This window comes from Alternaria postmessia (genome assembly GCF_024291825.1).
Source record: "Alternaria postmessia strain BMP 2775 chromosome Unknown scaffold_34, whole genome shotgun sequence".
NCBI classification, from domain to species: domain Eukaryota; kingdom Fungi; phylum Ascomycota; class Dothideomycetes; order Pleosporales; family Pleosporaceae; genus Alternaria; species Alternaria postmessia.
Window position 1 is genome coordinate 1 of NW_026260107.1, and position 272,093 is coordinate 272,093.

General features: G+C 51.6%; 81 protein-coding genes across 81 annotated transcripts in view; 40 read left to right on the top strand and 41 right to left on the bottom strand.

Annotated features, from left to right (window-relative positions):
• Positions 1-249: 249 nt before the first annotated feature.
• J4E82_006026 (uncharacterized protein) lies at positions 250-1,299 on the bottom strand (the record flags this gene model as incomplete). Its single annotated transcript, XM_051732286.1, has 1 exon — positions 250-1,299. The coding sequence occupies one exon, from the start codon at positions 1,297-1,299 to the stop codon at positions 250-252; it is 1,050 nt and encodes a 349-aa protein (XP_051587861.1).
• A 4,290-nt stretch (positions 1,300-5,589) lies between these two features.
• On the bottom strand, positions 5,590-7,070 carry J4E82_006027 (uncharacterized protein; the record flags this gene model as incomplete). The annotated part of the gene is made up of 2 exons (XM_051732287.1): positions 5,590-6,761; positions 6,806-7,070. The coding sequence occupies 2 exons, from the start codon at positions 7,068-7,070 to the stop codon at positions 5,590-5,592; spliced, it is 1,437 nt and encodes a 478-aa protein (XP_051587862.1).
• A 440-nt stretch (positions 7,071-7,510) lies between these two features.
• On the top strand, positions 7,511-15,929 carry J4E82_006028 (uncharacterized protein; the record flags this gene model as incomplete). Its single annotated transcript, XM_051732288.1, has 3 exons — positions 7,511-12,829; positions 12,884-14,495; positions 15,112-15,929. The coding sequence occupies 3 exons, from the start codon at positions 7,511-7,513 to the stop codon at positions 15,927-15,929; spliced, it is 7,749 nt and encodes a 2,582-aa protein (XP_051587863.1).
• Positions 15,930-16,211: 282 nt separating this feature from the next.
• Positions 16,212-17,948, bottom strand: J4E82_006029 (uncharacterized protein; the record flags this gene model as incomplete). The annotated part of the gene is made up of 3 exons (XM_051732289.1): positions 16,212-17,143; positions 17,193-17,801; positions 17,849-17,948. The coding sequence occupies 3 exons, from the start codon at positions 17,946-17,948 to the stop codon at positions 16,212-16,214; spliced, it is 1,641 nt and encodes a 546-aa protein (XP_051587864.1).
• Positions 17,949-19,419: 1,471 nt separating this feature from the next.
• On the bottom strand, positions 19,420-20,595 carry J4E82_006030 (uncharacterized protein; the record flags this gene model as incomplete). The annotated part of the gene is made up of 4 exons (XM_051732290.1): positions 19,420-19,783; positions 19,834-20,228; positions 20,290-20,508; positions 20,554-20,595. The coding sequence occupies 4 exons, from the start codon at positions 20,593-20,595 to the stop codon at positions 19,420-19,422; spliced, it is 1,020 nt and encodes a 339-aa protein (XP_051587865.1).
• A 3,421-nt stretch (positions 20,596-24,016) lies between these two features.
• J4E82_006031 (uncharacterized protein) lies at positions 24,017-25,194 on the top strand (the record flags this gene model as incomplete). The annotated part of the gene is made up of 2 exons (XM_051732291.1): positions 24,017-24,145; positions 24,226-25,194. The coding sequence occupies 2 exons, from the start codon at positions 24,017-24,019 to the stop codon at positions 25,192-25,194; spliced, it is 1,098 nt and encodes a 365-aa protein (XP_051587866.1).
• Positions 25,195-27,601: 2,407 nt separating this feature from the next.
• On the bottom strand, positions 27,602-29,163 carry J4E82_006032 (uncharacterized protein; the record flags this gene model as incomplete). The annotated part of the gene is made up of 3 exons (XM_051732292.1): positions 27,602-28,356; positions 28,408-28,762; positions 28,813-29,163. 3 exons carry the CDS (start codon positions 29,161-29,163, stop codon positions 27,602-27,604), a joined length of 1,461 nt encoding a protein of 486 aa, XP_051587867.1.
• Positions 29,164-30,335: 1,172 nt separating this feature from the next.
• Positions 30,336-33,929, bottom strand: J4E82_006033 (uncharacterized protein; the record flags this gene model as incomplete). The annotated part of the gene is made up of 1 exon (XM_051732293.1): positions 30,336-33,929. The coding sequence occupies one exon, from the start codon at positions 33,927-33,929 to the stop codon at positions 30,336-30,338; it is 3,594 nt and encodes a 1,197-aa protein (XP_051587868.1).
• Positions 33,930-34,670: 741 nt separating this feature from the next.
• J4E82_006034 (uncharacterized protein) lies at positions 34,671-36,986 on the top strand (the record flags this gene model as incomplete). Its single annotated transcript, XM_051732294.1, has 1 exon — positions 34,671-36,986. One exon carries the CDS (start codon positions 34,671-34,673, stop codon positions 36,984-36,986), a length of 2,316 nt encoding a protein of 771 aa, XP_051587869.1.
• A 588-nt stretch (positions 36,987-37,574) lies between these two features.
• On the top strand, positions 37,575-38,498 carry J4E82_006035 (uncharacterized protein; the record flags this gene model as incomplete). The annotated part of the gene is made up of 1 exon (XM_051732295.1): positions 37,575-38,498. The coding sequence occupies one exon, from the start codon at positions 37,575-37,577 to the stop codon at positions 38,496-38,498; it is 924 nt and encodes a 307-aa protein (XP_051587870.1).
• A 429-nt stretch (positions 38,499-38,927) lies between these two features.
• On the bottom strand, positions 38,928-39,487 carry J4E82_006036 (uncharacterized protein; the record flags this gene model as incomplete). Its single annotated transcript, XM_051732296.1, has 2 exons — positions 38,928-39,119; positions 39,197-39,487. 2 exons carry the CDS (start codon positions 39,485-39,487, stop codon positions 38,928-38,930), a joined length of 483 nt encoding a protein of 160 aa, XP_051587871.1.
• Positions 39,488-39,963: 476 nt separating this feature from the next.
• Positions 39,964-40,752, top strand: J4E82_006037 (uncharacterized protein; the record flags this gene model as incomplete). The annotated part of the gene is made up of 1 exon (XM_051732297.1): positions 39,964-40,752. One exon carries the CDS (start codon positions 39,964-39,966, stop codon positions 40,750-40,752), a length of 789 nt encoding a protein of 262 aa, XP_051587872.1.
• A 53-nt stretch (positions 40,753-40,805) lies between these two features.
• J4E82_006038 (uncharacterized protein) lies at positions 40,806-41,639 on the bottom strand (the record flags this gene model as incomplete). The annotated part of the gene is made up of 1 exon (XM_051732298.1): positions 40,806-41,639. The coding sequence occupies one exon, from the start codon at positions 41,637-41,639 to the stop codon at positions 40,806-40,808; it is 834 nt and encodes a 277-aa protein (XP_051587873.1).
• A 1,634-nt stretch (positions 41,640-43,273) lies between these two features.
• On the top strand, positions 43,274-44,181 carry J4E82_006039 (uncharacterized protein; the record flags this gene model as incomplete). Its single annotated transcript, XM_051732299.1, has 2 exons — positions 43,274-43,680; positions 43,731-44,181. 2 exons carry the CDS (start codon positions 43,274-43,276, stop codon positions 44,179-44,181), a joined length of 858 nt encoding a protein of 285 aa, XP_051587874.1.
• A 924-nt stretch (positions 44,182-45,105) lies between these two features.
• J4E82_006040 (uncharacterized protein) lies at positions 45,106-54,573 on the bottom strand (the record flags this gene model as incomplete). The annotated part of the gene is made up of 7 exons (XM_051732300.1): positions 45,106-46,556; positions 46,610-46,888; positions 46,935-51,077; positions 51,126-51,770; positions 51,820-53,407; positions 53,457-54,362; positions 54,412-54,573. The coding sequence occupies 7 exons, from the start codon at positions 54,571-54,573 to the stop codon at positions 45,106-45,108; spliced, it is 9,174 nt and encodes a 3,057-aa protein (XP_051587875.1).
• A 1,554-nt stretch (positions 54,574-56,127) lies between these two features.
• On the top strand, positions 56,128-58,395 carry J4E82_006041 (uncharacterized protein; the record flags this gene model as incomplete). Its single annotated transcript, XM_051732301.1, has 5 exons — positions 56,128-56,627; positions 56,678-57,352; positions 57,400-57,855; positions 57,908-58,033; positions 58,083-58,395. The coding sequence occupies 5 exons, from the start codon at positions 56,128-56,130 to the stop codon at positions 58,393-58,395; spliced, it is 2,070 nt and encodes a 689-aa protein (XP_051587876.1).
• An 801-nt stretch (positions 58,396-59,196) lies between these two features.
• J4E82_006042 (uncharacterized protein) lies at positions 59,197-60,269 on the top strand (the record flags this gene model as incomplete). The annotated part of the gene is made up of 2 exons (XM_051732302.1): positions 59,197-59,769; positions 59,838-60,269. 2 exons carry the CDS (start codon positions 59,197-59,199, stop codon positions 60,267-60,269), a joined length of 1,005 nt encoding a protein of 334 aa, XP_051587877.1.
• A 3,962-nt stretch (positions 60,270-64,231) lies between these two features.
• J4E82_006043 (uncharacterized protein) lies at positions 64,232-65,731 on the top strand (the record flags this gene model as incomplete). The annotated part of the gene is made up of 3 exons (XM_051732303.1): positions 64,232-65,134; positions 65,184-65,436; positions 65,505-65,731. The coding sequence occupies 3 exons, from the start codon at positions 64,232-64,234 to the stop codon at positions 65,729-65,731; spliced, it is 1,383 nt and encodes a 460-aa protein (XP_051587878.1).
• A 1,352-nt stretch (positions 65,732-67,083) lies between these two features.
• Positions 67,084-69,355, top strand: J4E82_006044 (uncharacterized protein; the record flags this gene model as incomplete). The annotated part of the gene is made up of 3 exons (XM_051732304.1): positions 67,084-67,564; positions 67,609-68,312; positions 68,555-69,355. 3 exons carry the CDS (start codon positions 67,084-67,086, stop codon positions 69,353-69,355), a joined length of 1,986 nt encoding a protein of 661 aa, XP_051587879.1.
• A 768-nt stretch (positions 69,356-70,123) lies between these two features.
• Positions 70,124-71,000, bottom strand: GSP1 (GTP-binding nuclear protein gsp1/Ran; the record flags this gene model as incomplete). Its single annotated transcript, XM_051732305.1, has 4 exons — positions 70,124-70,461; positions 70,510-70,663; positions 70,718-70,810; positions 70,926-71,000. The coding sequence occupies 4 exons, from the start codon at positions 70,998-71,000 to the stop codon at positions 70,124-70,126; spliced, it is 660 nt and encodes a 219-aa protein (XP_051587880.1).
• Positions 71,001-71,491: 491 nt separating this feature from the next.
• J4E82_006046 (uncharacterized protein) lies at positions 71,492-72,342 on the bottom strand (the record flags this gene model as incomplete). The annotated part of the gene is made up of 3 exons (XM_051732306.1): positions 71,492-72,012; positions 72,063-72,135; positions 72,187-72,342. The coding sequence occupies 3 exons, from the start codon at positions 72,340-72,342 to the stop codon at positions 71,492-71,494; spliced, it is 750 nt and encodes a 249-aa protein (XP_051587881.1).
• Positions 72,343-73,049: 707 nt separating this feature from the next.
• J4E82_006047 (uncharacterized protein) lies at positions 73,050-76,353 on the top strand (the record flags this gene model as incomplete). The annotated part of the gene is made up of 3 exons (XM_051732307.1): positions 73,050-74,081; positions 74,128-74,484; positions 74,530-76,353. 3 exons carry the CDS (start codon positions 73,050-73,052, stop codon positions 76,351-76,353), a joined length of 3,213 nt encoding a protein of 1,070 aa, XP_051587882.1.
• A 1,075-nt stretch (positions 76,354-77,428) lies between these two features.
• On the top strand, positions 77,429-77,978 carry J4E82_006048 (uncharacterized protein; the record flags this gene model as incomplete). The annotated part of the gene is made up of 3 exons (XM_051732308.1): positions 77,429-77,592; positions 77,714-77,840; positions 77,922-77,978. 3 exons carry the CDS (start codon positions 77,429-77,431, stop codon positions 77,976-77,978), a joined length of 348 nt encoding a protein of 115 aa, XP_051587883.1.
• Positions 77,979-83,015: 5,037 nt separating this feature from the next.
• On the top strand, positions 83,016-84,438 carry J4E82_006049 (uncharacterized protein; the record flags this gene model as incomplete). The annotated part of the gene is made up of 3 exons (XM_051732309.1): positions 83,016-83,088; positions 83,134-83,331; positions 83,378-84,438. The coding sequence occupies 3 exons, from the start codon at positions 83,016-83,018 to the stop codon at positions 84,436-84,438; spliced, it is 1,332 nt and encodes a 443-aa protein (XP_051587884.1).
• Positions 84,439-84,984: 546 nt separating this feature from the next.
• J4E82_006050 (uncharacterized protein) lies at positions 84,985-86,985 on the top strand (the record flags this gene model as incomplete). Its single annotated transcript, XM_051732310.1, has 1 exon — positions 84,985-86,985. One exon carries the CDS (start codon positions 84,985-84,987, stop codon positions 86,983-86,985), a length of 2,001 nt encoding a protein of 666 aa, XP_051587885.1.
• Positions 86,986-87,636: 651 nt separating this feature from the next.
• On the bottom strand, positions 87,637-88,453 carry J4E82_006051 (uncharacterized protein; the record flags this gene model as incomplete). The annotated part of the gene is made up of 2 exons (XM_051732311.1): positions 87,637-88,140; positions 88,211-88,453. 2 exons carry the CDS (start codon positions 88,451-88,453, stop codon positions 87,637-87,639), a joined length of 747 nt encoding a protein of 248 aa, XP_051587886.1.
• An 838-nt stretch (positions 88,454-89,291) lies between these two features.
• J4E82_006052 (uncharacterized protein) lies at positions 89,292-90,406 on the bottom strand (the record flags this gene model as incomplete). The annotated part of the gene is made up of 2 exons (XM_051732312.1): positions 89,292-89,812; positions 89,866-90,406. 2 exons carry the CDS (start codon positions 90,404-90,406, stop codon positions 89,292-89,294), a joined length of 1,062 nt encoding a protein of 353 aa, XP_051587887.1.
• Positions 90,407-94,417: 4,011 nt separating this feature from the next.
• On the bottom strand, positions 94,418-95,971 carry J4E82_006053 (uncharacterized protein; the record flags this gene model as incomplete). The annotated part of the gene is made up of 1 exon (XM_051732313.1): positions 94,418-95,971. One exon carries the CDS (start codon positions 95,969-95,971, stop codon positions 94,418-94,420), a length of 1,554 nt encoding a protein of 517 aa, XP_051587888.1.
• A 3,281-nt stretch (positions 95,972-99,252) lies between these two features.
• J4E82_006054 (uncharacterized protein) lies at positions 99,253-100,892 on the bottom strand (the record flags this gene model as incomplete). The annotated part of the gene is made up of 2 exons (XM_051732314.1): positions 99,253-100,811; positions 100,862-100,892. The coding sequence occupies 2 exons, from the start codon at positions 100,890-100,892 to the stop codon at positions 99,253-99,255; spliced, it is 1,590 nt and encodes a 529-aa protein (XP_051587889.1).
• A 4,183-nt stretch (positions 100,893-105,075) lies between these two features.
• On the top strand, positions 105,076-107,051 carry J4E82_006055 (uncharacterized protein; the record flags this gene model as incomplete). Its single annotated transcript, XM_051732315.1, has 3 exons — positions 105,076-105,268; positions 105,377-106,922; positions 106,976-107,051. 3 exons carry the CDS (start codon positions 105,076-105,078, stop codon positions 107,049-107,051), a joined length of 1,815 nt encoding a protein of 604 aa, XP_051587890.1.
• A 744-nt stretch (positions 107,052-107,795) lies between these two features.
• Positions 107,796-109,400, top strand: J4E82_006056 (uncharacterized protein; the record flags this gene model as incomplete). The annotated part of the gene is made up of 1 exon (XM_051732316.1): positions 107,796-109,400. One exon carries the CDS (start codon positions 107,796-107,798, stop codon positions 109,398-109,400), a length of 1,605 nt encoding a protein of 534 aa, XP_051587891.1.
• Positions 109,401-109,615: 215 nt separating this feature from the next.
• J4E82_006057 (uncharacterized protein) lies at positions 109,616-109,969 on the bottom strand (the record flags this gene model as incomplete). The annotated part of the gene is made up of 2 exons (XM_051732317.1): positions 109,616-109,672; positions 109,724-109,969. The coding sequence occupies 2 exons, from the start codon at positions 109,967-109,969 to the stop codon at positions 109,616-109,618; spliced, it is 303 nt and encodes a 100-aa protein (XP_051587892.1).
• Positions 109,970-111,868: 1,899 nt separating this feature from the next.
• On the top strand, positions 111,869-112,957 carry J4E82_006058 (uncharacterized protein; the record flags this gene model as incomplete). Its single annotated transcript, XM_051732318.1, has 3 exons — positions 111,869-111,918; positions 111,967-112,361; positions 112,416-112,957. The coding sequence occupies 3 exons, from the start codon at positions 111,869-111,871 to the stop codon at positions 112,955-112,957; spliced, it is 987 nt and encodes a 328-aa protein (XP_051587893.1).
• Positions 112,958-114,879: 1,922 nt separating this feature from the next.
• On the top strand, positions 114,880-121,119 carry J4E82_006059 (uncharacterized protein; the record flags this gene model as incomplete). The annotated part of the gene is made up of 9 exons (XM_051732319.1): positions 114,880-115,008; positions 115,061-115,196; positions 115,245-115,426; positions 115,476-115,584; positions 115,634-116,009; positions 116,061-116,518; positions 118,224-118,873; positions 119,292-120,381; positions 120,479-121,119. The coding sequence occupies 9 exons, from the start codon at positions 114,880-114,882 to the stop codon at positions 121,117-121,119; spliced, it is 3,771 nt and encodes a 1,256-aa protein (XP_051587894.1).
• A 610-nt stretch (positions 121,120-121,729) lies between these two features.
• Positions 121,730-124,000, bottom strand: J4E82_006060 (uncharacterized protein; the record flags this gene model as incomplete). Its single annotated transcript, XM_051732320.1, has 3 exons — positions 121,730-122,409; positions 122,472-122,911; positions 122,976-124,000. The coding sequence occupies 3 exons, from the start codon at positions 123,998-124,000 to the stop codon at positions 121,730-121,732; spliced, it is 2,145 nt and encodes a 714-aa protein (XP_051587895.1).
• A 1,157-nt stretch (positions 124,001-125,157) lies between these two features.
• J4E82_006061 (uncharacterized protein) lies at positions 125,158-126,546 on the top strand (the record flags this gene model as incomplete). The annotated part of the gene is made up of 3 exons (XM_051732321.1): positions 125,158-125,678; positions 125,737-126,344; positions 126,398-126,546. 3 exons carry the CDS (start codon positions 125,158-125,160, stop codon positions 126,544-126,546), a joined length of 1,278 nt encoding a protein of 425 aa, XP_051587896.1.
• A 784-nt stretch (positions 126,547-127,330) lies between these two features.
• Positions 127,331-129,039, bottom strand: J4E82_006062 (uncharacterized protein; the record flags this gene model as incomplete). The annotated part of the gene is made up of 5 exons (XM_051732322.1): positions 127,331-127,518; positions 127,585-127,925; positions 127,984-128,572; positions 128,622-128,784; positions 128,854-129,039. 5 exons carry the CDS (start codon positions 129,037-129,039, stop codon positions 127,331-127,333), a joined length of 1,467 nt encoding a protein of 488 aa, XP_051587897.1.
• Positions 129,040-129,848: 809 nt separating this feature from the next.
• On the bottom strand, positions 129,849-131,455 carry J4E82_006063 (uncharacterized protein; the record flags this gene model as incomplete). Its single annotated transcript, XM_051732323.1, has 6 exons — positions 129,849-130,161; positions 130,216-130,240; positions 130,299-131,018; positions 131,069-131,130; positions 131,189-131,269; positions 131,394-131,455. The coding sequence occupies 6 exons, from the start codon at positions 131,453-131,455 to the stop codon at positions 129,849-129,851; spliced, it is 1,263 nt and encodes a 420-aa protein (XP_051587898.1).
• A 1,605-nt stretch (positions 131,456-133,060) lies between these two features.
• On the bottom strand, positions 133,061-134,597 carry J4E82_006064 (uncharacterized protein; the record flags this gene model as incomplete). Its single annotated transcript, XM_051732324.1, has 2 exons — positions 133,061-134,428; positions 134,478-134,597. The coding sequence occupies 2 exons, from the start codon at positions 134,595-134,597 to the stop codon at positions 133,061-133,063; spliced, it is 1,488 nt and encodes a 495-aa protein (XP_051587899.1).
• A 1,670-nt stretch (positions 134,598-136,267) lies between these two features.
• J4E82_006065 (uncharacterized protein) lies at positions 136,268-137,476 on the top strand (the record flags this gene model as incomplete). The annotated part of the gene is made up of 1 exon (XM_051732325.1): positions 136,268-137,476. One exon carries the CDS (start codon positions 136,268-136,270, stop codon positions 137,474-137,476), a length of 1,209 nt encoding a protein of 402 aa, XP_051587900.1.
• A 756-nt stretch (positions 137,477-138,232) lies between these two features.
• On the top strand, positions 138,233-139,437 carry J4E82_006066 (uncharacterized protein; the record flags this gene model as incomplete). Its single annotated transcript, XM_051732326.1, has 3 exons — positions 138,233-138,502; positions 138,556-138,673; positions 138,737-139,437. The coding sequence occupies 3 exons, from the start codon at positions 138,233-138,235 to the stop codon at positions 139,435-139,437; spliced, it is 1,089 nt and encodes a 362-aa protein (XP_051587901.1).
• Positions 139,438-139,678: 241 nt separating this feature from the next.
• Positions 139,679-140,583, top strand: J4E82_006067 (uncharacterized protein; the record flags this gene model as incomplete). Its single annotated transcript, XM_051732327.1, has 3 exons — positions 139,679-139,716; positions 139,760-139,860; positions 139,910-140,583. 3 exons carry the CDS (start codon positions 139,679-139,681, stop codon positions 140,581-140,583), a joined length of 813 nt encoding a protein of 270 aa, XP_051587902.1.
• Positions 140,584-140,965: 382 nt separating this feature from the next.
• On the bottom strand, positions 140,966-142,746 carry J4E82_006068 (uncharacterized protein; the record flags this gene model as incomplete). The annotated part of the gene is made up of 3 exons (XM_051732328.1): positions 140,966-141,522; positions 141,574-142,614; positions 142,686-142,746. The coding sequence occupies 3 exons, from the start codon at positions 142,744-142,746 to the stop codon at positions 140,966-140,968; spliced, it is 1,659 nt and encodes a 552-aa protein (XP_051587903.1).
• A 2,723-nt stretch (positions 142,747-145,469) lies between these two features.
• Positions 145,470-146,254, bottom strand: J4E82_006069 (uncharacterized protein; the record flags this gene model as incomplete). Its single annotated transcript, XM_051732329.1, has 3 exons — positions 145,470-145,563; positions 145,615-145,719; positions 145,926-146,254. 3 exons carry the CDS (start codon positions 146,252-146,254, stop codon positions 145,470-145,472), a joined length of 528 nt encoding a protein of 175 aa, XP_051587904.1.
• A 4,550-nt stretch (positions 146,255-150,804) lies between these two features.
• Positions 150,805-152,675, bottom strand: J4E82_006070 (uncharacterized protein; the record flags this gene model as incomplete). The annotated part of the gene is made up of 3 exons (XM_051732330.1): positions 150,805-151,850; positions 151,898-152,490; positions 152,539-152,675. The coding sequence occupies 3 exons, from the start codon at positions 152,673-152,675 to the stop codon at positions 150,805-150,807; spliced, it is 1,776 nt and encodes a 591-aa protein (XP_051587905.1).
• Positions 152,676-153,272: 597 nt separating this feature from the next.
• J4E82_006071 (uncharacterized protein) lies at positions 153,273-153,978 on the bottom strand (the record flags this gene model as incomplete). The annotated part of the gene is made up of 3 exons (XM_051732331.1): positions 153,273-153,624; positions 153,672-153,907; positions 153,958-153,978. The coding sequence occupies 3 exons, from the start codon at positions 153,976-153,978 to the stop codon at positions 153,273-153,275; spliced, it is 609 nt and encodes a 202-aa protein (XP_051587906.1).
• Positions 153,979-154,357: 379 nt separating this feature from the next.
• DUS3 (tRNA-dihydrouridine synthase 3) lies at positions 154,358-156,688 on the top strand (the record flags this gene model as incomplete). Its single annotated transcript, XM_051732332.1, has 3 exons — positions 154,358-154,572; positions 154,620-156,533; positions 156,601-156,688. The coding sequence occupies 3 exons, from the start codon at positions 154,358-154,360 to the stop codon at positions 156,686-156,688; spliced, it is 2,217 nt and encodes a 738-aa protein (XP_051587907.1).
• Positions 156,689-156,969: 281 nt separating this feature from the next.
• Positions 156,970-158,814, bottom strand: J4E82_006073 (uncharacterized protein; the record flags this gene model as incomplete). The annotated part of the gene is made up of 1 exon (XM_051732333.1): positions 156,970-158,814. The coding sequence occupies one exon, from the start codon at positions 158,812-158,814 to the stop codon at positions 156,970-156,972; it is 1,845 nt and encodes a 614-aa protein (XP_051587908.1).
• Positions 158,815-161,662: 2,848 nt separating this feature from the next.
• Positions 161,663-163,456, bottom strand: J4E82_006074 (uncharacterized protein; the record flags this gene model as incomplete). Its single annotated transcript, XM_051732334.1, has 2 exons — positions 161,663-162,867; positions 162,922-163,456. 2 exons carry the CDS (start codon positions 163,454-163,456, stop codon positions 161,663-161,665), a joined length of 1,740 nt encoding a protein of 579 aa, XP_051587909.1.
• A 4,783-nt stretch (positions 163,457-168,239) lies between these two features.
• On the bottom strand, positions 168,240-169,756 carry J4E82_006075 (uncharacterized protein; the record flags this gene model as incomplete). Its single annotated transcript, XM_051732335.1, has 3 exons — positions 168,240-169,058; positions 169,120-169,245; positions 169,298-169,756. The coding sequence occupies 3 exons, from the start codon at positions 169,754-169,756 to the stop codon at positions 168,240-168,242; spliced, it is 1,404 nt and encodes a 467-aa protein (XP_051587910.1).
• A 477-nt stretch (positions 169,757-170,233) lies between these two features.
• On the top strand, positions 170,234-171,384 carry J4E82_006076 (uncharacterized protein; the record flags this gene model as incomplete). The annotated part of the gene is made up of 3 exons (XM_051732336.1): positions 170,234-170,266; positions 170,315-170,714; positions 170,798-171,384. 3 exons carry the CDS (start codon positions 170,234-170,236, stop codon positions 171,382-171,384), a joined length of 1,020 nt encoding a protein of 339 aa, XP_051587911.1.
• A 483-nt stretch (positions 171,385-171,867) lies between these two features.
• Positions 171,868-175,795, bottom strand: RPB2 (DNA-directed RNA polymerase II subunit RPB2; the record flags this gene model as incomplete). Its single annotated transcript, XM_051732337.1, has 3 exons — positions 171,868-172,033; positions 172,091-175,721; positions 175,771-175,795. The coding sequence occupies 3 exons, from the start codon at positions 175,793-175,795 to the stop codon at positions 171,868-171,870; spliced, it is 3,822 nt and encodes a 1,273-aa protein (XP_051587912.1).
• Positions 175,796-176,389: 594 nt separating this feature from the next.
• J4E82_006078 (uncharacterized protein) lies at positions 176,390-179,948 on the bottom strand (the record flags this gene model as incomplete). The annotated part of the gene is made up of 4 exons (XM_051732338.1): positions 176,390-176,765; positions 177,991-178,306; positions 178,358-179,633; positions 179,697-179,948. The coding sequence occupies 4 exons, from the start codon at positions 179,946-179,948 to the stop codon at positions 176,390-176,392; spliced, it is 2,220 nt and encodes a 739-aa protein (XP_051587913.1).
• A 3,603-nt stretch (positions 179,949-183,551) lies between these two features.
• Positions 183,552-184,889, top strand: J4E82_006079 (uncharacterized protein; the record flags this gene model as incomplete). Its single annotated transcript, XM_051732339.1, has 1 exon — positions 183,552-184,889. The coding sequence occupies one exon, from the start codon at positions 183,552-183,554 to the stop codon at positions 184,887-184,889; it is 1,338 nt and encodes a 445-aa protein (XP_051587914.1).
• A 3,615-nt stretch (positions 184,890-188,504) lies between these two features.
• Positions 188,505-189,740, top strand: J4E82_006080 (uncharacterized protein; the record flags this gene model as incomplete). Its single annotated transcript, XM_051732340.1, has 2 exons — positions 188,505-188,778; positions 188,860-189,740. The coding sequence occupies 2 exons, from the start codon at positions 188,505-188,507 to the stop codon at positions 189,738-189,740; spliced, it is 1,155 nt and encodes a 384-aa protein (XP_051587915.1).
• Positions 189,741-193,659: 3,919 nt separating this feature from the next.
• Positions 193,660-194,879, top strand: LAE1 (Secondary metabolism regulator lae1; the record flags this gene model as incomplete). The annotated part of the gene is made up of 6 exons (XM_051732341.1): positions 193,660-193,664; positions 193,758-194,006; positions 194,054-194,110; positions 194,166-194,309; positions 194,365-194,790; positions 194,846-194,879. 6 exons carry the CDS (start codon positions 193,660-193,662, stop codon positions 194,877-194,879), a joined length of 915 nt encoding a protein of 304 aa, XP_051587916.1.
• A 4,640-nt stretch (positions 194,880-199,519) lies between these two features.
• On the bottom strand, positions 199,520-201,187 carry J4E82_006082 (uncharacterized protein; the record flags this gene model as incomplete). Its single annotated transcript, XM_051732342.1, has 1 exon — positions 199,520-201,187. The coding sequence occupies one exon, from the start codon at positions 201,185-201,187 to the stop codon at positions 199,520-199,522; it is 1,668 nt and encodes a 555-aa protein (XP_051587917.1).
• Positions 201,188-204,523: 3,336 nt separating this feature from the next.
• On the bottom strand, positions 204,524-206,713 carry J4E82_006083 (uncharacterized protein; the record flags this gene model as incomplete). Its single annotated transcript, XM_051732343.1, has 1 exon — positions 204,524-206,713. The coding sequence occupies one exon, from the start codon at positions 206,711-206,713 to the stop codon at positions 204,524-204,526; it is 2,190 nt and encodes a 729-aa protein (XP_051587918.1).
• Positions 206,714-207,446: 733 nt separating this feature from the next.
• J4E82_006084 (uncharacterized protein) lies at positions 207,447-209,186 on the top strand (the record flags this gene model as incomplete). Its single annotated transcript, XM_051732344.1, has 4 exons — positions 207,447-207,483; positions 207,533-208,131; positions 208,192-208,720; positions 208,774-209,186. 4 exons carry the CDS (start codon positions 207,447-207,449, stop codon positions 209,184-209,186), a joined length of 1,578 nt encoding a protein of 525 aa, XP_051587919.1.
• Positions 209,187-209,651: 465 nt separating this feature from the next.
• J4E82_006085 (uncharacterized protein) lies at positions 209,652-210,454 on the top strand (the record flags this gene model as incomplete). The annotated part of the gene is made up of 2 exons (XM_051732345.1): positions 209,652-209,769; positions 209,856-210,454. The coding sequence occupies 2 exons, from the start codon at positions 209,652-209,654 to the stop codon at positions 210,452-210,454; spliced, it is 717 nt and encodes a 238-aa protein (XP_051587920.1).
• Positions 210,455-211,917: 1,463 nt separating this feature from the next.
• Positions 211,918-213,488, top strand: J4E82_006086 (uncharacterized protein; the record flags this gene model as incomplete). Its single annotated transcript, XM_051732346.1, has 5 exons — positions 211,918-212,103; positions 212,164-212,357; positions 212,449-212,841; positions 212,899-213,440; positions 213,484-213,488. The coding sequence occupies 5 exons, from the start codon at positions 211,918-211,920 to the stop codon at positions 213,486-213,488; spliced, it is 1,320 nt and encodes a 439-aa protein (XP_051587921.1).
• A 366-nt stretch (positions 213,489-213,854) lies between these two features.
• J4E82_006087 (uncharacterized protein) lies at positions 213,855-215,750 on the bottom strand (the record flags this gene model as incomplete). The annotated part of the gene is made up of 1 exon (XM_051732347.1): positions 213,855-215,750. One exon carries the CDS (start codon positions 215,748-215,750, stop codon positions 213,855-213,857), a length of 1,896 nt encoding a protein of 631 aa, XP_051587922.1.
• An 875-nt stretch (positions 215,751-216,625) lies between these two features.
• On the bottom strand, positions 216,626-217,258 carry J4E82_006088 (uncharacterized protein; the record flags this gene model as incomplete). The annotated part of the gene is made up of 2 exons (XM_051732348.1): positions 216,626-216,791; positions 216,843-217,258. 2 exons carry the CDS (start codon positions 217,256-217,258, stop codon positions 216,626-216,628), a joined length of 582 nt encoding a protein of 193 aa, XP_051587923.1.
• Positions 217,259-217,526: 268 nt separating this feature from the next.
• J4E82_006089 (uncharacterized protein) lies at positions 217,527-219,194 on the top strand (the record flags this gene model as incomplete). Its single annotated transcript, XM_051732349.1, has 5 exons — positions 217,527-217,691; positions 217,745-217,870; positions 217,934-218,011; positions 218,061-218,755; positions 218,804-219,194. The coding sequence occupies 5 exons, from the start codon at positions 217,527-217,529 to the stop codon at positions 219,192-219,194; spliced, it is 1,455 nt and encodes a 484-aa protein (XP_051587924.1).
• A 1,530-nt stretch (positions 219,195-220,724) lies between these two features.
• J4E82_006090 (uncharacterized protein) lies at positions 220,725-221,740 on the bottom strand (the record flags this gene model as incomplete). The annotated part of the gene is made up of 5 exons (XM_051732350.1): positions 220,725-220,838; positions 220,895-220,965; positions 221,016-221,257; positions 221,321-221,627; positions 221,680-221,740. 5 exons carry the CDS (start codon positions 221,738-221,740, stop codon positions 220,725-220,727), a joined length of 795 nt encoding a protein of 264 aa, XP_051587925.1.
• Positions 221,741-223,171: 1,431 nt separating this feature from the next.
• Positions 223,172-223,660, top strand: J4E82_006091 (uncharacterized protein; the record flags this gene model as incomplete). The annotated part of the gene is made up of 4 exons (XM_051732351.1): positions 223,172-223,302; positions 223,364-223,429; positions 223,487-223,552; positions 223,609-223,660. 4 exons carry the CDS (start codon positions 223,172-223,174, stop codon positions 223,658-223,660), a joined length of 315 nt encoding a protein of 104 aa, XP_051587926.1.
• A 1,681-nt stretch (positions 223,661-225,341) lies between these two features.
• J4E82_006092 (uncharacterized protein) lies at positions 225,342-227,102 on the top strand (the record flags this gene model as incomplete). Its single annotated transcript, XM_051732352.1, has 3 exons — positions 225,342-226,047; positions 226,103-226,585; positions 226,645-227,102. 3 exons carry the CDS (start codon positions 225,342-225,344, stop codon positions 227,100-227,102), a joined length of 1,647 nt encoding a protein of 548 aa, XP_051587927.1.
• Positions 227,103-229,085: 1,983 nt separating this feature from the next.
• On the bottom strand, positions 229,086-231,487 carry J4E82_006093 (uncharacterized protein; the record flags this gene model as incomplete). The annotated part of the gene is made up of 6 exons (XM_051732353.1): positions 229,086-229,238; positions 229,295-229,522; positions 229,586-230,592; positions 230,650-230,807; positions 230,863-231,017; positions 231,068-231,487. The coding sequence occupies 6 exons, from the start codon at positions 231,485-231,487 to the stop codon at positions 229,086-229,088; spliced, it is 2,121 nt and encodes a 706-aa protein (XP_051587928.1).
• A 1,158-nt stretch (positions 231,488-232,645) lies between these two features.
• Positions 232,646-233,434, bottom strand: J4E82_006094 (uncharacterized protein; the record flags this gene model as incomplete). Its single annotated transcript, XM_051732354.1, has 4 exons — positions 232,646-232,765; positions 232,822-233,013; positions 233,068-233,287; positions 233,397-233,434. The coding sequence occupies 4 exons, from the start codon at positions 233,432-233,434 to the stop codon at positions 232,646-232,648; spliced, it is 570 nt and encodes a 189-aa protein (XP_051587929.1).
• Positions 233,435-233,688: 254 nt separating this feature from the next.
• On the top strand, positions 233,689-235,143 carry J4E82_006095 (uncharacterized protein; the record flags this gene model as incomplete). The annotated part of the gene is made up of 4 exons (XM_051732355.1): positions 233,689-233,829; positions 233,900-234,286; positions 234,333-234,828; positions 235,091-235,143. 4 exons carry the CDS (start codon positions 233,689-233,691, stop codon positions 235,141-235,143), a joined length of 1,077 nt encoding a protein of 358 aa, XP_051587930.1.
• Positions 235,144-236,439: 1,296 nt separating this feature from the next.
• J4E82_006096 (uncharacterized protein) lies at positions 236,440-237,922 on the top strand (the record flags this gene model as incomplete). Its single annotated transcript, XM_051732356.1, has 2 exons — positions 236,440-237,136; positions 237,195-237,922. 2 exons carry the CDS (start codon positions 236,440-236,442, stop codon positions 237,920-237,922), a joined length of 1,425 nt encoding a protein of 474 aa, XP_051587931.1.
• Positions 237,923-238,817: 895 nt separating this feature from the next.
• On the bottom strand, positions 238,818-240,572 carry J4E82_006097 (uncharacterized protein; the record flags this gene model as incomplete). The annotated part of the gene is made up of 1 exon (XM_051732357.1): positions 238,818-240,572. One exon carries the CDS (start codon positions 240,570-240,572, stop codon positions 238,818-238,820), a length of 1,755 nt encoding a protein of 584 aa, XP_051587932.1.
• Positions 240,573-241,896: 1,324 nt separating this feature from the next.
• On the bottom strand, positions 241,897-243,473 carry J4E82_006098 (uncharacterized protein; the record flags this gene model as incomplete). Its single annotated transcript, XM_051732358.1, has 2 exons — positions 241,897-242,975; positions 243,032-243,473. 2 exons carry the CDS (start codon positions 243,471-243,473, stop codon positions 241,897-241,899), a joined length of 1,521 nt encoding a protein of 506 aa, XP_051587933.1.
• Positions 243,474-244,349: 876 nt separating this feature from the next.
• J4E82_006099 (uncharacterized protein) lies at positions 244,350-246,280 on the top strand (the record flags this gene model as incomplete). Its single annotated transcript, XM_051732359.1, has 4 exons — positions 244,350-244,402; positions 244,515-245,179; positions 245,314-245,899; positions 246,142-246,280. 4 exons carry the CDS (start codon positions 244,350-244,352, stop codon positions 246,278-246,280), a joined length of 1,443 nt encoding a protein of 480 aa, XP_051587934.1.
• A 4,683-nt stretch (positions 246,281-250,963) lies between these two features.
• J4E82_006100 (uncharacterized protein) lies at positions 250,964-252,374 on the top strand (the record flags this gene model as incomplete). Its single annotated transcript, XM_051732360.1, has 2 exons — positions 250,964-251,339; positions 251,644-252,374. 2 exons carry the CDS (start codon positions 250,964-250,966, stop codon positions 252,372-252,374), a joined length of 1,107 nt encoding a protein of 368 aa, XP_051587935.1.
• A 1,707-nt stretch (positions 252,375-254,081) lies between these two features.
• Positions 254,082-255,671, bottom strand: J4E82_006101 (uncharacterized protein; the record flags this gene model as incomplete). The annotated part of the gene is made up of 2 exons (XM_051732361.1): positions 254,082-254,954; positions 255,405-255,671. The coding sequence occupies 2 exons, from the start codon at positions 255,669-255,671 to the stop codon at positions 254,082-254,084; spliced, it is 1,140 nt and encodes a 379-aa protein (XP_051587936.1).
• A 3,431-nt stretch (positions 255,672-259,102) lies between these two features.
• J4E82_006102 (uncharacterized protein) lies at positions 259,103-260,709 on the bottom strand (the record flags this gene model as incomplete). The annotated part of the gene is made up of 2 exons (XM_051732362.1): positions 259,103-260,025; positions 260,079-260,709. 2 exons carry the CDS (start codon positions 260,707-260,709, stop codon positions 259,103-259,105), a joined length of 1,554 nt encoding a protein of 517 aa, XP_051587937.1.
• A 1,201-nt stretch (positions 260,710-261,910) lies between these two features.
• J4E82_006103 (uncharacterized protein) lies at positions 261,911-263,707 on the top strand (the record flags this gene model as incomplete). The annotated part of the gene is made up of 1 exon (XM_051732363.1): positions 261,911-263,707. One exon carries the CDS (start codon positions 261,911-261,913, stop codon positions 263,705-263,707), a length of 1,797 nt encoding a protein of 598 aa, XP_051587938.1.
• Positions 263,708-266,398: 2,691 nt separating this feature from the next.
• J4E82_006104 (uncharacterized protein) lies at positions 266,399-267,318 on the bottom strand (the record flags this gene model as incomplete). The annotated part of the gene is made up of 2 exons (XM_051732364.1): positions 266,399-266,562; positions 266,625-267,318. 2 exons carry the CDS (start codon positions 267,316-267,318, stop codon positions 266,399-266,401), a joined length of 858 nt encoding a protein of 285 aa, XP_051587939.1.
• A 1,123-nt stretch (positions 267,319-268,441) lies between these two features.
• On the top strand, positions 268,442-269,440 carry J4E82_006105 (uncharacterized protein; the record flags this gene model as incomplete). The annotated part of the gene is made up of 2 exons (XM_051732365.1): positions 268,442-268,454; positions 268,506-269,440. The coding sequence occupies 2 exons, from the start codon at positions 268,442-268,444 to the stop codon at positions 269,438-269,440; spliced, it is 948 nt and encodes a 315-aa protein (XP_051587940.1).
• A 787-nt stretch (positions 269,441-270,227) lies between these two features.
• Positions 270,228-272,093, top strand: part of J4E82_006106 (uncharacterized protein) — a gene marked incomplete at both ends in the record, with an annotated part of 3,189 nt that continues 1,323 nt past the window's right edge. The window contains 7 exons of the mRNA XM_051732366.1: positions 270,228-270,290; positions 270,345-270,483; positions 270,537-270,925; positions 270,978-271,594; positions 271,648-271,724; positions 271,777-271,823; positions 271,994-272,093. The exon at positions 271,994-272,093 is cut by the window's right edge and continues 20 nt beyond it. Of these exons, the coding sequence (XP_051587941.1) occupies positions 270,228-270,290; positions 270,345-270,483; positions 270,537-270,925; positions 270,978-271,594; positions 271,648-271,724; positions 271,777-271,823; positions 271,994-272,093 (1,432 nt within the window). The remainder of the gene's footprint in view (positions 270,291-270,344; positions 270,484-270,536; positions 270,926-270,977; positions 271,595-271,647; positions 271,725-271,776; positions 271,824-271,993) is intronic.

Consider the following 272,093-nt stretch of genomic DNA (forward strand, 5'->3'; position numbering starts at 1 on the left):
GTCAGTTTAAGAGCTCTAAACTGAACTGACTGATAAGACGAGAGCTCTAAACTGACACTGAACTGACTGCCAAGCAATCAGTCAGTCAGTCAGTCTCATCAGTTTGGATTGATTGTTAGCAACTCTGAATGCAAGTTTTCACGACAACTAGTACGCCGGTCATGTGATATAGTGACCATATCTTAGATTGCAGATCTAGCTACGGAGATCAAAAAAGATTCTCATGTACGTGGAGAATGGATGACTGCACTACTTCGTGAAATAGTTCAGGCTCGAGAGATTGACAGTGTCAGTTGCAAGAACCTTTTCAGTAGAGTTGACACCCCAACCCTCCGGGCTGTCGTCTTTCACAGTCGTTCTACGCATGTCGCGGGTGAACTTACCTTCGTAAATACCTCCCGTAGCACGGTGCAGTGTCGACACGTTATCCCATGCGATCATGTCCCCATTATCGTACCACTCCAGCCTGAGCACGTTCTCAGGTCGTGTTACATGACCGATCAGTTTCTCCATCAGAGCCGCGTTCTCTTCCTCCGGTAGCGGTGTACCATCCGGTTTCTCGATATGATGCAGGTAATTGCCAACATATAGCGTCTTGCGACCAGAAGGTTCATGCGTTGACACGATCTTGTGGCGAGCCATGGGCTGGCTATAGGGATCGACGTCGGCGAAGTACTCCGGAGCACCCAGCTTGCGAAGCTGCAAGAACGAATGTACACCGACCAGTTCCCTCTTGAGCAACTCTCCTTTGAGTTCTTCATCAAGATTATCCCATGCAGCTAGACTGTCTGCGTATTCCGTCTCACCACCAGTGCCTGGAGGAGGCAGCTTCACGGCCCGCAAGATGGACCAACTCGCTCGCTGCCGATTGAATGAGCTGTCGTTGTGGAATACGGCGTTGCCTCTGCCGAACAGTGTGCGAGGCGAGTCTACAGCGAACGGCTTGCCGTCATCGTCAACGTTTCCAACATCAAAAAGCTCGAGGTGCTTGAATCTGTGATTCTTCACATGCAGCTTGAGATCGTGCAACTCTCCAAGCTTCCGAGAGAACGCGACGTGCTCGTCGTCGCTTAGATTTGCTTTGCGGAAGACGAGTACGCTGTACTGTGATAGATCAGCCTTTGCGAGATCAGGGAAATGGACTGAGCTTACTTTAGCCATTGCTTGTTTGATCTCGTCAAATTGCTCGTTGGTCATGTTGGTGAAGTCTGCGCCAACGACTTCGGCACCAAAGGTAGAGTGTAGTTGCTTCACCACGATGGTTCGGAACGGAGCACTGCTGGTGACTGTACCTGGCATATTGAAGAGATGATTTTGGTAGTTGATTCGATAGTAATGCCTAGACGTTTGTATCAAGTGCTTGGAGATGTGCTGTTTGAACAGCGGCGAGGTCGACCCTAGACAATTTATACCTGGCCTCTACATACTTCACACTGGGAACTCCGGACGGAACCTCGTGGCCTACAATTCCTATCAGTATACGACAGATTAGCAATACATGAATGGCTGTATGGCATAAGCACCGATTACAGGGGGCAAAACTCAATAATGCCTCTGTCGGCCAGATTGTTCAAGCAATGCGACCAAACGTAGACAGCCTTATCCGGACTGTCTGCAAAATCACGGAGGAACGGAATGAAGTTTAGAGAGTAAGCCATACTGAATACAGCAGAGATATACAAGAACGAGAAATCAGTGGCCGGAGGATCGGAGAGTCGGAGTGGTGGAGTGGTGGGATCAGCGGAGTGACGGAGTGACGAAGTATCGGGAGAGGCAAACACGTGGATAATAGGCGTCTCAATCGACTGACCTAGGACTCCCATGCTAGCTCCTTGATTTGTATGCATGCTAAAATTGCGGTGACAAACAAATCTCCATAGGTACGATAAATGCAGCCATGCCATGTACGCCGTGCCCTTCGAATACTGCATGCCGTGAGACAGGCAGCTATGTTATAGGGCAGCAGTAGTACAGGCAAGATGATCGCCCCTTGACTTGACCGCCAAAAGAGACGAGAGGTATCATGCTTTGTGTCAAAACCGTCGTATTGCTCGGGAGGTGATAGTACAATACACGTCTTCGTTTGGTCAAAAATGTATGTAGAGACTCGTAGTATCTGAATTCGAGCTTTGCGCATTATCTGTCCACCGTAAATACATCCTCAACGCTACAAGGAGCTGGTAGCATCCCGACTCACAAAGACATCGACAACGTATGCTGTGGTGTCTGTGACGATGAGGGACGGGTAATAGTCAATCATTGGAGACCTCTTACAGCGAATATGTATATTTAAAGGAATAAAATCTGATTCTCAATCAGCGCTTGCTATAGGGACACAGATTACGTTGTACTGAGGCTCTTTCTGGTGCTTGCGCATGGCGGAGGCTTGACGATGACAATCGCAAGGATAAGGAATGCAGGTGAAACATCCATGAGGCTACTAAATATCTTGAGGGAATGTTCGTGATACGCGTTGTACGGGCTGTGATGTCATTGTCGCTTTTGTTCTTTGCTTTTGTACAGAAGGAAGGGGAGTCAGGGACATGACTTTCGCGACCCAAGATTGATCAGATATGAGTTTGGAATCATGTGAAGGTATTGTATGATTGGAGAAAGTCGTGGAGTATTAAATGTCATGTTAGTTCGTGATAGCGTTGGTATAAAAGACTTTGTTGAACTAACCATGCCATACGAGTGGCCTTGCCATGACGTCACTGATCTTCGCCCACTTTAGCCCCACGTTCCTCTCTGCGTCCAGCACATCGGCAACCAAAATAGATATCCGCCCACCACCAGAAACTGCGGAATCCACACAAAGTCGGCGCATCTCGGAGCATTCATACTGGCACGCCTTAGCGAGCTGACCACACCGCGGTTTTGCGATTCACTGGCTACTCAGCCTCTCGACGGGATCATCATTGAAGACGCTCGCACTATCGCTCATCACGACAGGCTAGACAATGCCATAGACTATTTTCATTCATTCGCTCAGCGACAATGTCAGGAAACAGGCTGTGTGCTAGATGTGAGGACATTATCTCAGAAGGGCCGAACAAGAGTGATGACGAGAAAGAGCATCATACCAACGACAAGGCGTTCTTTCAAGCGGTCGAACAGGGTTGCTATGTTTGCACTTGAACTCGGAGAACTTACACATCGCCTGCACTTAATTGGCGCCAGAGTTCTCACATCGTTCATCACTCAATGTAGGAGTTGAAAGACAAAGATATCGGCGACCGTACATGCAACGTGCTGGAATCCGACTTATGCATCATAATCTATGGTCCAGCGGATGGAATTTTAGTTGCAGTTGTTTTCTGGCTGTTGGAGCCATCCATTGAAGGTGAACGCTTCCCGAATTCTGGGATCGGAAACTAACAAATCTAGCGCAAAATGTCGAGAATATTCGTTCCGAGTTAGACCAATCAACAAAATCGAAATATACCTTTTCATTTATCAGAAGATGGATAGACGAATGTGTCTCGAAGCACGATAAATGTCGATCTGATACAAAGCACAAAGTGTTTCCAACTAGGCTTGTATACGTCGATCCAACTAGTACAAGCTCCAAAGTGTCTGCAAGAATCTATCGAGGCGATTCACTTCCTATCCAAACACCATGCCTTACCCTCTCCCATTGTTGGGGCGATGCCAAGCTCTTGACCACGACGCGCACAAACCTCAGTTCATTCGAATCGTCGATTCCCGTAGACAGCCTATCCAGGGCATTTCAGGATGCCCTCTTCGTGACCACGGAATTGAGTTTCCAATACATCTGGATCGACTCTCTCTGCATCTTACAAGATGATACTGAAGACTGGAAGCAGGAGTCGCGTTCCATGCATGCAGTTTACAAAAACGCAATCTGTAACATCTCGGCTTCTGGCTTCTCTGACGGAGTAGAAGGATTCCTATCAACCAAGCGTCGTATTGATCCAGTCCCAGTGAACGTGCCTCTTAGTCATCAGTTTCCAGAAACCAAATGCTCAACTGCCTAGAACAACTCCAAGAAGAGCTATTGTGTGATGAATGCGGAACCATGGAACGAGCTGAGACGCAGCCCAATATTCCTTCGGGCCTGGACACTGCAAGAACAACTACTGGTAAGTGTCCCTGATGAGATACAACTTCGTTCACAGTCTGATTGTTAGTCAATCCGAAATATACACTTTAATGACGATCAAGTCTACTAGGAGTGTAAATTTACAGTCGCGAATGAAGTTTGGCCTTATGTGTGGGCGGAATTTCCTCTGGAAAAACAATTTCAATCCAGTATGATCAATACATCTTGGATGTTCAGACTGAGAGATGTACCTTATAATGACATCAGTTTCAATTGCGTCGATCGGGGATCCAAAGTTGCTTCGGCAGGCTGACGAAGGTTAGGCTTCCCTCTACGACGTCTGGTACGACGTTGTGGAAAATTACTCGACTCGTCGTCTTACATTTGTTGAGTATCAGCTATCTGCCCTGGCCGGAATTGCTGATGAATTTGCGAAACGTCTCGACAATAGAAGCATATTTGGACTTTGGTTCAACGACATCCGTCGTGGGATACTCTTTCTATGAACTCAAATATATTGATCAACCCCTGGACTCTGGAATCGTACCACCATGGATCAGCTCACCATGTTTGTCATGGATGGCACGGAGAGACAACTTAGATTGGGACTACAATCTACGAAAACCTATACTACATCGCATCTGTAATATCAGCTTTACTCACCCACCAGGACTAAAGCTTTCCGGGCCTATCTTACCATGTCCAAGCGAATTTCGGTACTTCTTCGTCTTGGGTTCGAACGATAAAAGTTTCGCACTCACGTGGTTTCAAGACGAATAGTTCGACTGAACCATTGAAGGATACTTGGCTGACATGACTCAACCACCCACTCCAGAAGACCCCGGAACTGCTCAGAAACACAGGGAGGGAGTAACCCTGGCCGAAACACGTCGGTCGTCTATGCCAGACAAGCAGACACAAAATAATCGAGGGAAAGCATTTCTTGGAAACATTCTTATCATGCCGATACTGTGTTACATCGAGTCGTCTGAGGATGAGGATTTGACTGAGGATGAGAACTGTTCTCAAGAAGGTACCTTCACGGGTCTTCTGTTAAGTCTGTTACCTGGAGCAAATCACGGGATATATCGACGAGTAGGTATTGTACAGGCTTGGATAGAAGGTGACGACGAGATGGATATCCACACAGTTCAGCAGCGGTTCGAGGCCTATTGGCAGCCACTTGACCCTCAACTCTTCAAGAAAGAAGACCCCTATGGAAATCATATAGTTGCGGTCTTGTAACAAGTCCTCGCAAGGGTAAGGAAGTATAGGTCCCAAGTACCGCTTGTAGGCCAGTCGGAGCAAGACGGCCACGTTGACGACAGCTTTTCCATCGAATATAAGCAGTCTCTAGAAAAGACTTAGAAGCAGAAGCTACAATCAGAAATTAAACCAAAAAGCTAGCATTAGCAGCTAACAAAGTTCCAAAGGAACAGAACAAAAACTTTTCATGAGAACTACAATAAATTGCGCGCCAGCCGTTTGCTTTCTCTAATTTATGCCCGTGATTTAGCCTACAATTCTCAATACGTGCACTTCCCACAGTAGCCACAATCGTGAGCTGAACAAGCAGTGTAGTCTGGCTCCGATCCGGAATCGTTAAAGCCAGTGTCAAATTCGTACCTATCGTCTAGACCGATACCCCCATCGCTATATTTGAACTGATCGGATTCATCATCTTGCGTAAAGACGACATTCATACAAGTCTTCTCCCAGCGGTCTGTCAGGTCCGCAGGCAAGGCGTGCACACCCTTTCCATACTGAAACCGGACGTCCAAGCGGTCCGCTCCAGGGCAATACACTTCGAGCAACTTGCCTGCGTTACTCCTAGCGATTTCAACGATCGTATCTAGAAGTGTGGCAAAGCGGCGGATGCCTTCTTCGTTATCTTTGGCCCAGGCCTGCACATCGTTCTTGACATTTTGCACTCGGATGTCTTCGAAAAGTCCAGCACCGTTGTGATAGGCGACGATGAAGTTGGATATCTGTTTGATCCAGAGCGCTGGGTGGATGTCGCTCATGTCTATGTCTTTCTTGTACTTCCCTGAGCGCGTCTTCAGATCGAAAATGACGTCTTGCAGCACCGCTGTTCCACCCTGTTTGACAATCAAGGCATCATGTGTGCTTATCATGAAGTCTGATGGCCTGCTAATTGATGTGTCTTGGAGTGCTGCCAGAAGATCATCGGGGTCTTCGGTGCTCTCTGAATGCGTAGCATCATTGACTGCTCCGGCCGTTTCAATGTAGCCGTCACTCTCGAACCGCACGAGGCACTCTAAGCCGCCGAACTCATATCGTATGATGCGTTGGTGGGTTTCGGAGCCTTTGACGCTCTGCTCCCATGTGGTGTATGCCTCTGGAAAGGTGTGACCATAACCTCTGACGTCTCTGATAACTTCTTTAGGGTCATTCTCTTTTCGTACGAAGAAGACGGTCTCGCCGACGACCTCGATGTTGAAACGGAAAGCTTTGTCGACACCCCGAGCGAAGCGGAGGAGGTTGCCAAGGGTGCTTCCACAAGCGAAGAGATCGGTGCTCGCAGAGTTGAACTCAGGGTTGGTCTCCATAATCGCACGCACGACGGGTGCCATTGGATATTCGGGATACATAGCGGCGTTGGGGTCACGAAAGTATTGCCCATAGTCCTCTGGCAGACGCCGTGGTGTAGGAAGTGGTGTCCACTGCGGAGGTTTTCCTAGGATTGTTAACTCGGCCTGGCAATTGCGAGAAAGAGCCCACCTGGAATGGCAATGGTGGGTACTTTGCCGTTGAGCCAATTGTAGGATGCTACATACTGGCAATCGGATATCTCTGCTAGAGCTGCGGGTTTCAAGCTCAGATCCGAATTGCGAAACTCATTGACAAGGTCTCCGAGCGGATGTCTCTCAAGATCAGGCTTCACTTGTTCCCTGGGCTTCGCGAAGAACGGGACTCTTCCACCACGGCCTCGCCCTCTCCGTGGAGCAAAGCCACCTCTGCTGTTGTTGGCTTGGTATGAAGCCATGGATGACGTTGTGACACTGTATCAAATGAAAACAGGAATCGAGGATTTCAAGCGCAGTATTGTGCTGAATAGAAGGCGATACGCTGACTTCAAGTAGGCGATGATGCCTGAAACAAGGCTGAGTTCATGTGGCGTAGTTTGCTCAACCTGCAGGTCGCACAATGCATGCCTGGTAGGCCTCGATTCGTCCAGAACTCGCCAGACTATGCAGGCAGACAAGGTTTGCCGCTTTTCTGCACATCAACTGCGACTGCTTTCCAATCATTCGCACAGCCCGTTATCAGAGAATCGTCACGCATGAGCTGCGGTTTGGTGTCCCATTCTTTTTATCCATTTCGAAAGCTCAAAAAGGCCAAACATCTCCCTCGTAGAATCCTCAAATATTGGCAGATCTCAGCCTTTCTTGACAAGTGACACTTTACACGATACGAGCTTTACATATGACGGACCAAGAGGCGACAGCCAAGCGAGCCGCGGGGTTGACGAAGCTCTTCAACGCCGTCATTCACGGCCATCGCGACATCAAGACGTTGGGCGATGGTAACCGGTTTCTGGAGGCATTGTATTCTCAAGAGGACGCCTCGAAGTGTGTGGAGCGTCTGATTGCGTCTCCGGCAGGATTAGCGGCGGTCTCTGTCGCATTTAGGTTGTCACGTGAGAGCACGTTTCTCAACGGCTTGGCGACATCCGTCATCCTCCGACTCGCCGAGCCATCGGTCAAGCAACTCTACAGTGGCCAGTTTCTGCAACGCGTCCTTGAGCAAATTGTACAACCACCTACATTTTGGAACACACTCGTTGAGGCACACATTGCTCATGTGCTTTCCAGCGATGCCACGCGTGCCTTCGCGTGGCTCTTACTGGAGCTGCTATACAGCCGCTCGGAGGACATCCCAGACGTGCGCGACATTGCAGAGCGTGTCACTAACAATGGATCATTCATCAACTCGAACTCCCTAGATGTGCGCAATATCGGTCAGAAGATCAAACACGTCCTAGACAGCACGTCTGATGAATCCGCCGATGGCCCGGGCGGGCGACACGACAACGACTTTACTCAGATCCATAAGATCAAGCTCCTACCAACGCCAGACGAGTTCGCATGCTCCGAAGATCCGTTCTACAGACGCGCAGATTCTATCGCGTCTGCTCCATTGGAGAGCCGTGGGCTGACTCATATTGACAACCAGTTTCGCCTGCTTCGTGAAGATCTCTTGGGTGAACTGCGCAACGATTTTCAGATCGCTAGTGGTCAGAAGAAGGGACGACGGAAGATAATCCTCGAGCACCTGAAGTATGCTGGTATCGACTGCGGACCGGAAACGAAACGTAAGCCTTGCTCGCTAAAACTCTCCTGCCCAGACGACATTCCACAGCTACGCAATGTCAAGGGCGCTGCTCGCAAGCAGCACCTCGCCGACAACAGGAACGTCCTGAAACACCAGTCACTCGGTTGCCTCATTAGCAATGGCAATATTGTCGCATTTGCAACTGTAGACCGTGACGAAGACCTTCTTGCTCAGCAACCTGCCATCGTCGTGCTGCGTATAGCTGACGCTAGTTCGTTTGGCAAAGTGCTAATGGCATGTAAGCTCGCAGCGGACCTCAGCTTTATGCAAGTGGATACCGCGGTTTTTGCGTATGAACCTATTCTCAAACGTCTCCAGTCCTTGACTGAGCTGCCACTGGAGGATCAGCTCCTCAGCCTCACTCCAAATTCCGCTGAAACAGTCTCTGGTATTCAACCGACCAAGACCATCAACGCCATCTGTAACCATTGGGAAGAAGACCTTCAAGACATCATTGGAAGTAGTCACTCCATCAAACTGGATCAAGCCCAGGCAGATTCTCTGTTGAGTGGTCTACTGAAAAAGGTTAGCCTTATTCAAGGCCCACCAGGAACTGGTAAAAGCTTCATCGGCGCACTCATCGCAAAGATATTACACGATCAGACGAAGGAGAAAATGCTCATACTCACATACACGAATCATGCTCTGGATCAATTCTTGGAAGACATCCAGAAGGCTGGTATCCCTGCTAGCTCGATTGTGCGACTAGGATCGAAATCGAATGCCAATACTCGTGCACTCAGCATCAAAGAACAGCCGAACAACTACAGAATGACTGGGCAAACACGGACTTCAATTCAAGACCAAAAGGTGGAAGCTGAGTCTTATCATGACGCGCTAGTCACAAGGATGGCATCTTTTGCTTCTACGCGGCTCAGTGAACGAATGCTTCTCGATTTCTTGGAGTTCTCTGATGATTCAGAATACTTCGATGCATTCGTCGTGCCTGAAAACGAAGATGGCATGACGATGATGGGGAAAAACAATAGGCGCATCGATGAGTACTATCTAGTCAAGAGATGGCTTAAAGGTGAAGACGCGGGGGTCTTTTCCAGTCACGTGATGCAGACCTATCCTCACGTTTGGAATGTCCCACCACAGATCCGCTGTGATCTTCAGGCGCAGTGGAACAAGACCATCCTTGAAGAACGAGTCGCTGAAATCAGTACGCTTGCCGATAAGTACAACAAGTGTCGTGCCCAGATCGATCGATTGTTTCGCGAGAAGAACTCCCACGTGCTTGGTCAGAAACAAATCATAGGGTGCACTACAACGGCAGCTGCCATGTATAACGACGATATTCGTAAGGCGTCACCTGGCATCGTTCTGGTGGAAGAAGCTGGAGAGATTCTGGAAAGCCATATACTTACAGCTTTAACTCCGACCACGAAGCAACTCGTCCTAATCGGTGATCATAAGCAGCTACGGCCTAAAGTCAACAACTATGCCTTGACTGTAGAGGGAGGAGATGGGTACGATCTTGATGTTTCCCTGTTCGAACGTCTTGTGCTTAGTGGAGTCCCTCATACCACCCTTCGCAAGCAGCATCGTATGCGCCCCGAGATCTCATCTCTCGTCAGATCACTCACTTATCCGGAGTTAAAAGATGCTGAGAAGACTCAGGGTCGACCGCATCTACGCGGCTTCCAGAGCAACGTCATCTTCGTGTCACATTCACGTCCTGAGCTCAACGCAATCAAGATTGCTGACCGCCGTGATGGCGGCGCGAATTCCAGTAAGGAGAACTCGTATGAAGCTGAGATGGTGCTGAAGTGTGTGCGATATCTTGGTCAGCAGGGCTATGGGACGGAAGACATCGTGGTACTTACACCTTACCTGGGCCAGCTATACCTGCTAGTGAACACTTTATCGAAGGAGAACGATCCCATTCTGAACGACTTGGATTCTCATGAGTTGATTCAAGCTGGTCTGGTCACACCAGCTAGTGCAAACATATCCAAGCGCAAGCTTCGCATATCAACTATCGACAACTATCAAGGCGAAGAGAGCGATATCGTCATCGCATGTCTCACACGAAGTAACGAGGCCGGGGACATCGGTTTCATGTCTTCTCCTCAGCGTGTCAATGTGTTACTTTCACGAGCACGGAATGCTTTGATCATGATAGGTAATGCAAACACTTTCATGAATAGCCGCAAAGGCAAGGAAGTATGGGTACCGCTCATGGATCAGTTGAAGCGAGATGGCCACGTTTACGACGGTTTCCCTATCAAATGTGAGCAACATCCAGAGAAGACTGCTCTCTTAACCGAGAAAGAGCACTTTGATACAGTATGCCCAGATGGCGGTTGCTCTGAGCCATGTGGCAAAATACTCAACTGTAGTCTTCATGCTTGCCCCTACCGATGCCATCAGTTACAGGATCACTCGCGTATGGACTGCAAAGTCATCATCTCTTCGACTTGTCCCAGCAATCATAAGATTTCAAGAAGGTGTCATGTGAAAGCCGCGGCACATTGCCAGAAGTGTGAAGCCGAAATGAGAGCGCAAGAAAAGAAGCGTCAACGAGAACATGAGCTAAACGAAGAGCGAGAGGCAAAGCAGCGCGCGTATAAGGCAAGACTAGTTGAGATCGACGAAGAGATCCAGCACCACAAGCGCGTGCTGAAAGAGCAGGCAGAGGACAGAGACCGCCAGCAGGCGCTCGAACAGAAAAAGCAAGATCTTCGCAATCTGCAGGAGAAGATCAAAAGTACTAGAAAGCAACCACTCTCAACATCTCCAGCATCCGAAACAACAACGCCGCCGTCAACCGGCGATTCAGGGCTACGGTCCGATCCTGCATCGCACAACGCGGCTTCTCCTCACCGCGACGAAACTGCAGCTAACGCCATACCTACATCACCAGATCAAGACCAGGAGCAGCCCAGTTGGGACAAGAGCGAAGCCAGGGATGATTGGGAGTGGCAAAAGAGATATGAGGGTGCTGAAAATAAAGCTCTAGATTCCCTGGTACCCATGATAGGACTGGATTCCGTCAAGCAACAATTCCTCGCGATCAAGGACAAAGTGGATATGGTGGTGCGCCAAGGGGTATCGCTTAATGCAGAGCGCTTTGGTGCTGCCCTCCTGGGAAACCCTGGAACAGGAAAAACAACAGTGGCTAGGTACTACTCAAGGTTCCTGGCCGAGGTAGGAGCTCTGCCGGGTGATCATTTCATTGAGAGCTCTGGATCAGCTCTCGCAAATGACGGCGTGTCCGCTTGCAAAGCCTCGATCGATAAAATCCTCGAAGAAGGTGGCGGCGTGTTCTTTATCGACGAAGCATATCAATTGGTATCTGGGAACAGCCCTGGTGGTAAAGCAGTACTAGACTACCTGCTTGCAGAGATTGAGAACTTAACCGGCAAAGTTGTCTTTGTACTGGCGGGCTACCACAAGCAGATGGAAGCCTTCTTCGCTCACAATCCAGGCATCCCAAGCCGTATACCAATACGAATGGAGTTCCAAGACTACGAAGACCGCGAATTGCAACAAATCTTCTGCCAGTACATCGACAAAAAGTATCGCGGGCGCATGACGATTGAAGGCGGTATGAACGGACTCTACGTGCGTATCACTGCTAGGCGCATCGGCCGGGGCCGGGGACGTGATGGCTTCGGTAACGCCCGTGAAGTCCAGAACAAGATCGCACAGATCACCGAGCGTCAGGCGAGGCGACTGCGGAAAGAGAGACGAGCTGGCAAGATGCCGAACGACCATTTTCTCACGAAGGAGGATTTGATTGGACCAGAACCTTCGTCGGTGCTCAAGAATAACGCTACCTGGACGAAGCTGCAGAAGTTTACCGGCTTGTCATCAGTCAAGGAGTCTGTACAAGTTCTTCTTGACGGGATACAGACAAACTATCAGCTCGAAACGCAAGAGAAGCCTATTATTCAGTACTCGCTTAATCGCTGCTTCATCGGCTCCCCGGGAACAGGCAAGACTACTGTAGCAAAGCTTTATGGGCGCATTCTGGCCGATATTGGGCTTCTTTCTAACGGAGAAGTCGTCGTGAAAAGCCCAGCGGACTTTGTTGGTAGTGTTCTAGGAGGCTCCGAAGCTAACACGAAAGCCATCTTGGCGTCCACTATCGGCAAAGTTCTCATTGTTGATGAGGCTTACATGTTGGCTAGTGGTGCTGCTGGTGATCCCTACAAAGCTGCAGTTATTGACACCATCGTTGCGGAAGTCCAGAGCACTGCAGGTGAAGACCGATGCGTACTTTTGTTGGGATACAAGGACCAAATGGAAGAGATGTTTCGGGACGTCAATCCTGGCCTTGCGAGACGGTTTCCACTAGAGTCTGCGTTCGTCTTTGAGGATTTCAACGACACTGAGATTCGTCAAATCTTTGACTTCAAGCTCAAGGGTATCGGTTTTGATGCTACGGATCAAGCTAAGAAGGTAGAGTCCAAGATGAGGCGACATGTCGACTCGTGCTAACATACCTTTTTGCAGGTCGCCATGGAAGTCGTACAACGTGCGCGCAACCGCCCAAACTTCGGCAACGCAGGTGAAGTCGACATCATCCTGGATCGCGCAAAGGCTTTACACCAGAAACACACGTCTTCTGGGAAAGTAAAGCAATTTGGCACGTTTGAAGCTATTGACTTTGACCCAGATTTTGACCGTGGTGAACGTGCAGCCACTGAGATTTCTGCTCTCTTCCAAGACGTGGTAGGATGTGAAGAACTTATCAAACAGTTCCAGGGTTACCAAAACACCGCTGCAACCCTGAAAGCTCTCGGGATGGATGCTCGAGAACAGTTACCTTTCAGCTTTCTTTTCAAGGGACCGCCGGGGACTGGCAAGACTACCACGGCTGCAAAAATGGGCAAGATCTTCTACGATATGGGCTTTCTCAGCCAGGCCAGCGTGGAAGAATGTTCCGCTACTGATCTAGTCGGACAGTATGTGGGCCAGACTGGGCCAAAGGTGCAGAAGCTCATGGAAAAGGCTACGGGTAAAGTTCTTTTCATCGATGAGGCCTATCGCCTCGCAGAAGGTGGATTCGCTACTGAGGCGATGGATGAGCTGGTTGACTGCCTCACCAAACCAAAGTTTGCGCAAAGACTCGTGGTCATTCTAGCCGGCTACGACAAGGACATCGATCGATTGATGAGTATGAATCCTGGCCTGACCAGTCGCTTCCCTGAAACGGTTTTTTTCAAGCATCTCGACCCGGAGACATGCTTCAAGCTTCTTGTCAAAGATCTACAGAAGAGGAAGAAGAAGGCGCCACTTGATCTGTCGGTCCTCGATCCGCCAACATCAGAACTATGGCGAAGAATGCTGCAGCTCTTTCGCGAACTATCGGTACTGGAATCGTGGGGTAACGCTCGCGACGTGAAATCGCTCGCGAAGAGCATGTTTCAGGCACTCATCTCTACGGCTGTACGTCCGATTACTAAGTTGATACTCACACAAACGATCGTCATCAGCACTATGGAAAAGATGCTGGATGAACGTTCCCGACGAAATGCCGCTGTTGGTACAAACCGCTTCGACAAGTCGATACCTCTACGACCAATGCCGCAGCCACAGATGCAGAATTCGGCACCGCCGATAGCGCGAAGTTTAAATATCGACACGGATACTGCCCCGCCACCGACTGTGATTAACACGGACAAGCAAGAAGAAGAGCCGAAGTCAATCGAGAAGAGATCCAAGCTTGCAGTAGAGCCTGAAGACCTCTTCGACTCAATCTTCAAAGCCAAGCGCGACCCAGGCGTGTCCGACGAAGTATGGGAACAACTAGAACGCGACAAACATGCCATGCTCACCAAAGAGCGCGAGTTTCGTCATATGCAAGAAGAGAAGCGAGAGTACGAAGAGCGTATCAAGGAGTTCATCCGTGCGGAGAAAGCCGCCGCCGATGAAGAAGAGCGGCGTATCCGAGAGCAAGCGCGCATTGCAGCTGAACTGGAGAGGCGGCGTCGCGACGAGGAATTGGCAGCTATCGAGAGAGAGCGAAAAAAGGAGATGGAGAGGCAGAAGAAGCTGAAGGTATTGGGTCGATGCCCAATGGGTTACATGTGGATCAAGCAGGCTAGTGGATACAGGTGTGCGGGTGGGAGCCATACGCTTTCCGATAGTTATGTTGATTCGGCGTCTTTCTAAAGAGGCAGGTCTCATGAAAGCCGGTGGTTGCTTGACTGTCCATCGATGTCCTTCGTCATTAGATAGTTCGTGTTGCGGAAGGCACATGCGCGCTGGTGGCCACAGGTGATTGCAGTAATATATTTGAAGGATCTATCATGACGTCCATCTATCGCAACACATGCTTTTAATACTTTCGACGTATATCGGTCGCATCATGCCACGCATATGCCAATGACAATGCATCAATAAGAACAAGCAATGTCAAAGGAAGAGCACGATAATGCTCATGTGATAGGTGCGGCATACATTGCGCTAACACTGGTAGTGACGCCGATACGTACGGTAGCCCGATTACTGAACCGTTCCGAGGTTCCGAGGCGCGCATCACCCCCGCTTTGAAGCTAATCATGAACGCTAGGTTCACACAACCCATGAACAACAAGGTTGCGGTGGTTAATATCTTGCTACCCATCTCCAGGACAAGATGTGAGACACATGAAGACTTGACAACGCCTAGGCGCACTCATAGCACTATACTGCCGTAACTTGATCTTACCTAGTCTTTTGACATCCCCCATTTGCAGGAACAACCACAACACAACCCTCGACCACCATGTCCAAGAACGCTGCCAACAAGCCCGTCATCGCCGTCGTCGGCGCAGGCCCAGGAATCGGCGAAGCAGTAGCTCACCGCTTCGCAGCAGAAGGCTTCGTCGTCGCACTCCTCGCGCGGACAGAAGAAGCCCTGCAAACCATGGCCAAGAACATCGACAGCGACGTCGGCACCGGCACAGCGCATTACTACATCACAGACCTGCGCATCGAAGATACGGTAATCTCATCGTTTAAACGCATTCGCGAAGAGCTTGGTCCCGTCAACGTGCTCGTGTACAACGCCGGCGCACGCCGTGTTAACGGGAAGTCTCTCATCGATACCACGAGCGAAGAGTTTGAGAACTTCACTAAGATCAACCTCTTCGGCGCATTCTGGGCGAGCAAACTAGTCATTCCGGATATGCTCGCAGCTGGCAAAGGTACTATCCTTTTCACCAGCGCGACAGGTGCGCTGCGCGGCATGCCGGGCTTAGCCTCTTTCTCGCCAGGAAAATTCGGACTACGCTCGTTGTGCCAAATTATCACACGCGAGTACCAGGCCAAGGGAATTCATGCTTGTAATATCATCGTCGATGGTCCAGTCGATGGCAAGTTGATCGGGGGAGTGATGAAGAGGCAATGGGAAAGGACAGGACAGAAGGATAAGGCGGCGGACGTGGAAGCGCATCTCGTTCAGCCGAGAGATTTGGCGCATACGTATTGGTTCTTGCATACGCAGCCGAGGAGTACGTGGACGCAGGAGTTGGATGTTAGGGCGATGAAGGAGACATTGTTTACAAAGTTGTAGATCAATGATGATGTTAGCTGAGCGCTTCCTTTCATGTGCATAATATGTGTGTCAAAATATCTTCCGGACACAGTACGCTTATCTCAAAAGATTATAATTAACCATGGGTGATGAGTCACTCATAGCTATCACATTGTGTAAGACGCCAAAGCTCACTTTGTAGATAAGGTAAACCAAGAAATAGAAGCATAACAAGAGATATGCACATCGATCAGGGAAGAATATCATCGTTTTGAACTCTTTATTGAACTCTTATAGAAGTTGATAGTGAGACGTCATATACTACAGGCGAGCTTTGACAGCCTTCTCCTCTTCCTCCGCTTTCGCTTGTTCCACAAGTACTCTCCTCAGTATCTTGCCTGCATTGCTCTTCGGTACTGCTTCTACGAACCGTATTCCACCTCTGAGCTTCTTATGCGGCGCTACACGCTTGTTGAACCATTCATGCATCTCACTCTCCAGCTTTCCATCACCGTTGTACCCTGGCGCTGCAACGATGTACGCTCTTGGTAACTCTGTTATTCTTGATGCATCATACACCCCAATAACAGCTACGTCAGCGACGGCCGGATGACCAAGCAAGAGTGCTTCGAGCTCTGCAGGCGCAACCTGAAAGCCATTGTACTTGATGAGTTCCTTGAGGCGATCGGTGATGAACAGATTTCCATGTCTATCAAACTTCCCAACGTCGCCAGTGTGATACCACCCCTCCGCGTCGAACGCCCCAGCCGTAGCTTCGGGATTGTTGTAGTATCCCTTGAAGATGTTTGGGCCCTTGAGACACAGTTCGCCATCTCCGGTGCCAGCGTTCACTTCTTTTCCATCCTTCATCAGCTTTGCTGACATGTTCGGTAACAAACGTCCGGATGTACCCATTGGGTTGTCCCAGTCTTCGATGCGTTGTGAGCATACAGCTGGTGCAGCTTCGGAGAGACCGTAAGCCTGCCGAACAGGGGCGCCGATGCGCTTGTTCACTGCGGTGATGATCTCCAATGGCGCTGGAGCCGCGGAGGAGTGCAGATCGCGTAGTGACTTGAGGTTGTACTGGTCCACTATTGGCGCTTTTGCCAATGCCAATGCGACAGGTGGAACAATCCATGCTATGGTGATGTTCTCTTTTTGCACCGTCTTGCAGAACTTTTGAAGGTCGAAACCTTGCATGACATACGCGGTGGAACCATAGAAAACAGGTGCCAATATCAGGGCAGCGATGCCTGCATGTTCATGTCAGCGAGTGTCGAAGAGTGAGGGCATTATACTTACCGTAGATGTGGTACATGGGTAGAAAGCCAATACTCTTATCTGTCCTCCAATCCGGACCACGGCCATCTGCTGCAAGCTTTTGGACGGTGTTTGCGTTGATGTTTTCGTGAGTCAACATAACACCCTTTGGAACGCCCGTGGTACCGGACGAGTACACCAGATACGCCAGGTCTTCTTTGGGATTGATCGTGACTGGCTCCACACTTGACGAGCTCTTCAAAGTCGAGAAGTGCCGAACAGCTGTTGTCGTCGGTTTGTGATTTCCAACCAAAAGGACACGATCAAGAGGAAGTCCGACTTTTGATGCCGCTTTACATGCTACGTCAAGGCATATCGTATTTGTCAACAGTCCCTTAGCTTTTGAAGACGTTAATTGAGATACCAGCTCATCGACCGTGTACATGAAGTTAAGAGGACACACAACGCCTCCTACAAGTTGTGTTCCAAAGATAGCGGGCACGATATCAATATGATTTGGCGTCATTGTGGCCAGAACGTCGCCTTTGCGCCAGCCCCATCGCTCCTGAAGGCCGCTCCCGAACTGTTCAGCACTCCATCGGAGTTGAGAGTATGTGAGCTTTTGGTTTGTGACGACGTCTACGAATAGCACTGCGAGCGTGTCAGGTGCCGCTCGAAGAGCGTATGGGAACACGAACCATGGTTATCAGGGTAAGGACGATCAGGTCGTTCGAGGAAGAATGACCATATATCGGCAGCTGGGATCGTAATACTAGGATGAGGCGACTCGATCGGCATCGTGAAAGAGACAGCTGGAAGAGATGACTATACCACAACACTCGGCTCGTAATAATCTGAAGCTCCATCATCAGCATGCTTATGTAGGGCTTTCAAATAACGCGTTAGTTCGGCGCATCGGTTTCGCGTAGATGGTAGTCGCTACGTGCGTATCAGGGGCGCGACCGCGGCGATCAAGCGTGATTAGTCGAGACCGAGAGACCTCGGAAGGGATCGACGTGCTGCGCAGTGCGCACAACGCACCCCACACTTCCCTCCGCACAGTTCCGAGCGTTTAGTAAACCCCAACCCCACGAACTGTTCACCATCTGCAACCTGCTGACATGTCAACAACATACTGACAACATCAGGTTCACCAGTCACATCTGCTGCGGCGAGTTTGAGCGATCTTTTCAGCTATGGAACACCTCGGATAGGTCGCAGGTACGACAAGTCAGTATGGTTTGTTTTTTGTGCGAATACGGAGTGTTTTTCGGACGGTGCGCGTAATGTTGCAGGTAAGACATGCTGGGGATAACATGTTTTTCGGCCTGACTTCTGATGTGTGCCTGAGAGAAGTGGGGGATCCGCATAACAAGGCCGATGGTATAGTCCAGAAAGATATTTTGCTCGTCGGGTCATGATAATGGGAGTATACTCAAGATTCACAGCTTCAATGACGAGTGAAAGAGCCGAATGAGTGGCCGGCTACAATTTTGCCGACTTGGAAGAGAAGCTTAATTTCTGTGACGCGCAACACATGTTGTGTAAAGAGAGAGGGGGTCAGCGTAATCACTTTGAAGGATCATGCGGCACAGTACCTACGCCGCCACCACGTAACTGTTCTTCTCTAAGCAAGTGATGCTAGATCATAACAAAGGGCTCTTCCACAAGCAACACTAGTTAGCTAATAACCAAGTGTACAAACAATCAATCTTCTACAATTGCCTGCACGTTTGTACAAGAGCGCAACACCTATCAGTATATAGTGTGGGTAACAGGCTCTTATATTTTATTATGTTAAACTTCGTAATATTAAAGGGTGCGCTTGGAGAGCTATCGTGTAGATATGTTAGACTTGTATCTCATCTTGAGCTATCAAACTTGCTGCTGTTATGTTTGTTACTTGCTAAGAAAAAGTCAGGCTACACGCCTAAGCGCTATTCTAGAGCGGCTAGGTGGTGTACACTGTACAGATTGTAGGTGCTCTGGACAGCATCTACAATCTGTAGAGCAACCGAGATATGGTTGGAGACGCCGTCTAAAGAGCATTTAGCCCGTTGCATCTCACGCTAAGTTTAGTTCGGCACAGATTAGCCTCAACTCGTCTCCTCATATCGGCTGCGTCTTATCATTCACTAAATACACGTTTGTTATTACTCTGTCAAACACTTGAACACGCATCTCCTGATTAGACTCTGCCGTCGCCTTTATAGTCGATTTGTGTATGTGTAACCTAGGTAATGCCCGTAAACTTGCTTCTAGCCAATGTCTAATGGTCCTCTACTACAAACTCTTTGACATCGACATTCAAAATCTTCCGCTCAGACTCCGAGTAAGATTTGACGCTTAATTGATTCCTGTCGATGGCGGCACTACCAACCGGGGTTAGATCCAATCTGTGGGGATCCATGGACTTGTATGATCTGGAACGATTGCTGAAGAAGTTTGTCTTCCAGCTGAACTTCTGGGCAGCAATACGGTATAGAGGCCGAAGAGTTGGCAATGAACCAGCGATGATAGCAAGGCCCATCTCGACCTCTGACCAGATAGCGATGGGCACGGTAGCATAGAGGAATTCGGGGTCCCTGAAAGTGGGCACATAGGCGAGACGGATAATGACCGCTGCGCTTGCACTTTTGTACCATTATTTGTATACTCTCGAAGATAAGGCGGAACTACTCACATGCATGCAATGCTCATGATAAAGATGAGAGCGATCTTTGAGTTGCGGCTCATGTTCAGGTCCTTGATTAGGAGGACTGGCAGCAAAGCCATGCTGAAGTCACAGATGGCGAAGATGGCAGACATCAAATATGTCAATGCGACGATGGTGTTCATGTTGATACAGGTACCCGTTTCACCCAGGGCTCGTGTCCAGAAGTACTCCACCGGCTTGCATTGGAAAGTAGCCAACAGGCCATAGACCAACCCCATGACAACGCTGGTGTACACGATGGCGTGGGTAACAAAGCGGTAAGCCTTCTGAGTGACAGACATGTAGCGAAGCAGTGAAAGGCCAACGGAGACCTTGGCACCGATCATGGACAGAGAATATGCGAAGTAGCAGATCCACCAAAACTGGGTCGCATTAGTCATTGCCCCAAACGGCTGAATGCACAGATTGAACAGGTTTATTTACCCTAAGCGCCATCTCCATGCTTCCGGGAGTAAGATCCTTCATGAATCGACCGGTGCCGGTAAGTGCACCCCCAATGGCGCATATTGAGTTCATAGTGTGCATCAATTGAGCAAAAAGCATCCATCCATCGTCCCAGCCAAAGGCTTTGACGACAAAGGTGCGCACATACATGCGTAAGGCGACAACAATCCAGGCCATGCACTGGAATGCTATCTCGATCTGTGTGTGCTAGTCAGACGTGTTCATGAGGAGAATCAAGTTAACGCATATCTGGATCAGCTGTGTGGCACGGTGTCCGATCGTCATTGCTACTTTGCTGATTGTGAGAAGAGTGACTGCAAACTGAGGTAAAAAGGGAGTTTCGAAACGAACTGTTCGAGTAAATGTGGATCACACCTGCTCCACGGATATATATATCAGGGCTGATCTCCAGGGCGTCGAGGTGTGATCGACCACCTGTGAAGGAGGTACATCTGGCTATGCAGGATGCACAATGCAGGAGATGGCAAGCCCGCCTCACAATCTTTTCGATATTACTCAACTTTGCTCGATACGAAATCGAGGCCCATTATGTCGGGTTTCAAGAGCGGATGATGGCCCTCTCGCACTAAGGGAAATCTGCCGGAAGTGTTCAAGTGAACAAGTCTATGCGTTGATCGTGTGGATTGAACAACTCTATCATGTTTTCGGTTATAGTGACGTTGTTAGATAGGTTCAAGATCCACAATGCGCCTCGAATTCGAGACGCGTACCTTGCAGATAGTACCTTCTGGGTAAAAGGGGTTTGAAGATCTGTCTGCTCTATCCTTTTTAAGGTCCATGATTGAGCGTGAGCGTGGGCCGCCCTCGTCCAGCAAAGGAGGCGCTAGAATGGCGCTTGAAACTTTAAAGTGTTACCATGCTGTTGATCAATTGTACTCCTAGTGAATTTCACTGCCTCTCCAACTTTTGTAGCGGATTCGCGAAGGTTATGTGTCGCAACTGCGCCCTCGAGTGGGTCATCTCGTCTCGTCGTTCTTCATGTTTTGCTTCCTTCTGTTATTGAGTCCTGATGACGACTGCAACAAAGTTATTCTGGTAACTCAGACTTCCCGTCTCTATAAGCGGTCTTCCCCACTGCAAGTCATAGTTTATTGATCAGCGAGGCGGCGCAGGTTTAGTTTCCGCTTGACATCGTGGATCTTCCCTGGACTAACGCTTTCCAGTTAAGGGCACAACAGTGTATATGTGTAGCCTTTCGTGCCGTCGAAAAGAGATCTAAGAAGATGCGAGCCCAAGTGAGCGAGGATAATGATTGTTTGTGCCAGGCTGTCCACAGAGCCACTTTCGGCAGTAAGTCAGCATCAGCCCCGAGCAGAAAAGCGGGGCCACTGCTGAAAAGCCGAAGACGATCTAAAGACGATCGAGCGCTAATGCGACCCGTGCAACACGCCTAGTGCACGCGAGATCGCCATGATCAACAAGAGGGGTGACAACTGACAGAGGTCAGGCTAGCATAGTTCCGAACGAGGAACAAAGCTTCCGTAATAAGGTAACATCTCTTCTTGATAAATGCTGCGAGCTACAGTTACGGGCTTTACGATAAAGTGTTGCGAAATAGAAATTACGCTGCTAGGCGCTAGACTACTTGAAGAATGGTCAAACAGAATTGCGAGATGCAACAACGTCCGGCCACCTCGATCTTTCTGATCCAGCTTCTTCACTGATGATCCAGGGCGGGCAACAAGTCTGCACAGAACTTGGCCGGTGCCTTTTGCGCAACAGCACGTACAAATGGTGTACCTTCCACGTTCAAGTCGGACATAACCTGTAGGTTTGTGAGTTTGAGCAGTATGTCAAGTTCCTAAGAGTTCGAGCTTAATGATGCATCAATTGGAAGGGGTATTTCGCTACAGTTGTTCCTTCCCGTGGTACTCGCACTGTGTTGGACTCACACCTCAGCTATGTCAGCGTCGTCGTTTTCGACGGCCAGGTGTAGTGCTTGATGACGGAGGCCGCCACATTCGGCCGTCGTATCATCGCTCTTGATCTGAGCAATAACCACGCCTTCCATACCTGTCCGAACTGCGCAAAAAATTGTTGGGTCCCTGCTTGAAAGAACTGTAACACGCTCTCGACCGCGATTTTGCGGGTCAAAGACCGGTAAGCATCGATTAAGTAATACGTCGTCAGAAGGAAGTCTCGGAGTGAGCTGCTCGATATGACTATGCTCCCCCTTCGTGTATACCTCTCAAAACTATTGTAGGTGCGGCGTCCAGTGTTTGCTGGTATATCGAAGGGAAAAGTGGATGTTTTGTTTGTGTTTCCTTCTCAGGCCCCCGATCTTGCATAGCGCAGGGTGTGTTGTATGCAGCATTCGGCCAGATACGACCAGACTTTAACCATTCGGGCTCTTATAACCTTGTTCCGTACTTCGTTTCATTCGCCGCTCTCAACGAACTTTTCGCATTTGGCACAGTGTTCAGCATCCCACCATGGAAGCAGTAAATCCCTCCTTGTAGCCACCTGATCAGGAAACTTCTTAAACGATTCGATGCTAGAAGAGTTTCCAGTGTAGACGCCGTTGGGAGTAGGCTTGTTCTCAAGCCTCGCATCATCCTCGGAGCGCATGCGGAATGCATCGATGAGTAGCCGGTAGACGTCTTTCCGTGGATGGTCGTGCAGATACTTGCCGTCATCTAATCAGATGAACGAATCCGCTACGTGCTGAGAAAGGGACTTCATGTAGGGTGCTGAGTAATTGGCGCTGTGGGTTGTGTTTGGCGGGAATCCGGTGTTGGCATTGGCTTGTTGTGCGCAAATCTTCTTGTGTGTCTCCCAGTCGGCCTTCTGGCAGTCGCAACCACAATAATCTATTGTCTTGCATTTGGGACATTGCTGGAGATATGTCAGACCATAATCAGCGGCTGTCTTCTTGCAGGTGGCACATGACTTGGGCGCCATGTTGCTTATGATGATGTATCTTCCTATGAACTTGAAGATTTATGGGAAGCTGAAGAACAAAATGACGAATGCGAAACAGACTTTGAGCAAACTCCTCGAATTGAGGAAATCATGAAATCTACGAGCAGGGCGCGCTCTTACGCCGCGTTGGAAAGCGAGCAATCGCGATCAGCGTCTTACGTTAATCCTAGTTGCGATACGCGCTAAGAGGAAGTGGGGGCGAAGGTTCCAGCCGCCTCACGTCCGCGCCGCGAGTTCACGTGCCCTTGCAACAATTAACTCACCACCCGTGAAACTAGGCTAGATGATATCAGAATACTATATCCACCTTCGCTTTAGAACGGAGAGCAGTCGAATCACGACAACGTGATCGCAGGTTAGATTTCAGTAACAACGCCGTGGTATCTCGCGCCTTCTCAAATCCGTGTCCCCACCTATGATGATGATGTCATCCCACATACATTGAGCACTCCAACCAAGTATCGGAACTGCATTCTGCACCGAGTGAATTATTCGAACATCGCGGGATATGTGGGGTTAGACGATGGAATTCAGGATGCGGGGAAGCTACACGCGTCTACAACCCTTGTCCCCGCTTTGGGGCGCGGATTACGGTCGATAACGATTCTCATTGCAGGCCTAATATTCGGACAGGGTACATATAAGAGGTGCTCTACGTTTGCCCTGTTGAAATACGCATATGTCTTTTTCTGCGCATGCTGAACCAGATAGTGATTATTCAAGCTATACACCTAACACCATCAATACTACTAATGACAACATCATGCAAAATCCATCCGTAGTATTGTACGGACCGAAGACCGCGAAGATTCAAGACGCCGCGATACCGGAGTTGGTTGACGCTCACGATGTGATAGTCCGCATCAACTACGTTGGAGTTTGCGGAAGCGATGTAAGACCATCACCACCTCTCTCATCCACGACAACATTCCCCATCATGTAGCCATCCCAACCGACTGACCAAACACTCAGGTTCACTTCTGGCACCACGGCGGCATCGGCAAAATGATCAACCCTTCTACCGGCATCGTGATGGGACACGAAGCCTCAGGCACCATCCACTCCGTCGGCTCATCCGTCAAAAGCGTCAAACCCGGCGATCGCGTAGCCATCGAACCAGGCATGCCTTGTCGCATATGCAAAGCGTGCAAATCTGGAGTCTACAACATGTGTCGCAGCATGCGCTTCGCTGCCGCACCTGGCCCGCCTGACACGCAAGGCACACTGTCCAAGTACTTTCGGAGCGCGGAGGACTTTGTGTACAAGATCCCTGATCAGATGGGTTTGGATGAAGCGGTCCTTGTGGAACCGCTCGCTGTCGCTGTGCATGCAGTCAAGCTGGCCGATGTTCGACCTGGCGAAACGGTCGTGGTGATGGGAAGTGGAACGATTGGACTGTTCTGCGCGGCGGTTGCACGTCAATTCGGCGCGCATCGCATCATTATCGTCGATATCTTGGAGAAGAAGCTGGAGTTTGCAGCCGGTTACCTCAAGTGCGAGACTTTCCGCTCATCGACCGAAGCAAGCCCAGAGGACAATGCCGAACAGCTACTTAAGAAGTTCGATCTCGTGGAGTCCGGTATCGATACTACTGGCGGACTCGTAGATACTGTCATCGAAGCCTCCGGTGCAACCTCCAGCATCGACATGGGTATAGATGTTTTGCAGCCGGGTGGCAAGTACGTTCAAACTGGGCTCGGAAAGCCGAAGATTGAATTTCCAATTGTGGCTATGAGTCAGAAAGAGCTCATGGTGAGAGGGTGTTTCCGATATGGTGCTGGAGACTACGAGCTTGCTGTACGGTTCTTGGAGGAGGGCTTGATTGATGTGAAGCCTTTGATCAGTTCGATCACGCCGTTTGAGAAGGCGACTGAGGCGTGGGAGAAGACGTCGAAGGGTGAGGGTATCAAGAATCTGATTCAAGGTGTTCAGAATTCATAGAATGCCGACATTTTCGAGTTCAATCTCCCACATTCATATACTAAACAGGACTCTGTTCATCTTCCTCGATCCTCCACTGCTCTTTTCTCCAAACAGACTCTGCCCATGGCCGTAGTGATCTCCATGAGTGACACATGCACGGATAGGAACCATACAAGACGCAGTCCTCCACCTGGTCTTCTTTATCCGAGATTTCAAGGCTGTGACGAGCTTCAATGTTTTCCAAAACGCCCTTGATGTCTCCTTTGCCAAGTTTAGCCTTCATGAAATCCATACGACTGAACCGAAATCCCATCAATGGTGAAGCCAGATCCACGAGGTTTGCATGGCCATCAATCCACAGTTCCTGTACCTCTGGCCCACTTTCTTCTCCCCGTGAATGTCGATTGAGCATGTCCGTGAAACATAGAAATATTCGCATCTTCAGTTGCCCAACTGTAGTGCTATTAGTCTCGTAGTGCAGCTCCCGTCCATTGGTGTGTTCGAGCTGGATCACGAGAGGAACATCATCTCTGCAATTCTTGTGTCCTATCAACTCAAGCCAACTGAGCAGAGGACTTATATTGATACAGATATCTGTAGGTTTGTCGGGGTGGACGAGTGGGACACGAATTAGCAGTGTAGTTTTGCTGTTGTTCTGCTCTTTGCAAGAGCGGTCTCCCACACTTGCTGAGATAATTTTGCTGATGAGGCTAAGGTGATGAGAGCGTAGACGACCTGGTAGGTGTGTCATCTTTTTGTGATACAGATCCCGTTTCAATAGGTCTCTTGGAATGAGTGAATATCTCCTGAAAGGGTCTAGAGTATTGTAGTCCATATCTGCTGGTGACGCCTCAAGCTCAACAGTGATTGGTATGCATGCGGCAACTGCTTTCACAAGACCCCTCCGAAATTTCTGGGAAACATCGAAAACGGCTTGGTGACAGCCCAGAGGATTCAAGCTGTTCATGATGATTCGAAGCCTTGGTTCATTCGCGAACAAATGGCAACAGATGATATCTCTCACTTGTGTAGGAAGTTGCATAAGTGACTCAAGTGTTTCAAACTTCTCGGAGTCATGCCAGACCATATCTCCGGATTCTTTGCCGATTTTGAAGACACGTGATGTGCGCCGTGACCCTGTGTAAAATTCTACGCAGCCCCAATGGCCAGGTTCTTCAACAGTGAGAGATGACACGATCGACCTTGAGATCGGATAACGTCGAACATGTAACGTGTTGTCCCTGGCCAGAAGGTCAAATGTTGCGTTCAAGCGGGTTGCATACCTCGTGAGGGCCCGGACGCGCGATCGATCGAAGTCCGTTCTCCTACTATTGTAAGCGAAACTGATAACGCATCGCATTAGAACTCCGTCCCAGATAGCTCTTAGTAGCGGTAGCCAATCTGGCGTGGATTCCACATAAGCATACGGGAATCCTGACACGTCTATGACTACCTTCTTCAATCGCCTGACCTGGGAGCCAAGCGACGCGAGCCACTTCGGAGTGTAAGATACTTGGTGGTAAGCGCGACGATCTCCGATTTCACACGTTTTCCGTACCCCCGACGAGACACGATCGCGCACCCGAGAGACGACGAATGTATTCTCGGAGTACAAAACACTGACCGTCTCGTGGTACATTTGGCGGCATGACTTCAATAGGCCGATCCCAAGTGATGCTTCATTTCTGAAGAGAAGCGCGTGCTCCTTCTCGGCATCTGATCTTGTCTCCCACTCCCTCAAGCTTTTGCGGCAGCGCTTCCCAGCAAAGTATCGCTGCTCCTCGCTGTCGAATGCCCCCCCTTCACAGTAACGGTGGCCGTCAATTTCGCACCCATACCGCCCTTGGTTGTAATAAAAGTCGGCATCATGTATCAGAATTGGCTCAGGCAGAATGAAAACGGATTCGTTGATGCGGTTGCGGATCTCCGCTGGCAATGTCAGGAGCGAAGGCGCTGTCGGATCTAGTGGAGCCGAACAGACCTTCGCTATATCCATGGCGGCGTAAAGAGATACGTGATGTTGGTCAAAGAGAGGGGTTAAGCATGGAGTTGGCTGGTGCCTGGAGCGGTTAACCGTTAGCGCCAAACGCGAGAAACACGCGAGACGATCCGGTAGCGCGTCCATACTTCACAACTCCACTTTCGACCTCCTTTGCACGTTGATATTTCATTTGTCGTGTTATGATATGTAAGGAGTGCTCATATATATATATATATATATATATATGTCTGTTGAGCTATGCTTGGTAATCACATGACAGTAGGAAGGCTGAAAGTCAGGTTAAATCCAAGGGTTGTGCCATTCACAACTAAACTTGTTCTTAGCATATTTAATTTCTAGCATCTACTAGCTTCAACCCAAAGACCTTCCATACTACCATTCAACGAGAAGCCCTAGTCATAATCATCCACCACACTACTATCACTACTCCTCAGGCGGATACACAACAATACGATCAATATCCGCACCCTTAACATCCTGTCCATTATCCAGCCCCCCAATCGTAATAGTATTATGACTCCCCTCCTCCAAATTCAACATGAGCGGCGTGCTCAGAATAATCCCTTTATGCGTATCCCTCTGGTACAGCGACTGCAACTCCTCCGTCTTGTTGTTCACAATGACGCTCGAGATGCGGCGAAGCTGCCACGTTCCGTTGATACGATCGGGTGTGCCACCGGGCTGGTCGCCAAAGCCCATGTCATCCGTGTTCTGGTAGTAGAAGGAGACCCACTGGGGTTTGCCTGCGCCTTCAATGTTGGAGAAGGTGACTTTGCTGTCGTTGCCGTAGATGCCGGTTACGATGACGCCGTCGCTGCCAAAAGTGGCTTCTTGGTGGTACGCTTCGCCGGTGGTGGTGGCGTCTTTACCATAGTAAGTTGTGCCGTTGATAGCAGTGACTTCTCCCGTCTCGACATCGAGATCCCAAACGTCGTACCACTTGAGTTCGACGGACTTTTTCTCTTCGTCGATTTCAAGTGGCAGCCAGATGTATCTGCTTTCCCAGAGACTGTTGGAATCCCATTGATCACCCATGTAGATGTAAGTAGTCTTCTTGGTACCGTTGATCCGGAGGTTCAGGCCTGATTGCGAGTTGAAGGTGCGGGTGTTCAATGGTGCGATGATGAAGGGTTGAGACCAGGGGCCAGCAAGAGAATCGGCACGGAACGCAACAACGTCTGAGATCAGTTAGCACGCATTATAGCCATGTGTGCAGCATCTGTACTTACTGTTTGGGCGGTATCCCGTCTTGTGCGACATTAGCGCAAAGTAGCTCTTGTCGGTTTGCACGATTGTGGGGGCCTCCAGATCGTACTTGTCAAAGCGATGGACGACTTCATCCAGAGCAGTGATGTTCTCGTTGAAGGAAGTCAGGTATACGTCACGTCCTTCCCTGCGGTCGCCATTAGAGTACAGCGAGTATGCTCGACCGTCTTTCTGGTCTACGAAAAGACCAAAGTCTTGCGACCAGTTGCCGAGTGGTGCTGTGGCATCGACGAACTCGTATGGGCCGGTGATGTTGTCTGAGACAGCGAGACCTTGGAGAAGCTCTCCGTAGGTGGAATTATCAGCGTGCCACCACATCTGTTCATGTTTAGCGAGATCAATGCAATCGATCACAGAGAATTTCTCACATGGTACTGGCCAGTGCCTTTGCTGTACACAACCTTTGGCCTTTGGATAATGTCCTCTGTGGAGATGTAGGGGTGGCCCTCAATAGGCTCCAAGGCCAACCCGTGAGGCTCCCATGTCGCGAGATCATCAGAGCTGTACACGCTGACACCACCACCCTCTTCCTGACCCTCAATCTTGTACTCGCCGAACCAGAAGAACTTGCCAGTCTCTTGATCAACAGTAATGCCGCCAGCGTGCGCATTCACAAGAGTGCCATCGGTAGCTCTCCAACGCGCTCCTGGTACAATCCATTTTGCAGAAGCAGTCGCCGCAGCTAGCAAAAGCTGGCACGAAAGCGTATTGAAACCCATTGCGACGTAATGCGAAGGCGAACTGGGGTAACAAACGTTTTATTTTGGTCGATCCCTAACAGACCTCATATAGCCGGTTGCAAAAGCATGGATGTTTACCAGCCAAGCAGCTCCGGGAGTATTTCGCCCGAACTTTCAGGAACCTAAGCCCTGGATATCATCTTGCGGGGCTCCGCACCTTCTCGCTTCCGCGATCGTCGCATTTCTCCAGGTTTTGGGCTGACGCCGCTACCGCATTCTGGTTTGGTCGACTCGGTTGTCGGAAAAACCAAGACTTTGAGCTGTCTGCCAATAGTGAGGGGATGCCGCAGCAGGCCTGCTCACGGCAACGCTACTGAATGGAGCACTCAATCCGGCTGTAGATAGGTTGTCGTGTCTTCGGAGACATGGGCCAAGAGCTGGTGTTGAGGTTCCCAGACGGTGAGCAGAGGAGCCTCGGGGTAGCTTGAAGATGGCGCTCGCTTGCGGAAGCTGTTGACGTCAGCCCCGAAGCTTTGCTACCGTGCCGCATCCAAGTAATCATCTCATGAACGGTAAGACCTATCTTCATTCGAGACACGGGAGCCGCGAAACAGCCTGAGTCGAATCTGCTCATTTTTTTTTAACATTTCATTTGCACTAGCCCACAGATTCCAGCATAATTTGAATGTCTTCTGCGGAGCCTGATTCAGTGTAATTAGCAGAGTTCCAGCGCGTCAAATCTGAGCACGGAGACTAGACAATGCTCCAATAACCACCCATCTTGCACCTTTTCCAAAGTCCAGCACTAACGTGAGCGTCTTGCCGACAAGCCTAATCTTGACGCCAAAGGTTTTCAGCACGACTTCAAGAGCCTTAAGACTATAAGTGAGAATACCTAATACCTCAAAAACATAATAACCGGGAGAAAGACGCCAGCCTCCCCAATGACCCCAGGCCACGTCCTCTCCCTACTCACTCACTTCAAAGAAAGGCAAACCTCCCGCCAGATTAGCCAGCCTATCATGACTTCACCTCGACCTCCCCCATAAATCAAAACCGGATCGCGATAGAAGAAGAACAATCGACAATGAAGAAACGGAAAGACGACTTCTACGTGTATTAAGGAAAAGAAGGGGGGTAATGATGACGAATAAAAAAAAGCTTTAGCATTACTGCTTTACAGCAGAAAACAACTAACCACTACTACTATGTTACGCCCTCGACCCCTCAGTAATACCAAGAGCAACAGCATCACCACCCTCATCTTCCTCCCCCCCTTCTCCACCAGTCGCCTCACTAGCAATACTCTCATGTAAACTAGGCGTCTTATCCTTGTTCCTCCCAATCTTCTTGATACTCCCCCACATACTCCCACTCATTCGATCTTTTGGCGTATAACCGCTGCCAATAGAAGGACTATTACCAACGCTCTCTGTAGATTTGCCCAGCCCGAAGAACCCACTGCTAGAAGTTTCTCCTCCTTCCACCTCATCCGGAGTTGCAGGAACAACAACAGAGTCCCCAGCATTACTTCTCTTTGAAGAAAAGAACGACGTACCACTTCCTACCTTTTTCCCAACACCAAAAGACAAGAACTGATTCGTACTCCCCTTTCGCGTCAACTTCTGCATGAAACTCTCTTTGCCAATGGACCCAGCGGCGTCGGACGCAGTGTGGCTCACACGTCGCTCCAAACTCTCTCTTGGACTCGCTGCCTCTGAAGCATCTGCTTCACTTGCATCAGCCGTAGAGATGATACTCGGTGTATCGCGCGACATCCTCGAGTCATAACCAATTCCCGGAGACGTAGCGTCACCAGCTTCCGACGGCGTAGCACCATGTTTATCCTTGTTGCCCCCCTTTGCAGCAGCCTTCTCCGCCTTTTCCTTTTCCTTCTTCTCCGCCTTCTCCGCCTTGCGCGCTTCCTTCTCCTTAGCCTTCTTCTCCCTCTCCTCCTCCGTCTTCTTGCCCAGCTGGAACATTGTAAAACTCGCCGCCGCAGGATTCAACTGCTTGGGCGGCGTCGGCGGAATCGGCGGCAGCGAACTCGTACTCGGTTGGGCAGGGAAGTGACTCGCGCTACTCTGCGGTCTTGTCCCAATCGGCGCTTGCGTCGGGCTCCTAGTGTTGGACGGAAAGTCGAGGACATCGTCGTGCGCAAAACCGTTGTCGTCGTTGATCAGATTCGCACTGCTCGTGTGCTGCATGCTGGGACGCCGAGAGCCGAGGCGAGACCACGAGGTGGTGTTTGTGTTATTCACGCTCCAATCCACACCCAATGGACTACTCCTTGCTCCAAACGCATCTACATTCCAGCCGAACCGCGTCTGACTCTCTGTACTGGGTCTCGGCAACGCCATGCCTTCCCCAGAATTGGTGCTTCCCTGTCGCCCAGGCGATGAGGGACGTGGCTGCTGCATACCCAGTATGTTTCTCAACCAAGGATCTTCATTACCTCCTTTTGCGCTGCTAAACATGTTGAATGGGCGCTTGCGTGTTGCAACGTGCTTGGGCGAGCTGAGGGATTCAATTGGTTGCGTCTTGGTGCGTATAAAAGTGTCGTACCACGCTCCGCCTTCGGAGTGGGAGCCTCGGCGGCGGTGAATGTTACCCAGACCATCGACACCGTGTTCCTGCCGCGGTAAGCTCTGACTCTGACTCGGTTTCAGGCTCCCCAGCGCAGGACCGTCATCAGAAAATGTCTTGCCGCGCGCGCGATTTAGGCCAAAGAGACCGCCGAAACGAGAGGCTTGGGGGTTGTTGTTGATCTGGAAGGAGGAGGAGGTCGAGTGTATGGAACGGCGGTCATTGTCGACATTATCGTCATTCTTGCTCATGTTGGGGTAGAACTGTAGTTCGCCCGCGCTATCCCGAGGACTGGCTAGAGCACTAGGCGACCCGCTCTGTGGTGAAGCTGGGGAGCTGCCATTCTGTGTCGTAGGATTCATTGTCCCCGGAGCTCCGAGGCCGGGCAGAACATTACGCATGTTGGGCGAAGGGTCTAGAGAGGGGGCTTGGGGTGGCCCTGGGTCATCGTCTTCATCTTCCGTGAGACCTAAATCGTCACCAAAGAGGCCAGCGGGGAGTAACGCGCCAGCAGTCGGGCTCATAGGTGCGCCGCCGGTTAGGGACTCGAAGTCGGTTTGTGAAAAAGAAGTACTGTATGTACGAGGAGGCAATGCCATGCCGTTTACTGGGTTGAAATAAGGCGTTGGTGTTGCAAAGGACGGGGATGCGGTCGTTGGAATGCTGTTGAAGGGAGCTGACGAAGTGTGCACGAATCCGCCAGTAGCTTGGGAGAGAAGTCCTTCGCGCATGCTGAGAGGACGAGCACGTTGGCTGTTCCTTCTGACAGGACCCATCTCTGGGACAGGTGGGCCCGAGAAGAGCTGGGGCTGGCTTAGACGACGTTGTTGCATGTAAGTTAACCTGCTTGTAGCGTCTTGGTGAGCTCTTTCGGCTTCGGCGTATAGCGACCAAGCTTGAGCATATTGCTGTTGCAGGAGACCCAGTGTCATCTTCCAGCGATTGTCCTCTTCCCTCTCGGCGTTGTCAGGACCGTCTGTAGCTTCGGCGCCTTCTTGGCCTTGTTCCAACCTATGCCTCTCTTCCTCCAGAGCCTTGATGTGGATACCCTTTTCGCGAATTGCGTCCTCGAGCACTTTGTTGGCCTGTGTCTCGTCGGCATACTTGTCTTTGAGGTCCTGGACGCGCTTCTCGGAGGCTGATTGGTACTCGGACTGTTCCTTCTTGATCTTCTCGGCAGTGTCGCGGAGTTCGCCCGCCTCCCTCGTCCACTTGGCAACATCGTCTTTAAGCTTCTTCCGCTCGGCTTCCTTTTGACGAAGAACCCTCTCTTGCTGGGTGCGTCTGGTCTGCGCAGCGGCGTTCTGACGCTCAAGACTGGCTACCTCTTTTCGCAAGTCACGACTGGCGTCTTCCTTTTCCTTCAATGCAGCCTTCTTCTCGTCGCGCTTGTCGGCTAGGATGGCCCTCTGGGTCACAAACTCCTGGTCCTCGTCCTGGATCTGACGCTCCATGTCGTCCAATTCGCGCCTGAGTGCATCCAACTTCTCAGTCAACTGGCGAATAGAGTCTGGGCCTTCTGCCTCTTGCGCTTGCCTTCCCTCTTGCGATGCTGGCGAGACCCTCCTTCCGATATCCGGACGTCTCATGCGGGAGGTGCTGTTGCTGTGTTCGCGAGTCATGGGCGGGGCGGCGACGGAGGTGACGACCTCGGCGAGGGCCTTGTTCGGGCGGATGACGGGCGTGGGCGTGTAGTCATTGTCGTCGCTGGGGGTGGGCGCGTCTTTGGGCGGGTGGGGGCCGTAGAAGTCATCTGAGTCGGCGGGGAGGGTTCGTAGGCGGATGGGCACGCTGGGGGCTTGGAAGCTCGACGAGTTGAGCGTGACTATGCGGATGGTGTAGTGGCGGTCGGGCTGGAGGTTCTCGATGGTAATGGAGGATTCCTGGGGTGATATGTCGCCAATGTCTATGCCGTTGATTCGGATGACATATTTCAGGACAGAGGTGCGCTGGTCTGGCGGTTTCCAGTGAAGCAGCACTCCGTCTGCCTTGATTCCAGCGAGCGAGACGAGGGGCGCGACGGGGACTTCGAGACCGAGCACCTGCACCAGCTTCTCGACTGGCTGCGTGAGGACCTGGTAGGCGCGGAAGGCGACCCAAAAGAGCGCCGACACGATGCACGCAGTCCTCAGCCACCCCGACGACGAGAACAGGAAGGCTTCCATGTCATAGCGAGCGACATCCGGCGGCCAGTACAGCGACGAAGACATGGCCTCCATCAGTGTGTGTGGGTGAAGTTTGCGATATCCAAGCGGGCGTCATGTGCAGCCACGGCCGCAAATGGCCGAAGCTACAAGCCATTTCGACTTCTTGGCTGCTCCACCCTGCACCTCCGCATTCACCTGCAGCTTGCTCCTTAGCGGGGCAGTGGCTGTCAGACATGGAAGCTTACGCGTGTGGTCTAGAAAATATGCATTCCTAGAAAATATGCATCGCGATTGATAGGTGCTTCACATGTCTTTTACGCACTCCCCGCAGCACAAAGTGGTTGAGCCAGTAGCTGTCCCAACATATAAGCAGGCCTGGAATTGTCTCCAATCTGCTTGCTCCCTGGCAGCATGTGAAAGATAACCTCGCATCTGATGTCGATTCTGGAAATGCTTGCCGCTTACTCCGGCAACTCGCATCCCATGATCTCGGCCTGGCGTCCTTGGGCCCGTGATGCGCGCGGTGACAGCATACCCAAGCTTGCCCTTTGCCTAGGCACATCACCGCAAAAGTACTTTCACTCCTGATTCCCCTTGGTCTCGCACACAACGCCGGTTCTTTCCCTCGGTGAAAGCAGCCAGGGCCCACTGACATGTGAAGAAAGACAGCGAATTCCTGACACCACTTGATCTGTAAAACACTTCTGACGTACATTCCCGACGCTCACTACAAGACGCTCACTACAAACCATTTTCCGCGCCTATCCCCTCCCGCACCGCGCAAGAGGGCCGCTGAGCCCGTAGACAGCCACTATGAATTACGTGCGATCCATCACAGGCAGCGTGTCCAAGGGCTGGAACTCGATCAACCCCGCAACCCTCAGCGGCGCCATCGACACCATCGTCGTAGAGCACGAAGATGGCAGCCTAGCCTGTTCGCCCTTCCACGTCCGCTTCGGCAAGTACCAGATCCTGCGACCGTCGGACAAGAAGGTCGAGTTCAGAGTCAATGGCGAGCTGCAGGACTATTCCATGAAGCTGGGCGAAGGGGGCGAGGCCTTTTTCGTCTTCGAGACGACGCGCTCCATCCCCGCTGAGATGCAGACGTCGCCTATTGCCTCGCCCGCCGCGAGTCCCGAGCAGAAGCCCGTGGAGATGCCTTCGGAGCGCGCCTTCGACGAGCCCGAGCCCTTCGACCTAGACAATGCTGGCGTAAGCAGGAGGAGAGGGCGCATGTCCATGTCGGTCCCCACGTCCGACAGCATACACGCCGAGGCAGAATTTGGGCGGCCAAAGTCGGGGGACTGGTCCGGCTTCCACATGCAAAGGGCCAGCACGGATGAGACGGTTCCTTCGGTCAAGGACGGCTTCGCCAAGACGTTCGAGGGGACAGAAGCACATGGCACAGGACCCGAGAGAGGGCCGCTACAGATCAGCAAGGAAGATGCCACGGCTTGGAACAGGTCAACCCGCTCAGCGAGTCCACCGCCCGTGTCAGCCAGTGAAGCACTCGCCCGCGCCATCAAGCTCTCCAAGAAGCTCTTTACCTCCAACATCCCCAACAAGGTCACCGAGACGGGCGACCTCGAACTTGACATGACGGGGTACAAGAGCAGCGAGGAGGATGCCTTGCGCGCCGAAGTAATAGCCCGGCGCATCTTGTCCGATGAACTCGCGGGCGACTACGACATTGGCGCCCTCATCGGTGCCGACGAGAATGGCAACCTCTGGATCTACAGTAGTGAGGAAGCCAAAGCAGCGGCCATGGCCAAGACGAGCATGAACGTCCTCAACGAAGCCGCTCTTCAATCCGCCGATGCCTTGTCAGACCCAGGCTACCAATCCGACAGCGGCCGCAGCGACGACACGGCGCAATTCCCGACGCGACGAGACTCGGACAGCGCCCTGGGATCCTCTGCCCCACACTCGCCCAACTCTTCTACCCAGAAATCAAAAGCCAGACCCGAGACCAAAACCTACGCCAAGACCCTGCGTCTCACGTCCGAGCAACTGCGGGCCCTGGACCTCAAGCCCGGTGCCAACACCATGAGTTTTACAGTAAACAGGAGCAAGTGTGAGGCATACATGTTCTACTGGAAACACGACGTACCAATCGTAATCTCAGACATTGACGGTACAATAACAAAATCAGATGCCCTAGGCCACGTCTTGAACATGATAGGGAGGGATTGGACACACCAAGGTGTCGCAAAACTCTACACCGATATCGTAAACAACGGGTACAACATCTTCTACCTCACGTCCCGGTCCGTCGGCCAAGCAGACACCACGCGCGCGTATCTGAACGGCGTGGTACAAGATAACTACCGACTTCCCAAAGGCCCCGTCATCATGAGTCCCGATCGCACCATCGCAGCTCTACGACGCGAGATATATCTACGCAAGCCCGAAGTTTTCAAAATGGCTTGTCTTCGAGACATTATGCAATTGTTTGACAAGCCCGCGCACCAAACGCCTTTTTACGCGGGCTTTGGAAATCGCTTTACGGATGCGTTGAGCTATCGATCCGTCAATATCCCTTCTACGCGCATCTTTACCATTAATTCGAATGCAGAGGTCAGTCTCGACGTGCTGTCGCTCAACAGCTACAAGACGGGGTATGCCAGTATGCGCGAGATTGTAGACCACTTTTTCCCGCCCGTCGGGCTCTTGGTGCCCGCGGGCGGCGAGGCGTATACCGATTTCAACTACTGGCGCGAGAAACCTTTGGACATTGCCGACTTTACCGATAGCGAAAGTGAAGGCGGAGAGGACGATGATGATGACGAGACGGAGGCGGCTAGTATACGCAGCGAGGACGAAATGGGCTCGGAAATCGGAGAGGATCTCGAGGCGAGTTATATGAGTAGGGAGTCGCTGGACGAAATGGGTGAAGGGGACGATTATGGCGGAATGGAAGACTCGATTGTTGAAAGCATTGAAGGCGGCGACTACGTTGATAGGCAGTATGAAGATGAAGAGGCGGAAGATGAGTATGATGAGGATGAGGATGAGAGGACGCAGATTGAGGGTATTGCGCCATCGATTGAGATGGGCTTGGATACGACGGTGGAACGCATGAGGGAGTTGAATGTCAAAGAACGATCACTCACTCCACGGGCTAGGTAGTTGGCGTGATGGATGGGGGGAATAAGGGTAGATTTGCCTTTTTTTTATGTGTTGACTGCATAGCATGGCATGGGTTGGCGTTGGGTGATGATGGGATGTGTGAAGAATTTTTGAGGGTCACGAATTTAATTCTATCCGTACGACTATGTTTCGTTTCCATCTTGCTCACGTGGGTCTGTTGAAACTTGATGTTTACACTAAGGAAGCACTAATCTGGAGGGTGGGTGGAGGAGAAGAAAGGGAGGGGATGTGGGGGATGGTCGAAGTGGAGGAGATCTTCTCCTGTCTTTACACTTCATATATAAAGTCCCGGGTCTGCAGCCAAATATCAAGACTATTTTTTTCCAGCAGCATCTCGAGACAACTCGCTTGCTCTGTTCTTGGGGACATGCAAGTATTGCGTAGTATGTTTCCCTTCATCTTGACGACCTCGATGCGTGAATGCGCTAGTCGTAACATTTAGCTCTCCCCAGATTCCAGCTAAATTGAGCCGCATGCGCACGCCAAGCCTTCGCGTCCGTCGCAACTTCACCGACGCGCGACCTCGAACCGCCCCAACTACATCCCACCACCCACCCACCCTTCACCATGGCGTCACCCGCCGCCGAAAACATGCAAAATGGCATCTCAACGCCGCCCGCAACAGCAAATGCGCCTACACTCAGTCCACCGACCCAACAACCTCCACCCTCCCAGCCTCAACCATCGCAACAACAACAATCCCAAACAAACGGTGGTGGTACAAACCCTAATACCACGACTACTTCTACCGCAACAGCTATGAATCTCGCTTTTCCAGGTACTTCTCTGTCCGACCCGGGAACCTCGAAGCGCCCACGCGACGCCCGGCTCATCCACCTTATCCTCGCCAACATGGGCGTGCACGCGTACACGGAGCGCGTGCCCCTGCAGCTCCTCGATTTCGCCTACCGGTACACGTCTTCCATCCTCTCCGACGCCATTAGCTACGAGCCCCCACTCCCCACGACATCTGGGTCCAAGAAGCGCGCTGGCGGCGGTGCAGCAGCAGCAGGAGGAGGAGCAGGAGGTGAAGGAGACTCGGGCGAGGGCGTTAGTCTAGCGGCGCTAAGGACGGCCGTGGGGGCGCGAGCGGCGGGCACGTTTCAAGCAACGCTAGGCAAAGAGTTTATGAGCGAGGTGGCGCAGGAGCGGAATCGTATTGCGTTGCCCAGGGTGGAAAGGGAGTTTGGGATTAGGTTGCCGCCTGAGAGGTATTGTTTTACGGGTGTGGGGTGGGGGGTTAAAGGCGCGTGGGAGGACGAGGAGGAGGTGGCTGATGAGGGTGTTGGCGATGACGACGAGATGGATTTGGATGGCGGTGCTGGGAATGGAGGAGGGTTCGGAGGAGGGCCTGTTGGTGCTATCACGAATGGAGGGACAAAGGAAGAGGCCAAGGATACTGATATGGGGGGTATGGATGAAGAGGAAGAAGAAGCCGATGATGACGAGTTTGAAGAGGCTATGGGGATTAATAGGGAGAATAATCCGTAGTATGGGGGTTCTCAGGGTAGTCAAGAGTCACGTACTGCACGAGGCAGCAGCAGCTAGGATGATGGAGAAAAGGCGTTTGTTTGGCTTAGTTGGTTCAGTGGTCCGGGAGGGGGCTTCTTTAAGCCTGGAGCATTTGTAAAGGCGTTTTGGGGGGGAGTCGAAGCTGCAAAAAGGGTTATACCAGAGCTGGCCAAAAGCTTTCTGTTCTTTGCTTGAAAAATTGGGAGCGAGTATTTACAGTTTATAATACAAATATGCTTTCCGCTCATGAATGAACGTTGCAAAGCAATTCGAGGGTTGGGTGTCCTCCTCAGGCTGACGTTGAAACTCTCATACCAATATATGCATTTTCACCATGCCAAATAGATTCACTTTCGTCTCACATCCTTTTGTTTTTTCTTTTCTCCCATGACTGGCACCACCGACCGGTCATCTCGATCCATAAACACCTCCTCTTGTAACCCCACTAGCATCAACCCTATTCTCCTCGCGTCGCCGTAACCCCGCTTCATTAACCGTCTCGGCCGCCTTTCCCACCGTACGCCCCGACTCATCCAGATTCCACCACTCTTTGTGTTTCTCCCTCGCATCTTCTAATTTCCTCTGGTGCTCTATCCTCGCCTGTATCACACATGAAACATTAGCTATTGCCCCCGCCATCTTGTCCTTTCTCAAGATGTTGTTGTCGTAATACATACCTGTCTCCTCTCCTCAGCCAGGGCAAACCACTCCAGCCTCGCCTTGTCCAATTCATCTTGATTCTGGTATTGCAACATGCACGAGTTCATCGCGAGACGGGATTGTCGGCACGCGTAGATCATGGTAAATGTCCGGCCCAAAGCACATTGTGCAAAGGTTTCAATCTCCTTTGCGCATTTTGCTCGTACGTTCTTGTAGTATAGGTCTTTTACTTGTTGTTCTTGTGGCGCGGATAGTGGTGTGGGATTCGTTGGCGACTTGTTGGTCCCGATTATCATGCGGTCTGTCATCTTTTTTTGGGGTGTTGGATTGCTGGCTTGCAGCACTCGTTTTGAGGAGAATTGCTGTTTCTCGAGGTAGCGTGGGTGTGCGACGGTGCGTGTGCGAAGGCTTCCGGGTATTTGGATAGCGAGTGGCGGCGTACAATGGGCGTGGTGCGTTAGGATGCGGACTCCCGGCGGTGATGGTTCGAGATTCGAGATGCGCAAGATTAAGATTATCGGGAGCGGGTATACTTGGTCACTGTCACTGCTGGTGTAGGTGGGATACGGAGCGGGCACATCGGGGCTTTTGGTCACGAATCACCGACGTTCATGGGCCGAGGCACGAGATCCGTGAGTAGCTTTAGCGGAACGAACTTCACATGCATAGGTGCACATTGATTCCGCTTCTACTGAACACCACGTACACATAGAGTCACGACGTTTTTATTGTCTAGCCACTACTTCATTTCTGATCTCATACACATCTCCATACAATCCTCACGATGAAGATCGCAGACCGAACTTTCCTCATAAGCGGCGGCGTCTCAGGCCTCGGTCTCGCAACAGCACGCGCCCTGCATGCCCAAGGCGCATATGTCTCGCTCCTCGATCTCAACAGCGAAAACGGTGCCAAGATCGCTTCTGAACTAGGCTCACGCGTGCGGTTCTTCGAAACCGACGTAACAGACACATCCGCCATCGCAGCAGCAGTCTCAGGCACAGTAGCCTGGGTCGCAGAAACAGGAAAGCACATCGGAGGCGTGGTAGCAGGAGCAGGCGTGGGAATGCCCGGTTTGATCATCGACAAGAAGAACGAGCCACTCAGTATCGAGAGTATTGATTTCGTGCTCAACATCAATTTGAGAGGGACCTTGGATTTGATACGTCAAACATTACCGCACATGACGACTACGACGCCTTGCAGTCCCGATGGCTCCCGTGGCGTCATCATCATGATCGCCTCCTCCGCTGCTTTTGACGGACAAATGGGCCAGGTAGCTTATGCAGCGAGTAAAGGCGCGGTAGCCAGTCTCACCTTACCACTCGCGCGCGATTTGTCAAAATATGGTATCCGCGCTGTGACAATTGCGCCTAGTATGTTTGATAGCGCCATGACAAAGATGATGAGCGACAAGGTAAAGGCGAGTCTGGAGAAGAGCATGGAGTTTCCAAAGAGGGCGGGACAGCCTGAGGAGTTTGCGAGGTTGGTGGTGGAGTGTGTGGGGAACGAGATGTTGAACGGGACGGTTTTGAGGTTGGATGGCGCGATGAGGATGCCGGCGAGGCTGTAGTTTATATTCGTATTCTACGAGGGCACGAGGGTATATAGGAGGAAAGGGATATCTCAGCGCTTGCGCTCCCGGACCTTGAATTTGACGCCGTTTTTGTTGACGCCGCCGACTGTGTTGTTCATCTTTGCACGCTGGAGCTCTAGTTCTTCTTCGGCGGCTACAAGTTCGCTCTCGCGCTTCTTGAGTGCCCGCAGCCTTGACATGTGCCGCTCTTGTGCCCGCTCTCTGTCCTTCCTAAACTTCCTCGCTTCTCTCCGTGCCTGTTCTTGCGCTTCCATCTGCTTCTTCGATAACGTGTTCGGCCGTTGGATAGGCTGCTCGTCGTCGTCGTCCGATAGCTCGTCTTGAAGGTCTCCGAAAGTAGGCGACTCATTGCGAGTGGGAATATCCTCGCCGCGTCCGAACCAAGTGTCTGGTTCAAACTCGTCTTGTTCTTCCTCGTTCTCCACAAACACCCTGTGCTTGCCGTGCCTCGCCCTCTCTCCGTCCCTCACAGCGCGCACCTCGCCCTGTTCCTCCATAATCAGCCTCTGCTCCACCTCCTCCCTCTCTTTGCGCGTCTGCTGCAGCATGGTGCGAATATATCCCGCATCCTGCGTCTTCAACAGCTTCACCACCTCCATACTCAGCGCCTTATTGCCCCGATCCGCCACCCGTTTCCCCGACTTGTCCACCTGCGACGACATCATCTTGAAGGAAAACTCATCCGGATTCCGGTCTCGAGCCTTTTCGCTCAGGACCTTGAGCTTGGCCTTCTTCTGCTTGTGGTCCGCAGCCCGCAGCTTGTAGTCTTTGCGTTTCTCGAGGAGACCCCATTTTTCGCGTTCGACGGGCTGGGCGCGCTCTTTGTGATTGCGCCGTTGGACGGCATTCCGCATCGACGACATGTTGGGCGGTTTGGCGTGTTTGGAGTTTGCTGTGTAGATGCGTAGTGTTTCTGGAAACTTTTCGGTGGGCCGCTATTGCCAAGATTCCGACCCACTTTCCCGCTAGCTCGACCTGTTTGCCTTGGCAATCCCTTTCTGTTCCAACCCATCCGTGTCGCTATCTATGATTATTCATCGTGTCTGTTCTTCGATTTGTCGCCGAGTTAATTTCGAATGCCATTCCTGAGCGGCGGAATCACTGCGCCGCTAGCTTTGCATCTGGCGCTGTGATCTCCAAGCAGTTGCCGCTTTTGTTTATGAAAGAGGTCACAAGAATTGTACCGCATCTACATTGCCTATTCAGGTCTCGAGCGACTTGTAGCTGTACATTTAATACGAAGCTGGTTGGTGGAAGTACCAGTGTATTCGCCCTGCTGCAATAAATTTGTTGCCACGCTTTGCATATCGTTGGCGCGTCGCTCGAGTCGCACTACACGTCTTCAAAGGCCGTCGGATCGGGTACAAGCTTCTAGCCGCCATCTCTGAAGCGCTCTAGCCTCTTGGAAGGGTGTTTCCGCTGACATGCATCGTTCCCCGATCAAAAAAAAGCCAATCATCAGTGACCTGTGCGGTCATGGTACTATACGGGAGGCGCGGAAATGAGACGCAGAGACACAAGTCTTTCCAACGTCAAGAGGTGAACCAGGTACATCCATATGTTGGACTCAGCCAAGAGGTTCTCGACAGCACCCTGAGTCGTGCCACACCAAGATACACGACCATGATGAAAAATCAACAGTCCAGTGTTCTCAATGCAAAAGCGTATTCAGGATAATAGCGGGTCTTTGAACAGGCAAACTTCTGTCAGAGCTGTCCAAACCTAATATGGCGACATGCCTTCCAAAACGGGAGCCAAATCGCGCCCGGCACGCGCTGCATTACGAGAACTATTCCCCATATCTTGAGTGAAACGCCAAGCTATTTACAAAACGATGCCCAGGAATCCTTCCAAACACCGCGGAGAATTGAGTACCGAAATGTGGCTGTGTACTAATGTACCCCAGGTCTGCCCCAATATGCAGCAACGCCAAAACCTCATCATCTGTCTAGCAGAAACTGTACAGCACTACCAAACACTACTTTTTCCGCTACATGGCGTGCGGAGGAACGTCTCCATATAAATCCCGCGAATCATGGTAAGATCCGGACTATGTGCCGTCATGCAGCGCAGATCGAATTGGAGAGGAGGTTGTGGTGAGCATGACCATTCTAGCCACCACTAAGTCTACAACAGCCACAGTTCATCGCCCAGCACAGCATACAGCGGGCGGAAAACAATTCTCCACAATTACCACACGGCGCCTTGGCCTGTCAGACTAGAGTCCACACACCAGGGGTTTCTTCCATCCTGTAGCAATTTCCATTGCATCCTCGGAGGGCTACCTTGGTATTCAGATCCCGTTGGCGATGCAGCCATTTTCGATAAGGGGGGGTATGGAACATTTGTATAAAGGCGATGGAGTGCCCCGAGTGTTACAGGACAACCAGCTCACTCATTCCTTCCTTCGATACTTACAAAGATCCAGGAGATCTATCAACTCTTTCAATTCATCCACACCCACCCTTGCTGAATTACTCACTTCTCATCCTTCACCATGATTTCTCAAGTTGCACTCCTCTCTCTCGTCGCCAGCATGGCAGCTGCGCAGACCCTCAACATCCCCACCCGCTCCGGTAACATTGTGTCGCTCCCCGAGCCCAGCACCATCACTGGCAAGGTCGACTTTGCGAACAAGGAGTTTGACCGTGGCCAGCCATGTGACTCTGACGAGGACACTGGCAGCAGCAATGCCGTCTTCATCCTCGAGGACGGCGCTTCCATCTCCAACGTCATCATCGGTGCCGATTCGCTCGAGGGTGTTCACTGCATGGGTTCTTGCACCCTGACCAACGTCTGGTTCCGTGACGTTTGCGAGGACGCCGTCTCCGTCCTTGGTACTGGTGATGCCCTGATTGTTGGAGGTGGTGCTCAAGAAGCCAAGGACAAGGTCATCCAGCACAAGTAAGTATCAGCCAACTCCATAGAGATAACCCCGTCTGACTTGTACCTAGCGGCCGGGGTACCGTCACCATCAAAGACTACACCATTGTCAACGCAGGCAAACTCTACCGCTCCTGCGGCGACTGCACCGACAACTCCAAGAAGTCGCCCCGCAAAGTCATTGTCGAGAATGTCCGCGCCTTTGGCGTAACCTCTGACCTCATCGGCATCAACTCAAACTTTGGCGACACAGCCACCATCTCCGGCTCCTGTGGAACCACAAAGGCCGTCTGCCGCGAGTACAAGGGCGTTGACAAGGGCAACGGTAGCAGCCAGAAGCTCGACACAAACGCTAGCTGCATGGGTGCGCAGGGCAAGCTCGAGAAGCTGCCAACCTGCGGTGCGGACGTCGGTTCTGGCGCCCCCACTACCACTGCTAAGCCTACCTCTACCAAGAAGGTTACTTCGACTCTTGTTACCAAGACCAAGACTTCATCTGCGAAGGCCACTACGACAAAGTAAGCTCATTCATCCTGAATCCCCCAACCCCCCAGAAACGGCCTTCGGACCACCAATACCACCCCCCGCGAGGCCGCAAACGATTAACCTGGTTCTTTGTTTTTTAGAGATGTCGAAACCGACGAAGGTAGCAGCAGCGGTAGCGTTCAGCTGTACGGACAATGTGGTGGACAGGGATACTCTGGTCCCACTACTTGTGCCTCCGGCAAGTGTGTCAAGAGCAACGAGTGGTACTCGCAGTGCCAGTAGATGCAGTGTGTATCCAACATGCGCACATGCTTCTATTGGTTTTGGCGTGGTAAAAAAAAACGTTTGGAAGTATGGTTGGGTCTGCGACTGAGTGATTCTTCTTGTGTGGATATTTTATCTTCTTTCTTTTTATGTATATATCTTTTCCATGCTATACCAGGCTGTTGGTCTGTGATCAATGCTATTGGTGTTTTTTAATTGCTTTGATGTTCAATTCGAGAGTGGTTGGATCGAGTTTGGTCGTGTCGCGTGTATACTGTCTGCTCGCAAAGAACAATTATGATTAAGCAGGCGCAACACAAGCTGACATTACTACGGTGCCTTGGATGCTAGAGCCCTCTCGATATTCTCGGTAGGAGTTGTAGATCCATCAGCCTTGATTGTGCGATACCGCGGAGTGAGGACAAAGACTTGCACACCCTGCGCCTCATGTACGAGAGAACGACGTTCAATGCATCATTCACCCATCCATTCACTATGGCCTACAACTTCACAAACTCGACATCTTCTTCAATCATCCAGCAATGGAAACACGTTTATGATTAAAAGAATCAATTCCCAAAACAAGATACGCCCTGTGCTTTTGATTCTATACCAAAATCAACGAATGTAAATGCATATGCAAACCGCTAGCCTTCCATAAAGAAAAAAACCATCTCATGTCCTTGGGACTAGACATCACAGCCGCCCATCAACGTTTCCATATTCAGCAAGCTCCACCTCATTCAAATGACTCCTTATCCTCACACTACTCCTCGCACTATCTGGCGAGACCAAACTCTGACGCATAAGCACTGCTTTTCTTGAATCCATCATGGCATTCGCCGAGGCAGGCTTGAAGACTCGATTGCTTTCATGCCCGTAATACGAGTATCGAGCAGGCCGCTTACCTCTCGCAGAAGGCGACGCCGCCCTCAGGTTGTTGCTGCCCGAGTAGGATCTTGTTGGACGAGTGATTGCGGGTATTGGCCAGTCGTCGGTATCAGAGTTTTCGTACTTGACCGAAGATTCAGGCGACTCGTGACGCACATTCCATTCTTCGTGTTCCCAGATGGGGTCGGAGTAGGTTGACGAAGAGCCTGAGGGCTCGTCAATGTACACCGAGGAGAACGACGTTGTTGCCGATGTCCGCCTCGGCGCATAGGGGCGCGGGTGCATCATCTTCTCCATTTGCGGGTCGAACATGTGACTTGATGCAGTGTCGCGCTGCTGTTGCTGCCGAGGTAGATTACGACGAAGTGATAACATGCGCGCCGGGTTTCTTGGTGGTGGTATTCGCTTCTCTAGGTCAAGCATTTCGTAGCAGGCCTTACCAATCCAGAGCATCTGCTCGTGCTCGCGCAGGTAACGCTCTCCACCAAAAGACTTCTGGACGATATCGCGCGCCATCATTCCTAGTTTCCGTCGATGTTCAGACTTTTCGTACATACGGCGCGTGATGATTTCTACGTCCTTGGGCGTTGGTTTGTGAGGCAAGATCGGCGCCGCTGTTCCAGGACCATCGCCAGCGTACTGTGCCCACTCGTCCAGCATGGCCAGCAAATTAATCTGTGCGCGTGCCATACCGTATGCATCGTTGGGTGCCACAACTTCACTATATCGTTTGCCATCATCAGGATCAGTGAGCACGCGTAGCGATGCACCAACATCAGTGCAAACAACTGGCGCTCCAGTCAGTGCCGCTTCTCCAAGTGCAAGCGGCAACCCTTCCGAGACGGAGGAGTTGAGGAATAGCCAAGTGTTCGCGAGGACCATTGCCGGGTCTGCCGTACCGCGCATTGCCACGTTCTGTCCGAGACCTTTGCAAGCCAAGATTTCTTGACATTCAGAGGAGTAGACAGGTGATTTGTTGAGAGCTCCATAGATGTCGAGTTTGTAGTCCTTGAAACCCCACTCATTGGTGATGATGTCCGCCGCAAGTAGAGCGGTCTTGATATCTTTGGCAAACCAAACATGAGAGAGCATAGTCACAGTCGGCGTCTTCGTTTTGATCTCAGTCACCGGGGAGAACTTCGTCATGTCGGTGATACCATTGACGATGGGATCGACCTTTCTGCGGAATACGTTGCGATGTGTAAGTTGACCCTTTGCGCTGCCGATCTCCACTTCCCAGCCGGGGTTGAAGAAGTCTTGTACATGGCGTTAGCATTGCTGTTTGTAGGACCTTAAAAGATGTACATACCTGCGCAGGGAAGGATCTGGTCGGCGTGATGTAGGATCAGGCAAGACGTCAGCTTCATCAGACCCAACAGCGAATTTCGGATGAACGGCGGCAAAGTGCACATCGCGGACGAGAGGTAAAGGTTGGTCTCGCGCCAAGAGATTGCATGATCCCAGATCTGGAGTGTGCAGTTTCGCTTGAGTTTGCAGACGATTCCATATGAGGCTGAGACGCTATGATGCGAGGCTTGGAACACATGCGGAATCTTCTCGGGGATGGGGATGGAGAATATGAATAGATCTATGAAAGTTAGTTTAGTCACCGTCCAGGGAGGGTTCTGACTCACATCGAAACCACAGCTCTAACGCCGTATCGAAATGTCCAAGCGTTGGAAGTTCAGTACGGAACCATTCTGAAGGCGACTGTGCGTTTGGCATATCATCAGCAAGCCACAGGTTTCGCCAAGCATCTTTGACTATGTCGCTCGTCCACACTTCTTTCCAGTGACGCGAGTCTTGGAAGTAAGTATTCAAGTTGACCAAAGCACGCGTGGCTTGCTTGACATCTGCTGATGTCATTGTTGTAGCACGTGCGCCGCGGACGAGGGCGGTCAAGGTAGGAATGAAGTTCGTTTCGATATCCGATATCGTAGCTGCTTTGACCAAATGATCGACCTCACTATCTAGCTTGTTGGTAAACATTCCGTGGTTTGGATGCATAAAATCCAGTCCCCATAACGGGATGACCTTTAGCGACTCGACGTTCTCTTCGGTCTGGTGCTTTGGCAAGCCAAAGTCATTGGCTGATTCAACCACCATGTGCCATTTGATCGTGCGCAAGTTGTTGATGAGATCTCGCCGACATGCCGAGACACCGCCGCCTTCATTTGGCCATGTACCAGTATCGACAGCGATGACATGCAGGTTTCGGTCAGTATCACGCTGTAATGCTTTAGTTCTAGTGAAAATGACGGCATCTCCACCCTGACCAAAACTGAACAAGTCGCTCATTCGTATGGCAAGAGGCGTCCATGCGCTAATGTCGCTTGTCAGATCTGAACTGGCCATGATGGCGTCTGCATGCAAGGCCAGATAGTCTTCAGCCTTTACGAGACTACCGCGATCTCTTCGTCTCCAATATGGCCGCAGGAGGGCCTCTCTTCGAATCAGCTCCTCGTCAACCCATCGAATGACAACACCGTCCAGATCATTCCGCTTTTTCCAAGCTTTCCAGAGTTGTGATCGAGCTCTAGATGTGGAGATCTCTTGTTGTTTGATGTTTGTTCGAAGCAGTCGGCTGAAAAAGGTTGCAGTTGGAGACTTGAATGCAAGCAAAGGGTTTTCATCGGCAAATGTACACCGAGTTGGCTTCTTCAATACGCCGAGCCAATCGTAACGTATCATATCCGGGGTATCGACTGGCACACCATTAAGCTTAGTGGTGATGGTTGGATGGAACTTGTGATCATAAAGCCATGAACATTCGTACACGTCGGCTCCCTGAACAAAAGTTGCTTCATGGACGCGAGGAGTGGGTATCCAGCGCTCCATCTTCTCGACATGGCGAACAGGAGGTGCACACCAGCTGACGTTAGCCGACATGTGTGGAAGCACGAACTCGGCGCGAAGAAGTTCGTCATCATACTTGGCGTTCTTTCGATAATGGTACTTGAAGCGGACCAAGTTTTCATGGCTGATGTAGCTTCCGGACTCGATGTGGCCCTTGCGGTTGTATGTGACCTTGGCGCCTTCGTTCTGGCCACTGCGGCAGATTCTGCTCAACGGTACCCTGCTTGTCTTGACCTTCGAGATCTTCCTCTTATGTTGCGGCTGCTTCGATGCATACTCGTACACGAACTCGTTAGCCACCGTACCATTCTTGTACTCCTCGCGTAATGTGATGCGCATCTCTTCGTCGTAGTATGTAACTCGGAGATGACCCCATGTTGGTTCCAGCTCCAGATCACCCTGATAGAACATCAATTTGACTCCACCGTCTACGACAGGGTGAATGAAGGCTGTCTCTGTATCTCCGTAGCTTCGGACGATCAACCGGTTTTTCTTTTGGATGATCAAACTCCCTTTTACAGTGCCGGCAAGACCTGCAATATCCTTGCGCCGATGGTACAAAAAGTAAGGTAAAGCGATTGACATCGTAGCCCGACTGTAGATCCACAATCCCGTCAGAACGAAAGTAGCGAGTTTGGCTATCGGGCGCGGTGTACGTAACAAGGCCCCGTTCAGTTCACGCTGATATTCAGGATCGGCCATGCACGCGAGGAAGAAGAATTTGACCCACGTTCCGGCAGAATGGTAGACATAAGCGATGGGCAAACGCACATACTCGGTGAATATGCCAAGAATCGAGACTGCTGAGCGATTGAGGACCGGATGATACGCTTCCTGGATGTCTGCGGTCATTTGACGATACTCTTTCTTGGTGAGAGCCTGATCGCCTCGGTTCTTGAAGAAGTTGTGCTTGATAATTGCTAGGTATGCGCCAAGATCATATCGTGCGATGCACGACAGGATTGTACATGAGCTTTCCGCTGGAACATTGGCATTGATCCATGCCATCTCCGTGTTTGTATAGGGTGCTCGGGTACCGACGCATCGTCGGAGGAAGAGTCGACGAATCTCTAATGGAAGCTCGTCCCATTGGGTATCGCAATCGAACCCCATGCATAGATTTCGCAACAGGTCTTTCTTGAATCCGATTTCAAAGTCCAACGCCTTAGGCCCTACACTCAGTTCCGGCATTGACCGCTTGCTACATTCTGATATGGCGTAAAAGCCGCAATCGCTCTCTCGGCAAGCAAGCATAGATTCTGTGAGCTGGGCTTGAGAGTGCGGCATACCGAACATGGTCTCCGAACAAGCGTGTAGCAATGTCTCGGCGATGATTGCACAGTTGCTGCTCACATTTGTCTGCCTGGAGCCTTTTACGTCCGAGGCTATATAGAGCGTCAGACGTCCGCCTGCATATTGCGAAATTGCCCGAAGGTCGGTATCCACTCCAGCCACAGCCTGCATCGGAACAATGAAGATTTTGATCTTGTCGCTCTTCCAAGCCAAGATGATACGCTGTATCAGAAAGGGCATTGTCGGAAATGCTTGCATGGCAAGCCTGGAGAGGTTTTCATGGGTACACGACAGTAGTGTAGCGCAGATCTGGTCGCCAGGTTGGCCCGTGGCATTTACGCGAAACCTGTTTTCCTTTGGGGCGGCTCGCAGCTTGCTGCAGTAGGCGTGAAGCTCGCTTTGACTGAATTCAGCATCGCTGCCAGTGCCGTTGTAGGCATAGTACTTATCATCGATGGTAGATTGAGCTTCGCCTTGAGATACGACACAGCTCGAGCTAGACATTTCGGTCGAGCTCAGCGACTGCTTGCTCTGCTCATGCTTCAGCAGGAACCTAGATATCCAAATGGGCGCGCGGAGCAGCTCAGGCATGCCTAGCTTGGCAGTTCGAAACGAGAGAAAGGCTGCCATCCAGGTAGATACACCAAGAGCAATGACCCTGTTATACATAAAACCCGGCAACAGTGTGATGAGAATGTTACCGGTCACGAAACCGAGAACAACTGCTGCCAGCAGTGGCATCAGTGCGTGTGGACCTGAAAAGATCTTGTTGTACTGGTAGAGGAGTAGTCCACTGTACGCGCCAATGTAGCTCAGAAATATGACGAGGCCATCTGCTGAGCCGTTGAAGATCCAGACTAGAGCAGCACATAGCGCCAGTGCCCAAACATGAACCCCAATGAACCGGCATAAAGTGTTGAGATATAGATGTCGCCTGAATTTCATGTCGTTGGCTTTCGCCTGTTTAATCTCGTGCGCGTCCTTGATCGAGACTGGAGACATTTGCTTTGACATTGTGTGGAGGTGTTGGGCTTTGTAATCCAGTAGCACTGCGCCAATGAGGTAATACGCCAGGCTAAAACCGACTGATAAACGAAGTGTCTTGTCGTCTAGGGACCCTAGTAATCCCGCGAATGAGCCGCCAGGTTGTTGGGTGCCGCGTATAATGTCGAGCCAGCGATCCATCAGTGCCACAAGGAAGTAGAGAACACCACAGTAGATCTCATCTCCAGCAGTCCGCCAATGTATAAAGGAATTATGAAGTCGAATACCTTTTTGCGACTGCTGCATGCTTTCGAGAGCGACCTGCGTTTCAAGATTCCAAGTCGAACTATACGGGATTGGTCGCTTGGTGTCGGTGATACGCGCGTACCAGTCCAGTAAGAAAAGCGTTGAATCCCAACAGTTTGCAAGTTGTCTGACAAAGACATCCTGCGTAGGCTTTTGCCAGATGGTTCGTCCCTTCTCCTTCATGACGGCGTCGTGCAAGGCTGTACGGCAAAGTCCTAAGATTGCTGGCTCACTCATACCATGGAACATGTCTTTATCGCTGGCAGTTATCCCCGAGGATGGTTTGTCAGAGTCGGGGACATTTGACGCAGTACTAGGTCCTTTATTGGATTGATCTACTGCCACCGGATTAGCTTCTGGGATTGAGGCATCGCCTGTGTACATACCACCAGAATGTATACCACTTGTGGAACGCTGCTCCTTGACCAACCGCTCAACGTACCAAGCCTTGATGTCAGCGTCGTTGAGTGTCTTGATGTTGTGATACCAAGTCACCCATTGAGTCGCTACGTGACGGGTACCAAGAACCAGTAAACTGACAAATATGTACAAGACCCCAGGATAAATGTAGATGTCGTAGTGAGGAATAAAGATAGTCAACAACGGAGAGACTGTCAGGGTCGGGACTACCATGATGATGACTTTGCGACCATTTAAGAAGCTGGATCCCGGAACCTGATAAGTGGAGAGAACAGCAAGTACCGTTAAATACGTCGTAAGTCCAAAAAGGTAAAAGACAAAAACCGCCCCAAGCCCTGGGCCTACGGCAGCTGAGATGACAATGAAGCCGAGAAGACAACCAGCAAGAGTGAATGCGAGACCACCGACTAAACGAGTCAGCACGAACATGTTGGCGGCTGAGAATGCCATGGAGATGAGGTAGTAGGTGCCTCCAATTGAGATCCAGGTTCCAATGGCGCCAGAGAGAAGCAATGAACACATGAGCGCCAGCGTAGCATAATATCGCTGCTCCTCTTCCATGCGTATACTGAGATACAGCCCATGACCAGTAGTTGATAATAGAACGATGTCTGTGGCTGTTAGCAAAAGATTCAAGCGGCCACAGCATCAAATGCTCACCAACGAGTGCCGGGATTGCGAAGACACTAAGGAAAGTGAAGCGACGGTAAGCCGGCATTACGGAAGGCTTCTGTTCCGGGTCGATGTCAGTTTGAGCTGCGGCGTAGGCAGAAGCAAACGACGGCGCATTGAAAAGCCACATAGGAGGCTGATGTTCTTCCTGGTTGTAGTAATTCCTGTGCTTCTGTGACAGCATTATACCGATGTCGCTGGGCTTGATGTCAAAGTACGCTTCGCATCTTGATCCCAACGCAAACAGCTCTGCAAATGCTGCACTCTGATCTGAGTACTGGTTAAAGAGTGGGTTTCGGTCCGATACCTCAATGTATAATTCTTCGAATCCAGCTTTCCTTGCGGCGCAAAAGATGCAGAAAAGTACGAAGTCAGCAGCTGAATCAAGATCTCCCCTGCTGGTTATGTTGACTATGGCAGAAGTAATGATGTCTAACTTCTCATAGTCTCGCGACCACAGTATGCTGTCAAGCACGTTCGCGACTTCCCTGAAAAGATACAGCGCGTCGCGTCTATCAAGGGTGGGAAGCCGAGACAGCCGGTACCATTTGAGTTTTGCATTGACTACTTGTTCGTCCGTCATGTCGCCGCTGATGTAGTCCATGTTGCTGAGCTTCTTCAATTGGTGGTACGTAGGTACATCGATCAGCAACTCTTCACAACGTTCGCGGATGGCTGAAAGCAAAGAGCAATCCTGGTCCCATTCTGAGTAATGCAAGTGCTGCAAGTATAGAAGCAGATCCGAAGAAGAGAGCAGATCCAGATCTTGCTGTAGCCTTTCGGGTAGTCGTTCTGGTGAAAAAGACCCGGCAGTGAACTCCGTCAGGCCATATTCTGCAAGGAAGCACTGGTATCTGGAAAAGCCCAGTTTGCTTAGGTGTGTATGGAGCAAAACCGCGCCAATATCTTGGACGGACTTGGACACATATATGATGACGGATTGAGTCCTCGGCTCCACTTCCCAGACTGCCCAGAACTGAGCACCACTCGGTGTGTGGAACCCAGAATCAAGCGCAGAATATACCTGCAGCTGGTAGATGTCCTCTATATCGTCATTGGTGCGAGCCAGTGCCTCTACGAGTTGTGAGATGGTATTCCTTGACGTTGGCAGGAATTCCAAAAAGTGGCTACTGCTGTGACAATAGCCACGAAGGATTTCTGCGATGGGATGCAGTTGTGCAGCAGAGAGTCGATTGAGCAGTTTCAGATCCCGCAGACGTCGCTGTGAGTCGAGAACCCGAGAGAAGTCATCTCGTGATGCATCTAATCCAATTGGAAAGCATCCCAATGACTCGTATGGTGATCCGTTGTAGGAGCAAGATAGTGGGTTACTGACATGCTTCTCCCTCGCGATTGTCCATTCCATTCCTGACGACGTTGGCGACGTTGATGTTTGCGAGAGCAATACTCCGTTCTCGTCAATCTCAGGGTAGTGTATGATGTCTGTGGATATGCTGGAGATGTCGTCATCGTCCGACTCTGCTCCGTCGAGCCCGGCGAGCGTATCGGCGAGGAAGGGAAAGATCTTCTGCAATGGGAGATAATCGTCGATGATGCTCGAAAAACCAGGAGACAGCTATAGAAATTCAACGGATGGTTCACAAGGCATAGAGAGTGAGACTTACTGCTCGTGCGGTCCGATATTTTTCGTGAACGTCCATCACTTTCCGTTGTTTCAGCCACTGGAAAGCTGCCAAAGGCTCTTGACAATGAATAATGGCGTCCATAGCGGTTAGAGCTCGTCGACGTGGGAAATAAGGGATGGCACCATGGTAGTTGCACCACATATGCGCTCTTCTAACAACGGCGTGTGAGAGACTGGCATCGTCTTCGATTGTATCCCACATCATCGTCAGGAACGGCCGTTGGCAGGCCTGGGATACAAAGGATTTTGTTGTTGTCTTCATCTTGTCCATGTCGAAGAAATCTCGACGCTCTCCATTCAACATAATCGTCCCGTTACGAACAACGAAGCCAGCGAATAATCCGACATCCAGCTTCTCGATGCTATCCAGGAATTCTGGAGCTTCCACTTCCAAGTAGACGTCTAGACCATAAGCAATGAGGAGCTTGGTCAAACCGTTGAGTAAAGGCACCGCAATGCGCTCTCGCCATCCAGAAACAAGGACACCAGTGAAGTATCTCCGTTGGTCCGGCTGTCGTAGAGTCCGCTGGATAGTCCACGAAAGGACGTATACTGCTCGCGCCATGTCCAGCTCACTAGTCGTCGCAAACGTGATGATCTGTGCCAGGTCAAGCCGCGCGATGATGTAAGGTCCCATAGGAACAATATCATCACCAACAGCATCCAAGACCCCGGGTTCGCAATAATCCAGCACTACGACGTCCCATTGAGACAGTATCCGCGTTTCCTCTTGTGTGATCGGGGTGTTCAGAAGGCCCAGGTATACGCCAAAGGACGAAGGTTTTCCGGGAAGAGTATGGGTTTTGCGGACGACACTCGGACTGTGCGATAGCAGATGGATTCGTTCTTGTACCGATCGCGGTAGACCAAGCTCGTTGTTATTCCCCTGAGAATCTTGTAAGCCTAAGACCGGGTGGCACATATTCAGATCATACCTTCAACAACGTCCGAACGGAACGATAAGAATACCAAAGGAACGCAACAACTCCCACAAGCCCACTGGCACTGATGATAGCAACAAGCGCCCATTGCCACCACTCCTGAAAGATTGAACCAGTGTCAAAGGCTTGAATGCCGAGAATATCTGGCGCAGGCATAGTTCCTGTATGATTCCACTGCGGGTAGATCCGATACCCTGGATGATAGCTCCACGCTCTACAGAGTGCAGCAACAGCTCTTTCTTTTTCTGGACAGAGACAAGCTACTGAGCGATACACAGAGGTTTCGTATCGTGATCCATAACAAGGGCCGTCAAAGTAGGGTGGATGTGATATTCTAGCAAGACAATCAGCGACTAGGTAAAGATACCCTTAACGTGCACATGAGCCATCTCATCTGCTATGAAAAGCCAGTTTTAAGAAAACAGAGAACTACAGCACATCCTATGTTCATACAGTCATGTGTTAGCTGTTGATCTGCGAATCGCGTTAGCATACATGGTTGGTGGTTAGCCGGTGCAAAATATCCACCGCTGCAAGACCAGCGGCAGTGGAGGAGCGCAGCCATCCTTCCAGAAATCTGCAATACGGCTCTTGGCCGCCACGAATGGCATTGGAGCGGCAGTCATCAGTCAGTGACTTGCAGCGCGAAGCCTTCTGACCGGGCATTGGCAAAAGCGATGACAGGGAATGCTGACAACGTCTAGGGGTCAGTGGCCATCTATCCCGAACAGCGAAGCGTGACTGTATTAAGACTAGGTCAAAGAAGATTTAGATCTCAACGATGAGGCGATGTCAGCGAAGGAGGGTGTCGTGATGACGCGACAAGAGTGGTGGACGAGGGAAGACGTGACGAGGCTGGAATTCCGGGGTTCGGCAGCAAATGTCCGTGCATGCCCATCATCGCTCTTTCAATCACGTTCATCCGGCATAGCTTTTAGCCTAACTTCTCCACACTGCGACTTTAATATCAAACTTCATCTATTACGGCATCTCTGTCGGTCTTGTCTCCGAGGCACATGCAATGTAATGCACCTGCCGCAGATGAAGTCTGGGTCAGTAATTGCTTGCGCAATATGGCCAGGTTGCGGGCAGACGCGTGCTTGCATGGAGCCAGGCTAGAAGACACCTGGCGCACCGCCCACAATATCCCTACACACACGCATGTTTTTACGGCCCCAAAAAAGGAATTACTGCCATGGACCCCAGCCGTGCACACCTCGAGCATACAGTGAATCTGTCCTTCGGCTCTACTCGAGACGGAAACGACCAGTGGCCTGGTAGGTAAAAGGTGCGGTCAAATCACGAGTCCTGTAATACTCTGAGATCGTTGCAATACATTGCTCTCACATGGCAAAAGTCATAACACTACCGCTTCTCAAGTACAAGGACTAGCCAAGACCCTTGCTGACTATATGGCTATAAGGGCATGTTACGTATGCGAAGTAGTCCAGGAGGACGGCAATAACTATTCGAAGCCTCTGATCGAGCTATGCGCCGCGTCATGTTCTGCATCAAGTTGAGCTACAGGTAGAACTCCGACTGCTGAGGCTAAGAAGGGAGAAAATCAATAGTCCCTTGATCGTTTACTGCATCTGGACCAATGTCCTCCCAGTGGCGTACGAGATGATATCTGCCGAGACTTCTTTATTAAGCCGTCCAGGTTCCTCACAAAAAAGTCTCGTCAGCACGTTGTTCACTTCGCGTTTCACGATGGCGTCTTCCGGTCTATCGTCACTGCGAGCATGCGCACTCACATGCCTCTGTCTCTTCTTGCAGCATGTTTCGGCGTACGTGGGAAGTGCCACGGTATCTAGCACGATCCTGGTCATTGCACGCGACTCGACATCGGCCATCAATGGCGCTACGCTTGGCCTCCAGGGTTACGGCATTCCTTATGAGATCGTCACTGTTCCCCAGGCTGGTATCACGAATCTTCCCCTACTCAATTCCTCGGCTACACATGGCAACTATGGTGGCATTGTCACCATAAGCGAAGTGGGCTACAACTATGGAGACCAATATTACAGCGCGCTTACTAGAAGACAATGGAATGATCTGTATGCATATCAGACCAACTTCGGTGTGCGAATGGTCCGTCTCGATGTATTCCCCACTGCCGACTTTGGGGTCGTCAGCAATGGTGGTAATTTGAACGATGAGCCGGTATCCTTCACAAACAACACCGGATTTACCACGGCCAACTTGAAGCCGTAAGTCTTGAAGCTCGCGACATTCGGATCAATACTGACTTCAACCACAGCAATGTAGACGTGAGTATCGCGAACATTTACCACACCCCTGCGACAATTGTAAATTCTTCAATGGCATGGGAATTTGCCAAGTTCTCGGGCAGTGGAACAGCTGCAGTCGTCAACCAGATAGGTCCTCGTCAACAGATGGTATGGTTTTTACCTTTTGCCCTAGATTGGGCACCCTCGAGTAACATCCTGCAACACGCATGGATTACCTGGATTACAAGAGGCCTCTTCGTTGGCTTCAGGAGAATCTACTTTAGCACACAAGTAGATGACATGTTCCTGGAGACGCCTATGTACCGACCTGCAGGCGTTAACTATCGCGCCAAGCCCGACGACCTTTCGATGCATGTCACTTGGCAGGCCGAACTGAATGCGAAGATGCCTACAGGGTCTGAGTTCTTCATAGAGATCGGACACAACGGTAATGGCGATATAGAGGCCTCTACGGATACGACTGAGGGCGGGAGGCTTTGTAATCCTGCATACGCGATTGAATACCCTGATCAACCCGACGGTAGCCCAGAATACACAAAGCCTCCTGGTACAGGCACCAACATCTGGCCTGCTACACCTTCCCAGTACACATGGAGCCTCGAGTGTGCGGAGATAGATGAACTAGAAAACTGGTTCGCCGACGAGGAGCAACGCGACGCCTTCGCGCACATTTCGCATACCTTGTAAGCCTTTTGTATATCCAGTCTCTGCACCACTGACTCGAAACCAGTTCGCACGCCGACCTGACCAACGCGACGTACTCCGATACATCGAAAGAGATCACGTTCAACCAAGCCTGGCTGAAACAGGTCGGCCTTGATGCTGCTCAACGCTGGAGCGGGAAGGGTATCATCCCGCCTGCTATCACTGGTCTACACAACGCAGATGCCATCAAGGGATGGATGGACAACGGGATCGTCAACGTGGTAGGAGACAATACGCGTCCAGTCCTTCGCAATCAGCAAAACACTTTCTGGCCATTGACTACCAACGTTGAGAACAATGGTTATGCAGGACTCAACGTCATGCCACGCTGGGCTACACTTATCTATTACAACTGCGATCTTCCGGCTTGTACATTGCAAGAATGGATCGATACATCAGCAGGCAAGGGAACATTCGACGATCTAATGAATAACTCTCGAGACACCGCGATACGCAATCTTTTCGGGTTGCATTGGGACCCGTAAGCGAATCATATTTGCCGCATCACAGAGTTGTACTGATTTGCAATCTAGGTACATGTTCCATCAGGCCAATATGCGCGTCAACGACGTTCCATCTACCACCGTGAATGGAAAAAGCGGGCAGTATTCGCTACTCATGACGTGGATCGAGGTCATTTCTGCTGAGATGATGCGCCTGTATGTAGATCTTGCTTCATGAAAAGATCCACCGACTAACGCACTATAGAACTACCTGGCCTTTCAAGACACTCAAACATGATGATCTCGCGCAGCAATTCATCAATCGACAAACTCGCGACCTATGCCGACCAAGCTTGACATGGACAGCATCTGCAAACGGCGCCAGTATCGAATCTGTTATTGTATACACAGCTGGAGGCAATAAGTGCGGAACGACGATACCCATCACTTTTCCAGGGGCTGTGACAAGCACGACTGGTGCAACCAAAGAGCAGCTTGGAAGCGATCCTCTTACATTGTGGGTATCGATGAGTGGCGCAAGCAGGCAGTACAAGTTCTCAAAGCCCATTCCGCTGTAAAACTAAGCGCATGTAGTGGAAAACGCGGTACAAACGGCTGTCGCATTTTTCATCTTCAATGTACATGTTTTGGCAGTAGCCAACTCCACCCTAAGATCCCTACTGCCTTTTTGTTCGCTTTTACCCTGTATATGCGCTCACTACTGAGAGCCTGCGGAATTTAGGCGGTCATTACCGACCCCTGATCCAGCCCCACACCTGCATAGCCACTTCGCCAATATGGATGAATAAGGCAACCAAGTTGGCGGGGTGGCAGCGCCTCAGCTCGCTACATGGGCTTATACCAACTTCCATATCGTCAAAGCCACAGTGTGACGTTATTCCCTAGTGTTCACGCTTAAATTCTCTGCTACTCTGACCCTGCTTCCTGGACATCATTCAAACAGCATCTGTTGGTGATCGTTCGCTCTCTATTGCACGATCTTCCAGCCAAGAGCATGTTTCTGCAACACGCCACACCCGCAATATCACTGCATGAAAGCTATGCCATATGCAGTTACTGTCCGTCTTACATATAACAGCTTTATATTAACTACATATGCAGCGCGGCGCGCTGCGCTGCGCCGCTTGCGACGCGTCCTTTCATGAGATTTTGGGACTATTGAATTTTCGATAGGTCTGGAGGCTGTTGCGTATGAATTATGGTCGCATTGAAGTTTGGAGATAAGCCGTGCTTAGGTATACGAGAATTTTGTTAAAGGAATCTTCGCGTCTGAGGTGTGTCTAGCAGCAGCTCAACCAACAGGGCGTACTAGCAAACCTCGACCTTCTCTTTCTAGCGACCAACAACACAAGCACGTAATGGATGCGAAACCCAAACCGAGGCAGCCATGGTCTTTGCGGCGCAAGATTCTTCTCGCAGTTCTCATCGTAGTCTTGATACTCGCGCTCGGCTTGGGATTAGGTCTCGGTCTTACCTTGGGACAGGGCGACGACAATAACGACGACAACTCCTCTCCACCAACACCTCTGCCAGCACCAAACACCACACTACCATGGGTACCATCCGTATCGGATACTTGGCAAATCATCCTTTCTCACCCGCCCATCCTCTCTTCCTCTGAGACCAGCACAACCCCCAACGTCAGCATCTTCGACATCGACCTCTTCGACACGCCGATCGAGACAATTCAACAACTGCATGCTATGGACAAGAGAGTGATATGTTACTTCAGCGCAGGAAGCTACGAGGACTGGCGGCCTGACGCTTCAGAGTTTACAAAAGAGGATCTAGGACACGACCTAGACGGGTGGCCAGGCGAGAAATGGTTGGACCTGGGGAGTGAGAACGTGAGAAGGGTGATGAAGAGTAGAGTAAATTTGGCCAAGAGCAAGGAGTGTGATGGTGTTGATCCTGATAATGTTGATGCTTACGTGAGTACTTGGTTTACCGTTGAGGCTTTCGAACCTACAAGACTGTCGCTGTGCTAACTGCGATGTAGCAAAACGATAACGGCCTCTCCCTCACCCAGAATGATTCAATCGCTTACATGCAGTATCTATCGGATATTACTGCGCCTCTGAATCTTACGCTTGGACTTAAAAACGCCGGAGATATCATACCAGCTGTTCTACCCATTGTACATTTTAGCGTCAATGAAGAATGTGTAAAGTACGGTGAGTGCACCACTTTCGCGCCATTCATCGCTGCGGGGAAGCCCGTTTTCCACATCGAGTATCCGGATGGGGCAGGCGCAGAACAGGGATTGCAAGGTGATGCAGTAGGGCAGTCCTGCGACAGAAAGGGGAAAGGAGAAGGGAGCGAAGGATTTAGCACGGTGTTGAAGAAGATGGAGTTGGATGGGTGGGTGGAATACTGCGATCGGCAGGTTGAAGTCACAGATGTAGATGAGAGTCTTGGTAACCACGACTAGAGGATACGAGCCACAAGCCATCCTTGAAATATTTCAACTCTCAGATCCTGGGTTTTCTTCCTGGAGTAATGCGACAGTGTGTCTCATGCCGGTTAGAGGCGTGTGATTGGAGTAGGAGTCACGTAAAGACTTACCAGGCTTGCTGACATAGCATCTCTCGTGTAGCAACTTCAAAATCGTGATGCAAGGTTGTCTCAGCACCCACTACATCAACGTAGGTCTTTCAAAGACCATGAGTTTCGATATTACCGGCGAGCTGAACTCCAAGGCGAGATTTCATTCTTCCACATCTCCTTTACCCCAGCCTTGCGACCCTGGGTATGTGGAACATGCAGTATACGTAACCTCGGATTATTTGACTTGGCATTTAGCCGCCACAAAACCTGGAGAAACCTTGCTTATACCGGTTCGCTGTGCCTACGTCGAAATGAGCCATGGCCGTTGATCTGACATAGGTGGCACATGTTCGAGCATCACCAGCTCAGTGGTGGAATATGGTGTCACCGACTTTTGCCCATTTGACGCATCAAGCAGGAATCATGCATTCAATCGCGGTACGGGTCCGGTATACTAAGGGGCAGTTACCGACCGGTTGAATGTGATCCAATATCCGATGCAAGTGGAGTGGGAAATCTGGGGCGGCTGCGGTAGCTGTGCTCGGCATTGAGCTTGCTTATTCTTGTGGTGAAAACCGATATTGATTGTTTCCTGGTCGGATGAGTGTACAGTCTTCTTTGAACCGACTTCCCATATGGCTGACGTGGCATAGAAGGATGGCTCGCTCTGCCAACTTCAGACCTCGATCTTCTCCGCAGATTTCGATATGAAATGGTGCGTTAGTCGCCAGATCCACAACGCAGAATGTGTGGCGGGCGGATAGGTTCCCTATTTGCGGAAATCTTACCTCCAAGGCACCAATGCACAGTGCAGCCAGGATCGCAATGCACATCTCGCAGGCAATACGAAACACTTAGTTTGCCAATGGGTCGGGATCTCTAGAGGGCCGTTTGGATCGACGTTGAAGACATTCGGGTCGTTTCCGACCTTCTTAAACTAGCCAGCGGACCCGGAGATGCGTTACACAAATCCTTCCCTTACATGCAAGCCACAATAGACGGCCGATCCGTGGCACCGGGTACAATACGAGCTTTTGAGAATCTGGAGAAGGACGTGTGTATGCGATCATGCACATTCCTATTGCCTCCTCGGTCGCCGGGTCCTGATGCGTATATCGGGATCCGCTTGGTGTAGTTGAGGCACCAGCACGCGGCCCGGATAGACTCTGTAGGATACCGGAAATGTTTGTTGAGAGATACATCTATTCATACGCATGATCCCATCGGAGCCTCGACCAACAAGAGTATATGGTGAAGCGGGTCGATGTCGTCATTCCGTGAGGCTGATCACGCCAAAAGGCGCAATGTCTTGTGTCGCTGTCTTGTCGTGAGACCTCGACCAGCCAATACTCTGAACAGCTGTAAGTAGCGATGCATGTAAGATCTCAATCGACTGGTCGCTCCCACGCACCCCGTCATTGGTGGTGAAATTTGGGGCTTGGCAACTTGCTCTCGGACCTGATCGATCGAAAATGCAGCGGAGGAATTCTTTCGGTACAACTAAAGTCGTATGGCGCGAGACAAGGCCCTAGCATACGCTGCTGCAAGCGAAGGATCGAGGCATGACATAGAGAGGTTTACACTCCGTGACACAACAGTCATGGCGGCATTACTTCGGACTTCCACCCGTTCGTGCAGTATGAACAAGGTACTCCTACGGAGAGCCGCCGGCACTTAGCCTCTATTGCATCGCGAAACAACCGCGGCATTTCTCCAAGGATGACATACCCCAAAGAAAGTGTCTCAAGTTTCGAAGCCTGGCACTTCGCTTGTGAAAAGGCGGAGAAGGGCATGGGCCCAAGCATTGCGAAGCAGAGATTGCATATCGAAATGAAGGCCAAGGTTGAAATAGAGTATACATGCAGCCCTAGTGCAGGATGAAAGGCTTAGCCTTTCGATCCGGGGTACCGCGCAGGGGTTCGATGAGCTAGATCTGCCGCCTAAAGCGGCAAACAGGGTACGGGTCGGGGTAATGTTGAAGCCAACCGTCTTTGGACTTTTTGGTTTCCGAATTACCAGGTCAGATTTTACGATGATCGTTGCTTGTTTGGAGGCGGCGCTGTGGAGTTGGAAAAGTGCTTCTTCGGCTTTCCTTGGATTCAACCGACGGCATGGCGGACCGCTTGTGTCACAGAAGGACTTGGTGCATTGCGTGTACTACCTTTGGTATTTTCCACTTGGACGCGCTGTCGGCTCTTCCCCGGAGAACTCACAGTGGCGCATGTCAACAGTCAAAGACATGTATGTCTTGGGGCGATCGATCCACTGTCATCCGCTGATTCTGGTTCAACAAAGCAGCCAAGTGTTCGATGAATGCAGACACAACGCCATCAGAGTTGGTAGAGTCCGAGCCAGCCGTCAACCAGATGCTACGATCTACAGCAAAAAGTTGCAGTAGCGTACTAGCCGTATCGATGGTTGTCAGATCTGGTACAGAATGCACAAGAAGCGCGAGTTTTTCTCGATTACACAAGGCCGTCCCAGCGACAGGTCCGGTACTTTGAGGGTTGCTTCATCGAAATAAAGAGGCTCTGGAAGGGCGCCAGGGTTGTGGACGGGAGTGCAGAGTTAGCCTTATGCTCACGTAACTGCCGGGATTGAAGTTTGGGTATTTCGAGGCGCGTAAGTCACTCGGAAACTCCTGGTAGAGTGGATGGCACCACAACAAGGATCCAGAAGAGCCAACTTCCGCGTTCGTTCGTGCTACTAATGCAAAGGAAAGCGGGCTCAGCTTACCAATATAACTGTCCTTTAGTCCGAGGCTTTCTTCAACTGCTTGAGGAGATGCTATCAAAATACACAGCATGGGTCGAGGCGTACTGTGTAGGTGTCTCGTCGACGAAGATGCCGCCCAACGCTAGTGAAGAACTGTATTCTCCCTCAGACCGAAGAGGCAGCAATGTCGTCAAGTACAGAACTCAAGTCCCTAGTACACCACGTGGTTGCTGCATAGCCGATAGTGCGTACATTGCTGAGCAAGTTGAGCGCCTCGGTGACTGTTGAATACTCTGCGTTCGGCAATGCGCCCTTCCCGGGCCCATTATGTATGTTGATTACGACTGTAGACTGTACTCGAAAGAAATGACGATACTCTTTGGGTAGCGGATGTCTTTAGCTACGGTATGACAAGTAACAGTAACACGAAGATACCGTGGCATACACACTGTAAAGGGCGTCCCATACGCCTGCCAAGGGACAGACGTAGAGCGGAAGAATCACCAAGCCACGCCTGTCCATAGCTCTACTTGGAGCGCGGCTAGCTAAGAGCGGACGACGAAATATCGATTTCGGTGGAGATCAGTCAACGGAGAGCAACACCTGGAGAGATACAGCGAGAGAGTGCTGACGGACGGCAATGTGGAATGAATCCTTCCGTAGTATGCTTGGGCACCGAGAACAAGCTTAACGCATGCCGGGATCGGGTATCGAAAGAAGCCTCGCAGTATGCCCACGTTGGATCTTTTGTGGCCCAGATGATGGTATTTTCAGAAATTAGAAGACGCGGCAATGCAACCCACACGGGTACGTATTGCGCGCTCGGTCATGCAAATTGGACAGGGATGGTTAGCGATGCGAGAGTATATTTCGAGAGTGCTAGACCTGAGGAGACTCCGAAACTGATGAGTCGGGATGAAGAGGCCGCATCGTGCCAAGCAACGTAAACGATATTGACGGCGCAGGAAAAGTCAGACTCTGGCGCCTTCTGCCTAATTGATCGTGAGTTGAGGCTGTTGTTGAGTGGTGGCATCTATAAAGATTTTCGGGCGTATCGAGAAAGGTAGCGCCGTAAAGATCAACAAATTCTCTCCTCTTCATCCATTCGCTAAGCAATCGTGTTTATCCAACATGTCGTCATTCTCTTCGCAATATTCGCCGTCGCCTCCTGTGACACCAGAGGTACTCAACACACCATCAACAGAGCGATCTGTGCTATTCGACGACGAACTAGTTGCGGATCCTCTAGACATCAATGGAACTAATCCTGCTTTCATCATGGTCGTTGGCGGATTGGGGTATATTGGCTCGCATACGGTATTGGAATTGCTCAAGGAAGGCTATAACGTCCTGGTCATCGACGATTTGAGCAACTCGTACGAAGACGTCTTGACAAGAGTACGATCTCTTGCCGCGGAATACTGCGCAATGCGGGAGCGTCGAATGCCAGCACTACACTTCCGTCAGCTGGATTACAGAAGCGCACAAATGAAAACCGTATTGGCTAGCTATTCATCATATTCAACCGTCAACAAGCCAGCACCTATTGGAGCACGTTATCCGTACTCGACACTGCAAAGAACGGATTCCGGCATTGACATGGATATGGATGACGCGCCAGAACCTATCGTTGAGCGGCAATGTAGGATATCAGGTGTCATCCATTTCGCAGCGTACAAGTCGGTGGAAGAGAGCATCCGGATGCCTTTGAAATACTACAACAACAACGTTTGCGGACTCGTTGACTTTCTTGCCTTGCTGGAAGAGTTCGACATCAAGAATTTTGTGTTTTCGTCTTCCGCAACGGTATATGGCGAGGGCGCTAATTGCGGACTACCTCTTCGCGAGGAACTCTGTGTCCACCATCCGGAGTCGTTCGTAGAGAACGATGGAACGGAACGTCGAGTTTTACCAGGAGTCCTAGGCCTCACATCGCCTTACGGACGATCGAAGTTCATGTGTGAATCCATCTTGGCAGATCTGGCACTCTCTGACCCCACATGGTCCATAACCGCCTTGCGATACTTCAATCCGGTATGTACAATCAACACTCGAGATACGGAGACACAGCTAACGGATGCAGGTTGGTTGTCATGAGTCTGGCATCCTGGGTGAAGACCCTCGGCAGAAACCAAGCAACCTGATTCCAGTAATTGCGACGGTCTTAACCGGCATCAAGCCAGTTTTAGACATCTTTGGTACCGATTGGAACACCCCAGATGGAACAGCCGTTCGAGATTTTATCCATGTAGTGGATTTGGCTCGAGGCCACATTGCAGCTCTGGCAGCTTCGACAGCTGGGCACATTAATGCACCATTCAGAACTTACAATCTCGGTAAGTCAGAGCTCTTGGAAAAAAAAAAAGCGCAAGCCATTCTAAGGTCTCATACTGACTCCGACCAGGAACAGGGCGAGGACACACCGTTCGTGAAGTACTCCAAAGTTTGGAAGATGCATCTCAACGGAAGATTCCAGCCAGAGAAGTTGGCCGGAGGGCGGGAGACGTCGGCTTCTGCGTGGCGGAGGTGCGACGTGCAGAGACCGAGCTGCAGTGGAAGGCAGAGAGGTCACTGAATGACTGTTCTGGTGATGTGTGGAACTTCACCAAGGCTCGATGCCCAGAGTTGTAGTTCGATAGCCTTTCCGGCGGCTCTGGACCTGTTTTCTCCAACGCTCATTTCCTGCATTCTCCAGCATCGGCGGCATTCCATCAAAATAGATATCATCTCAATCCAATACCCAATTTCCTCAACTGATCAACCAATGCAGATGCGACGATCTTGTATGAGGACGTTCGACGAATCAGTGTTCTTACGCACCAGCACCGAGGTTTCCACGACATGATCTATCGGGCTCGAGCGCGAAGTCCAAAAGACGGAAGTATTCTGACGCGACATGCTTCCATGCTCTTGTTCGTTGCGGCCATGAATCGCCACGAGGCTAACATTGTTCAGGAAGTTGCAGCCACGTCCAGGAAGTGATAAAACCAGTATCGAGCGTTAACAAGCTCTAGAAGCTTCGAGCAGGTCCGCCTCCTTTCATGTCCATCCAGCGTTTAGAAAACCTTCTTCTGACCAATCCAAACTGCGCTTGAATTGCTTTTCCTCGTCATGTGGGTGGGCTCGTTACTGGTATCAGATAAGGCAAAGTCAGCATAGCGAGCCAAGGCGACCTTGCATCGGGGCGAAATCCTAGACCGAGGCGAAATCCTAGAGGCAACACTCGGTTGCTACGACGCTGCCCGCACTGCGTGCGAATCACATTTCGTCGACTAAAAAGAACGCCCAATCGCATCAGACAGATCATGTGGCAAGCCCGCTACTTCAGCTGGGTCGCTACACTCAACCCTTTCCGCCGAACTGTGCGCAACAACCACTAACCCCACGATAAACTGCCAGAGCGAAGAGCGGACTGTGAGCTAGCAACGCGGCGGTGACGGGAATGCGCCCAAAAACGGCCCAGTAATCGACGACGGCATCTCCGTGTAGGCACTTTGCGGGACCCGATTCGCCAATCCCGCGTTTCAAACCCGGTGGGCTTGCGTTGAATCGTACAAGCGAAGTACAGGCGACGGCAGGATCCAACGGTGCGTCAAAGGCGACGGGGTTGTCCGGGCCCATGTTCGACGGTGCGATGATGAGGTTGCACAATACATGTTGTCCTAAGCTGAAGAGCTGAATGAGGGCGGTCGCAGAGGGGCCGAAAAGGGAGGCTGAGGCTCTCCTTGCCTTGCATCTTGCGTTGGGCGGACACGACCGATTGGATGGCAGACGGGTTCGAGAGTCGGAAGCTTTTTGGCGAGCGATTCAGCGCTAAGCCAAGGGCATCACGTGCCTTTGTCAACAGTCTAGCAGCCCGCACCCGTTAGGAACCTCAACGTCTCTACCTTACGCACAGTCGCAAAGCCACACCGACCTGGATACCGTGGACGCTTGAAACGTTGCGATTAGAACAGGTGTCAATTCAGATGCCCCCTTCCGCAATGGCGATGCCTGGTCAGCACATGACGGGCAGCGCTCCTTCCAACATCTCGGCTGGCGTAGATCCCGCTTTCTGGGGTGGTGGCCACCAGGACTTCCACTCGCAATCGGACTCCACATCGCCATTGTCGCCCTCGCTAGGGCTCCATCTGTCGCCGACAGCAAGCATTACCACCCAGAGCAGCATCAATGGAAGTACCCCGCCGGCGCAAACTCCCCAATCCGACAGCGGCAGCAAAGGAACGGGCGGGAAGACCAGTCAGAAGCAGTCGCCTAACGACCAAACCAGAGCATCGGTCGCTGTCGCATGCGTCCCATGTCGCAGCAGACATTTGAAATGCGACGGTGGTGTACGATGTTCCCGATGTAGGACCGACAATGTGGAATGCACCTACATCAAGTCGCGAAGAGGCTGGAAAGGAAAGCGAAAAACCAAGGAAGATAGCGCGACAACGACGACGACGACAACAACGACTCCAAATGGTGGGTAATCGCGATGATCAAATTGACATGTCTAACACGGTCAGGTGAAGTTCCAGTGACCAGTGGCCACATCTCCTCACCAGAGTATTCCTACAATGGCGATGCCGGCTTGAACCAGCTCAGCCCAACTCATGGCCTTGGCGTCCGACCTGTGGCCCCACCAGTTGCTCAACTCAACCTAAATGGAACCGCACGTCTGAACCGCTTTGGTCATTTGGGCCCAGAGACTGCTATTCAGGCATTCTACCACTTCTTCTACAACTCACATCCCTTTTGTCTCCCGGAGCCCAGGTTAGTGGAAATCTTCAAGGAACGCCATGCCCCACTTTTGGAATACGCTGTCCAGTTCATCGGGTCCAGTTTCATACCATCCGTGCCCACGGCCATGTATAAAGAAGCTTTGGATCAGCAGATCGACAGCAACAACTACCCGAGAGACGCGTGGTCGGTACAAGCACTACTGCTCTTTGCCATTGGTCTCCACGCTCACAACGAGGTCCCACGCTCAGCACAAATCTTCAGCATCGCTCAAAATCTGACGCTGGAGATTGGCCTCAACCGGATGGAGTTTGCGCTTGTGCATGGAGAAAACGACCCTCAGTTGGAAGAGAGCTGGCGGAGAACATGGTGGTCCATGTTCACAGCCAACGGCATGATGACAGCAGTCAATCCAGGTGTGCAGTTCAGACTGAAAGACGTAGTAACCGACGTCCCGTTGCCATGCGAGCAAGACCAGTATCTCTCAGGTGTAAGTCCCTCAAACCCCTGCTATCACACTCTGACATGTGTCAAATCGGCTTGGCAATGTTTCCTTCTTTAGTGCGATCGTATACCCTTGCCGCTCCAGATGAGATCGTCTGACTTGCATGTCACACTTGATAGAGTTATGACTTGCATGTCAAACCTTATCTACCCCGCGGAGTGCATAGTTGACCCCAAGGAGAGAAAGAAGGGAAAAAAAAACAAGAGAAGACTAACACGTACGCGCAGCAAATCCCTTATCCCCCAACCCTCCAAGACTACGACGACTCGTCTTTTCTCGCCCACGCCTTCACCTTCTCCTCCTTCACCTACCTGATAGACGCCATCCGCATCCTGGGCAAAGTCTTCGAAACAGCTCGTCTCGACAGCACCTTTGAGTACCACGCCGTCGACGTCGTAGACCAATATCTTTGTAACTGGCGTCTCCACTTACCCGCTTCGAAAATGGAGCTCGTATCAAACGACGGCCACATCGACGAGGTCCTCTTCCAAGCGCACATGGTAAATGCCGGCAGCACAATCATGCTGCATCGGCCGCGCAGCAATCTGGGCTTTGGACGCGTCGAAGGCGTGAATATATGTGTGCAGCCAGGCCAAGTCTTGCTGCCGACGCAGACGAGAGAGATTCACACGGCAAAGTGCCTGACGTCTGCGGAGAACATCTCGGCCTTGATTCGTCTGCCCGGAAACTTGATAAAGCATACCCCCCTTTTCACCTGCGTCGTGGTAATGGCGAGCGTCGTCCATCTTTCTTACTGGTCCTTTCTCGTTCCAGACGGCCAGGACGACATCATTAAACAATCGATACGCCTCGATGTCGGCACGCTGCAACAGTATAGCAATACGTGGCCGATTGCTAATGTGGTGCTCGGACAGGTGAGGGGCGTGGCGCATACGTTATTCAACAGCAAAAAGGCCATGTCAATACATTTGTGGAGTAATTTGCACCAAGGGGATGTCATCAGAGGGGTCATCGAGGAAGGACGCGAGGTCCCGACGCAGCAGTATGCGCAGTTGATTGCGCCGTGAGTATTTCCCTTTCCTTTCTTCTTCTGGCATCTCCGAGTGCTTGATCATATGCTGACCCTTTCTTCTCTAGGATGTTGAAGTCGTAGACACTGACTTGTCTTGCTTGCTCTTGTTGTTCAATCTTGATTTAGTTTGTCTCGTTCTCGCGCCGATATCATTTGTTGTTTTGATGTTCTGTTGCGTCGTCAAAACACATGCGTCTCTCATGTACAGCGAGCGAATCTTGTCATTTAATCTGTCGATGATTCTCTATCGCTGCGATGTCTTGCAGGCGCTTTCATGTCCGCTTCCATGCGACCCTCTTTATCTGTATCATGAGCACATCGGATATCATATTGTCGTATCTTCTATTCGGGATCAGGTGGCGCATTCACGAAATCCCCTAGCAGCGAGCCAGCGTTGTTGGAACAATGCGGTGGTGTTGGAAAAGGACCTAACGAGGACATGAAGCATGCTGTTGTCGTAGTAGTAGTAGTAGTAGTGATAGTTGCGCCATTGTGCGTGTTAATAGTAGAATCGAAAAGCCTTCCTAATCGTCAATCGTGTCTTGAGTCATTCATGCAGAACGTCTAGTTGTTCATTCGTCGAAGCGCCGGCTAGTCCAGCGCTTCAGGTCGGATACCTCCGCAATTCCTCCTCGTCATGCCCAATTTTCACTAAAGATGCCCTCGGTCGCATATCTGTTTCCCATTCCAACTAAATCTCATCCCATGTCGTATACCCATTAGAGCCCTAGCCGTGGCCTAGAGCAGCGCTCATGACCGTTATCTACAAATCGGCGTCGTCCTCATCGGGCAGGGGCAAGGCAGAGGCGGCCTCCATCTCCTGTCGGTACTGGTCGAGAACGGCCTGGTCGACCTGGACCTCGGGAGGCGCAAGAGCAGGGGCGGCGACAAAGTCGAGAGACTGGTTGCCGACGAGTTTCCTGGCGAGCCAGAGGAAGGGCTTCTCGAAGTTGTAGTTGGACTTGGCGGAGATGTCGTAGTACTGGAGGTTCTTCTTTCGGTGGAAGGTGATGGACTTTGCCTTGACCTTGCGCTCTTTGACGTCGACCTTGTTACCGGTGAGGACGATGGGGATGTTCTCGCAGACACGGACCAGGTCGCCTGAAGAGATTAGTCTTGTGGTAAATCATAAGAGTGAGGGAGACGTACGGTGCCAGTTGGGGACGTTCTTGTATGTGATACGCGAGGTAACGTCGAACATGATGATACCGCACTGGCCGTTGATGTAGTATCCATCGCGGAGACCACCAAACTTCTCCTGACCAGCGGTGTCCCACACGTCGAACTGGATGGGTCCGAGGTTCTGTTATCTGGTTAGTACCGTATCGCGCGATGTGACGAGGATCGGGTTACATACGGTGGTGAAGCCGAGAGGGTGGACCTCTACTCCGAGCGTCGCAATGTACTTCTTCTCAAACTCTCCGGTCAAATGGCGCTTGACGAAGGTGGTCTGTAGTGGGGCTGTTAGCAATCTTCTGCCACGGTTTGCGCAGCCTTGAATCGCGCAGCCGTGGAGAGTCTCTCTATTGAGACGGCTGCGCGAGTGACTGCAACAAGCATCGTACCTTTCCAGTACCACCATCACCGACAAGCACGAGCTTGAAGGTTGGGACTGAGCCTTGTGCGGCAGTCTCGGCCATGTTGTCGAGTGTTGTGGCGGGGTGATGTGTGTGAGTGAGGGGGGTTGGTGGGCAGAAGCTGAGCAGAAAAGATGTTAGTCGAGGTCGCCCGGTTTTATTGAGCAAAAGGCGGTGGTGCAGACTTACAGGTGATAAAGAGTGGGGAAAGTTGCGGGCGTGAAGTGGGCAAGAAGAGGTTTTGTTGTGCTCAAGTGTTGGCGCCCGGGCGGTGTAAATCTCTTGGCGCCTTCCGCAATTTTGACCTCACAGCCAGGCAGGTTAGGCAGGTTAGGCTACAGCAGTCATCACACACACACAATCAGCCATCAAGCTGCCATCAAGCAACTTGGACAATGAAATGTTTCGTTTGGTCTTGAGCAATTAACGCCTCTGAAATGTTTCGTTTGTCTCGTTGTCTCGAGCAATTAACGCCGGGTATCATGCTATGCTTTGTCGCTATGCTTGTTGGCCAAACCAGTGCGCCACCCAGCGCATCCATCTGCTCGCCCACCCTACATGGGCAGCAGATGGCAGCCCAATAGCCCTCTTCCGCCCCAGTTCCTCCGTGGTGTGAGTTGCATCTGGACTGTCTCTGCCGGGCCGCCCGATGGGTTGGGTCGCAGCGCCTTGACGGTAATGGGAATCTGTATGCTGTAAGCCTCGTGCACGCAATGCTGCAGGTATCCCGTGTATTGTCGACGCACCCCTTCGTTCTGCGACACTGCCTCTGCCACGCGCGACAGCCTCTCGTGGTTTGTCCAGTCCACCCAGCCAAACTTGGTTATCGTGTCGCCCACCTGCAGGCCCGCTGTGGCTGCCGGGCTGTCTGCCACGACGCTGTTGACCTTTGCGAAAGGCGCTTCGATGGCGGCGGGCGGGGCGCTGAGCTCTGCCTGTGCTCCGTTGGTCGTCGCAGGAGCGCTCGCCTGCTCCTGTAGTCGGGCGTGGTGCTCGTGGAGACCCTTCTCGATGCGCGACATGAGGTCCTTGTAGTCATTCTTGAGCCGGATGATGCGCGCGCGCGTCGTTCGTACTGCGACGGTCAGCGACCTGTGGCATGACGCAGGCTCCTGCAACGCTCACTCTGAGGGACGTCGATGTCACTGCGAGGGAAGCCGTCAAGGGTCGTCAGGCCGGTACTCATGCGCACGCCATGCTACAACAAGACGTTAATTGCTTATCTCGCCTACAGCCCTGACTTGCGTACCGAATCCAGCACCTGCCCTAATGCCTTCAACTCTGCCTCTACTCGATCCTTTTCCGCCATGAGCTCCTGGAGCGTCAGCTGCTCTTTTGCAATGCCATTCGAGTAGCCTGATGACGTAGGCCCCGAAGAGACAGTCGGCGCGTGGATGTCATCCATTATGTAGACGCTGTGAGAATGAGGTCGCAAGATTGTTGGACTGCTTACCACAGCTTGCCCAGCTGAGCTTGGTGTGGGGGAGGGGAGCTCGAGCTGGCTCAGAGTGGCTAATGGTGCGGGGCAAAACTACCGGAACAGTCGGCCTTGCTTCTTTCACTTCTTCACTTCTCTACCAAACTTCAGTAATCGGCAAGCCACGCGCGTGACGTACGTGCATCGCGAATAGCCTTGCAAGACACATGCATTCGATTCAGCTGCCTCGCTACCAGCATCGACATGGCCAAAGCGAAGTCATTCTACTGTCGCTCTTGCCGTCATAGTAAGTCGCGACTACCAAAATATGGAAAACACAATGCGGCCGCCATGTTAGCTGCTCTGAGTCCATGGCTCACCACTTGCCCCTAACGAAACTCCGTCCATGGCTCCCGATCGTCTGCGCTTTACGATGCGCCGTCTGGACCCTTTCCCTCTAAATGCCGCCATCACGTTCTGGAGAATTTGCGCCGCTGTGCACTTTCCCCCAGACCTCTTTCGGCCTGCGTACCCAGTAGTCATATCCAACATGCTCCGTCCAGCTTCCTTGTCGCTCTGCATCGACCAAGTCTCTCCTTAAGCCATCGTCGTTGGATGCAGTAGTATTTATCTCATGCCGCAACAAGCCTTCGTACACGTCCTATCATAGCGTCGACTACTCGACCTGCACTGACATGGCATATGTATTGTCGCTTCGGCCTCAGAGCCCACTCAAGCGTTCCTTCAGCGACAATCCATACCTGAATTCCTGCTCTCCTCAAAAAGACACGTTGCTTGCACCGCTGAGCGACATTGCCGCTCGCAATGGCTCCGCGTGCTCATTGTATTCCCTCGGTGCGACTAGAGCCGACTGGTCTCCAAGTAACGAGAACACACCACCCCTCACCTCTCAGTCGCTGCTGGATCTTGTGCCTGAAAAACCCGGCTTTCCTTTCAACACCAGGCATGTTGTCGAAGAGCCACGGAAGCGGAACTGTGGGCCTGGTCGACCACCACCGTCTTTCTCACGACTGACAGCCCTTCCGAAGCCAATCCCAAGAGGGTACCATAAGTCGCAGCAGGTGGTAGAGTCGTCTGAAGACGACCAAGACTCAGCTGAAGACATGGACACTGATGATAACAACTTTGATGATACACGCCTGTTCAACCTCTACGAAGCCATCCATGTACCATTACCAGAAGGTCGCTTTACCGACGACGATGGGAACGAGCCACACGAAGAGTACGAAGAAGAACCTGTTGCGATTACTATTTCCTCGCAACCCTTCCGGCGGTGGATGAGTACTCTAAAACGTCGGCATGCTCAGCGATGGAAAGAAAACTTCTCAGACTTACCGCGGCCATCTTTTGACCCTACAGACGGCTCCTCTGTCCTTTCTCGACCGCTAGGGAGACTTTCTGAGTCTGCACGTCGAACGTCAGAGTCTATGACGTCTTCAATGGGTTACGTGACAGCAATGAAGTCGGCTTCAATGACCACTGCTAGCAAGAGCCTCGCGCCTCGCTCGGAGGTGGGCAAGGTTCGCTTGGGCAACAGAAGCGGCAACTACTCCGAAGTACGTAGATCACTTGAAAGCCATCGCGGGGCATTGGGACCTGTGCTTGATGAGAACGCATGGCTTCGATCATTGCAGCGTCGCAAGGTTGTTGAAGAACTAATATCATCGGAGGAAAGCTACATCGCGGACCTCAAGGTTTTGATCAACGTATGTTACCCGAACAAGCCACTCTGGTCAACTACTGATCTTTTAGGACTATTTCATGATCCTTACTGCCCTTCCTACTCTATCGGGTCAGACGCGATCATCCATACAACAGAACATTTCTCAGATCTTACAGCTCCACGAAGACTTGCTCGCCGAACTCCACCATGTTGTACCTCAGGCAGATTTCACAAAAAGCGCGTATCAAGAGATGTATCCTGTGACGAAAGCCAAACACATACGATTCCATAGCGCAGACATCGTCCCAGGGCGCTTTGCCGAGCACAAAACGGCCAGAAGGCTCAGGCATTCTTTAGAGATTGGGCGGTCACCAGATCGCAGACCCCGAGGCCTAGTGACCGACACGCAGACGGCAGGGAACATCGCCAAGGTCTTCAATAAACATGTACGTATGTTCGATGCTGCAATATCCGCTGCTGACGCGTTCTAGATGAAACGCTTCTTCACATACGAGGAGTATGGTGCGCATTGGACGACAATGTCTCAAGACCTTACCACCATGTGCAAAGGGCTACACGGCTGGCAAGAGTACGAGCGAGGTGTCGAAGCGCTGCAGAAGGTGGTTGCATCAGAAAACAATCGAGAAGCGGGCAGCAAGAAGGCGCTCAGTTTTCCCGATCTCTTGATCAAGCCGATTCAGCGAGTCTGTAAGTACCCTTTACTATTCGATGACTTATGCCGCCACACGCCCGTATACGACGACCCTGAAGCGCACGCCGAACTTGAGAAAGCTCTCTTCCGTCTACAAGAGACTATTCGCGAAGTCAATAAAGCCAAAGATGACCCTCAGACCCGGCGCCTCATTGAAATCACTTGGCAGCTACAGGACCGATTAGCTTTCTCGGATCACAAGATATCTCGAGCTCTCGTCTTCCGCCTTCTTGGACACGTTCTCCTTTGTGGCGCTCTGCATGTCACCTATCAGACACCTGATCGTATCAAAGGCTCATACCTGGTATGCGTCCTGTACAAGTCTTGTCTGGTACTTGCAACGGCAAGTCGGTTCCATACATCTTACACCGTCGTCGCTTCGATTGGACTCGCCAATGCCACCATCGAGGAGTCTGATAATGGCCGGGGCATCCAGTGCCACACCGCTCCACATACATGGAAATTCGTCTTCGAACACGGCCACCGCCTGCACGAACTCATCTTCAGCGCCTGCACTTCCCAGGAAGAAGAAGTGTGGAAGAAGCAGCTACGCGAGCGTATTGTCTACGAGACACACGATTTCGTCGAAGGCCAATCTAACATGCAAGACATGTACACCTCTCTGTCGTTAGGACTCAAGTCTCTCGGCCCTGTTTTCGGCCACGCAAACACTCTCGTGCGACGCATGTCCGTCCACCGAGCAGCGACTCTAGGAGCAAAAACAAACATGAGTCAAGTCATCATCAAGAACACTCAGGCGCAGAAGTTACCAGACACACCTCCTACTTTCTCACCCAGCATAGTAACACGATCGCAATCTCACCTCTCCTCAAACCACATCCCCACATTAGCTCCCCGCCGAGCCGAGCGCGTCCGTCTAGAAGGGGCACTAGAAGATGTATGGACGAAAGACATGCTGCCCTTCCCTGGCATGTCGAACAGGCGGATGGAAACCCAGATTCGCGCTTCCGCCAACTCCGTCATGCGCAAACTGAGTATGGCAAGCATCGCCAGCAATTTCTCGCGGAGATCTCCTAGCCTATCTAACACAAGTAACACGCGCTCTGAAGATTCCTTTGGCAGTCGCATGCACAAGATGTCGAATGGGAATCTGCGCGCGCAATCTGTGGCGACGGACAGACGGCCTGCTGTTGTACTGCCGCCTGTGGTGGATTTTCACAGCGCACCTGCGGCGTTTTTGCCTGAGGATTTTGAGGTCAGGGATTCGAGGCCGGGGAGTAGACGGAGGAGACTTGCTAATCGTGCTATTGGCGTCGAACGGCCGGCGACGACTGATAAAACGGCGCTGAATAAGCCGAAGAAAGTTAGGAGGCTGTCAACGAATTTGATTAGTCTTCCGCGATCAGACTCTAGTGCGAGGGCGGCCGAGAGAAAAGCGAGCAAGGACTCGACCGCAACGACGCTGAGGGGTGCTGTGCTGCCCAATGAAGTGGACGTCACGAAACACATGGAGAACAGGAGGCAGAAGAGACAATACGAGTACAACATGACTGATTCGAGACCGGCTTCTGCAGGTGTGGCGAGTGTGGCTTCGAACAAGTTTGCGAAGAGCAAGAGTAGGATTTTTAATTTCTTTAGATAGGTAAAGACAACACACACACGAAGGGGGCAAAGAGCTAGGGATGGAAAGGTGTATGGCTTTCCTTTGACACTTGACGACTGTTACGATGACGACTACGAACTACGACTTATCCTTGCGCTCAAACAGCAAGTTAATGAGACTATGAATTACCACGAATTGAAACGGGCCATCGACAACGACGACGGCAATGACGAACAAAAGAGGCCGATGGGGCAGTGTGCACAAACAGTCGTGGCAGTGCGATCAGCAAGGTTTACTGCAAGGTACACCCGTCCCCCATGTGACCACGTTGGACTCTGGGGATCGGGAGGACTGGGTATGACGGCATGACGTCATTGTACTAGCTGGTTGGCACACGCGATGGATCGCGTGATGGTGGGGTAGCGATAGCAAAGAGAAAAAGAAGACACGTATATTTGGATAGCTGTTGAAATGAGAGTTGTGCTTGCAGTTTCGTCTTTAAAATGTGTGCTCGAATGCAGATTCACTATGCGTATGTAGTTTTGTTGTTGTTGCTGTTGTACTGATTAAGCTTGGATGCCATTTCAGCCACATCGCAGCGTATATCGGAGACTGCCTGCAATCATCAGGCCAGAACCTGCTAGTTAGGGTGGATGGATCGTGGCGGTGTCACTGGAGGTCTCTTCTCTGGCTTTCTGGATAAGTGTGTAATAGGCAGGTACTAAGTAAAGCTATGCTAGCATCGCATTGCTCGGTGAGGGGAGGGGGGAGACGATACGCCCTTGCCGCATTGTTTCAGCAAGAGCCGCAATGCAGCCCTGTGAAACCAAGAGGCTTACGTAGCAGATAGCCACTCTACTTGCTTTAGCCTGCAAGCTTCCCGGGCTGCGATGAAAGCTGCGTGAGGCTTGGCAATGACGTAGCGCTACCGGTCAAAGCTCAGAGCTGTGTTGTCGTGCAGCTAAATAGCCCCTCCATAGCTTCCCCTCCATCGTCACATTACCAGTACTCAACTTTACACTGCAATCCTCCTTCTCTCACTCACACACACACACACACTCACACAAATTAATCTCCGTACGATACCACACTTAATACCCACATCTACGACACAATGGCCCGCGGAAACTCCCCCCAGACCCAAGTCTTCTACAAGGGCAGCTCAGGCGACCAATTCACCATCTTTGTCGAGAGCGTAGAGGCGCTGCAGAAGTGGAAGGCTGACAGCAGCATTCCTATGGTTGAGGTTGTTGCTGGGTGGAAGGTCATGGTACCCGAGTAAGTTTGTCACAACACAACGTCCGAGCCCGTTCGCAAAGGGAGAGAGAGAGAGAATGTGTTTTCTGGGCGCCCCTAAATGGGGAAGAGAACATTTATTTTGCTGACGCATGAGAAACAGACACGGCAAGCAGGGTGTGCTCAACACGGCTTCCAAGCAGCAGCTAGAGAATGAGTTTGGTGCTGGCGCGAAGGAGGATGACATCTTCAAGAAGATCCTCCAGGAGGGTGACGTTCAGTCGAGCGAGGTATGTTAACTTGATTTGTTTCCGACACCATCGCATTCTCGAAAACATGGTCGCTAACTAGCCCGTCTTTTTCAAAAACAGAACTCTGAGCGCATCGGCATCACCAACGAGACTCAGGGCGGACGTCAAGCCCACTAAACGCCTCGATCATGTCTACAGCGTGACGATGAGCGAACGATCTTAGTCTTTCTTATGACTTTCGATATGATATCATGACTTGGAAGGGGGTGGATGGGGTTTAGCTAGTGAGCGAGAGCTGCTGGCTTGCAAGGAGGGATTGGGATGACACCTTTTCCTGCATCCTGCATGTTTGATAGGCATCTACAATGGAATGGAATGTCTACAATGAGTTTTGTGCTCGAGCGTAATGCAAACGGGGTGCGCGATGTGACTTTGACAGTGAAGCTTGTTTACATGTTTGAACCGCGATATCCCACAACGATGTGGTTTGGTTGAGACCAAGGATGGTTTTCATGAGGGACTGCCTAGGTAAGTAAGGATGAATGTTGTAATTACCAATCATGTGACGTTTACCTAACGATGCATCGCTCCATGCTAGAGCCTGATGTCAATTACCTAGGTGCTATGGAACTTGAGCTGACCACTTTGGAATGATTCGATAAAACGCCCGCTGCATAGTGGTTGTCAATTCGGATGGCATCTTGAAGAACGTCCAATGCTTGGGCTTGGGCTTTTCGCGCTCAGGGCAGTTCTGGTTCTGTGGATTACAGCTGGCAGGTTGTTAGTGGATCAACAGTCGTGGGGATTTCAGCACCACAGCGCCTAGTAAGCCTCATCCTTGCTCGGCAAGAGCCTCCATACAAAACCCCAATATTGCAACCTTGCACCTCCTTCAGCACGCAAATTCCTGCAACGCTGCCACGCATCGTCTGTACTCTAATCTCAAGCGAATTCCGAGTGGAGATGTTGTGCAGCCCATGTAATCGGTTTTGGGCGATTTACATCGTGTGACCGCATTTCGGGTTGGATCTATTTGGCGCTTCGATTCTATGCTGCCTGCAGCACGTCTGTCTGTCATCTCGGCTATTCTAGCATCTCACAGCGTAACTTGTGTTCAATTGGCAGAGTACTTCGACATCCTAGAGCAGACGGCTACAACCCGGCCTTGACAACAACATGAGCTTATCGGCTTGCGATACCGACCACAAGGCTAGATCATTTGCTTACACATCACTCGATCTCTCTCAGCGCTCTATTCGTCTGCTTTTGCTCCACCCAGACCGGTCTGAAAGCGGACACATTGAATGCGAAATACGCGATGCGACGGTCGATGATGAATACATTTGCTTGTCCTACGTATGGGGCCAGCCTGACAGGGGCTACACAGTCATTATCAATGGGCGACCGCATCGCGTTCGGATAAATCTATACAGGTTTCTGCAGCAGGCTAGAAAGAAGAATCTCGGATGGCTGTGGATTGATGCGTTGTGTATTGATCAGGAGAATCTTGCGGAGAGAACGCATCAGGTGCAGCAGATGGGAAGCATATACTCCCAAGCGAGAGGAGTTATATCTTGGCTAGGAACAGGTCCTGACATAGTCCAAGTGTTGCGGAACGTCGCGTTGGATTATCAACGATACCGGATAAACGCATACGAAACAGATACGGACGTGGGAATCTTGTTTGCCCATGAATACTGGACCCGAGCATGGGTTACTCAAGAAGTCATTCTGGCACATCAACACACTCTGATGGCAGACGAAGTGACGCTCCCAATGAATCATCTCCATCCACTTCTCGGACCCACTGATGACTCCCGACATCTCATACGGTTGCTGCAACTCCAGAACGTACTCCCGAATCATTTCCACGGCAAGAGCCTTATATTTCTCCTCGAGGAATTTCGTATGCAGGAGTGCGCAATTCCACATGATCGTGTCTTCTCGCTGCTGGCGCTGTGTGGAGAAGGCTCGGACCTCAAAGTCGACTACGAAGCATCTGTCGAAGAATTATTGTGGAGGATATGCTATACCTGCACCTTCTGCCTTTGCTCCTTGGACATTGTAAGTCGCACATTGCTGCACGGACACCACACATGGTGGAGGATTAAACGGCCCATGTCGAGTTTTACATTCCTGCGAACACGCTACGCAGAAGTGAGGACGGATAACGTTGAACAAAGGGGGGACTGGATTTTCTTTGCACACCCCAATCGACCCGGCACCCCTAGATTCGTCGAGGAAAACGAGGCATTCTTGGGCGAGAGACGGCAAGGTCACTACACAACATACTTCATTCCGACCAGCTCGATCTGCAAGAAGTATGGATGGGACGGCGATTGGTACTTAGCCTTGTGTGTGAATTCTGATAGCGCCGGATTCGACTTTTATCACCTACCAGACCTGTACAACAACGGCTTTCAAGGTGACAATCCGGATAGTATCGAGATAATCGAAAGGAGATTGAATTTTAGAACTCGGCACTGGCCTGATGACCCGACGATAATCTACGACAAACCTGGATCCTGCACTATCCGTCTGCCGCTTGCGTTCTGGATTGAGCTTATACGATCGCGGACCCGAGAGAAATTAGATTCAGTGGGGTATTATCCTTGTGCATTTGAAGGACAGCACGGCTTGAAACTATCGTTCACGTAGCTACGAGAAGCCATGGTGGTTAGCGTGGGAATATGCTTCCCTCCGGATTCCGGTATTGGAAGAAACAAGCAATGTCATAGATTGTCTTTGAAGTTGATTGACAAGTATCTCGGTGGTCTTCAAGGGCATTGCTATAAGTAGTGGACAAGACCGAAGGTGGTGGACTCGAGAGTGGCGTCTGGTCTGAGTCGTGTATGAACAAGACGAAAAGCGATATGTCGTGAACGCACATAGGACTCGCCTCACGAACGCGTAGTGTCAAGAGTCTACGGAGGCGATGGCCCTTGTCAAGCTATGGCGTTATTTCAACGGCATTCATCGAAATGCAGTGATAATGATGGGAAGATGGAAATTGCGGGATTGGTTTCCACGTTAGGAAACGCTGATTAGGAATCGAGTGTTTTTGTTAATGCTTCGTGTCTTGTTCTGGTCTTCGCGCTCGGATTCCGATGGGATTCTTGCCGCGTAAATTCTGGTAAGGGCCCGTGGACGAATTAGCTGCTCGGTTGTTCAGAAACGGCGGCCAGACATGTCTTTCGTAGACTCGACGTTCTGATAATCTGGTGGTGGTGATGATTAGTATGGATAAAATTACGGTAATATGTGTAAACAATCGCAATACAACAGAGCTCAAGAGATCAGAGGGCCTATTCGAATGGAGAAGAATTGATAGCTTTAGTTCTTACGCTTGCCTAGGCAGGCGTGTCAGCATTCGCATTCGATTCCGCAGTTTACTTTGTGGGTATAACGAGGCGCTTTTTTGTAGTTCGAGCAGAAAAATCCATGGTGCTCGCGGCACCTGACGAACAGTGTAGATGCGGTTTCCAATAAATCAATGTAGATTGCCACAAGTGCCTAGCGTACCAACGCAGGGAAGAATCATGTCCATATCCGACCGAATACGGGAGGCGAGGGTCTTGGTGGAGTTGCGCGGCGAAGCTGCGAGCCTAAAGATTCGCCTAGTGGAAGTCTAAGCAGTAGGAAAGGACCGATGGAAAGATGGAGTTGTACCGAGGTTGAGCCTAAGAGTACTTTTTGACACTCAGCGACTCTTCAAATAGCACAATGAAAAGGTTTACATGTACTGCTGTAGAAGCTGTCAGGCGCAGGGCACAGCAGCTCGTGCAAGATGTTGCGCAGTGGTACAAACACCTTACAACGACACGAACACGAGCTCGCGATAACAGTACAACCCCCTAGAATCACCGGATTACGATAGTTTGCAAGGCCCGGTAGATCGACAACGACCTGCATACCGCCATGAAGCCAATGGTGGAGCACCGGAGATTCCGATGCAAAGTACCCAGCCGTGAATACGAAGTTGCGTAGAAGCCGTAGAAGCTATGCTAAAAAGTGTGGGTGTACGAAGTCACAGTCCTACCGCAGGGCAAAGGCGACGGCGTGCGAGGCTGAGAGAGACCATTTTGGCGGCGGGCCACAATTAGAATTCTACCCGGCCTTGTTCGCTTGCAACCTTGATACCTTTTCCCCGTACGCCGACAACGTCATTTGCGTCGCTCAAACTCCGCGACGCTCTGTTTCGCCGTGATACGAAGCCGTCATTACCGATGGGCGATCCCTGCATGCATCGCTGGCATGAAGGCGAAAGGTCGAGGTGCAGTACGAGATAGGAGCCGCGGAGTGAGTGGTGGTTCAAGGTGCGACACGCTGAAGCGAGACATGGCAATTGGTACAAATACGCATGCTACATACGACACACGTTAATATAAGAGACGGATAACCGCATGGATGGGTGCAAGACAGCTGCCAGGTGTAGCGCACTGCTGCCGCGAAAGCCGGTTTTCCTTCTCTCGAATCATGCCCTTCAACTCGCCCGCGACGGGGGGCGTCGATCGCTCGTATTGGCGGCATGTCACTTGAGCGCAGTAACAGTAAAAGTGCTTGCTCTGCGCCACCAGCAGCTTCAAAGTGGTTCGCATTCCGGGCTGTATTAAAGGTCGACTGCGTTAGTTTCAGGTATGCGTGGCTTCGCTAAAGCCACAGTGCGCGACAATGGATCGGCGTGGTTGCGGGTTGGTACCACCTTTCATCGCAACCTTGAGGAGCGATACGGGGACCCGCTTTGGAACTAGCGCAAGGGACCGCTATATCCGATGACCTCACCGTGACCTGCCACTCACTCGGTAACTAGACGAGCGAATTGCGAGCAACCGAGGGGGGGCGTATGCGTTGTGGAGAAAGAAGTTTAATTGGACGAATGGGGTAAAGTTTGCTTTTTTGCGGTTGGGTGCTCGTTCGGTGTATATCCAGGATGAGAGTGACAGGGCTTGGATGGCGTGCAAACGGCGTCGGCACAGAGTCGTGTGTGCGATCATCGTGCAGTCGCCTTTCTGTTCCTTGTCTTTGATCTCCAGCTGCTGGCCGTCTCCGTGACCTTGTCCTTTCTTGCACACTCTCACTTCACTTACCCTTACTCTGAGCGAGCTCCACTTGACATTTGAGATCACAACGTCGACCGAGTGCGAGGATTGATTGAGGCGTCAAAGCACCGCTCTTTTCACCGAGCAAGGGATCCATTCTGGACGAAAGCGCATCATGCCTACACTCGTGTGGTTGCGCGCTGCTGCCGTCGCTGCTCTTGCGGCTCATGCTACTGCCCAGCAATGCTGTAGGTATCCCGTGTATTGTCGACGAACAACGGCTGACCGAACAGACTACCCCAATGGCAACAAAGCCCCAGACACAGAGAAGCCCTGCTCATCAGCAGAGGGCTCTGCTTGCTGTCCGGATAGCTGGGAGTGTCTCGACAATGGTCTCTGCCACTATCCCGCCAACAACCTGTACGGCCGATATAGCTGTACAGACAAGACGTGGAAGTCGGAAGGATGTGCTTCGAACATGTGCACATACGGTAGGAACGCTGACTTGTTAAACTGAACATGACTGATGTACAACAGGTATGACAGTCGGTGGTGGCGAGTCGATAAAGCAGTGCGCCGATCACGACGACCAGTGGTGCTGCAACGCAGACGACACAAACGTAAAATGCTGCCAGGAATCACCTTCACCACGACCTTTTTTCGCGCTGCAAAACGGAAATGCCTATGCGACGATTGGCTCAAATCAAGCGTCGACTAACCCCAACATCGCCACCATTACTGGCCTGGCGACGAGTGGTGGATCATCAGGAGGTGGAAACTCAGCATCGCAAACGTCAGCGCAGCGGTCTTCAGCTGCTCCTTCCACGAGCGACGATGGAACTGCAACACCAGACTCGGTTACGACTACGCCTACGCCTTTTAGCTCCGTTGCGACGAGCCTTTCCACAGGCAGTGCAGGAGTAGTCACGATTGAAAACACCATTCTCGTTACCCCGACTCCAACCGCTGGCTCAAGCAACGACAATGCTAATGGAGGTTCTGACAGCGGATCGAGCTCGAACCTAGGTCTTATCATCGGTTGCGCAGTCGGCATTCCCCTCGCACTCGCTCTCCTCGGTATAATCTTCTGGCTCCTCCGCAAGCGTCGCCAACAAGCCGCCAACCCGTACAAAGAAGCTTCGGAAATTGAAGGCGACAGCCCGCTCGTCGGCGGTGCCGCGGCAGCAAAACTCAGCAAGAAAGAGAAGGCGTACCGAAACTCGCGACCCGCCACGGCGGAGATTGATGGTAACCCTGTTGGAGCCGGACAGCCAAATCGCGTCTCTGAACTTCCTTCCGGAAATGGTTTTCAACCGGGACAGGGTGCTCCTTATGGACCTGATGCTGTTGGGATTGGTGGTGGTAATGACAATGGTAATAGAAATACGTGGGATAGCCAACCACCTCAGTACTCGCCTGCACAGGCCGCCTTCAGCCACCCTCCCGATGCTGCGGAGCTGCCTGACAACAGTGTGCATCCTGTTCTTAATGAGAAGGGGCAGCCGTATCAACCGTATAGGCCTCCACAACCCGTGGCTGAGCTGCCGTCTGTTACGACGCCGCCTGAGGATCTCGAGAAGCAGATGCCGAAGCGGTAAGGGGGTGGTTTGTTCGCTTTTCCAGGCAGGCGTTTTTTTATTATAAATGGGAGGGCATTAACATATACATGACGTGGCTACTGCAGCTTTTTTCTTCTTCTTTTCTTCAGAACATAGGGAAGATAGATACCATGCACGAGAATTTTGTGTATAATGAAGGAGGGTAGCGATGCCTTCAAATCCAGATATAGCTTCAGATTAGCAAGATGCTGTTCTAATCTTGAAATGCAGAATCCATGTGACTGCAAAGACGTTTCTAGCAACTTGTGACGACTAGTTTAAATCAATGGATTATACTTATTTTACTTGGGCATGGACATCAGCCTTCTCCAGAAAATGTCGAGTGCGAATGGGGGAAGGCGGTGTGTGGGGGAAAAAGGGCAGCGAGTCATGTCCGTCGGCGGCATGTCGTCAGCCCTTGAGCCCTTGAACCCGGAGAAGGTGTGGGGGGACTCGAAGATGCCCAAGATAACGCGTGTCGCAACCACCATTGTCGCCCACACGTAGCATTAGAGCACCCGTCCGTTTCTTCCTTGTTTTGTCACCATGATCCACCTGCCCGACGAGCTCATCCTCCACATAATCTCTTACCTCGAACCCGCCGAGCTCGTCAACCTCCAACACGTCTCCCGCGCCTTTCTTTCCCTCTCGCGCGACAACAATCTCTGGAAGTCTCTCTGCTTCTCCCATTCTGCTGCCGAGCGCCGTCGCCGCCGCCTCGACATCACGCCTCCCGACATCGACCCCCGACTCGCTGAGCTCATACGCGCCGCCGATACTCTCTCCAACACATTCGATACCTCGGTGCACGACACAGATGCGCCGAGCGCCGACGTACAGCAGCAGAGGAACGCAGGCAGGAGACGCCAGGCGCTGATCGCCAACTGGGATCCTAGTTATCCTGACGAGAGGGTGAATTGGTACGACGACTTTATTCAGAGGCATGCCGAGCCAAGGCTGAGTTGGTTTCAAGATGCTGGGACCGAGGGGAAAGAGCAAGGGGACGTGAGGAGGGAGGCTACGGGCGCGGGTATCTTGTTCGATCAGCATGGCCTGGCGGATAAGCTTGTCGCGCCCCTAGACGACGGCCGGATATGTATCTGGGACGCCTCTGCAGCCAGCGACCGCCAGGGAACCCTGATTGCCAAGTCTGATATCGGGTTACTGGCGAACCGGGGAAGCGACCTGGACTACGACACGAGACTTGGGCAGAGCCACGCCATCATGACGGAAACGGGTGCGGTAGAGTGCGTGAGCATAGACAGCAAGCTGGCCAAAGGCTTCTTCGCTGTCAAGAACGAGCTGGTCGAGACGGATCTGAATACGCTTCAGGTCGTCTCGCGGACGCCGTATCCGTTTCCCATTACCGCGCTGAGCGAAGCACATCACAGCACGCCCTTGACGATTGGAACAAACTGGACGCTGCATCTGCACGATAGTCGGAAACCGCCTGTGCCGCCTTCTTCTTCTTCGGTGCGCTGCGAACTCATTAGCGGCCCCGCAGATAACGACTTCTCGCGCCTTGATACCGGGGACCTACACGGCCATGTCAGCCTCTCCCAGCCGGGGGCGCTGTCTATCCTCCATCTGCCCACGACGCGCGAGTGGGACGGCAACGGCGATATCTGGGTCGCGGGCCGCTTCACCTCGATGCTAAACTTTGATCGGAGATATTTCCCCCGTCTGCGCGGTACCGTACATTCGGGCGCGAGACTGTCCTGCCTTGCTGCCCTCCCTCACCCTTTTGTGCCGCATCATTTGCGTCTTGGCACCCCTTACGCCAATCCGGCTCTCCTCCACGACGTCAAATCTACAAGGGGGTTCACCTTAATCGCAGCGGGCGAGTACAAGGGTAAGGGTAGTCTGGAGCTGTACGGCCTGTCTGGCGAACCGGAGAGGAGTATTAATTCGAGCGATAGCCGTACAACAGCATTCGGGGGCCGCGGCGGTCGCTCAAAAGCATACTATCAGAACCGGCAGACGGCTAGTAGCTCCAAACTCTTGTCTGTGGCGCCACATGGGACGAGACTGGTTTTTGCAGATGGAAATGGAGGATTGAAGTGGGTGGAGAGGGATGGCTCGACGCCTGTGAGGCAGCTCAATATCAATGATTTTCAACAACGGTCAAAGGATGGTTCTGTTTCTACTCTGGAGCAGCAGCATGATCATGGTAACCTCGTAAACGCGACGCCGGATTCAGAGGCCAGCTGGGGCGACATTGTCCAGAAGATTCTTCCTACTACTACTACAACAACATCGTCGCAATACGCACCAGAGTCTTCCGAGTCGTTCTCTTCTTCTCTAGGCCTGAATAACCTGGTGTTATGGACGGGAGATGGTAGATTGGGGCTTTTGGGCTTTGGCAAGGAGCCGCCCATGGCGAGGGATGTTTTTGAGGATGCGTTGGAAGTACAGGGGGAGAGTATGGAGCAAGGAGGACAACACCAAGGGGACAAGGTTAGGGAGAGGCAGTATGGGGTGGAGATGAGGAGGGCGTTGGAGCAGCAGGCTAGGGAGTTGAGGTGGTTGAGGGGATATGGGCTTTAAGAGAGACGGGTTGGGTTGGGTTTTGGTGGCTTTGTGTGTGCGCTAGGCGATTTAGAAAGTTATGTAGTGTCGTGGAAGACGTTACTGAATATCTTTTCTCATGCCAGCTAAGATCATTCATTGCTTCACGCATCGCCGGTGTTTTGGAACGCTGCAGGCAGTACGTTACGATTGCTATGGATTTGCGCACCAAAGTCTGGAGTTGGTCACTCTACTCCCACTTTCTGATCCACTCGACCTACAGAATCATCAAATCACGGGAGATGAAGATTGGACTCAAGTTTGAGATTGGAAGACACTGCCACTTTAGAAGATGACACCCATCAGCGCAGTGCCTTTGGACTGAGAGATGAGTGAGTTCTAGCAAGAGAATGAAGCAACATCGAAAGCACCAAGAGGGACTAAAGTTGCCATTTACTGCGACTCACAATGGTACTGTACCGTTGCTGAGTACGTCGTGGGTACGAGAATACCCCATTCGGGCGATGAAATATTGCGACCTGCACTAATCAGAACTCATAGGCTAACTTTGGAATGAAACCAATTCGAACAGAAAAACACTCAGTATTAACCAAATATCGCTCGCTAACTAGTATTCATGCCAATAACCTCCATTGCGCCGCTCGTTGTGATGCACAACCGAGAGAGAAGCTAGAGAGGTCCTCTCTCCAAAGCCCCTAGTGTATCTCGCACGCTTCCATCAGACGACTCCTCCTTCTCTTCCATCTTCTTCTCCTCAGCTTTCGGCGCTGGTGGCGGTGGCGGAATCTGCGCGACCCAAAACTTGGGATATTGCCGCTGAATGTTGTTGCCCATGACTGCCGTAACGAGCACGACCGTCGAGGACAGTAGCAAGACGGGCAGGAAGTACCACCGCAGCGCCCAGATGTGCTGGTCCACACACGGCATAAGTGCTGTTGCTCCAGCAGGTGGGTGGGTCGTCTTGGTCAGATGCATAACAACGAGAGCAATTGCTGTCGCCAAAGCAGCTGCGAGCCATTGCAGTCGTGGATAGGGATCTTTCTCCAGATCGAACTGGAAGATGGTTGCTACGATGACACCAACCAAGCCACTGAAGAAGTGGCCAAAAACCAGAGAGCGTGGTTGCGAGAAAGGCACATCGATAGCGCCATAGCAGAGGATTGCCGAAGCGCCCTGAAATGAATGTTAGTTTATCGATTGGAGTTGACGCTTTTTTTTTTTTGAAAACGAAGAGAAAACTTACGAAGGAAGCAATAATCGGTGGTACAGCGCGACTCCTCATATAATCCGTATGACCAAAGATGGCGAGAATGACACTAAGCCCACAAAAGGCGCCTATGAACCCCCAGACACAAACAACCCATGTGCGAGAGGGCGGTTCTGTCTTGTGTCGGTAGCCAAGCCAGTGGCTGACGGGTACTGGAAGACGTGCAAGCCCGCGCTGTATACCGCGCTCAACGGGAACAAGGGGATCCCATATCGGCATTGTGAAGGCGGAAGATGCCTAGCACATACACAAGCGCCAGCAACTACGATAGACACTCAAGAGAAGAGTACAGGTCGAAACAGTCTCGTCGATGACAGGTGCTCGTCAGATTCAGGACGTGGTAACGGTCGTAGTGTTAAGAAACGAAGATGTGGAAGAGGAGAAAGCTTGATGAGAGCATGGACTTCAAACCTAGAGTAGGGAATAACGACCGGTTGGGACGTCACCACTATTACATATCGAGCTTGGATCATGCACCCCGGACTGATGGCGCGTGCCGATTTAGTGCTACTAATGACCGCGGCATCTCGTCGAGGTTTGAAGAACTTTGCTGATTCCAACACACAAGTTCCTGTATAACGTCGATGCACGGACAAGCCTGAGATGGAAATAACGCACCTCTTACCGTCATCTGCCTCAAGAACAAAAAGCTTCACATGAAAAGGAGAGGACGCAGAAATTGCTTAGTGACCGCGCAAATGGAAGCTTTTGCAAGGTGCTGACGATGATTTGCAAGATGCGGAGAGTGAGTTACGCTAAAAGTTTTCCTTACCTAACAAGCCGAGTTTCCGCAGAGCTTCGCACGAATATCGCCGAAGTGCGGCATCACCAACTCTTTACGCCTCGCAACGTGAGAAAGTCATTCATTCGGTTCGAGATTGATAGTATTAAGGGGGTAATGTATACCGTCGCATAATGCAAAGAGGCAGTCTATGCCCGTGTATGTTCGTCAAGTCCGTAGAGTTGATAAAACGACTCTCAACAACGCCCACAACGCCACGCTAAAGCCCAGATATTCGGCATGCATTCGAGATGAAAATCGTAAACGTCGTCGCGATCAGACAGCCTGCCAGGTATTGCTGTTTGGATCTTTTGGCAAGCTTGAGTTGGAGCCTTTGGTACCGAGTACAGTAGCCAATGAATCCACTCTAACATTTCCTTTTACTTTCGCACTGTCCGCATCATCATCATCATTGTTCATGTCCTCGATATTGTCCTTGACAGTCGGCAAGCTCATGTCAGCCACAAAGCTCGGCTTGGTAAGCTGATGCTCTTTCAATATACCCATCTTCTTCAACCAATTCTCAGCCGGACTCTTGAGCCAGGGAAGCGACGTAGCGATGATGCCAATCTCCTCCTCCAGCTTGGCCCACATTGAAGGCACGATGGTAGCCTGCATCACGTCACCTTGGCCGAAAGACGTGAACGTTGTCATCTTGGCGCAGTTAATTGCAGTTGCGAGAAGACCGAGGGCCATTAGGACGCCGATGAGCATCTTCTCTGATTGAGAGCGATTCAGGGTACGAATCAAGCGGATTGGCATGAGGGAAAGAGTAAGATCCATAGCGATATAAACACCTAGCAGAACGGTTAAGCGGGCTCATTAACGGTAGCATGGACGGACTTCTTACCAGCTATAACCCATCCCAAGAGAATGATGGGATCCAGGTTCCAGCATTTGGAAGAGATACCAGTATCCCAGTTGGAGCTGATGGGCGTGCACTGCGCAAACTGAATCACAAAGTAGCCCCAGGAGATGACCGTCTGGAGACCCATGATGAAGTACAATGGCCATCGCCACAGCCTTTCCGTCCCAAAGCGCAGTAGCGAGCACGCGACAGACAGTCGAACGAGCCATAGCGTCAGGAGCCACACGGTCTGGAGCGCAAATTGGACCCTTAGTGTCTGCTTGAGTGTCTCGGGTGTGAAGAATGCTGCTGGTTTACCCCATCCGTATGCGGTTGACGCGATGGCCAAACATATGCCGACCAACGACATTGGCTCCGCGACCACGATGATCCAGTCATCGAGATATAGCTGTCCGGTCCTCTTTACTCGTGTGTAGATACGCGCGATGACCAGGAAAAGTGCAACGACTCCAAAGGAAATGACGGGTCCAAGGTAAATGGCGGCTTTGTTGGAGTAAGGCGGCGCGGCCATGGAGCTGGACATTGTTGGCGTGTAGTTGGTTGTCAACTCGAGGCGGGAAGAAAGGTATGTGGGCGTCCGGGGTATCGTAACCGTCTTACACACTATGTGCGTCCAGTTGTCATGGGCTTTGGAGAATTACTCAGGGATTCCTCGCAAGGCCTATGGGTACTAGAACAACACAGCCGTCGACCAAACTGTAGTTGCACTCCGCGGATTGACGAAACGAGAAATGGAACGGGAAGAAGAAAGAGAGTGAGAGTCTCGACGCACTGTGCCTGGGTCGATGAAGAAACTCGAACTTTATCACCTCGGAATCCGGCCCATCGACGCTATATACGGGAGGCTGCAAGCGTCGTACATTCCGCCATCTGACAGGCGGGCCATGGGACTGAGGAGGCGTCCGGCCGTATGCCCTTTTGAAGGTACCATTTACCACCTGCAGGTACACAAGGTTCAAAGTTCAAACCTTGGATCCTTTGGCGCGGAGACGAGCTTGCGCAATGCAGATTCAGTGGGGAGGGAACCGTTGCTTTGACACGCAAATGGCCTCTCGGGCATCCATCTCCAAGTGCAGTTGCGGATGAGCCGTTTTCCACGCGAGTGTTAGGCTGTTTTTGGTCTAGAGGCTTCGCTCGGCTGGGTATACTGAGGCAATCGCAAGCGGGTAGTCGCGTGGCATGATTCACGAACCCGGAGCAGCTGAAGCAATGGCTTCGTTTCGCTGGGTTGGCATCGTTCCCCCCTGAATTGGCAGCTCCGCGAGGACATTTGTGCTCTGCATGCATGTCAACGGCGAATGTTACAGAGCCATTTTCCCCGGATTTTGGCCCGTCATAACGACTCCAGGGACCAGATGAGTGGGAAAAAACAAAAAGCGAAGAATACCTACAGCATTGCCACATGCCACAGCCGACTGCTGTGTGTATATATTGCAGCTGCAATAAGGATGCACATCTCGTAACAAGAGATTTGCCACTCAATTCTTCACTTCGCTTCGCACTTCCGACCAATCGGTTTAAGAAGCATTGCCGTCTAGGCCTGGTCCAGCGGCAGTACGTGCTTACCGTGTCCGCGCGCGCGCGCCCATGGTGTGATCTGAGGATTTGCTGTTGAGCGCGATCATTGGTGGCATTTGGCGGCCTGAGTCGCGATAGCATCCATGAGGATGGAGAGTTCAGGTACGAGTCAACGGCGGTGGGGTGATTGCATTGCGCAAGACAAAGGGATGCTGGTTGTTGGGAGTGCAGGAACGCCGAAAGATTGGACGGGGCGACGGGCGGAAGAGGGCGGATCACGAGAAATTGGATACCTTGTTTACTCGTGGCGATAGTTCAGGCAAACCGTTTGGCACAAACGTAAGGATTCAAAGTATGGTAACATCCACAAGTTCTGCATTGTAGGACCAAGAGTCCCGTCTGCCGCCCTACTTGTTGCATGCTGTAGGGCCGTTGGCGTTCACACTGCGTATCGTCTGTAACGCGCCAGCTCAGCCACTGCATCAGAGATTACAGATGGAAGAATGTAAGCCCAACTTCGGGCCTTCTTCTGCGAACTTCAACTCTCGAGAAGGATTTACAGGCTAGGTGTCCGATGTGTACAGAGGTGGCTTTCAAAAGTTCTTGCTAGCGTCAGACTAGCGGCTGATTAATTGGCCCGACTGGCTTGGCACCAATCTCTGTTTTTTGAAGCTCTAGATAGCCAGTATACCTACTGTTGTAGGGTTTTTAATGGTGTTTTTTGCTATACTATGGCTCTAAATACTGATATCTCAACTCGTGCTTTAGTTGTTGCTCTAAAGTCACCTTTTGGTGGCAAATCTACCACTCAGATCAGCGAGATCACAGGCATCTCACCCCGTACGATTGACGCTATCTATGGCAGAGCCTGCTAGCGAGGATTTGAGCCTAACGCCCGCCTGATTAAGCTCCTCCTAGAGTACCTCGAAGACGCTCCTCGTGCTGGTCGCCTACGTAAGCAAGAAGCTGTTACTGGAGCTACAATTGAGAAAGTACGACGTGATCGCTATGGACGAGAGAAGAGCTGTGCTGATATTGCTGGTGATCTTAGTGCTTACGGCTTTGACGTATCCTCCACAATGGTGTGGCGAGTCCTTAGAGCAGCGGGTTACAACAAGACAAAGCTAATGAGGAAGCCTGGGTTGACGAAGAAGATGAGGCAGGAGAGGCTTGACTGGTGTTTTACCCACAAAGACTGGAGTCTTAAGGATTGGAAGAACGTGATCTGGTCTGATGAGACCTCTGTTGTGCTTAACCACCGCCGTGGTGGCTATCGCGTCTGGAGAAAAGCTGATGAGCTGTTTACTAAGTCTGTAATTCGAGAGAGGTGGAAGGGATACTCTGAGTTTATGTTCTGGGGCTGCTTCTCGTATGATTGTAAGGGTCCCTGTCACATCTGGAGACCTGAAACAGCGCAGGAGAAGCGCCTGGCAGCTGAGCAGATAGCAGAGCTTAACGAGGCTCTTGAGCCTGTGATGAGAGAGGAGTGGGAGCTTACAACGGGCATGAAGAGGATGGGATTGCGGGCTAAGCCAGGCCGCTCGCCTTAGTGGAGATGGACGAAGGAGACTGGCAAACTCACTCGTGATGGAGGTAGTGGGATTGATTGGTGGTGCTATCAGACTCAGATTCTAGTCCTAAAGCTTCTCCCCTTCGCGAAGGAGTGTTAGAAGGAGAGACCAGGCACTCTTGTTTAAGAAGACAAAGCTCCCTCTCACTCCCACTACGCTCAGCGTTTGGTATATGAGAGAGAGAGCGTAGAGAAGCTCCTCTGGTGTGGCAACTTACCAGACCTCAACGCTAGTGAGCCATGCTGGCCATGGCTGAAGAGAAGAACTACTAAGAAAGGCGCACTAAAAAATAGAGCAGAGGCATCAAGGGCATGGCTACAGGGCTGGGCAGAGCTACCTTAACACTAAATACAGGCTTGGATAGAGCGGATTCCATTTTATGTTTAAGAAATAATCAGACTTGAGGGCGGTAATGAGTACCAAGAGGGGCGGCGGGACAGGTCTGTCTAAGCTTCGGTAGTACTTCGGTAGTAATCGAGACACCCCTGTCAGCAAGAACTTTTGAAAGCCACCTCTGTATAAAGAGGCTCCGCGAGACGCTATTGGTCTATGACATCATGCCCCTCACTCTAGCGCGACTACACAACTTGCATTGAAACTCTATCGCAACATGGCAACCCGAACATCGATTACGAACCACATCCTAAACTCCATCTTTCTCTATCTACCGAAATCCGTCCTGAAGGATCTGCCATGGTTCAATGTCCAGAGTGTGACGCAGGGGCTGACTTGACGAAGGACGGTGCTTGGGCGCATTGCGCTTCCTGTATGTCATGTGCACTTTACGTTGATGGCTATCCATTCTGAATTAGCGCCAGGTAACACGGTTTTTGAGCCAGGAAAAGAAGGTAGTCATTACAAGGGCAGTGGCAGCGGCTCCGGCGACAAAGAGGAAGAGAAGAAGAGCGACTCCAAGGATGAGAATTTGAAGAAGGATTGAGTCTACCAGGGATGAATTTGACGTCGAGTGCTGAGAGACGCTGCGAGATGTGTATGTATTGTCGCTGAGTGTTGATACGGAGTTGTCTTCGCAGGCCGAATGTGCCGCAACGTATTCCAGTTAGCTGATATGTTTGACAGGCCTTGAAACTTTTGTACAACAATATCTCACTATGTGTCTAATCACTTTTCATGTTCAACTTCATTAGTTGTAGATCCCACTTATTGTACGCAGTGCCGCCCGCGTCAACGGAAGCGATGCCGGGGTGATACTCGAACATCACATCGAATTCACTTCAACTCGGATATGATATGGCTGGAATTAAGAATTGTGAATACCTCATTACCCTAATAATGTCTATCTATATGAAGCGAAATATATAAAGGCATCCAAAACATTGTTGGCTTGCAAAACTTTTCTTCATCATTACAACCACCATCTAACCCGAACCCAATTACTCCTAGAAGCAAAACCTGTGGCCGTTACCGTCAAGTATGTCATCCACCTATGCCTGCTCTACCCACACAGTCCTGGCTACACTGGGCACACCCTCCGCGCTGACAGCGAACAGGTACCACGCTCCCGGTAGCACGACACCGGAATCGTTCATGATGGGCAAGACGACTTCTTCCCCTTCGATCCTTGGCTGAAGCGGAATGCGTCTCTGATCACTGTTCACGTTGTGTGTAACACTTCCTATTCTGATGAAAGAGAACGTCACGCCATCGGCTGAACCTTGCATCTTGACTCTTAGCTCGCCGCCGTGCGTGACGATGCTCGATGCAACGTCCTGAATGATTGGACGAGGAGCGCCGGTGAGAAGGTACGGTGGTGTGAAGATCTGGCCGTTGGGGTGATCGACCGTGTCGCGGCAGTGGTAGGACGGTCCTCCAGTTCCATCGTCCCAGCAGAGACCTCCTCCTCCGCTGAAGACAGTGCCGTCAGGTAGCAAGATGGAAACAGAGTGGTAGTTTCGGGGAATGGCTTCAGCAGCCAGCTCAGTAAATGTCTTGGTATTGGGGTCGAACATCTCGGCAGTGAAGACGGGATCGATGTCAGTGAAGCCTTTAGCCCAGCGCTGTCCACCAGTAACCAAGATCTTGCCATCGGGAAGGACAACGACATTAGCAAAGGCGCGTTGCTGGTGCATGTCGGGGATCCTTTCGGCGGTTACAGGGGCGCCAACATTGTTGATCTCCATCAAATGCGCGACAGCGAGTCCGGGCGCTTCATCGTAGTACTGCGCTCCGCCAGCAGTGAAAATTTTGCCAACATCGTACATGACGTGAACACCACACATGGCATCGTTGACATCGTCACGAATGCCTGCTGGGCTGACACCACCTTCGCCATCGGTGTAGTACCAGTTCATCGCCTTGCTGGGCCCAGCCTGGAAGATGGTGCCATTGCGCCAAGGGAAGAGCCAGGCGTGGTTATCCTCTCGAAAGATGCCCTCGTGGTCATATGTCAACATCGGCTCCACAGCAGCGCCAGGTAGAAGCGTCCACGAGTTTGATGCCGGATCGTAAATCTCTCCTGGCTTTCCACCTCGTGGGCCACTCCACGATCCACCAATTGTGAAGACCTTTCCATTAGACAGGACGGCACTGCTCTGGTATCCGCGAGGTACCTTCATATCCGGTCCGGGGACGAATGTGTTGGTTTCCGGCTGGTATATAGTCGTCTTCTCAGCGTTGCTTCCTCCGGTGATGATCAGTCTGCCATCGCCTAACTGACTCATTCCAGGACAGAACATGTCGTGGTTGGTTTCAGAGACCTGGCGAGTGGACATTTGCCCGGATACCAGATTGTATTCGGCGAACTGAGTGATACCTCGTTCACCTCCGAATGAATTCGGCGAGAACGCAGAATATACCATCATACGGGTGGGAGATGGCCATTCCGGGACGATGTAGGCCGCAACCGGAATGATGGGAAAGTTGATGACCGGACCCCATGATCCTTGGCTCGGAGTCCATGCTGCTCCTTGGTCCTGAGCGAATGTGATTGAGAAGAAGAATGGCAGAAGCGCAGCCGCTACCTTTGAGTGGGAAACCATTATGAATTAACTTATTAACACGCACTGTAGGTGCAAGAAGATGAAGACGATAGCGACTGTGGATAGGCGGTGCTCTTGTCCGAAGATGTCCATGGCGTGTTTGTTTTATACTCGTGTGCTGGGACGGTGGCAGGCACGTTGCTTTTCCCGCACCTCCATCTCCGAATCGCGAATCTAGAATTGTAGTCGCCAATGTTGTTGAGCACGTTCCCATTGGTAGTCGATCCCAATCAATACCGAGCCGATACCAGGTAGACAACCTAAGAGCTACATCACGAGCTGGGCTCATGCTCTTGGAGTAGTGCTATACTCATAACGTTACCCCGGCGACACTACAGCCGGTCAATGGTCCACGATTAGCTCTCGGCATCTGCAGGTGTGGTAGTTCTTAGTCTGCAAGAGAACGTTGTACATGCGTTAACGCATTCGTACGTGTCTTGTGAGGTGGTTTAGATCGATCCGTCGGGTCAGCTTTACGAGAAGAGGTTCGCGTGAGATAGGGCTGAGAAGCTGAACAGCCGCGATCCGTCTTGGTCGCACAGAGACGCGACTTGGCCTGAGCGCGGCGCACAAATAGTTTATCGATTGCTGTTGGCCGTTGCGGGGTGATACGAACATTGCATCTTGATGGTATTTGTCCGATGCGGGGGACGATTATGTCAAGATCTGACGATGCATGCGTTGAAGTTTGTGCGCAAGAATGAATCTTGGGAGAAGAACTGACAGCCCGGTATGAATGACGTGCAGCACTGATAAGCTGGCGAGTCAGTGCGTAAACAAGCTCCTCGGCAACCACTCTTAGCGTGACTCAAACCACAGAACACCCTGCACAGTCACACCGAACCATCGTATTTTTAGTTCGCTATCGAGATCGCACGCGTATCATCACCTATGAATTATCAGGATACGCGTGATAATGCGACGACCGCTGTCAGTCCAAGCAGAAGAAGCATACCACTTTCCCAGCCTCCGTTACCTAGGTATTCATGATGTCACCTACACCGCTGCTTTCACTGAGGCTTCAACCACTTTGTGATCTTTGCCTTTAACGCCTCTTCTGCAGCCGGCCATCCATGCCCCAGCCTCCGGCAAAACGCATGCGCATCAACACGTCTAAACTTTGGCATATCGTGCAGCAGCGCCTCAACAACATCGATCCACTCAGCATCCTTATCCAGTGCAGCTGATACCAGTTGATACATGGGCGACTTGCGCGTGTACTTCGCGTCTGAAGACTTGCAAACTTCTTCCATAGCTTGAGCGTACAATTCTCGGTAGCGATCCAGTGACCAGGACAGATGTGGCAGCCGTGATATATCATAGTTTGGGAACCAGTCGCGTCGGAGAAACGTGGGCATTGAAGCATAACCAAGGCAGTGTGGCACGGCTGCGCACCCGTCCCAGTCAATTATACCAGTAACGTTGCCATCTTCGTCTACCAGGATGTTCTGGAGATCGAGATCGTCGTGCCGAAGGACAAATGTTTCGCGTATTGGTACGCCGTTGCTAACGTCTTCGCTTTGAATTTGCTTACTATGCGATGACTCTGTTGTTGCAAACGGAGCCGACGACATCACCATTCTCATCACTATCCAAACACCAATCTTTGCCACGTCGTGGGTACCAGACGATGAGCTGCGCTCCGCACTATTCACTCTATCTATGCCAGCGGTGAAGAAGGCTTCGCTGGTATCGAATGACCCTTCAGATGCAAGCTTGTCCATGACAGTCTTTGTATGCCATCGCCAAAATGGACCAATGCAACTCGGCAGCTTATCTTTCGGGTCGAAGAAGGCAGGCATACCAGTATACTCAAACTCCAGCGGCGCAAGTTCGCTCATAGCTCGCGCAAGAGAGCGCAGGAACGTAATGCGCTTCTGTTCCAACTCCGGTAAAGGATCGTCGGCATTTAGGTGTACTTTTGTGCTGATCGTCGTCTTGTAGGGCTGACCGATCCACATGTCCATTGCAGAAATGCCGTCCATTTTCTTCATGAGAATGTATGGTGCGCCTATCGCATTCTCGAGACTCCCATCATATGCGATAACCTCTGGCACTGGGCAGTTTGTGTGATGCCAGATGTGTTGCATCAGCTGAGCCTCACTCTTCAGAGCCACGTTATCGTTGATCTGCCATTCGCCTCGCGTGCCATGTGCAGGAATTTTGAGAACGTACTCTTGCGTGACTTGGTGACTGTCCTCGATCATCAAGAACACTGCATGGTGAAAAGATCCCTCTTTTCGTTGCATGACGCGACAGCTGCTAAAGGGAAGTTCTTCTTTCAGATCGATAAGATGGAGTACCAAGCGTTCTAGAGCAGTGCGAGATATACCCCGAATGTCTTTGAAGTGCCGACGGTCATACTTATTCCCTGATGGTTTGCCGTCATTGCTATAAGCGTCTTCTCCAACCTCAGCCACTGTACTGCGACTCCTTCTGGAAACTAGATGGGGCAGTCGGAAGTTGCAATCGACATGAGGATTTGGATCTTGTGCGGAAGACGCGCTGATATACGATGTTAATCGTCTTGAGAATACGTTTGATGTTGTTAGAGCTACCTTCGTCTCTTCGGCTGCTTCTTGATCACATGCACGAGCCAGTGGCAAGGATAACGAGGTAATCGAAGCCCTCGGCGTCGCCCCGAAACGTGAACTTAGCATTCTTCTCACTCCCGTCACCGATGACCGAGCGCCTTTGTTGTTTGACGAAACCTTAGTTTCTGTTGGTTTTAGAGACCTCAGAGACCACCGCTCGGGTCGCAGCAAGCTTTTCCATCTCGATGGTTTCCTCGATACAGCCGGTGTGGCACTGGTCGAAGACATTGTATGGATGTGCGCGTAACCGTGGTTGAGCACTTGATCGTGGTTGAGAATGTAGAAGTAGGCGATGAATGTTCTACCAACTGTGGCTTATGTCTGTACATCTCTAAGACAGTGAAAGACTAGCAGCAATCGAGACTCATGAATCATGATTCGGCTCAGCGGGTCACAAGGAAGAGACAATGTCTTTCAATCGGGTGAATGAGTAGGCACACATGTTCGTTACCAAAGTCACGCCTCCTTAGATAGAAAGGGTCGTGATAGCCTTGTGTTCATTTGGTGTGGCGCTAGTGCATCGCCGTTGAACCGTAGTTGAAAGGAGTTCACTAACTGGTGGTAGAGAGCAAACTGTGCGAAGGGAGCTTCAACCTCGGGTACTAAAGTAGGTCGCTTACGATCATCTTGTCTGAAGTGCTGTTTGTTTCTGCGCTCTAACTTCTGACAAACACATGTCCCCCACTCTTAGAGCTTAGCACAATACGTCTGCACCGGCACAATCCCCCCACTCCTATCCGGCGGATCCCTCATTGCAACCTCCCTCGTCCTCGCCAGACTCTCCAACTCATCCAGCCTATTCAGCGTCGCCTTCAAATGTTCCTCAAAGCCCGGCTGTTGAACGACTTCCCTGAAGGCATTCTGCATGGGTACGGAATCCGCTCTCACCATACCATGTGCATCGATATGAATAACATTGATATGGTCAAAGGGGTGCACGAAATCCGCGCGCGTGATGATTTGACGGGCCTCGTGCAGCGGGATCTGAGGAAGGCAGAATTGATGGGGATCAGATGTCGATGTGTCTTGTTCGCGGAGGACGAGGGCGCGGGCTAGAACGATGGCGGCGGCGCAATACTTTTGTTGCTCTTCCACATCGTCGTCCATGGAGTCACCCAGGATCCAACAATTATTCAGAAACCACATCTTCTCTCTCCGGTTGATCTGCTTGCAGGTTTCAAGCATATCTTTTGACTTGGCGACTTGGTTTAGGAAGATGAGGCGGCCACCGACCTTGGCGAAGACTTCGTCTAGGATGCTTTGTGGGACGTCTTCGTTGTGGTAGCGGGCTCGGTACTGTTTTAGTGCTGTTGTAACGACATTATTCCGCACGTCTCTGACGCTGATGACGTTCATGTTGGTTGCGTGTGGTGTCAGGCGCTCTAGGGTCCAGAATTCGTCAGAGGTGAATACGGTCGTAACAAGTTCGTTGCCCGCCCATATTTCGGCGCGCTGTTGGAGAATCTCCAGGAGATGTTTTCCAGCTTCGTCGTCTTTGAAAAGGTGGATGTTGTTGATAATCATGAGGAGAGGTTTGCCGCGTCGTTTCCTCAGCGACAAGGCTACCTTCTCCATCTGATTGAGTGCCCTCTCAATGTCTAGTAGAGGCGAGCTGTCTCTTGGTCCGCGGATACTGAACAGTCCACCGATGTAGTCTTCGTGAAATTCGTAGTCGATGGCCTTGCCGAGCCGGGTTCGAAAGACCTCGAGATCGTTGTGCGCTTCCAGCATAGCGATGCCGTCGCCGTTGACCTTCCGCATGGCCTCTAGCAACAGCGCTCGCTTGCCGGTTCCTCGCTCACCGATGACCAGGTAGTATCTTCCCCTAGCTTTTCCGCTGACGACATTATCGATGTCTTCTTGTTCCGCCCGTGGAACCCAGTATTCCCTCTCTACAATCTCTTGAATCTTTTCGGGCTCGGTGCCGTACGAGATGCGACCCAATACAACACGCTCTTGCGAGCTATACCCTGTCGCAAAGGCATTCTCAATCTTCTTCGCAACCGTTCTCTTGTAGAATAGGCTGTAGGCATAGCCGCCAAGGCCTAGCCCGAAGAGTGATATTAGAGCTACCGTGCTTCCTTCAAGCACACTCCGCGCAAACTTGCTTCTCTCCTGCTTGTCTCCGTCATTTTTGTTGCTTCTTTGCGAGTTGGCCGATTGGGCGTCGTGATTCGGGGTATGTAAGAGGAGGGGCGTGCGTTGAAAGCGAGCGGGGTGTCTGCCGAGGGGTAGGACAAGCCATGCTGCGATTGTCAGTTGTGCGAGTTTTTGAAGGTCCCTTGAAATGGCATACCTCGTCTGACACGTTGTATAGAGCGCCTCATTCGTTTTGTACGACGAACAAACGGATGAGGGTATGTTCAACAAGGCTACGCGTCATGTAGGTCGAAGCGCAAGCACGTCTTGGCCAAGCGTCTGACCGTGTGCCGCATAGCCGGGCATCTTCATCGGATATAATAACGAGATGTAATGTGTTTATCTGTGGCTAACGCGGGCGCCATCGTCATTGTCACAAGGCTGAGCTTCGCAGGGAAGCAGATGCGATGAAGGACGCGACGGATTTGGTGGTAGCGCGTCATCCCAAGACCCAGGGTTCGCGCTACGGCAGTCTATCATCGCTGCGACCCATCCCCAACTACTACATACGCCCAGACGGCCACGATAGAGCTTGACCTACATCCGCCCTAATGTGAGACCTGGCATTACCTTGAGAGTGATAACCGGCTGTCTCTATCTGCCCCTATAGTTTTGGGGTTATTCCACTTCTACGTGGACAAACTCCGGATCTGCGCAACTCAGCCAAACTTGTATCGAATTGGGGACCGCAAGGCGCACAGTATGTCATGCGCAATCTGCCAAGATTCCTTCATTGCTCCAGCGTTATAATCCGGGTTAGATTTGAGGCTGAGGGCTGGGTGGGTTCTAGACTTGCGCCACGCCAATAGCTTGCTGCAGCCTAGCCGTCGGACAACATTCGTAGCTACCTGCACCACTCTCCACTATACCTCCGGATGAATTCCCAATCACTTCTTGTAGCATGGTTATGTGCATCCTCTACATACGCCACGTTTCAGCGTCTTCTCGATGCGTCTCTTACAGCTTCAAGATGACGCTAGTAGCTTCAGCCTTGTTGAGTTTCAGGGCAACAAAATCCCACCATATGCGATTCTTTCACACACATGGGATCCAAGGCCGGGCAAAGAGGTCACCTATCAGGATTTGCTCAACGGTGCAGGGAAGGAGAAGACTGGTAGTTACCGTAAGCTGACGTTCTGCATGGAACAAGCCGCCAAGGATGGTCTTCGATTCTTCTGGGTCGACACCTGTTATATCGACAAATCTAGCAATGCAGAACTATCAGAGGCAATAACGTCGATGTTCCGTTGGTATCGCAACTCAGCCAAGTGTTACGTGTTTATGTCGGATGTCTCTGTTAAGAAACGGAAAGCAGATTGCAACAAATTCTACTTCGCATGGGAGCCCGCCTTTCGGATGAGTAGATGGTTTTCAAGAGGGTGGACTTTACAAGAGCTACTTGCGCCACCAGTGGTAACATTCTTCTCGAAGGAAGCCACGTTTTTAGGCGACAAGTCAAGTCTAGAGCACCAGATCCACCAGATTACACAAATCCCCGTGCTTGTCCTTCGAGGGGCATCTTTTCAAGATTTCAGTATCGAAGACCGGATGTTGTGGAGTAAAAAGCGTCAAACGACACGCGAAGAAGACGAGGCGTATTCATTACTAGGTATCTTCAACACCAGCATGTTGCCCATGTATGGTGAAGGGAAAGAAAGCGCGTTTCGGCGGTTACGAAACAATATTCAACCATCGCCCCACGGAGAACGCAACAGGCTGCTTCTGGAATCGCTGGGATTTGATCAGATTCATACACGCGAGACGACCATTAAGAACGCCCATTCGGAGACCTGTACATGGTTCGCAAAGACATCCAAGTATATCGACTGGCTCGATCCCGACAAGCTAAAAGAACACCACGGTTTACTTTGGATCAAAGGGAAACCTGGGACAGGCAAATCTACCTTAATGAAGTTCGTTCTTGATCGTACCCGGAAGAAAACACCGGGGGAGGTCGTGATATCCTTCTTCTTCAACAGGCGGGGCGAGAGTATAGTGAAGTCAACGATTGGGGCATATCGTTCACTACTTCTACAACTCTTGAAACAGCAACCGGCGCTTCAGTGCGTGCTTGACTTAGTCCCGCTATCAGCATCTTCTCCAAATAAGTACCAATGGGAAGTCGAGTTGCTAAAAACCCTTTTTGAGCAAGCTATAAAGAAGCTTGGAGACGCTTCTGTAGTATGCTTTATCGATGCACTAGACGAATGCGAGGAAGAACAGATTCGGGATATGGTACGGCTCTTCGAACGAATCGGCGAATCGGCTGTAGCTGCCCAGACTCATTTTCGGGTTTGTTTCTCGAGTAGATATTACCCACACGTTACAATCCGCACAGGATTGACTCTGGAGCTAGACGGCGAAGAAGGCCATCGTGAAGATATCCAATTCTACCTAGAAAGCGAACTAGAAATTGGGCAGAGCGAGCTTACGGAAAGAATCAGAGCTATCATACGGAAGAAAGCTTCGGGCGTTTTCATGTGGGTTGTTCTTGTCATAAGGATTTTGAACAAAGAGTACGATCACGGTCGGATCCATACGCTTTGGCGGACATTGCAAGACATTCCAAGCGACCTTCATGACTTGCTAGGTGACATCGTGTCACGAGATCTGCATAGCAGAGAGGACTTCTTATTGTGTATTCGGTGGGTCCTTTTCGCCGAAGAACCCTTGACTCCAGAACAGCTATATGCTGCGATTCTTGCCGGGTCTGAGCCTCGCGAAGTACCGCGATGGGATACCAACGTGTTTACACGCGACGTTGCTCAACGCTTTGTACTCAGCGCTTCGAGAGGCCTGATCGAGTTCACAGCCTCTGAGCCACAGAAAGTTCAGTTGATTCACGAATCGGTCAGGGACTTTGTTTTGAAGGATGGTCTTGGCGATGTCTGGCCAGATCTTCGAACCAACTTTCGTGGTGAAAGCCATGAACAGCTAAAGCGGTGCTGTATGAAATGTACAGGCATGAATCTCTTAAGCGATCCGGATGTGCGTGGAGGTTCTTCCTCACCGCTATCTTCAGAACACGAAAGCTTGGAAACATCGGTCATGGACGCGAATCCGTTTCTAGGCTATGCCATCACCTATGTGTTGTTCCACTCAAATGCAGCACAGAAATATGGAGTCACTCAAACATCTTTTCTTGATGGCTTTCCATTGCCTAAATGGATCGAGCTGGCCAAGTCGACACGCAAGTTCAAAATCTACGCAAAATCTCACAGTCTTGAGTTCATACTGGCACAGCTCAACTACACAAGTCTGATCGAACTTCGGTCGAACTTTTCCACGTACCTCAAAGCCGAAAGCGGAGGTTCGGGCTCTCCACTCTTCGCAGCTGTAGCTCATGGGAGCAAAGAAGCTTTCCATCTATGTATGGCACACCTTCAGGTTCGCTACACACCCGAAGAATGCACTTGTGTAAGAGATGCAAGAGTCGATAAACATGCAGTCGAAAGACATGGAAATCTCGATCCATTATTCATCTACTCTGAAAACAGCGGCATGATATCCAATGCGGTTGTCCTTGGTAATAAACAAGTACTCGCCCTCCTACTCGACATGAACGAATTCCCCATCGATTTGCCAGATACAGCAGGGAGAACTCCATTATGGCTAGCCTGTAAGAACGGATGCGAGGCTATGGTCAAACTGCTGCTTGATAGGGAAGAGGTGAACATTAACAGCAAAGACTTTCATGGCCAAACGCCATTACATATAGCCGCAGCAACAGATCATTGTGCCGCGATGAAGCTACTTCTTGACAAAGGTGCGATAGATGTAGAAAGCAAGGACAATTTTGGTCAAACGCCACTGCTGCGGGCGGCGCAGAACGGACATTGGGGAGCAGTCAACTTCCTGCTTACTACAGCTAGAGCAGACATTAATTCAGAAGATAGGAACAAACGGACAGCATTATGGTGGGCGGCACGGTTTGGACACATCAATGTAGTCTATCGGCTTCTCGAATCAGGCATGGTAGAAGTTGATTATGAAGATGAGAACGGACAGACACCGCTATCACGTGCAGTAATGTCGGGCTATGATGAAGTTGTTGAGCATCTGCGTCGGTATACTGGTGATGAAAGTGACGGAACTGGTAGTTGAAGTAGCTCATTACTGTCCGAAGTTTGTCTGAGACTACTAATCCTTGAGCAATGTGACTAAAAACTATCTAGCTCTTTCACTAGCCTGCACTGATATCATACCTTGCATGCACGAGTATTCAACATATGGCGGAACTTTCATTCGGTAGATCCAGGCCGATTACGCCCAAGAACTTGTTGCCTGGTTAACTATAGAGCTATATAAGCCTGCTCTCCTCCAGTGCAATTGACACCACCGCCTCGATCACCTCCCATACGACCGTTGAATATGACAACCGAACCGACCTCCACCGCTGTGATGGCGACTCGAAAGACCATTCCGCCCCTCGCTCGCGGCGACTCGAAGCCCGTCGACGCGAATAAACCATTCATTATTCGCGACCTGCCAGCGGAAATCCGCAATCAAATCATAAACTACTTGGTCGAGTACCCCACGCCAATGCGTATACGCTGCAATGGTAGTGGGTCCAGGCGTCGTCGCATCGATGAATCTGGTGGGCGTTTAAATTGGAAGCCACACCTCCCCGTAAACCTCTTTGCATCGTGTCGGACATTGTATCGCGATGCAGGTTCTACCTTCTACTCCAACAACACTTTCATCATTGACAGTGACTACTGTTCTTACGACTGCCACCGGTACTCATCTACCATCAAACTACCGGGCGCTTTCTTCACGCGTATAGGCACGCAAGCGCACTGGCTTCGGAAGGTTGTACTCGACCTATGCGTTTTGGAGTCGTCAGAGCTTTATCGAAGCCTTGCATATCCTGATCAAGTTAAAGATGGTGCACCTGGGCGATTCGAGATCACCCCTCTTCTACGCGCCGTTTGGAGTCTGGATCTAAACGTCGACGTCTCTCTCGTCAACACTAGGGGCCATTCCCCTGTTCAAGGTTTTGCGGATTTGAATTTCAATGCCCCGTCAATGAGTGCTATCCTCAAGTCTATACTAGGAGGACAGTTGGAGCTACGAAAGTATGGCCGACTGCTGTACGCAGTTAATATATACGGAGACGCTTCCGGAGGTGAGATCAATTGGGGGACTACTAACGTTTGTTGCGATCCCCCCGGTCTGATGATGCGATCAAGTCTTCCAGACATCTTTCCAGATCCCCATCACGTCTCTTCCTTTATTGCGGAAGACGACGGAGCTCGACTACGAGTGCGCAAGCAGGAAAAGGCCCTGACCCTACTCGACCTGCCACAGCCGATACTCAGGGATATAATCAGTCGGGTTGTGCGTCCTACCGAAGGCTTTGTGATCGACTTGAATAAGGATACGAAGTTCAACTGTGGTATTATCCACGTTAACAAGGACATCTATCACGCGTGGCGTAAAGCCTTTCTCTTCGGCCATGACACGTACAAACACAGCAGACATAGCATTTTCGAGTTAGTCTTGACAACAAACTGTGTACAAACTGATTTCGACGGGTTCAAGAACTTACGGAGATTTCTGAGGAAGACTTTCGACCCTTCCCGTTATCCTGGTGATTCATCACACCCGAGGACCCTTATGAATAGCCCGTTCGAACGGACTACGTTGAAATACAAACTCAAATTTGAGGTGCAAGACCCTATCTCATTAAATGATGTCCGCATCAACATATTGCCCTTTGTCATGGAGACGGCGATGTCAGGTCGATGGAAAGGAAATGAACTCACGATTCAGGTTCGGAGTACCGACTGCAACGGACCCTCTACCATGATTGCTTCGCATACGTTGAAACTTCAAGAGCTTCGCATCAATATCCTCACCGCTTTGATGAAGTCCTTCTACTTGGAAGAAGAAGAAAGGTCAGTCGTACCTAATTGCTGGATCAATGGTTTTGGGCAAGTCGTGCAAGTCGAGGACGCTCACGATGATGCCGGCGAAGCATGGGAGTTTGCCTCACATCTTGTCGAAAACGACATTGAGATAGACCATGGCCGTTGGGAAACCAGGAACTGCTTCGACGTTCTCGAACTGCACCCTCTTGACAGGCATTACCGAAATGGGGAAATCCATCCTGGCTGTTCCATCAGCGGCAAACAATTCTTTCCGTTTCAGCGAAATGTAAAGGAGATTATGCGCTATCTTTTGCATAACATTGACAACCACGGGGTGTTTGACTCGTAAGTTTCCGTAATCGCACTTGTAAGCATTGAGCTGACTTTCTCGACAATAGCACTGCCCGTCCGAAAGATTTCAAGTGCGAGTGCGATGATTGTAATGATCAAACCGAGGACGATGAGGTTGTTTAGGAATGGTAGGAGTGACGAAGACAACCACCAATCTTAGACACCTTACGGCATAGGAAACAATAGTGCCACTCGGGATATATCAAAGTGCCATTTTCGTACCTGATGATGAAAGATCAGATTTGAGACTCCCAAATCTGTAGTGGTATGTGACAGTACGGGCCAGGCCTACACATACTGTAATTGGATAATCTGAACTACAGGCATCCAACACACATGCTGAAGCACACAATAACTACTATCCGTGTTCCATATAATTAACGCGGTGGAGTAAGGACGATAAAGCAAGCAAATTTCGTGTCAAGACCATCCCTGCTTAAGTAGCATTTTCCTATCATCGGTCCAAAACCCGCTTTAGACTCACGGCACCCTGCACCATTTCTCTTTCTTCATAGCGACTTACAGTGGGACTTCCAGTCCCAAAAGCTGTTGCCTAAGTTCTCTTTCGCGCTTGTCGTTAATATGCACTCGGACTTACTCCAATCCTGTTTCTCACGAACATTCGCGACGCTAACCCAGCCCGGCCTAATCCAGATAAAACGATCGACAGGGTCCACACGTGCGTCGCAACCCATGAGGCGACTCGGAAGGCCCAGATGTCCGCTCTCCAAGCCGTCTCATGACCATCACGGTATTTCCCATCTGAACCTTGCAAATATGTAGCCTCTTCGTCTATTCCTCGCCTTTGAGGCGTTTTGCTTTTGCTTTCCGCGTAAACAAAACTACACAAGTTTTTTTGCGACAACAATGGCGACTTCGTCACCACGCTCATCGACGAGCTCGACAAGCAGCAGCAGCAGCACCTCCTCGCGCTCCTACCCCGCCTCATCTGCAACGCCCTCACCAAGACGACAATCACCCCGCCCCCTCCTCTACAAACTCTACACCTCACACATACTGTCTACGTGGAATGCGCGCACTTTTGAATTTGGCGCTGTCATCTTCCTTGCGAAAATCTTCCCCGGAACGCTCTTCTTCGCAAGTTGCTATGCGCTTTTTCGCTCGCTTGCCGCTGCGCTCCTGGGGTCGTGGATAGGCGGGCAGGTCGATGCGAGGGATAGATTGTATGTCGTGAGGCAGAGTATTCTATGGCAAAGGCTTTCTGTCGCAGCGAGTTGTGCAGTTTTGGTGGCTATGTTGGGTTTGGGTGACGTGCAAGAGAAGAAAAATGCCAGTGGAATATCGTATGGCTTGTTTGCGGTCAGCGCGGTTCTGGCATGTGTCGAGAAATTGGCTTTTGTCGCCAACACGGTTTCTGTGGAGAGAGACTGGATAGTCGTGGTTTCTGAGAGCTTGGGTGCAGATCGTCAAGAGCTGAATAGCGTCATGCGCAGAATTGATTTGGTGTGCAAGCTCATTGCGCCCGTGGGCATCGGACTCGTGGATGGGTACTCGACCAAAATCGCCATCTGGGTTGTATTCGCGCAGAATGCAATCAGTGTACTGGTGGAGTACTTTGCCATTGCGAATGTGTACGCCGCGGTGCCGGAACTTGGTGTTGGCAAAGGCGTCGCGCAGGCTGAAACGAATATTGCCACGGATTCACAACCGCAAGACTCTTCCCACGGGGATACCGTGTCAAACACGCCTAGCCGACGTTCCACTCTTCTCGCCAATATAACCTCACACCTGCAACCCTACCGCGCATATATCGAAAACCCCGCCTTCCTCGCCTCCTTCTCGCTTTCCCTCCTCTATCTCACTGTCCTGAGCTTTGCATCGCAAATGACGACTTACTTGCTCACCCTCGGCTTCACGAGCACGCACGTCTCCATCATGCGACTCGTGTCCGTTATCCTCGAACTTAGCGCCACCGTCGCGGCGCCGTGGCTGATGAATAAGATTGGCGCTGTACGAGCAGGTCTCTGGTTCATCAACGAACAACTCCTCGCCATTGCCCTAGCCATAGGCTTATTCCACGTCTTCCCTACGAGTACAACACCGATGTTGGCTGGCGCCGCGCTTGTCCTGGGCGTCTGTCTCTCGCGCCTTGGTCTCTGGGGTTTCGATCTCAGCGTCCAGTATCTCGTGCAGGAAGATGCGCCGCCTGCGTCTCGCGGCTCATTTTCCGCTATTGAGATGTCACTGCAAAACGTCTTTGAGCTCCTCTCTTTCGCGACGACAATGGTGTGGTGGCGGCCGCAGGACTTTACTATTCCGATTTATATCAGCGCGGGCGCGATTGCATCGAGTGCGGCGTGTTTTGCGGGATTTGTAAGGCAGAAGAGGGGTCATTTGTTGCATACGGATCGGTGCTTGAAGAGGATGGGTGGGAAGAAGAGAAGGTATCAGGTGCTGCCGACTATTGAGGAGGAGGGGGACTTTGAGCTGGATGAAAGGAGTGGGCGATGAACGAGATCTGTATCCATGCAAGACGAGAAATGAACAAAGATCATGTAAAAACACATGTTGCGCAGATTTTGGAGATATAAGTGATGGTTCCATTATTGTAAACGTACGGTCATTTCAGCACTACGGAAGTCTCGTAGCCAGATCGGCAATACAGCATATCACAAGAAGCCCGTACGTACTACCTGTCTATCCAGAAAGTCATCCCAGGTACCCAATCATGCGAAGTTCCAGACAGCTACATCGTCGAACCACGAATATCCAGTTATCCTCAACTCGTGTTGTTCCGACTTTCCATCTCTTCAATGGAAGACAGTCTAGCAAACCTTCCAATTGTCGCCTTCGTCGAAGTCGTCGTCGTCGTCGGCACTGGGATACTCTGAGAAGAGCCGGGTGTTTGCATCATCGGGGAATGTTCCGTCAGCGACGAGACGCTCGACCATGGACCTGAGATGGTTGGATGGCTTGGGCTTGAGGGGGCCGCGGTGGCGGGCGGATGCTGAGGGAAGCGAAGCGCTGAGAGCGATGGCGAAGAGGGCCGTCAGGGTAAGCATGGTGGTGAAGGACTTCATTTCTGACGAGAAGAAATTGGTGTTTGGCTGAATCTGGTTGTTCAGGTTGAGTGCAGAAGAATCGATCGTGATGTTGCAGTGACGGTGTATATGTATATATATTAGTAAGAGAGCGAGTAGGAGAACACACGAGCTAAGCGTGGTTGCGGATCGAAACGCCTTCATCCGACCTTTTAGTCTATATCGGTATGCAGGCGAGTCCAGCTTGCGTAGCAATCTCTCACTGTGGTAGCCTGCGGGCCTTGGCGTGAGCTCTTCGAGGAAAAGTGACCATGGAAGCGTTCAGACCTTGTGATGTTCCCTCTCTCACCGTCGCATAAAAACATAGCAACCACTCTGGTCAAACAAAGCTTCTTCTCGACAAAGCCTCCAGAAACCACAACAATTACATACTCAACCTTGTCACTCAACTACGACATTGCAACAAGATGAAGTCTTTCACGTCCATCCTCCTCCTCGTGGCCCTCTCCACCGTTGCAATGAGCAGTGCCATTCCCCGTGACGTTGCTCCCGCTTCTACATCCACCATCGAGTCTTCTCCCGCGAATGCAAGTTCTCCACCCGCGTCGCTCACGCACCCACTATCGCTGCTTTACCCCAGGGCTAACGAGAATCAGGACGTCCACACTCAAGTCGTCAGTAGCTCATGCCAAAAGTGCACTAAAGCTTTTATCGACTGCACCAAGGTGTGTAGCTTCATAACTACCAAGCTCAGAGTAGAAGAAATTACTAATTCGTATCGATACATACTAGACATGCCACGGCTCCTCGTGCCAGCGCATCTGCCTCAGCGTTCATGCTGATGGCAAGCCATGCAAGAAGACTTGTGGATGGCCTTAGGGTGGCGGTAGATTTATTTGGGTGGTTTCACAGTATGTGGCCTTGTGCTTTACAGACGAATGCATGGAAGAATCCAGAGAAAAATTGTGCAGGGAGTAAATAACGATGATCGGCCTGATTGAGTAGTAAAGACTCTGGGTATTGGCACCATATGTACACAAGGTTATCAATATCAAGAGATAGGACCTTGATACTATCTGACTTTATGACAATCATTAGGCTCACCACCGTACAAATTAGATAAGAAGCGTGGAAGAAGACCGAGGTAGCAGTCAGAGTCCCAGCCATCTACCCATCTATGTTGCAGCGCGCGCCGACTTAGAGGCAGCTTTCCCGCCGGCCTTGAACGTCGGCGGCCAATCCTTGTCATTCGCGCCTCCCGTGCATTGTTTCCCGACCCAGCGCCATCGCATCGAGCTCATCGACTAGCACGAGATCCTTCGGTATATATTTGGTGTATGGGAAGCCACGAAGGTCCTATAGAGGGAACGACAGGCGGGGCTGGGTTGATGAGTAACCACCGCCAAAGCATGTCAGCAGCCCCACTTTCGTAAACCTTCCACTCTACCCTCCGTTGAGCTTAGGCGTGTTCGCATTAAAGAGCAGATACAATCCCTTGAGCCAATCGAGGTGATCTTTCCTTTGCGCAATATTCACGCTTACTGCTATCGGTACGCCGCTTCGGTGGATGTGTATCGCGCTTCACCATGAGAGATGGCTATTTTTAGACCTTTCCACGAACATATCCAGATATGGCAGCCTCTACTCCGCAGGAACACACAACTTCCAATGACAATGATGCTTTTTGCACGATACCGATCTGATCTTCCAAATGTGACAGCAGGCAACCGGAATAGTAACAATACTCGCAGCTTGGATGCTAGAGGAAAAGCAAGGCAATTGTTCTGCGGCAGAATGTCGACGAGCTTCTATATGTTCTGCGTGGGCCACGACCAACAATTGTTACAGCCGCGAAAACATCTACATCGCATTCTCTGAGACCCAGACATTATAGGCTAAAAGACCCCCTGGATAACTCAAAGTACTGCCATCTCCAGTATGAGTGCACCAACCTCTTTCTTCCGGGTTAATGGCGTGGACATTACACAGTACGTTTCCACTTGCATGACACTGTCAATGTGCTCACAACTTCGTAGCCTCTTCATCGCGTTCGGTGCCGTGGCATTCTGGTCTACTTTGACTCTTACCATTCGTCTTCTCACGACCATGAAGAAGCGTTCTGGAATCTACTTTTATTCTATCTTGATCGCTACCTGGGGTCTGACCATACGTCAAGTCGGCAACTTCATCCAATTCTACGCACCGATGTGTCCGTGGCAGGTCGGCTTCACGATGCAACAGCTTGGATGGGTTGGCATGATTAGTGGGTTCTCGATGGTACTCTACAGTCGACTCACCATAATCTTGGAAAGCCATAGAGCACGACGAGTTGTGCTTGGTATGATCATCTTCAACGGTTGTGTGTGGCACACAGTCATGATCACAGTGCTATCAGGCATGAGGACGACGCAATATGCAGGACGTCCAACTGGTAAGTGATCCCTCTGGAACGGAGATGGTAAGCTATGCTGATTGTATACTTTAGACACACGCGCATGGAAGCATGTTCACGACCGCGTCGAGAAGGTACAAGTCGTGACCTTCGCTGTCCAGGACATCATTCTTTCCTGTCTCTACCTACGCGCAGCATACCAATACCTCCAGGGCCGGTTCACGCAGTCAAGCAAGACACGGAGCGTTATGTGTCTTCTTTTACTCGTTCAGTTCGTCGCCATTGCCTTCGATGTCGCCATCGTCTTTATGGACTTTGCAGGTTATCTGCAGCTCAAATTCATCGTCTTCAGCTTTGCTTATGCTGTGAAATTAGAGCTGGAGTTTGTGGCACTCAACCAACTGGTGGAGCTAAGTAAGATGGGGCTGCCAGGAATAGCTTCCATGAGTTTGAAGGCTTTCAAGACGGATGAGAACGAGGTCATGGTGAACAAGATGCCGAGCACCACGATTCGTACATTTTCAGTGGCGAAGATGGGACCAGGCGAAACTTCGTCGGATACGCCACCTTGCGCGCCGCAAAGCTCGAGCGATACCTTGGATTTCATAACGACACCAGGGCAACTGGATGCATGAAAATTGCAAATAAACGTGCATAGACGTTAACACTCGAAACAAACCGCATTGTTCTAGCGGTTTTCTCGGTCGACTTAGTCCTGGCTTCGCCAATCGGATGTAACGCTATCTAGTGGCGCAGTTACGGGTATAATCAGGGTGCGGTAGCTGCCCTGGTGATCTTTGTCAGTGCTGTGTCCGGGTGTGGCGTTGCAAACAAGCGTCAGGCATACAAGCATCAAGTGACGCGGGGCTGTCGGGAGTCGATACTACCTGAGTAATTCACTTGGGAGTGAGGATCATAGACCTGGTTTTCTGGAAACACATACAGGAGATGGCGTAAGTGAGTGGAGTCGGTCCACTACAGGCCCTGCTGTGGATCTAGACAATTCGACTAGATCTTGGAAGAGTGGAACGGGTCGCCTGAAAGACAGATATGGGTGGTTCACGACGAATACCCATCGCAAAAGATGGTGTGGTGGTCTCGTCTTGAATCGTTACTGTGTTTGAGTTGATTTTCGCTCCGCCTTCCACACATAGCAAAGTGGTATTCCGAGTGCATGAGCAAGTCTATTCTCTGAAACCAGTCACTTTCACTTTCACTTTGACATGTGAAGGTAAAACAGGTCGCGTGCTTGGTTCGGCGCATGTGCGGCTTCATTCTGCAAAGGCCATGGACGGCCGTCTGCCGCTTTAGATGCGCGTTCGTGAAGATAGTCTCTGCAGTGCTAGGTATGTGTTGTGCTACGCCTGCTTTGGGTTGGTTGCGATAGGCTGTAAACTCCTGGCCCAAGTTGTCGATCCCAGGCACAATGTCGGTGCCTCCGTTACGAGACGTTGTTCGTGGTGCGTTCCGCAAGTTTACGTTCAGACTACCTAGGTAGCTTCCGGATTGTGTATTCTCCGCAATGCAGGGTCGTAAGCCACCAAAACATAAACCAATGACCGTTGCGAACAAATCAGGCCTCCAGACCAAAATGCACCTCATCCATCCGTAGGGTCGTGGGCAAAGTTATAGCAGGGTGAAGCACTGCGCACGAGCACATCGGAGAAAGTGTGGCGAGCCGCCAAGCAGACCTTTGGCGGACTTCCGATGACACGGAGATTTCCATTTTACCGTAGCCAGCCAATGACGATGTTAGCGTACCGACTACCAGCTCACGGATGCTTGCAACAGAAGATCCTGCCGACATGACCGATGGCTCGGCGAGCACATGATCGTCACAAGAATAATCGATTGCCGACAATCCGATCGGCGTTGTGGAGGTGGAGCAATGATCGCTCCAGGGGGTTGAATCCTACCATCCAATTTACTGGTAGATGCAACGCTCTTTAGAGCTGACTGTCCCTGGGTATCCACAAAATGGTAATCTACGCGATACCCACCACGGGTGGCTTGATCTATTGCGCCATGGCGTCGCAGGGCGGCTCGATTTTTCCTATCGCTTATCACAAGGTTATCGTTCTGCCAGAGCAGTTGAAATAGACATTGTGAGACTGCTCAGTACCACTTCGCCAGTGGCCAAATTGGGCGCCGTTACAAAGTATAAAATGGCAGCTTCCATGACAGGTCTATCCCTTCCTTGGTCGTGAATACAGCTCCACTAACTGCGTCGAAAAGGTTTCGTGATTATGCCCTAATCCACCTACCACCGGCAAAATGTAGAAGTCGACACCTACGGCACATATCATAGGACGACTGAGTAAGTTTCATGACATGAGTAGGTTCGGCGAGCTAGTATGGCCTTGCCCGTGCGCTTATCCACTACGGTTTCCAGAGTGAACCCTGCACTCCAAGTCTCTATACCAATATGTCTGCCCATGATCGTCGCAATTAGCTTTTGGGTAGAACTCCTGTGTTCCTCGGAATATAATAACAGCTTCTCGAACATGAAAAGCAATCATCGTTGTCCGTGCACATCGTTGTAAACCACCTTGTCAAAATGCTCCTTCTATCCCTTCGCCGAGTGTATGCTTTTGTACTGCTGGTCAGTGTCCTCTGCTTCACGACGAGCGCTGCCTCCTCGGACGCTGGGGCACTGGATGGATTGAGCCAGATTCCGCTATGCGCCGTAAGATATACACCGCACAAGAGCAAATTTCTTGTAACTGACCATCGCACAGCTGCAATGTATCACGGAAAACGTGCCTGTCATTGGCTGTGGGCTTGTTGACTTGGAGTGCCAATGCAATTCTAAGAACTCGACCAAGATCCTGCAACCGTGTTTGGAAAGGGAATGCACTTACGATGAGACTTTCGGTATGTTTATCGCAGTGATCGGAGGTAACAACACTAATGTCTTTGCAGCTACGCTCCGCGCCCAAGCCTCTATTTGCAATAGGCCGCACAACAACCTGGCGACCCCCATTCGAATCGTGGCATACGTGAGTGGCATCATACCAATCATCGTGATTGTAATGCGCTTTGGTTCCCGATATGTTGGCGGTAACAAGCTTTGGTGGGACGATTGGCTCCATCTCATAGCAGTCGTAAGTGTTCGATAGAGAGGCTAGTTTTGTCTTACTTACAGTCTCGCAGATTCTGGTCATCCCTATGACTGTTGCCCTCTTATTGAACCTCAAAGCAGGACTCGGCTATCACATATGGGATCTGACGTATCAACGCGTCGTGTCAATTGGAAGATGGAGTATGTATTCATCTACCAACTCTGATGACAGCGTACTGACTATAGACAGCCTATATTGCCACCATGTTCTGGGGTGTCGAATTGCTCCTTATAAAGTACAGCATTCTCTGTCTATATATCCGCATCTTTCCGAACCTCTGGCTAAAGCGGGCTGTCTACGCCTTCATGGTCTTCACGGCTCTATTCACCGTTCCCCTAATCTTTCTGGCTGCCTTCCAATGCATCCCAGTCCACGCTATATGGGACCTCCAAGAGCAGGGAACTGCGAAATGCATTGACTATATCGCCGTCTTGAGACTGACGGTTGTATACGAAATCATCGCCGAGACTATTCTCTTCAGTCTTCCTATTCCGATCGTGTGGAAGCTGCAGATGCAGACTACAAAGAAGATTCAGCTACTCGTCTTCTTTAGCCTTGGTATCTGGTAAGTCTTGTCTTTAACACGTTCGATTCGTGTAATCTAACTCTTCCAAAGTGTTATTGTCATGTCCATCATACGCCTACCGTTCCTGCCAGGTGTTGTCGACACTACCGATCCAACCTACACAGTGGCAGGCACATCCATCACCGGATTCATATCCAGCGGAGTCGCACATATATGCGCTGCCGTTCCCACCATCAGGAACTTGATACGCTTCGTCCAGAACGGGTTCAAGATGCCCACGAAGGATTCTTCAAGCTACGCTCCAAACCCCAGCACTTACAACTCCACGAGCAAACGAAGCTATAAGTCATTGGAGGACAAGAAAAATGGCTTCATCACAGCACAACAGCGAAGCAAAGCCTCATCCCGCGAGACAAAGGACCCATATCGCCTGTCTGCAATTATGGATGTCGAAGAAGATGGTAGAGTCGTGGAGCTACGTGCGATGGACTCCCCAACTCATGGCGATGCATTGGATGACGAGGAACGGGGTGAACAGCAAGGGAAGGGTGGGTTGGCTTTGCGCGTGGAGGAACAACTTCCTACTATCGTTCGCGAATCTCCGTCGCCAGGGTTGGAAGACTCGGCGTCTCAGAGATCTATACTTCACCAACATTCTTATGCATAAAATTAGAAGGGAAACGTTTAATGATATTCATGCCATTCAAGAAGACTGTTTTACCACTCAACGTGCCGTCTTGAGAGCTGCAACAGCAGGTGCAGCTTTAGTGGTGCACGCGGTATGCTTGGAGATGTTCGCGCTGCTGCTCGTCACTTTTCGTAGCGTACAACGACGAATCTGAAGGCATCATAGCGCCTTGACACCTAGTTGGTGAATGCGAGGAGTAGCTGATGAGTCGGAGCTTCTCGCGGAGGATGTCTCTTGATCCGCAGGCTTCTGGGAACGGTGCACAAACGTCATTTTTGCCGGAATTCAGGGTTGTTCTTCCCTCCATGCTCTGATCTTAGGGCGGTTTTCGACTGCTGTAATTTCTACAAGGACGAGGAACGTTACATTTGAGCATCGAGTCGTCTGAGGCACTACCTAGGTATCAATGCAATCTCAACACTGTTCGTCTATGGCTCGAGCGATATCATGGAAACCGGTGAGAACAACCCGGTTTTTGAACAAGCCATAATCTGCCGCGAACGAGACAAGAAAACGAGCTGTTGGTTGTGATTCGTCAACCCTCAGATTGTGGATGGTTAGGCTGAAAGCTGAAGAGCGGGGTCCCGGAACGCCTGTTGAGCCAGAAACGCTCATACACACGCATTCAACAAGCACCCGCGCCGAATTCGCTGGTATCATACATTCTACGACTCAGGCTCGCATGCGCCTTCCCAGTCGAAGCCGGCACATATACATACCATATTGCTCTTAATGATAGTGAAGGCTGTCTATGTATGATCGGGCAAACGGACCCCGAGATGCCCCAAAGGTCCTGCGACTTCGTTCAGATTACAGGGAGAAGTGACTCATCGGCCTTACAGCGCGGCCCATGGGCTTACTTTGCCACCACCTGGATTGCATCGACGATGATCAGCATGCTCCCCAAATTACGGTTCATTGTATCAACATTGAGGCAGCTTAGCAAACTGTTGAGATGTCCCCCTTCGAGGCCGTACCGTACCACAGCTGGGTGATGGCCTTGGGTATCTATCCGCCGCGGTCCACCCATTATAAAACAGCTGAACTGAAAGAACCATCTCACTCCATGTTCACGAGCAGGCTTCCGGAGTAGCTGAAACGCTACGTACTGGCAGCGTTCCGACTGGGACGTACCCCTCTATCGCGCGAGGCTGAGAAACACTTTCGAACGAAAACGCATGGTGGCGCGTGGTGCCCGATGATGACACGTCTATCTTACATGAAGCTAGCCGAATCGCACGCCAGTGATATGCACTGACGAAGGGGGTATTGGCCGAAGGAATAAATACCTAGGTAGAGTGCCTGCCGCCGCAGTGAAAGCTTTCGTCCAAATTCTCGCAAACAGCTGGCTCTCCTACACTAAATCGACGATGTCAGGTGACGGTGACAGCCTTATAACCCTTGATGATCCCAAGTGTCCCGAATTTGAACCAGGTGCGACCGCCGCCTATCTCGTTGTGTGCTGAACTGTGTACTGAAATGGCTCTTAGAGATTGTGAAAGGGTTTGAGAGAGCTGTTCTCGGCTTTACAATTTTTACAAGATACAGCTTAAAGAGAGTAATAGTACTTAATCAATTGCTCAAGAACATCAAGCAATGCTCTGTGGAGCTCTTGATGAAGGAGATCGACGATGCTGAGGAACTCACGACATTCTGGGATCGATTAGAATCTGAGCAGCGATGGCCACTGTCCGGTTCGGATATACATGAGACTGTCTCACTGACGCAATCTGAAATCCGTGCGCACAGCGATATATACGACGATGCCATCGACGTTGCAAAATCAGCGATACTTGCGACTATTCTTCACACCCTTTTGGGTACACGACATGTCACTGTCTGGTTAAAAGCCAAGATAAACATCGCAAAGCGAAGCGAAAATGGATATCTGCTCTCGAGAGCTGTTAAGTGGAGGCTGGCGGACACTATAGAGCTATTGTTGGTTTCCGGAGCAGATCCCCAGAATCATGGTATTGACGTCCTGAATCCCATTAATGGGTACGGCTTGCTTAACAGGGATGAAATTCATTTCTCCATTGCAGCTCATCTGTTCCTGAAGCTGATTCCCATGAACTACTACGAGTCATTCAGAGAAGACAAGCCCCGGGCAAAACCAATTGTGCGCGCTCGTCGTCTACGAAAAGATGTAGGCCCGTTTAGTCCCGACGATATCCAGAAACCAAGCTTGACCTGGATCCATGTTCGGAGAAATAACGTGAGTTAGCAAAATCTGTGTTTGAGAAGCAACCAAGCTAATCTTGACAGCTTCTGTTGATGATGGTATGAAAGCTCTTCTTTTATATTGATCAAGTAACGAATGTCACAAAGGCCCCTGTACGAAGTTATACTTGGAAAGCTGCTCAAACGTTAGGCGAAATCTTCGGAGCCCTGAGACGTGGCTCTGATGATTCTCATCTGGCTTATTTGGAGCCGACATATCAATCAAGAAGCTTGCAGATGCCTGAGGAGGTATGACAAAGGCAGCCATCTCCGCAACGTCTATAGGATTATCGCAACTTACCATTCATCCAGAAAAACCTATTTAGTCGCCGCGAACCATGTGAGGCGAAGTGTTCAGCGATTGTAGTTAGTAGACCACGCTATCCTTCCTGGCTTGAAGCTTACACTCAAAGTTTCCATATCTAGTGCTTACGACAATCGGGCAACAAAAGGCTAAAAGACGGAGGCACGAGAAGCTCAAGAGAGATCTAAAGCTCAATGAACATATTCTCTCTTTCGACCACTTGGAACGCACCTTGGACGAGGCGTACTATCCGGGCCTCTCTCGTGAAGCCCTGGAAGTACGCAATCATGATCAAGTGGTCTCACACAGTAAAGACGACTTTACCTCCTTTGATAAGCGAGACAGTGGCTCGAAAAGAACCAGTGGAGAAGCATTCATCCTCATGGTGCCGCAGCTCTGGCTTTACAAGTTGGGTAATGTCGTCATATCTGCTTACAGTATGGATCAGGGAACTCAATACGCGTCCAATAGAAAGCGGCGAGGACTTCGTTACTATGACAGAATCCGATACGGTGACGGGAGAGAACAAGCGACACCTGCGGATATCCACCTCGGCTTGATCATCACTAGCTTCATAGATAGGTTTGGTAAGACCTACTGGGATGACGATGACCTCATCCATCCGCCTCCACTGGATCTTTTTGAGACAAGAGTGGTTCAGCTTCTGTCGGAAGTGAGGAAGTACATCGAACAGCCTTCTGGAGGAAAATCGAGTTCCAGTGGACTTGAATACCGCCGGGAGCGATACTTCATACACGTCATATCCGATGTGCGCAGCGAGCTTGCTATGATACAGCATGTTCTCGACCAACAGGAGCGTATCTTAAAACAGTTTCTCAAAGATTGCCTACCTGCAAGCGAAAAACAGCATTTACCAGATTGGGCACCAATCGAAGCTTCTCAAGAGACCATCCAACAGTACATGAGAAGAGTAAAGAAGATCGACGGCGATGCGGACAGAATCGAGAAGAGCATACAGGACATGCTCAACCTGAAGCGCACGCACGCTAGTATCAGGGAGGCACACAGCAGCCTCATTGTGAGCACCGCTGTTATCGGATTTACCGTCATTACGATCGTCTTCACACCACTCGCATTTCTCACGGCACTTTTCGCCCTCAAGATTGACGGATTCGAGAACCTCCAAATCTCCGGTAGTGATGGCGTTTTCCATAGCGGCAAGATTGGTGGCATATTTGGTAAGTAGACCTTGATCGCTGCATGAATATTGCGGACAAGAATGCCTGATCGAAACCTGTGTGAATATTGGAATGCATACTTGCTAACTCTATATAGCGAGTACTGAGATCTTGACACTAGTATTGACAGGTATCGCAGTATGGCTAGCATTCAAGTACATAAATCGCGACCAAGAACGTTCCTCGAAAGAAAAGACAGTTGCTTGGCTGGAGGGCTTCACATCCCGGTCCAAAGGACAAATCAGAAAGAAGCGTGCGAAAGTCGCGGATATAGAATCATCAGGGCTGGACGAGCTCCAGGGATCAATTACACGTTCCTCAGAAAGTTCCGATTCGCGAGCTTCACTACATACATCGCAGGTACAAGATGAAACTGAAGATGAAGACGGAGATGAAGATGAAGACGAAGACGAAGACGAAGACGAAGACGAAGACGAAGACGAAGACGAAGACGAAGACGAAGACGAAGACGAAGACGAAGACGAAGACGGAGACGGAGATGAAGATGGATATAAAACTATGTTGACTCGCAGTGCGAGTGCTGCGACCTGGCCTATGGATCGGAAAGCCCAGCTGAAACATCCTCACAACAGAGGACGTGGAAGAGTCGTGGATCCGGAATTATTAAGACAGGGCGAGCCCCAAGAACCAACAAGTTCCTCGGAGAATCCTAACCCTACAACTGCACCACACACACCGCAGCCACAAGATGAAGTCACATCGATTCGCAGCATATGAGAGTACTACCGAAGGCTAGGAGGTGCGACAAGGTGATAGTACGTCGCGTGAATTCGAAATAAGATCTTCAGGTGTAGACAAGGCTGTGTAAATCAGCGAGACCACATGGTGCAACCAATCGTACCCGAGAATGCACATATGAAAGACTGCCGCACGCCATTGATCGGGTGCTCATCCGATCACACGCACACCTTCAAACCCATTGACTCACGGCATGCCCGCTGTTGTTGTGTTAATACGCGAGTCTGTGAAAGTATACGTGCGAATTGCGTTCTCTTAGCGGCTAGACGGGTCACTGCAAAGGACTAATTCACCATAACGCAACGTCAAGCAAGTGAACACATGCACCATAGCATTGATATTTTGGCAGCTATCATGCATCAGCATTCATAACTATAATAAACGAATTCATGCCGTCATACAGTCATATCGCAGTAATGGGGGTATATCAACAATAATCCACCCTCCTACAGCCATTCTGTCAGCCATTCCCATTACTCATATCCTCAGCCCCATTATATCACGTCACTTCTCCCATAAAACCATATCTCTCTCTAAGCCCTATCAACGTATCATAACCGATAGGGTCAGATACACATGCGTCCGACTCCTAGCCGACCACCACCATAACCTTAGGCTTCTTACCAGGCCGCTCGCGATCTTCGTTGACGACCCTAGTGTGTTCCCGGATCTCGTTGTCAATGTCGTCTTCGTCTTCGTCTTCGTCTTCGTCTTCTTGATCGTCCTCCAAATCGATAACGTGCGTACGTTTCCGGGAGGGACCACTGTCGCTAACTGTAGAAGGGCTGCTCCCACAATCGTCTAGTACTTCAGGTGCGCTAGATCTCAAAGGCAACGTTGGTGCCATGAATCTACGGAGTCCTTTCTCGTTGATCAGTGCAGGCTTTGCTTCACCATTCGCCACGCCATCAAGAACCCGCAGCTGCCTACGGAGGTCTTTGACGTCGCGGTCTGGGTCGAATCTTGAGACCTCTCGGCCGTTGACAAACTTCAGGTTCAGCGCGTCAGCGCGGTTGTCGCCCCAGTACCATGTAGCACCAGGCTCTTTCGCTATGCGGTGGTCATGCTTTCGTGAAAAAGCCCGGGCTTCTACTACAGCTTGTCGGCCAACATCGAGCGTTGGAAAATCGCCATAATCGGACTTGAGAAAGTATGCCATGGGATCCCGCTCGTACAGGCGGCCGAGGACGCGGGAGTAAGGGATCGCGAGTTCCTTGTCTGCTGGGTGTAGTGGAAACCATTCCGCATAATCAAGTGCTACACGCGGAGCTGCGAAAGCGAAGATACGAAGTTAGCGCATAGCTCGTGCATTTCGTATAGTCAGAACTTACCTTCAACGTTTTGCTCGGTGACCCAAAGCTTGTTGCCGCGTGAGCTGTCGCTCGTATAGGCAGATCCATATATCCAGACTTCTGAGTTGTATGGTCTTCCTTCATCGTAGTCGTTGGTGGACGCTTTTTCGAGATTGGTCCATTTCAGTCGGATAGACTTGATGCTCAAGACATCGGTGCACTTAGACTGGCGCTTGTTGGGTAACAGGCGGACGGTGTCACCAACACCAAGCATTTCAGCGCCGATGTAGATGCCATGGCAATAGATGCTTGTGTTTGGCCAAGTCCCACGGAAGCGGTGCTTACCCACAAGAGAGAGCGTTGATGACAGAGCTAAGGCATTCTTAATGCTAACGTGCCAATTCTCTTGAGGGATGCGGCGCAACAGATCACCCCAAAGGACGAACGGGCGTATTTGTCGTAGCGGTACATACTTGTGCCTGAAGTTGAGTTTACGAAGTCAGTGTTTGTCTCACATACATTTTGTACAGGGACACTGCTTACTGTTTAGAAAGAGATTTGTTCACGTTGTTTGGGTCTGGAATTGGCTCAACCCGCACGCCTGTGTTCGACACATTCTGTTGCTGATCAGAATCGACAAGGTCGGCAATCGTAGTACCAGTGGCGGCCTCAGTGACAAGACCGGCCACCCACTGCGGAGCACCCAGGTTGTTCTCACGACGCTCATCGTACAGTCGGAATTCTTTCGTGTCGGTTTCGTCTCGAACTAGATCAACACCGTCGGGTATGTAGCGAATATACAAGACAATGTCACCGGTGCGTGGTACCCATTGCTCGTTCGTCTTGATATCATCAAGTAATCTAGGGAGCAATTCTTGCTCTGCTCTCCAGTCTGGACTTAACGGTTCTTCAATAGACTCATCCACGTGCTGGTCTCGGCGGAGCTTGTCAATGAGATTCCGATAGACGTCCGGAGTTCCCTCACCATCGACGTTGCTCTTATCTAGGCCTGGCGTAATCTTCTTCAGGCGCCTTTTGTGCTGTGCTGCTAGGCTAGGAAGCGCGCTAGGTTGAACACTGCGAGAGCTGGAAGGGCGACTCGAAATCGGTGCGGACGAATTAGACTTCTGCGAGGTCACACTCGGTGTTCGCGTCCGCGAGCTATTTGGTGTAGCTCCGGGAAGGACGCCTACGCTGCCGCTGCAAACCTTGCACGGACAACCCATGCCGATCCCGTCGTTCTCCATCATATACTCAAAATGTGGGAAGAAGCGATTTGGAGAGTCAAAAGGCTTCTTTCCAGGATGTCCATATAGATAGCGATCGACATGAGCTGGGTTGGAGGGTCGCGGACGCTGCCATAGCGAGTATCCAAATGGCAGAGCTTCAAGGATGTACTGGACCCCTGGCCGAGCCTCTTTGCGAGCTTCCATCCATTGTCGGCCGATTTTTTCTAGATATAGAGTTGGAGGATCGACGCGAGTGTACATCCCCGGCGCGGGGACGTGAAGGGGATCGCCATCAGAGCAGCCAGGGACGAGTCGGACTACAACCCGATTGGACGGCATGTTGGGTTTCTGGTGTAGGGAGATTGTCCGCAATGAACTGCGTACATGTGGCGGCTTAGATACTTACGTAGGCTCTGGGAGAGTTCTTAATTAAAGCGTGTTTGCAGACGTCATGAGAAGACGGTAGGCGAGAGCATGTTTGCAGGCAGTCGCGTTTGCGGCTTCAGACGCGTGAGGAAAGTACGCAGTGAGAGCGAGGACGCGTGAAGAAGGCGTGCTCGGCAGCTAGCGTGACTCATCAATCATCAAACATCAAAGACAGCGAACACTCCAGCTGTCTCTCTCACACGGTGAGTATATCATCCAAATTCACCTTTACAGGCCGGCACGTGAAAGACCCTGGAGTTGAGGTCCAGTCGGTTTGCCATCCAGATCCCTCGGCGCGGATCCCTGCTGCCGAATGCAGGCACAGGCACCAGGAACACGGAACTTAGCGGACAGCCCCTAATAAATCCTCCAAAACAAAAAACACCTCAGGACGCGAAACGACGCCACAAACAGAGTTCGCTCGTGCGACACAACGTCTAGAAGACGGCACAGCGATGATGTCTCCATCTGACCCAGGAAATGAATGTGTCCCACTGAACCCCAGGCCGTGAAGCACGCCACCATCCTGTCCCTTTTCACAAAAGCTCCCGACGAGCTTCCATGATCACCAGCTACTGTATCCATGGCGCACCCGTTCCCGACGCAGCACCGTGCAGCTCCAGCGCGCTCCACCGATGACCAGCGACATGAGTGATGGTCAGGAGAATGGGATGATTTTCTAGCCATGTTCGGTTTAATTCGATACTATAACGGTCATTAGCGCGTGATAGAGCGCAGACGCCAGGTGCTCGAGGCCTTAGTAGGAACATGTCAACAAGATTCGCCCCGTACAAGCTTTCGCTTGCCATCATGGTGCAAGCGGATGTGTCGTACCTCACGGCTGGAGACAGGATAGCTCCTGATATCTTCCTCTGACTCTCAACTCACTTCAACCGTCGTTCGTTATCTTCACCCGTCCGCTCCCAAGCTATAGTGCGCGATATAGCGGCAAGCCACCCGCACGAGCGATCATAGCTGCGAGAACGTCGACTGTTTCTTCTGCCGGACGGAACAGCATTACACCTTTCGATTCACAAGCAATATAGCTCACCAGTGCCATCACCGACCTAATGAACTTCATTCGCTCCAAGCGCGCCAAATCATACTATCCTACCGAGGATGACCGGCCGGCAAAGCGCATCTCGACACCGGCTGGCCAGCGTCTCTCCGTGATCCTCGAAGCCAAACGCGGCAAATCACCTGCGGCCACACCGTCCAAGACGGCCAAGATTGAGGTCACCACCGAAAGTACATTCTGCAACGACCCATCGCATCAGCATGTCGGACCGGTACAGCATGGACATGTGCACAGGAACGAGAAGAAGGGTGGCTTTATGTCGGTGTTGACGGGCGGCAGACTGACCACGCCGAGGGAGAGCAGCGAGGACCGACCACACAATGGGAGCAATCTTAGTGTCAGCGTATGGAGTGATAGAGATGAAGAGAAGTTTGGACACGTCCGGCAACGAAGACGACGGGGGCTCAGTGCCTGGGGATGGAAGAAGATTGCTGTAGTTGCCGCTATCATCATTGCGCTGATTGTGGCTTTGGGCGTTGGGCTGGCCATGGGACTGAAGAAGGATCACAAGAGGTATGTTGATATTCCAGTTGGCGTCCACAAAGACGTCTGAGGCTAACGACGTTTGTAGCAGTTCATCTGAAGCTTCCACATCTACAGGCGGCTCAACATCGGCTGGTAGCGACAGCAAACCTGCATCAGACAGCAACTCCGACTCAAACTCACCCACCGCCACCGACTCTCCCTCATCCGTATCCTCATCTTCTTCCTCACCCGCTGTCCCCTCGAACTTCCCAGTCGGTAGCTGGTCGCTTGTACTGTTCCTCGACACCGTCAACACCGGATGTACCGCGGATCCCGATACCTGGACCTGCCCGCCAAACACAAATTACTACGACGATCCACAAAAAGCTCTCACGATCCTCAACTGGGACATCAGCGGCTCATCAGGCTCGTATAAGATATCGTCCGGCGCACAAGACGACACGTTCGATACTACATTCCAAAATGAAGATCTCGAATTGTTAGACTCAGGGAAGGACACGGAGCGATACAGGTTCCAGATCTCGCGGTCAAAGACTGTCAACGTGACTGGTAGTCTTGGAAACAAGAGGGGCGACTTTGAGTGCGACTACGGTGCGACGAACGTGAACGGGTATCTGTACACGAAGATGCAGCAGACGTATCCAGACGACACCATCGCTGTGGGAAAGGTCGCGAACAAAGCATGGCCATACGGTAAGCATCAACTTCCTCTGCGCATAGCACGAGCATCAACTAACTCAACGTAGCCGCACGTATCGAACAAAGTGTAGCAGGTGGACAAGGGATACCAGCTTGCACGAGCTCATCCGGCGATGACGCCAAGCTCAAGGCTCAGGATGCCAGCACATTGTGCTCCTGTCTCTACAAGAACTGGACACCCCAGTCTTCATTATAGAACCAATTGGAAGTTTCTTTGTTAATATTGTCGTTGTTGTTCTTGTTCTTGTCATCTAGCGTTTCCTTGCATCAAGCTCTATAGGTATTTGGTGAGCCAGGCGTAATATTGATATTTGCATAGCGGGGTTTCAATCTCTAGGAAGAGGTAATGATAGTGGTTTCTCCTCGAATGAGGTCTGGGAAGTATTGTGTATCTGGGTGTATTGACTTTTGCCAGCTGCAGTGACTGACGGGATGTAACCGACGAGTTCGCCCATTCTTACTGACTAGCAGGTATCAAGATTTTCAAGAGTATAGGTCAGAGGACGCAAACGGCTGGCGCGTGATCTGATGTAGTCCTAGGCTAATCGTTGTTTTGTTTTAAGCTGATTTTGACGACTATTGATTCTGGCCTGCTGTTCTAATCTACGATTATAGCGTCTACTTCCAAGTCTCGCCGCGTAGACTAATCACACATGGCATGCATCATCGCCAACTCTCGAGATGAAGACTCAAACCCCCACAATAAAATCATCACATCCCCAATATCAACCGAATGTGGTAGGAAGCCTCGTAAGTTCAGGTTGTTTTACTAACAGGTTCAGATACCACTGATGGGTACGATGCACATTGTCAAAGAATGTATGTAGACAGATGGGGCTATGTTTCGATTGGGGTAGGCATCCTACTCGTACCACACGTACATTGGCTTTTGATATATCACGAACCCCAACAGCCCATCTCTATGACAGCAACGAAGCCATCTCCAATGTGTAGGAACAGCTCATGAGCCAGCCACCTCATCAGTATCCGTACAAGTTGACGCGCTCATTCGTCGACGCCTTGAGCCTCTGGTTCTCCTTGATGAGCATTATGCGAATCGCCCACGCACAAGCAATCGAGCACAGCGCAAACGCAGCGGACGCGCCAAATCCAATGCCGTACCTTGGCTTATCCGTGTCGGGCCAGAGGTACGCACCGTAGATGTAACCTGCAGATGTGAAGATGCAAAGTCAGTGTATGTCTCGCATTGCATTTGGTACAAGCCATAACTTACCAATCTGGCCACCGACATTTGTCATGGCAAGGACGACGGCTTTCTTCTCTTTCGTCTGGCTGAGCGTCGAAGATGCCCAGCCGATGATGACGGAGTTGACGGAGTAGGCGCCAATGGGGAAGATGAAGCACGCGACGTATCGGCCGGCAGTGTTCAAGGTACTGGCAGCGATGACGAATCCAACAATGGCGACCAGCAGTCCGCCGGTGATGTGCCAGGTACGTTCATGCATGCGTCCTGAACTCCAGCCTGTAGCGATACCTGCCGCGCCGGCAAGCAGGAAGGGAGGACATGTCAGCACCAGAGTGATTGTGGTGCTGAAGCCGAGAGTCTTGACCACGCTATCATCGCCATCAGTAAGCTTTTTCCTAGAACAGGTGTGAATTCAGGTCCACTTACGTTGGGAAAAAGGAGTTGAACGAGCAAGCACTGAGATGGAAGTTCTGCATGAGACAGAATAACCAAGTCCTCTTGTCGCGGCACGCCTGTCTCAGTCCCTCCATCATACTGACAGGTTCTGTAGAGTCGCCAACGCGGTCGCGTTCCATACGCGCATGGGCGAGTTCCCGTTCTCTAGGGTTCAACCAACTGGTAGTCAATGGAGTGTTGGGTAGCATGAAGAAGCCCCAGATGGCCACCAATGCCGTCACCGCCCCTTCAATTATGAACAGCCAACGCCATCCTGCAATGCCCCTTGCGCCATCTAGCTGGAACACGCCAGCAGCAATCAAGCCACTAAACCCAGTAGCCAGGATTTGCGCGCAGTAAAGCAGCGCAATACGTGTTGCGACTTCCTTCCGCGTGTAGAAGATGGAGAGCATGTACGTAGCTCCAGGATAGAAGGGCGCCTCAGTGATACCCAGGAAGAACCGGCATGCGACCAGTCCACCAAAGTTCTGCACCAGCGCTGTGCAAGCTGATACAATTGCCCAGACAAACATCCACGTACTCATGTAGATACCAGGTCTTATCCTTGTGATGAGCATATCTGTACACATCAGTTTCCTATCAATCGCGGACAGGGTAAAGATACTCACTCGACGGGATCTGCATCAAGACGTAGCCCACGAAGAGAATGCTAACGCAAGTGTTGAACTCAACTCCAGACATTCCCAAGTCCTCCTCTAGATTGTTCAGACGTGCTTGCGCAATAGCATTGCGGTCAACGTAGTTCAAAAAGTACATGACGCATAAAGTCGGCTGTACCCCATGCACATTAGCCAACCACATCTTTCTCGCTCCGATTCAATCTTTCCCACTATAACTTACCATCAGTCTCCAGTCGATCTTCCGTACAAGTGCAATCTCTTCCGGATCTGTCTTCGCCTCCGCGCCGGTATAGTCCACCGCGCCAGCATGCTTATCGGGACCAAGCTCACTCTTGTCTTCCAAGTGCGCCACAGCCACGGGTTTCTCGTCCGTCGGCTCAACGGTAGGTTGGTGTTTTGTATCCATCTTGGCGAGGTTCTTTCAAGCCGACTTCTTCGCAGGAGAAGTTTTTGGACCGGACGGACTGGAAAAGGTAGCCAGCAAGCAAAGTAGGATGCGCGCTTCCTTTTGTAATGCATAATGGCGGCATGGTGTGTTAACACACATGTTCTAATCACCCGCTTGGCGTGGTATTGGCATAGGACGCATCCAAGACTTTTCCCCGCACTGTACTGCAATATAGCTTCCTCGCGCACTCCAATCTATTCAGCCACTAAGCTTGGCCTGCAGATCTTATCGTAATAAACAGTCCATATGCACACTATCCAAGACTTTTCGGTAGTAGTTTTGACGCCGGTAGGGAGAATATGTGTGGTTTCCTGGTTGTGGGTTCGCACGGGGTGCCTTTTGGCTGGGAATCTGGGGAACAACTGGGGCCGACAACGTTGTTTTTCTGTGGAGAAGCTGAATCCATTGGCGCGGTTCCATTGTGCGCATTTCGCATAAGGTGATCCGTTGGCGGTAAGTCTTTCAGCTGGAACGTCGTACTGTTCGGAAGCGGTGCGACCGTTGGCTCACATCGTGCGATGGCATGTTTTCCGGTGGTTCGCCCTACTTGCTTTTGCCCACGTTACTCACATGATGCAGAATACTTCAGCTCTGGAAGCTAGCGCTATGTATGTGCAGATGTAGTATTTATCATATATCTCATCAATCAGCTGAACAATGTGCATAGTCGTTACTCATAAATGTGCCCCTCGCCTATCCAGGATTGTACCCATGCATGGTTTTGTCCAATTACCTGGAGGCTGATAAGTCACCGTCCCAGTTTGCTCCTAACAAATAGTGCCGAACTTGTATTCCACCTGCCCGTTTCTGATCGGCGGAAAGACACCAGCGTCGATGAGTCGAAAAGCGTCCCACTCAGCCGCACCCTCTGTCTTAAAGTTCCACCAGAACCAGCCCTGAGTTTTGGACTCAAAGGCTTGGATTTGGGCCTCAATGTAACGTCGAGAGTCGTCCTTGTAGGAAGCTGGCCAGGTTGAGAGGTTGTTTTGCCAGGCGCAAGATCCAATGTAGGAGCTGCCGGCGAGAGTGCCGTCGTAACGGGCGCCACGGCCGTAGCCGTTGAGGTACTTTGCACAATCTCTGGTACGGTGTCAGTAGGGGTCTCACGTGTCACAAAGGTGAGGGCTGTCTTACGTCATGGCTCCTGTCCACTCTCCAACTAAAAGCAATGCAAGTCAGCAAGTTTTAAGAAACAGTTCGGTCATCTGATCACATACCAAAAGTCCATTTGTCCGCGCCATTGTACGTGTCAGAGTTACTGCAGGCGTATGATGCGTGGCCGGAAGGTGACATTTGAAGGAGGGTGGGGTCAAAAACTTGATATTCGTGGTGATCCATAGCAACGTTCACCGCGTTCGCATCCCCGGGGGTGAGGAAACCATTCCAAGTGTTTGGTGGCGTGAAACCATCGGAAAGGATCACTGGGGTATCTGAAACCTCTCTGATCTGGCCATAGCCATCGCGGTAAAATTGTGCAAGCACGTCCCGGTTAAGACCGTTGTACAATGCAGGCTCGTTGACTAGCTCAATGCCAACGACGACATCCTGATACTGTGCTTGCGCATACTTTTGCGCGATGGTCCGATGAACCTGCAGAGTCTGCGCGACTGTGTCGCCTTCTTGCCAGCGGGGCTTGTCCATCCGTTGGCCGGAGTTGTCGAATCCGTTCTGCGAGCCTGGTAGGCCATGGAGGTCAATGATGATCTTGAGCCCTAGGCTTCGCGACCAATCAATAGCGGCGTCGATGTAGACGGCTGCACCGCTGACATAAGCCGAACCGAACGTGTCGTATGCCCAGAAGCCGACAGGAATACGAACAATGTTGAAGCCGGACTGTTTGATCTTGTTGAAGTCTTCCCATCTAACCCACGTATCCCAGTGGTTGCGGAGGATACTAAGTGCTGCGTCATGCCCAAGCTTCTCGCACAAGGTGAACTCTGTGAAGCATTAGCTTCTAACCCTGTCGCATCTTGCGGGAAACCCTTACCGTCAACTATATCCCCCGGACGACCCTGGTTTGCTGCGTCAAAGATCGAGGGCGTGATCCAACTGTGTGGAGATACTTAGTAACACATCCTCAAGTTATCGGAAGTCAAAGGTAGCTTACGGTTCCAGGACCAACCATCCTCCAATGTTGACACCACGAATCTTTTCCGACCCCCAAGCGAAGTCGACTCCACGTTTCTCACTGGAAATATATCAGCAGCTGCTTGAAGCAAACTTTGCTAGGGAAAGAGTAGTGAGTGCGGGAGTTGCCACGCCTCAGCCGGAAGTGGAAAGACGTATTCCGCCGCATCGTAGACAACACTTACGTGGGAGCTGCAATCGCGCTGGCGCATAGCGATAAAGCCACAAGTGCGCGGCTGAAAATCATGATGTCGAGTAGTATACGAAGCTAAGAGTAAGAGCGAAGGCCCTGAAAATGTGGCGGTCGTGAACCAAGGTAAAGGTTAAGGGGTGCGCGTAAATGAGCAGTACGTTTACGCTTGAGATGGGCTGTCACTGGAATAGGAACCACAGTTGGTAAGGGTGGTGTTCGCGTGCGCCCCTTGCAAGTGCTAACCTGGTGAGTCGCAACTGCTATAGCAAGGGATGACTGGCAAATATACCTTGTCAGATCTGAGCGGTATACGTATAGTGAAATTAGCAAGTTTTCTTGGTATACTCATAGTCAGCTTAGCAAGTTCTCTTGGAGGTAAACTGGCGTGTGACCTATGACCTAACAAGGAAGGCAAATTGGACGCCGTTGAAGCGAACCTTACCCCGGAAGTACGGATAGAAGGCTACGTAGATGTCGATCCGGTCAGGAGGTTGTTTGCTAAGCACACCGTATGTAGATGTGGCGCATGTGACGCGTTCACGCGAACGTATTTCGCGCGTAGACCTGATGTAACACCCCGCACAGATTCCGGCGAAAACGGGCATCGTGGACCCAAGACTCTAGGCGTGAGTGTTTTCTCCTGATGCGTGACCTTCTACATTTTCGCAGAAGTCTTGAGAAGAAGACGGACTTGCTGCAGAGTAATCATACTTGCGTAGTCGCCTAGAGCCTGAAACACGTTATAGGATTAGGCCATTCCAACCGCGCAACGTGATTGATCGGGCATAAGCTTAGAGTGACAGTCGCAGATTTAGGTACCAGAAAACCCCAGACGGAGTATGACGACCCCAGAAGCTAGAGTGCGTAGTATAGGCCAGGTGATCTAGGATTTACAAGCTAATTTAGCGGGAACCTGTAGTATGGTCAAGGACATGGCAATGCAGTTGCAGTTTTCCATGCATCATTCTAGGCCATCGGAGGAAAGCTGTCACGAGCGATGTCGGCAGTTCGCTCTGCGCGTTTCTCCTACTTTTTTCTCTGGTTGCATGACGTAGTGCAGCTCGGAGACATAACACCCTGAAAATCCTCAAAAGATTGGTTTTGCCGATGCGCAGCGAAGGCGCCAAGGCAGATTCCATTGTCACTTCTTTCGGGAAAGACTCGCACCGAAGCTCTGCCGCGAATAGGGTCCTTTCGTGCAACCACACGGCTGGCGCAGCATCTGAGAATAGAGTATCAAAAGGGGTTTGATTGCGTGCAGCAAGTATCGACAGGGTAGAGTAGCGAGGGTTGTATTTGGTTGGGTGGCGGGTCGATTGGATTGAACGCATGGGGCGAGGAACGACGGGGATAAGCAAGACGCTGCTTCCGGGAATGCCAACGGCAGCTGACATAACAATCTACCTAGATGAACTTGTGCAGTATCGCAGGCGTGGTGGCGAACTAGGATGGAGGTATGATGGAGTGATGAGATGCGATGTCGAGACGTGAAGGTGCGATCAAGGTGTGGCGTGGCGGCTTACGGGCCACAAGAGTAACGCCGGCAGGTTGGGACGAATCAGAGGCAGTTGGTACCATGTCGCACCACACGCAGAGTGCAACCAACGGACGTCAATATATCCAGTCAAATAATCCGACAGGCTCTTCTAACGACTGCAATCACTTGTTTCTTAGCACCCATCCGCCCAGCCATAGAAAGCCTGGTACAGCGGTGACAGCAGACAGCGCTCCCAGCACCGCTGCCATCGTGCCCCATCCACTGTCCTCCACGAGAAATCCAGCCAGCAAGGGTCCCACCATGCAGCCTCCAGCGAATGCGCAGTTGTATAGTGCATAAGCCTGCGCGAACGCACCACCTTTGCCAAATCCTGGGCGTCCATTTGCAATCATCTTCTTTTCTTTTGCTTCAGCAACAGCGGATATCTCTGCCATGACTGGTGCAAAGGTCATGCCTACGAACAATCCAGTGACAGCCAACAACGCGCATATCAACACCTTGTCCTTCATTGTGTTCTCGTCTATGAAGCGGAGGCAGACGAGGGGAGGACAGCCACACAGGAAGCCTACGACAACCACATAGCGTCCGCCGTATTTATCGCTCAGCCAACCCCACAACGGCGAGAGGAGGCTTGGAATGATGATCGGAAGGAACAAGAGTGCGGCGCCTGTTGAATTCCAGTTGAATGTGTTTGCGGCATGGATAGTAAGAACAGAGTCGAAGGCTGTCAACAACATGGCCTGAATAAGAGCGCAGAACAGTGAGGCGAGTAGGCGTCGGGAGTACAAGAGCGACAGGACTGGTGGTAGACGGTCGCGTAGACGTCGACGAGGCGGACTGTTCTGCTGCGTTTCGACGAACGACGCTTCTTGCTGCAATACGGTCTTGCTAGCATCTTGGTCAAGGTCCTGACCTGCCGGAGCGATGACCGGCGTTATGGTCTTGTCTAAGTATGCGTTTTCGTCGACGGATGGGCGGCCCGTAGCGTTTGTATCCCATCTCGCGGCAACCTTCTTCTCCACGAGCAGCAACCGGAGAACCACGTCCAAACCAACCAGTGCATAGCACATGCCAAAGACAGCATTGTAGCCAGCCTTGTCGTAGACTACGCCACCCAAAATAGGGGATATGAGCATGCCAAGAGAAACGCCTATAGTCAGCCACCCAGTAGCTGTTGCGAGTCGCTCTTGAGGCACTGTGTCAGCCAGCAAGGCGAGGCCGACGACCCATACCACAGCCGCTGATGCTCCCTGCAGTATTCTTCCAACGATGAGACCGCCAATCGAGTTGCCAAAGTTTAGCAGGATGGTAGCTCCCAAGAGGACTAGCAAGCCCAGAAGAAGCGGAGTTCGGCGTGACGAGCCGCGGTCTGCAAGCCACCCGCAAATGGGCGAGAATGCAAGAAGCGCAGCGCCATATACGGCGACGAGTACCGAGACCCAGTACTGGACTTGGGCGTCTTCAACATGGCTAAGCGAACCTATTGCGAAGGGTATGACAGGCACAATGACACCATACAGAAACATGTCCTTCTTTTGTCAGCTCCAAGCGATAGCTATATTAGGAATGACTACTTACAGTAAAAACAGCCAAGGAAATAGTCCCGACGATGAATGCATCCGAGCTTCTGACCTTGAGCATGAACGGCGGCTTGGATCCATGATTCGTCAATGACGACAGCCACGAAGATTTCTCCATGTCTGGGGTTGCCATTGTTGGAGGCCGCGGAACATCCTTATGTATGCAATTCGTCCTGGCATCATAATGAAGACTTGGAGCAGTACCATGGTCTTCATGTGGCTCTTCGATAGCATGGTCTGCCATTATTGCCCTAAGAAGGCGCTACGATAGTCGCACCGGCTCCAAAGCACGATTTGGTCTTCTCTTTCGGTCCTATTACCAACACATCTCTCCAAGCAGAAAAAAGAAGGAACGAAAGTGACGGAAAACACGATGCAATGTGTTTGGCGTCGATGTTGGTGTCACACTTTAGATGATGCTCTCGTTCGTGGTGGCGCGATCGCAGCTTCCTTCCAGCCTCGCGTCCACGGACTCCCGGGGCCGCGGCCTTGGCTAATGTCATAACATATCCTTCACGAGAACCGTTTTCTGAGTTTTCGGAGACTCCTTTCTTACGTACAGGACTCTCAAACATGCCATCTCCCGCTTGATGTCGTTCGAATTATGCATTACAAGTTGACTTTTGTTTTTCCGCAAGGAAGCAATTACCGACTATTTGTAGTATATGTTCACACGGTCCACGTCGCCTCGCCGATCAAGCCGACAGATTTCGGTAATTGACTATGTTGTTTACACGACGGTTCGGCACTTGGCTTATTTGCCGATAGCTGAGGATGCAAGAGAAGATACAGACATGTGCAGCCATGCGATTTGTTGAGAGAAGTGAGAGAAGTGCTTGATAGGTGTGCCTGGAGATGGCCATGTGAGTAGGCGGTGATGAGCGAAACTTAGCAAGGTTCTGTAGTATCACGGGCCTAGCTGTGCATCATACTATCGTGTTCGGCGAACACATAACTCGGGATTGCGCGTTGTGGTTCGAAGCGCAGTGACAGCACTCTCTGTTGCTACCAACGCTCAGCAGTGCAGTACTATGATAGCGACAATCGCCTGCAGCATACCGAAGCCGTGTGGGAAAGTCGAGCAAGGTCTTGATCCGGTCAGAACGTTGTGAGTTAACTTCTTGATCCTTTCGGCGCATGGTGGTCGTCGCGGGTACCTCTGGTGTGAACTGAAGAAAGCTTAGCTATGCATAAAACCCGCGTGGACTTCCTGCATCCCGGTACCTCAACTTCACCAAAGGCCACGCACTTCTACTCACTATCAATCATTCGACTCACTCGATGGACCTTTCCCTCTACTAATACCCGGGTACTGCAGAACGCTTTTCTAGGTATCGATGACATCACTCTCAGATAGCTCTTTGCTTCTTTCTCATCTCGCCACTGATTGTCGCCCTTCCGCCACATGTGACCTTTTTCCTGGCTGTTTCATGAAGTTTGAGGTGTGTATATAGAACGATGTTCAAGGTGGGGCTGTCTCATCTGGTACCTCCTTATTCTGCTTCCAAAAGTTCTAGAGATATTGTCTGAGATATGCTGGAGCGTGGACATGTCTACGTCCGAGCCATGAAGACTGCGACAGCTTCCCCAATTTTCTCCTTTACTTCACCTGTTATTGCGACGTCACGAGGCGGCAGCATGCGCTCTTTCACTTTGCTGCCTTCAGTCCAAGATAGAACCGCAGGTCAGTCACGCACGGTCCCAGGTGTCCTGCACAGTATCGCAACAATCTCTCGCCACAGCCATACTTACGCTTAACGCTTCCACTCAACCCTCACGCCGCGCAAAATGGTACGAGTTGAGGGCGCCGCGCCCGTCTGCGTCGCGAGCATCTGCACCCACGCTAAAGCTGCTGCTCTTGCACCGAAGCCAGCCTCTCCATTGCTGTGCCCGACGTGCACAATAACTTCACAAATCGCCGCTATTCAATCTGTACAAGGACAGTTCGATGCGCGCGGCGGAGTGCTCAAGTCCCAGAAAAGGGGAGAAGATCGCCACACGGCAGACGCCCACAAGGTCCTTCGAAAGGCCTGGCGTACCGCCAAGATTGCATTGGCAAATACCATAGAGAAGTTCGAAGACTTGCTTGAAGACAAGAACACACCAGTCCAGGATCTTCCAAAGCTGAGAGAAGCATTGAACGTGTGGGATAAGAAGAAGATTGTGCTGACTAGGGTACCGGGTCTAAGATACGTCCAGGGTGCGGAAGAAGGAGAACCGACTGATGAGGAGAAGGAAGAAGCGCGGTTACTGATGGTATGGCTGAAGATGGTTATTGAGAAAGAGATGACACAAGAAGAGCTGGAGTCATCTCGAACAAATCCGCCAGTAGACACTTCACTTTCAACGTCGTCGCAAACCCCTGCCACCAGCCAGCTTCAATATCCTGTACCGCAAGAGCCTTCAGGTGTACGTCAGTTCGAGTTCGAGTGTCCACTGCTAGCAATCGCGCAGACGCTTGCCACGTCGTTGCCGGACTACCAGCATAACATCGCGATGCCTAAACCAGTCCTCAAGCGACCTCGCGCCATCACTTTGACAGGCAGCCAATCCTCCTCGCCATCGCCACTGTCCAAACGGGTTCGCTTATCAGATACCGTGACTATGTCGCCTGAACACCTTTACGTCGCCAACCCTCCACCTTTCCAGCCGCTCTCTCGCACTGCAATAGTACTACCACACGCTACTCACACGCTTGCCGAGCACCACCGCCGGCGACCTGAATTCCATCGTACGACTGAAGTATATGTACCTGGCGTTTGGGCGTCGGGGGCTTTCAGTGAGAAGGTCGATACGAGCTTTCGCAGCATGACGCGCCAAGAGATGGAGAAGCGATACAAGCAGGAGTCAGACGAACAGGAGCAAGAGCAGGAGCTGGCGATCAAACTAAAGGATACTAGTAGAGGCTGGGTAGCGCTTTGGTGGGCGAAGAAGATGGCGCCAAACTTGGATCTGGAGAAATTGGAGATGGAGATGGAAATGGAGATGAAGACGTGAAGTGAAGAGATGGAAGTGGGGCAACGTGGTGTTTACTTTTGACGTGCGAGAACTTGCGAAGCACGAAGGATGGGTACTTGCTACGAAAGTATTGGTTTGATGCGTTGCATCGTGGCAGTGTCGCAATTGAAGACTGCATAGCATGAAATAAGCGTTCTGCCCAGTCGTTCGAATGTATGTGTGTGAGTGAGAATGAATAGGATCGACACCGTGTCTGGTCCTTTTACGGATTTCAAGTTCTTAACGTTTTGGTAAACTTAGACGTTTGATGGAGCATAGATTCTTGCATCCTTTTGCAATGGAAGTTTCTAGGTAGAAATCGGAAGCGCCATGACGTTGCAGCGTTCGGTGCACTCCGTCCGAAATGTCAAGCTAACTAACCATCCGAGACTCCGCTTCCGCACGCTAGTGGGCCTTGCCGTCGACTACTCCGTGGGAAGGCACGTAGGCATTACACCATTGAAGGAGAAATGCTACACTTAGGCCCCATATAGCTAGGTACGGTCGAGTGTCGCATGTTTTCTTCGAGTTAGAGTGTGGTCAGAGACCACCTGCATTTGTAACATTCAGCCGCAGAAACGACGGAGTCGGCAAATGTCAATTGCGACGTCGTGCACACCTTGTATGATAAAAGGATGGAATTATTACCTAGAAAACGGACCAGTACGGTTCCTCGCTGCGTTCGAAATCCGTACTTAGATACGTTAGACGTCTTCCAAATCTCACCGAACTCAGATTCAAACCGTCATCATCACAATGAAGAATCTCGTCAACTGCCCTGGCTCAGGAGTCAAGGTCAAGATTGAGTCTGATACCCCCATCCCCGAACCCAGCGCCAAGCAAGTCCTCATCAAGGTCGTCGTCTCCGGCTCCAACCCCAAGGACTGGAAAGTACCAGAATTCGCCGCTAGCTACGATGGCCCTGACGACGACTCAATAATGGCAAGGGGCAAGAGGGGTGTAAACCAGGGCGACGATATTGCGGGCATAGTGGAAAAGGTTGGCAAGGATGTTGTTGAGTTCAAGGTACATAGTCCAGAAACTGTGACAGAGAGAAGAGATGCTAATGCAAGGAGCAGAAGGGAGACCGCGTCGCAGCTTTCCATGAAATGGGCGGGCCTGGAGGTTCATACGCAGAGTATGCACTTGCGTGGGATTGGACTACTTTCCATATCCCTGCCGAAAAGTCTTTTGAAGGTATACTCGTCCCTTTCACCTTGGAGCCCTGCGTTGCAGATGATTAACTTTGTGTCTTAACAGAAGCTGCAACGATACCACTCGCGAGCCTTACCGCCGCCGTAGCTGTGTTCCGCAACCTCAAACTCCCCACTCCCTGGAATCCCGCAACTACTTCGACACCTTTTGTGGTTTACGGCGCCAGTTCGGCCGTCGGCTCCTTTGCTATCAAGCTTGCACGCAACAGCAACGTTCACCCCATCATCGCGATTGCAGGAAAGGGCTCGCACTACGTCGAAACGCTTCTCGATAGCAGCAAGGGCGATATTGTCATTGACTACCGCATTGGTGCTGACGAAATGATAAGCAAGATTCGCGCACACCTCAAGGCAGGCAACTACGGTGAATTGCGACACGGGCTTGACCCTGGCATCGGGCTTCCCAGTCAGAAGGTGTTGACAGAGGTCGTCGCATCTGATGGATCAATCGATCTTGTTCTGCCGAGTGACTGGGACGTTGGGTCTTCGCAGACCAAGACAAAAACATCGGTCGGCACTGTTCATAACCAGGACAATGGCGCTCATGGTGCTGATGCGAGTGATCTGGGTTTGGTAACTTGTCGCTGGTTCACGAGAGCGTTGCAGGCGGGAACGTTCGACGGACATCCGTTCGAAGTAAGGCCTGGGGGGCTGGAAGGCGTGGAGCAGGCCCTGAAAGATCTAAAGGATGGGAAACAAAGTGCTGTTAAATATGTTTTCCGGATTGCGGATACACCTGGTCTCTAGGATCCGACAGCTTGGGTACCTAGGTAACCACCCTAACAATCGACGGTTATTTCATGGTTTTCTTTTCCGGGCAGATACTACTTTCGCACCTTATACAACAACGCGTTTTCATGGTTAACGTTTTGAAGCCATGTGCGGGTGGTAGGACCAATAAGCGGATTTCCCCGGAAACGCGATGGGTCTGACCAATGGGTTCGACCGGGGAGTAAATGAAGATCCTCTTTTCACAGAGGTCACATCCATGCTTGCCACCGCCACGTTTTTGTTTCTTCACCCGTTGTAACAGCACATATAGAGGTTCAAAGTACTTTCTTCTTTCTAGATTCCGCATCAAAACCTTAATCGCCAAAATTCACCGGACCTGTCTCCGATTCAATACGCCGATTAAACATCAAGTAAACCCCTTACCCGAACTGGAAAAAGGTATGGTGCAGTAGCTCTAATCCTAGTCAGAATCTAACTTGGTCACAAGAAGAAGAGCTGGATTCTGATGATGAACATAATCAATCGGTCAGAATCGCCGAGGAAAGGAATAGAGCTGCGCATTATAGGCGAAGAGCAGAAGCACTTCGCGAAAGGCTACGAAGGGGCGAGGAGATACCACTTGACGATATCACTGGCCCATACGTAATGTTCTCATCCGATTACCTCAGATTCTACGTCGAGGACATGCTCCCCAGACATTCCTTCGGTGCATTCGATAATTGGGATGTTGGAACCATCGAGATCCGCCCAGGAGCCCTGAGGCCCTTCGATGGAAATCGCAGCAATGCCCTTGGAATACAGTGTTACCTTATGGATCAGCCAAATGAAGGGCTTTGGATAAAATTGGACGAAATTCCAGATTTTGCGGACACACATGCTTTCCATGTCGACACTATTGGAGGAGATGGTGAATTAAATCACGCCTACATTACATTTCTGGGGGAGGGTGTCATTGAGTTGCGCCTCGAAGGTCGAGCGCTAGATGCCGAGCATGTATATACAGCTGATCGGTCACAATGGGGACGGCCGAAGGCACCTCAGGAGGTGCGCTACATTGGGGTGCAAGACGAAGACGAAGTGATTCCGGAAAACGTATACGATTCAGAGGAATGGGACATGGACGCAGAGGATGGCTCAGAGGATGGCTCAGAGGATGATTAGGTACGCTCCATTACTATAAGGGGCTTCGGACATGGACGAGGATGCTAAAGAAGGGTAGTGAGCTTCCGGCATTATTCTAAGGGAAGGAGGAATATCCCGTTGCTCTCTGCTCTCAGGTCATAGGTTGTATTGGGCTGATCTAGGCTAGTATGCTAGGAAACCCTACTATATAGTCTCTTGTCACCGCTGTCGTAGCCTGGTAGCGGTTCGTCTACAAGTCCTGCACGACAACACACCTTATCCTAAGCAACTCTTGTGCATCTAGTATCTAGTATTTCGTGACGCAGTATTATCACCTGGCATCAACCATCATTATCTCATTAGATAGCAACAGAAAAAAAAGCAAACGCCGTCATCGCGACGCGTTCCCAAAACCTTTCCATTACCTAACCGGCCGTCCATCCGTAACCTCTCCATATGCAGGAGCCTCATACTCGCCAAAGCAAGCGTAATCATAATCCGCAAGCTCAATCTGCTTCTGCATGACCTTGAGGAAAGTCTCCATGTCGCACCACCCATCATCTCTATCACCACATTCCTTGTGACTCCGCCCCAGCGGAATAGTCCTCTGGTTAAGTATGAAATGAACGTAGCTAGTCGGCGGTCCGTCGAGGTAAATCTTCTCGTCCGACCGATTGGGGTTGACAGGCGCAGGCGCTTTGATGACTTCGATATCAAGACGGCCAGCAAAGGGCTGGAGGTGCGAGAGGATGAACTCGCGTGGCGTTTTGATATGGGTTGTTGGGAGCACTTCGGCAAACTGCGTGATGCCGAACGCGACGAGGATACTTATAATGCCAGCGTCATGGCTAAAGTCCAGATTGAGGTTTTGGTCTATAGGAAAGGTGACGGTGTTGTTATCAAGGGTGATGTTGATCTGAGCGGAAGGGGAAGTGATGACGTGGTGTTGCATGCGAGCGAGGACTTCTTCAACGTAGCCTGGCTGTTGTTAGCAAGGCGAGAAATACAATGGAGGCTATCAAGACATACCGACGCCAATAGCTCGGCCAACAGAAGAGCCGAACCCTGTACCGGCCTGGAATGAAAGGTCCAGAGCATACTCGTAGCCCTCCCACTCTTCGTACGTAAAGAGACCGCACCAGTGGGAGAAACCGAGCGAGACGGTTTCATACGAACATAGAGCTTGAGCGTTGTATGTATCACTGATTGTCCAGTCAAGATCACCAGTAAGGTTGCTCCTAAACCTTTGATGAGCGTCGTGAAGATATACGCCAATCCACTCCATAAGACCCTCCCGAGCCATAGGCCAGCTTGAATGATTACATTGCTTGTACCCAGCAAGCGTGTTGTTGAAACCAGGCGCCTCAATGGCCAACTCAAGCGTCGCATTTTGCGACCAACCTAAACCAAAGAAGCCCGCAAGGAAGTACTCTGCCGACTCTGTCATGCGTCGTTGCGTTGTACTCCGAACAACGACCTTGCTTCCATTGTTGGGATACAGGTGACCGTATTGGTAATAGTGCAGGGTACCAGAAGTAAACAGCTCTTGCTTGCCATTAGGGACTAGGATCTCGGCGCCGAGCAGGAACTTCCAATCGTTGAGAAAAGAGAGTGGTCCATGGCCAGTGAACTTGCCGGCAGCATCTGAAAGCTTCTTTCCTAGAGTCCTCTCTGCCGCTTCACCACTAACCTCGGGGTACCGACTCCCATGGCGATGAACCATGTTCAGCCATGTTACGTTGGTGCCAGGCGGTATGGAGTATTCGTTCACGCCGAAACCTCTGGGATTAGGGAAGTAAGGGCTGATGTTTGCCAGGCTCTGGAAGATGTTCTTGTTGTCCGCATTACCAACAATGGGGATCTGGGTTTCCAGAGGCGTATTGGGTATGTACGACACACCAGCAAAAGGTGCTAGATTTGTCTGTGCAAGGAACGGTGCAGCGCCAGTTTGGGTAGGGCCTTGGAAATGTCCGTCATCTGTTACAAAATAGTCCGGAATCCCAGACGACTTTGTTGTTGGTGTGGCTGTGCTGTGTTCGCCTTGAAGGGGCACCTGGGCTCCAGATTGACCTATTCGCAATCAGTAAGTGTTGCTCGAAGCTAAAACGAAGCAAAGTGGCTGATGAATGAGGCGCGCGTACCAAGATTGGCCGGGCTAAACGAGTTGAGGAGCTGCAGCGAGAGCTCGAGGATGCCGTGCATGGTGGGGTAGCTACGAGCTCCTACTCAGCGACGCGATCTCGATCTAGATGGAAACGGTCAGGAACGATTGGCCTGCTGCAAGACAAGTCACCGCTTCACTACGCGTCGTCTGTCGCTACACGGGAGTCGTCGCGTTCAGTTTTGTTAGGAAAACAGCTTGAGCTTGGGCCAGGCGTTGGAGTTGGCAGTGACGCAATGCCGAGGGCTGTCCAACACGGTATCCTTGACGCTGTCGCCTACATGAGTGTTTCGCGTTCCGCCTCACTCTAATGCTCGATGAGCGAGAGTACATACTCTGGCTAGGTTGGTTATGCTGCACGCTTACCACGCGAACCTGAAACCCCCATGCGAGATTGAAACCACCATGCTCCGAGTTCACAGAGTAATGACGCAGACGTCCACATGCGCAGTACGCCCATTGCGGAGATAAGGTTTGCAACGACTACAAGTAGTTATATCCGTACTCTTTGCTTTGGTGTGATTGCATGGTTCAGGCATCGACGAGACTTGACGTCTTGAACGTGAAGCGGGGATGCTAGATGAGAGTGAAACCCAATATTGACCATGTCAAGGTATTCTCCATGTTCCCCGTACCAGGATTTCCAGGCTACATGACGAATTCATGAAGCGTACGCATACAGGAGTCGGTGTGTACGTGTTCTTTCTTGTTGTAATGTCTAAAAGTTAGTAGAAGATCGAGCAGACGTGAAGAAGTCATGCTGGTGGGGTGGTGAAGATCGTCTCCTATCTCCCGCTCACCGCACTGGTACAGAAGCTGAACAACCGCGCACTGTTACCGTGTACATCCATTAAGCGCGATGGCCTATATTTGGCTTCAGCTCATCCAGGAGCTTGTCAATCGCAATACCCAACACTAACGTCGCTTCCTACCACTCAATCTCGCGGAACCCCTCTCTCTCCTTCCTCCCAAGCGCGGCCAATTTCGCCCCCACGAATCATTACTTTCCGATATCTTTAATCTCCCATTTTGAACCTTCCCTCCACCCAAGTGCCTCCGCTCCAATCAAAAACGTGAGAGAGAGCGGACCAAGAGCCGAGTTCAGCAAAGTTCTGTATACAAGGTGAGAATCCTTATTTCCAGGTCCTCTCCACCTGGCTTCCTCCGGCCGGTAACAAGTCGGCAAAGTTGTGTGCCACACATGGTCAGAACTCGCACGGAAAGGAAAGTGGAGATGGCATGTGGCATGTCTGCGCATATGTACAGGCGCATCATGAACCTGCATTACCGATGCCCCGGGCTGCAAGACTACGAGCAGCTACGAGCCGGTAGTGTTGCTGTACGAAGGGTTAGTGTAGTGAGTGATCTTGGCACACGGTGGACACCGGGGCACATGAGATGTTTGACACGTCGGAACCTCGCAAAGTGCACACTAGGGGCTTTTGCGTGTATACTGTATCGTGTCGCCGAATGCACTAAGGTGGCCACAGTCACCAAGTGCAAAAATAAAATATGACTTGTTCATGAGTCGCTGCAAGTTGATGTGATGAGACAAGGTTGATTGTCGGCACTCGTGCAATCGACAGAGAGGACAAGGAGCGGAGACAAGCACGTCCGAGATCCAAAGGGGCGGGCGTAACGTAGCGGGCGGGCGTCGTGTCAACTGGTTTGCGTGGTTTTCTTAGTGCGACGGCTGTCACGCTTCCTTGTCTTGCGTGCTTTGCTGTTGCGAGCAAGGTACGTACCGAAGAGGGGCATTCTCGGTGCGGGTCCTGACAAAACAGTTTTTCTTGCATCTGCCACACGGCAGCCTTGCGCGTGTTCCGTCGTTGGAGCCTGTTGGACGGGTCATCTGGTCACCGTATCTGGCATGGGCATGCAGGGTCCTGCCTGTTTCAATGCTAGATTGGGCAGACATGCACTGACACACATGCAGTCATGGAGCTGTAATCTGTATCGTGAATTGGCATCATCACGATGGACATGTTGGGCGGCGGGAAACAAGCAAGGACCAAACATGATTGACCAGTTTGTGCTTCGTTCTGTGCTCCTTGTGTGCAGTCGCGAAAACATGCTCATTCGCTCATGCAAGCTATGCTACTTCTAATTTTCTCCGTCAAATAAAACAAAGCCTTACATAGCGCCGAGTATCGACACAAAGGCCCCGATACTTCAGCTATAGGCTGGAAGACATGCAAGTCAAAGCTTCCGTCAAATCTTGCATCTGTACCGAGAAAAAAACGAACGAGGTTGGGTACCGAACAGAATCCTGCCATGGCATAGAATCGAATTGGAAAGAAAAGAAAAACTCCCGTAACACCGTAGTCGCCATGACCCCCGTGAACTAATCGGGTAAAAGTGCAAAAGTTGTTGTAAAAGAACCAATGGTCGAGGGCGCAATGTGCCGTGGTATATTCGCAAAATGGAGCTGCGACAACACTGAGCTGAGCCAAGCCGAGCTCATATGGTTGTCGAAAGGGTGGTAAGACAGAAGCTGTTTGCTGAATCGAAGTGTAATGACGAACGCCGGGTCCCAATCCTGTGCCGCTATGCAGATGCTCATAAACGCGGTTTCAACGTGCGTACGTGTTCGTGTGTTGGAAGGATGCCATGGTGGTCAGTATGTGAGGCAGTAGACCATCATGATTGCGTGGTAGTGAGGGTTCGAGAGACGAGTGGCGTCCATGATGAGTCGGGGCCTGGGTGGAATACCGACTTGGTGTAAGCTCACTGCGCCGGTAGGGATGAGCACGAGCACTGATTGTTATTTGATGATTCTGCCCTTGCCCTTGACTTTGGACGCTTTTCCAGCGCCCGCAGAGGTGAGCTTGCTCGTTTGCATGAGCTCGCCAATATATCTGCCCGGTGTTAGTCACAGGTGTTGCGGAGCAGATGGCTGAGGTACGTACGATTGCAGGAACTTGTTGCCGCCTTCGAGCTTTTCATGCTCGTTCTTGACAACCTCGACGCGATCAACAATCTGCATCAGACTGGCTTGGAGAGCTTTGGCTTGTCTAGCAAAACGGTTAGCTTGATAAGGACTGGGACAATAAGTCAAAACGCGAAACACAAACGACAAAAGAGTAACCAAGAAGCCATGGCGCAACGAGCGACGACGATGACGAAGACGACGACAACAACAACAGCAACAGCGAGGTTGGCCGATGGTCTTCGCAGCGTCGACACGTCGTGCGTGGTGGTGCAGGGTTGAGTCACTTACTCTATCAGAGCTTGCCGAGCATCCTGGCCCATCTTCTCGATTTCTTCGCTACTCCGGCGAGGGCTCATGGTCCGCGCATCGCCGTCATCGTACTCCTCCTCCTCCTCCTTCATCTCGACATTGGGGCTGTCGCGGGGTATTATGATGGTGCCGCTGGATTTCCTGCTCCCTAGACGGGGCCTGGTCTGTAGTGTGGGGTCGTTTTTCATCTCCGTGTCGCTGATGGAAGAGTTGGATGAGGAAGTCGACATGTCGTCGGGGTAGGACTGGCGGCGGTCGTCTTGCGTAGAAGTAGACGGATGGGGGGTGATGAGAATCTGCGGGTTCATTGCACGAGACAGTATAGTGCGGCTCTCAGAGTGTAGGTTTAGGGATGGAGCCAGGTGGGCGAGCGTCGGCAAGAGTATGCCGTAGGTGGGTTCAGGCCAAGATAAAGCCACACGGTTGATGTGGAAGGATGTTAGAGTGGGTGGGCCCCTGTCTGCGCTAAGCCAGATAATGCTTCAGGGTCTCCCGAGACGAGGATCCCTGCCCGTGTAGCGTGGAATGCGTAGAGGAAGGTCGGAACTCTGACGCCTAGCAGAGATGCTCGGGGTGGCGGCGGCAAAGTAGTTCGATAGCGCCCTCGAATGACTCTCGACAACCTTTTCTGTCTTGCTGCTGTCGACTTTTCCCACGCTTGCACTCAAGCTTTGTGGGAGCTTTGTGTTGGAGCTTTGTGTTGATCGGCAAGGGCAGAGCACCCACCAGAGGCGCGGATGATTAGAAGCGGTCAATTAGCGCTGCGATGGCCGAACAACTATTGCCAGGAATTCGCCCAAGGAAACTGGGGCGCGTTGGCGAATGTATTCCGTAAAGTGCAAGGGCAAGCTGGACCGTGTGTATGCCGTGAATCAGACAAGTGCGTGGGTTGTGAAGAGGAGCTGTTGCGATTGCAGCGCCCCGGCGAGGTAGAGGCGTGAGAAGGCTGAAAGCGGTGCATGACGTCGCCAGCAGCTGTGAGACATGGGAGAGCTGATCAATTGCCCCATTCTGCCACGTCCCACCGCACAACGAGCACGGCTCCTCGAGGCGGGCGGCTGACATCACTGAACACTGCCGTGGGTTCCGTCAACCACCAATGGCGTGCCCCCTTCGCCCCCGACGACGTGAGAAGGAAGTCGCTATGATGGTGCCTGCATCATCCAACGGCGTCGCCTTGCGCTCTCTCTCTCTCGCAGTCTCAATCTTCCCCCTCCTGCACCCACACCACTCCTAATATCACAACATACAACACTCTTAATATCCGCCCCCGACCCACCGCCCCTCGCCGTCCAGCACAGCAGGCAATAGCGTACAGGTCAACGCGTTACAGACCGACAGATTGCGGGTCATGCTGTCCATGCGCACATCACCAGCCGCTCATGTTGGGCTTGGTCGCTGATCCCTCTTTGTCTGCATTCCGTTTCGTCGAGCATGCGAGCCAGAAATATATAAGATCGGCTAAGAGGACCCTGCGGCGGCGGCGCTGGCCTGCCACTTTTGCTCCCATGGTATTCGTACATTGCCGTTGCGAACCAATCCACGCCCGTTGGCACCACCAGCATGCACAGCGCCAAACTTGCGGCACACTCAAGACATGTCGTGAGGGCGGCCTCGATGCGCCTCTTTTCATTTTGCAGGGCTCCAGTCGCTCACTTTCCATCGTGTCAGCACCGGGGACCCTGAGATCTCGTGTGCGCTTGACTCCGCACCGTGCCATGACCAATGACGAAATTCTGGTTTGATCAGCACGTCACCCTGGACACTGCGCAACCGCTCACGGTGCTTCTATTCGACCTTTGCTCTCCGGGCCAAGAGCTTCTTTTCGTGCAAGATGACAGCGGTGGTTTGCTCGTGAATGGATGGAACAATTCCCGTCTCCGCCGCAACACTGTCGCACTTTGTCCAATCCCTAGTTCTCCTGCATTGGACAATGGCGATCTCCAGGATCATGACGTCCAGCGTTCCAACGTGAGAAAACACACTCGTCTGACTGGCGTACCGTTTCCCCATTATCAATAAGTCGTTTCAGCACTCATAGCTCCACCTCGCCGGTACGATCCGCATCTCGCTAGGTTGCAACTTGTGCTCAAGTAACCATTCTGAAGCGTCGAAATAGGTCACCGCTGTTCTGCTTCGTGACGATCGTTCGGGAACACGGCTGCTTAGGGAAAGACAGAGGAACGATTGTCATTTTTCCGCGGGTATTCGAGTAGGACCGGCACCAGCCGGCCTTGCAGCTATACTATCATTGCTTTATTCGGTCCGGCGTCGCGCAGTATGTCCCTACCATGTCTCTACCACGCGTCTACATACCTCGCCAGCGTACCATTGCCATTTCCAGTCGACAACGATCAGCACGGGGTTTCAAGGCGACGCACATGGTCTGCGACATGAGAGCCACCATCGCATGTTCCTACAAGACTATGACAATTAACATCTCAAATGATTCACAAGGGATGTGACTGCATCACGTCGATACTTCGGAACCTTTACTAAGTTGACTTTGACTTGAGTGACTTCTGCCCACGTCACCCGACATGTGCCAGCATACTTTCGACTCCAACGTCGCTTCTCCAACTCTCCAACACTCCAAGTCGACAAGACAGGCTCACCACAGCTCGCTTAACGCACTTGATGAATCAATTTGCATGCTGCTAGCACCCTTCCCGTTGTCTTTGCATCATCGCTGGTCCGGCATTCGTCTGTGAGGTTTCCACTTTTCGTTCTTCGGTGGTTCTCCAGCAGATGGTACCTGAGTCATGAGCTCGCTGGCAAGGGTCCACCTGGTACACGCAACCAATACACCTATATCGGCCCGACACCCCCTTCTCTGATTTCACAACAAGGCGACATCAATCACGACACTGCGATCTTGGGACATTGCCGAACCCAGTAATCAAACGCTGCCGAACCAAGTCAAAACGTGCCGCCGTTGCGCCGACGTGCAAGCAACTGTGGACCTGCGGCCTATATGTCCGGTAGGGCTGCATTCGGAGACAGTGCGGCGTTTTGTGTTGCAGAGTCCCGCTGCTGGGATGTGATGATGTAAGTCAGCAAAATCGCATGGCATCGTATCACGAGGCTTGAAGAGTTGGAAGTAAGGCACCGACAGAATCGCCGGCAACGGCAATACCGACAACCACGCGTCCCTATAACGTACGATATATAGCCAATGACATGGTCTGCGGCATATTGAGAGATGAAACAATAGTTTCCACTGAACAGAAATAACTCGTTGCTTCTGTGTAGCAAACAAGTATGGTCTGCATCGGAGACATTCGCAACCTGCCGGTCTACAGGACAGGAGACATCTACCGCCAAGACTGGCATATTGCGAACTAACATCGATCCTAAGATACATACACGTGTCCAGCGATACAATCTCCACGATATGTTACCGGATGCTCAAGCTCAGACATGTGTATCCCATCGGCAGCATTGTCGCTATCGATTGACATCCACCTAACCCCAACCCATCTCCGGATGTGGCACTTCCACCATAAATGATAGACAACACAACCTGGCTTAGTGAGACCATTCTGTTGGGGATTCCCCGGATCATCTTATGGCCATAACCATCTCTGGCATATATCTTTGTCCATCATCGTTAGCTGCTTCCGTGGCCGAACGTGTCAGACCTGTATCGGAACATCGGGGACTAACAAGGCAACTCAGGCGCTGACGCGCAGGCTCCTGATACAAAGTGTAGCAGAATTTTTCCTTATCGATCAGCACTGATCAACAATCTTCATTAGCACGCTATAAAGCAGAGACTGGCGGTCGGCATTCTTCATCGCGATGTCATCTTGATGTCGAATGCGCTTGTGCTTTCCATTATGGAGGCATCTATCTCACTTGATCGTGATCTGAAAGCTTATTGTCATCATCGTGGCATGTAGCGCGATTTAACGGTCATACAGCAGAGAGTAACACTCACCTCTGCCACATCCCATCTGCAGGTCCCCAACTCAACTGAAACGCTTTTTTTCTTCCAGTGAAGCATTCCCAGCCAGGAAAATTTGCTTGCGGGATGCCCATCGGCTCAACTTACTGCTTGACCATCGTCACTTATCGTTAATCGAACATGGTAGAAGCGTCGGTACGGTAAACGTAAACATGACTGCCATTATATGTCCGTCCCTCGTAGTTCTTCCCAACTCTTATGTGGTGAAACAAAAAGACCATGGAGCTGCTGCTGGTAAGGGGGCTTTTTGTGCCCGCACCGGTGCTCGCTTCTCCGCATGTAGGCGAGCATAGCAGTAGGACAGTCGGTTGCTGCACTGCAAGTACAACGGTCTCCGCGCATAGCTGGTTCTTCGCAGGATGGGCAGCTTTCCGCAGGCCGACCTTCAAGTACATCGTCAGCCCCTTGCTCTCGAAACCTCCGTAATAGCTGGCTGCGTAACGTTCACAAATAGAAACCTGTGGAGGCTGATATTTGTTGGCTTGTTGATGGGTTGGAATGGGTTCCTTGTAAATCCCGTCTACTTGGGTCCGTCGGAATTGATCAGTGTGCTTACACATCTACGTTTCGGTCTCTCTCTCTCTTGAGTATGTTTGGTTAGTTCTTGCAGTGAGGATACCCTTCCACATGTGAAGGATATGAATTGCCCAGTTTTGTTTTTGCTGACATTGAGGTTCGGAGATGGGTATCCAGTGTGCTTTGTAGTTCACATTTTCTTCTCTGTGCTTTGCCTATTCACCATGTATACGGTCATACATGGCCATGTGTCAAGATGACAGAATTGGAATCATGACATAGCAGAGACCAACACAACGCAGCAGAGAAAGAAACACAAAACAGCAAGCGTTCACATGGTAGCTTAGTCACGGCCCCCCGTAGTATCCGCATCACCTACCTCTTCAGAACATCCACCCACCCGCGCGGCATAACCCTCCCACCCTCCAACCCCTCCTGCACATACCTCTCCCCGTCAAACCCAAACTCAACCAACAAATCCTCACTCCCCCACTCTCCATTGCCACTCAGCCCCACCGGAATCTTCCCCTCGCCCTTGACACCCTCCACATACCCCACCGGAAACTGTATACACGGGATACCCGTAAAATTCGCCAACCAAACATACTCCATATTCCTAATCTGCATGTTGCCATTGGTAACGCCATGAGACAGCTCCGCGGGATCAATGGGCCAGCCTGCATTGGGTGTCGTGGGCGTGACGACAATGAGACCGGGGTGCTGTTTGAAGAGGGAAGCGAGGTGTTCCATGAGCACGTTGCGCAGGCGCTGGGCGAGCAAAAAGTCTGTGGCGGGACTCTGGCGCGCAAGGCTCATTAGGATGCGGTTGGGTGGTGTGAGGTCGTAGATGGAAGTCTTGTGGCCGGCGGCGCCTTCGGCCATGATGGTCATTGCGTGGGCGAGTTGGCCTTCTGTGAGGAGTGGGATGCTGATATCGATGGTTTGGTAGCCTAGTTCTGATTCAAAGTACCGTAAGGCTGAGTGGAAGGCTTCTTGTACAGAAGGGTCGGCGCGGTCGATCCACGCTTTGTATACACCTAGCACTTTGTTTCGGGGCCCTGTGTGCTTTCTGGGTGGGCTGAACAGCGACGAGGGGTATGTTGATGGGTCGGGCTGGGCGAGTACCCGGTATGCGATTTCCAGATCCGACATGTTGCTTGCGAGGGGCCCTCGAACGGTGACGGATTTCCCAGCATCTGGCATGGGGGCGACCGAGACGCGGGAGTGGGATGGCTTCAGGCCGTACAAACCACAGTAGTTGCTGGGGATTCTGACTGAACCACCGCCATCAGAGCCAATGGCAAAAGGTATGAGGCCGTGTCCTACGGCAGATGCAGCGCCGCCTGAGGAGCCGCCCGGGTAGTATGAGCTGTTGTATGGATTGATTGGTGTACCCCAGTTTGGGTTGTTGTTTGTGGTATCTTTCATAGTTAGCTTTGTACCAAGGGCCGTAGACACTTGTGCTCACCCATGCCCAGTTCGTGCATGGTCAGCGTTCCGACCAGGATAGCACCTTCTTTCTCTACCATCTTTGCGCACCAGCTCGTGTCCTTGTTCCCGCCGTTGCTGTAGTCGTGGGTGGTGCCAATGTAGTGCTTGTACCCCTTGACCTTGAGATCGTCCTTGACACCAAAGGGAACGCCGTCTAGTATGCCCAATGGCTTTCCTTGCTTGTATCGTTGCGTGGAGGCTTCGGCGGCTTGCCTGACCATGTCCACCTTGCTGTCCATGAAGGCTGTCGAGTAAGGCGAACGCTGTGCGACATCTCTGCGAATGAGAGGAAGAAGGTGCTCAATAACATCGGTGGGCGTAAGTGCGCCGCTCGAGTATGCGTCGTGGAAGTCTTTGATGGAGTGGAATCGGCTCGACGAGGCGTGGTTGAACGATTCGCGCAAGCTGGATTTATCTGTATAGCTGGTAGGAGCTTCGTTCGCCTCGGCCACCGGTATCACGGTGGGATCGTAGCGCGGGTCGATTCCGTCGAGCTGTCTGCATTCTCGCAAAGAGCTGAAGCCGGCATTGCTCCACAGGATGCCAGGGACCACCGGTACAGTCGCAACGCTGAGTCGATTAGCTTTGTGTTGAATCGAAGAGGCTCGAATGGCTCACAGGTTGGAAAGATAGTGCAGTAAAGCTCCCTTGACTACAGGATTCTTTCCTGGAGGCGGTGCCTTGTATGGCGCGTCGTGAGGTTTGGGGGTGGGATAGTTGAAGAAGCGCGGGGACGTCTGATTGCTTCCCGACATCTTGGCTATGGCTTCACAGGACCAATGGCAAGGAGAGCTGGAAGGATGTGCAATTGGCTTGCTGGTTAGATTGGGCAGCACTTGTATACTTCTTCGCTGTCTTTATTCTGGCATTTGGTATGCCTCGGGATAGATAGCTGAAGCATTGCGCTAGCTTTCACATGTGCTAGTCGCCGTGTTTCGTCATTGCGGGAGTCCCGGTCGCAAGCTCCAAGACATCCGTCGGCCCCGTCGCACACGACCAGAAAGGAAGCTTTCCGAACAAGGCCAGAAAAGAAGCTTGCCGACAAGACCAGAAAAGAAGCTTTCCGAACAAGACCTGAAACAGAAGACTACATGTATTCAAAATATGTTTGCTATTCATTGCTGCTACAGAGCCAAATGCGGAAGCTTCGTGACAGCTTCAACTCTCCTTCCTCCTAATCCCTCTTACACCCTAAGAACAAAGACGATATAATCGTGTGCACGGCTGGTGTCCACCGGCACAGGGCCCTTGAAGCTTCAAATTTGAAGGTATAATCGTAGTTAAAACCTCTCCTGGACTTTGGGAAGCCAGCGCCGGCTGCATCCGTGTCCATTCGAAGCTACCGTGTGCATCTACTGCTTGCCAGAGACCTGGTCGCCCATGCGGTTGTATTCCTTCTGCATGTTCTCGACCTGCTTCTTCAGGTTCGCCATGTCGCGGTCCTTGGCTTCAAGCTCCTTCTTGAGAGCTCCAACCTCGCCGGCACCGCCAACATCCTTCAGGGAAGAGCCCTTCTTGGTGGCGGGGTCGCCCTTCAGGGTCTTGACCTCCTCCTCGAGACGGAGAACATCGAGGATCATGACGTAGGTGCGGTTGAGGATGAGCGACAGGAAGAGGGTGAAGCCGCAAAGGTACATGTTGCGCTGCGAGTAGAACTTGCGAGCCTGGACCTCCATGCGCTCAATGCCTCCAGCAGCGACGTTTCTTAGGGAGTCAGCATTACATCCTGTACGTGGGGTATATCGACTTACCCTCCGCGGCCATTGTCGTCTGAGCCAGAAAGCTCAATCTGCACGCGGTATACGCGGTTGACGCTGTCAATGAACAGAATCAGGATGAAGATGAAGGTAATCTTCATGCCATATTGCAGCTTTGCTATTATGGGGCTCTCCGAGATGAAGGTGAAGAGCTTGCGGCGCCATGTGAAGGGAAGAGGGACGATGAGGGCGCAGAAGATGAGCATCTCCGTCACCAGGAGCATGAAGACCTGATTGAGTTAGCACTCGAGCAGTGGCTATGGGAGACGTTGAAGCTTACCAGGCTGTAGTAGAGCGTCATGTTGGCTACGTGGTATTATTGTGTTTGTGTGGGCGGGGTTCAGCTGGACCAACAATGGATCTGGGAGAGCTGGTGTGCGAATACGTGCAACAGCCAGCAGGGAGACGAGAGTGGTGCGGAGGATCTGAGGGGATTGCAGGAGTGTTGATGTGAAAGTGGGAACGGAAACGCGATGTGATGTAGGGGAGCCGCCAGCCGCCAGTGCCTAGCTGTGACGTATGATCGCAGCTTTCCCAACTTGCTCACTAGCGCATGGGCCGCCGGTCTAGCCTCTTCTAGCCGCATTCGCCCTCACAATTTGAGCGAGTGCTTTTCTCTTTTGAGCAGCAACGCCAACAACACACGCGTACTGCAAGCCTGGTCTTGAAGCTTGCATAAAATGACGACAGGTGAAGAGACCTGGAAGGTTGCGCCCGCCCATCCCGCCCCGGACGGTGCCGCCACTAACGGCGTGAATGCTGGCAACGGTACCGTGAATGTGGATTCCGAACCACCTGCGAGCCCAAAGAAGAGGAACAGGACCAATAGCCAAGACATTGACGATGCTGACACTTCTGTCAAGCGAGTCAAGGGTGTTGCGCCCATCAAGGCAGAGTACACTACACCACCAACCTGAACCACTCACGTGCTAAGAACACCAGGTTTCTGATACGCCTGGACAACAACAAGGCCGATACAAAGGACAAAGTCATCGACGACGATGCAGCCGAGGGCGCCGATGCAGAGCACAAATCTCAAGGCCTGCCCAAGACGGATGCCCGCGATGGCCCCAGAAACGGCAAGAACAGCAAGAAAGACAAAAAGCAAAAAGGCCAAAACACCAGTCGCACATTCGGCAGCTCACGCGACAAGTTACCACTCTGCGGTACTCGTGCAGTGTACAACGAATTCTCGCCAAAGGAGTGTCCATTTGGCGAAAAGTGCAAATTTGAACATGACATCCGCAAGTACCTAAAGGAAGGCCGACGAGAAGACCTCACCACTTTCGATGGTCAATGTCCGGTCTATGCCGTCAAAGGGTTCTGTCACTTCGGCTGGAAGTGTCGATTCGTCGGCAGCCATTCCGAGGAGCGCACTACAGAAGATGGCAGGCAGGAGTTGGTTCTAAAGGAAGATCCCGAGCGCAAAGCCAAGTTCTCTAGCTTCGACGAGGAAGCAGAGGCTGAGGTGGTCAACATTGTGCCAAAGGATGTCAAGATTGGCTTGTCAAGACGGAAAATTGGCACTCCGAGGGCTGACCAGTACATTGAATGGATCGAGAAGAACCACCGCAACGAGAGGGAGATGTTCGATGCAGCTCAGATGAATATGGAGATTCTCAAGGAAGAAAAAGAGGCACGTAGGGCAGAGTACGTCGAAGCACCCTTCAGACCGTCGGAGAAGCGCAGGCTCTACTATGGACCCGAGACGCCTATGCTCGCCCCTCTCACCACCCAGGGCAACATGCCGTACCGTCGACTCTGCGTGGACTTTGGCTGCCAAGTGACTTGGAGCGAGATGGCCATGGGTATGCCACTCATCCAAGGTGACAAGGGCGAATGGCCACTTCTCAAGGCCCATGAATCCGAGATAACTCCTCCGAAATTCCTGGGCAAGAACACTGTGGTCCAGGGCTACGACAACTCCACTGATATGAAGTTTGGTGCACAGATTGCTGCGAACAAGCCATGGCTAGCTACCAAGACGGTCGAGGTATTGACCGAATACTGCCCCAAGTTGCGCGCCATCGATCTCAACTGCGGATGTCCCATCAACCTCGTTTGTGAGAAGGGAAGCGGTTCCGCTCTCCTTGACAGCGAAGCAAAGCTAGAGCACATCCTCCGCGGCATGACCTATGTCTCTAAGGAAGTCCCCATCACAGTCAAGATCCGCATGGGCACTAAGGACAACCACCCCACCGCCCAAAAGCTCATCAAGCGCCTCGTCCTCGGCGGCCACGAGGCCGTAGAATCCGGAAAGGGTACCTCAGGCATCGCAGCCATTACGCTGCACGGCCGAAGCAAGCAACAGCGTTACTCGCGCAGCGCGGATTGGTCCTACATTGCCGAATGCTCCGCCCTCATCAACCGCCTGCGCAAAGAACAGGCCGACCGGACAGACACCGTCGCTGAAGCTGATCCCCGTGACCTCGCCAATGGCGGCCACGTCTACTTTGTCGGCAACGGCGACTGCTACTCCCACGAGGACTACTACAACCATCTCGACAACGCCGGCGTCGACACCGTCATGGTGGGCCGCGGCGCGCTCATCAAACCCTGGCTCTTTGAGGAAATTGAAAAGGGCCAGTACCTTGACAAGTCTGCCTCGGAACGCCTGTCTTATATTGAAAAGTTTACCAAGTACGGTCTGCAGACTTGGGGTTCCGACGAGATGGGTATTGGTACGACGCGCCGTTTCTTGCTCGAGTGGCTTAGCTTCGCGCATCGCTATGTGCCTGTGGGCTTGCTGGAACATTTACCTCCTAATATCCAGGATCGCCCGCCGAGGTTTAGGGGAAGAAACGATTTAGAGACTTTGATGGCTAGTGAGCATTACAAGGATTGGATTAAGCTCAGGTATGTTTGGCTTTTCTTTTGTTGTTGTTACTTTGTGTTGAAATGGTTTGGCTAACGTGGGATGTAGTGAGATGTTCTTGGGTCCTGCGCATCCCAACTTCAAATTTGAGCCTAAGCACAAGTCGAATGCGTATGAGATTGAAGCCGAGGGCTAGAGAAGGGGAAGGAATTAAGATGGTGCGTTCTGTTGGAGATGCCTGAATACGTGGGCGTGGGCATTGCATGATGAGATGAAAAGCATGGTGGGGTTGATACATTTATATACTACTTCAATGGTGTCTTCGAGCATCTGCATATAGGCGAGTACTGTTATTCCCAAAGGGGGAGGGTAAAAAAAAGTCATATATCAATACCAGCATACATCTTTCATACATGTTCGCTTGCACCACCTATCAATACAGAAATCCGTTGCGTATAAGCCCCATGTATACGTTATTTACAAGAACCCCACCAGCGTCTCCAACATGTCCCTCTCAGCCGGTTCAACAGCCAAAACGCCATCAAGCTGCGCCTGCAACGTCCTCTTGACATCCCCCAGCCCTTCATCCCGCTCCCCCAACGCCTTCTCAATCGCCACTTTTGCGCCGCCATCCTCCGCCACCAACCAAGCCAGCACGGCATCGATCCTCTCCAGACAATACAAGCCCTCGCTCAGCCGCTCAGGAATATTCTCCAGCTCGAAGCTCTCCAGGTCCTCTTTGCTACGTGGCCTGAGTGCTTTTCGCTTCTCGGCTAACCGTTGGTCAAAGGCGGAGAGACGGGTGACGTAGTCTCTGCGTAGGGAGACTAGTTTTGTAATCTTTTCGTAATCCTTTTCGAGGAATTTGGCGAGTAGGCGGAAACGGGTGTCTGAGTTACCGGGTAGAGAGCGCAGGAGAGAGGCGAAGATACCGAGGATGTGTTCGGTTTGTTGGGGATCGTTGTGAGATTTTTTCGTGTTGTTTGTTTTGGAGAATGTGCTGAAGAGGGGTTTGAGACCGCGCGAATCGATGAGTTTGGTGCAGACGGCTGTTGCGCTGTTGAGTGTGGTTTCTTGTACTGGTTCCTTGCCTTTTGAAGTGCCGTTTGTTTGTGGTGCAGTGCTTTCTTCTGCGTAGCCGCAGGCGTGGTCTAATACCTTCAAGGCACGGCTCTTGCTCGTCTTGCCGTCTCGAACGAAGAGGAGACAGAGTTCCACACCTTCTGCTTCTAGAAACTTGGCTTTTCCTAGGGGCTCTTCTGTTATGGAGGATAGGCAGTTGAACAGGTTTTCCATGTATTCCTCCTCATTGCTATCCTTCTCTGGGTCGTCTCTTCGGTATGGCGCGAGGTTTGTGAGGAAGATTTCGACGCCATTTGCGTCGGCGACGTGGTTCCGGTTCGGTCGCGAGGATTGGGTGAGGATGGAGAGGATTTCGGAGGCGTATTGTTTGTTCTGGGTGGTTGGTTTCTCGGGCTTTTGTATCCTGTCTAGTAGCCATTTTAGTAGAGCAGTTTCCCGCCCTATTATATCGGTGTATGTAGGTTGTGATAGTAGGTTCTCGATGACACTGAGGGAGTTGTATACACCCGATGCGTCGGCCTCGTCGCTTTCGTCGAAGCGGGAGAAGTTGGATATGAGCAGACTGAGTAGGTCGGCGTCCATCAATGCGGTGACGAGCGCATCCCACTGTTCTTGCTCTCCTCCAACGTCTTCATCTGTGAGCTCGGATATCATCTCAATCGCTGCGATTGCAATGTCGGTGTTCTCATGCGCCAATAGTTCCACCAACTTGGACGCCGCGGTACTTTTCGCAAACTCCTCGTATAGTTCCGGGTGCTCTGATAGTATGCTGAGCGCCTTTATGCCTTCGTCCAGATCGCCTTCTGACTCCATGAACTTTGTTGGGTCGTCCTCGTACTTTGCGCGCAGCGATGCGTTCTTGTTGACCTTCTTCTCAAAGTTGAGCGCCAATTTGCGCACCCACGGCACGTCGTATTTTTCCTCTCCTATCGCCTCGTCGCCGTCTTGCGCATCAATGTATTCCATAGCATCCCGCGCATTCTCATCCAGTCCATCGCCAAAGAACCGTCCTTCGTCATCGTCGCCAGGTCCTTCTTCGAAATCAGGTGGTAATGAGGGGCCAGCTTCGTCTTCGTCGTCTTCATCGGCTACCGAGGCTTGGACTGCGCCTTTGGCGTCTCCATTTACGTCGAGTTTTGCGGATTTGTAGGATTGCGTCGGGTCGGCTTCGTTTGGGTTCTCGAACTTGCGCTTTGCGGAGCCATTTGCGCTTTTGAAGAGGTCGTCAATGCTCGTCATGATGCGCAATGCAAAACGAAGAGGACTAAAAGAAAATCGGATACAGCGAAGCGGAGTTGGCGGAGTCGTCGCGTCTTGTCGTGAAACTGATGGACAGTGAGGAACCCGTTGACGAAATGGTCCTAGCTCTGTGCTAGCGCGCCTTCTCCGCCGTGATGCCTCATGTTGTGTTGGCCCCACTTCTCCTCTCAGCTGCACCTCGCCTGCACGCTTTATTCGTTCACAACCATGCAGCCATATCGAGTCTTAGCCATCCGCTATGGGATCTCCGTAGCTCACCGGTTTCTGGGGCCTGGAACTAATAAGATGGCGCCTCCCGGTCATGTATACATCTCTTAATTTGCCAAGCTTTTATCATGCAGTCTGATATTCCTTTGGCCGCAGCGCCGAAGTCGTCATCGATCGCTAAGCTTCGCTACCAGCCTCTGTGTGCGCGATGCGTTCACATGCTCCCACGATGGTGCGACTCACCTGCCTATCAGTGCTGGACGTGGACCATTGACGAGCTTACGCAGAGCTCTTCAACATGTCAATGCTGCCGATTCCTAGCCCAAAGCCTGGAAGCAAGCCCATGGATTAAAAACAAGACTTATCAGCGGATCGTAGTTAAGACTCTCAAGGCTGGCTCTCAGCATATGGCAAAAACTCCCGACCACTCGGTATCCAAGTGTTATTACAGACCACTATTATGTGTAGACGATTGGTACGGGCCTCATCTGGAATACAGGTCCTTCATACTTCCAGTTTCACGAGTTCACGGTGCTGCTTTAGACGAACCTGATTCACAGATGTTCTGTGGCAGGCCTGTACACGCCATGATCGATCTACCACTAATTGCAAATTGGTACAAGATTTGTACGTCCAGACATATAGACCCAGCAGATGGTCATGGTTGCTGTCCACACACACATGAATCTGTACAAGGCCTCCGAGTCATTGACGTCCAGCAACGTTGCGTTGTACGGACAAATGGCAAGGTCGACTACGCGGCACTCAGTTATGTCTGGGGAAACGCGAAGCGTCTTGTGCTGACTAAAGACAACGAATCTTGGCTCACTACACCTGGTGCGTTTTCACAAACCGAAGAGAATATCCCTAAAACCTTCAGGGATGCATTGGAGGTTGCTGCAGCTCTGGGCATTGCGAACTTGTGGGTGGACGCAGTATGCATCGACCAAACCAGACCTGACCAGGTCAAATCCCACATGGATGCAATGGACACAATTTACGGATCTGCGGTGCTCACTATCGTCGCCACTGCTAAAGACGCAAGCTCAGGTCTTCCGGGTATCAGTCTTCCTCGTGGACCTCCTCAGGCGATGTTCCAATTCAACGGCACACGCTATTTGAGTTCTAAAGCGACATTCGTGGCAGCCCTCCTGAATTGCCCGTGGGAACGACGCGCCTGGTGTTTGCAAGAGAAATTGCTCTCGGCCCGGCTTCTGGTTTTCACTGACACTCAGGTTTTCTACCACTGTAGTGCTGTAACGTGGTTCGAAGACACAATCATGGAAACATCGGAAAGTAACACCAGCAGTGTATCTATGGCAGAGAGATCAGTTCGCGACAAAGAAGACCAGATGAACCCATCTCCAGAGCACACGGTGTATGATACTCGATATACCGCACTCAAAGACAGGAATTTCTGGTTGCTGGTCGAAGATTACAGTCAGCGGGAAATGACCTTCGAGGCTGATGTGATCCGCGCCTTTGGAGGGATCCTAAAATCGGTAGAGGAAGAGCATGGTTTTGCTATATGGGGAATCCCTCAATACCAATTTTTGAGAGGTCTGTCATGGTATCACCAGTGGCCTAGGATGAACTCTCGTCGAAGGGGTTTTCCAAGCTGGAGCTGGGTGGGATGGCGCACCAGCGGCAATCGTCTGTACTTTGCGGACTGTAAGAAGAACGACAATAATACCAGAGTCATGGATGGTCGATATCGTGATGCTCGAGGCAAACGCAATGGACGTTCTGTATGGGATCTCCGCTGGTATTACTATACGAAAGACGAACACAACGATCAGATGCAACTAAAAGAAGTGCAGCTAGAACGCGTAAGTTGCAAAGAGGGGCCTGATGTTTCTTCACCCGTGAGTCCGGCAGTATCACGTAATGAGCCTGAACTTTCGAGAAGGGCCAAGAGAAAATACAAACATTTGCACGAATGGAATTTGCCTAGCCACCCGGGAAGCAAGAAACCCGCTCACGAATTAATGCCGTCCCTTGCGCCTGGGCCGAAAATGCCTCCGTTATCGCATGTCATCCGGTTCTACACCAGCGTTGCTACAGTGCTGGTTCATTTTGATGGGACCCATCCTGACACACATGCGGATTTGTGCCTTTTACGTGTCCCTGGCACCGAGATCATGATCACTCCGGTATATCCAGATCCATAGTGGTCCGGTATCGGTAAGACACATAACCTTGTCTATATATCGAGATCCTGCCGAGATTATGACACATACGAGGATGGAAACTATCAATATCCTGAAATGCTGCACCTCTTGTTGATTGAGAGCGTACCGGGATGGGGGGAAGTAAAGAGGAGAGTACAGCTGGTGAAAGATATCAGTATCTTGGACTGGAGGAAGGCAAAGCCAAGATGGGAGTTGGTCAGTCTCGCATGAAATATTCGGGCTTCAAAAGCGGCCGATGGCATATTGTTGTCTTCCCACTACCATCTCGATTGTCACCACCTCTTACGGTAGTGGCCGTGGGCAGACACGATGCATCTTTTTAGCTTCTGGATTCACAATTTTGTCCGGGGATGGGCTGACGGCTCTTCGCGATCGGCTTTCGGGCCGAAAGCAGACCAACTATGCGTTTATCGGGGTTTGGAAGCAACCTACACTAAGTCAAACATAGTTTTGAGTACTTTATCATCCCAAGCTTCGCCATCCATGATTCCCTTCATCTCGGCCATCCCAATCACTTGGTAGCCGTCACCCACTCCACGGAGTACCATGGGCACCCGCAGACCAGAGATCAATACTATCAGATCACCAGCCTGTACAGGACCTGGAGTGATCCCCTCATATCCCTTCTCATTTGTTAGGAAGCTGAATTTCCATTCGGACTCCACCGCCCAGGTTTCAGTCACCATATCCACAAGTAGTCCTGCGGTTCGCAGTATCCCGACCAAATATGTGAAATTAGGCGCTGAATTTCCGGCAGCCTTGAAATGCTGCACTTCCCATCTGTGATATGCTCTGCTCAAATCAGGCACCCACGTAGGTGTTCCTGGATACGAGGGCAACGAAGCCTCGACTAGTATATCCAGATTGTTCTGCCACTCGACGATGCGTCGTGTAAAACGAAAATAGACGTCAGCAACGGTGCTGTGTTCATATTCTGGGTCGTCTAAGGGGATACCGAGAGCTTGGAATGCGCCATGCAATGCAAAAACCTTGTCTCGCAAGTCGGTCGCCCCACGGAGGCGGACAAGGTTGATGTTATTGATCAGAGCCTTTCGAAGCAGCTGTTGCCTACCCTCGGCAAATCCTTCGGGTGGGTTGAGGAACGTCAATACAAAAAGGAGCGAGAACATGAGAATGACGAGTATCCATGCATCCCAATCACTGTTTTCCAGCCTCCAGTGATCCCTGTCGAATCTGTATATCGCCATACTAACAACGAGTACTAGCAATGTACGCACGCAAAACTCCTTAAGCACACGAAGTCTTCGAAGCGTCTCTTTCTTCGAGCCCGACGAAAATAGGGTCAGTGCCATCTCGTAGAACCGAGCGTCGCTATCGTCCCAGCTCTTTTGTAAAAGGCAGAGCCAGAGGATTTCGATGCACTGCGCTGCGTTGCGCGCAGAACGGGCCATGTCGGTGGTTTCGTGTTCAAAGGCAATGTCGAAGCCGCCCATCAAGTTTCCCCACAGTATTGTCTTTTCGCCGCACATTACGAGAGGAGCGGAGGCCAGGGCAACTTCTTGGATCGTCCAGGTCCGGGTGAACCAGCCTCTATTAAACAAGTCCTGCATCGATTCTGACCTATAATGCATCTCGTGCCCAGTAAACCACCGTGAGCAAAAACGAAGAGCATCTGAGGCAGGTCAGAATCTACTTCTCAAAGACTCTGATTTGCATATTAACTTACAGCCTGTACCGCGTTCTCTGAACCAGGTAGCGACTCGACGCCGCTCTTTTGCTCTAAACAGGTTTGGTCTGTAGTTGAACTTTGCTACGGGCCAGCTGAAAGACATGCGGGACACATGCTGGCACCAGTCGAGCGCGTAGTCGGACTCTGGCGTACTCTCTCCGAGCCACACAATGACCCTGTCGGCTTTCGAATAGATATCGGCCATCATAGCGACCTGGTGGCTCTTGTCCTTTTCATCTTCCTGATCAATGCAAATGGCGTCGATCCACAATATCCGTTTTCGAGCGCGGTGTCTCAATTTTAGAAGGGCTTCGTAGCAGTTTTTGGTCACTTGAATGCTTCCATTTCCAACGCCTATGGAGATTTTGGGTTCTGGCGCTCCCCACTCATATGACAGCGCATCGTAGGCCGTAGGATTCTGTAGTGATGTCTCGTGAAGCGAGCCTGATATGTTGCTGGCGGGTTCGCTCGCGGGATTAAGATGAAATATTCTGATGCTCTTTCCATGTAACTTTGTGTATGGAGACGTCATGGTATATAATTTTCGTTGATTCGTACAAGCATTGCCATTTCACCCTGAGTCGACTTTGTTCTTTCATAACCCACGAGAAGTCTTGGCCGGAAGCCCAAGACAGAAAGCCCTCTGTTCTATGAAACTTTCATTCCAAGCTACCCCTCCTGACACCATCGCTTGGCCAATCATGTGCGTTCGCTCCGTTCTGTCAGCCTATTTGCGGCGCGATCTCGACCAGGCCATGGAGGAGCTGAAGGCAGAATTGACGCAGAGGTAGCGTTTCAGCCTGAGGCTGAGATAATGCAAGAATCTTGAGTGGTGTGATGATGGAGCAATGGAGCAATGGAGTATGATGATCATGTGGCTTAGGCTCAGCCCCTCTTGAAGTCTTGGAATGCTAGTGGATAGAGATGCGATAAGAAGTAGGGTATTTTTCGGCTCTTCTCTTAGTGAGTATCTGCTATTGCCTACAATCCAGTATTTATCTTAATCATCGATATCTCATAGGATCTATTCGCAAGCGGAAGAGGTCCTAGAAGAGGGTGTACAGGTCAGACACAGCGGGCATGGCAGGCTTCGGCATGCCAGAGATTAGCCTTGCACTGCCACAATACACGCCTTGCGTCTTCGGCTCTGCTGCTCAGCCGTGCTCCTGCCTTGTGCTGTCAACCTCATAGCTTATTCTTCAACAAACACTCCAACAAACACAAGTAACGCTTATCTCTACCAGTTGAATGCTTAGTGTACGTCCACTTCGTACTGTCCTCATCGAAGTCTGCAGCACTGTACTTAGAGTCAGGTAGGCTGCCGTCAAGCCTCTTAGCCTTGTTCTTTCTAGCTAATAACAAAGTAGTTCAGTGTACGGCACAGACTAGCATGTTCGTCTACGAACCGATCGATCTCGACCGACCCGCATTTCGAGTTCTGCATTTACTAAGTGGCAAATGGTCGACCATCGAGTGTACCATGTATCAGGCCAATCTTGATGGTGCAGACACTATTCCGTACGAAGCATTATCGTATACCTGGGGTGGCACGGACAAGAATTTCACTGTGACTGTCAATGGAGAATACCTTGATGTTACTAAAAACCTATACCTAGCCCTCCAACATCTTCGCTCGGATAGTATAGATAGGGTACTCTGGATCGACGCTATCTGCATCGATCAAAGCAATGAGATAGAGCGAGGACATCAAGTTCAACAGATGTGTAAGATCTATTCGCAAGCGGAAGAGGTGGTTGTCTGGTTAGGTCAAGCGACGAGAGAGACTGGCGACCTTATGGGTTCTCTCCAGCGACTGGAAGAACTCAGTTCACCGTATGCGTATGGGCACAGCCATTGGAACCTGCCACAGTGGACTGAATCCTGGTTATCAGTCCCTAAGAATTCAGATCTTAAGCTGCGCAAAGGCTTAAATCAGCTCTTGAGTAGACCATGGTTCAAAAGAGTCTGGATCTTGCAGGAGGTTGCCAACGCGAGGAAAGCAAGTATCTTGTGCGGCACTAAGTCTGTTCGGGCACATACCTTTGCTCTAGCTCCGTTGCTGATGGGCATAAAGCCAGACCGCCATTGTCAAGCGGTCTTAGACATCATGCCTGGTCGCCTGCGGGAGGACACATGGTGGACCGAGAACAGAGACCTGTACAATCTTTTGCTGAAATTCAGCGAAAGCGAAGCGAGCGACCCACGAGATAAAGTCTACGCCTTACTTGGATTATGTTCAGACGCTTGGGACACCAATAGCCTACGTCCAGATTATAAGAAAGGCGTCCAGAAGGTCATCCACGACACGTCTTCGTTCTTATTCGGACCGTCAAATGTTTCGTACGAGACAATGGCAGATTTCTTACTGAATCTGACTTCTCGGAGTGTTGCATCCTTCGTAGATCTTGCAAAGATGTCAGACGTGAGCGAAGTAGACCATTTCCTAAAGCGAAGGGGACTCGAAGTACCACTATCAGAGGATATGATCAGAGCCGCCGCCGCAAATGAGAGAAATGGGCGGGAGATCATGATCCTTCTTCTTCAGGAGCGTGGAGAGGAATTCATTCTTACAAAGGGAGTTATTGAAGCCGCCGCAGGAAACGAGGGAAACTGGCAGGATGTTATGACCCTTCTTCTTGGGGAACATGGGAGAAAATCCATGGTTACATCGAGTGTGATCGAAGTAGCCGCAAAGAATGAGAAGAATGGGCTGGAAATTATTGAATTTTTTCATGAGGAACGTGAACATAAATGGTGGATTACAGATGGGGTGGTCGAAGCCGCTGCTGCAAATGAGAATTATGGGATGGAGATCATGAACATTCTTCATCGGCAACATGAAAAAGAATTCAGGATTACAAAGAGAGTGATTGAAGCCGCCAGAGAAAACACGAGAAGTGGAGGGGACATCATGAACTTCCTCTTTCGGGAGTGCAGAGATGGACTCGAATCAATAATCGTCAATGAGTTTGGGGAAGCCTTGGAACACGACGAAGGGGTACGAGGACTTCTTCACGGGTACACCAGCTTTTGGAGGTTGAACCGTACATTGCGCAAAATCGTACACAAGGCGTCTCTACAGCAAATTCGCATGGCGATAAAGATGCTGCTGTACCCACTCGCCAACGTCAACGTGGAGGGGGGAATGCACCGCACCGCACCCAAGGCGGCTCCAGCTAAACGTCATGAGGCAGTATTGAGGCTGCTACTAGAGCCAAGCGCCCCCTTCATCGCGCATCGCTCATCGGATCCATTCTCCAGTATATGATTGTAGCGCAGGCTGCATATCAGAAGTACATGACGAAACAGGCTTAGCTTCAGGCAACAGGACCCATGCGGTTGGCCTTATTATTCCATCTCGCCGCACTACATGAACGCGCAACCATCTCCTTGATTCTTCGAGACATCTTGATTCTCCTTGAAGTTTTCTTACTCGATACACAAGGACATATAGCACGGACCAGAATGCAGGAAGTAGGCCGATGCGGAAACTGTGACGGTTGTACTCGTGCAGAAGAGCAAGCACGACTGAGAGCCGCCCAAGAAGTCGCACGTGAACTTGAGGCACTCAAGACCGAGGAAGCTTCCCATCTCTGCACGGCCGAATCTATCCATCCAGCATGTCCGCTCAAAAAATCAAATCACGAGCCGCTTGCTTGGTCAATCGAATCCGCAGATGTCTTGGACCAGAGCAACAGCCCATTATTCACGCTTCTCCCTCGCGAGATCAGAGACATGATTTACAACTACGCCCTCACAGACACGACATCCTACCCCGTGGATCGCGATCGACCCGAAAATTCCAATCCCTTTGCGCGATTCGACCGCGTCTCAGGGTACTCTCAAAGCCGTGCTGGCATTGATTTGTACGCTTCGGATATCGCTACCCCCCTGCTTTACACATGCAAGGCAATTTACCTAGAGACGTACGCCACGCCTCTACGCATCAACCCTTACATCACAGGAGAGCTATCCGTCCAGAGGCAAAAGCGTAACCTGTCAACCTGGCAGTTGGCGCAAATACGTAGCTTGGACATTACGCTCCCGCAGCACGGATTGGAAAATGGGGCCTTGAGGAATTACCTGAATGAGTATTGGAACGCGACTTCAAGGTACCAGGGGCGTTGTTATATCGTACCGTCAAGAGTTATACGCCCATCGGACAGAAAGCGATGCGAAAATCTGGAGTATGCCAACAATAACAATAGTATCTTGGTACCTGTAGCGGGCGGCGGCGGCAGTTTGACAAAGAAGAAAAAGAAGAAGAAAGATTTTAACCGCCTTGTCGACGTTCTAGACAGCACTTCCATCATCATCCCCCAGGATTCCATCTACCCATGTGCTCGTACTCTCAAGGTAGCGCTCGCTCAACCTATACGACATATCACACTACGCCTAACGCACAGCGACTGGTGGACATGGGGCAACCCACCTACTACTACTACTACTGATGACAATTCAACCACCAGACACCTCCATCTCGACCCAACATTTGGTTCCCACCCAGACGGCCGGCCTTCAAACACAAACATGCGCCTCCGTGCCTCTGAGCGTCTGCGCAATCGGCACCCCCGTCTCGACCCACAGTCTTGGGGCTCGCATATCAAGCGAGCACTCCCGGGTCTCGAGACGTTGGATTTGGTGCTGGAGACGTGGAAAGTCAAGGAGGAGCAACTCGAGTGTGTGGTGCAGTGTGCGCAGACGTGGAGGTTTTGTGAAGAAGAGGGAGATGGGAAAGAGAAGGAGAAGTGGGCGTTGGTTTGGGATGGTGAGGTGGTGGAGAAACGATGGAGTAGGGGGTTGCGAGGGTTGAGATTGCCAAAGGATGCGAGCTGGGCTGATCGATGTAATGATTTTGAAGTGAGGGTTGTGCGGTATGTGAAGAAGGTAGTGGAGGGGCAAGTTTAGCAATATCTTCCCTCATTCCCCATCTCTCACAACTTTCATTGCCAGACCAAAGAGTCATCTATAAATGGGCATTATTTCTTTTAGCTGCCTACTGGTATCTAACACAAACGCATCCATGCGCGTCCATCTTCTAACCGAATAATTACCACCCCTCATCCATCTCGTCATCACATTGATTCGTCCCCTACAAGCGTCTCATCATCCTCGCACCCAAAACTCCAATCCTCTTCACTATCATAGGCATCCTCTATCCCATCAAGACCGAAACCAACATCTTCCTCCGCCATACGTATTCGCTCACCCTCTTCATAACGCTCAATCGCTTCTATTTCATTCTGCGTCAAAACAATTGGTTCAGGTACCGACAAGGGCGTTGGAGGGAGTAAGAAAATCCGGGGGAAAACACGCTATGATCCGCCGTTGAGAAGATGTTCAATGGCACCTTGGACGTTGCCGCCACTTCGTCGCAACGCAGCGACATTCCGGTCAAATTCGTAGAAGCCCATTTCGTTAAGCTGCCTGAGTTGGGTCTCGTAGACTTCTTCGGGCGGCCGGTTGTCTGCTGGTGCTGCGGGCGCACCGAAGCCTCCTCCAAACCCACCACCGGGACCAAAGAGTGCGGCGAAGGGGTTGGCGCCGCCCGGTTGTGCTGCGTCACCTGGAGCTCCTGCACCTTGACCGAAAGCAGCGAATGGGTTTGCTCCTGCACCTCCTGCACCTCCGCCCATCATCTGCATCATGTTGCGCATAGCTTCCGGGTCTTGCATCATCCGTTGAGCTGCCTCGGCGAATGGGTTCGCTTGTCCGCCCTGTGCACCAGCTCCGCCGAATAAGTTGGGAAAGGTGCCTGAAGCATCTTGTGTGTTTGGTGCCGCACCAGTGTTGGCGCCTTGTTGCTGAGGAGCGAAAGGATTCTGGCCTCCCGCAAACAGACTGGCGAATGGATTTGCTCCAGCTCCTCCAGCTCCGGCTCCACCAAATGCAGTGAAGGGGTCTGTGGATCCAGTTGTGTTGGGCTGGTTTGGCGTCGCGGTCGTGCCTTCACCTGTTGCGGTTGAACCTGGTTGTGTTGTGTTGTCTGTAGCTCCTGGGGCTGGGAAACTGGGGCCGCTGTTGCCCATATTCCGCTGCATCTGCAGTTGCATACGCATCATCTCTGGGCTGAACATCATGCGGCGCATCTCTGGGTTTCGGAGGACTTGCTGGAGCATCGGGTTGTCGCGAATCTACTCAAGTTAGACCAAAGCAAGATAGAGTAAGGAGGGTAGAGTAAGGGCCTGCACTCACCATAGGACTCTGCAACATCATATCCACCACCGCTGGGTTGTTCATAGCTTCGTTGAGTTGCGACAAAAACATGGGGTTCTCCATCTGTTCTAGCATGGCCTCGGGGTTTGTAGGGGGTCCGCCCATCTACGAACATGTTAGCATGTCCCTGTTGAATAGCGAGCTGGACTGTACTTACGCCACCATCTGGCCCGAAAGTGTCCATTCCTGGTAGGCCGTGGAAGCCAGCATAGCGCGCACCTGTCAGACCAGCGAGCGGGTTGTTGCCTGTTCCGGCAGCAATGTTGGTCGGCACCTGTGGCGTCTGGGTGTTGCCCCCACTGGCTGTACTTGATGTGCCTTGGTTGGCGGGGTTCTGTCTTGCGTTGCTGGCGGCGCCCTTGACAAGGTGGACTGTGTGGCCGTCCTTGATCTTGACGCTAGCGAGTGTGTCGGGGTCTTTGAGTACGCGACCGGAGTATATCAGGCGCTGGCGTTCGGCGGGAACATCTGCGTATTCCGGCGTTGAGAGCTTGGCCTTGAGGTCGGCAACTGTGGTGGTGTTGGGCAGTGTGAGTACGTGCTTCTGGTCGTTTGCAGCCTTGACATTGAAGGTGATTTGCGTGTCCTCGGTGGTTGTGGCGGCGTCGTCGGCCATGATGGCTGTTTACGAACGTGGGGTAGCAATGGTAGCGATGGGGAAAGTTTGTTGTAGGGGCACCTGGGGAAGTAGAGCTGCCGGTTCTATGACTACGGGCAGCGAAGTGATACGTGTCGTAGAGGCAGAGGCGTGTTGACTGGGAGAGAGAGAGGCGTCGAGGCTGTCATTAGCTTTGGATACGATTGGAAGGCAGTAGAACGTCACAGGTGGACCCGCGCCTTGTACCCTGCCATCGCTAGCGCGTGTCCGTGCATAAGGCACCAGTTCCGCTTACTAAGGTGCGTGAGCCAAGCTCCCGGGTGGGGAAGAGCGACTGGGGAAGCATGCCGAGGTATCTTCGGGGAGAGTAGCTGTCCGCCGTCATGCAAGCTACAACGGCCATGTTGCATACCCGAATTAACTTTGGAGCTCCTGACTGAGCGATCGCTGTTCGACCCTACTACCTTAGCATCACAACTTACATCCAAGCCCACCATGAAAGGCATACAGATCAAAGAATACGTCAAGGTACATGTCCCATCTATCCACCTACAAACCGCCCATTGACCCAACCAGGGACCAGAAGACCTCAAAGTCCTCGACCTGCCCACACCCACGCCCAAATCCGACGAGTACCTAATCGCCATCCACGCTTCGGCCACCAATTTCTTCGACCTCCTCCAGATCCGCGGCAAATACCAACACCAACCCGCCTTCCCCTGGGTAGCTGGTTCAGAGTTCTCTGGCGTCGTCCTCAAAGCGCCAACCGCCCTCGCAGGAGGCAAGACACCCAAGTTCAACGAGGGCGACAGGGTGTTTGGCGCTTCACAAGGCGGCTACGCAACACACATTGTCTGCACAGAGGAGCGGCTCAAGGGCGTCCCTGAAGGATGGAGTTATGAGGATGCAGCGGGTGTCTTCGTTACAGCGCCGACGAGCTACGCTGGCTTGGTGGTCAGAGCAGGTATCAAGAAGGGTACGTCACTTCACTCCACTCCCCAGCGCTCCTATCCCGTTCTTCGCAGACAGGAAACTAATATTCTCCCTTCTCTCTGACAGGGGACTGGGTACTCGTCCACGCAGCAGCCGGCGGCGTCGGTCTAGCCGCCGTGCAAATCGCCAAAGCCTTCGGCGCGACCGTCGTCGCCACAGCTGGCACCTCGCACAAACTCGACGTTGCGCGTTCCTTTGGCGCAGATTACGCCGTCTCCTACCGCGACAAGGACTGGCCCGAGCAAGTCAAGAAGCTCACCCCAAAGGGCCGTGGCGTGGATATTGTATACGACCCTGTCGGCCTGATCGCTCAGTCCATGAAGTGCACAGCCTGGAACGGTAGACTGCTGGTCATTGGTTTTGCAGCGGGTGACATTGAGAAGATGGCTACCAACCGCATTTTGCTCAAGAACGTTAGCGTTGTCGGCCTGCATTGGGGTGCCTATGCGATAAATGAGCCGGAAATGCAGGACAAGGTATGGGACGGCATCTTCCAGCTTGTCAAGGAAGGAAAGTACAGAGGTACTGCTTTTACCGATACCGAATATGTAGGACTAGAGAGTGTGCCTGCCGCGCTCAAGGCGCTGGGTGGACGTGATAGTTGGGGCAAGGTCGTTGTCAAGGTACCGCAAGAGGGAGGGAGTAAGCTGTAGGCTCTAAGACACTCCGCCAAGCGACGATACGAATGAAATACTTGGACTGAAACATGTTGAGCTGGTCACCCATACTGTCGTTTGGTCACATTTCACATGCAGTCTTGTGACAAGTAATCGTACTGCTATTCAAAGCTCTCATTCCAAGCTACGTAGGTATACAAAACGGACCAGTGACCCCTTTGTCTTCAGTGATATGCATTTTTCAAAAGCCGAATCAGGCCAATTATAATCGTAGATAAAGTAGCGGAAAAAGGTTTCAACGCCTGGCCAACCTCCGCGGTAGCCTTTATTTCCTCTCTTCATTCATTCTGTCCCCACCAAGAAAAAAGACAAACGATGAAAAGGGACAAAACGCCATAACCATGCAAAGCAAACTGTGAGCATCTAGGCTGACTGACTATCACCAAGGGGTTTCTTCCCTGAGGCTGTATTTCGAGTACCACCGACAAAGGCGGGAACTGTTCTATCTGCGCGAGACGACTAGTCACGCACGCTCAATCCGGAGCGATCGGTAAACATGCGGGTAGCAATGTTCATAGCGAGGAGTTCCTGGAAGAGGAGTTTGGCAGCGTAGGGGATGTGGATCTGGGAGATGCGCGTCTTGTTGTGGCAAGGGCGGCATTCGTAGAGACCCTTCTTGAGTTGTCTGGATTGCTCAGTTAGCAAGCTATCATGAGAAAATAAAGGAGTAGAGAGAACTTACGCAATAGGACTCATCAAACCGCAGATATCACACACGTGCACCGTGTACGCATCCGAAACGGTAAAGAGACGTTCCTTCAAAAAGGCGGCGGCACCGTGAGCAATCATACAATCACGTTCCATCTCTCCGAAACGCAGACCACCGTCCCTAGCACGACCCTCGACAGGCTGGCGAGTAAGAATTTGCAGCGGACCACGAGCACGAGCGTGAATCTTGTCGTCGACCATATGCCTTAGACGTTGGTAGTATGTAGGTCCCAAGAAGATTTGTGTTCGCATCTTCTTTCCCGTGTGGCCATTGTACATGATCTCGAAACCACGCTTTTGGTAGCCGGCATCCTCAAGCAGACCGGACACTTGGTCGACGGTGATATCGGTGAAGGGTGTGGCGTCACCCTCTTGTCCCGTAATGGCACCGACCTTGGAGAGCAGACACTCGATCAAATGGGCAATTGTCATACGAGACGGAATGGCGTGGGGGTTGATGATCAGATCCGGTGTGAGTCCCTCCCTGGAGAATGGCATATCTTCCTGGCGGTAGGTGATACCAATGGTTCCCTTTTGACCGTGACGAGAAGCAAACTTGTCACCAATCTGCGGGACCTTGGTCGTTCGCGTACGAACCTTGACGAATCGGAGGCCTTCGGTGTTGGTGGTGAAGAGTACCTGATCGACGATACCGTTCTCGGTACTTCGGAGTGGCGTTGAAACATCGCGCTTGGTGTGGAGAGTAGTTTTCTGACCAAGCTCCTGTGCATCGGTTGCGATGGGCGCTGTCTTTCCAATGATGATATCATCACCAGAGACACGCACACCAGGCGCAACAACACCGTCATCATCAAGCTTGTCGTATGTTCCACCCTTAAGACGGAGGGTATCGGCACGGGTAGGCTTCTCGAATTGCTCGAGAACGTTGACACCAATACGCTTCTCCTGTTCAGTGTATGCACGGTAGAACAAACTCCTGAACAGTCCACGATCGATACTGCTCTGGTTCATAATGACGGAATCTTCCTGGTTATAACCACCGTATGTAGCAATGGCGACAATAGCGTTCTGACCAGCGGGTAGCTCACGGAACTTGAGGTACTCCATCGATCGAGTAGTTGCCAATGGCTTCTGGGGGTAGTACAGGACGTTCATCATGGTTTCCATGCGTAGCGCAAAGTTGGTGAGCGCAACACCCATAGCTTGCTTACCCATAGCAGATTGGTAAGTGTTACGGGGCGATTGGTTGTGATCGGGGAAGGGAATGATACTGGCACAGATACCGAGAATCATAGCCGGATGAATCTCGCAATGAGTATAGGCATGGATGCGGGGGTCTGGTAGTGGCTTGAGGCGTCGGAGACGGTGCTCACCCTCGGTGGATCGCTCCGCCGCCGGCAAACCCAATTTCATCTCTCGCCACTCCTCCAGATCCTCAGGGGAGAACGTTATCATGGCGGTCTCCTCCTCTTCAGCGTCTAGGTACTCCACAACACCGTCTTGAATAAGACCTCTCCAGCCGTAGGTAGCTGATTCGACCTCATCCTGGCTCCAACCCTGTCGTGTGCTTGTCTCTTGTTGTTCCTGCTTGAGCTTGTTACTGATCTCCTTGGTGAAGATGAGGTGGTTGCGGTTTGGCTTCCGAATGTCGTTCTCAACAACGAACAGTGGTCTCATGACACGGCCAGCATCTGTGAAGATCTTGAACTCTCGGTCACGAATGTCACGAATCAGACTCATCTCATAGGATAGAGTTCCGTTTCGTCGCAGCTCCTGCACAACTGTGACAAGTTGTTGAGCGTTGGAATGGACACCAACCCAGACACCGTTGACAAAGACCTTGGTGGCATCGGGGTTCTGGTTCTGATCATACTCTTCTAGGAGTTGCATGTTTCGTTGTGTCATGAAGTCGATGATGGGAGAAGCGTCACTACCGACACTAACATAGCACATCAAAGACAGGTTCTTAACCAGACCACAAGCCTGTCCTTCAGGAGTCTCGGCAGGGCAGACAAGACCCCAATGAGAGTTGTGGAGTTGTCGCGGCTTGGCCAGCTTTCCATCACGACCAACAGGGGTATTCGTTCGACGCAAATGTGACAGTGTGGAGGCGTAAGTGTATCGGTTCAACACCTGGGAGACACCGGCTTTCGCGGAAGCGGCCTTCTTCTGGTCACCCCAGTTTCCTGTTGCCAGGGAGTATTTCAGGCCGTTTGTGATGATGCTGGCCTTGACAGCCATCTGAACGTTGAAATCCTGGTTGTTCTCAACACATCGCTGGAGGTACTTGTACACATCCTTGGTGAGCTTCAGGAAGAGGATACGGAACAAGTTGGCGACCAAGGGTCCTGCAAGATCCAGACGCTTCTTACCGAAGTGATCACGATCGTCCTCGTCGCGACGACCCAACACACACTGCAAAAGGCGGTGAATCATGTAACCGAAGAAGTAGGCCTTGCGTGTGTCCTGGCCCTCCTTCTGAGAGATATGCGGCAAGAACTCTCGCTGCATAATGTCCCTTGCGAACTTGAGACGCCTGTCCTTGGTACCAGAGTTGGCACCACGCTTGGCGATGAAGTCCAGAGCAGTCTCCCGATCTTGAACAACTGAACCCTCCTCGATACTGGGCTTCAGCAGCTCCAGCATTTGTGTGTCGGTGCGGTCGTAAACGATGTGGCTCAGAATCTCCTCGTCTGAAACGATACCAAGCGCGCGGAAGACGATGGCCATGGGCACATCCGCCTTGATGTATGGGAGGGTAGCGTATGCGAAGGGACCGGGGATACGCTTGCCGGGACCAGCGAGCGAGTTCTCTGCCCACTTGATGTTGAAGGACGAGATCAACCGGGTGCCCTTTTCGACAGCACTTCGAATTTCGGCTATCCATGGAATGGGACCCTGCTTCTTTCTGAAGACTTGTACAATGTTCGCGGCACTGCGCTCCTGGGCGATGAGCACCTTTTCACTACCGTTGATGACGAAGTATCCACCCTGATCGTAAGGACACTCGTTTAGAGAGAACAAGTCTGCATCTGACTGAGCACGCAAGTGGCAGAGCTCTGACCGCAACATGACGGGCAGCTTTCCGATGAACACCCTCGCCGCCGCGCCATCATCCATGGGCATGTCCTCACGCTCCCACCGAATCTGCGATGGCCCGCCTGTGTAACCTCCCTCCATCTCCTCGTCGTCGCCCTCCTCTGGCTCGCGCCCTTCACGGGCGACCATGATTCGGTTTTCAATGTCCGCCAACATGGCACCGGAGTAGGTAAGGTTTCGTAGACGCGCCTCGTGAGGATACAGTTGCACCGTGGTACCGTCGCCTTCCGTGTGTGTTGGTCGCGCAAGGTAAACGCGCCCGAATTTGATTTCATAGCGGCGCTTGATAATCGGATTCTCCTCCTCATCGGGGTTGTAAGGAGTGTTCTGCTCGAGGATGACGCTGCCGTTTTCTTTTACAATATCCTGGATTGTATTGCGCGTAAATTCATCGTAAGAGTCGAGCTGCTGCGAGACCAGACCCTTTGTGTCGAAGAAAGAGCTGATGACCGCCCAGCAGTCTTCGGGCAAGACGCGGTTCTCCTCATCCTCGTACTCGTCGTCCATGGGGTCATCGTACTCGTACTGGTCCGCCATGGTCGCGACTGAATGTATTAGGCGCGGGGGAGTGAAGGGTGGTGGGTGAAGGCGGACGTGTAGAGTCCTTGCTGAACTTCATGCGACGGCGGCGACTGCCTCCCGAAGGTCGTTCCGAGCTAACGTTGCCGGTCTTAGCGCCGCCACATATCACGTGATGTGGCTAGTGAAGCTCCACTCTGGATGATCAATTACAAAGCATCCTCACCGTCTTCTTATGGTCGCACTCGTCTTACGATGAATCAACGGCAGTCACGTTAAGTTGAACCTTGGGTGAGTAGTTTATGTGCTGGCGCTGATTTGACGGCGGCGTCTGCAGTGGTAGTGTCTATATTCAACCATGGTAGCAGCGAAGCATCCTCATCTATTGGGTATAATGAAATATCCTCATCCATTTCATACTATTAAAATGACTCTGGTTCCACAGCATCTGCATTGCAGTATTCCATAAAGTCCTTTGCAGCCACATTCCGTGCGTGGATCCCCTATATGCAAAAAGTACACCGCCTCTTCCAGCGCTACAAGCCGCCAGTCGCTTCTCTGGGTTCCACTAAGACTCAAATTGTCCTTAGATACAGAGAAGGTATCTAAAGAGTCCTCAGATGAGAGCTGCGTCATCAGAACATCCATCTTTAATGCCATGAGCATCCGTTACTATCGTCCCAACACAGCCTTACTAGCCACTTTCGAACTCGCAATTAAACCCCCGTTCTACCTCCAATACTTCAATCTCCAGGACCGTCTCTGCCCCAAGGAAAGCTCGTTCCACCACATTCGGCAGCGCATACTTCTGCATCGGCCAGCCACCAGCCTTCACTACGGATTCGCAAGCTGCAATATGAGCGCAAAGAATCTCGCTCAGTCGAACCTTCCGTAAGCTTTGCATCTGAAGCAGGGCGAGTATCCAGGCTGATCTCCGCATCATCTCGTGCTCAGGCAATTCTGGGACCCAGGAGAGATATATCTGACCCGTTGCAAATATACCCGAGGGGTATTTGAACCACATCTCCAATTCCCGCAAGTTCGGGGGTAGCAGATGTGTTATATCGCCCCTGTCTTCCCACTTCGCACGTTCATAGTGTCCTTTCAAACTACAGCACGATACTGCCTCGAATAGTGCTAGGGCAGGTATACGCAGGATCTTCAAAGCAGGGAAGGTACTAAAATCTACGCTCATCCAACTTGTGTTATTAGGTCCACCATATGTTGCATCGGGCAAAATAGTAAGTTCCCTTAGCGTGTGTCGGGTTGGAGAAAGACCTCGAATGCACTTATCAAAAGGGTTACCACCGAGCTCGTCGGTCTTGGGCCACACGAACCGTAGTTTCTCCAGTTTGTGAGCACCGCCGAATACCCGGGCGGACCAAAACGATATTTTCTGCGCGTAGTCGATGGCTGTCAAATTCCTAAGATCTACGCTGCGTATCTGTCTGCCTGGCTCCCTGGAAAATCTTGGAACTTGCTGATGTGGGATATTTTCTCGTACGTGTAGCGTCGTGGCTGATGTGCGAGCGAATAGCATCCTAGCCTCGAATAAGTGGCGTGTAGGACAGTCGATTTTGATTTGTATGACGTTTGCTTGGTTTTGCAACCTGGAGACAGGGTCAGTCTTTGGTCTGAAGCATGTCATGGATCAGCAAAATTACATAGGAACAATTCCTTTTTCTATCAGCGAGTACGTTTGATACTTGTCCGGCTGATCCACGATAAAAATAGTCAAGCGCTGTATGCTCTGTACTTTGGCAAGAATAGCGTGGATCGAGTCTCGCTCGAATACGAGGTCTTCTCTGAGACGACAATTAATTTGTAGAGTCTCCACCAAATCCACAAGGTGCGAGGCGGCTGTGAGCGCCCCTAGTAGCATTGAACAACGCCCCGTAGACTGTGCGCTGTGTTGCGCAGGTATCTGGATGTCGCGAAATAGGAGTCGCTGGCCCGAGGCTTTGAAGCTACAATGTGTCTTGCATAAAGCAAACCAGTCGCCCTTGTCGATAAGGTAGGAGAAGATTTTGTCAAGTATCTCGTTGGCGAAGGCCGTGATCTTTGGTTGAGACATTTGGACGTGATATTGAATGTTCCGGTAGAGTTTGGATCTTGAACAGGCGATTCGAGCGAGTGTGTAAATAAGTATGCACGGAGAGCAACTTGGCAAGGCAGAAATGGGTGACTGAAGTGCATAGTAGAAGGTAAATTAGAATGTGGCGACCACCACGTCGCAGTCCCGTAAGTCATAGCTTGGAGAATGTCGTGCACTGCCTTTTCATTCAGGTAATCCACATGTCCTTGCGATCTCCCTTCCTCTTGTCCCAAAGTTCCCCCTTCATAATGCCATGGACATAAGCGTCGCCAATGAATTCCCAGGTAATATCCGCACCTTCACCCTTCTTACGCAGTATCAGTGGTGTCGTAACACCCCCAACCAGCACCACATGATCGTCAAGCCGACATATACTCGGCACCAGCGCATTATATCTCGTCTCGGATTCTTCAACGTTAACCATCAAGGCACCCTTCCGATTCATCATATGTCCTACCATCATCCTGAATTCCATTTCAGGATTTACCCAGCCAAAGCGACGAAGTATACGCTCAACTAAGACTACCATAATATAGCAGACCAAAAAGCCGTGAACACGACACGTACGAAAGAGACGCAGGATTCTCTCGCGTTTTTCGAATGCTCTCCAAGCGCTGAGTTTGCTTTCTGGAGTATATACCGTTGTGCCAGCCATAAACGTCTCGTACATGGCCTGGGTTGCACTCTCGCCCGTTGCAGAGTATGTTTTTGTGGCGCTTTTTGGACGGAGCAGAGCCTCCCATTCGTGAATCTGGTCCATGGTGAATTGCAGGTCTTTTGCTTGGTCAAGCAGAGTTTGGCGACGTGAAACTTCCCCAATTACCCAAGGGCGTGGTGTAAGCTGTGTAACTTTCGCAACTGTGACACCATACAGTCTGAGCATCTTGGGCAGCAACGACTGCTCCAAATCTTTTATCCGAACTGACAGCGAATCGTACGCCTCGACATCGAAGCCGGGTTCGAAAATAGAGACCTTCGAGGCATGGTAGTTTACCATTCCGCTGGTCACACTGGCAGGCAGCTCGAACAAAAGCAGCGACAATGGCGTTACTTCCGTCCAGCGCCAGTCTGGCACCCAGGATGGAAGTGAACACTGTTCGAATTTTGAATGGCTTTCTTCATGGGAGGTGGTGATAAGACGAGGCACGTGAAGAACCGCTACTTGTGACTTGTGAAGCGCGCGCGCAGCCAAACGAGTGTACACCACTTCCGTAGTCATGTCTTCTCTGTAGTCTGGCTCAATATCCAGCTCTTTCAGTGACTTGTTACATCTCATCCCGTAAAAAGCATACACTTTATCCCTGGGGTCGCTAGACAAACAGAATCGATGTCTCAGCAGGATGACAGGCCAATCGAGGTCGGTGCCGGCCACCCATTCCATCTCACTAAACTTCATGAACGTGATGGTATGTGTCTTGTTCCTCGCATAAAATTCCCACAGCCATGGCTTAGTCATGAGAAACAGGTATGCAACTATCAACGATTGGAAGGTTATCATAGCGCTTCCACACATAAACGCCGGTTTTCTGGAAACAATAACCTCCTGCATGATCCAAGCCCGCTCGAAGTAAGGCCGGTCTAAAAGGTTTAGCAACGTTTCAAGTGCTGGATCGCCCACCTTGACCTGGACACGTGGATCTTCCTCTTTCTCTTCCTCTGCTGTGAGAACGTATTGTTTTTGTGCCGCCATCTCAATTTTGTAGGTTACGTGCAGTCGTGAAGCATAATCAAATGCCGTTGCTATTCCCTCGACTTCTAATCCCAGCCAGCACACAGTAACAGCGGCCTTCATATATACCTCTCGCATTTTCGGTACGTTTGCAGTCTTCTCGTCATTGTCCATCTGATTCAAGCAAATGCTATCGATCCACAAAGTGCGTGGTCTTACATAACGCCACCCACGTACCTGATAGAGAAACGGTATTAACGTGGCAGGTATCTCGAGAGTGTTGTCGTTCTCCAGGTCTCGAGGAGGGGCCGCGTTCGTAATGTGTATGGCACCTTTGTGTGTTGGTGGTCCCCAGCAGTATGAGACCGCCCAGAACGCCGGAGCTTTCGATAATAATGTCGAGTATAGTCGACCGGTAATAGGACCACTCGGTGGACCGTTGTGAACTTCCAGCAAGCGTATATACACATCTTCTGAGTCGCGGAGCATCGGTAGCGGTTGGTATTCATACGGCATACTTCCAAAGTTGCGCGCCGAACGCGGTTGATGACTCTGGCAGTATCGCCCGATATTTGGTGGAAAGCGCGCAAACACCTACTTAGATACCTTTATTGCTTGTTCAACCTCATATATACCTAGGTAACTGTATGCGCATCGATGGCTAAAACGTGTCACACTCGGCATGCTCATGGGTGCACGCAATACGAAATAAGACCAGTCCAGGCATCTCTTAAAAGCGCCACATCTTCAGCTCGCTTGTTTGTGCCGGAGTAGAGAGACACGAGGCTGAATGGAGGTGCGCCTCTGCGGCCGAGAATTTAAGCACTGCGCTATGAATGCGACAATATGAGCGAAGGCTCATACTTGATGCTGAAGCTGGTGCCAGAGTACATGATATGGTACAGGGTCTACTTTCATAGAAACCGCCGTGCCTGCCAAGGCTCATCACGTGATGATCACATGCGGGCATTGGCTCCCCAGGCTATCCAGCCTAACAGTATATCCTTAAGCCTGTCTGTTCACTCGTAAGACACGTCACGATTCGGTTCGAGTATACTCAATAACATATTCCATGAGCCCAGGCTAGCCATCTGGCTCTGGAGGCACGCGCAATCCGGACGCGTGTCTGGTAAGACGGGGACTTACCTATGTACACTATGCAAACCCCCAAGACCCCGACATGCACACTAAGAGGTCCGTACCAAGGTATTCAACGTGAGACTGACCTCCGATTTACGAGGTTTGCTACCCCACTATGATGCACGCCGATATAGACCCTAGCTTCCCTACCGTCTCCACCGATCCCTCACCCCTTCACATGCACCGCCTCCTAGCGCCATCATCGCCATCATCACACCAAGAGCTCCTGATCTGCCGCGGGTCAAGTTCAGCAGTTCGTGCAACATGTTACAGCGCGGGCGCCTTGCCCGCTCCAAACTTTGTCGGCCCTTCCAGCTATCGACCCCGCGTCACAAGAGCAAGTCGATGAAAGTTGGTTGGCTAGCTTTGACAACTCTACGCTTGGCTCGGAAACTGACCATTCTGAGAGGTTCGCAGCATCTAGGGTGGCCAGACCAAGCCCACATTGGCTGTATCGAGCTGCAGACGCCAGCCTTGGGCTTCATCTGATGAACAAGTAGCTACTTTTAAGGGTGACTCCTCTTCCTTTGTCGTCAGATCCGCCTTCCTCCGGGCTGCGCGCTCAGGCGTGAACACAACACCTTGATCAAACCACTCCATAATCCCCGAGCCATACATTCCGTTGCCTCTGGGTCACCACATGCGCGCAGTTGGTGATCGCGCCACCCGTGATATGCACGCAGCTCCATCGGTTCACATCGGAGAGCCAACCTGCTGTACATACGCAACATCTCGAATCACTCTTAACCCTTAGTCCCATCTTCCTCTCTTAGGGGCCACATTATCCAGTTCTTATTATTATGTCGAGCAACAATACCGAGGAAGAGGCGCCCACGGGAGCCAAAAGCGGTACTATTGTTGTCGCTATCGTCGTACCCTCAGTCTTGATCATCCTACTTCTTGGACTGATCATCATGTCAGTAGCCACACTAGTAGGATATAGAGCTTTAAGCATGTCTAAGCTGACGATAGGAACCGCCGCAGGGGCTCCATTTTCCGACCATGTAGCCGCGCCGAATCTGGTAGCAAAGAGAAGCGCTGGAAAACGCGACAAGACGAGCTAGAAAGCCACATCAAATCTCAGAACTTCTATGATTGGCTCGCAAGTCAGAAAGAGAAGTCCGCTGTTACATCACAACCACACGATCCACTATGGTGAGTATATCGAATGAGCTTTGTCAATTGAGCAGATGGACTAACTTTGGGCAGCGCCATCTGTCTGGACGACTTTTCCGACGATGCGCAGGTTCGGGGCCTTCACTGCTCTCACGCCTTTCACTCACGTTGTCTGGACGAATGGTTCATAAGGTACAACGAATACTGTCCATTGTGTCATCGACCGATAATACCGGGCTCTCGATCGTCGAGGAGAAAAGCTCGTGAGAGACTGGATCCGACCATTCCAGTAGTCTTGATGGTATAGATGCTGAGGTGGACAAGCTAAGATGTGATTACGACTCTGTTTGGTTGTTGAGTTTTCGGACAAACACACACAAGCCTGCATGGACCTGCTTGGCAGCATGCGTCTATCAAGAACAGTCATGCCTGCAGAAGAAGCTCGTTTCGAACTTCGAATTGCTCAATATCCAGCCATGCACAGCTAGAGCTTCGGGGTGGAACCAGGAAGCGTAAGAAGATTCTGGACCCTTCGCCTACACGGGAGCATCCGAGCAGAAGCCACCAACGGCAAACTGCCGGTTCCCCAGGATTGCCTAATTGCTTTTGGGAACTACTACAAGGGTCGATCAAACGGTTCGGGCAAGAACTATAAGGTTGTGGGTCGGCATGGGTCGACTCAAGACATGGAGTGTCTTGGGAGCGTTGAAGAGGATATGATCGAGCGCAAGGATACTGCCACACTGAAGAAAGGGAATCGATCTGCAACAATATGAGGAAGTGGCAAGATGTCAAAGTTCCAGGATAGTGATAGGGTGCATTGCAGTGACATCTAGACGCGGCTCGACACGGCCTGGTTCTGCTGATAGCACTGCATCCAAATATCGAGAAGAAGAAAAATGCTACACAGAAGCCCTGAAGTTTTTCAAAAGCCTCACATATCATCTTTATAGGCCTTGCCAGCAGAGAAGAGAATTGCAGAGTTGTTGTGGTAGTCTTCAAGCATGCTAGGTGCCGCCCAGGTGCTATTCGTGGGGCAACCGAGACCGCTAGCGGGAGCGCCATTGGCTTCCGCTTCGACATCGCATGGTGTCCAGCACTTTCAATCCACCCATGCCACCTGCTATGCTATGATTCTCAGGCACATGGGACAACAGCTCTCCGAAAATGCTGCGAGAAAACCGCTGCTGTGGCTAAAGATCGCGATGAGGCGCAAGGCGCACCGTCGCTAGCATGAATCCGGACACGAAGCGGGGCCCAGGGAAATGTCACGCCACCCTCAGGTGGTCTGATCAGTAACTAATCTAGAACTGCGCGGAGCCTGGCACAGGACAACTTCCGCACAATCGCTGTACCGAAGTCCCGTAACGAGCGACGAACCTTTTCTAGGCTTCTGGCTATCCTTTGCACCTGCCACTCTCGATTTTGCATCTTCGTGAACCCCTGGCCAGTCGGGAGATCATACCTCAGACGAGCGCTACCACGAAACATTGTGGACTTCGCCTGGAGTTACCTGCAACTACTGCCAAGCAGTTACCTTGTGTCTTACTCACCATCTTTATACGACCGCCAATCCCGAGTAAAACCCAGGGAAATTCTCTTCAAGCGCCTGGCTACATCTTCGCTCGTCGACCCATTCTGAGTGCTGACGACTGTCTCTTGATCTTGACAAAAACGGAGGAAGTGCTTGCGCTTATATCCTCGACCCCAGCCGGCTCTGATCCTGCACCTTGCCTGCTAGTCTCACGTGTGGCTTGGCCAGCGCACCTTAGCGATTGTATCTCCTGATCAACGCGTGAGCTCTTCCGTGCAACAACCCACCTGCGGACTACCATCATGGCTCTCAATTGGGACGCATTCCTCAATACTGAGGGTTTCAACCTACCGAACGACCAATGGTCCGATCTTTTACCACCTACGTCTGCCCCTCCCAACTCCCAAATGCCTAAATCCACCACCACCGACACGTCAGGCTCTTCACCTGAAGACGTCACCAATTTTGACTCTCTTCTCGGAGGAACATCAGGCGATCCTTACTTTGACGACTCCCTGTTCTTATCCAACGATTACTTTCTCGGCGACCTTGACGTCCTCAAGCCCTTGGGCAACAACGTCGGTGGCGGCAGATCAACCACCGAGTCGTCACCCGAGCCTACAGCAGGCACTGGTAACAACTCGCAATCTCAGACACCGGCATCGCTGGTGGACCAACTGAGCCAACAATTACCCCACATGTCGCCCGCTCAGAGGCAAGCACTTCAACGTGCTAACACCTTTCCTAACCCGGGCTACGAATCTTTGTTTCCCAACAATCTGGAATCCGGTTTCGTTGAAGACCTCACCTTCCCAGACGGCCCGAAAGGATCTTCAACCGCCACCAAGCCGGGGCTTGAGAGAACTCAAACAACAGTAACAGCAAACACTACCACAAAGCGGACCAAGAATAAGCCGGACATACTCTCGGCTTGCTGGACATCGCCACTATGCCCTAATCATGACCAGATCGATGGCACACCACCTAATCCGTCGACGTGCGGCGGTGGGTGTGCTCCTTTCTTGTTCGCCGACCAAGATGCTCTTCCAAGCATTAGCAACCTGCTCTCAGACCCGCAGGAAGTCACCATTGAGGACGGTGTAGTAGAAATTCAGCGACGGCCCAAGAAACGATCTGAAAGCGACGCGTCAGCAAACGGCTTCTCAACACGTCACTCTAGAAACGATGAATCTACCACATCGCCGACAGACGATCGGCAACGGATGAAGAGCGAGACCACAGAAGACAATTCTACAAAAGCGTCGCCTCAAGATGCCGACGATGAAAAGCCGAAATCACGCCGACGACTGCCGCACAACCAGGTCGAGCGAAAATACCGGGAATCACTAAACACGCAACTAGATTCTCTCAAGCGTGTCGTGCCCTCCCTTCAACAAAACAACCGGGCATGCGACGGCGCCGACATTGAGGACCTTCCCACACCCTCGAAGCCTAGCAAAGCAGTCATTCTTGCATCTGCGACTGCCTACATCAAGCAAATGGAGAAGGACAAGAAGAGAGTGGAAGAAGAGAATCAGCTGCTCCGAACCAGGGTCAAGGCCCTCCAAGCACTTGTCAAGTGCGACGACTGTAGCCTGATGCAGTACGTCATGGATCTCAAGATCAAGCAGGCGAGTTGAACAACATCGTGGTCTCTTTGCTTCTCTATCCTTGGTAGATAAGATGCTGGCATCTACACAGCATCCACTCGGCGTTTGGTTGGGTCACGGATGAAAACGCAAAACGCTCCATGTCAACGGTTACAGCTTCTTCAATCGATAAGATGGTTGCTTGTTCATTTCACGGCCGACTTGTACTGGATACATACAGCATATCGCTGTTATATAATGATGGTGTTTGGGACTAGGACGGTATGCGCTTAGGCAAGTGCGCTCCATGGCGTTTGTGTGATGTGCTCGCTCTTTTGCGATATTGTAGAGTCTCTACCGTAATTGAATGAACGGTCTTTACACTGCTGTTACAACGTCACGCAATACGCAATGTGCAACTGGAGAATAGCGAACGGCCAGATCTGCTTTATGAACTCATCGCATTATTACTATTTCCTAACCAGATACCGTTCTCGATCTTCCAAACGAGCCATACAAGAAGGAGGCGAGATTCCTATTATATACCCTTTACCCCAAACGCCAGAAAATCGCAAAAGGCCACCGGTCTTCATCATCGTTGTTGTCCTGCTCTCAATCTGCGCTCACCTCCTCGACCTTCACTTCAACACCTTTCGCTTTTGCATCCTCGAAATTGGGTGCTACATATCCGTCTTCTTCTACAAATAAAACGGCTAGTCAGCCTTTCGTTCGTCTTCTTCATAAGAGGTAACAGAGGGTTGAAGTGGAAGACTTACGCATCCGACATTGTATGTAGCCGATTGGGTAGATTGGTCCGTCCCATCGATCCCAGCCTTCTTCGTAAGATGTTATAGCGGCTTTCTCAAGCTCGAAGGCGAGTTCTGCTGCGGTGGGTGTAGGTAGCGTTGTAGCGGACATTTTGGTTGAAAGTATATTCGTGGTTGTAAACGTTGATATTTGCAAGTATCCGATGTAAGTAGGTATCGTTGTTGCTGGTTTATCTTGTGTTTGGAGATATGATCTTGTCCTCTCCAGAACGCGGATTAAGTAGTCCTTCTTAGAAGTCGCGACTCATGATGTTGGGAACGAACATCCAGCACGTGGTGGTGAGACTTCTCACTTAGGCAATGTCAACACGGGGTTCAGCAGCACACGCGACGTCGTATTCGCCTCGGTGAGCATTCTAGACATTCAGTATCACACTATCCCGCGAAATCAACCCGCGCGTTTTCTCCGCATGGAGGATTTGGTCAAGGGAGTTTCCAGATGCAGGGTTCGGGACGTTGCGGGGGGTGCGTCTCGTATGGTGGCGAGACCGGCTGCTTCCGCCCGGGCGCGCGCCGTCACGCCACTTGTCTCCCCACCCGCAGGCTAACGCTGAGGGTGTCCTACTACGAGAGCAGATATCTGCCGATCAGAAGTGCTTGTGCATGGGCTTTCCGGTACTGGATTGCCTGTGTATCACACGATATTGCTAAGCTGCATCAGGTCATATGCGTCTCTTAGTAGGAGGATGGCGTACGTTAAATGGTAGTGATGGTTCGCGAGGCTGTAGATACACATCACAAGCATTCTACTGCATCTACACTGCACTATTAGCTACCAGCGAGCAACATCTTCGGTCACTTCATTGATACCCGAACTACCAAGATTTACCTCACCACTACGATCACAATCGGAAGCAGAGGACAAAGATCGACCTACATCCCACAACACATGTCACTCTACCCAAACATTCTCGACATCTCGGCCTTCAATACCATGCTTGCGCAACACCAACACCAGCAGACCCAAACGTCTCATTTACCTCCTTCCCCCAACAAACCCACGCACACGCCACAACCAGGTCACCAAATAACACCGTACCACGTCTCCGAAGCAGTCCTAGACTTCTTCTCGCACATGTTCGCACCCGCGTCATACCAGTCGTGTACATGCTCGACGCCGTGTTGGACCCCAGCATCTCCTAGCACCGACGCCTACGTTGTAGCCTCGGGGCACGACAAGAAGCTTAAGATTGTGGTTGACGACGACATCGTGGTGCTGGAGGACGAAGATGATGGAGGACCGTTATGTAGGGAGGCTACCATTGCGAGCTGGAAGGCCGGAGGAAAGAAGGAAAGGAGAAACAGTAGTAGGAGAAGGAGCCTGCAATGGTTGGCGAGTGTGATTGGGAGGGAAGCATAGAAGGAAGTGTGAGAACGCTCAGGAACGAAGATAAGGAATAGAGACGGGAGTGAGAAAGTAGTCAAGTCGAGGAAATGTAGATATAATGGCAGGACTTGATCCATACTATGGATACACAATCGACATCCTCTCGACCACTACAAGTGTGATTGTGTACACTATCTTGAGAAGAACCTCCGGGTGCTCCTTAAAGTAGCAACCAGTCTAAATGGTGTTTCCGTGTTGAAGACCGAAATTACTGTCCAATCAATGCTACCTAGCTGTCCACAGGCCGTGCACGATGGAAAATCTCGGCACTCTCCAACAGTTGCCCATGTACAAACTAGTTTCTCCTGCATAGCGCATTGCGCACACACGAAAAGATGATTACAACAGAAGACAGTCTTGAAATACAAAGGCAGAAATTGATCCACACTATAAACGACTAGCACTAGTCTCCTAGTAAGACACCATGGTTCGAAGGAACTCCTGAGACATGTTCGATCGCTTTGATGTCCTTCGTCTCCTACTCCCTCATGGATAAAGAGTGGCTAGTCAAGTTACCCGGTCAATCTTTTGCAGCCCATAGCCTCAACCCACACGGTCCAGTATGCAAAACATCAGACCACGACCCATTGCACACTTGGTATGTATGCGAAGTGGACCAGTCGCCCGACCGCCTTTCTTGTTTCATTTCTCTGTGTGCCGATATCCAGAGACGCTGGGACGCACCAGCAAGGAGCTCAGAGGTATTCGAAGAACGTGGGAGGTACAAGTGAGAATTTAAGACTGTGCCTGGAGATATTCGATGAGAATGTGGGGAAAAGATTAATGATGAAGCCTGGAAGTATGTGATAAGAAGCTTCATTTGTAAGCAACCAACATGTATGAGCCATCGGGTTGTTGCCATTTTTGCAGAAGATCGCTCTTTGCCTTTGCATGTCGAGTCCCGAAAATATACCAGCGAGCATGGTACGCCATTCCCTTGAGGCGACGGATATGCATTCACTGAAGTGAGAGGCAAATGTAGCAGGTACGCTACGTAGTCATATTGGCAAACCCGGATCGCTACGCCCTTGTTCAGTTGCGCAGATACGTTGCACAGTAAGACCATGTGATAAGTATGGCAGCGCTGACGCATTATCCAAATGCGGCTTCGAAAGCCGTCCAAGGAATGTTGCATGTCGAGCAAGAAGAAAAGAAAGAAAGATCGCCAACCCCAACGCTCGTCACCGTCTTTACCGCCCGAAGTTCTGCCCGTCTTAGCGTCTTGGCAGCAAAAAGGGTAGTCACTGCTCAGTGATGATTGGCTAACTTCACTATTTCCGCCTCCCCCACCCATTACTTTAGATGGAAAGGTCGCGTTGAATTATTGACATTACCAACGCGTCTAAAAGCTCAAAAGACGACAACAACGACGATTCGCAACTTTGCGAAGCCGGAGAGAAAAGGAAAGAGAAAGGAACGGCAAGCAATATGAACACAGTCGAGCGCGGTGCCATGGGGGAAGAAAAGGATATAAGACTAGGAGATGGGGAGCATAGACATGCTACAGATGTGGAAAAAGCTGGCAACGATGGTGGTGACATGATGGGAGGAACACCGTCCACGAAACCCGACCTACCTCCTCTAAAAGGTCTATCATTCCTCGACCGCTTTCTGGTAGTATGGATCATTCTCGCCATGGCCATTGGCATCGCCTTGGGAAACACCGTCGATTCCGTGGGTCCCGCGTTACAAAGAGGAGAATTCGTCGGCGTCAGTATACCAATCGGTACGTCTTAACATCCTACAAGTCCGCAATCCATCCTTGGACACGATCGCAGATCAAATGCTAACAACATTGTGTGCACAGCAATCGGCCTTCTAGTCATGATGTACCCTATTCTCTGCAAAGTCCGCTACGAAACTCTGCACCTTCTCCTCAAGAAACGCGAACTCTGGATCCAGATTGCAGTCTCGTTTGTGCTCAACTGGATCATCGCACCTCTCTTCATGGTAGCACTCGCTTGGGCTTTCCTGCCCGACCGGCAAGACCTCCGCGAAGGACTCATCTTCGTGGGCATTGCACGTTGCATTGCCATGGTCCTCATCTGGACTGATCTGGCGGGCGGCGACGGCGATTACTGCGCCGTCTTGGTGGCATTCAACAGCATAGTGCAGATTGTCCTGTTTGCACCGTTTGCCGTGTTTTATATCCAGGTTGTCAGTCATGGGGATAAGACGGATATAAGTTATGAAAAGGTCGCGCAGAGCGTGGGTGTGTTCTTGGGCATCCCGTTGGGTGCTGCGGTACTCACGAGATTGGTATTGCGGTCCCTGTTGGGAGAGGAACGGTACCAGCGCCGCTTTATCCGCTATATCGCACCGCTTTCACTCATCGGGCTGTTGTATACAATCATTGTTCTTTTTGCTAGCCAGGGCGCGCATGTAGTTCGGCAGATTACGGATGTGCTAAGGGTTTGCGCGCCGTTGTTGGTTTACTTCATCGTCATCTTTACGAGTACAGTTTGGTTTTGCTGGAAGATGGGATTTAGCTACAAAGTCAGTTGCACGCAGAGCTTCACAGCTGCGAGCAATAACTTCGAGCTGGCTATTGCGGTAGTGGTTGCTGTGTACGGGGCGGGTAGTGGGCAGGCGCTGGCGAGTACAGTGGGTCCATTGATTGAGGTCCCTGTACTGGTGCTTCTTGTATATGTTCTCAAGTGGATACGGAAGAGATGGCAATGGGTCTAGAGTCTAGACCTTGGTAGCAGTGTATGATGATCGGAATAAGACATCCACCACCATGTAAGCTAGCCGTTGAATCGGACCTAGGACTCAGTCGTGAGTGAGGTACATTTGGAATGTTCCTTGAACGCTTGTGCTGGTGTGCCTTAGTGACATGTTTGTCGGGACGGTTCAGCAATGGAACGCTCTGTCGAGGTTCCATCGTTTGTAACAATCAATGTCTAGCAACCAGTCATGTACGAGCGGAGAACGTACCGAAGTTCTTTTCTATACACTAAGCATATACACCAGCATCATTAGTCAACCACAACCAGTGTTAGACCAACGTGGGCCAGGGTATAAAATGCAACTCCACAGAGTGAGATGGGTTTGACGTTCGGCTCCGAACACCGGTTCTTGATTTGGATAAGATTGTGGTCTTTTGATCGGGCGGTGAGGAAAACGTCAATCTCAAATCGAGTCGGGTAGATATCAACCGGTGGCTTATACAGCAGGATAACGCGTCGATTGTGCATGATTGTACCCACAATCTGAATCATAGGGGATATAATTTTGCAACGCAATCGTGGCTGACGCGTGGGTTGTAGTCTGTACGTCAGTGTCCAGCAAGGAGATGCCGCTGGTGGCCGAAACGACTTTGACATTGGATCTTAGGGGTAACGGATATACGCACTACGTCGGGGATCGCCCTGGGGTGCGCACTCCCAATGGCCTTTGTGAGTTGTACCATCATCGTACATGCTGGGACGGGCCATGACACGGTGAGGGCCGCCTAAGATGCTGCAAAGGTTTGCGAATCGAGACTTTGCGGCATACGCCATGTGCGAACACAAGATAACGCGGCCGGTCGACAAATACTGTCGTGTATGACAATCGAATGGGCATGCACGGCATGTATGCTGACTCGTCATTCCGCACGCAGAATTGTCGCGCGTGTGTCGAGAGTGACATGTAGGCAGCTGCAATTTGCCATGTGCAGGAAGTTCTCTCGAAAAGAGATAGCGGCGGTAGAGTATGGAGAAAGGCATGTCGTGCATGGATAACGGGCGCCAAAATTTCGGTCTTTATTGAGCCGCGTGGTGAGGCCCTATCGTGATGAATTTCGCTAACCGCCGTGTCCCCAGTCAACACACAGCGACCTCGGATAACCTACACCTACTCCAGGCGAGAAAGAAAAGGCAAGCGGCGCCGAGAGTCATTCCGCCTGCTGGAAGAAAACGGGACATGACGTAAAGAAGGACCGTAATTCGGCGCGCACGCTGACTCTGCGTTGGCAAAAGTTTCCGATTAGAGATATCCTGCAGACGGATTATGCTTCTCGGGCTGTGTATGTTTCGATGATGTCGATTGTGCAGGTGCAATATGTCTGGAACACTTTGACGCGCCTGAAACACCTTTCTGAGGTGTCGGGCAGGCCCAGGCCATGATGCTCTGTCGTCTCAGAAGCCTGGAATGTAGCCCCACGCGCGCTTCATTCTGCAGCCGCGGGCGAATGCCGTCGCGCGATGTGCTGTATCCCAGGCTGGACCCATGCGTATAACGGCAGTCCCTACCGGCATCGACCTTGTTGCAGGCTGTCGAAAGAGGGGAATGTCTCGCTAGAAGGCCGTTCGGCGTACGGCGTCGTGTTTCGAGAATGTTGAGTGGGTTGATGGTGGAGGGAACAATGGTGTTCATGCGGCATCGACCGGCCGGCGGCTCGCCAGTCACTTTCCTTCCCAGCCCTATGGAGAGTCCCAGTAGACCGGTTCAGCCATGTTAGCGACGACCGTGTTTCACTCTGCCTTGCTATGCTCATCCCCGCACTCTTGTCGCCCTCGCCATCATCTGAGCCTGTTTCTTCCCTCTCCAACCCTGCAGCCGCCCCTTGCGAGGTTGCATCGTGGATGTTTTATGCTGGTGTTGTGCTGATAACTGAAACTGCCCCTCTGTGCCTGCAGGCCTGTCGCTCGCTACCAGGTCACCGCCGTCTGGATCGTGGAGCTGACATAAGACCCTGGCGGCATCTTCCTGGCAGGCAGCTGGCGACGTTGTCATCTCCACTTGCCATGTTCTCGCTCGCGTCTCAGTCCCTTGGGCATGTTGTAACATTGGAACCATTGTTTGGTTATGATGATGGGAAAAAAAGTCTGCTCGCTATTGACAGCGTGCATTAGGTGCACGATGATCGCCTTCTAGCTACACTCAGTAAACAGTTCGCGGGTCTGGTGTATAGTCTCCCGTGCGGCGCAGTTCTCTAGACGGCAACTAGGAGCGAATTAAGCTGTGTGATCCTAGGCGGTGAACCATGCTTCTGGGAACGCTTTCGACAGCATGCATCACGTATCGACAAAGTTACCTGCCGTGTCGGCGACTGCATGCGAATCCAATCGATTTACCTGCTACTGACTTGGCAAAAGCTAATATCACAAAGAAGTCACAAAAAGACATGTAGGCATTTATTGCTTGTTATCGTCGTCGCGAGGAGAGCCTCTCGCAGACAGATGGGTGGGGTTTGGCCCCTTGCGTAACCCTTCTTGTACCAAACGACGAGTCGGCAGCGGAACGGCGCGCGGCGCTGCAACAAGACTTGTGTCGAAGTGCGTCGAAGTGCAATCGAGATGGTCAAGTTATTAAGTGTGGGTGGGCTGCAAAAACCTGGGAGCAGAATCTGGGAGCAAGTATCGGGACTATGTTTCCGGTCCCAGAGAGCGTTTTGTGCCATGCTCGCAACGTGCTCTTGCAACGCTGCAGACGGGCAAACGCACATGCAGACATGCAGGATGACGGTTCGCTGGGACAAAGCAATTGTTCGGTACTCGTCTCGCGTAAGCACGATGGTGATTAAGCAGCTGCTGGGGAGCGCGGAGATTATCCAGGCTGAAAGCTATCGTTGGGTGGTATCACTTGGGTAGTCATTTCGGTCTTGGAGGCGAAAGCGTCGCTTGGGCCGATTGTACGTGTAGGCTGATGGTGTCCTGAAGCGGCAGACGACGAGCACAGAAACGGCAGGGCGTGTCAGGGTGGGTGTGAATGACGGCGATATGCAGGCGTCTCATTCGCCCAGGTGGAGCATGGTACGGGATTCCGCGCAGGACGCTTACCACTCTATTGGGCGTAGAGGCCAAGACGAAGGGCTGCGATGCGTGCATCAGCTATGGGAGGGCAGAAGATGCATGGGAGGGCAGAGGATGCATTAGGTTCCAGAGAACAGGGCGCATGATAATTTGTCTGAGCGGTGTGTGTGCTCAAGGCTACTCAAGGCTAAGAGAGTTGAGGGTATACGGTGCCTACGAGTGGGCCGGTGACGGACAGGGAGAGGGCATGGATGGGCAGGGAGAGGGACGCTTGGAAGGGACAGGGAGATGGAAAGCAGCCAGTGAGTGCACGGATCCCCTTCCGACAGAGTGTTACCGCCATAATGGTAACCGGAAAGAGTCTTGTCTAGGTTGGGTCAAACTCCGAGCGTGAGTGGCATGGACAGGCCACCTAATTAATAGTAGCTCTGTTAATGGCCTGCGCTGCCGACGGGTCCCAGACGTGCAAAAGATGGGTGGAGCCGCCGGACTGCCTCTTGCATTGATGCCGGCACGCCTGCTTGTGGTCGCAGCCCCAGCCAGCGTCAGCCCTCGTAGTCGCGCTTGACGGAAGCACTGCAGGGGTCTTTGTCGCTTTTAAATACCTCCCGCATCGCTCTCTGATGACTGAGATCGGCCTGCTGGAGTAGCATCATACCTGCCGGAGACGTCGCCTAGCCACGCCTAACCACGCCTACAACCCTACCACGACCAAGACACCCGTCCCATGATCAGCGCAGCATACGACACGACTACCGCATTCGCTCGACGACGACGACAACAAAGTCACCCGCCACTGGACTTGCTCCCGTCGTGAGGCAGCTTTGAGTGATTTGAACAAGACGGCTGCCCTCGCTCCAATGGTCACGATGGCGTCGAATGGGTGAGTGCTGAGTGCACCGCTGCCCCCCCGCTCCGTGCGACATGCAACTCTGCTCCGGCCAGACAAACTGACCAAGCGCGCCAGATTGCCCGTGCCCGCTCAGAACAGCAACTATATGGAAAACGGCCGCTGGTATCATGGCTATCGGAGAGGCCTCTACATGTACCCGTGCGACGAGGCTGAAAAGGACCGCATGGACATTTACCACCAATTCTTCGCCGTAGCACGGAGAGGCCAGCTGCACCAGGCGCCCGTGCCGACGCAGCCAAACGTGCAGCCCCGCATCCTCGATGTAGGCTGCGGGACGGGCATCTGGGCGATTGACATGGCCGAGTGAGTTGCTTGCAATCTGTTATATATAAACAAGCTGATGTGTCCAGCAAATACCTAAACGCCGAGGTGCTGGGATTGGACCTCGTCAATATACAGCCTGAGAAGTATGCCGCCCGCCCGTGTCGCTTGTCGGCCTGACACTGATTGCAGCCCCCGCAGAATCCCCCCGAACCTGCGATTCCGTGTACCACGCGACTACGAGAGCCCATGGACGCTGGGCGAGGACTCCTGGGACCTGATCCACCTGCGCATGGCCTGCGGGAGTGTGACGAGCTGGCCGGAGCTGTATCAGAAGATCTTCTCGTGCGTCTTGCACTATGCCCCTCGCAGCCGCTCAGCCGCTAACTACTTGCTCCAGCCACCTCAAGCCCGGCACCGGCTGGATAGAGCACATTGAAATCGACATGGAGCCGCGCTGCGACGACCACACCCTGCCCCCCGACAGCATGCTCACCAAGTGGTACGGCTGGCTAGCTGACGCCACGCACCGAGTTTCGCGCCCAATCGCCTACGAACACCGCACCCGCCAGCTGCTGCAACAAGCCGGCTTCATCGACATCCAAGAGACGGTCATCCGCGTCCCCTACAACACATGGCCCAATGACCCGCACCAAAAGGACATTGGGAGGTGGTACAACCTGGGCCTGACTGAGGGCCTCGAGGCGCTAACCATTGCACCCCTCACCAGGGTCTACCAGTGGGACCTCAACGCACATGTCAGGCCAGTGCTCGAGAGCGTTCGCAGGGAAATCTGCAACCGCAAAATCCATGCGTACAACAACATGTAGGTTTCCAATATATCCTTGTGCCAACAAGGGCCCAGCACTAACCCTTGACAGCCACATCTGGACTGCCCGCCGTCCCCAGCAGTAGTATCTCGCACCACCCTTGTAGAACACTGTTAAACATCCCCCTCCCGCCAGACACCCACCTAGCCCGGACTGGCCATCTTCCGACGCTTTATCGCGCTTCATCGAGTAACCAACGCGACGGCCTCGTTCGTTACACCTGGACTCGATATATGCTTCCAGCATGTTGTGCATTCCGCGACACCATTTTTAGCCTCACTGGGTCAGCACTGAGCAGAACAAGGGAGTCTGCCTGTCACGCCACATGTTTCGCGTTTCTCCGCGTCTTCGCGTCTCTCCGCGCTTTCGCGTCGTCTTCGCGTCGTTTTGCTATTCACCTAATGGCGCATCTTGCGGTAGGGAAAATCCGGTCTTCTTCGGCGACTACCCCAGTCTGGCGTTACGGCATGTTAAGAATATGATACCTTGATACCTTGATACCTCGGTTTCCTTGCGACAAAACGATTTCTTCACCATCTGTCTTGTCACCAAAGCACGGTGGTCTGAGCGCGTCAGCATGGTTGTGCACGTCGCATTCGGCATCAATGCAGTCACGTTCGGCATCAGTGCATGTCACATTCGGCATCAGTGCAGAGCACACAATGCGGGTGATGGTGGATTGCATGCGGCCTTTTGGCTCTTTTCTCACGAGCGTCTTGTTGTTTTTAGCGGAGCAGCGATCAGGACCCTTGGAGTCCCCTTTTGGAGATAGCACGAGCAGTATATAATAGCTGGAATATACCCCCACTTGCTCGTAAACTTTATCGCGACTCGTCGGTAACAAACTCTCGGAACTATCTACCCTCTTGGAAACGACATGACGGAACATGACGTTGCACAGGTGGCAATGCAATCTATCAACAAAAACTGGCTGTAACGTGCATGGTGATGGTAACATTGGCGGCTGTGCTATATACGCTCATGCCACGCGTCGCCGTTCCGGCACAGTGGGCTCTTGTCCAGGATCACATGACGAAGATCTGTAACGGTGCAGACCCAGACGGCGCTTCTAGCAAGCAGGAGGGTGGGCGCGTAATGTTTCAGTGTTGCATCGCTGCCTTGTTCGCTGGCCCAGGGTGCCGGACCGATCCATCCTGTAGCAATTATAGCAAGCGAGCTGCGGCAATGGCATGGCAGCAGCATGGATGACATTCCGCCAGCGGGACATGCACGATATAGTATTGCATATAGTAGAGACTGCAGCACAAGCACGATGCGCAATCCACCTTTGCACATATTGCAGAAAAATAAAACCCCTTCTGACTCGTACGACGTACAGAAAAGAGGAGCAAGTTTGTCGAGGTGCAGATATGCGGGGAGGAGGGACTGGGGGCGAGAAGGAGAGAGGTGTCTTGCTGGTTCCGGTGCTTTGGGCCGGCCGAGGCTTCTCCCGTATCCCGCGTACCTTCCTTCCGCACGCGCACCCCCAACGAAAGAAGGAACGTCGGACAGACAGGAAGCAGGACTGGAGTCGTCGCTCGTACAGGCTACATGGTGCATTGTTCACGGAACGTCTCATTCCGCCCTTGTTAGTTCCTTCGTTCGCACTTCTTAATGTATTATTCCGCACTGTTGCATTCGCCCTCGACTACTATTACCGACGACGCATCGCAATTTTCATGGGCACCAAATAACGCGTCACGCTCGCGCACGCTCGCACGACTTGCTAACGACATATAGGGTACGGATGGGGCGCCATGTCACCACTTTGATAACCACGGTCCTTTCTCGGTGCATCTCTCAGCCTATAATCCGCACACCTTTGCCAGCGATCGCCGCACCTGTTCTGACATGTCCGGCAACGCCTTGACAGCTCGTGGCCGCCGGTCGACATCGGCAGGCCATCCCCACGGACTGAAGCTGCTTTCCTGACCGCCAATTCGTCCAATTCCCATGGCCAGATCCAATACCGCTTGCTCCGAGAACCATCCATCTCATCCCCGCAACCGAGACACCGAGCGCCGCACGTGGTGAGAACGCCTTTGCAGTCCGCCTCTTTCTCCCATCCACCTTTCTGCATCGTCCATCTCCTTGTCCCTTTCGCGCGACGCGACCGCCATTATGCACCTGCTACCACAATCCGTACCATAATCCGACCATTATACACCGCCAATGTGACTGGCGAGCCACACCAAACTCTATTCGCCCTCGTAGGTCCCAGCCGAGCCCATGATGCATCACTCCCACCCACCCGCTGCCTTCGTTACCGATAGCGAGGTTCGGCCGCCGCAGCATCTTACATGAGAGCGAGCCCGTCTGCGCCACTATTTCCGCCTGTCACTACGCCGTCTCGTTTTTTACCACTCTCTCGGAAAATCTTCGCCCGCTGCCAACCAACAAGTCGCCGACTGACTCTTGCTCGATACTCCACGCGCTCCGGTGCTAGCAAAAATCATGGATGGTGGAAATGTCAAGGTTTGCCATGTTGCTGATCTCCATGTCATGATCGAGTCAAACTTTTCGCCTGGATTCACGACATGTTTTGGACTCGCGCACTAGCCGCCCATCTGCCGGCCCAAGTCTGTAGGCGGCAGGGTAGTCGGCAACACCGTTTGTCTGGTCCTTCGACGTGTTGGTGGCGTGGATGTGACCAACCGTTCGGATTCCTTTCCCAGCAAACAAACGATGGATTACTCAAATTGGACATCAGCTCTTACTCGGGGAAGCGAGGCGACAAGCAAGGGCGCACCTTTGGCATCGAATCAGTTGCCGGCTGTTGCCTGGATGGCTGAAGAAGGTACATCTGATTCGGTGGGCTTTGATTCGATGCAATTTGACCTTCGGTTCGCGTACCGGACGCCTCGCAGGAACCGTAAGGTTTCCCGCACTAGTTCCTACTACCACACTACGCTTTTCCCTGAAGTCTAAAAGCACACCGTACTCGTCGTTCTGGAACAATTTCCTCAACGGGAGAGAAACCGCGGCCAGGCCACGCCGTTCCGACTTGGCACCGCTGTCATGACGTCCTCTCGTAAGTCTACCATTTCCACCTCACCCCGAGGCCTTCAACACACAACTCCCTCCAAAATGATGAGCAACGCTGGGGCCATAAGAGTTCCTCTCTACTTCTTCCGTCATCTCGATGGGAAGCGGATCGCAGGAACAGTGCTTTCAAACACCAGCAAAATATTCTACACCAAGAATCTTCTCAACTTTCCTGAACCATCGCTGTTATTACAACGACACTCTCACATATACACTTTACCTCCACTTATGATCGGAAAGGGTCCAATGCTAATGATTGGATCAGGGGACAGAACTCCGGATCTAGTAGCATTAAGTCGCTGCTAGTCAGAAGCCCGGAAAGCTTGGTAAGGAGGTTAGTGCGGTGGAGTGTGAGAGGGGTCTTGCTAAGATCTAGTGGCTTAGTACAATACGGGCAAGACTGGAGGTTGGAGATCGCTATCGTGAAGAGGGTCCTCTGGATCGTCAAAGTGGAGTCCATTCGCGCAGGGCAAGACGAGATGACGCGATCACGGTAGTTATGCACGGAAAACGACGCGACTCGTACGAACGAACAAACGACCGAACAGCTAGGTAAGATACGCGTTACGCGCTACCCGAGGTCGGTCTTTTCGGAGCAATGGGTATACATCGGTAAGTACGGTACGTATACAGATGATCTCCATTCCCTCGTATCTCCGGCCGAAATTCCCAGGCCGTGTTCGCATCGCATCGTGCGATGCCACAATGTCGCAATCTCCCATGACACGCGTAGCCATCTCTCCAAGGTAACTAGCTTGCTCCGCGGAGGAATTTGGAGTAACTTCCGTGGTAAATTGGAGTAAGTTAAATGCCGATGCGTGGCGCTCACCGGTAGGTTTCAAATCGTTGTGTAACATGGCAGTCACGTTTTTTTCTTTTCTCCTTTCGCACGCCAAACGACCTTTGTGAGTCCGCTTCTTCCACTATGTGGAGTAGCGCCGGCATTCCTGGGACGCCCGTCTCCACGCCTATAAAGCCCGTCATCTCAAAGCCTGTTTGAACTAGGAAGCTCGTAAAGCGCAACACCTGCCTACCGTATATATGTAACTTCCCATACCTACATACCCCGCCTGCTCCCGAACGTGATGGCTACGCGAGTAGCAAATCGGTACAAATTAGCCGCGCTTTCCTGCCATGCTGCATGTGCATCTGACATGGACGAAGGAGCAGAAGCGTTTGGCGAGGGCTTTTTCGTTTTCCGCATGAGACCTTCTAGCTGTCGATCTTCGCTCCCGTTAGTGCTTAGGTCTAAACTAGGTGAGAAGTTAGTTCGCTGCTTAGTACTCCGACGTGGGTAAGTTTGGGGGCTAATAGGAAATGAGGTTGATTACCGAAGGCTTTCCTTTGTTTTTTCTGGTGGCGCTTTCTTGTCTGCCTCGTTTAGATTAATGTGAGGTATACACTGTGTGGGTATGCCCAGGCAGACGCGTACTCTTTATTGCCTAGTCACGGATATTGTAGGGCAAAAGGAAATAAGATGAGGCCGTGCATGGAAATGATGCTCCGCGGGCTTTTTGGTCTAATCGGTGTAAGATATAATCATCATGTTTTAACTATCACGTTGATTGGATGACAGCAGCACTTAAGGTACAGCAAGTCCTCGTGATCCCGTGCGTACAGATACTTCATCCCGAGTACAGGGAGAAATTCATCATAGCCTCCTTACCGATGATCGTGCGGTCAAAGGCAAAGCGATCGAAGACACTTAACAAGGTCACAAAACACCATATAATCCCAGCTTCTCGGTCGAGTGATGCCTTTGAACCCACGCAACTCCCCATATGGTCTCCACTCTCTTGCATCGACCGCTTTGCGCAAAGCGGTAATATCCATCATATTCGAGATATCTACCACGTCCAAATCAGGATACTCCGACCCTTGATCGTTCTCCTGAATGGTGGCTCTCACAGGAAGGCACTGCTCATTGAGCCAAAATTCGACTGTGGCACACCAGGACTGTGGGATTGCTTTGTCCATGAGATCCTCCAAGAATACTAGAGCGTATCTCCGAATCTCACCTAGTGTTGTGACATGGACATTGTCACTACAATCACGTACGCGAATCATGATTGTAGTACCGGGCGGGAAGATTGTAGTGGTCCACAGGAGATCCCATGCGTTGATCTGGATGTGGTTGGCAGTCTGGAACTGCAGAATGATGGTCGGCTCATTTTCGTGATCTTGAGCCGCCTCGATCGGAGTACAGTATCTCATGTGACGGTTGTGGTTATAAGCATCCTCGAAAGATTCTGCGATGCGAGGTTCAAGTACTTCATACAGTGTCTTCGCAGGCTGCCAAGTATCAGAACCTAGGATAAGGGTGAAACGAGCTCTGGAAAGGAAGCATGAGCGGACCATGCGGCGAAGCTGTTTATTGACGTTGAGCAAACCGAACCCATGACCATGCGTGATGCCTGTGTCAAAGTTGTATGTGATGTCGTGGTTAGGCAGTGCAAGACAAGCGATATCCATGATGATCTCGTCAGGTAGGTCGAGCAGACTCCATGGACTCGGCAGAGGGACGAGTTCGTACATCCTGGTGTCCCCCAACAACTGAAACTCGCGGCAGGGTCCAGTTCTATGGCCAGTCCCCCAATATATTATGGTCCCTCGGATGCCGCTCGCGTCTACGTAGACTTCTCGTAGCAAGCGACGTGTTCCTTTCAAACCTAAACAATCCATCTTTCCCAGCTCATACAGAATGTTTGTGATTCCCTCGCACTTTACATCTAGTACTTCCGACGCTATATCAACTGGAAATCGAACATACCGCCCGGTTTCGTGCGTATGCTCGAACTTGATTGATATGTTGCTGGCGATGTCGTTCCAGATAATGTCGAGTAATCGCAGAATCGGCATATGGTCCTGAGTATTTTGGTATGAGTCCCTCTCGAATTCATGATAGTCTCCGTGTAATTTGGGTACACTTATGTCGATTGTAACAGTGCGCAACCCTGAAAGACAGGACCCGATGTCTTCAACCCATTTTGTGCATGTCTCGACCGGACTAGTGATGAGAAAGACGAAGTACTTTTGGTATTGTACGCTGTACTGGAATCGAAAGACATTCTGGCCATAGAGAATACCTAGTGCCTCATGGTAGATTTGACGGCAGGTAAGAATGATGGCGGAGCTTCCCACGAAGTTACTAACCCTGCTGGTAGTGTCGTCGTCATCACCAACTTCATTAACCATGGTAATTGGTTCATAATTTACCAGCAGGTACTCGTAAATCTGGTTGCGAAGTTCCGGCGGGATACCGAGTAGTGAAGCTGCACCTGGGTCATTGGATTGAGAGTACACTTGTGCGACCCGGCCGCGCACAGGTTCTGGGATTGGGAAGTGCATGACTGCGGTGAGAAACAGCAGCTCTGTCGCTAGGTGAGTAGCGCGATGACAGCTGTGCGACTAGAGTTACTTAGCAAATGTAGAAACACGATGATTTATACAACAGGGACAATACTTGCCTGATGGCCGCAGGCGCAATGACTTGCAGTTATGACACGTTTGAGCGCGGTGTAGTAAGTGAGTCTCGTATGTGACTAGGATAGTGGGTGACAGAGAGGTGAGCGGCAATGTCCAGGAAGTCGTAGTGATATGGAAAAGCTCAAGCTTGGACCCTTATAATCGAGAAAGGAAAGAGCAATGACTGTTGCACTAAAATACGGACCGCACTCACCTTCACTACATCAACATGAAGTGGCGCTTCTCAGACGTACGATAAACAATGAGCTGACAGTGAGGCTTCGTTTTAGGAGAGATATAACAACAAATGTTACATGAGAAGCAATTAGGGACACTCGTGTACAACCCATCACCACAGCTGAGTAATTCGAGTCAAAAGGCTCAGATCTCGGTAAGGTGGTCGCGTTACTCGCAAGCAACTGAAAGTCTTCACTTTCTATGGCTATGTGATTAGATACGACCACGATCCAAGAACTTCTTCGGCAGATCCACAGTCTTCGCACGCATATACTCCATAGCATCTATACATCTGTCAGCAACAATCACTTCAATAACCTCATACGCCACTTACTCTTTCCCAAAGTATCATACGAAGAACACGTATTGTAACCCCCATCTCTCAAGTGGTCATGCAGCAAAAAGTGCACTGAACGAATCCCTGCAATCTCAAAGCGATCAATCGGCTTGCCGCCATACTCATGCTTCCCAAGAAGCTCTTTGACACGCTCGATCGTCATGAAAGAGCGCAGCCAATTCCACTCATCATCGTAGCGGACGAAAAACCCGCAGTTGCAGTCTGATGCCTTATCACCAGACCGGCCAGCGACGATGTAACCCAGCGGTGCGCGAACCGTTTCGCCGAATGACGAGAGATCGACTGGCGACGAGGTCTCATACGAGGCCTGCTGGCGCGGATACTCTTTCGTGACCTTAGGTGGACTGAGATTGGTGACTGTTCTGTCGCCGTACATGGCATGTACGCGCAAGGGCAATTGGTCTTGAGGGAGAAGTGAGACCCAGTAATCGTAGTATGGTTTCGGCGCAATCTGCCGCAGGTCGTTGGAAAGCGACAGACCAGGAGCTGATTGGAGGAAGACTTCAAGACACCAGCGATTGAATCCGTTGGGGACGTCTGGCCGTACCAACTCGGGATCAGAGGTTTGAGCAAAGATCCGGAAGTCGACCGTTGCTACGTCCTGGTTGTGTGCATCGATTGGTGATGAACCGTTCTGATGGAATCTGAGCGTTTTGAAGCGGTTGACGTTGTCTCCCATGGCTGATCATCGTTAGTTTGATGATGTGATGACGATGTGAATGCGCCTACCGTATCGAATCTGATCTTCGGTGATCTTGCACTTCTCCTCTATATCGAGACCACACACAAACATATGCCACTCGCATTGCCAGCCGGCTGGGGCAGTGATACCAACCTTAGTCGTAGGTGGTGGGGGAAAACCTTTCACCCCCGTAACACGTACTAGGTCCTCGCCTACTTGCTCCATCTTGACGTCCGTGATATCAGCTGTGACATCACAGTTGTAGTACAATGGTCCTTGTATCTCATACAGCAGCTGCGAAGTGCATGTGCCGACAGTGACGCAACCTGGACGTGTCAGCCGCATAAAGTCACGAGCTGGAAAATCAACGCCTACCTCCAGTATCCTTCTCTTTCGCAATGTTGAAGCTGCCGTCATACTCTACTTCTGCGATAGGGAAGCCCATGTTGATGTGCTTGCCTGTCTTCATGAGATCTTTGAACATCGAGTAGTATCCTCCTGTGACGTAGGCTGAGCACTCAACTAGATGGCCAGCGATGAGCGCTCCAGCAAGTTCATCAAACTGGTCGTTCTTCCAGTCATGCCACCACCTGATCATGTCAGCTGAGTCACTGGTGACGGTAGTAAGGCAACTCACGCCGCAGCACCGATGACTGGCGCAGCATCCGCAACTCTTCCGGCGAGCACTATATCGGCGCCTTGTCTGAAAGCTTCTGCTATGCAAAGACCACCCAGATACGCCTGAGCGCACACCGGTTCCATCCCCCACTCCTCGAGCTTCTTGCCATGCATCAGACTTTCAAACTTCTCCCCCTTCTTGATCAGACTATTGACCTGTCCCGTCACATCATCGCCTTCGATCCATGCTACTTTGAGATGACTAGCGCCCTGCTTCTCCAGTATATCCACTACAACCTCAGCGAGAAGTTCAGTGTCTGAAGCACCGGCATTCACGGCAAGCTTCGTCTTGTTCTTGACTAGGTTTGGTACTGCCGGTTCAAAGCATTGAATAAATGTGTCAGCGTACATGGCGCTCTTCTTACGCTCCTCCAGACTCATAGTGCCATTGTTGCTCTTCGTAGACTTTTGCTTTACTTTTCCACTACCGTGTACAGTCATGGTCATTTCGGATAGCCAGTCGCCTGGTTCAGTCAGTTTAAGATCATACATATCCGCTTGTCAGGAAATCCTACCCATTACGACATCAACTTCTGGGTCGCCAGCCATACGTGTGATAGCAAGAGAACGGTCCGTGAAGCCACCAGAGCATCCTGCGATGCGCACAGCGCGTTTGCGATCAGTAGAGGGAGACATTTTCACTCTTCTAGGATTCGGCGCCATGTAAAACTCGTACAACTCAAGGAATTATTAATTTTTCTTATGACGGAAGGTCTCGAAGCTATATACCAGGTCGTTCAGATACGCTCTTCCGAGATAAGGCAAGCCGTCAAAAAGGTACCTAGGTAGCAGGGCCGTTACCCTGGACTTACCCAATGACGGCTCTGAAACCAAGTAGTGCGACCTCCATGTCATGTATCGAGGGCTACTTGCGGATAATCTTCAACGAAGGAAGACGATTTCCTGTACGCTTATGGCGGGGTTGCGGGGAAGGAGGCGGATGTGAGCGCACAAAGCTGTTCAACGCTCAGAACGCAATTTCGCGGCGCCATCGCCAACGATATATGTTCTAGGCGACATCTTTCCGAATGCACTGTCAAATTCGTGAAGCCAATATGAGCGTGGTTAACTCTTGTGGTTTGAAGGCATGAGTAGGACAGTGACTTGCCATGTTTGCAATTCGGTTAATGACTCATGCTATGCTCAGGTCATGACTCGACAATGTCATTAGTGCTAGGATGCCTTTTCTCGACATGACCATTCTGGTCAATGCATCTCTCAGTGCCACTATCATAAGAAGGCATCCAAGATCCCCTGCAAACACTCACGGCGCCAAATTCTCGATCACAAGCCATACCATCTCAGGGTTTACTTCCTCCGGAATAAATCCTCTACCCTTGCCATTACCTCTGGCCTCCTTCCTAGCACTTCTCCTCTCCCTCCTGACCTCCTCTCTTGCCTCACGCCACTCCTTCTTCGCAGTCAAACGCTCTTTTCTCAACACTTTCCTCTGTGCTTTATACTCCTTCTTGGCTTCTATCCATTCTGGATCTTTCTTTAGCTTGGATTTGGATTTGGCTTTGGCTTTGCCCTTTCCCGTGTTGTCCTCTTTGTTCAGAGTGTGCTTAGCTTTCAACACACGTTTCTTCTGACGGTGTTGTTTCTTCAAGGTACGAGAGCGTTCCTTGAGGTGGTGGCGAGCATCGCGGATGGAGAGTTTGCGCGCACGTGCTAGATCCTTGTCCACGCCAGAGAAGTCTTCGTCGTCGTCGGAATCAGAATCTGAGTCTGAGTCGGAAGAGATCGAACTGTCTGATGACATGGATGATGTATCGTCATCATCGTCGCTGTACAGGTCCTTTTCCTTGGCTTTTCCCTTACCCTTGTCGTCTATGGTCGTCGAGACAGAGTATCCTGGAGTATTGACCTTGCTCTTCTCGTCTCCATACAGCACGCCCGACTCTTGACCTGCTGGAGCGTGGTAGGCAGGCGGGAGGTCATCGTTTTGTGCTTGTTGATACTGTTGACCCGATGTTGTGCCTTTAACTTGGGAGCCATTACCGCTCCCACTTCCACTCGCCATTTTGCCCACATCAAGCCCAAAAGCATTGGCGCGTTTTCCAAACTCTACACCCCAATCACCCATGCGTTTGCCGAATTGTTCACCAATCTTGCCCAACTCTTTTCCCACTTCTGCCCACTCGTTTCCACGCCATTCGCTTCCGCGACCACGACCGCGAGAGGGCATACCTCGTCTGCCAAAAGGCCCGTTGCCTGGAGCTCCGAATGGTCCTCGGCCTGGCATACCAAAGGGCGAACAATCGCCCCCACGTTGCCCTCGAGGATGGCGAGTTCCAGATTCAGGAACGGAATGAGGCGGGTCTTCATGTCCCAAATCCCTGTTCTGTCCCGACATGTGACGACCAGTACCAGAAGAACTCTGTGCAGGAACTTTCCAACCTTCGAACCGCTCACTCAACTCATACAACTTTCGTACCCTCTCACTCGGCGCCGGGACATTCTCGACGTCGAGCGCTTCAATCCAGGGATATAATTGCTGTGCCCTCCATTCAGCTGTTACAGTTCTGTCCGCCAATTTGATTAGGACAGTACTTTTGTGCCCCATGGGAATGGGCAATTGTTCGAGAAGCGCAGTCTCGCTGCGGAACGACACAATGAGACCTCTTGGCGCAAAGAACGCTTCGTTCGCGCCTCGAATGTAATCGTCCACCGTAGTTGAAGAAGTGTATCCATGCGCTGGCATGTCCAACAAGTCTCTGGCTGTTGTCTTCGTGATAGTACATAGGACTTGTAGACCGTAAAGAAAATCGGCGAATTCATCAGGTTTGATCGAATGATGATTCAACACTTCGGCGTAGGCGACTAGGAACGTTGAGATTTCGTCTGCACGCCGTGCTGGTCCGGCAAGTTCAGGTATCGCGATGAGACGGTTCAAATGCGGTGCATACTGCGCTGCGGTATCTGGCTCTCGATGCACGAATTTCAGGGCTTGGTCAAGTAAACTGGACGCACTAGACTTGGAATCAAACTCGCTGTGCACTCGTCCAACTGTAATGCTCTCACTGGTGCTGACATGCTGCACAGGTACACTGGTAGCTTTGTCGCTCGTATGATTTGCATAGTCTGGCGCTTGTTCCCGCTCGTTCGCAGGATCTGGTTCACCTCTTACTCGATACTCCCATACTTCGGGCTCATTAGGACCTTCGTTGGAAGTGATGCGGTGGGCTTCGATCTGGCTTGGGTCTACGGGCGCTATGCCGTTGCGTGTATCGTGAACGGCCTGGTCTTGCGCTTCGTCGTATGATGGTGGCAAATCTTCGTAATGTGGACCTCCGGGGCTATGGATGGGGGTTGGCTCAAAGTCGTTATCAGAAGAGTCAGCGACTGACATTGCACTTGGGGTGGAAGCGACGTTAGGCCGTGATTGTGCCGATGGGGGTGGTGGTCTGGAGTTGAAATCGCCATTGGCGGGGTATGATGGTGGGCCAGCCATGGTCGGGAAGGTATAGGGAGTCAGATTTAGTCCAGTATAGGGATGAATGGTTGAAAGTTTGAAACTCTATAGCAGTCTTCTTGATGTGTAGAGAAGAACTAGAGGCTTGCTCATATGTCTTGTCGATACTCTGCTAGCCGCGTAGAGCTGAACGGAAAGCTGTTGCCTTATGCGAGATGTCCAATCGCAACTTTAAGCTCAGAACCACGCGTTATTTCCAGGGCTAACAGGCGTCCAGTCAAGCAGAAGAGCTTGTCAAAGATGACGCGTTAGTAGGGGGAAGGCCGCAGCACATGCGTGAGATGCACTACATCGGTGGGCTGTGAAGTGGGGCCGACGCCACATCAACTCTTAGTTGACCGTGGCGGTGTAACCGATTCCAACAGATCAAGCTTTCGCGAAGCATACCGATTCAGATTGATGGAGAAACATGCGTATCATGCGCTATAGAGAATACTTGAGAGTTGGAATGGTATTGGTGTCACAAGTGCGCAGCGTGAGAGTTTGCTTACTCTTTCGCCCCGTGCGGCCCGCCTAACAATTCGCCCATAAGACCCACCAGCCGCCATGTCGGGCCATTTCACTTTGATCGTGAAGCTTGTCACGGTGTATTTTAACATCAGCCAAAACAATACGAACGTCTTTGAGTTTAGCACTACCACTGTGTCCCTCTGAAAGGACGGGTGACGACAGACGTACAGAGCGCCAACAGCACATCTGCGCGACTGTCAGCATGGACAGGGCCACAACTGTAGCCGTGATAGGTCTAGGTAAGATGCCTTGTGTTTGAGATGGCAAAACCAGCGACTGAACTTTTAGGACCGGCCGGCCTCGTAGCACTGAAGAACCTCAGAGAGGAAGGTTTTCACGCCACAGGCTTCGACCGCAATGAATACGTTGGCGGTCTTTGGCAGTACTCAGCGAAAGAGCAGACCTCGGTCATGGAGACAACTAGGGTTAATATATCCAAGGAGAGAGGCTGCTTCACCGATTTTCCCTTCCCGGAAGATGTCCCATCACACCCTGCAGCTGCACAAGTACAACAATACCTAATAGACTATACAAGACACTTCAAGCTAGGACCGTATATGCGACTCAGCACTTCCATCGAGCAGATCACATTCAACGAGGGGCGGCAGCAATGGGTCTTGAATATTCAAGGTGGGGATGAAGAGTACTACGACAAGGTCGTCGTAGCGATTGGCGGCATGATCGGAAAGGCCAATCTTCCAGTTGTGGAAGGCATTGAGAGGTTTGCTGGGTCTAGTGTACACTCCCAAGGGTTCAAGCGGCCGAAAGATTATGAGAACAAAAGAGTCATGGTCGTCGGCTTCAGCAATAGTGCGGCGGACACAGCTACGCAACTCGTAGGTATGGCAAACAAGGTATATATGGCGCATCGGCATGGAGCTCGCATTGTATGTTCAATAGTACGGCCTAAAATCGCGAGTATTTTGATACTGACTCTTAACCTATAGCTCCCACGGCGCATCAAAGGCGTCCCGATTGACCATACGCATAGCCTACGTCTCTTCACAGTCCAAAGCCTGATCCTGAAATACTTTCCGCATCTCGGCGAACGTCTATTCGACAAATTTATTAAGAAAATGCAAGACAAGAGTTTCAAGATCCGTCCTGAGTGGCGCTTCGAACATGCAGGCAAAGTACCCGTAGTGTCTGATACCCTAATCCCTTGTCTCGAAGACGGTAGCATCTCCTCGGTCGCAGGAATAAGACGCGTTCTAGGCGCCACTGAAGTGGAACTGCAAGACGGAACTAGGCTTGAAGTCGACGCTATAATCTGGTGTACAGGATACGCATCAGATTTCAGTATGATTGAGCCTCGCTTCGATCCCACATGTCGTCCCCAGCAATGGCTTGATGCTCCCGGATCGAATGGAAAGTCGCTTTTCCGTCTATATCATAACGTCTTTTCACTGGAAAAGCCGGATAGTTTGGCGTTCTTGGGCAATGTTTCTATAACACTTGGTGGATTCCCCATTTTTGGTACGTGGATTGAGATGTAACGTGCAGGCGAAGCAGATGCTGACGGTGAGCAGATATGGCATCTATGGCTGTAGCCCAAGTCTGGGCGGGCAAATCCAGTCTACCATCGCTTTCTGCCATGAATTTCGCCGTTGGCAAGCATCATATGTGGTTGGCCGACTCGGCGAAGCGCATTCCCAACGTGTCACCAGGGCAATGTGAGGCAAGTGAGTGGGTAAGGGCTATGGACCATCTTGCCGGTACGGGTGTTAACGAGTACCTGGGATATGGGTGGAAAGGCTGGCTTTTCTGGTTACGCGAGAGAAGATTTTGCAATCTGCTGATGGGCGGTATATGGAGTCCGTCCATACATCGTGTATTCAACACGGGGAAGAGGAAGTGCTGGGACGGAGCGAGGGAGGCCATCGAAAGAGTCAACGAAAGGGTTGCTATGATGAGAGAAGAAGCGAAGAAGAAAGCAGTTTGAGGTTGGATGGAGTCTTGGTTTCGCGAATACACTGGAGCGTGCTCGAATGTTCCTTGGTGGTGAGCTTCCCCACCCATGACGCCAGGCTGTATCACCGAACTTACAGGCGGTAACCTTTGGCACCACGCAGCACAGCGCATATATGCTCTGCGGCAAGTACGTGGATGTTTATCGCGTTTTCATAATCTATCAAGCTAGTATTGCACACTCTAAACTGGGTTGTCTGCGTTGTCAAGGTGACGTGTAAGGGTCAACCTAGGTTACCATCTCATAAGGCTGGAGTTTAACCAATCGCACGGGCCGTTGCACGACAGCTGGGGAAGTCGCAACGGGCGACATCTAATTTCGATTTCTTTCCACGATCGCCACCCCGCAAACACTGAACGCATCGATTCCTCGTTCTACGGCCAGAGGCAGATTGCCCGTTGCCTACACCGAAACACGACACACCAAACAGCAACCGGCATGGCGACCCAGACGCTACATGGCAGTTGCGCCTGCGGCAGGAACCGCTATGTTATCGAGATGCCGAAGCAGCAGATTGGGCAGGCAGAGCTGCGATACGACAACACTTCTGCGTCGCGTAAGTACACGGCGTGTTTGCTGTGCGGCTCATCTATCCCTTTTGATGGGTCACGTCATGGGCTCTCGCTAACAACAATACAACAGGACACCACTCGGCCAACCCTCTCACACTATGGCTTCGCGTACCTCTGCCCTGGTACACCTCTGCGACATTTGCGCAATTCCTCGACGAAACCCCTATGAGCATCAAGCGCAGCTTCACCTCCCCGTATACCCCGAATAGCCGCCGTCAATTCTGCGGATACTGCGGTACTCAGCTCACATCATGGAACGAGCGAACGCGCGACGAGGCCGATCACATCTCCCTGACAGTCGGCAGCTTGCTGGACGAGGACCAGGAGATGCTGGGTGAACTCGGCTTCCTGCCCAGTAGCAGCGAAAGCAGCGACGACGAAGTGTCCGTTGCTGGTCCCTCAAGGACGACTGACCGCTCGCGCTCCGTCGCCCGTTCAGAACCACAGTCTCGCGGTGCGCCTTGGTTCGAGGAGATTGTGCGCAACACTCGTTTGGGCCGCTTCAAGCAGCAGCGCGGTGGACACACTGAGAGCGGCGTGCACGTCGAGTGGGAAGTCACCGAGTGGACTGAAGGCGACGACGGCGACGACGAGGGCAGCGCCACACCCAGCAAGCGGAAGATCGGCGATGTGGACGGTACTGACGATACCGAGATGCGCAGCGCATAAGCCTGTCGTCTCTTCCTTTCATATGCGGAATGACATGGACATGGATGTGGAAATGTCACTAGAATTGGCTTCGCTCACGCGTGGATGGGGACGAAACGTATGTAATCATCGATCCTCTGGCAGGGCGACACGGACTTGGAGTTGCAGGTGCGTTTATTTTGTGTACAGTATTCGAAAGTGCATCTTGCAGCGATGCAGCAATTTACCTTCTTTTTCGTCCAGTACATCTCGCCGGTCTCTTCTGGTCATATCATGCTTTCATTCTGCACCTCTCTTATACGTCCAGAGTCAATGCATCGCAAGTTGTCAATTGGCAGGAACGATCAGGGCCATTAAGACGCGTGGGGGATAGTGCAGACATGCCATCCTAGCGCGTAAGCGGCAAAGCCTCCGGAGGCCGCCTCCCGCTGTGTAGACACCACTTCCTAGGACCCCCAAATGTGTGGAGAACAGCCATCACCTCAACCACAATCACGCAAGCCCTCAAAATCACCCTGACAGCATTTCAAATTTGTCTTCTGATCATACTCCGAATCGCATGCAAAAAAAATTCACTTATCGTGCCTTACGCCACTGTGTTACTCCAAAAGTCTCCGCAACCCCAAATCAGCATTCGCGTATCTCCCGCTTACATCCACCAGTCTTGTCTCTTATTGGCCAGATGCGCATCCTGTTCCTGCACCATATACCCGGGATCACTTATCTTGCACCCTGGGCAGCTCAGCTCCGCCTCAGCGCCTTATCAGTACTGCACACGACATAACACGATTAGTGTTCCCTGACCCGTCTCCACGGTTCTCCTGCGGAGTTGGCTACTGCTTGCACGTTACACCATGGATGTTGGCCCGACTCTCTTTAGACGCGCCTGCTGCCCCGTCTGTCTTGCTGGGGCTTTTCTGGCGTGACCGGGGCGTAGAGCGGACGGCAATGCTAGATGCGTTGCTTTATCTCCGAGCGCTGTCAGTCGCTTAGCATACATACTTACGTGTAAGTGACAGTGTTGTGGTTGACACAGCAGAGATAGAGGCGTCCGAAGCCGCTGTCTTGCATGGCAGATGGGGCGTCATAAGAGTACGATGCAAGTGAAGAAGTGTTTTTTCTCGATTGTTGTACTACTTCACTGTCGTTGATTCTGGACACTGTCTCGCGTTGCCCGCGTCGTCCTCTCTTCGTGCCGTTCCTGACTTCTCTTATCTCTGGGCGGACATTTGCTGTACGATTGACAAGCAGGGCCGTTTGATCTGCGATCGATACGCTACTCCACTGATTCCTTCCCCATAAGGCTGGTAATCTACGCCTCCGTCCTCCCGTGTCTGGGCAAATCAACGACTATTGACATCAAGACATTCTTATCGCTTTTTGTATATCCTCGTTGCCCACCACCTCCCTCCTGGAAAACGAATTGCAGAGCAAAAACGACTATAGCGCGGTAGCCGGCGCACTGCCATCATCGATCGCCGACCATGGATATGGAAAAGAAGTCTTCTGAGAAGTCAAGACCGGAAGTCGACCAGGCCACGGGCGACGTGGGCGAAGTCTTGAATGCTTCGGGTCACAAGCAGGAACTGGAGCGCAATTTCAGCCTGTTGAGCATTTGCGCAATTGGTATCACTACAGGAAATGTTTGGGCGGCGTTGGGAGGATCTATTGTTAGTACCCTTTTCTTTCCTGGCATAATGTATAGGCTACGACATGCTAATCATGCTTAGGTCATCGCGCTCTACAATGGCGGCCCGGCAGGTGTCATTTACGAATTCATTGCTGTCGCATGCTGTTACTTCATGATAGCGGCTTGTATTGCCGAGATGGCTTCTGCTATCCCTTCGTCGTCGGGTGTTTACCACTGGGCTAGTGTGACAGCAGGAGCGCGGTTTGGTAAAGTCATCGGCTTTTACGCAGGATGGTAGGTTCGAAGCATCACTCCCACATCTGCCGGGCATCTTGCCACCGACTTGGGAAGTTGTATGAGAAAAGGCAAAACTAACACCGCACAGGTGGAACGCTCTGGGTTGGATCTTCGGAACTGCGTCAATATCCTCCATCCTCGCCAACCAGGTCATCTCCATGTACGGCCTCTTCCACCCTGGCTATGCCTTCGAACGCTGGCACGTTTTCATCGTCTACCTCATTATCACTTGGATCGCCTGCTTCATTGTCATGTTTGCCAATCGCGCCTTACCCAAACTCACAAACATTGGTCTGTTCTTTATCCTAATGGGCGTCTTCATCACCATCATGGTATGCGCCATCATGCCTAGCAGAAGCGGCAAGGGATATGCAAGCAACGAGTTTGTGTGGCGCGACTGGCAGAATCAGGCAGGTTGGAGTAGCGACGGCTTTGTGTTTTGCGCTGGCATGCTGAACGGGGCTTTCGCTGTGGGGACGCCGTAAGTCGAGATTCTCGTCAAGGAAGCACAGTGTTGTAGTTGCTTACAAACGAACAGCGACTGCGTCTCCCATCTCGCGGAGGAACTCCCCCGCCCCCGAACCAACATCCCCAAAGCCATCCTCGCCCAATACACCGTCGGCTTCATAACCGCCTTCCTCTACCTCATAACAATCTTCTACTCTGTAAACGACCTCGACTCCCTCTTCACAAACCCTTGGCCCTTCCCCCTCGCCGAACTCTACCGCCAAGCTACAAACTCCCACGGCGGCTCCCTTGGCCTCTTACTCGTAATCTTCATCCCAACATTCTGTACAAACATCGGTTGCTACATAACCTCCGGCCGCATGCTATGGACCCTAGGCCGAGACGACGCAACTCCATTCCCCCGCTGGGTCGGCAAAATCGACAAGAAGTGGGAAAACCCGTTCAACGCGACCTTGGCGTGTGGTGTCATCAACACGATCCTGGGTTGCATCTACATTGGTTCGTCGACTGCCTTCTCCGCCTTTGTCGGCTCCTTCATCGTGCTGTCGTCAATGTCGTACCTCGCGTTCATTCTGCCCAACATCTTGACTCGCCGCCGCCACGTTATCAAAGGTCCTTTTACCATGCCTAACCCGTTGTTTTACACGGTGGCCAGCGTAGCGTGTGGGTACATGGTTGTATGGATACCGATCTACTGTTTCCCATTTGCGGTGCCGTTTGATACTACGACGATGAATTATACGAGTGCGCTTGTGGGGGGCGTGACGATCTTATTGGGAGGTTGGTATGTTTGGATTAGGAATAGGGGATATGTTGGTCCAAGGCGGCTGGTGGAGACTTTGGGGAATGGGGAGACGACTATTGCGGGGACTGAGGGGAGCATTTCTGGGGAAAAGGTCTGAGGATAGTTTTGATGGTTTTTTAAATGCTTAATTAACAGAGAGTTTGCCTGTAAGAACAGTTCGATGTTGAGATTCGTGTGCTCTTGTGTCTGATAGATGGACATCTGGGAAATACGAACTACGATTACCAAATCACCTGCCAACTTGTTCGACTAAATCCAACAATCTGACTAAACGCCTCATCCCTCTTTTCCACTTCGTGCAGTATCCACTCATGCTCATCTCTATCGACGAGACGCAAGTCCTTATCGCACTCCTTGAGCACTTTGACCATCTTTTCCACATGTCGGTCTTGCTTCTCTAGATAGCCAATCCGATCATACGGAAGAGAGAAGAGGCCTTGGTGCAATGGACCCTTTGCGACAAAACGTACTCCTGTACGGTTCATGATGAGACGTCCTGGCGATCCATCGTAATGGCAGGAATACGAGGCAAAGTCCTGCCCTTCCGATAAGGCAGCAGCGTCAGGACTATTCGTATCCGTCAGGGTGGTCATGTTCGCGCTAGCATTCTGCTTCTCAGTGACGACGCGGAGACCTTCGGCTTGCATGTACTGAATTGCCCACTCAGCGTGCGTTGGAATATTCCAGAACAGACGTTTTGAAGGTGAGACGAGGAGGCGGTAGTTTGGGAAGTTGACGGAGATGGGGAAGAGGCAGAAGAAGGTGAAACCAGCGGAGAATGTGGAGACTTTGATGAGCAGCCAGAGAGGCGTGAAGACTGTGATAAGAATACCCGTAGCGAGGACTACAAGGACGGCTAGTGTGCGCGTTGGCTTTCTCCATTCGTAGAAGTTGCGGACGCTCTCGAAGAAGTTTGCTAGATCGGCTAGCTGAACCATGAGCCAGGGACCGAGATCTTGGAGGAGATCGTGCGCCCAGTTCTCATCGCCTTGTTTTTCGATGAACTCGGTGAGCGAGAGCGCTGTTCTCTCCACGTCTTCGCGGTGTTTGATATCTTCGCGGAGGTCCTCGATAGACTGTCCGTGCAAGCGACGTTCTGCGACCAGATATAATACTACTGACAGAGCACCTGGTAAAAGGAGGTTCAGATACCAAAGGACGATGTAAATTACGAGGTACTTCGTTGTCTCGACAGGGTACTCCCATCTGTACACACGACGGGTGGTCATGATGAACTCCTGGAACGGTGATGTCGCAACAATGAGGCGCTCAATGTTTGGCATGATTGTTTCCTTGGAGGGTGTCGGTGGATCAGAGCCGAATCCAATATACTGTCCACCGTACCGATGAGCGTAATAGTCTAGTAAGTGCGAGCCATAAGCTCTCCAGTCGGTAACGGTACGGCCTGCGGTATCCTCTTTTTCAAAGTCCGACCTAGGCTTCAGTACCGCTGTGTCGCGTGGTAGTATTCTAATCTTGGTAACATGTCGATCGAGCGACCATCGAACATAAGTACTTTGCCGCTGGTTGAGCATCTCAGCAAGATTCTCTTGAGCTTGCGCCTTCTCAGCTCCTGTCTTGGCCTGGTTCACAGCAGTCGCTACGTTGACCAAATCCACCTCCCGGCCATGAGGAATTTCGCTTACAGCTATGTTTGCTGCAACTTCTTGATTTCCCTGACACCATCCTGCAGATTTCACCGTGTCGATCGGGTTGTGTAAAAGGTCCTTCAGTGTGTGCTTCTCCGATGCTGTAGACTTGTGGTCAAGGCGTGAGTTCGATTCCTTTATTTCGGTAGTATCAACAAGTACTATCGAATCTGGATCGGGCTCCTCAGCCTCATCTTCTGGCTTTGCGATATGCAGGGTCTTTCTAATCTTGACACCGGCATTATGTCTCTTCTGCCGAACCTTGTTGACTATCCTGCTAGTAGACGACGTGTTTGACGAAACATGATCCTCCGTACTTCTGTTGAGATCGTGTGAGTGAGGTATGTCGTCACTGCTACTTCCGGAGTGGTTTCCGGGTAGTTCAATTTGCCCTTGGTAAGTGATGTGTGATCGATCGAGCCCGATGTTCAGTTCGTCGACCTGAATGAGCTCTTTCTGGATATCCATATGGGTGGTGGCGCAGGGCGTCGGTTAGTTATGCGCGACGTGCGTAGGCTGCATTACTAGGTGTTATTAATGTAACGATAATGTTCGGGGACTGGATGAGTATTTGAACATTCCCATCCAGCAGATCAAGTGCGAGTGAATATATGAGGGCCGTCATCGCGCCTTCCTTCGAGTGCGCGGCGGCCTTCGTTTGCTGAACCAGCGAGCACCGCGGAGCAGAGTGCCACGACGTCATTGTGTCAGGCGCTACCATCGAAATGAACTCGCGGCTGTATGAGACAGGAAAAGCTGAAGGGAAACTTGGTAGCTGTCTGTTGCCTCCGGGATTGGTGTTGGTGTCCGAATGAAGTCTAGAACTTTGTTAGTACCCCGATTGCCTGATAATCCTGGATGGTGGACCTGTCGGCACGGAAGGCGCACCCAACCATGAGGCGGGGCGAGGCTGCACATGTCAGCAACTTCACATCGAGTGATTGACATATCAGAAGCAAAGCCTATTATACCACAAGGCTTGAATCTCTGTCGAACAAGATCGCTTTTCCAGAGGCGTACACTAACCAATGTCTATCGTTTTTGCTCTATTGCCAGAAATCGTAGGTTTATTTACGCACTCGCCCCCAGAAAGCCCCAGCCTTCAAGTCATGAGCCTACGTTAAGTGCATCAAAATTTCCACTATCAGCAGGAAAGTGCTCCAAGCGACTAGAATCAACCTTGATTCTCAATATTCGCAAGCTCTGTTCTGATACTCATCACAAGAGCAGTCAGTCAGTCAAGAGAAACGGGAAATGACATAATCACTCTACTCCGTGGTCCAGTAGTTGAATCAAAAAAGACATGTCCCTCTGCATTTGTATTACAGGTCCAAAATATATATCTATGCGTGCCACAACCTCGCGACGGCCTCGGTGATACCAACATCGTTTGTCTCGAAAGAGTAGAGGGCAAGACCCAGAGCGACAGTTCCAGCGCGGAGAGCCCACATGGCGGCTGTTCGAGTCTTGGGAACACGCTTGGAGGGGAAGTAGTCGATGATGCAGGACCTGCATGACGTTAGCCACGGTAACCACTACAAACGCTTCCAATCAACATACTCGAAGCCAATGTGCGAGTGGACGACCAGAAGGGCGCAGAGAATAGAGTCGGTGAGCGGGTTCAGCGATCCAGCCGCGAAGGGGGCAATGGTCAAGGGAATCAGACCAGCGGAGACGATCCTCTCGAAGCTCCAGTGGTAGCTGCCGTGGGCGTAGTCGGGGTCTGGCACTGGGACTGGGTCGTTGGTGGTTCCGATGATCTTCTGGGGCAGCGGCGGCAGGATCTGGTTGCGCTGGGTAGCGTGGAAGGCGGCAATGCGCGTGGACTTTTGGATGGCGGAGCGCTGGAATGCCGGGCGAAGTTGCTGGACGAGCGGGCGGTTCATGGTCGATGTCGCAGTGGACAGCATGCGCTGCGACTGCTGGACTGGCGGGCACGCTTGCCTGAGGAGACCGGGACGCATGACGGAGGCCATTGTGTGCTGGAGGTTGGAGGTCGAGGTCGAGGAGGTCGCTGCGATGCAATATCGGAACGACTTGGATGTTGACGACAATGCCTCGGATGTCGATTGCTGACGTCCCTGCTGCGCTCATTGGCTGGCGGTGCAGGCCGGGAAATCCCGTGATCGCAGATTTGACGAAACTCATCCACCTCACCTAGGCCAAGCTGCAGCTGGACGTCGATACATCCACCCCAACCCCATCTAACCAACTCCCATCCCCCCGCCACAGCGAGCAGACGCAATGGCTTCCCGCCGGCTCGCCCTCAACCTGCAGCAGAGCATGCGCTCTCGCTCCGCCATCAACGCCGTCAAGTCCTCGCGAGCCTCGCCTCTGACCCGCGGCCTGGCCACGCCCGTTGCCTACGGCGCGAAGACTGAATCCACTACCCTCGGAAATGGCTTCACGGTAGGCCCGACGCTGTAGCACTCTTCACGACTGCAATTGACCCATGCACCCAGATCGCTACCGAGCACTCCCCATGGGCCCAGACGTCGACCGTCGGTGTTTGGATCGACGCAGGAAGCCGCGCAGAGACGGACAAGACCAACGGCACTGCCCACTTCCTCGAGCACCTTGCTTTCAAGGTACGACATCAATGGCAATGGCCGGGACAAATGGCAATGAAGCAGGACTGATGCTTGGCACAGGGAACCCAGAAGCGCACCCAGCAGCAGTTGGAACTCGAGATAGAAAACATGGGCGGACACTTGAACGCCTACACCTCGGTACGTCATAGCCACAAATCTCAAGTGAACGCACAATTAATCCAACCAGCGCGAGAACACCGTCTACTACGCCAAGGCCTTCAACAACGACGTCCCCGCTGCCGTCGACATCCTCTCCGATATCCTCCAAAACTCCAAGCTCGAGGCCCAGGCCATCGAGCGCGAGCGTGATGTCATCCTCCGCGAGCAGGAGGAGGTCGACAAGCAGCTCGAGGAGGTCGTCTTTGACCACCTGCACGCCACTGCCTTCCAGGGCCAGCCCCTCGGCCGCACCATCCTCGGACCCAAGGAGAACATCCAGAGCATCCAGCGCGCCGATCTCGAGAACTACATCAAGACCAACTACACTGCCGACCGCATGGTCCTCGTTGGCGCTGGTGGTATTCCCCACGAGCAACTCGTCGACCTCGCCGAGAAGTACTTCGCCAACCTCCCCTCGGAGCCCCAGGACTACTCTTCCAAGTCTGCCGCTGCCGAGCAGAAGGCGAAGCCCGACTTCATCGGTTCCGAGGTCCGCCTCCGTGACGACACCATGGGCACTGCCAACATCGCCATTGCCGTTGAGGGTGTTAGCTGGAGCGACCCCGACTACTTCACTGCGCTCGTCACACAGGCTATCGTCGGTAACTGGGACCGCGCCATGGGTACCTCCGACTACCTTGGCAGCAAGCTCAGCAACTTCGTCTCGCAAAACGCTCTGGCCAACAGCTTCATGAGCTTCTCCACCAGCTACTCTGACACTGGGTACGTCACTCCAAAAAGTACATGAAGATATCTGCTAACACCTTCCAGTCTCTGGGGTATCTACCTCACCAGCTCCAACCTCACCCAGCTCGATGACCTCGTCCACTTCACTCTCCGCGAGTGGTCCCGCCTCTCCATGAACGTCACCTCCGCCGAAGTCGAGCGTGCCAAGGCCCAACTCAAGGCCTCTATCCTCCTCGCCCTTGACGGCACCACCGCCGTCGCCGAGGACATTGGTCGCCAAATCGTCACCACTGGTCGCCGGTTAAGCCCCGAGGAGGTTGAGCGCGTTGTCGGCCGCATCACAGAGAAGGACGTTATGCAATTCGCCCGTAACAGGCTGTGGGACAAGGACGTTGCTGTCAGTGCCGTCGGACAGATTGAGGGTCTGTTGGATTACAACAGGATCAGGAACGATATGAGCAGGATGCTGTCATAGACAACTACTTCTTCTTTGAGACAAGCAAGAGGGGTTGAGGAAGGAAAGTGTTTATAGTGCCATGCTGTGAGCGTTTTTAGACGGCAGAAACATTGTAGTTTTGTGTACACTTAGTCGATGAGTATTTTGACAAGGAAGATTTCAAACTAGCTGTGCCTCTTGAGTTGATGGTGCCTTCATCCCTCACACCCAGGAATACTGTCGTGCTCGGCCCTAAAGACATGAACCTGGCCCACGTCGCATCGAATGTACGTCTTCTGACCCATAATACTCTTCCACACGACCACATGATTGACGAAAAGCAATTGGGCAAAAGGTTCCCTCCTTGTGAACTGATCTGGTAGGTAGCACGAATAGATTCTACCCCAAGATAGACTTCCTCAGCCTCGTCATGAACTCGCCTGCTAACCCGCAAGCAGAGAGCCAGTGATGGAGCTCGGTATAGTCTGCAGTCCATGAAACGCTTCTTCGTTCTTTGGCAGAGTAGTCGTCTGTTGTATAGAAGACTTTGCCAACAACGACGACGACCAGTGCTTCGTATACCATGACTCGTATTTCAGCAGGGCAAATCCCATGAACCGGAAGGGAGTGAAGGCGGTCGTAACCCGGCTGATCCGTGGTTGATATGAGTGAAGACGATCGTGTGCCCTGCTCATTGATGGTGGTGGTGGTGGTGGTCGTCTCTACCATCGGAGACAATGGTGGTTGTCGACAGTCTAGGCAGGTGGGCGACAAGGTGACGGAGTCCATGGTTGCTGCTTGGCCATGCGAAATGTGGGTTGTCAGATCTGTTAGTCACGCGTGTAGAGCCAGTCCAAATTTTACTATCTTTCAAGAGAATAAGTCGAGTTGTCGAGATTGTGATCCGTGCCGAAATTTTGTAGAGCTGATGTACGTGTGTATATATAAATGAGAGAGGGAGAGAGAGTCCGACTTCATCGGCACTGCGAAGAACGGCAGCCTAATGCCGCCAAACGCAAAGAGTGACAGCAACAATAAGTCGCGGTCACGACTTCTCGCGAGCAGGTGCGTGACGTAAGGATCGCAATGTGAGAGGAGCATTCAGTTCGTAGCAATCATGGAACATCAATACTGAGCATTCGCCAAGCCATACCTCGACTAGAAAGTAAAACAAACTTAACAAGCGGATATCTTTGATTATAATCCTTGAAAAGATTGTAGGAATAGCAAAGCTATGATAAGTAGCCACCAGCCGCACTCTAGTCGCAAAGGAAGCATGTTGACATGTAAGTCGAGACTTGTATGGATAGAGAAGGGATAATAATGGGTGCCACAGGGGCAGGTGCGCATGTGTGACAAGACACATGGTAAGAGGATGTAGACAGGATTGAAAATTTGTAGTCTAAACAAAGCGCATACCCGGCCCTGAAGTCACACCTAGGATATACCCTTCATGCCACACTGAGAAAACGATGAATCTAGCCATCATTGACCGTTTGCTTACCAAGATGCACCATATCACCACTAAACCTCTGCCGTTTTTGCGTCTGTGTTATTGGTTTTTCGAATTTATGCCTTGGCGTCGGCGGGAGCCTCGCTGCTCTCAGCCTTGGGCGCGTCGGTGGCGGGCTCACCGGCGGGTGCGTCACCGGATGGCTCGGCCTCGGACGATGTCCAGAGAGTCTGAGTGGAGTTAGTACGCTGGATGTAGATGTAGAAAGGCGTGTATAAAGACTTACCAGGTTGTCACGGAGGAGCTGCATAATGAGGGTAGAGTCCTTGTAGCTCTCCTCGGACAGGGTGTCGAGCTCTGCGTTTTGTTAGTCTTGTTCAGACATGGTTCTCTTGCCCTTTACGTACCAGCGATGGCGTCATCGAAAGCCTGCTTGGCGAGTTGGCAAGCCTGATCGGGCGAGTTGAGGATCTCGTAGTAGAAAACGGAGAAGTTCAATGCGAGACCGAGACGGATGGGGTGGGTAGGGGCAAGGTTGGAGGCGGCAACATCGGTAGCGGCCTTGTAGGCCTCGAGCGACTTGTCGGCGGAAGTCTTGCGCTTGTCACCAACGGCGAACTCGGCAAGGTAACGGTGGTAGTCGCCCTTCCTGGAAAAGAGAGAATGGTTAGCAAAGCTAGCTAGGTATTGTAGTGTGTGTGTGGTGTCTTACATCTTGTGGTAGAAGACCTTGGATTCTCCGCTCTCAGCAGAGGGGATCAGGTGGCCGTCAAGGCACTCAAGAATGTCCTCGCAGATCTTGGCCAACTCGGCCTCGATCTTTTGGCGGTACTCCTTGATAAGAGTAACCTGGGTCTCGTTGCCCTTGGACTCCTCCTTCTGCTCGATCGAGGTGACAATTCTCCAGGAGGCGCGGCGAGCACCGATGACGTTCTTATAGGCAACGGAAAGGAGATTTCGCTCCTCGACGGAGAGCTCCTGGTCTGCAGAGGCAACAGCCTTCATGTTCTCGACCATCTCTGTCATACGATGTTAGAATACAATGCTGTGCCTCATTGCAGATGCGCTTACCCTCATAACGCTCGGCCTGCTCGGCCAGCTTGGCCAGGTACACGGAGTCTTCGTAACCCATTGTGATGTGTAGTCTGTGGAAATCGCTGTTAGCTGATGTGAACCGAGTTGGAGCGCGCAACAAGTGCGACCAGTGGTTATCGCAGTTGCTAAGCAGCAAGCCCGCCCCTCAATGTGCGCTACTGCCGTAATCGGAGAAAATGCCGTTTCGCTGTCTCTGCCGCTGTCGATTGTTTTGCTGCGTGTGTTGAGAAGTCGGAGAATGCGGCAAGTGGAGCCCAGCAATTGCTTGCGTAGCCTTTACACCTGGCAACAGGGCAGATGCGCGAAGAGGGGCGGCTCGAGCTATCACGGGTCTCCGAAAAGAGCGCCGATCCACGACACCCTCAACAACAGCGGCCAGGGGGGGTTGAGCGAGGGGCGGTCTCGATAGCCGGCTATGCTGATGGGAACGACGGGCGTTGTTTACCGCAGTCCAAGGCGCAAATTGCAGCTGTCCGCGAGTTCTTGGGCAGTGACGGAATGCGGTGGAGCACTTACGAAGAGAAAAGTTGGTACAGGGGAGGGAGTGTGCAGAAGCGTAGGTTGTTAGAGGCGGGGTGTGTGTTGTTGACGAGAAACGGAGTGCAAGTGTTTTGGTCGAAGGCGGCTTGTGGTTGAGTTATCAGAGGAGGGGACTTGAGAGGGAGAGAACCCGACTCGTCTTGGCGGCGATCACGCCTGCCTATCCTTGGTTTCACACGGCCCAGCCCAGAACAGGCGCGACCTTATGTTCTGACAGGCGAGCAGCGCCCGTCACCGCCTCAGCGGCCAAATCCTCACTTGCATAGTGCCTGCCATTATTTCCAGGCTTGTAGAGCCGCCTTGGGGGTGTTGCCTCCATGAGTCCCTGAACGGCATGCCCCGCAGTACACCCCTTCCATGACAGCTACAAGGACCAGCCTTCACCACGAGGATTGGGCATCACGTTTGCTTTTGTAGAGCCGGCATTGGCTCTGATCAGGCAGTGGGTACCATGACTCTTCTGTTCTGAACGTCCCGGGCGTTTTCTGGGCGGGCAGACACAGTGTAGCTTTCCAATCGCGTTAAGATCAAGACCGTGATGTTGCATAACATGTACTAATGTTAGCCCCTAAGTCTCTCATGGCACTTGCTGTTGTGCTTTGAGCAATGAAATATCATGTGCATCCAAACCCCCATGGGCCGCATTGAAGCATACCGTCTGTCAATCAACCCCCTTGCCTGATCTGAACAGACGTGGAACAAGAACAAGTTCGACTTTCGTACGTCTGTCTCGTGTGTACCAAACTATCGAGTGGACCAGGCAACGGTGTTGAGACCCTTCGACGTCACGTGAGAACCGGGCGATGACGCACATGCACGTCCAAGCTCCATGTTCTTCAAGCCATCACTCCACCTCAGCATACCAATTGCATATAACCACACAACACCCTCTCAGTACTCAACCCAAATCTCTCTACCAAACGCAACAATGCTTCGCACATCCATCATCAAGAGCGCGCGCTCAATTGCCGCTCCCCGTTACTTCTCCGCATCTGCCCTCCGAATGGCAGAGGGAGCTACCGGCTCAGGATCCTCAAGGCCTACCGGATCCGCTGGCGGGTAAGTCGAGGCTAAGATTCAGATCGTCAGTTCCAAGCAGCTCAACTGACTCAACTATTAGTGACGCCTTCACCAAGCGCGAGTCTGCTAGCGAGGAGCTCTTCATTCGCCAAGAAGAGAAGGCCAAGTACGTACATCTTTCAGACGGAGTAAAGACCTAGTACATTTTTCTGACAACAAACAGGCTCATGGCAATCAAGGAGAAGCTCAAGGCGCAAAGGCAGCACATGGAGGACTTGGACAAGCACATGTCAGTATACCTAGGACTTGGCCAGATGGAGAATGTCAACACTAACAACAATGCAGCGACGATGTCATTGCTGAGTCTGAGCGCTCAGGCCAGGGCGAGCAAAAGTGAGCGCTTCGCCATGCTCCGGACGAATAACGCGGGCCGACCCATCCGTCGATAACTTGCTATGATAGACAATAAACATGTCAAACACACATGAACTTCGCAATTGACGTACCTGATTCTTCGTCAGACGCCTGCGTTCTTTCGTACTCGCTTCTTCATATCGTCCTTGTTCGTGTCAAATAGAGCATGGGTCTGCACAGTCGTAGGGCTCCCCAGCAAACGACGTGGATGACCCACCTCAACACTTACAGCTGTTACTCACCGTGAGAAGGACATCACAAAGTAATCATCTCTGTGGCACTGCATCTGTACATCGTCGCATTCCACTCCACAGCGAGCGAGGTAGTACGGAATGGCCACGGGAGAATTCGGTATCTCGCGGAAGCGCGTCATTGTGTGAATAGGTTCTTTCTCGGCCTCTTACAACGTCAGCTCATCGAAGATCCGGAGATCCACTACATGGATACAACCCAGATCAATACAGCCACCGCCCCGCACGAGGCTGGATCACAACTCGATATTTCCCGTTTTGCTTTTCTGCCGCGAAGGATCTGACGACAACACACAGCTTCGTATTCCGACTAGCCCCTCCAGCCTCCAGTATCTAGAATATACGGCGTAGTGCTTACGCAGCCTCACACAAAGACAGCCATCGCGCGGACGGAGAAAAGAATACGTACCTCCGTTGCACCGACATGCAGGATACTTTGCTACCCTGCGAAACCGAGACGACGGTATTGTCGATCGTGAAATTAGTCATTTCGAACGACGCTCGCGGTGTCGAATAGAACTTCACTCCCTTTGCTCAACAACTATCGCGACTCTATGAATGCCTTATTGCCCAGGCTTCCAGGTTTTCGTCATTATTAGCCCATTTCAAACGCCTCTCGTGTCCACGCAGCTAGGCGTTTTACTTTTGCTGGCGAAACAGGTACTGGGGTTGTGATTCTGCATTGCGGCAGGGATCCCGCTAGCACCCATACAAGATAACCGATAGCCTACCACGAACATCCCGGTTGCGATCACAACTACAAGCGACTACCTTGTGAACTCTCGAGTAACTTGCAAGAACTTTCAAGATCATGCAGCCTCTTCATTTGCCGGCCATCGCCATCCCTACGGACAACGGCTGGTTTCAACCTCCTGACAAACTCCTGTTTGCCCCCACTAGGCAATGCATGCTTCTTTTACAAGATACCCCATGCTACGACTAAGTGCATCCCGCCCATTTTTGTATCAAGGGACAACGAAGATACGTCATTGTAAGCGTCGTTCTGGCCTCGATGAGCGAAACCCTGGATATGGAACCCACCCGTTGCTCCCATCAACGAATGAAGCAAATGCACGGGCTGATATCACGCCGAGAAGACTACGGACAGACGACACTGGACCAAATTAGGCATGACGAGAGGCGGGTGATGGGTCTATTCAGGGTCTTCGCTATAGCCTTGGCCAGCGAGCATATATGGTCTCGTTGACCGCTCAGCACAACGACGCATAACTTTGAGCGTTGATCTACACTATACTAAACTGCTACCAAACACCATCACTATCCAGCTAGCCATACAAGCGTGGTCACTATTTCAAACGCTCTATTACAACTCTTTCACCTCTCCAACGCTCTCACCTTCTTGTCAAACCTTCATCGATCAGTCTAGCAGTTACCATCACTCAATTCGCCTACATGGCGCAACAAAACAACCAGCAGCCTCAGTACTATGGCCAGACACTGCAAGATGGTACGATAATGGAATCCCCTGTTATGCCACCAACGCGAGCATCCAGTGACTCAAGGCAAGAGTTGTTACGACTACCAGCACAACCCCACCCAGCACATATCGACTACCATATGGAGTCTGATCAGAGTCTGCCCCAGCAACAGCAGCAGCAACAGAGTGACCTTCCCCTGAGGTCAATGCCGTCCAATGCTCGGAGAATAGGAGGTCAAAGTGACCCCAATGACCAGTGGGCACCTAATCGTCCTCGACGACCATCTCAGAATGTTCCCTACACCCCTACCACTCATCGTGGTCCATACATAGAAGACGACTATGAAGAGGAAGATTACAACCCTCAAATGTACCGTCGTCGGTCGAACCGTCGCACTCAAGGCCCTCCTATGGCCTACCGCAACTACGTCGAGCAAAACTCCAGATATGGACCGATACCAAGGAATAGTGTCGACGCAAACATGCAGCCCCAATACTCGGATACACCGGGTAAGCCAAACTATGAAATGTACTACCCCGAGCAGACGGATTACTCTCCACGCCGCCCTCCTATGCCGGGTACCGGAAGTGGAGGAAACAAGGGACCGCCAGAGTACCCATCAGCGAAGGCTGTGATGAGGCTGCCCTGGGCCGTCTGGATGGGAAGTAATGCAAAGAACCGTAAGTAATCTCCACCTTACTCGTTCCTCTACGTCGCTAACACATTCCGTCGAAGACTTTGTCGCTTTCGTAGGAGAATTTGTAGGAACAACCATGTTCCTCTTCTTCGCCTTCTCCGGCACCCAAGTCGCCAACATCGACTCCTCAGCAAACCCAGATCAGAACACGACAACCAACGAAGCCGCCGGTTTCTCCCCCATCGTCCTCCTCTATATTGCCCTCGTCTTCGCCTTCTCCCTCATGGTAAATGTCTGGGTGTTCTTCCGTATCAGTGGTGGTTTATTCAACCCGGCCGTTACATTCGCCATGCTACTCTGTCGCGCTCTGTCACCCGTCCGCGCCTTCTTGCTACTTGCAGCGCAGATCACGGGAAGTATATTTTCCAGTTACATCGTCAGTGTCTTGTTCCCTACGGATTTTAATGTTCGGACTACACTTGGTGAGGGGACCAGTCTGGCGCAGGGCGTATTGATTGAGGCACTGCTTACAGCAGAGCTGGTCTTTACCATCTTCATGTTGGCAAAGGAGAAACACAAAGGTATGTCTTTCCTTCATACCTTCTGCTCGTCCAACCCAAATAACTAACTCCCCCACCAGCCACCTTTATAGCCCCTGTCGGCATCGGCCTCGCCCTCTTCATCGCAGAGCTAGTCGGCGTCTACTACACCGGCGGCTCTCTCAATCCTGCCCGCTCCTTCGGCCCCTGCGTCGTAACTGGCGTCTTCGACACGGAACACTGGATCTACTGGGTGGGCCCCGCAGTCGGCGCTATCATTGCCGTTGTCTTCTACCAATTCATCAAGATCCTCGAATACGAGGTCGCGAACCCCGGTCAGGATGACGACGACAAGGACCAGGAGGTCAAAGAGGAGATTGAAAAGGTTAGGGAGGGATCTCAAGAACCAGACCTGGAAGCACAGAGGGGGCCTGTTGGTGGGTTGGTTAGCAATGATGGGACTAGGACGATCCCGACGGTAGCCAGTATTCATCAGATTAGGAAGAAGAAGGCACTTGAGGGTCAGGGGTTTGGGGGGAGGGGTGAGAATACTTACTAGACGGCCGGGTAAGTATTCAAACTGGCTTCACAGGCTGTCGACCGTGAGTGAGGGGAGTTGAGGGACGAGCTTGGTGTGCTGAGGAATTTGATGGAGTATAATGGGGCATGATGGATTGGACGATGGGCTATGCATTACGGGTCACGGGTTATGGGTTATGGCTCATATTAATGAGTTGGTATGGTTGATGGTTGAACGACTCTCCTTGGGTTATAAGGGTCACGAAGTATTGGTCCTGGTCACGAATAGAATGTATACATAGATTGCTCAAAGTACCGTAGATAGATTACGTCGGTATTCCGACGGTGCTCACAGGCTAGGAGGGAGCAATGAATGAAACTTGACACTCACTTTCAGCCTGCTCACAAAAAGACTACTCCTCACCGCATCCTAATGTGTTCTCAAAGCGGAACCGAAAGGGGGTTCTCGGAATACATGCCTTTGTACCAAATACTCGGTTCGGAGCAAGGGTGACCGAGGTTCGTGGTTTCGACCGGCATGAGTCCATCACATCACGTGTGCGATCGACAATGCAGGTGCAAGTTCTAGAGAGCATGTGACATGTACTGAAACTAGACCCAGACGTTCTCCACATCAGACACGTAGTGTACCTGACGAGACAGGGTGGGATGTCCGGGGGAAGGATATTCTCCGCTACGGCCGAACCTGTGACATTAGCGAGTTCCTGTCTCTTGCTATCCACATGTTGAATACGAAGGCCAATCACCATCCACCTCAAGTAGGAAACCATCTGCACTGAATACTCTAATTCCTCTCGTGCTATTATACCCCTCGGCCGATTTTTTTTATATTACTTGGACCTATCCGCATTCAACGTCAAAGTGCGATGTCAGTGTAAATCCACAAGGCCATCAGAGAAGGAACATGATAATCCTCACTCACATAGATTCATACCAAGAATCATATTGATTTCACACATCATTCCATCACTCGATACAAGCATGCGTGTGAGACTAAGATATCTCAAAAAGAAAAAAAAAAGAGAAAGAAAAGAACTTATATCTGGCATTAAGTCATCTCGAATGATATATATAAAAGCTGACCACTGATTCTCGCCTCGCTCTCCCTCTCTCCCACACATCTTCGTCTCCCTCTCCCTCCCTCCAATCGCCATCGAAACAAGATAAAAGAAAAATTTAATGGTATAGCAACGGGTTTTTCTAAACGAACCCTCTCACCCCCTTCTCCTCCACTCGTCCCTTCCCCTAGCACACTTTCCACGGCTACATCAGTCTTCCTTCCTTCCTCTTCTCGTTCTCTTTCCAACTTTCCACGTCCAAAACGTCCATGATCATGAACATGAACATGAACATCGAGAAACAACAACAACGACAAACTATAAGCAAAACACACCCACACCCACGAAAGAAAAAAAAGGTAAAGGACGTCTACCACTACACATAGTGTAGACAGCCGTAGATAGCGAATGGATGCAAGAGAAGAAGAAGAAGAGAAAGAGAAAAAAAAAAGATGCGTTGTTGTAGTGCAAACATAACAAAGGCAGCAGCAGCAGCAAGAAAGCAAATTCGAACAAGACAAGGAAATAGAGTATTGTGGTAGTAGGTAGCGATATGTGAGGAGAAAAGCTAAATGGCCAGAAGAGGCCAAACAAACATAGATAGCATAAGCAAGGTAAGTTCCGTACGTAAGCGGCAGAACATAGCAAGCAAGACGCCAACAGATAATAACGCCCATATGACGAACAGAGAAAGGGTTTAGAACGAACCGCCCGAAGACTAAATCCCCTTAAGCCCTTAAGCCCTAAGCCCCGTATGCTCCAATAAGAGAGAAGAGATGAGAAAGCGATCGATGTAGGGTGGTGGTCTTTGGTAAGAGACAACACGGGTATATGAAAACAGGATTTTGTTTTTGTTCCACCACAACAAAAGGCCAACCACCAACAGGGCGCCGACCGATCGACTAAGCGAAAGGGCAATCGAACACTTGGATTTTCTAAGTGCGCTATGCATCGACCGCGTTCGGGAAATCAAAGTCGCTGACCAGATTGCCAAAAGCGTCATTGTCATTTCCCGTATGCAAAAATGAGTCAAAGTCAAAGTTTTCGAGCGCACCAGCGTCATCGCCAAAGTTAAAGGCGAGATCGATACCGTTGGGCTATATGTTTCATTAGCAAAAAGCATCCCTTTACTCATTGCGGACCTGTCACTTACGTCACCGTCAATGTTGCCAAATGGGGGACCACCGTTATCCATGGGTTGGTCGGAGGGAGGCTGAGGTTGCACGGGTTGCTGGGGCCCGCCGTTTTGTCCTTGGTTGAAGGATTGCTTGTGTACGGGCGTGATGGGCGCGACGGGAGTCGATGAGGTCGGTGTCGGTGGTTCTTCGCCGTTCGATGTAGCCGGAGTAGCACCTGCGTTACCCTTTTTATTTGCGGGCTTCTAAAATCAATATCAACGTTGCTCGAGGGGGTAGAGTGCGCGGGGGGAAGCGCGAGACTTTACCTTATTGTCTTTGGTTACCTTCTTCTTGGGATTGGCCTTGTTTCCTTGGTTCGGCGTCGGTGGTGCCTGATTAGACACTGATGGAGATGGTTCGGGTCGTGGCTGTTCGTTCGTGGGCGCTGGAGGAGGCGGCATTTGTTGCCGCTGCTGAGGGTTTTGGCCCATGGGTCCGCCCATCTGCTGGCCGCCAGGGCCCATCATGCCTGGTTGGGGCCCGCCACGCCAACCACCATTCTGGGCCATCTGGCCATTGCGCATGGCTTGCATTTGCTCCTGCGTCATGGGTTGTCCGTTGAACTGGGGACCGCCATTCGGGTGTGAGCTTGGAGGCCGCATCATGGGGTTGCCGTTGGGGCCCGGGCCCATGTTCTGGGGGTAGAATTGCGGAGGCATTCCTGGGGGTGCTAGAGTGGGGTCGAAGTTCATGTTGGGTGCGGGTGATCCACGTTGCTGACCCATAATTCCCTCTGGCATAGGTGAGCCGGGTAAATTCTGCTGGCCGAGCTTTGGTGTACCTCGCTTCATTTGGTCGGCAGGGTTAGGCGATGGGCCACCAGCTCTGCTACCTTGCGGCGACATGGCAGCGCCAAAGCCTGGAGCGCCAATGACGCCTTGCTGAGGATGTCCAGATTGGTTGTCTTGCTCTTGCCGAGCCATGAGTAACCGCTTCTTGTTCTGCTGCTCAAGCAACATGAGTTGCATCTGGTAGTCCTGCAGCGCATGGTTGCCCTGCTGGGGTGCGCCTGGAGGATTGGTGGGCATGCTGCCGGGCCGCGGGCCGTTGCCAGCGAAGGTGAGGTCTTGACCGTCGAGGCCGGACTGGGCCATTGGAGAGCCTTGGACGCCAGAGTTGATACCCTGGGGGGAGGAAGTGTTACTCATTGCCACTCTGTGTTGATGGGCCAGACTTTGGGCATATACCTCGATGTTCTTCTGCTGCGCACCTGGGCCTTGCGGCATGAATTCATTGAACTGGTTGTTGGGCATGTTACCAGCATTCATACCACCTGTGGGCCGGTCTTGATTAGCTTGTGCCCTCGTCGTGGGTGTGACAGATGACGTACCTTCGACGCGGGGGCGCTTGTTTGGAGAAGGGGCATTTTCGTTGGACCCGGGCGAGTTGGGGCGGTTGCCGTTCATGTCCATGTTGGAGCCGTCTCGTTGCATCTGAATCATGTTGGGGTTCTTCATGGACTGCATGCCCGCCATGGGGTTGCCGGTTCTGCTGCGGTTAGCTAAGGGGGTATAGACGGCGCGATGCTTCAGATACTACGTACGGGCGGTTGTTCATGTGTGCTGTCCGCTGGAGTTCAGTGGGCTTGCCGTTGGTCATGCCACCGTTCCGGGCCATCATGTACTGCGCGTTGGCCATGGGGTTGTTGGCCATCATCAAGCGCTGGTTTCGCTGCTCGTTCTGCATTTGGCCAAGATTCTGTCTAGTCGTCAGTCTTGTTCGATTGACGGGGAACTGTTTGTACGTACCCGGTTGTGGCCGAGATATTGGACGGCATTCTTGGGGCCGCCGTTGGGACCTCTGGCGGCGGCGAAAATGTCCCAGAACTGGACCCACCAGTCGAGCAGGAAGGAGTTGTCGGCGACCTGGCCTGCAGGCAGTGCGGGCAGGGGCATGTCGTCGGGCATGTCGATGTCGCTGGCTACATTGGACTTGTTGGGGCTCGGCTTCTCGGTGGACATCTTCAGGTCGCCATCGAGCATGGCGCGCGCGAGGGCGTGGTGCCTGTTCCGCAGGAAGTAGTCGTAGATGTACGTGTTGAGCTTTTCAACCGGGTCGTTGTTGCCCATGCGTTTGGGTTGCGCCATGTTGCCCATGACGGGGGTGCCGTTGACGGAGCCATTCGCATTCATCTGCGCCTGCATCTGGGCCATTTGCTGGTTCTGCATCGCGGCGTCGTGTGCTGCTGGGTTGGGCAGGCGCGATGGGTGGGTGGGGAGTTAGCGATAGGTGCGCGGTGGTAGCAATAGACGCGCTGTGTCGTGCACCTCAGTGCTGGATGGGCCGACTACAACAGCATGGGACGTCGTCGCCACGGGCTGGGAGTCGGAGCGGAGCGTCGTGCCAAGGACGCGATGTGCTGGACGACGAGGGCCGGTGATGTCGCGCGAGATGGGCAGCCGGGTGGGATGAAGGTTGCCGAGAAAGGGTAGCGACGCTGGTGTCGCGATGAAAAGGCGGCGGCTGATGCACGGTATGGGTCGGGGGTTAGCGTGAAGGAAGGACTTCACAAGAGGGACCTCAGCGGCGCGCTGCACGGAGGCTGCCAAGAGATCTCGTCACGACAACGACAACAACAACAACGATGGAGATGTGCCGGCGCAAGAGGGCGCGTCTGGATCAGCCGCACAGATGGATTGTCGCAAGGTTGTGCGAAGTTGAAAGTGATTCAGATCGAGGGGAAGCGTGCGGCCGCTCGTGAGCTGCGCCAAGTCGCCCACGTGATTTCGGTATTATTAGACTCGTATGCTCCAGCCTCCTATCGCGCTCCATCACGCCCTCATCGCAACTGTGGTTGGATTTTGTTTTTCATTCCGCATCAAGCAAGTCAAGACGTCAGACATGGTAGATGGGTTGTATCGTGATCGCATGACAGCACTCCAGCACCTGTGCCTGCGTATTTAGGAGGTAGGTGGGGCACATGTAACGCGAACTCGACACACATGTCCACGACGCAGAGCCGTAGCAATCCTATACCTGTACCCGTAGACGTACTCACATGAATTGGTTGTTGGGTGTGATTTTCCGTCGACATTACGTTAAAATTAAGGGGCGAGGAAAGACTAATGCACCTTGTAGCTTCAGACTCCGTCTACAATCATCAGTGGTAGTGCAATTGCGCCATTGTGCAATTGCCTTCTCATTGGCTTCAATGGCCATCTCAATAGTGCACTCTACCTAGTCTTGTGCAGTGAGTTCGCCGGGCGTCTGTCCCGATTCTACCAACACAATCACAGAGTGCAATTCCAGGCAGATGATGCATTCCGCGCACCCCTACATGTTCAGCACGAAACAACGGATTTGCATTCTCGTTGCGCAACCTTGTTCTACTCATCGTCCGGTGGCATCTCGTCGTCAATAAAGCGGATCAACGTTATCCGCATCTCAGTTGTGTCATTGCCTCGGAGAACGTCACTGACAAAGTGCGCCTCGACCTGCATGTGTACCTGGCCGATATCAGCATACTATATGTATAAACCATCCAGACACGCTCTTTACATACCATCTCTAGTGCACCCCGCAGTACGCCGACCAGGATGTTGGAGAACCAGAGCTCATCTTGCGCGCGGCCATCGTCGGGCAGTTCCACAAAGTCGGCAAGTGGGTTCTCTTCAAAGATGAGGGAGAACTGCTTGTTGTCGCTCGACCAATTGGTGATTGTCGGTGTAATGTTGAGGAAGATCTTGAAGCCAACCTATAGCCGGTACGTCAGCTTGCGGTGAAAGTATATGCGGCTCGTCGGGCCTACCTTTGAGATCATCTCAGAGACCTCTCTGAAGTTGGTGCAGGCAGGTGCGCTTGACTTGGCCAGGAAGTCTTCAATCAGCCGTATGCCGATGTTGTAGCCCATGCGCTCGAGTTGCTTGTTGACGTCGGGGTAGTTGTATTCGTAGTCCTTGCATAGTTGGGCGACAATGGTGCCGTATGTGAGGGTGACGAGCTCGGCGCTGACCTTGTCTACTCGTGTCCTTGGGTTGTCAGATGCAGTCGCCCAGGCCAGTCGTATGCGAGACTTACTTCCACACTCTGACATCTATTAGCACATGTTGAAGCAACTACTAGACGCCTGGAGCTCACTCCTCGCCCATGCGGGCCGCTTTGGTCGATGAAGCCATGTGGATGTGCTAGAGAGTCACGGGTATTTTGTGTAGGAGTGTGATGTCACGGGTATTTGGTGTAGGAGTGTGATATCAAGTCGTGTTGTCGGCGTCGGGGAGCATGCGGACTGCGGAGGAGCGTTCCTGGTACGGGCGGGCGTTAGCGCGCATCTGCCTTGCCTGAAAGTTTACCAGCTGCAACTCGCCTGCAACCACAGCGCAACAATCCACACCGCCCGCCAAGATAGCGAACCAAGCACCCCTCCATCGCCATGTCGAGAGAAAAGCGACCCGCCAATGAAGCCTTTGGTACCAGCCAACTGGTCAAGCGCACAAAGTCGGACGCGAACCTTGCGAGCTCGGCGGTAGCCAAAGTGAATGGCTCTGGCGCAAATGGCGCGCTTATACAAGCGGTATGTGACAACCAAGGACTTATGATAGAGTACCAAGCTGAAGATGTCGACGTGCTGACAGGTGCTGTAGGGGTCGCGTACCAGCGCGCTGCAGTCGCCGGTTATGGAATTGACGGGCCATTCTGGCGAAGTCTTCGCAGCGCGATTCGATCCGACGGGACAGTACATAGCGTCCGGTTCCATGGACCGATCCATACTACTCTGGCGCAGCTCTGCATCATGCGAAAACTACGGTATTCTGACAGGACACAAGCAAGCGGTGCTTGATCTGCATTGGTCGCGCGACTCCAAGGTCCTCTTTTCCGCCTCGGCCGATATGCACCTAGCCAGTTGGGACGTCGAGACGGGAGAGAGGATACGAAGACACCCCGGGCACGAAGAGGTCATCAACTGCATGGACGTGAGCAAGCGTGGTGAGGAGATGCTCGTGAGCGGCTCAGACGACGGCTACATCGGCGTGAGTGCATCAACATATACTCGTCGAGCATTTCTGACTCTTCCAGATCTGGGACACGAGAACCAAAGACGCCGTGACATTCATCCCCACCGACTTCCCCATAACCGCCATATGCTTGGCAGAAGCTGGCAACGAGCTCTTCACCGGAGGCATCGACAACGACATCAAGGTCTGGGATCTACGGAAACAGGCCGTCACCTACACGCTGCTGGGTCACACGGATACCGTCACCTCGCTCCAATTGTCTCCTGACAATCAAACTCTCCTATCAAACGCACACGACTCGACTGTCAGGACATGGGATGTGAGACCATTTGCGCCTGCAGACAGGCGCATTCAGACATACGACGGAGCCCCAACCGGCCAAGAGCGCAACCTCCTGAAGGCGAGCTGGGACTCCAAGGGAGAGAAGATTGCTGCTGGGAGCGGGGACCAGAGCGTAGCCGTCTGGGAGACGCGGACAGGAAAGCTGTTGAACAAGCTTCCTGGCCATCGAGGTGCTGTCAACGATGTGCGGTTCCACCCGCTCGGTGAACCAATCTGTAAGTGCATCAGACTTTCTTTCGCATTCGCTTTCGCCCAAGTATCTGTTCTAGACCCCACGCTACGCTTCATCATCCCAGCCCTATGGCGATCAAAGCGGGAAGGCTCTGCGGAGAGGCTTTTCCAAGCTTTCTCACATCCTCTTCGCTCAGCGCTTGAGGCGGCGAGGAGGACATTTCACTGCATAAACTCCTCTTGAACAAGCGTTTCGACACCCTTCACCCCTCAATACGAAGCACGAAGCTGACTTGGCAATCCTAGTGCTCTCCGCATCCTCGGATCGCAAGCTCATGGTAGGTGAGCTAGGCAAGTGAATGTGGAGGTGAAGCAACTTGGCTACGCGAATTTGCTTCGAGATTAAAATCCCCGGGATGAAAGCTGTGGAGAAAGGCCCGAGTTGGACTTCCGGCCCCACGGTACGTCACAAGGGCGTTGTTTATGTATAGGACTGGATACGCCGGTGCGACGTTTGACAGGGTTGGGAGGTCGCATGTAACAACAGTCTTCAATAACCGCAAGGAAGCGAGAGGAACAACAGAAAGACGTGTCGACGAGACGGAATTTTTGAACAGTGTCATGGCATCACTGTCAATAGCAGAGTTAGACACAAATCAACAAAGATGGAGATTTGAATGTTATGCATCTTTATGCTGCTATATGATGTCGCGTTGCACATAAATAGTAACCGCTTAGTTGGTGAGCTATACGTTCCTGATTGGGGTAGACGTTTCAAGTTGTTTTTATCTCAGCCAACCAGCGCGCATCCGGCCTCGCCATTTTGCTACCCGCACCCTTCTTCCGGTCAACAACTACAGGCCACAATTAGCCAGACATCCAGATCTGATGCACGCGAACGCGGTCCGTGACACAGCCTAGGATCGCTGGACGTCGTGTTTCACCCTCACAGCGATCAAAGTCTGATACGCCACTCGTCGCGGAAACGCATGGCGTTCAATGCTTTCTCGCGTTATGATGACCAGCCTGGTTCTTGGATGCCGCGCCCCCCATGTCCACTCCCTGGTGCGACCTTGTGACGGTTCCCTTTTCCCTTTCAACCTCTTGTTGTTGTTTGTCGTTCACCTTCTTTCCTTTAAGTCATTGGTAATAGAGGTAGCGGTTGCTGTGCTCCGGCTTGTTTCGCTTCTTTTCGTTCTTTTGCGCTCGTTTGGCCTAGGTGCGCTCTGGATAGCCGTCCTGGTCCCTTTTTTATTCCAACCAAGTCTTTTTTTCCAATACTGTCGCTCTGAGTTTTGGGTTTCTGGTTTCGATTCTTTCTCGAAAACAAGAGGTATAGCCAACAGTTCTTCACTGGACATACTGCAAACACTAGAAGGGTCTTGGGCAAGGGCGAGGATCCATTCATTGTTCGATTACTCCACATTCTCTATCCTGTCACAGTCCCGCCACAAGGTGTTCCTGCATGAACAGGAGCATAGCCCTCTCATTCGCCATTGGGGTTGTCAAGGGACATCAACGCGAAAGGACGCATTTAGCACCGAGGACGCGCCCACTATAAGGAATACACATACGCCCAAGATAGCACCTGGGGGTCTTGTAAGTGTGTATTTCTGGACTTGACCAAGCAAATCGCGCTATATACGGATCTCACCATGTTTCGGTCACCACTTTTCGCTTGGTCACCACGACCAGATCAGGATCAGGACCTCGAGGCCTCTTTAAGGACGCCTGCAACACAGAATCCGTCGCGGTTCAGCGCATTCCGAAATAACGTGAGGGGAATTGTCAACGGATCGTCGATATACTCGCAGTCGCCGGCCCTCAACAACAATACCAACATCAACACACCTAAAACACCATTTCTAGGCTTCTGGAACCGCCAGCAACAGCCCAACCTCGATGCCGACACCACACATCGTGAATCTCACGATTCCAGATCTCCTCTCCATGCACATCATACCGCAGGGTCCTACATCGGCGCCATCGCACCACCGCAAGACCACCAGGAACCAACCACTGTCTACTCTGCCCGTCACCCAGCGGACGTCCCGTTGCCTGGAAGCAGTCATCAGCAAGATGGTTTTGCAGACCCCGAGATTCAGCAACTCGCCGATGAAATAAACGGCCGCCGACACAAACGCCGGAAGCACCACAAGCGGAGAAAGCACTACCACCACCATCGCCACCGCACTGAACGATCTGGATCAAATGGATCAAACGGATGGGTACGCAGAAGAGAAGAGCGAGGCACACACACCACCGCTGTGTATATCCGCGGATCAGCTGCACGAGGAAAGATGATAGCGTGTGTGATTTCGGGGACGGTTTTAATTACTATCCTCGCAATCTGTAAGTTTGATCCGTTCCTCTAATCCCTCACGTATTCATCACTAACAACGTGATTCAGACCTAGCAATCGCCCTTACAAACCGCTCCCTCGGCCAAGAAATTCACATCCTCTTCATCATGGTTCTGCTCACCATCACAATCTTCTTCTGCCACTCCCTCATCCGCCTCTGCATGCTCATGCTGAATCCACCTTCGCCTCACGACAGCCACCGCGGAGTCATGCCCGATATGATGGGAAGTGGGGGCGAGGGCTTCCAACCTATCGTTCCAATTCGCGTGCATCTCAGGCGGGATGAGGAGGCTGCTGACGGTGGTGTGGATAGCGAGGCAGCTCTGGCAAACGACGTAGTGATGGATGATGAGAAGGATATGCCGCCACCTCCGCCACCGGCGTACGGGCTCTGGCGCAGCAGCGTACGCGTCGACCCCAACTTGTTGCATTGGCAGCGTGCCGATGATGTTGCGCGCGGAAGCGCCATGTCTACTGCTATGCGCTCGCGCTCTGGATCCATGTCTGGTCCTGCCGTCCTTGCGGCTGCGTCTCTACGTGGAAGCGCTGCGTCCACCAATGCACCACCCACATCACAACAGCCAGAAGGTCCCCGCCCACCTTCCTACGTCTCGGAAGATGGCGTAAGCTACATTACTGAAGCGCAGCCGAGGAGTACGGTGAATATCGGTAGTGGGTTGAGTGAGATTCATCCTGCGTGGCGGCCTGGGTATGCCATGAGTGAGATCAGAGGGGGTGAGCTGCCCGCTTCTGCCATGAACGGAAGCCGTGTATAAGCAAAAGTATATTTTGGCTGTTGACTGTTTTGGTCATTTGGATATCTGTAGCGTTCTAGCATTGCGTGTCGCTTTCGTATACGAATTCATGGTATACAATCTCACATATTCGTTCGCTAGCCTGGGAACACCACGTCATGCTCTCCCTCTCTCTCTTCCTAGACTCCCAGGGTCTTTCATTCCATGCTTTTGCTATTGTCCTCGTCACTTGAAGCTAAAACGGAGTGATCATCCGGGGTCACTGAAACAACAACGATACCCGTGGCGTCGTTCCCCGTTCGAGATAAAGCAATCTGTTTCGGCACTTCTTACACGGCTTGTTTTCTTCTTTTCGTCATTGTTGGAAGAGACGATGTCATACGATGTCATACTTCGGCTGTTGAGATCCAGGTCTTCGCGGAGTGTGGCAGTGTTCGCTAAGAGTTTATCGTTATCCGTTTGTTTTCGTGGGAGGAGGACAACTGGAAAGTGGTGACGGTGCGGTTAAAAGATTGAAAGCATTATGATTCTGCAAGTTACTAAGCTTTTTTTGGCCGCGTTGTGTTGCCCTGCCTGATCATCGACGTTCCTCCATCGCAATGTATCAGAAGTGAAGTTGTTGCATGCACGTCTAGATACAAATGACGGCTCCCGTCTTATCCAATTTTTCCCTATCGTCATTCCTCCGCCCGCTATTCTTGGTACACAAAACGCAAGGGGGCGCCACTTCTGTGAGTAACTTCTCTCTTCTGTTCTATGGTAATCCTGCGGCTTTGTGAAAGCTGCATACCACTCCATTGTGCTCGGTTGGTTGGTTGACTCCGCTACCAAGTGCTCTGCGGTAGTGGCTGCTCTGGTCACTATTCTTTGCTCAGTATACATCCAGTCCTTGCACACTTGTGATTTTTACCGTTCTTCAAACTCTGTTTCTATCCCTATCCTGATAATGAAGGCCACGTATTTGTATCCAACATTTGTACAGCATTCCTACAGAGGTTCCGTGATTATAAGTCGTATAGGTCGCCATTGCCATCCTGTACCCTCGGTTGCGTATCTCGGTAGGTGTGAGTCGACCATGCGCATACTCTACACGGCGTTCCGAAGAGTGTGAGCTTGCCGGGTATGACGCAAAGATGAGGACGCCATTTCCATTAAGCCAGATATCGGGAAGCTGACTTCCGCCGGCCTTAGCCATCTCTGAGGGCCATTGCTGCCTGACATCGCTCAAGAGTAGGAACAGGCTTTGTATCAACTCTACCACCGAAATCGTGACTTCCTCGTGGTGTATAGAGTTTCCCCAAGGACATTTGAGGACGAAGTGAGCTTTTGCCTTGGAATAGGAGGAGATATGGCTCAGTATAGGTACAACTTCCTTGATGTTTATACGGATCTCCTTCAGGGAGGTGGCTGTTGCGATATCGAAGTCGAGGACGATGACTATAGATGGATGGCTGCTGAAAATTTCTTGGAAAGACCCCCAGAATATCGAGTATCCACTGTTCCTTCCGGTTGGACTAACCAGCTCCGAGGCGACAACGGCAAAGTTCTTGGAATCCGAGGTCGTAGTGCTGATACTCTTCCTGACAACAATGCTTGTATCATAGGGTATTGAATTGAATGTAACAGCATCCCTGAGCTTCCGACTCAGATGAAAACCTATCGGGTTGAGGCCTCGTATTGAGCGCGAGTCAAGATCGAGTACAATCTGGTCAGCTGAAAATGTGACCAGCCTGAGGATCTTGCTCTGCAAGAGCGTTGGCAACCTTCCGAGATAGTCGCGAGAACTTCCGAACTCTACCCATTTCACAGCTTCTTGTTCCAGAGCACTGAAATGTCGGATCAAATTTGGTCCAGTAACCCCGCCATACAGCAAAGACGAGTAGAGGACGATATTGTCGACAAGCAGTCCCTTGAAAGCGTAGCGCTTCAAGTCCAAGACGTCTTGAGTACTGATTGCGATCAAAATCCTTTGTAAATGTCCCGCGCGGTCCATGTCGTCCTCTTCTTCAAAATGATTGTACTCACTGCAATCATCCTTCTCGCGCTCTGTTGGTTCTCTCTGGGTGAATGCGACTACATCTGCAAGATAGGGATGCTCCCATAATAGCCTTACAAGCTTCAGAATAGAGACATCTCCTAGTGCTCTGTAGCACCGTTCGGGACATAAAGCACCGGCATCTATGCGGACCTCCTTCAGAAATTTGAGTTGAGAGCCCAGATTCTGCAGCCACTGGGCCACATAATTTGTTACGAAGTACGAGTCGTCGTCATATTCTGCATCTTCTTCATCGTAGCCGCGAGAATCGTGGCAATAAAGCGGGCGCGAGAACATAAAAGTATTGTTGCCGTATAGGTATCCGGCTGCTTCAGCGTATACCTGTCGACATAGGAGGAGAGCGGGAGTGACTGTCTGGAAATCATGGACGAAGATTTGACCCTGACAAATCTCGTTCTCGTACGCTTCATCAAAAGCCTCTACTGTAACGGGCCAGCTGGAATCAGGGATTCTCTGTGGTGGAATAGCGTGATATGCTTTGGCATTGTGGAGCAAGACAGGCTCTTCGCGCGTGAACAAGAGCTCATAAATCTGGTTGCGAATCTCGGCCGGAAGGTTAAGGAAGGAAGGCTCTTTTGGGTCTGCCGGACTGGAGATTTGCTTCGGGATCTGCATCGTGGTGGCAGGACTAGAATTGCTGTGGTCAGCGAGTGTCGATGAAGAGTGCGTGATCGCAGCGAGCGACAAGGACTCACTGGTTTGGCGATTACTCGAGCAGCCCACGACGCGATCAGAGTCTATTACGTAGATGAGCGTGAGGTGTTTGTTGATAGCGAAGGGTGAAAGTAGAGGAAAGAAAAGTGATTGTTGTTGGTGTGCGCGCCAAGGCTGGGATATCATTTGTAAGGAAGGTAAGAACGAGAAAGATGAGAGCGAGGAAGGTGAGAGCGAGGAAGGTGAGAGCGAGGAAGGTGAAATTTTCATCTCTGCCCGATGCGCATGACTTCAGTTAGGACAGCGCACTCTCTTCGTTTTGTCGGAGAACGTATGCATGACAGAAAAACAGGAAAATCATATGCAGTGATTAACAGAGATCAGTCATATCTGCAATAGCGAACATCACGAACTGCATTTGTAGTAACTTTAGTGTCTCAATCTATAAACAATGTCTATACTTGGCTGCCACATCTACTAATGATCACAGCTTATCATGTGAACCTGCTACAGCATCCTCTCCCTCCCTCCTTCCTTCCTTCCTTCCTTCCTTCCTTCCTTCCTTCCTTCCTTCCTTCCTTCCATACGTACATACGTACATACGTACATACGTACATAATACGAGTCTTCCAACTTCCAGAATACCCAGTTCACTCTCTTACAGTCTACCCACACTCAATGAACTCGCCAACTGACCTTGAGAAACGAGTTTTTGAATGCTGGGTGTCATTTCCTGCCTTCGCATCTCGTTGACCGAAGTCGAGGTCCAAACAATGACATGATGTAAATTTCCAGTTGACCCTAGGGACGACGTCTCGCACTATCAGGCCAGTAACAGTCTCGTAACACTGTCCACAACTTGAACACAGGGTCCAGGTCCAGTCCTCTATTCCGAGCGACCATAAGCTCGCTGGAACAAAAATTTTCGGCAAAGCAATAGCCCCTAAACTTGATCTCGCATGCTCTGAGCCCTATATGCCGGTTCTCAGTGCTGATAATCCTCACTGCCGACGAAGCTGGGTAAGATGAGTTAAGAAGCTTTCCGTGACCTTCAATCCAGATGTCTGGAAGAACACCAGAACCATCAGAGTCGACAATAGGATCGTCGTCGAAGGCGATATTGGAGAGCAAGAATACCTGTCGGAACAGGTCTGAAGCTGATATTACGGCGCTCGCCTTTTGTATACAATGGTTCTTCTGGGGACACTAGAGTGAGATAGAAATAGTGTAACGATGGATATATTCTCGAATCAAACCTATAGTGATCATTCAACATTCATCATAGCTAATCATAAAATCCCAGAATCTTGTTCGCCCGATCCAGAATGACTCTCTTACCAGGGCCCAAGCCCGCAGCATCGCTATCCCACTCTTGCAACCCCATGGCCTGACAGCCCTCATCACCAACCAAAGCATGCATATCCTCAGCCTTGATACGTCCAACATGCTCGCTCTCACCGATACCGCCGCCAAAGTCCGGGCTTGGGGTTCCATTGACGAAGTTCTGGCGCTGCCGGACAAGGTAGTTGGCGTTATCCTCCGTCATCGGGCAAGCTGGAATGTACAAAACGCTCGAGTCGGACTTGCCTGCATGCGTCTTGTCTACACTGTGGATGGTGTCGCAATGCCAGGAGACGTAGTCGCCAGGTCTGACTGTCGGCATATGGATCATCGACTTCTGCAGGTTGAGATGCGGATGCAGGAGGTGGGATAGCTCCTGACCACGACCTGGCGTCGCGCCATGTACCCATGCGTTCTGTGTTGTATCCATCTCCCAGTTATCCGATGCGAGGAAGTCCGCTGAGTTGGTGAGGGCCTCAGAAGTCGTTTGCGCACCGGGGTCTACGCCTCGTTTGGGAGAGAAGAAGGGTCGGAGGAGGTAGTATGCGGTGGCTTTGGCCAACAACGGGTTGACCAGCAGTGTACCTTCAAAGGGTCCAGTTGTGGAGAGCGACAGCCAGCCTTGGAACATGCGGAATGCGCTGCATGCTCCTACGCCTTGGTGAAGGTCTGAGTTGACAGAAAGACGACAGCTGGCTTCCCAGGGGTCAAAGTCTTCCCAGCGTCCTTTCCAGACCGAGTCGTAGACTTTCCCGAGCCCGTAGCCTTCCTCGGACCAGCGTTCTACACTGCCGCCGTCGACGTGTGGTCCCAGTGCAAATTTGGCGTCACCGGGTAGGCGCATGCGCAAGCGATCTGCGTAGCTTATCGGGTGTTTTGTGGAGAGTGGGATGTGTGGGTTGAGGCTGTGCCAGTATGACATGAGGAAGGCTTGCGTCTTGAGGAGGTTTGGATTACCGCGGGCGAGGAGTTGGGTACGCGACCAATATAATTCAAAGACTTGAGGGTTATCGGCGGGGAAAGCTACAACATGGTCAGTCGCATTCATCCCACCGAGATGCACACACGCATATACTCACCCTTTGTCTGAGGATTCTGGCGAATATACTCTCTCAAGTCTTCCTTCCACTGCAGCGCTTCCTGCTCGGGTATTACATTCCTTACAACTGCAACACCTCTCTTGCGCAGCTCGCTGTTAAAGGACTCGGGTGCATTATCGATGTCCTTGAAGTCAATCTCTGGGATGACTTTGCTGCCTTGCTCGACAATGAGCGGAATCTCGTCGCGAAGTGTCCGAAGGAGGCGTTCCCAAGATTCTCGTACTTCGCTCTCATGTCCCCGGATCAGACGGCTTTTGAGGTCGGCATATTCGGACGTCAGAGGCTTGAACTCCTGTCCCGAGAGCGACGCGAAAGCGTCGGATATATCGCCCGCGCGCTTCTGAGCCTGTGTCGCAGCGGTGCGCAGTTGCGTTGTGGCGCGTCTCGTCGGAGATCGAATGGTTCGGAGCGCGGAGAGCATCGTCGCGGGCGTTCGTTTGGAGATTGTTCGACTGTCTTAAGGCTGTATCATAGTCCTATTCATCCCCAGCAGCCGCCCATTATATACTGATGCTTGCGCCGAGGTTGCACCAGACTTCACTGTGGTTCCGACAGAGTCTTGAAGCTGAAGCTCGAGAGAGAAGATACTGTACCTTCGGAAGCTCTTCTCAATGAGGGATAGCGCTTTCTATGAGCTCTTGCAACCCACCTGTGTCGTAATTACCACTACGTGTAGAGCATCGTTTCCGACATCTCCATCTTGGATCATCATCAGCTCCTAGGCTCACGAATGAGAAGACGAGGAACACACTCTTCGGCGCAACATGTTAGCTGGCAGTGGTCGGAAGGAAAACGGCCGCTTCAACTTGCCCAGTACCCCGCCATCCCACTCCTCCAGGCATCACCTCAGCCCAAGATGACTTCCGCGCCACGCCTAGCAGGTTAATAGGCAGGCTGAATCGGCGGCCCGAGGTCCCACTGACCGCCCTGGACATTGTAGACCCTCGCGGGCAGAATCGACGTAAAAGTATAGCTTCGTCATGTGGGATGAAGCTATAACCCTCAAGTGATCGTGACGATGAGCGGGGTCAATGGGCGAAGGAGCCATTGACGACACGGAGAAATCGACTATAGCCCGCTTGAGCTTGACGGAGCCTTACCAAGTTCCTCATATGTCTTACGGCGCGTCTGTCAAGGTCTTGTCGACGCGTGAGGACGGTTACGGCGGGACGTTCTCCGCAGCCATTACTGTGTCCACGTATATGAAGTATAGGTGTCCCGTTGCTGCGGGCAGCCTTCTGTTCTTTTTCTGAACTGTCAGCTCAAGCACACATACTGCTTGACTACAAAAACCAACATGTCGCAGTCGTACTTGCCGAAAGATTTCCTGTGGGGATTTGCAACAGCAAGGTTCGTCTGACCCAGTACCGTTCTCCACTCTGGAGAGTACCCAAGTACCCCGCCACGATGTATCGTTTTGGGGGCCGCTTTGTTGTCACATACTGAGTTTCCGAACCTGCAGTTACCAAATCGAAGGCGCACCGCATGAAGATGGCCGTGCTGATTCTATTTGGGACACCTTCTGCCGCATCCCGGGCAAGATTGCAGGCGGAGAATCCGGAGATGTTGCGTGCGATTCCTACCACCGCACTGACGAGGACATTGCTCTCTTGAAGGATATCGGCGCAAAATCTTACCGCTTTTCTCTCTCGTGGTCCCGCATCATACCACTCGGCGGACGCAACGACCCTGTAAACGAAAAAGGTCTGCAGTACTACATCAAGTTGGTCGACGACCTCCGTGCCGCAGGCATCGAACCGATGATAACGCTGTTTCATTGGGATCTCCCCGACAACCTGCACAAGCGATATGGGGGCATGCTGAACAAGGACGAGTTCGTGAAGGATTACGAGAACTACGCCAGGGTGTGTTTCAAGGCATTCGGTTCGAAGGTAAAATATTGGATCACCTTCAACGAGCCATGGTGCAGTTCCATTCTCGGATATGGCACCGGCCTTTTTGCTCCCGGCCGTTGTAGTGATCGGAGCAAGAGCGCAGAGGGTGACTCTTCGAGGGAGCCGTGGATCGTCGGCCACTCGCTCCTCATTGCTCATGGTGCGGCAGTCAAGGCCTACCGTGATGACTTCAAGTCCAAGGATGGAGGCCAGATTGGGATTACGCTCAATGGTAAGTGACCAGCACGTGGCTCGCGTATACCGTATGACAGTGGACCGACCCCACGCAATATCGAGCCCGTGCGAGGATAGCTACAATCGGTCTGACGTCTGAGCATGAAAAACGTGTACTGATATGTCGTGTAGGCGACTGGACGGAGCCGTGGGATCCAGAAGATCCGAAGGACCGCGAAGCCTGCGACCGAAAGATCGAGTTTGCAATCTGCTGGTTTGGCGACCCAGTGTACTTTGGCAAATACCCCGACTCGATGCGCAAGCAACTTGGTGATCGCTTGCCTGAATTCACACCGGAAGAAGCGGCTCTTGTCAAGGGAAGCAATGACTTTTATGGCATGAACCACTACTGCGCCAATTACATTAGACACAAGGAGACTGAACCAGAACCTGAAGATCATGTTGGCAACCTGGACATTCTTTACCAGAACAAGAAGGGCGAATGGATCGGCCCAGAGACACAATCAGTCTGGCTCAGGCCGATGCCTTTGGGCTTCAGAAAACTAATCAAGTGGCTTAGTGATAGGTATGGCGGCCCGACCTTCTATGTGACTGAAAATGGCACCAGTCTCAAGGGAGAGAACGATCTTCCTCTTGAGAAGCTGCTGGACGACGAGTTCCGTTGCGAATACTTCAGGGGATATATTGGAGCCTTGGCCGACGCTCACACATTGGACGGAGTCGATGTCAGGGGTTATTCCGCATGGAGTCTCATGGAGTACGTTCATCCCATATTCTTCCAAGTTTCAACGTTTCCTACACCCTTCCTCCCCACTTGTCATATGGAAATTCCTTTTTCCAACGAGTGGTGGAGACTTTATTGTCCGCATTGTGGTGTTGCGTGTTCGTACTCGGGTAGATCATCTATCTCTCCTAGCTTCAAACACTGATTCCTTGGTCTTCCCGCGGAACGCTGTGGTAAAAGGCGTCATGACACACGCTGACATAGTGTACCTGCAGCAACTTTGAGTGGGCCGAGGGCTACACGACACGTTTCGGCGTTACCTACGTCGACTACAAGGGTGGACAGAAGCGATACCCTAAGAAGAGCGCGCGCGAAATCTCGAAAATCTTTGACAAGTACATTAGAACGGAGTAGGTTCCGGTGAACCACGGTGTGGCGTGCGAGGGTGTAGGTCGGGTATGCACGCCATCGAATCAACGTCGATGTGAGCTAGAATTTACAGACAGGGCCCTTCTAGGATTCTTCTAGCGTCATATATGTGGCATGCAGACGTCGGATGTGGGACAATGTGGCATGTAGACGGATGCGGGACAATGTGGCATGCATCGCTCTGATGGGCTGTCCTTGCAAATTAACCATCTGCGGCAAGCTGTGCGACTCTCTCTTTTCTCTAGATGGATCTCGGAGACTTAAAGATGCTATCTTAGATCCGGAGCATTGCGCCATCTTAGGCTCTGGGTAGTAACAACCACTGGGATGATGGTTGTGTATCTCCCGTGTTAGCCTCGCGATATTGATTCCGACGTTTTGAATGAACTCCCAATCTACATACTAAGATCTCTGGTACCGTGGTGCCCGAAAGTAGCGTGCACAAAGTTTGGTTGAGTAGCCACAATGGTGTCATGGTTGGGCATGGATGAAGCATGCAGAGCTGGAGGTATCGCGATGACCGAATAGGCGCGCTTCCCTCCTCGCCTGTTATCTACACCAATTCGACCACCAACGTCAGAAGTAAGCCACTTTCAGCCTCAGCAATGCACCCCACAATTGCGTCCTTCATGCAGCCTGCAGGTCAAACAGTCCAAGAGCAATGGATAAAGCCACTTGTGGCCCAGCGACGTCACAATCGCATTCGCGTTTGCTAAGAAACGAGTGCGAAAGAAAACTGTAATTGCAAGGACCCACCAATCCCTTCGATAGCGAAGGGTTACGCCATCGCCATCTTCTACTTCTAGCCTCAAAGCTAGAAGCTTCGGAGACTCTTGATGGCGCAACAGGCTCGCTTGGCGCGAATCGTGAAGCGTGATCGGTGAGGGAGGGCGCGAAATTGTAGCGTTAGCGAGGCTAGGAGAGATCAAAATGGTGTGGTTAGAGCAAGTGGGGCATCCTTGTTGGGGTAGACCCGTAAACTCTAATTTTCACCAAGCATGTTTCAGGATAGGGGTTGTGTTGTCACCAAAAGTTCGTGGCCGCTAGCGGACTGCATGGTCTTGTGGGGTTTGGGTTGATAGAGTTCGAGTTTAGCAGCGGTCAATCAGGATGTAGGTCGGTGGGTGAATGTCGGCTGATTGTCAGAAACAGACGGAAGGAGATATCCTAAGTTTGGTAGCGAAGTATGGAGTCATGACGAACCGTCCGTCTGTGACAGTTTGGCGGCTGGCCTTGCTTTGGAACCGGCACCTGAGTGATGGATAATGCTGATGTTTCGGACACCATTTGATCCGGCCGACGCAGGTCGGCTTGCGCAATCGTGAACGGGCCCGCGTCGAGGACAAGGTGTCCTGGATTTAGGCCTGGGTGAAGGGCCCTTGGGAATGGTTGAACTAAGCTTGCTTGCAGCCGCAAGGCACCTTACGAGTAAGACAGGTCTAGCGAACGAACCAGTGCCTCGCTTTGGATCCCACGAAATCCAGTGTTTGGTTCCTGGTGGTGACACGGCAGCTGAGATCTGACAGACGAGGTAGTTACACTGCAGAAACCGATCTGCCGCTCCGGGCCATACTGCACGGATGCATGCCACTGCGTTGCGCCGGGTCCGAGGGAGACGACTACGGGGCTAAACGGAATCGGAGTAAGGAGCATTATGGATTTCACCGCTACATGCTGGACGCTGAAGGGTCGAGATCGAAGATACTTGGACGCGAGCTGCATACCTGATACTGCATGCCAATGAATGCGGCGAAGATCAACGTTCGGGCAGCTACGTGTGGGGAAACCTCATATTAGGCTCACCCATACACATTGTAGTAGTAACGGCTGGTTTCAGATTTTCGCATCTGTCATGACGATGGTGGTTCGGCAGGATGTCTGCGGCACTGTGCTGTTCCTGTTGGGAGGGTTTTTGACAGCTTGCATCGGAAGAGCTTCCCCAATCGCGTCCATTGCAAAGGGATCGAGTGGTACCATTTCAGCCACTACCTAACTGTGTAGAGAAGTGACGGCGGCGACGCTAGAAGTTTGCATGGACGGTGAGAGTATTGACGCTAGATAGCCTTGGGTTGTGTGCAAGGGAGAAGCGAGAGGCGGGCGACAGCATTGACGTAGAGAGAAATGAGGCTAACCTCGTGACTTCCCGTACGCGTACCATGGCCCTCGACTCTTCACCGAAACCTGAGGCCGCAGATGGAGTTTGCTGGAAATGAATGCACGCTTTCGGACGCCATCTAGTTGTCGCTGTCTCAGGTATACGCACATCATCCTGCTGGACGTCAAATAACGTCGCTGCTAACCTCAAGCAGACGGACGTTGCAAGTGGTGCGGCGTAATCTGATCCTTCGTGCCTCCCCACCCGCGCCCCTCCAAACCACCACGACTCTGGCCGCGAACATGCATCTACCAATATTTTTTTTCTACCGAGAATCTCCATCGAGAGGAAAGGCACTGGGCAGGATCGCGCGCTCCGGTCCATTCTCTCATCGCGGCTCGCGGCTGGCGGCACCTTAGCCTAGTGCTGCCGACGTGCATCATTCTCATCTTCGAAACACTTGCCGAAATTCGCTATCGTCCAATATCGGCGCCAAGCGTATCCTTCGTGGCTGGCAGGCTCTCCAAGGTACGAGCACTAGCAGTTCCGCTCCGGGCCTAGCGGCTGTAGCCTCGCCGTGTACGCCTGCGTCTATGGAGCGGTGAGGTTGCTCGGAGGATTCTTGCTTTATCGATTATTGGGGGATGTGATGCATAGCGCAGCAGATCACTCTGCCCCCAGGGCACTTTTACTGCTCATCAGCATCTAAACTTCGTCACGAGGTGTGAATGCATCAACACGGTCGTCTCGATTCTGTTGCTCGCGCAGCTGAGACTGGCCGTAATCGGACAATCGGGTCGTGAGATGCAAGGTGCACGAGCATCAGCCACAACCTTTTACAGCTTCTCTCCCATGCGGCGGGCAGCAGGAGCGCATCACGGACTCTCTCTGGCCAATGCTCCTCAGCTCATTTCTGCAAGTCCGACTGTCGGCAATGCAATCCAAGCGAATGACGGAGCCTTCACCATATCTTTCCACGTGCCGGCCATGCGCTTAGTCTGCAGGGCGCCAAATATAGACGTACCATGTATGCATAGCCAGCACACGGCATGAAACACATCGATAGCCATGAGGCCACGATAGAGTTTGTCTCCGCCGAACATGTACAGCACGTAGATACAGGTCGGCAACATTGCTCAAACTCGATATGTCACCTGTGTGTAAACATGGTCCGTGGAGTTACCTCGGAACTATCCTTTCACCAGCGCTCGTTCACTGCGGAGGATGGGAAGTCCCTGGGTCCCGACATGATCGACGTGGTTGTCGAGGCTGCACCCCTGGGACTCAATACACGTCAAGATCCACAGCGGACCCTCGAGCGTCTCGCAATTGTCCACTGGCTCGACGCTCGACGCTCGATGCCCTGGTAGAGTAAACACACGGTCGACCGGCCCTCCGACTGAAGCGGCCAAGGACAGGCCCATCATAGCCCTTGGCATTCTCGGGCTAATTTTCATCATGCAGGGCTTCCACGTGCTGACCCTTTTAGCGCTGCCGGGGCCTGCTCGTCTGCTCGCTCCTTTGCCTGGCCGGTGTCACCCCTGGATCCTGGCATCGCTTCACGTACTCTGGCTGCATGAGCCCACGCCATACGCTCCTCAAACGTCACATTTTGTCCGTGTCTGCTTACCTGTCATCCAAACTTCGCTACGGTCCGCAAACACGACCAGCTACCTGACTGGCAAGCGGTCATGGCGACATCAGGACCATGTCTGCCCATTATTATGCGCTTCCGGAGACCCTTCGCGGTGGAGCCACGGGCGCTTTTCTGCGCGCTCTCTCGACGTAAGGTGGGCCGAAGGGTGTTGCGCAGGAAGTCGGCCATGCCACCTAGAGTGGGGTGCAATATCCCAAGCTAGAGCCTGTAGTGCCCTTCCAGAAGAGCCACGACGCGCATCCAGATGCAGGGCGTGGTTCTGCTAGCCCTCCTGCCACCACCGTTGAGAGTTTATATGGCGTGAAGGGTCTTTACAAGCCTAAGCTGATACGAGTGTGTGGGCTACGCTGCACTGCATCCAAGCCTCGTGCTAATGTAGAAGCTAAAGTGAAACGATTTCCCCAGAACCCACGTTGTGTGGCTACCCACCAGGGGTCAGGATTAGGATGCCAACACTAGCCTAGGGCCGAGCATGGGGCCCGAAAGACGCTATCCATCAGACCTGATAGCAGGTTATAGGCTCATGCCAGCCATGTCTTGCTACCATTAATCCTGTCTCTCTACCAGTTTTGCTTCACCCTCTTAGTCTTGCTGTCCCTGACTTCGTTTATAATATTTGTCTTTCACTGACATCATTCCTTCCTCAGCGTCTGGAACACGGCACACAGCCATCCTCAACCCCTCGTCATTTTCCCCTCTTGGGAGCCCGGGAGCACCCTTCGCCCGCAGAGACAGTACTTGATATTGTCAAACGCTTGGACCGCATTCGTTTGGGCCACGCTGACATAGCAACGTCGACATCGCATATACTCTCACCGCCTCTCGCGGATCCTCGATGACTTCAATTCTCCACTACCGAGACCCTATCGCCTACAGGAGTGACTTCATGAGTACCTCCAGCTACCACTCGCCTCACATGGATCAGCAGAAGAGGTCGCCGCCTTATGAGGGCCATTCTTCTGGCTCAGAAGCAAGACAGCTCACTCCTGGTGCGAAGAAGCGACCATCGAGAGCTGGTACCCGCAGCGTCACTACTCTCACCGCCGCTCAACTGGAGCGAAAGAGAGCCAATGACCGAGAAGCACAGCGAGCGATTCGTCAAAGAACGAAGGACCATATCGACACACTTGAGCGCCAAGTTCGCGATCTCACTGCGCAATTGGAAAACAATTCGTCGACCAAGATGATGGACCTCATCAGAAGAAACGAGGAGCTCGAGCAAGAGAACTCTGTCCTCCGCGCTCGTCTATCACATGCCGTGTCGGCACTGGGAGTCCCAGAATCAGGAGCAGGTATGTAATATTGATTTCATTCCTGCAAAAGCACTGTCCAATTGTTCGACTCACAAGCTCGTTGGGCGTTGTTGTTGCTTTTTGGTGTCTCGGGCCGCGACCGTTTTGGTGCAGCCGACCCTCTTTTCGCAACAAGTCACATCTTTCTTTTGCCTCATTTCCCGCTTTCCGAGTCTGCGGCTCGATTGAGCGACGTGCAGTATCTGTAACGTTGGTTTCCTTTTAGAGCCCAAGCGAGACGAGAACAGCGATTTTCTTCTGCAGTTGACGTGATATCAATGCATAGAGGCTGACATCACTACAGCAGGCGCACCTTCACCGAGTGACCGGGTTCATATGCTTAGCCAACCTCGGAGAATGTCTACTGGAACTGCGAGAAGCGCACATTCAGTACCCGAAATAGCAACACCTGTGTCGCAACCTGGACATTGGCAGTCGCAGCATACGTACGCCCATCACGTCTCCTCGCCCCATGTTGATACGCCACCTGCCATGGGTGAAGTCCAAGCGCCACAGCACGAAGGAGTTCGCTGGAGTCCTCACCCTGGCCACCCGCAGCAACAGCAGCAGCACCATCAAGTTTCCATGCCAGTGCAGGATGCGTCAGTCCATGCGGTCGAGCAACCAAACATGTCATATCCCAGCCCATATGTCATGGAGAGCAACGCGCGAGCCATGTCTTACCCGCTTGAGAATGCTTCCATGGTCACCTCACAGCCTATGCCAATGTCCGGATACGGAACGCCCACTTCGCATCCTTCGCCTCATGCCTCGGAATACCAACGGCACATGAGCGTTCCTATGCATCACCAGCCGGTTCAAGGCCAGGGTCCGCCTCAGCACCAGCAGCATCACACGTCTGCACCCTACGGCTCCTACCCAGTTGGTCCTCAGCAAGGCTACCCACCTCAAGTGAGTCACGGTAGCGAGATGCCCATGATGCATGCCCAGCACGGTCAGCCTCAGATGATGAACGAGCAAGGCCAGCACATCATCTACCAGCCGTATCAGTCCAACATGAAGGTTGAGCATTGAGGATGAGCACGACTCGTCCCAAACATGTCCGCAAATCCTTCGTGGCTGCAGACCGTTGGCAGGGGTACCAGGGAGACGATCCTTCGATTTACCAGAACGTCCATTTCCAGCAATCTACTAGACGCGCGAAGCACCCTAGAACAAGCCCATTGTTCAGTTTGCAATCTTCCTCGAGACGGGACATAATTGCCAGCGACACGCGGCACTGCGCGGCACGGTCTCGATAGGCTGTATTCTTCGGCGATATAACACAATTGTTCCGCAAGGGCCCTTCCGAATGTGGTATCTCGCGCCGCTGCTCGATTCTGTCGATGACGGCAAGACGCGATCTCGCGGGAATTGATAGGGACGACCATGCCATGATCCCTTTGGGTTTGCACGCTAGCAACAATTGCATTACCAGCCGTGTCCATACGTTCACCGCATCGTTGGTCACCCGTTTCCAAGAACGCCCCAGCTTCGGGCAATTTCGCATCACATTTTTTTTTGGATGGACACACAGTGCCCCCACGATCGCATGAAGCGCGATGAAACATCAGCACGGAAAGCCCCACATGCGGTATGTGGAATCACATCAAGATTGCAGTCGCCCGTCTTTGCAGACAGACCCGCCTTGGGACGCTACAGCTTAGTGTGTTTTCCCTGGGGAGAACTAGCACCACGATGGACGGTGAAGAGGTGGATCCGATGATGATGGATTTGGTGGAAGGCGAAAGAAGACTGGGAAATGAGCAAATGGAACATTCCGTGGATCCTCCGTTTTCTGCGCGCCTGACCGGGGGCCTCGTCGCGAGATTTGTGAGCGGCGTTTTGGGCTTCCAAGTCGCTTCCTTCGCTTCCCCCTTAGCTAGTCCGATGGGCTGCTTCGATGGTGCGCTGCAAACCCGTTCCTGAAGGAGCAATGCAACCGAGATAGCCCGACATCCGAGCATCCGTTCGATTCGCCCATGCCACCACACACACGAATACATCCGCCGCTGTCCGTCATGGTATTTGTCTTTGGTAACTCGCGCAAGGGAAACATGCATGGCGCATGTGGGGCTAGCTTCCAGAAAGTCTGCTAAAATTTCCTCGTGCGGTCAAGTCTCCACCAACGCTGAAACATGGTATGCCAAATACACTTTACGAGCTATCTACGAGCTACACTGCGCTACACCGGTCTCTGGTCACGCATGCAGCATCGGGTCGTCGTGAAAGTTCCTACTATTGTGGATTATCGCCGGCCCTACTGTATCTTCCGTCGGTTGTGTTCTTCCGATGGGCATAGAAGCGCCGTAACGCCGAAAGACCGTGGCCAGCAGAATTTTGGCGTGCCTTTTTTCTGCCCACCCTGCGGAGCCTTTCGTTGCCAAGCCCAAGGTGTGGAGTCTTTGCGTGGCGTCCCGCGGATCCGAACACATGGGACACATGCGTTCGGGCGCACTTCCGCCCAATCGCAACTGCAGCTTCTCGCAGTACGGCGCCTGCGCTCGCTTGCGTCTGCATAGGGAAGCGTTGCCGATACGCAACCATACGAAGTGGACTTCAGCTCACCGCATTGTACCTTGATCCTTGATCACGGTGGTTTGTGTGCATGTTTGTCACACCGCATGAACGCTTACGGAACGGATGGTACACATTGACCCGGGGCCGCTGGACAAGACTTGACAAGACATCAATGGTTCATGTACACTACGACTACAGGCCCTTCCTAGTCGCGATCGCTCTTCATGATGACGCCTTCGCTGCGGCTGCCTGTTGCGCGCGTATCAGCTGTAGCTCTTTGGGATACCATCGTTCGCCAACGTCAGGGTGACTCTTGATCCTGTTCATCAGCGTTGCCTCGCCGAGATGTCCCCATCTGCCTTTGACAAACGTAAACTCGACGTCGTCTTTGCGCTGCTTCCTCGCCTGGTCCCTGAGCTTTAGTACTTCTTCAGGGACGTCCATGGCTTCGAATTGGGCGTCGTAGCTCACGCCTTGGAAGAAGGGCACGGAGTAGCGCGCGCCTTCGCCTTTGCGTGGACTGAGGACACGATGCGTGGTTGATGCGCAGACACCATCTGTGAGAGCCTCCATACCTTGGCCGATTGCCACGACAAGAGTGCCAGGTATCGGCTTGCAGTCTATCCATTCACCCTTTGCGTTTTGCGCTTGCAGACCAAGTTGATTGGAAGCTTGCAACAAGTAGCTCGTCAGCATACTATCTTTATGCGGACCTACGCCCTGGCGCTTGATCTCCCACTTCCTGCGATCCATCTCGCTCGCTTCAGCTGGCAGATCTGGTACATCGACCTCCGGGTACTTGACTATCTTGAGCTTGTGCTGCTGGTCGCGATCGAAGAATTTCTCAAATGCAGTAGAGGGAAGTCCAATAGCTTCTGCTATCAACGATGTGAAGAGCGTGGAAATGTGCGACATGCGACGTATGTAGTCCTCATACACTGGTCGAAAAGACGGTAGATACTCTGGCGAAGGCCATTGGTTTGGTGCGAGAAGATTGTGGTACAGTGGGGCGTCGAGTCCTGGTATGGGGTGTGGAGTCGAAAGATCGAGCTGTTCTCTGTGGTCTGGATTGAATGCCGTGGTCTCGTTGTCGAGCTACGAACGAATGTTGTCAGCATGCATTACGACGAGCCGGAACAAAAAAGAAAAGTGTTTTTATTTTAGCAAGAGGAAGAGAAGGACAGGTAATGGCAGGGGAGAGCGAGCGCAAGTTTACGGCCTTCGAGTACATATTGTTGGCGTCGTGTATTTGGGATATACCCGGGTGATTTTGATCTTTTGCAACTGGCGTTACTTTGAGGGCATTGGAGGTTTATTGTGCATACGCGTTACGGGATTACGGCCGGTTCTTATTTGTCGCTTTCCTGCTTCTTCTGTTCTTGTATCATAGTTTCATAGATCGATTTCCTTTTATACCATGCATAGCGTAGCATAGCGATAGCTTCTAATAAGACCATCGTCATATCTGCACATTACGGCCTTCTTCTGCACATCCATCGCCCAGGACTTGAAACATGAACAAACTCGAATGAATCACAAACTCACCCTACTCCAGCCCAAGAAACTCTTCTCGTTCTTCATTTCGATCCTCTCCTTCTCTTCTGTCGGCAATTCCTCAAAGAATCGCCCGCACTCCTTGATCACATCTTGAATCAACTGCCCAGGCAGACCCGTTTCGCTTAGGTACAAGAACCCCACGTTCAACAAAGCGGAGCGCAAGTCTTCTAGAAACTGAGGTTTCGTAGCGGGGTCCAGGGCTGCACTGAGCGGGAGTATGGGTAGGGTCGTGAAGGTCTGTGGGACATCTGCCATGTTTGCGGTGTATGTTGAGAGACCAGCCGAAGCGGTGATGCGTGCCGCCGATACGTGACAGTGCCTCTGATAAAGCGCAGCGATGCTGATGTTGTTGTTGTCTGTGGGATGAAAATCGCGGCCCCGTTCCGTTGTCGCTCTCCTGCCTTGTGGTCTATCGAACTACCCCGCCTCACACCATACAGCGGGGCAATCACACCAAACAACTCCTGTCCTTCTGACTGGCCGCGGGAACTGGTTCCCTGTAGCGGCCAAAACTACTCGCTTCACTTCCCGCCTCCATGTTTGTTCGGCAGAAGAGAGTGTAAAGACGTGTGCGCCCTAGTACCGAGCCATCCATTTGAACGCCAGACCAACAGCTGTGAGCTTCAAGCCGCCGATGACGAGGATACTGAGGGCTTCGAAGATCATGACTGTAATTTGAAGTGGATCTTTGTCTCGAAGAGGAATGTGTGGATGTGGAAGAAGTGTTGCGATTGGTAGAAAGTAGGTATTCTTGTTTCTTCGAGGTAACTTGATACGGAGTAAGGAAAAGGAAACAACACGATGTTTGCTTCTCTTATATACAAACTGACATCCACTTCCCGAACAACGGCGCGCCCTGTCGCCTCGTGCCCACACGCCTCACACACGGAGCTGAAATAAGAAACCTGAACCCGTTTGTTTTCGCTGCCGTCCGTTGGGCAGCGGGATGACTTGCTTGCTGGCTTGCTGGATGCGTAGCTCGCTTTTGCTCTACTCGACCGCGGTTTCCCCAGTTATCTACAACGATCGAGGCATCGCATCGCAGCCCGCCGTGGAGAAGCATCTCCACAAAGACCCTTTCGGCGTAACGGCCGGCGTTGTTCGACCACCAATTACCCTCCACGTGCTCATTCATCTATCATCATATGCAACCCTCAGCATCACGCGATGATATCCGCGGAACAGAACCATCGCATACAGCGCTTGTCGAACTTCACCTACACGTACGATGCTTACTCGACTGTTCGATCGTGGACTGCACTCGTTGGGCAGGGCAGCATATGTACGTGTGACGAATGTCGCATGCGCGGTGCGGCGATATGCACGATCAGCGGTGGAAAAATGAGGCTGGTATGCAGGTGTAGCGAAGGCGGTTAGAGGGTCATGTGCTACGTAGTGTGTACGACGACGACGACAGCGACTACGGGTGATGTCGCGTGGGCGATAACTGTCGGATGTAGGGCCGGGTGGAAGCTACGATTGTGCTTTTGTATGCTTTTCTCAGTAGTCCTATCCATTGTGCATGCGTTTGGTACATATCGGTGTTCCTGATGTAGGTAGTACAGTAAAGTGGGTAGCCGCGGCTGCTGTTTATCGGTCTGCAAGGGAAGGCAGCCTCCACGAGCAACGTTGAAGTCACAGCAGGATCCAGGATGGCGGATACGGGATACGAAAAAACTAATATTGTGTAGCACACCTTCATACAAAGAGGAAAGAAAAACAACGTTGTGCCTACCGGCCGCCTTCCAGCTCTATACTTCTTTCTTCCCCCATCTTTAGGCTACCTACCCGGCCTGTACCGTCCGCAACCACGAAACAACAATTTCAATACACTCACACCCACCGTTCCGTCTTCCCCCGCCCGCCACATACGCCATACGCAACCACCAGCACACACTCATGGAAAAAGAAGCATTCAAGAGAAAACAAAACAGTCGCAACATAGCCTACGTCACCCCAACCTTTGCAATTTCAACGATCGGTCAACCATCCCACTCTCATGTCCATCCTAACCCACATACGCCTACAGCCCCGAACCGTCGCCAAGACCACGCGCATTACCGTCACTTTGCCCACACGACCTAGAATACATGTGTCGCAGATCATTCAACGGCATTGCATCGGAGAATTAGCATCTCGAACGCCCCAAATTACCCCTACAAACCCGGCTGGGCAATATGCATGTCAGTGAGTATGTTTAAGAGGAGTTGAGCCAAGGTAAGCGAGTCGAGGGGAGCACGGACTCTATATAATTTGAAACATAACACTGCAGGTGTTGACAGGCACGTATGAGTCGCATCTCTTCGGCAGCCGAACATCATATAGCATACCGAGCGTGTCATATAGACAACGGTGAGTTTCCTGTGCAGACTGCCGACTCAGTGAATGCGGTAGATCATGACACTCGCGCCATTACCCCCTAGAGGAGTGGACGGCGAGCAATACGACTCAGACGCCTACAGCTACTTACCTTGTTCGATAAGTCTGATATCAAACCGTCAAGTAATGTGTGTATCATATCAGCTGCCATCACATCATAATCCACCGGGATATAAGTGATGTGCAGCGTCGTGACCACCGCCCACCAACCATCGACACAACAGCCTCTGTTCACGATGATCAGAAGGCGATAGACCACCGGAATATAACTGATATGATGGCGTTATGATCGCCACGCCCCCATCTGTCACCCCATCTGCCTATACTATACTATAACCCTCCAACCCATCACTTCGGCATCTTCCGATCGCATATACAACTTTCTACACGCCATATAGCAACAACAGCCCACATTTGACACATGGTAACTCGCAGAATCAATAGTCCAAACGATCATATACAGCATCCGACGGGATCATCCGCTTATATTCGCTATCCCCAGGCCTTAACAGCGCGCCTCCTCCCTCCTCCCTCCCCACTTACCAATACCCTCCCTTACTATAGACAACAGTACGGTACTCGCCCCGGCCCCCTTCGTCACAGTCATACCCGCCCATGTCCACCCTTTTTTTTTTCTCTTCTCTTCTCGAAGAGGGGGGAGGGGGCAGGAGCTTTACCAGACCTGGACTACTTTGCTCAATTGGAGACCACATACTTGCTTACACGCTTCTTCCCCATGCTTCTCTCCTTTCCCAAAACTACTTGACCCTTTCATCGCCCTTCCGTGCCTGGGTTTTTACCGGGAAACGCCGGAACACATGCTTCCCGCGGGCGTCCAGGAGGAGTCAGAGTTGACTTTCGTAAAAAAGGCGCTTTGACGCTGTTGAGAACGAGATTGCCCGTCTTGGTTGTTTGAGGCGTTGAAGCTACTTCCCGTCATTGAATTGATATTAGTGATTAGTCTTTGACGGGCTGATGGTTCGTTCGCGTTGTTTTTTTTCCAGCCGAGGTTGCCGCTGGTGTAAACAATGTAATTTCGACTCGAGAACTCGGAGGGTTTCTCGGCGCGGGACAGCAATCGAGCGAGTCGTGAGAGAGTTAGTCGGAATGGAGGAGAAGAAGAAGCGGGAGAGAATGACATGGTTTTGCAAACAATTGTCATTGGAAGTGTACATCGCTAGAAACAGTCGACAGCGCACGACGGACTAGGAAAGAAAAGTACCACTGCATGCTCTACACGCGCGATGCCAGTCGCCCCGTATCATGATCTCATACCTCATACCATCATAAAGCTATGGAATCAGACCCTACCTCTTCTCTTGCGGGTAGTATGCCGGCTGTCCCTCGAGGCTCTCACCAACACCCGTCCGATAGCTAGGCGGCGGGCCTCCAAAGCTCACCTGACCACCAGGCGCTGCGCTACCACTCTGGTTGGGAGGAGCATTATTGTTCGATGCGCCCATGCCCAAGTCGCCTGGTGTGACAGTGCCGCCATCGCCTCCACCAACAAGCACAGTCTGCTCATTGCCCTTCTTATCCTTGACTTTACCGACAACCATGCCCTTGGCTACAGACTTGATAATGGCTTTCCTGCTCACGCCAGTTACATCAATGTACACCAGGCCGACGTTCTTGACGCCGCCAGCGAGGTTGGTCGTGATTTGTCCTGCTTCGGCGCCGTATTTGTGACCGACAGCTGCAGAGGCGGCTGCACCACTGCTTGTCAAGAGTTGCTTGCCAGAGTGCGATATGCCGTCTGCAACTGTGGAGAAGGCGATCAAGCTCTTGTTCAGCAGTCCGGGTTTGTAGTTTGTGTTTGGTGTGCCATCTGGGTTCACACTCTTGGCGTGTGTCTTCTTGTGGCCTGCCATTCCCGCCGCAGCGTTTTGAGCGTACTTTGTAAGCTGGCCTACAGTCTTGGCCGAGTAGCCAGCGACACCGGTCGTGAGAGTGTTGATCTTGCGGACGCGCTCGTGGGTCGCGGGCTTGAAGACCATGGGCTTCTCGTTGGGCTTGGTCTTGTTGATAAAGTTCTCCGCACCAGACACCATCATGTTACTGATGTAGCTGGAGCCGGTGACGACGAGGCGAGATGCGGCAGCGGCATTCTGTACAAGGCCGGAGTCTTTGTAGGCGGGATGGCGGGCCATCTCGAGGTAGTCTTCTTCGAGCGGGCGGATGTCGATGCGCTTGCCGTCTGGGGAGACGACGATTTCAACGGGATCTTTGCCTGTGTTAGCATGAGCGATATGCGTACGCGCGAAAAGGGTTCAAACAACATACTCTTGGAGCCCTGCTTCAGTGCTGGGTCGGCGTGGATCATGGCACCCTCAGCCAGCTCACCAACAACGCTACCATTCTCCTCGTCGACCAGAACGACCTCGCCATTGTTGCCGCTGCCTACGTAACCCTCGCCTGGTCGGTAGTCCTGGGGGTTGTATGCCTTGACGTCACCCTTGCCCTTCTCGTGCTGGGGAGCCTGCGCACGCTCGAGGAAGGCTGTGCACTGCGCCAAGATAGTCTCGAAGGTGTCGACGTCCTCCTGCGTGACCGAAGTCGAGCCCTTGCCAATTGGCGGGAACTCAATGCGTGTGAAGGCGCCGCTCTCTGGGCCCAAGTCCCATCGCGGTATCAGGTAGCTGCGCGGCGGTTGGTGGTAGATCTGCGTCGTCGCGGGGAGTGGGAGGTCGAGCTCAGGAGGCAGGTTCAGGTGGAGGTAGAAGTCTTCTTCGGGCGCTTCGTTCTGGCCGCGCGTGTTGCTGAGGTCTGCAAAGGGCGAGTTGGTAGGGACCATTAGCAGCGAGAGCGTCTGCGGCCCTGAGGGTGTGAGGGGGCTCTCTTCTCCCTGCTGGATGTGGTAGGCCTTGATGCCTCCGACCGTGTAGAGCAATCGAGGATCTCCATGGCCGCTCATGCTTGCGATATGTGTCTCGCGGGGTATCGAGCTTGGTTGGTGGGTGGGAACAAAGACAGAGGAGCAATTAGGCGTCTCTCGAGGGGTATAAGCAGGAGGGGGTATCTTCTATTTTGGTGTGCGAGTGCAGAAGCAGCGACCTTTTTATGGAATGCAAGCGACAGGGAGTCGACTGCCCATCTGCAACCTGCTCGAGTTTCGGCGCTTGCAGGTTACGTCAGAATGCCTGTCGCATAGCCCACGGAGAGCTCTAGAGCATGGCGAATCATGGAACATGTGGCTGTGCAACTGCGCCACCCATGATCAACTCTACGTTGCGCGTGTAAAGATACATACGGTCGTTTCTCCGCTTTCGCGCCATTCGCGTACCATCTTTGCCCCTTCACATGCTAGTCACTTGATATGTGCGAACGACGCTGGCCTCGTGCTGAAGATCTGGTGCTTGTATGCGCCTCCGAACGCGTCATCCGAGGTCTTGTCGTGGGTTTGGCACTTCTTCTCGATAGTCCCATGGATCCATCGCGTAGTGTTTGGTGAAGCTAATATTCTTTCTACAATGACGGCGTCAGCAGCTTTCGTCATCTAGCTATTGCGGTTAGCCCCACCTAGCTTCCGCTTTGTATCCCCACACCTATCTCGTGGAGCTCCAACTTCTGCTTAACTTTCGTCGCGCTTTACACCCTAGATCACATATTGGGAATGCGTTTGTAAGGCACTTTATAGGCACGATGCTGAACAAACACGAAGATCTGTTGCCCAAAGAGATTTATTGGCTGCTTCAAGAGGCGGAGAGCTATATCAGCAACCACAGGATGCATCGCTTGCGACTGTAAACTGCGCGACATCAGCATCATTACCGTGGTTCGCGTATGTCACAGAGAATAGGCTAGAGACTCGACGCGCAGACACTGCCGTGGGTGTCGAGACGCGTTAGGAGAAACGACGCGGTGAGTAAGTTTTCCTGTGAAGTCGCTCGAGGATCGGCTCACTTGCGTGATAGTGGACTTGAGCTTCAGTCGCACTATAGGCACCGAGTGCTGGTTATAGTTCACAATCTCGGGAGCGGATTCACACACACTCTCGGTCCGTGCGCTCGTTCCTGCCTATATAGTATACCAAGCCTCACCTATCAACTTTCCATTGCCGCTCAACCCACCGATCGTACTTTCAACACTGCAATCAATCGATCAATTCCAACGCTATGCAGACTCAAGCTAGGTCCTCTCCCATGGACCCATCCGAGGTGTCGTTTCTCACTACGCTACCCCCGGAGATTCGCAATCAGGTGTACGGATACCTGTTCAAACGCGAAGATTCAGTTCTACTTCATAATGCGCATGCTTTTCATCTGCCATGTCGGAACCTGGAGAATTACCACAGTGGCCTACAGCAATACTATGACGCATATGAGGCTGAAATTGGAACTGACGAAGAGTTCTGGCCTGACTTGCACCAGGGACTCGGCCTGATGTTATCTTGTCGCCAAGTATATCAGGAAGCCTCTGGGATTATGTACGGCGGAAACACGTTTGTCTTCTCCAGGATTCTGACACGTCACGACTACCGCATCGGCACGGATCACAAGCACCAAGAATATCTCCAAATCAACTACGCTGGTCAATGGCTGACAAACATTGGACCGCAAATCTTCCGTCTCACGAAAGTCGTCATTGATGTCGACGCCATGTGTGCGTGGTACGGATGCCACGGTGATTACGAGCTGATTGATTTGCTGCCTATATTACGTATTGTATGGGAACATCCCGATCTCAGCAAGGTCATCAAATTCGAGAACACTGGCAGAACGCTGGAAGGTCAGCAGATTCTCAGGGCGGCGGCCACTGACGGAGCGATTCTACTCAACAACTTGCTTACAACTCTTGCCGTACAAGACGTCCTCGACCTCCGAAAGTATTGCTTTTCCCGTCGCCTTATTCATTCGGTCAACGTTGAGTTGAGTTTGGATCGGGTAGGACAGGGTTGCATACGTATGAACCTTGGAGGAGGGGTATTCTGGCCGTTCCTTGCATTAGACGAAGGCAGAACAGTCCAATGGAAGGCGCAGAAGAAGCGCCGCTCATTCGAAATTCTACCAGAAGACGTGCGAGAGCGCATCGCAGGATTGCTGCTGCATAACCCAGATGGAATTACCATTGACTTGACTAAGCACACTATGCATGGTTTCGACTCCAGTCTCTCCCAGTCAGGCTTGCTCGACGTGTACGATCTATCGAGACTTGCAATGCGCTTGAACAACATCACATTGAAGTTGACTAGCGATCAAGCCATCACAGATTTTGGAAAATTCGAGAAGGTGAATGATTTCATGATCATGCGTGGCGGTAATGAAGGGTTCTATAGAATGGCTGAGCACTTGAGAAAGTACAACACACAAACCATCATACTGGAGATCGCGCCTGCAGAGGTGATTGCTCTCTCGGCTGTCCGAGTCAACATCAATCATTTGATGTATTATTTAACCTATCCGCACTTCCATCCTGAATCCATCATCCGTTTGACGCTCACTCCGCCTCCAAGTACCGGCGCACCCCAACAAATCACTACAATCTCGATGAAAAAGCTACAGCGACAACTCTTTCTCCTCCTCTCCGATATCATACAAGAGACAATCGAAGAGCATACCGAGTCCCTAAAAACGAGCACAAACTTCGCCCCAGCTCTTTCCAATCAGATGAATCCTTATTGCGACTTCTGGATCGACGGTTACGGCAAGCTTCTCCATGCTGTCTTTGAAGAAGACAAGACTACGGTAAACTTCAGATATGGCAAGCTCAGCATGAAGGAGTTAGGAGTTCTGGGGTACAGTAGGGCTGCTGGTCTGGAATCGATGGTTGAAGCGTATGTGTTAGAGAGCGAAATGGAAGACACTGATTTCTATTATCAAAAGGTTATACTTCGTTGGGGATGGCTGAGGTGGCAGTTATATGGTGATTGGAAGGCACCAGCACCGCCGGGTATGAGAAAGTTGGCGCCGTAATCGTAGATGATTGCCCTCAAGATAATAATTGCAACAGGGATTTGGGGTTAGATCGTGTGTTTGCTCTTTGAACAGGATCAAGTATAAGAGTGTAGATGCCAGATGTAATGAGTCGACTGCAAGACAAGAGGAAGTAAGCGTGGAAGAGGTAGTCCGACATGGATTCTCCGTCGCCTTCTATTGTTAGGAGAACGCTTTGCAGCGTTTCGGTAAACACTTCTGGTTGGTTCGTACTCGGTGGGGGCGAGACCACACAGCGAATGAGAACTTCTAACTTTGCTTTTCTGAAAGTGGTGTAACTCAGCCGTCCTGCAGTTCAGCCTTCCTGCAGTTCAGCCTTCCTGCAGCTCAGCTCCCTGCAGTTCAGCCTTCGAAACATTTAAGACAAAGTCAGCTCGCGTAATGTTTTCGTAGTAGTTCAATAATCTCCCCGCCGGTTCTTGAATGCAACATTGCGCCTTCCGTTTATATCTCACCTAATCCCACTTCCTATTTACCTAACTCCTCTGGCTACCTACATCATGCGGTCTTACCATATATTCCGTAGCTGGGCCCTGGAAGCTCTTACTGTTGCTCTTGCGATTATTCTCATTGCCTTGATTTCGGGCGTTTTGGCATTCTACAATGGCAAGCCGGTACCGAACTGGGGTGACAACTTAAACCTCAACGCTCTTCTTGCGCTACTTTCAACAATGCTTCGAGCTCTACTTGTCATCATCGTGGCTCAAATCATATCGCAAAGGAAATGGGACTGGTACAGCGTCAAAGAACCCCGACCATTAGCAGACCTACAGCAATTCGATTACGGTAGCCGAGGAGCATACGGCGCGATGCTTCTAGTACCGACTGTTCTGTTTAAGGACTATATAACACTTACGGCGACACTCGTGTTACTCACGTCATTTTTGGTGGGGCCTTGCGTCCAGCAAGCCAGCGGCATAGCACCATGCTCGGTCCCTGGCTCGAAAATCAGCGCGTCGCTCCCTTTCCCGCATCGGGTACCAGGAGATGGAATGGTCTTCCCGGAATCGGGTATCCCCCAGCCAGAAATTATTGCCGGAATCATATCGAGTGTCGTATCGCCCAACGGAATCGAGAACCAGGTCAACATGACTTGTCCCACGGGAAATTGTACTTTTGGTGATTTGATTTCTGGGCGCTCTCAGGACACAATCTTCAACGACGATAACCGCACTGCGCATTCGACTGTTGCAATGTGCAACACGTGTACGGATGTGACGTCCCTTGTGCTACAAGCAGGAATACCGACTTCAGACCATCCTTCGTTGGCGTTCCTCAAATTGCCTAACGGATTAAATTTCTCAACAATTTCTCTCAACCTTTCTATGTCTACGATGAGGCCAACTCCAGACCTTACTTGGATGGGAGGTTTACTAACAGATAGTGCCAGAGAGGCATCCAGATGGGCATATGTCAACGCAACCTTCGTAACTTCATTCAATCTTCCCATCACTGCATCTGTTTGCAGTCTGTACCCGTGCATGCGTACGTACAGTAGCATTGTCAAAGACAACCAGTTGCATGAGGAAGAGACGCAGTCTAACATTATGCGCATCGATTCAGCTACCCGCAGTGTATACTTTGATGAGAACAAAACTGCTCATTACAACTTTGAGGGGAATATCGAAACCTTCAACGCCCACACGAACAACAATCTCAGTTATGCATCAATAAAAGAGCCCTGCCAAGTAGGCGAACGTACCTTCTACGTCGGGGATAAATTGCCTGAGGATATCATGAACAAGACAGCGAATCTATCTCTACTTGACTTCGGTCAAGAGAAAACTACCTCTTTCAACGTCACTTGGCCCAAGCAGTGCGTCTATCGGCAAGATGCGAAGTTTGTTAAGGCAATCGCCACGGTCATGAACGCTGATATCTTCGACGGTTTCTGTGACGAATATCGGATCTGCACCAAGAATGAGCCTCCTTATGACTCTTACATGTCCAATGTAGGTGCGGGTTCAATACTCCAATCGCTGACTACGAAAATAACAACCCTTGACATGGTCACGAGCATGTTCGATTCTATCGCAAGTGCCATGACCAACAGATTTCGCTTTCAATACGGCATTTCGGCCCAAGACGTAGACTTAGTTCAAGGGAAAGCATGGGAAACTAAAGTCTGTGTTTCAATGCGCATAAAATGGCTACTCCTTCCCATCGGCCTTACTTCCGTCACATTCATCCTCTCCATGTGGACGATCATCACAAACTGGCGACGTCGGCACAGTATACCGATTTGGAAAGAAAGCATCCTGCCGCTACTTTTTTACGGCCAGGATATCGCACCACGAGACGCCAAAGCTTTGCCGATACAGCCTTCTGGCAAAGATACGGGTGGTGACCAGGTGGAAGGGCTGATGGAAGCAAGTACGATGGTGGCTGCTAGCCGTAAGATCATGGTGACTTTCCGGTTTGATGACGGGAAGACGCACGATACGGACGATCAGGTAATGAGTTCAACTGTGTCGTTGCTAGATCAAGACAGCACTCCGCTAAGGAGACAAGATAGTCGTGTCAGTTCTATGGTCGAATTTTGATGCTCATCATGATAGTAGCATAAAGCCTGAATAAGATACCCGTGAGGTAGTATACAAATCTCAATACAGAACAGCGCAAAGGCATCAAGTATGCGTACGATATCATCGACAACACACAAGCGCATCTCTAAGGCCACCCTAGAAGACCAAGTGTAAGACCTTGCGAGGATTTAAGCTGCTCTTTCTTAGCCTTCAACTCCTCAACATCCCAGTTCGACCAGACAAACTTTCCCTTCAAGAATTCTGCCTCGGGGCTGACGATCCAAACTGCAAAGGACGCTGGTAGTTCGACTACACCATATGTTAGCACAGGTTCGGCCTCACTCCAATACAAAAAAGACTGGACAACTCACTGTCATCAAATTCGAACTCCATACCAAGCTCGGAGCTTTTCTGAAACATCTCTGTCTGCACAACACCAGGGTGAATGTTGTGGACCCGGACATCCGGGTTCTCGAAGGCGAAATACTCCATCAACCTAGCGGCTGCCATTTTGCTTACTGCGTACCCGCTGTTTGCAGGCATGGGCTCAATGTGGCATCCGCCGGTTGATACATGCACGAATGTCGGTTTCTCCGCGGCGCACTGGAGGAAAGATTTGGTAAGATTCAGGGTGCCTTTGACATTGATTGTCATCCCCCTGAACCATTCCTCGGTATCTGCTTGCGCGATGGGTTTCGTATCCGGTAAGTAACCTGCGTTACCAATAACTATATCGATCTTGCCCAAGGCTTTAGAAGCGCCCTCAAATGCTTTGCTGACCGCTTCGGTATCAGCGATATCAGCAATCTCTGTGTGAACTGTCACGCCAGCATGGTCTCCCTCTATCTCCTTCTTGGTCTTCTCGAGGCTGCCAACAGTTCGTCCAAGGATAGCGATCTTCTTGCATCCAGAAGTTGCGAATGCATGGGCTATGCGACATCCAATACCAGAACCACCGCCTGTGATAAGAACAACCTTTCCTGATGTGGAGAGCTCAGGACGAGAAGGGTCAATCCCGGCATAGGAGCCTCTGTGGAATGTCTTTGTGTAAGGTGGAAAGGCCATTATTGTTGAAAACCTAGGTATGATTTGGTCGGTAATTTGCTTGAGGAACGAGATCGGTCCGTTCAATGTTGAGTAATGACTCAAGGACTCCTGTGAAGCACATGTATATGTATAGACAGATTGGTTTAGGATAGTTCTACAAGTAAGCGGAGCTAGCTGGCCTTAACTCCAGAAGCATTGGGCGGAAGTCTAGTCATTTCTAATCGCCGTTCAATCGCCGTGCTACGTCAACCAGCAAAGAGAATTTTGCTTGCTCGAATGTAGATCGAAACCAAGCCACCCAAACATTATTCCAAGGGGCAAATCGTGTGTCATAGTCAGTCCATAGACCATGGAAGGAGTAGAATAGAGAACGCAGGGCACTAATTCACTAGTGAAGAATGCAGTGCTTCCAGAGACTAAGAACACTAGGGATCAAGATGGCAATGCTCGCTTTACAAAGGTAGATCAGACAGACAGTAAGGCAAGGTCTTGACTTGCACAACGGCGATACTTCGATCCTAGATCAGGTCACCTTGAGAGGTGCATTGCTATGCTAGCTAGCTTCTTGAGATGTCGCACGATGCCCAGGTGAGTGCTGAAAGCTCTGGCCTGTCGTCATTGGTCATCGAAGACACGCCAAGATCTATCCCCACAGCGGATGGCCAAGAATTATCCACTTGGGCTTGCCGGATGCCCAGGATACCAAACAACTAGCCACAATAGTGTTCGCTTGCATAACATTTGTCCTTGCGAGAACCGCTCTCGCTCTCGCTCTCGTTCGCGTCAACCAATGACCGTCGCCCTACAAAGTTCACAACTCCGGCGGACCCAAAGACCCATATCCATTCTCATATAGTCTCGGCAGCAGTGGATAGCTTGCTCAAAGCGATCGGCTTGTCCGTGCAGTCGGTGGTAAGAAAAAAAGCTACCACCTTGACCGTACACTCTAATTCCGGGCGGACTTTAGGTGTCCCCGAAGCTGGAAAGAAATTCGAATGTGATTCTACTGCAACATGGGCCTGCCAGATGTTACTTAGGTACGTATCGCGGAACGTTCAGAATCACTGATATACATGCACGCATCTGCTCGTTCTCAGAAAAGTCCTAACTCGCAATTATCTTCGTTCAAGTCTGCACAGCTATGTTATCGCAAAGTCTGGCTTTTTTACTCTTTGGAGGAGCACTCGTAACGTGTTCATCAACAGACAAGTTTGACACCCAACCAAACTTCGATGTTGCACTCGTTGACGTTGTCCCGACTGTTCCTACGTTCGAAAACCTTGCGATCCGAAAAACCGGCGAAGTCCTTGTCACTTCTGTTGCCTCTTCCTTGTTGTACCAAATCTCGCCCAACGCTAGCTACTTGCCTGTACCTGTTGCTGGAATACCCAATTTCACAGGTATACTAGGTATCGCCGAGCTACAGACGGATTTGTTTTACGTTGTTTCCTCCAACCTGACTGGAACCGCCTGTTCGAACGCGGTCTGGGAGATCGACCTGCGCAACTCTACCGTTACACCTTCTGGAGATACCTCTCATCAGACAAAAGCATCTCTGATCAAGGAGTTTTGTACGGCACGACAACTAAACGGCCTGACTACTTTGTCCACGAACGATACCTCCAACCTCTTGATCTCCGACTCGGCGAACGGTACGGTGTACAAGCTGAACGTCAAAACCGGAGACTACAACATCGTCTTGGAAGAGCCAGAGTTTGATCCCCTTGATACGGGTATAAGTGTTGGCATCAACGGCATTCACGTTTACGATGAAGCACTATACTTCACAAGCCTAGACCAAGGGCTGTTTGCTAGGATCCCGATATCTCTTGAAACTGGCTGTGCTACTGGCGCGGTCGAGGTCCTCGCGACAAACATCACATACGGCGACGATTTCACGATCTCTCCTCAGGGTTCGCACGCTTGGATAGCTACAAACGGTCCTAACGAGATCGTCGAGGTCGACATTGCGAACAAAACCCAGCGTATAGCGGCTAGTTCTCCTTTCCTAGGATCTGCATCGTCGGTAGCATTTGGCTATTGGCAGTCAGAGAGGATTCTATATGTAACTGGTGGATTGGCTGTTGGAGTATCTTCTAACAACACTCGAGGTCATCTCGCCGCCGTTAGATTAGACTGAGATTAAGTTTGAAACTACCGTTATTAGAAGCAGAAGTCGAGGTTCGGTTCCCTTAGTTTGGGGCAGTCAGGTGGGCATTAGCTACGGAAGAGTATTACAGACTTTATATAGACTGTATGGGGTATATTTTGAGAACGGGAATAGCTGTTGCTGCAGGACCCTGCCACGCTATCGTGTCCGGAGACCAAATGGGCACGACTGCTCACAAGCACCACGAAGGGAGGTTTGTGAGCCATAGTCAAAAATTTATAATCTGTAATTGATCCAGTAGATTATGGTGAGAACGAGCGAAATGTTTGTTGTAGAATCGAGTCACTTGGGCAGGGAAAGCCATCATGTGCAACGGCGCTAATCCAGTGCGCCAAAGATGAGTGATGACATTAAGTCAGTTATATTTCCAACATCCTGCAGTTTTTCTCAGAGCATCGAGCTGCAGGTCTTCTGCAATCCATATGAGACCAGCATTCGTGGTAGTAGGGCTCAAGGCTACCTAGGGAGTGGCAGGCGCTTTCGCGACTCGGGCTTTCGCTACATAAACTTTCGCGACTCGGTCTCTCGCGACTTGGCTTCTTGCGACTTGGCTTCCCGAGAATGGGGTTCTCGCGACTTGGCCTTTCGCGATTCGGGCTTTTGCGACTTGGGCTTTACGTCACAACAAGCACCCTGAAGTAGATGCGAAGGGTAGATAACGATGGGATAGCTCATACAACCAAACCTTAGTACTTGAACTATCTTTGTTGTTGATTTGTTACTCTACACACTAATGTTGATCCAAAGCGGACAAACCATGCCTTTTCTTTTAAGCACGACTACATGGCTTCTCATAGCTAGCATCATTTTCCTATCGATTGTATGATACTATCTATCGAGAAGAGAGATAACTGTTCTAACGGCGAGTATCTAGACAATTACCAAGGGTTTATGGAATCCTCTTTCGCGCGTTCCTGGCCCCTGGTATTCGCGTTGGACGTCGGCGGTTCTAACCTACCACTGGCTTTATGGAAACCAATCCGCTTACATTCACATGCTTCACGAAAGATATGGTTTGTAGATCAAATTCGAAGCCCACGGATATGTAGCTTACTTGTGACTCTAGGCAAAGTTGTGCGCATTAGTCCTCGCGAAGTTGACATTGCCTCCGTCTCTGGGGCCAAACAGATACACTCTTTCAAGGACCCTTTTCTGAAATCAGAGTTGTATGAGCGGCTGAAAGGTGGGAACGGGTCCCACAACGTTTTCAGTACTCGAGATGTTGATTTTCATTCCCGGAATCGACGCCTTCTATCTGCACCGCTCTCAGAATCCAACTTGAAGGATGTAGAACATGTCGCGAAAGCACGAGCTGATCTAGCTGTCGAAAAGATTGGTCTGGAGATGCAGAAGCGTGGTGCAGCAGACGTGTTAAAGTGGTGGACATTTTTCACAACTGATGTCATTGGAGAATTAACCTTCGGTGACAGTTTCCGTATGCTGGAACAAAGCAAGGTGAAGACCTTTTTTGTTGGATGCCAGATCTAGATTGCTAACACATCACTAGGAAAACCAATACACGCAAGATCTTCGTGCGAATGCTACCTTCGACAGCGTTCGCTTAGCCTTCCCCTCCATCGTAAAGTTGGCTTCGTACGTCCCGCTACCATTCTTCTCTCAAGCTCACAAAGCAACACAGCGCATGGTATCTTACGCTGAAGAATCTATTCATCGCTACAAGACTACCATGGAAGCCGAACCACAGAATCCGAAACCTACCTTGTTTACAAAGCTTGTCAAGGCAGTCGGAGAGAGCATGCCCGAAGCTGAAATGATATCAAACGCGCAAGCTTACATAACAGCTGGAAGCGAGACGACTTCAGTTACTATGACCTATCTCACATGGTCCGTTTGTCGAGATGATTCGATTAAGGCAAGACTTCTTGGGGAAATTAAATCTTTGCCCGTTGACTACAATGACCAAGAACTGAAGGCGTTGCCGTACCTGTCTCAAGTCATCCAGGAGACTTTGAGAGTCTTTGGTTCCGCGCCGGCCCCTTTACCAAGAGACATTCCAAAGGGCGGAGCTCACGTTGATGGGTATTGGATGCCTGGCGGTACTGTTGTGCAGACCCAGTCGTACAGTATGCATAGAGATGCAAGCATATACCCCAATCCCGAGACGTAAGTTAGGCTCCAACACCATGATCGAGAACCAGGAGATAACGTGAGACTAGATTCGATCCTTCGAGATGGGAGTCACCTACAAAAGAGATGAAAGACGCCTGGATGCCATTTGGTGCTGGTGCTCGAGGTATACCACCTACCCTCATTTACTCCTTAACCATAATCGCTGATAACAGTAGTCTGTATTGGACTGAATCTGGCGCAAATGGAGCTTCGTGCGGCTACTGTAAGGTTTTTCAAACGCTTTCCAAACGCTAGAGTATCGACCTTACATGGATTTACCGACAAGGAAATGGAGCAAGTCGTTTATTTCATTATGTACCCTCGAGGTAAACGATGTCTTATAACCAGTAGCTAGAATAGTGACTCATCAAAACCTGTACTGTTACAGAATAGTGTTCACCTAAAAGTGACTACTACGTGGAAGCAAACCACCCCTTCCCCTCAAAGAAGAACGTCTTCGCTAAGGATTTCACGACACCAGCAAAGGCCAGCG